The sequence below is a fragment of the Misgurnus anguillicaudatus genome, chromosome 14 (assembly GCF_027580225.2).
Source record: "Misgurnus anguillicaudatus chromosome 14, ASM2758022v2, whole genome shotgun sequence".
Taxonomy (NCBI): domain Eukaryota; kingdom Metazoa; phylum Chordata; class Actinopteri; order Cypriniformes; family Cobitidae; genus Misgurnus; species Misgurnus anguillicaudatus.
The window spans coordinates 35710086-35998443 of NC_073350.2; the positions used below are offsets into that span (position 1 = coordinate 35710086).

The window sequence follows — 288358 nt, forward strand, 5'->3', positions numbered from 1 at the left end:
AGCATTCGTTCATGGTTTCATTCATGTAAAGCTACGCTGCAGTTTACGTGACTCGTGAGTTCATCTTTATTTCTTAGGCGAGTCAGGCATTTATAACACATTTCATCTGTGCATTAATGTCTGTTATGTTAAATTAGTTGATTAATGAAAGTAAGCATACTCAAATTCCTTTTAATGAAGTCGCGTCACACTGCCGTTATATTTGCTGTGCACGCTGCTGCTGCTGTTGTTGTTAGGTCATCTCCTCAGATGCGTCCAGCACACAAAAACTGTGTTTATCTGTCACTCCGATATTACAAAATCAATTTCCGATAATGGGAAAAAGCTTAAATATCGTGGGAAATATCGGGAAACCGATAAATCCGTCAATCTCTTATCATTATGCACCAGCGTTAATCTGCATTAAAAAACGTGCTTATTCTGTCTTGTTTTTTACTAGAGAAACAGACACAAAATGAGCATTGAACTACGAAAAGAAAACACATTTCTGTTTGTTACAGATATATTAAATGGCCCTGAAGACTTCTGTCCTATAGAAATTACAGTCAATGAGAAAGCAGATTTGGGTCAGAGAGGGCTGCAAGTGACACAGATACATTAAAGCAGGATCTTATAGTGAGAGCTCGCTTTCACACATGCAGTTTATCCGTCCGCTCCTGTAACTTAAGAGCTTATGGAGTCATTGCACTCAGTAAATTGGCTGTGGTAGCCTTGGGTCTCATTATCAAAGTTTCGCCAGAACTTGTCAATATTTCATGCGTAGCGCTCCTCCTATATATCAATATGTGTGAATGCCATTACAACTCCAGTTAATATTTTAATTGCTTCCCAGGAACAGAGGGCAAGCCAAATTGCTTTGATGTCCCCGAGGCTTCAGCCGTAATGAGATCCGCGCCCCTTCCCCATGTTCGGAAGGTCCTGACCTGACATTCATCTTTGGGCTGTTATTGAGGGATGAGCTGATGGATGATGCGTGCTGTCCAACACTTAAAAGCCTGCTTTGTCTTATTCTCTCTGAACTCATACTTGTAATATTAAACATTTAGAAATGTATTACTCGGTCACAACCCACATTCACTTCCTCTACCATCTGCATTCCTGTGCATACTGAGGTGATCAAAGTTGTTTGTCCGGTACAAAGGTGGTCTTCTGATTGGTCAGTTTGATTGTATTAAGTTGGTTTTGGTCACATGGTCAAGGAAGGGATATGAAGGTTATGTTGGATATGTTCTTGGACTTCTTCAGCTCTGCTCTTCTTCTTCTTTACCTGAGCTCTGGGGTTCAAGCTTCCAGTTCTCAGTACTGTTATTAATCCGTTTTATTTATAAATCTTCTGTTTGTTTTTGATTTAATTGATTTAATGAATAGCGCTGCCTGTTTCAATCCAGTAATTCTTATATTCTAGCAATGCTCTCCCACATGTTTTGCTACCACAACTGTGCTTTTTTCCGTCATTGGTATAAGTGGCAGAAGGGTGGTAATTGGCAAGAAATGCACAGTTTTACACCATCTCGTTGTTAACATTTTTTGTTCATTTCGGCATTACTACATCCTGAAACCACTGCAGTGAATCCATCCTTACACACTGATGACCTCAGGAAACTGACCTGCATGATTTTCAACATTTCCAGGACAACAGACTGAAGTTTTGATCTCAGAAGCTCGGTGTGGACCTTTTTGTATTTTTTTCTATTCCAGAGTCGATTACGTTAGTAACTAACTGACCAAATGCATAGCGTGATTTCAAACAATATCCAGAATAAAATACACTTCATGAAACAGCAGGACCTCTGCACCATGTATGACTGCACAGCATCACAGCAGCCGCATCTTTTTGTTGCTTAGCAACAGTCTGTTCTGATACAGAGACTATCAACTGTTAGCAAGAAACCCTTAAGTTAAGAAAACACTTAACTAGAATGATAAGAGCGTTGTCACTAAGGGTTTTTTTTAATTTATGGAGTTTTTTGGAGTCGACAATGAGAAACACACTGATGTGTTTTAACTTCAGATTCAAGATTTTTTTATTGTCACTTTACAAAGTACAGTGAAATTAGACCAGTCCTATCAGTTTAACATATTACACTCTATACATCCAAGTAAATAAAGATACAGTCTAGAACAGAATCATGTTAGAAAGGAACAATACAAACAAATATACTATAAAAAAAGTCAAAGTGATTGACAAGTATGGTAGGCCATAATATTCGAAATGTGACCTCATCTTTTACCCCTTAAATATGCAGCATACACACACACACACGCACGCACAGACACACACAGAGCTATAACTGCAGCAGACGTGGAGCAAATAATCTATAGCAGAAGATAAGTTTGGTCCCCTAGCCATTTGTTTCTGTTGTTTTTGCTGAAACGGTCTGTAGTAAAAAAGCCACAGCAGTATATCTTAATGAGACATGCGATTAAAACTTTTGGTGCTGTCCTATAACCGTGTGTTTCACTGAGAGATTCATTCATTATGACTGCAGGTCAATTTAAACACAGGTGAATGTCATACACAGTGATCATATCACATCTCTTTACATAGAATTGAACAGGTGGCAGATCTAAAGTTCTTTATATGACTTCGTATTATACCACGGGTCTGTTGAATGCTTATTTTTCTGTAAACCGCACACCTGACCTGTCAAATGTCATAAAATAACCACCAGTGGCCAGTTGCATAAACATAGCTGTGACGTTAAGACTGCGTCTTAAGAATGATTCTGACTAACTAGCAATCAGTTAGGGCCAATCAGTCTTATTATTTGGATTTAAATTAGACCAATGTACCTTTCTATGTAACATACTTAAAACAGTTATGATCAGTCTTGAAGAAAAAAATTCATGACTAACTTTTAAGACTAGTCTTAAAGTTTTATGCAACCGGCCACTGGACAATGTTTGTGGTAACTGTGGTATAAGAGGAATAATTGACTTTTTTGAAAAAAATGGAAAATAATGCATTCCCGCGGTGTAAGTCCACTTCACGTCGCACCGCATTACCACCTTGGGTGTGCATTATATTAAATAAGTCAAAGGACCGAAGTCAATTATTCCTTACATATACAGCAAAGGGTCACATGATGCCACAAGCTGTTTCTCCAGGTATCAAGACACAAATCTTTCAATGAATTTGGAATTAATTAAAAAGTCAATTAATATAATAATTAATTCACTTTAATTACACAGTTCTGGAATAGATTGAGAACTCATTATTATTCAATAATTAACGTAATGTGATTAAATTTAATCTTTCAGCATTAAACACTTTTGCATCATTTAAAATAGTAATTATGAGTAAGAATTACTCATTCAGATTATGACATGCATGTGCCATTTATATCCATCATCTTTATATCAATAACACCAGTATCCATCTATATCTTAACTTGTATCTTTTGCTGTGTCAATATTTAAGTACACTTAGTAAATGTACTGTTTTCATAAGATAATGTTGTGCATAATGTACACAAAAGTTAGTATTTAGTACTGTACTTTTTAAAATAAACTTAAGAACAGTGCTCAACTATGCTATTTTGAGACGCCGTTCTTTTTCTATATCATTTATTTTTTACTTGGGCTTATCTGTTGGATTCAGATTGTTTTTTGTTAAACACAGTATTCACACAGTACTGTGTGTCAGTATGTGTTGTGTGTTTGTGTATCTGCGTGTGTTTGGGTGCAGCGTCTCTGTACCTTTATGAGTTACTATCAGACTACACTCCATTGCAAACATTGCACTTGCAAAATTCTGGTCTTTCAATAATCCCTAGAATATCAAAATCATCTAAAGGTGGTAGATTACCTTCCCAGCAATGTTCAGGATTTAAACACAATCGATCAGTTTAAGTCTAAACTAAAGACTCATCTCTTTAACTAAGCATTTACCTAATTCAGCTCTTAAACATGTACTAGTTAGCTTGACCGGAACCACAGTGAGCGGCCTCTACGCCTTTTGTCTGAGACAGACAGGTTTAATTTCAGTTCGGTGTGATGCCCACCCCACCACTGATCCGCATGATGCCCATCTTCATGCTGCTGAATTCATGACTGGTCAGCGACAACTGACCGCTTTCTTGCAGTTGCAGCGCAAGTTAAATGCTATAATATAGTATTCATTATATTCTATATAGCATATGTTTAGTATAGTATATAATATATTACTGTAACAGCAGTGTGTTGTAGCTGCACTTCATAACTGTGCAGCTGTAACGTGTCAGATGAGAAGCGGCCCTCTCAGTTTTCTCACAGGGGTTTTATTCTGTGTACCCAAAGGAGTGTTTATCCCTTGCCTGCTGGGCTAGTGTATTTGCTTACTAGGGGACTTTGTTAATACTGCTTTTCATTATTTTGGTCCAATTCCAAACTTGCAGTATTTGCTATTTTACTTATTATTATTATTATTATATTATTATTACCCAATACATCCTTTTATTAGGAAATGAAGAGTTTGGTTCCAAAACGCGATAAACGCCATTTTTGAAAAAAATTAGTTACTGCCAAAATCAGCATTATATCAGGTCAGTAGTTAAAAGTAAATTCTTAATTTTACGCAAAATCCAATATCCGCCGTGTTATTCTGTCATCTTTTCTCCCTTTTTTCCCAAAATGCGATAAACGCCACTCCCCCTTTTTTATAGAACGCAATAAATCCCACAGCGCATGTAAACAAACATGGCGGCGCGCTGAGTACATGGAGTCCTAGTTTTCCTCATCTACTTTGTACTTTGTGATCAACAAACAAAACAAAATAATACTTTAATTGCATCGCTAAACCTGTGATGGTTTTCTGTGATGGGAAAGAAACGTAAGCCATCAACATCTAATAATTTCCCTGAGAGGCACTCGGGAGACGGGTGCTTTTTCTGCCGACAGCATCAAGCTTCTCATGCTAACACATTGACCCCAGAGGATCTTATGAAAAACTTTCCATAATTTTACTCAAAGTCAACGAAAATCGAGCAGGACCAAAAACATTTTATAGCTGATCGCTGTGAAAGACGTTAAGCGAAGAGGTCAAGTATAACCGCAATGACAGTGATCTTAATATGACAAAGTAAGTGTTTTGATTAATAACATTAATGTTTATATTTTTAATTAGTGTGTACAACTAGTCAACTAAATGAATATAACATGGCAAAGATGAATGCACATTTATATAGGCTATTGATTCAATAGATTTATAGCATTTTGAATAAAAACTTGTCATGGATTTATTGCATTTTGTGGAAAAAATGATCCGTTTTTATAATAAATCTTTGAAAATCAACTTATGGATTTGAATTTTTTATGTTTTTATAACCTAAAGATGCTATGTGAACGTTTGTAACAGAAAATAGTTGTTTTCATCTTGTCACTTTCTTGGTATAGAAAACACGTTTTTACCAAAATTTGTCAAAATGGATTTATTGCGTTTTGGAACCAAACTCTTCAAATAATTTTGAATACCTCCATGTACTTCTGTACAAGATTCAAAGATATAGTTTGAAATGGAGTACCAATTATAACATTTGAATTCTATGTAACTCCTTAACTATATTTACAAACTGCCATTCTTTTGTTGTTTTTTGCTTTTCTATGTTTTCTTTGTTTCTATTTCATGTGAAGCGGCTTTGAAACGATGAAGAATTGTGATGAATATAAATAAAATTGAATTGAAATTGATTTTGAATCTTTGAAATCCAGCCTCTGTTTCCAGAATCACATAGTTGGTCTCTTGAATTATAACAGCTGTTATATCAGATGTACTTGACAAGGTCACTGGCTGCTCATCTTCTTCAACCGTAATTACTTTGAAAGTTTTCTGGAGATTTTGAAGATCTTTTTGAACACTTTAGTCTAATATCTTTGTCCACTGTGTCTCTTAAAATGCGATTAAGACTGTGTACATGTATTTAAACCAGACCTACTCCTTCCCAGAGATATCTGCTTTAATTCAGCACTGTGGTAAATTTATGTCGTGCAGTAAAAAATACTGAATGAATTGATGAAATTTTCCCAACATCAAGAACCAGCTGCTGATAAAATATATTGTATAACATGTAAGGAGGCTGCAGCTGACTGTGGCTGGGCAGACTCCGGATGAGACTGCGTTGGCAGACGCTGCTGCGTATCAGAGGCCGGGGAGGCTGCACCTGGCTGAAGAGCCGAGGACCCCTTCTTCCTCTTCTTCTTCTTAGGGCGAGGCACAGTGCTCATGGCAGGAGGCAGAGGAATCGTGGTGGTCATAGCAGGTGAGGAGGACGCATCTGAGGCGGACTCCCACGAGAGCCTTCTCCCACGCTTCCCTCGGAGGTTGGTCGGCAGAGCAGACCTCTCGGGGATCGAGGTGGTGAGAGCTGCATCGTCCTGTGTGATGACTGCCACGACACGACCTTCTGGGATGGGAGAAAGCTGGGTGGCTCGTTCAGCTGCGGTTAAACCCCTGGACTCGCGGTTCATCAGATACTCCACCATGTTTGGGAAGCCCAGGGGTCTCAGCCTCTTCTGTTCGACAGGCTGGAGGGGCTCGTCGAGGCAGCTGTTGAAAATGAGTTTCAGCTCTGCCTCGTTGAACCCAGAGCCTGACGCCGACCTAAGAAACTCCATAGCGAAGCCTTTGACATCGGCCTTGTTTTGCCGGAGTCCGAAAAGCACGTGGGCCTGTCGGGCTCGGAGCGGGGTAAAAGTGACAAGACACGGAAAAAACGTGGTCTAATACAATAACACTAAGACCACGCTTTCACATAAAACATTGTACTGTCAGAACCCTGCCATACTGGACTAAGTATTAAAACAAGACAAGGTTCCAGCAGGATCCTGACAGTTTTAAAGCATTAACAATGAGCTTCGTACAGTGGCAAAGTTTTAGAGAATGTTAGGGTTATAGTAAGGCCAGTAATGTTATTGCTCGTTTGATGGAATAGCCAGACAAATACTATGTGAATGCTTAACAGATTCACTGAGCTCTGCTTGAAAGTATGTTGTGTATTTTTAAACAATGAGGCTGTTTACACTTGGCATTAACATGCGTTTTCATAGATCAAATCACAAGTGGACGACATTAATGCCAGGTGTAAACGCTGTTCAAAACGTTTTGAGCTTGTCCACTGTCGTCCACTTTCAACCACATTCAGAGGTATTCGAAACCCCTTTCGATCGGATTGCTTTTGCTTGTGTAAACGCACATGCGGTTGAATGTTTTCGAACAACCACACGCGACTGCCTTCTCTCCGCCCATTTATCTAATCTGAGGTACTGAACACAAGCTTTACGTCTTTTCTGACTTTTGGCTTGAAGATACGATGAACAGCGCTATTTTTAGCCTTTCATTCATTTTTAGCCAAAATTCAGAGAAAGCTTTAACATATACACTAACAAAACACTGTACAGCATGTTTACTTGCTAAACAAGCAGCGGCCTCCGACATAATATTAGTTTCGCCTCCATATGAACTCATAATTACTCCCGCTCGCGTTTGAATGACAGCAGAGAGACTCGCCCACCGTCTCACAGACCACCCCCTCAAAGTATTCAGGACAGAAGCGGTCAAGAGACGGATTTAAATACCAGGTGTAAACGTAATGTGTCTCTCTTGTCCACTTGTGATCCGATCGTTGAAAACACATCTTAATACCAAGTGTAAACAGCCCCAATGTGTCTGCACATGCGCAGTTGTGCAGCTCTACCTGCAGGTAGATTTGATTTAAATACTGAGTATTTATTTGAATACTGAGAGTTTGCTGAGGTGAGTCAGTGCTTGTTTATAATATTTTAATTGTTTTTTGCTTAATTGCTTTAATTTTTGTTGTTTAGCCATATAACAATCTTATTAACTCTTATTAACAGCAGTTTTTTTTAAGTTGCCAGCCCGCATCAGCATTTTTTTTTCAAAAAAGTTTAATGTCTTCCAGAATTTTCTTTTTTAAATGTATAAACATACAGTATATCAAATAAAAGAGCAGACCATCTCCTTTCAAACAAACAAAATCCTTCATCCTTTCTTCATTTGTGCTCTTTTTATTGCCTCTCAAATATGGGTAGGTTTCTTCAATAACACCACATTTTGAGAAAAAGCTGAGATAATCGCATTTTTGCAATTTGGTTAGGACTTTTGTTAGAGATCAGATTCAGAACAATGATCAAAACATACACAGAGAGGCTGTTTAAACTTGGCATTAACATGTGTTTTCGTCGATCGGATCACAAGTGGTCGACGTTAATGCCAGGTGTAAATGGTGTTCAAAACGTTTTGAGCTCGTCCACTTTCGACCACTTTCAACCACATCCAGAGGTGGTCGAAACCACTTTCGATCGGATCGCTTTGGAGTTGCGGAACGCACATGTGGTTGAATGCGCTCGAACAGCCACACGCGACCGCCTTCTCTCCGCCCATTTATCTAATCTGAGGTATTAAACACAAGTTTTACGTCTTTTTTGACTTCTGGCGTGAACATTCGGTGAACAGCGCTATTTTTAGCCTTTCATTGATAAAACTAAGCGGCTGATCTCCGTAGTTTCGTTTTGAAAGCGTGTGAAAGTTGCGCAATCCTATTTCATCAATTGCGCTAAAAATTCAAAGAAAGCTCTTACATACTCATGTACAAAACACTGTGCAGCATGTTTACTTGCTAAACAAGCAGTGCATTCCGACATAATATTAGTTTGCGTCCATATAAACTCATAATTACTCCCGCTCGGGTTTGAATGACAGCAGAGAGACTCGCCCACCGTCTCACAGACCACCCCCTCATAGTATTCAGCACAGAAGCGGTCGAAAGTGGACAAAAGAGACGGATTTAAATACCAGGTGTAAACGTAATGTGTCTCTCTCGTCCACTTGTGATCCGATCGATGAAAACACATCTTAATACCAAGTGTAAACAGCCCCAGAGTTTGAACTGTTTTTGGCTTCAGCGTTTTATAAGTTGGGTAAAGGCGCCTCCTAGTGGATAATCGCGGAACTGCGGATTGCCTTAAAAACATCTCGATTACGGATGTTACCTTCGTTCCCTGAAAATAGGGAACAGAGACTTTGCGTCAATAACTGACGAATAGGGAACTTGCTAGAGAGACCAATCTGCTTCGAGTGTAACTAGAAAGAGCCAATGAACATTGGCATGCAGTATTTGCATATGCCAGGCATGCCCCACCGGGAGAGTATGAATACAGCCAGCAGCTGAGCTGCATTTCAGTTTTTTCGCTGATGAGCCGAGCATAAGATACCCGGCTGCCTCAGCAATGGTACAGCAATGGCGTGGGGACGTTACATGCATAACCAAGACATTCCCTTTCATTCGATCACTTTGATGTCACGTTAAAGACTGACGAATTGGAAATCCCTTGCAGGATCACTGCTGTTCCTGCCTAACCCAACCAGTGACACTTAGATAACATTGGAAGCGTACCCATTCCAGCGGTAAGAGGTACATCGCGAAAGCCACGCCCTCCTAGGAGTTACTTCAGTGGAATGAACAATATGGAATAACCACGTAAGGTTTTACTGCATATTAAAGTCTCTGGGGTGGCTTCACAGAGACTACACCACACAGAGATGGCAGAGGGCTTTCCTTGGGAAAACGCGGGCTCAAGGCTATGCTGCAGAAAATACACGGGAGATACATGGGATCCTGAGGGTCGCTACATTTGGAGGCCAGGCCTAGCACAGGCTTTCAAGAATTTAACAAAGAAAGGCCAGCGCCAGACGATCTGCCACGTCTTGCTGCAAAGGCACTGGAGGAAGTGGTAGAGTTTGACAATGGAACTTCTGGCTCTAGTCTAGCGCCATAATGGCACTGCAAGCCCACACTCAAGCAGGTTGACGCCATGCTTCTACCCACTTTGTTGAGAACACAGGAGGATACCGACTCAAGACGGAGGCTATAGAACCTAGCGAATGTGTTAGGTGTTGCCCAGCCCGCAGATCTACTAATGTCCATTAGCAAGGTGCCGCACGCTAGTGCGCAGGAGGAGGCAACAGTCCTTGTCGAGTGCACTCACAACCTGACCGGCACAATGTGCCCTGAGCTTGGTAAGCCAGGGCAATAGCGTCCACTATCCAGTAAGACCCTTCCCTTTTGTTGTCATAATAGACAAAAGAGCTGTTCTAAGGGTCCTAAAGCAAAACCAGGGCTGGATCTGCCTCCTCTAGGGCAGCGCTTGCAGGTTTACAACCTGATCCTTAAAAGGCGTGGTAGGAACCTTTGGCATGTAGCCGGGCCAGGGTCTCAGAATCACATAAGAGTCAGCAAGTATATCCCCTACCCTCTATATTGAAGCCAATGCAGCAAGGAGCAAAGTTTTCATTGACAGAGACTTGAGCTGTATTGACTGCAACGACTCGAAAGGGGCATCCTGGAGTGCTTACAGCACCAGGGACAGGTCCCAAGAGGGTATAGAGGCAGGACCAAGTGGATTTACAGTTTTTTGATTGCTAAACGACAGTGGGCACAACTGGAGCTGCATGTGCAAAACTCTAACTACAGTCTGCACTACCAACAGTCACCTGAGATAAACAGTTCACATCACCTGCAAAACTCACTCCAAGCAACACAGCCAAACACTAAACACAACCCTCACTGAGATAACACACACTGTCACTCACAACACACTGAGAGGGAACACTAACATCAAACACCAATACAGAAAATACAAAAGGTTCATCCTTACAGTTTGAACAATTTCAGTGACTTCATACAAAATGATATTTTCTTCAAATAAAAGAGTGACATTCTTTCACATAATTTATTTAAATTTTTAGAACATAACAATTATTTAAGGTAAATGAAAATTAGCAGTTTGCTTCAATAGTCTGGAGTAATTTACGGAATTACAGTAATGAGAAAAAAGTTTGGTTGCAATCTAAAAAAAGCAAACTAAATTTCAATCAGCAGTGTTTGAAACACACAAGGCTGAAATCTTTTCTGTTTTGAATGTGTGGTTCAAAGTTTGACAGCAGGGTGTTAGCATTTGAACAAAATGCTGTAAATCCACAGTGTTGTGTTTAAAGTCATGGGATAAGTGTGTAGAGTTTTGAAAACTGTGTTCAAGCAATGAAAAACCAACTAGAGTTTGGTCCACATGAACTGCTGCTGTGCAAACTGTAGTTAGAGTTTTAAACATGCGACTCCAGTTGTGCCCACTGTCGTTTAGCAATCGAAAAAACTGTAATCTCCTCGCCCCCAAGGAACCTGATGACCAGGTCGTGCATACGTACCAGCTTACCTGCAATGGAATCATGGTTGGCGGAGATTGCACCAACGTACACTTTAAGGGCGGAGGGAGACAGCCGTCCCTCCAGCCCATGCTGTAAAACGAGGCACTACACTGACCAAGCATTTTCGGTGGTCTTCTCTACGAGGAGAACAAGAATCGACAAACAGTTTCCACTTCAAAACGTTTAAGTTTGCTGCTCCTTCAACATGGAACAAGTGGCAAAAATATATGAAACTTACTAAGCTGGTTTCACTGGCCGTTTTTAAAAGGATGTTGTTTGATTTAGAGGCAGCCACATGTGGCTGTGGATGTTTTATTCGATGTGTTAGGATTCTGGTTGACTCTGAGGGATTTGTTGTTTCAGTTGTCTTATATTTTTTTATGTTTTTGTGTATCTTGTATTTGCATGTACTGTATGTGTGGTTGTACTGCTGCCTCCCTTGGCCAGGAGACTATTGAAAAAGAGATTTTTAATCTCAATGGGTCTTTTCCTGGTTAAAGAAAGGTAAATAAAAAAATAAAATAAAAATTATGTCTTGTAGAATGCGCTCGCACTGAAGTGATGGTGTGCACTACCTGCTAGGGTAAGCCCCTTACCTCAGCATCCCATCCAGGGACCATACACGGAGTTTCCAGGGGTCAGCACGTGGGTGCCATATGATGCCCCATCTCTGAGAGAGGAGGTCCCTCCTCTGGGAATGCACATTGGAGGGGCTGTCGTGAGAAGTACTAGTTCCGGGAACTAGGTTCGTTTGGGCCAGTAGGTAGCTTCCAGCAAAACCTGCTCCTTGTCCTCCATGACTTTGCACAATGTCTGTGCAAGAAGGCTCACTGAGGGAAACGCATACTTGTGCATGTCCTGTGGCCACCTGTGTGCCAGTGCGTCGAGTGTTCCCTCGGTCAGGGAGTAAAACAGCTGGCAGTGAGTGGTCTCCGAAGACGCAAACAGGTCTACCCGCCCGGCTTCAAACCGACTCCAAATCAGCTGGAGTTCCTGAGGGTGGAGTCGCCACTCGCCTGGCAGTGGTGCTCACGAGAACTCGTCAGCCTCGGATGTGAATGGCTCGAAGCAAAACACCTAACCCCAAAACAAAGCTCTTTGAGCAAGACACCTAACCCCAGCTGCTCCAGACGAGCTGGATGGCGCCTTGCGTGGCTGACACAGCCATTGTGTATGAATGAGTGAGTGAATAGGTGAATGTGAGGCAACTTGTAAAGCGCTTTGGATGGCCATAGATCTGTTAAAAGCACTATATAAATGCAGTCCATTTACCATAATTACACAGCGTTTTCTTTCATGATATATGGACCCGCTAAAGTAGCCTTGGCCACCGCATTACTGATGTAGTATTTCAGCACATTAAGTTTATAATTTGTGTGTGCATATTATAAATACCTTTAATAAACAAAGTTTTCATAGCCTTTAGTTAATTCACTTAAAGGTGCCATTTGTAAAATATTTGCAGTAAAATATCCAAAAACCACTAGGCCAGTGTTATATATTTTGTCCAACTGATTACTATCAATATCTAATGTTTTCAACTACATGTAAACTGTGAGAAAATTGCCATTCTAAACAGTGACACGGGGCAGTGCAGTCTCCTTTCAATGACGTTAATATTCAAAGGACCCTTTGTTACCGCCTTTACTGACGTAAAAAGCACATGACAGTGTCGTGTACAAATGCAGAAGTATGCGTTAGCGCCTGTCGGGCTGCATGCTTGTTAATGGACTAAGATTACTCTTTACCGTCTGCTACTGGTTGTGTCAGCAAAGACAGCTCCCGTAAGCGTATGGGCCAACCAAACGACCCAAGAAGAGTTTGGAACAAGACGAGAGAAAGAATGAGGATCAATATCGATGTTGCATTATTTGGATGGAGTTTCGCGACAACATTTAACTAGACATAGATGCTGATCTTGCTTGTGTTTTACGCTACGGGTGAGTTGTTTTTTTAATACTAATACTGTAACATCTATGGCTAAGAATATAAACATTAAATATAACCTTACATCATGAAATAAAACGATGTCATCAAATGCAACATTTATAAGACTTGATTACAGAGCATCATTAATCTACGTCATTTGTTGTTATTGCCGTATTGGCGCCATCTAGTGGCGAATTCTACGTATTCCACCTTTAAAATGATCCTATATTCAGTTAGCATATGTTTACTATGTTTACCAGTATTCCCAGGATGGTAAAATAATTATTACAATGTATTCCTAATGACCAACACAAGTCTTCTGCATACTGACATGGTTTAAAATCTAAAGTTATTTGATTATTTGGTTTTCTGATGTATTAAAATTCATATATGTAGAGCAGAGAAATAAGACATGTTTTCCTGGGGTTCATGCCCTAGAAAAATACATATATGGACCTCGGTATTTATAAAATCCTGCGTACGGCCCTGTTACTGCATAAAGTTAATAAAATACACTTAAAGTATACTTGTTTAGGGTTAGGTTAGGGTTTTTAAGGGCACAAACAGACACAGCCAGAATATTAGACATTCATTGTCTATGAGGATTTTTGAGAGTTTTCTTGGATTTATTTAGCAATTTTAATGTTTTAAGATCATGTTGTATTGATCGTTCAGATTAATTTTAAATGTGCATAGTTGATCATCAAGACCTTTATTTGAATCTACTAGTATACATTAAATATTAGCTTTTAATAGCGACTAAATATCATGGGAGAGTACATCACTTGAAGCGGTAAAGTGCAATCTCTAGATGTTTAATAAATTAGTTTGGAGTAGTTTGGACTGATGTTGTTTTGTCAGGTCTTTGGTGCGAATCAGACATCCTGAAGGGTTCGTGTTTGCTCCTACTAAAGTGACATTTTGCCTCAGGACAAAAACACGCTGTCGACTACGACAATCTGTTGCCTTTGAAATGCATGAAGTTTCAAACACTAATGAAACTGTTGAGGTGTGGCGGCTCAGGGCTGTGTCTGTCCTTTAGTCTTTGCCCGATATTTGTTTTAATTCGCCACCATATGAGCAGTGGTTACGCCTCACAGGTCTCAAATATGTTTGCATGTGACTCTGGAGTCTCTGGGGTTCTCATCTGCTTCATCTCCATCGTCATCTGCATCTTCACAGGTTTTGTTTCTTCATCTCAGTTTACAAGTGCTTGATGTTTGTAAAACTCTTCTGTAAAAAGCTGTTGGGGAAAAGTGGCTGGCGAAATCATTCATCAAATGATGGAGAAGATCATTACAACTGTGTCTACATTATGTCGAGACTTGAGGGTTGGCAAGTTGTATTTGTGGAATTGGACTTCTTTTAAATAGTTTTTCCCCCACAGGTTGAAGGTGGAGCATTAGCTCTCCATCTAAAAGCTTTATATATGAAAACAAAATATATCTGTGGATATATGAGTGTTGTTGATACAGTTCAGTCTATTGTTGATATATTTAGGGGAGACCGGGGTTGGTTGTCACAATTTTTACTCATGCATGAATTGCTCATCTTCAAAAAATCTTTCAGCAGTAATTCCTACATGAAATGAAACTTTGGAGTCTTGGCTATAAATGTGTATACTTTTTACTTTTAGAATGTATTCTAACAGGAAGTAATTAACCATCAAAGACACTCTGACACAATGTGACATCACGGGGTATGGGGTTGGTTGTCCCTATAGTGATTCAACAGGATTTCAGTGATAAATTGGGATCTGAAAAGATAATGTGTAACTTTTTAGTTTTTTAAGCTAGAAACTGCAAATAAGTTTTAATATGAATCCACCCCTATGATAGTTGTTATTAATGCCCCTTATATTTAAACAATGGGATTAAAGTGGGTGATCAGTTAGGCTTTATGCCAATCTGCACTATGAACTTCAGACAGCTCCTTGTTTCCTGTCTGTCATTATTGGACAAACTGATTAATCCAGGTGTGTCTGATTATTGTTGTTGTGACTACTGAGGTCAGGCACACCTGGATTAATCAGTTTGTCCAATAATGGCAGACAGGAAACAAGGAGCTGGCTGAAGTTCATAGTGCAGCTGGGCATAAAGCCTATTGTCTAATGTGTTAAGAAATAAAATGAAATCATTTTTTTAAAACCTCTTTATTTAATGCTTTATTTTATTTTAACAGCAAACAAAAACAAACAAACAAACAGACAAACAGTCTTAAGAGGTCTACATGTCAAATATTCTTATGTGACAACCAACCCCACAAGCTATGTGACAACCATCCCCAACTGACTTCTTGACAAACATGATAAGCTAGCTGCCACACGGCTTTAACTTGATCGCTAAAAGATGACTCAAAATAAAGCTACTACTTTTAGCTTTTTAATGAATGTTTTGTTTTTGAATGACTAATATCCTACAAGATCTCAACACAAAAACAACACCAACATGAAAATTTACTCTGACCCATAAAAATAAAAAATTGTCTCCTAACCTCAATGTTTTGTGTCTGCTCAGCAACATTTCAAGTGCGTGCAAACGAGTAAGCTATTAAAGGCTAACAAATTGATATCAAAATTGTACCACAGCACCATGTAGTATGTCTGAAATAAGCAGTGTGACAACCAACCCGTGAGACAACCAGCCCCGGTCTCCCCTAGTCCCTGTGTGTCGGGTTTCCAGCGTTCAGGGGCCTCATTTATAAAAGTGGGACGTAGGAACTATTCTAAATTTCATCTAAGACCATTTATGAAATTATCGTACGTGTGATTCAGAGAAAAGGAGTGTACGCACAAAAAAACGTGCGTACGCCTCTTTTCCAGATGTGCAGTTTATAAATCACAAATGATCTTAAAATTGTGCGCAGCCGTATGCTCTTAGAACTCCGCCTTCTAAACGCCCCTAATTTAATTCATTAGCATATAAATATTAAATTATCAAAGGCCAAATTCTCTGACTACAATGGCAGTGGTGAAAAAACATATTTGTTGTTGATTGCTTAAGTTTTTTATATTTCTAAATTCTAACATGAAAACTTCATTGACATCACTCGAGTTAAGGCGATTATTAGTGGACCTTTCAATTCACGTGTTTTATTTGACTTTACAATAAGGTTTATTAGTTAACATTAATGTATTAACTAACATGAACAACCATTAGCAATACATTTGTTACAGCATTTATTCATCTTTGTTAATGTAAGTTAATAGAAATAAAGGTTTTGTCCATGTTAAAACGATTGAATTCACATTCACAGTGCATTGACTAACGTTAACAAGATTTTAATAAAATATTAGTAATTGTTGAAATTAACATTAACAATGATTAATAAATGCTGTATAAGTGCAGTTCATTATTAGTTAATGTTAACTAATGTAGTTAACTAATGAACCTTATTGTAAAGTGATACCCATTTAAATATTTTTTACACGTAAACATAATATTTGTGTCTTAAACGTTTTGTTTCAGTTTGCCATGCCTCCTGCAAGGCGGTGTAAAAAAGAGATTTTTCGACTTTAAAATTCAAAGATCGTATCACTGTCTGAATATATTCGGATTAATTTGGATTCGATGTTTAACATTAAAATCGATGCATGGGAATAATTTACAAGAATTTTTTAAATACCCATCACTCTTAAATGTCCCTTGTTGTAGGCTACATCGAGGGTTCAAAATGTAGTTCCTTTCACCTCCTTTTAATCATTGAATTCTTTTTTTACTTTCATTTAATAAGCACGTTTTGTAACATTTACATATGCGAAACAATTTTGCTATATTTGTTTTATATTTTTTGAACAGATGACGAACTAGAAAATCGTGTCCTGAACCTATGGACACATCTTTGCATCGGAATTGCCATACATTTTAAAATATTAAAATAGGCCAACATATTTTGTTTAAAATATATTCTAAAACCTAGTTAAATTATTTTGGAGTAGTATGTCTTTCCCTCTTGTTCATTTTCTGTGTGCATCATTGTTGCATGCTTTTTTATTATGTTTCTATTCTGAATAAACCAACAGCGCAGTTTACATGCTTCGTCCTTGTTGAATTAGTTCATTAAGATAATTCTGAACAGATTTCTGTAGTTCAAACAACTCTGAATTGTAGCTGAGAACGTCATGGCGCACTATTAAAACATTGTCGGGTTTAAATTGCTATCGGGCTTATAATTACAGTTAAATTGTCGGTCGGGTCAGATTCGGACACAATGTGTAGGGGCTTCGGTTATGTTTTTTTGGGCCCAATTAGCTCTAATACGGATGATGCTGACGCTGTAAAAGTTTCGAATATGCTTACCTGCAATACTGCAATATTGCCACAAGGAAACGTGCGTACGTCATGTCGGAACCTGACGTAGAGGTAAGTACTTTTCCACGTCAAAGACGAGTTTTATACATCTGAGCGTACGCACGGTCTAAGATCAAATCTGTGCGTAAAAACGCTTTATAAATGAGGCCCCTGGTCTCTGCAGATGATCACAATTCCCTGAGCCTGGAAATGGCTAATCTCTTTCTCCGATGTGATGAACATGTCCTCGCTGTATTATGGAGACTTTTGGTGGCATGTATCATGATGGTGTATGTATTAAATGTGACATTACATTAACAAGAGAATCAAAATGGCATGTCTAATGAAACCGCTTTGGTTTATGTTCACCACTGCCAATACACATTTATGTCCATTGTCCAGACACCTTGAAAAAGTGCATTTAGCATAATATGTGCCCTTTAAGCATTGGATATTCCCCTCTGATATTAAAAACACAACATCACAATAGCAACAAACGACTAAATGGTAAAATTATGTACTCGGTTAAAACAAACAATGCAACATATAAATGTGGGGGCACAAGAACCGACAAAATGCTGGTCAAAATGCCACAAGAGAGATTTGAGAGTCCACTGCTCTGTATGCTTTCTAATTTCTCTCATGATGTTTTGATGTCATCAGTATGTCAGTCTGCATGGTGCCGTATTTAGTCGAAACACCCGTCGCCATGACTTATCGCGAGAGAGCACAATGACGTTTTAGTTGCATGACATCAGTTAATAGAAATGCCATCATGTTTTTTTAAAGACAATTTGAAAATCACACTAAAGTTTTGTAGGGTAGACCGGGGCTGGTTGTCTCACGGGTTGGTTGTCACACTGCTTATTCCAGACATACTACATGTCGCTGTGGTACAATTTTGATATCAATTTGTTAGCCTTTAATAGCTTACTCATTTGCACTTGTAATTTTGCTGAGCAGACACAAAACATTGAGGTTAGGAGACAATTTTTTTTCATGGGTCAGAGTAAATTTTCATGTTGGTGTTGTTTTTGTGTTGAGATCTTGTAGGATGTTAGTCATTCAAAAACAAAACACTCATTAAAAAGCTAAAAGTAGTAGCAAGTCAGTTGGGGATGGTTGTCTCATAACTTGTGGGGTTGGTTGTCACATGTGAGTATTGGACATGTCGACCTTTTAAGACTGTTTGTTTGTTTTTGTTTGCCGTTAAAATAAAATAAATAAAGCATTAAATAAAGAGGTTTTAGCTCTAAAAATTATTTCATTTTATTTCTCAACAAAGTAGACAATTCAAGTAACTGATCATCACCCACTTCAACCCTATTGTTTAAACATAATGGGCATTGATGACAACTATCATAGGGGTGGATTCATATTAAAACTTATTTTCAGTTTCTAGCTTAAAAAACTAAAAAGTTACACATTATCGTTTCAGATCCCAATTTATCACTGAAATCCTGTTGAATCACTATAGGGACAACCATCCCCATACCCCGTGATGTCACATTGTGTCAGAGTGTCTTTGATGGTTAATTACTTCCTGTTACAATACATTCTAAAAATAAAAAGTATACACATTTAAAGCCAAGACTCCAAGTTTTCATTTCATGTAGGAATTACTGCTGAAAGATTTTTTGAAGATGAGCAATTCATGCATGAGTAAAAATTGTGACAACCAATCCCGGTCTCCCCTTCAAATGTTTAATGGAAACCAGGCTATTGTCACAATCCATTATTGACCTTTAAACTTGCTCAAACTTTCTTTCATTGATGTGTAACAGCATTTTGTGCCAAGTAGATTGTTTGAGGAACGACATTAGCATTCCTCGTCCTCTCTCTCTCTCTCTTGTTTGTGTGTTAATTCTTTTCAGTGCTCTGAGTAATGCAGTTTAGAGCACAGCTGCAGCGCAGCAACAGATGGCCTTTGTCACCTGCTTCCGGTCTGTGTCTCACCTGTCCTTGTAACAGCAAATAAGATCAGGTCAGATGGTCTTTGTGGACGATTTTTGTGATGTTGCCAAAAAGTTTCTATGTCTAATTTGAGTTTCAGTAAATGTGACCCTACATGTGAAAACCCAGCTAAAGTCAACTTGTGATTTACTGTTTCCTAAATCATCCAACATTAACTAAGAACATTCTGTGAAAATATAACTGTAATGAAAAACATGCAGGCAGAGATGCAGATCCAGATGCAGTCTAAGGTTTATTGTAATAATTCACAAAATATCTACAGTAAACTGATAAACAAAGATACATTGAACAAGAAGAAATGTGATAAACCAGTGCATGGAAGAAGGAACAGATCAAGAAAAAAGATAGCTCACATATTTCCATGTAGTCAGATGGTGCAAACAACCCTAATGAGATAACACGAGGGTGTGATCAGTGACTTACTATGTAAAAAACAAGGGGACAAAACACAGCAACATACAATATGCCGAAATAAGAATGAGTTAATGACAAGTGACAGGGTTGACGGACGGCATCCTAAGGAGCGGCTTCCAGATGCTCCTCAAAAGATATAGGGGAGACCGGGGTTGGTTGTCACAATTTTTACTCATGCATGAATTGCTCATCTTCAAAAAATCTTTCAGCAGTAATTCCTACATGAAATGAAACTTTGGAGTCTTGGCTTTAAATGTGTAAACTTTTTACTTTAAGAATGTATTGTAACAAGAAGTAACCATCAAAGACACTCTGACACAATGTGACATCACGGGGTATGGGGTTGGTTGTCCCTATAGTGATTTAATAGGATTTCAGTGATAAATTGGGATCTGAAAAAATAATGTGTAACTTTTTAGTTTTTTAAGCTAGAAACTCCAAATAAGTTTTAATATGAATACACCCCATATGATAGTTATTATTAATGCCCCTTATGTTTAAACAATAGGATTAAAGTGGGTGATCAGTTACTTGAATAGGCTTTATGCCCAGCTGCACTATGGACTTCAGCCAGCTCCTTGTTTCCTGTCTGCCATTATTGGACAAACTGATTAATCCAGGTGTGTCTGATTATTGTTGTTGTGACTACTGAGGTCAGACACACCTGAATTAATCAGTTTGTCCAATTATGGCAGACAGTTAAAACCTCTTTATTTAATGCTTTATTTATTTTATTTTAACAGCAAACAAAAACAAACAAACAGACAAACAGTCTTAAAAGGTCTACATGTCCAATACTCACATGTGACAACCAACCCCGCAAGCTTTGTGACAACCATCCCCAACCGACTTCTTGACAAACATGATAAGCTAGCTGCCACACGGCTTTAACTTGATCGCTAAAAGATGACTCAAAATAAAGCTACTACTTTTAGCTTTTTAATGAGGTCTTTGTTTTTGAATGACTAATATCCTACAAGATCTCAACACAAAAACAACACCAACATGAAAATTTACTCTGACCCATAAAAATAAAAAAATGTCTCCTAACCTCAATGTTTTGTGTCTGCTCAGCAAAATTTCAAGTGCAAATGAGTAAGCTATTAAAGGCTAACAAATTGATATCAAAATTGTACCACAGCGCCATGTAGTGTGTCTGTAATAAGCAGTGTGACAACCAACCCGTGAGACAACCAGCCCCGGTCTCCCCTACATGTCCAGGTGAGAGATTGAGAGGAAAGAGAGAGAGACAGGGGCTAGGTCTGTGGAGAGTCAGGAGACGGGTGGAGCAAGGGACCACCATGACGGCTGGAGGCTATGGCTAGGAAGATGTTGCCAAGAACTGAACTAGCGAAACTCAAGCTAGGACATGCTGGAAACCAAGGCAGGTGCTTGGCGCTATTGCCCCTTCGATTACAATCATGGATGAGTTTGTTTTTGTAGTAATCATACAATCAGGGTCCATAACAAAAGAAACTGATTAGAGCATAATCTGGCTGGTCAGTGAAATTTGCAATGTCCAAGTGATCCTGAATGCTGTCCTCAAGGAAGCGAGATTATTTCCCTGCTGAAGACGGATGCGGTTACTTCTGGATCCTCGTTTGGTCAGTCGTTCTGTAACGTATGGGGCAGACAAGCAGGCAAGATAGGTGGATCCAAAAGCAGTCTTTATTTTTAAAAGTAATCCACATGGGCAGAGATGAACAGAACCACGACAGAATTGGATAATCTAACATGGGAACAAATAGGAACATAACTACACTAATTCACAATGACTGATAAACCAACTAAGAACTTGCAAGGCTATACATTGTGAAAACCAATTAATTCATGAATTACTGTAGCAACAGATAGGGAGATAAGTGTGGTCTTAATGTACAAGGCAACAAACAAGGGGGGAAAAACAGCAACATAAGACACAGAACTAGACTTTCAAAATAAGAGTACAAGACAAGACAAATTTTAATATCGAATTAGTGAGATCATGTCAAAGATTGAGATCAATGAGTGATATCAAAAACCAAATTTCATCATTAGATTATGAGAATTTAGATTGGATTTCACCAACAGGGTCACAAATGTTTGTTTCAAATTAAAGTTTGAAGATGATCTGTTGCTCCATATTTCCTGAGAACAGCAGATTCGTTTTTTTAAAATACATTTTGGTCTGTTTGTCACATAAAGCTTTTTCTTGGAAACGGGAAGCTTGGAATTTCGTTATGGGATGTTTTTAGAATATTTTTACTTTAACTGTTCCTCTAATGATTTAAGACACTGTTAATGATGACAACTGATGTCTATTAACCCATCAGTGCTCTGATATCTAAAGTATTATTGTTTTGTATTGTTGCATTAACAAGGGGCAGATGTCTTTTTGAGTTTGTTGGCATTAATTTTGGGCTGCAGATGGCCCATGTGACCCATGAAAGTTTACTGTAAGCCCCTCCGGCAGGTGCGGGTCTCTGCCAAAGCCCCCTGGTCTCCCCAGGACGAGGGTTTACTGAGGGTTAGAGGAGAGCAGCTGTCAGTGATTTGGCAGGATGCAAAAGAAAGTTCACAGGACAATCTAATAAACACATCATTTGCTGATTGAGGGAATGTTTTCTCTCTCAGATTTCCCTGATTTCTCTCATTGTTATTGGCCACATACAGTACAAACATAAGATGAAATAATATATTGATGACTATATATGCTGAATTTCCATTTATTACATTTGGTGTCAGATTTACCCTCAAGCATAGGGCTTGTGTTTTTGACACACACACACACACACACACACACACACACACACACACACACACACACACACACACACACACACACACACACACACACACACACACACACACACACACACAGACACACACACACACACACACACACACACACACACACACACAAAAACACACACACACACACACACAAACACACACAGGACTACAATTCACTACATTGTCTCTTTTCACATCAAATGAAATTCATGGAAACCTAAATGATAAATGGACTGCATTTATATAGCACTTTCAACAGACCCATGGCCATCCAAAGCACTTTACAAGTTGCCTCACATTCACCCATTCACTCACTCAACGGCGGTGTCAGCCATGCAAGGCCAGCATCATTTTGTAAATCAGGCAGTTTCTCGGACAGCCCTTAAAAAACCCACATAAATTTCACATGTTTTTCACATCAACATCAATTACACAGAAATTTGTGTTTTTGGAACTTTTTGTGAGAATCCCATGTGAATTGGCCTCCTTTTAACATCCAATCGTGGTAAAATCGTGAATCTTATATTACCAGACCTTAATGCAGCATTTGACACAATAGATCACACAATCTTACTCAGTAGGCTAGAAAACTATGTTGGCAACAGTGGTCAGGCGTTAGCATGGTTTGTATTTAACCAATTGCTATCACTTTGTTAATGTAAGTTCTTGTTACTCTCTGGTTATATACGGCATACTGCATGGAGCAGTTCTAGGCCCTATCCTGTTCTTGTTATATATGTTACCTCTAGGAGACATCATCAGGAAACATAACATAAGTTTTCACTGCTATGCAGATGATACCCAGCTTTACATCTCCTCTCATTCTAGCGAAACCCACACGTTTTCTAAGCTAACAGACTGTATTAGTGATATTAGTGCCTGGATGGTAAATAACTTCCTTATGCTAAACTCCAATAAAACAGAGATACGTATTATTGAACCGAATTGCTCTAAACATATTATGTCAGATTACAAGTTACCCATAGACGGCTGCACCTTTGTGCCATCTTCCACAGTCAAGAAAATAGATGTGATGTTCAACAGCAATCTATCTTTTGATAGTCATATCTTCAACTTCTGCTGCACAGCATTCTTCCATCTTAGAAATATCGAAAAAACATGGCATATGTTGTCTGCTTTAGATGCAGAGAAGCTTATCCACACTTTATGACCTCAAGAATAGACTATTGTACCTCGTTACTCGGGGGGTGTCAGGCAAATCAGGTAAACAAGTTACGAGAGTGCTTACTAGATCTAAGAAGTATGATCACATAAGCCCAATATTGCCATCTTTACAATCGTACCAGTAAAATATCACATTCATTTTAAAATATTGCTAATCACCTATAAAGCCTTAATTGGCCTAACACCTTCATATATTCCAGAACAACTATCAAAATACAATCCATCTTGTACACCGTGGTCGCAAAACTCTGGTCACTTAATTATTCCTAGAATATCAAAAGTGTCTAAATGTGGTCGATCCTTTTCCTACTTGGCCCCTAAGCTCTGGAATTTTTTTTCTCCAAAAAAATCAGACACAGTCGATCAATTTAAATCTAAACTAAAGACATTTCTCTTTAACAAAGCATTCACACAATTTGTCTAGTAAATGTACTTATCCCGCAATAGTTAACTTGTCCGGAACCGAGCAGATACCACTATACCGTATGACACTTGCATTCCATTTCTCTTTCCCTGTCTTGTTCTCAAACTCGAGGACACTGAGACTAACAGACCCAGTTCCTGCTGCCGTGAAGCTCATCACACCACTGATCTACTGGCCTTCCTTCACTGTAATGCCCAGTCAATGTCTGACCAACGACCACCCACCTCTTCCCGTTTAATCTACTGAAAATATATATACAAGTTACATAACTTATATTATTTCTACTCTCGCTAGTGTGTCACTTTTAGGGCGGAAGTAAAAAGTGAGAGGAAAAGTTCCGCCTGGACCGAATTGGACAAACACCCGTTTCTCATCCTGGTTCCCCATGGCAACTAAAACAAACCAAGTTCGTCGCAGGTGTGTATAATGATGTGGCAATTGCTGACTGGGTGGTTTGTATGCTGAAGGAGGATAAAAGAAGGAGTGAAGATGCAGGAAGGCGGTCGATTTCGGGCGAGTTCACTTCCGCCTTGGGCAAAGAAACAACACCAGCCTCTGAAGAGTCCGCAGGCCCCGTTGATCCGGTGACCGCTAGGAAGCGGGCTGAAAGAGTGTGGGGCTGGTCCGGATGAAAGGACGGAGTGGTTGTTGTTTGCAGGAAGTAGTTGTTGTTTGGGCCAGCGAACGTGCACGCGGAATGAAATACTGGAACACTGCAGCAGGGGTACACAGGCAGCAATATGGAGCGTTTTCGCTATGCGAATGGGACGATAGAGACGAGTCTTGGAACAGGTTTGCAACAAATTAATGAAATTAATGTGAACTATACTTACCGGTGGTGTGTGTTTACACTGAAGGCTGTGGTGAAGTATTGATGTTGAGACGGAGTGAAGCGTCTCTCTTGGACACTCGGAGGAGGGCTGGAACGAAGAAGGAGGAGGATTAAGGACGTTGAATAGTGAGTAAAGTGGAGTACACGACTTATCACGTACCTGTGTAAATGAACGTAACACGTTGTCTTGGAGTGTGTGTTTGCACTGAAGGTTGCTGTGAAGTATCGAGGTCGAGACAGAGTGAAAGCATCTCTCTGGGCCACTTGGAGGAAAGCTGAAACGAAGAAGGAAGAGGATTAAGAACGCCTGAATAGTGAGTAAAGTGGAGTGCATGTCTTGTCACTTACCTGTGCAAACAAACGGATAACGTTGTTTAGGAGTGTGTATAGCTGTCTAGCGGCCCCATTGTGGAGAAACGGGTGGGCGAGCCGAAGTAAAGTAAGCAGCTGGGCGTTGTGGGCGGTCACCCGTCACCAGTAGGTCATCATCTGTGCAAGCAACCAAATTCCCCTCCGGGGCCGACCGCTGTACGGGTGTGTAGTGCGGACCCTATTAAAGTCACCGAAGTGTGTAGTGCAGTGGGGTGAGTTTACCTTTGACGTGTGTATACCTAAAGCTTTGCAGTGCTGTGCCGTGTCCCTTGTTGTCTGTACTCGCCCCTTCAGGCTGAGAGGAGCCCGGTAGGAGAAGACGTACACTACCGCAGGCGACGACCACCTAATACAAATCTGCCCGTCCGCAACGCTGACCCCCGGCCGTTAACCTGACGAAAACTTACCTGAGAGGTCTAGGTGAACACTACTTACTTTGTGTATTCCCTGTGTGTACAGCCACCAGTGTCAGTTGCCGACGGGTTACTGGCCTGCTGTGTAGGACTGCCTGGCCCTGAGTAGGACGGGAGGACTCATTAAAGTGCTGCTTACCTTAGTCATTTGCCTGTGTCCTCCAGAACGTCCCGCAAACAAGGACGAAAGATCCTCCAGCGGCAAGTAGTCAAATTCTACCTCTTTAAATACTCACTGTGTGTTTCACTCTACCTTCAGGAGAAGGGCGCCACGGGGAACAAAACTAAAGTAGAGTCATCGACAAGTGGGTGAAACAAAGGGACGAAGGAGCTCCGTCCCGCCCCTCGCCTCCTGTGGGTACTTACCCTTGACATCTTGTTCTCTCGAGCCCAGGCCTCCTCCTGTGGACGAAAGAAGATTATTTTAGCTTCCCTTTCCCCAAATTCCTTTTAAATATTTAATAAAGTTTGTTTTAAGTTTACTCATCCTTCTCGTGTGTCTGGTCATTGGGGTGCTCTTGGGACCTCCTCGAGGTGAAAGTTAGGAAGGGGCGTGACTCACATAGTCTGTGGTCCGCTCCGACCGGTGACAAGTGCGCTTAAATCTTAGCCGCTGTACTCTGCTTCTTCTGTTGTCCTGTGTTTTCTTCTGCTTTTATCAATGTAAAGCTGCTTTGAAACAATTAAACAATTGTAAAAAGCGCTATATAAATAAAATTGAATTGAATTCCCATTTTAAACCCATGTGATCTCACATGCATAATGTGGTGACAATTTTTTACATGTGATCTCATGTAAAATGAACACTTATTAACGCTGATAAATGCTTGATATGTCAGTATACAGAAAGGTGTCACGTCAGGTCTGTACGGTGGCCGATTGTATATCTATCAGGAGATATTTATACTAAAGATTTGAAGACTCACAAGTACAGCGAGCGCGACATTATGCCATTAAATTAGAATCAGTTTGATGCCTCTGACCTGTTTGTGCCCTTGAAACTGTGGTGGAAACAAATTCACGTGCTTCAGTTTGTCTTCCTGTTTAATGTGAATCACAAACACTGTGTACTAATACAGCGAATAATGTGACACTGAATCTGCATATTTGTCCAGCTGAACAGATGATTTTATATGCGTTTGTCACACTGCCATCTGTGTGAGGTCAAATGATTCTTACAGCACTCACAGAGCCAGAGAGCGAGAGCGAGAGAGAAATAAAGAAAGAAAGAAAGAAAGAAAGAAAGAAAGAAAGAAAGAAAGAAAGAAAGAAAGAAAGAAAGAAATGGTGTATTTGTGTGGATTGTTGTGCAGAAGTATTATATATATATATATATATATATATATATATATATATATATATATATATATATATATATATATATATATATATATATATATATATATATATATATATATATATATATATATATATCTCGCTCTATATATATATATATATTATAATATATAATATCTAATTCAAATGAACTTTTACAATCTAAATTCTTCGTACATTTTTTTCTATTTTCTGTAGTCACTTTTCTTGAAATCGACAAGCTTGTGTCTACTGTATTATAAACTTTGCTGTTTTGAATCTTTTGAACATGTGAATCTTTTAATTCTTAAAGTCTTAAGCATCGTGGACGGTTAAAATACACTTGCCGAATAAAGCAATGAAAACAATCTTTTTCTCTTTATCTGGAGTGATCAGTTTACACGTCTCTACTCCCATTAAAAGGACACAAAAAAGCTGTTGGGAACTGCAGGTAAGAAAACTGTCTCACTATACATTGGGACACTTGATCACTATTAAAACACGTTGTGAAATATCATCACTGACATTTATAAGCAGCACACAGGAACATCTCTCTGACTTGGTTACAAAAAAAACTGGTTACAATATTAAACACTTAATTATCATGGTTTATGTACTACTGACAAGAACAAAGTCCAGTTATAAAGTGAGTGCTCGTGATAAGATTAAAGGCAAAATCAATAGTATATAATATAGTTTTATATTAACTTTTACCTCTGCGGGGTGAGCGAACACTGACGCCCCATGGCCGTGTCTGGATCTCATATCCGAATCTTTCTAACCTGGTTAAAGTGTCACGATTGATGATCTGATTCTTTAACTGCACCTGAATCCTGCTGCTCTTCTTTTCTCTTTGTTTTAGGAAGCGTTGATGAAAGCTGTAAATTCTCCATCATAAATGTACTATCTGTTTGTGCAAATCAACTCTACATTTATTATAATATATAATACATGTTTCTTTAAAATCAAACTTTATTCTTTTATCTTTATTCATTCATTCTTTAGAAAGGATTTAAATAAAATAGAATCCCGTTTTTATTTAAATGTATTTTCTACACATTAGTGAGGTGTCCGGATTTGTGTATAAATGCAAGACGTCCTTACATTATACTGTTCAGTTTGTTTAGTTTTGTGGGGAAATGATATGGAAATGTGCAGATGTGAACGTGCTGTTTGTATGGTTTAACTTACACTAGGTTTTGTCATCGCTTGCACAAGAGTGCATATGGCAAAAATACTCAGACAGTGTGTGAAATGACCATTAATAGTGTTCAAATAGACAATACTGTGACACTTACTTCAGGTTGGATCTTGAATTCCTGTACGTTGAGATGTCAGCTCGTTTAGTGAACAAAGCATGCATCACATTATGAAACTATTCTTTTTGACCTCTTGGAGTGAAAACATAGACCGAACTTGAAGCCACGCATGATCTGCCTTCGATATCACGCGCCCTCATCAGCTAAAGGGTAACGCAGCCTGTCTCACGAAACTTTCGAACACGCCCTATAAACTTTTTAAAAACATATATTCATTAATTATTACCATTTAACAGTAGCGCCGTAACGCCACCAAATGTAGTGAAGTAAAAGTACAGTTTTTTCACTAGAAATGTACTTGAGTAAGAGTAAAAAGTACCCATCCTTAAATTTACTATAAAAGTACTAGTTACCCCAAAAATGTACTCAAGTAAATGTAACGAAGTAAATGTAATTCGTTACTACCCACCTCTGATCAGATGAAGTGGAGTTACTTCACCATCATACATTTATTCTTTTGTAATCTAAGCTAAATCTTGCTCAAGTCAGAGTCTCGATCGCTGTTTCTCCGGTTCTTTATCCCGTGTTTATTAAAGAGGACTGCAGTGAAATTTCAGAAATGATCAGTTTAAGTGCTGAACGCTTCTGCACATTACATAAATATTTGTCCAGTATTATTACTCTGCTCCATCATTGAACTGTTATTTAATCAGTCCTTACTGAAGAATTTTAAAGATTATTTGAGGCCGTTCTGTAGCTCTGACATCGCTGAATAAGATTGTTTTCTATAATAAGCACTGAAAGAGACGATCGTGACACTGATGCTGTTTCTGCTCATTTATTTCTTGGTTAAACTCACAGATGGATTTGCTTTGAATAACTGACCAGTTAGTACAACTTTGTTCAATTTATGTAAACTTTGGTTATGAAATATACATATTCCAGACATATAGAATGGACAAAATTCGATATGTCTCTTTAATATCAATTGAATAACAAAGGAATGTTTGTTTAATCAGATATTCTGATATAATTAACTATATTTCTGATACTTTAAGTGCTGTCGTTCTCATATGTATATACATCTCTTTTATGAAGTTGTTTTGTGCAGGAAAAAAGACCAAGAAATGATTTGATTGTATCTTTAGGCATAAACCAAAAATAAAATGGTTTTAAAGGGCCATTTTTTTAGAGCATCTGAAATGTTTCAGTGTCACATAAAAACTCTACGGCTTTGATCATTATAGAAATCAAAGTGCATAATGAAACTTGAAAGAAAATCATTATTCCACAATGAATCGTTGGGGCGGCACTTCAATTATTATTGCAATTTAAATGAGATTTCCTCTATTTATTAACCTACGTCTGTTCATCGAATGGAATTCCATTTGTGCGCCGAATTAATCCAATTTTCAAAGTGCGATAAAAAAAAACTGGGGCCGTATATATAAAGTCGCTCTTAAGTTTGTAAGAATTATGTCATTTAAATGTGATTTATAAAGCCTCCTAAGTGTTAAGACTAGGTCTAAATTATTTAAGAGTGCTGGAGAGGTCTCCTAACCTAGTTAAGAGTAACAAGACGGCTGCATACAGCTGGGTTGTATTGATTTTGCTGACGTGCTGCTCTTGCTTTCAGGTGTTGCTGTGTGCATTAGGAAAGTAAATGTGCCATACGTCATCACGTCACTATGTCATTGATATCGTGAAATGACTTTATTACTATGTAAAAAATATAGCCTACTGGTGTTATCATGGAAGGTATTATGCAAATTATATGGGCTAGAGGATAAAATGATATTTACATCTTTTTGTAGCAAATTCTCAACTCCACAAGATCCAAAACTTTTTTCTGAACAAATATTTAGTATGTGTTTTTTGGCCTTATTTCAGCAAATTTAAAGGGACACATTTTTACCGTTTTGGAATTCATTCAGCTGATCTCTACCACTTTTAGCAGGGTAGCACAATCCACTGAATCTGACTAGACCACTAGCATCACGCAAAAAAAATAACCAAAGAGTTTCAATATTTTTCCTATACTGAATAATGAAATGATTTGTTATGTTATGAAGATCCGGTGTAAAGCCTCACCTCCAAAGCTTGATCTGCTGTCCTGACAGTTTTATATCTATGTTCTCCATCTGTTCCAGTCATTAGAATCACTTCAGACCATCACACAGTCGTGTTCACACAAAGACCTCCAGGTGTCAAGGTTCCTTTTATTCACCCTCATAATATCACAGATCCTCCTTTAACTCTAAGAAAATGATTCTGAACATCAAGCCCTGGTAATGCAACAATTCCATTTTACATATTGATTTGTACATTGACAGGACAAAACCCATAGAAATGCTTCATTAGCTAAGACCCTAATCTTTACAGTTACTGCTATAAGTACAATGAAGGCATTTAAATGAGAAATATAGAAAGATAAATGTTTATTGGACGTGCTCCTGTATGGCTCAGTGGTAGAGCATCTCTGAGTTTAGTTTTTTGTCTGTCCAAGTCAAAAACAGGTTGAGAGTCTAGTAGTCTCTCAGAGAACAGAATGCGGTAACTAACCAGAACATGCTGACCTAAATTCACACGTAACTCTCTCTCTCTTTCTGTTCATGGATGCCCCTTAGATCTGTCTGTCTTTCTGTCTGTCTGTCTTTATGCCTGATGGGATATGAGGTCTGCCATTAGGAAAGACCTGCAGCAAAACAAAGCCCACTGACAGTATAGACAGAACTTGGCACATTGTATGCGTGTATGGGAGTAAAACAAGTAGGAGAATGGTTTGGGGTAGAAAAAGCCTTCGCTTTGCCAAACAGTCTAGGGACAAACTGACACAGTTTATAGAGCAACGCACAGTGGAAATGAACTGACAGAGATCCTGGTGAAAGTCTGGAGATGATTTTAAATCCAGTCCTCTGTCAATCAAGCATCTATTAATGAACTTCCTCACTCAAAGACTTTGGGCCCTATTTTAACGATCTAAGCGCATTGTCTAAAGCCCACAGCGCACGGTCTAAACGCGTGTGTCTGATTCCACCTTTGCTAAATTAACGACGGGAAAAATGGTTTGTGCGTCAAGCACATGATCTAATAGGGTTGTTCATATTCTCCTAATGAGTAATGGGTGTGTTTTGGGCGTAACGTGCAATAAACCAGTGAGAGTCTCAGCTCTCATCCCCTTTAAAAGCCAGTTGCGCTGGCGCCATGCTGATGCCCTATTTAGATGGTGGAATTTGTAAACTGAAAAACTAAGCGGAGGACAGATGTTAAAAGAATTGTGTTGTTTTCATTTGTATTGAAATTGTTCTTTTTTTTGGTATTAAAAGTTGTTTTCTTTCAGTCATGTGTCATGATCCTGCCAGTCTGTCATAAGGTGTGTTCGAGATCATCTGGCGCTGCGCAGACCGATCGGCGAGGTTTGCCGCTTGCAGTCGAGGGAGGAACTGAAGACGGAGCCGTCAAGCCGGACACCTGCTGCTTGCCGTAGTGACGTGTGCGCCGTGTTTCCTTGTTTTTAATCGCAAATGAAGTGAATTAGATGCTGAATTTGATAAAAACAAACCTTTTAATAAAAAGTTGCAACCAGAAACATTTTACATCGAATATTTTAATTGCTGCTTATACTGTATACCCGAAAATAACGGGAAACAAGTCTATATTATTAAAATACCAATAGAGTTTGGAATTTTCCTTTTTATTTTATTACACGACACAATATAACATATTTAAGCATATTAAAGTGTTTTTTCCTGTTTTAAAACATGAATTTATAATGTTTATTAGTGGAACTAAAGGTTGGATTAAACTTGAAACGCACGTGATCGTTGTCATCAGTGAGGCAGCCAATCACGTAAAGCTGTTACGTCATCACAACTCCGTGCAGCCGCTCTGGAGAAGCTGCACCGGCTGAGCTAGCTGGCTACTCTCGAAACGCTCTCGCGGTACTTAAAAACCATATGACACAGTCACGTGCCTGCAGCGCCAGCCGAAGTCGGACAAACTTACTAACCAAAATGCACTGCTTCAAGTCAGCCGCCGATCGGTCTGCGCAGCGCCGCATGAAGTCGAACACACCTACTGTTATTCATATGGTCATGTGGCAGGATCGTGGTGGTACCCATGTTTTGTGTGGCAGCACATGGCCTTTTGTTTGAGTAGTGTGCTGATGTGTCTTGTCTCTGCCCCGCCCCATTGTTTCCTTGTTAATTATTCATTATTGGTTAACTCCCCTCACCTGACCTTCCCTCGTTATCTTGTTTAGCTTCTCCTATTTAAGGCCCCAGTGTGTTCTGTCCTGTGCTGGATCGTTTTGGTTTGTCTGTAGCGTCTCAGTGTATTTTGAGAGTGTTCAAAGACTAGCCTAGCCTAGTCAATTCAAGTCAAGTCTTGTAGGTTTAGTCTAGTGTATTGTCTTGTTAACCATCTGTTCCTTGTTATCTGTTTATGTCATGTCTTTTGCCCCCCTCATGGGCGGTTCTGTTTGTAATAAACCCTGTTTTGAGTTCACCGTACCTTGCACTTGGGTCCCTTTCTCTGTGAATAATCGGTCCTCATTTATGTCCAAAAGACTCAATAATAATCTTTTACATCTGAATCCTTTAATTATTCATACTTAAAAACATTTGTGTGCTGCTGGGCGTCCATGTGTGTGATAAGCAAACGTGCGTTGTCGTCCCATTTGTAGGCGCATATTGCACTAATTAATAACAAAAACAATATTGCGCAATTACCTTTAGACTTTAGAGCAGGTTTAAGTTGGTCAATGGCGTAGTCTGTTTTGGTTGCCTCAAAATAGCAATGTGCCAATAATGCGCTTGAACACACCTAGTTTTCAGACCAGAACGCCCATGGTTGCAACAATGGGTGCAAATGCATTTGCTATTTAAACAATGTGGTGCTAAACTTAAAAATTATAATTGCGCGTGGTTCAAACTAGCAAAAGACACTTGCGTCACGCATTGCGCCATGTGTATGATAGAGCCCATCATCTCTGAATCACCTGTGCTGTCTACACAGTGTGTGTGTGTGTGTGTGTGTGTGTGTGTGTGTGAGAGAGAGAGAGAGAGAGAGAGAGAGAGAGAGAGAGAGAGAGATTATAAATTTAGTATCACAGCTGCTACTGTTGCAATTAAATACCAACAAGGTCATCACAACCTTCCAGAGTTTTGTTGTTTTATGAATGCAATCAAAATTCTTATAGGATTCAATCAGAGCTTGATTAAAACTTAATGAAAGTGAAAGAATAAGTAGAAAACATGTTCACATTTATGTAAATCAGCTTCTCCTCACTGTTAGCATAATGGAGAAACATCTGTAGTGTTCTACTGCTATCTACCAGATGAAAACTGTGCTGTTCTTTAAAAAACATTTATACCACCAATCAGGGCCGGAGTGGGACTCATTTTCAGCCCTGGAGTTTCATGCCTTAGACCGGCCCACTTTAGTTCACGACTGACTATTAAAATAATATATTTAAACCCTCAGTAGTATAAGTCTGCAGTAGTGCACTGTTCTCTGCAGCCTTGCAATTCACTGTATTTTTCAAATATATAATTTCATATTCCGTGCAAATGCAGTAAACAATTATAATTTTTGCCATAATCATGCAGCCCTACCATAAGACCATAATATTACTAAAGTAAACTTATTCAAAAACTAAAGGAAACAAATGTGTTTGTGTTTTCCTCTATATTTCTATTTCTAAAAAATGGTGAGTCTTGAGATTAACTGTTGGGTTGATAACGTTTGGAAACCCCTGATATACACAAGCAAGATTTATCAAGTATGCATTGGAAACAAATGGAAAAAATCTGTATTTTTTTTTAGAACTTAGATCATGTCTATTGCTAAATAACGTAGGCCTATATTGTGTTAAAAAAAAAGAAAACATCATGGATGTACTTTTGAAACTACTTTTTTTAAATAAACTAATGAGTTTTGCATCAAATAGATTTTTGTTCCTCTTGCAATAAACGATGAATAATGACTATTCATAGAGAATTCATCTATGACTTGGATAAAAAATAAGTTTTGTAAATAGACGCGCGGCCGGCAAGCGCACTCAAAAGACACGCTCAAGTTTATTTAAAATATAATAGACGCGCGGCCGGCAAGCGCACTCAAAAGACGCGCTCAAGTTTATTTTAAATATAGACGCGCGGCCGGCAAGCGCACTCAAAAGACGCGCTCAAGTTTATTTTAAATATAGACGCGCAAACGGCAAGCGCACTCAATATAGACGCGTCTGAAACAAAACTCGTGTTCAAGTAAGCGCTTTGAAAACCAGAAGACAGCGGCACGTCCTGCGTTTCCCATGCGTTTTAGATGTCAATGAACCCTAATGCAAGAATTCTTCCAATAAGTGGTCGGGACTCGGGACACAATCAACTTGTGCATAAAGCGGCGAGGACATCTCTCACCCGCAAATACGCGTCATCCCGGTGGCATGACAACAGCGGCCCTCGTGGCCAAAAAAACAGACCGGCCCACCGGGAATCCTCCCGGTTCTCCCTATGGCCAATCCGGGCCTGCCACCAATGCCTTGTACAGTGTAGATTTTAGGACATCCTCAGACCTCAGTACACAGGCATCAGATAAAACGCATAGTGCCTCAGACGAAGCGGCATCAGGTCTCACACAACAAGGCATCGGACAAAACGGCCTCAGACAGAAAAGCATCCGATGATTTTACACGTGGCCCCGCCCCTACGCATGATGTCACTATCGCAGACTAACGGGAGATCAATAAAGACTTATGATGGCACTTTTGTTTCTTAAAGGAATAGTCTACTCATTTTCAATACTAAAACATGTTATTACCTTAACTAAGAAGGTTATTACCTTAACAAAATAAAACGTAGCGCTTTTCTAAGCGGATTTAAAAGAGGAACTATATTTTATGGCGTAATAGCACTTTTGGGAGTACTTCGACTCGCCTGAAAAGTCCACTCCCCTTCTCACTCTCATAATGGGAGAGGGAGGGTGTTACTGCGCCGAGTCGAAGTACTCCCAAAAGTGCTATTACACTATAAAATATAGTTCCTCTTTTAAATCCGCTTAGAAAAGCACTACGTTTTATTTTGTACCACCAAACTTGCTCGTATAACTACTCGTCTTAAATAGGAAAAACGTTGATGTGTTTGGTCACTTCTAACTTTATCTCTAAATGGTACCATTGAATGAATGGGGCTAAGCTAAATGCTATCGTAGCGTCGCAGCGCGCTCCAGCGCTTACGTGCACACACACAGATGACAGAGGGATGATTCAACAGTTCTTAGTTAAGGTAATAACATATTTTAATATTGAAAATGAGTAGACTATTCCTTTAATTCAAATCATTGAATTGAATTGAATTGAATTGAATTGAATTGAATTAATTATTAGCATGTTTAATTGTTGAATTATTTTATTTGCACAACCATAGGCAAAAAGCATTTTATAATTTCATCTACATCAGTGGCGGCCCCAGGGAGGAGCTAGGTGGTGCTGTAGCTCCGGCTATAATATCCATAGCACCCGCCCAGCACCCCCAAGAAATGTCTGTAATTTTTTATATTTATATTTTAATGTCATGTTTGAATAGTGTTTTCATGTTGTTAAAAAAGGGAGTTAAATAATAATTAAAAAATATATATTTAGCTAAAATATCATGACGCCCAAACATGTGATCTTCTTTGGTCAATGGGTGCAGCGCCCGGTGAACTTTTGACCTTAACGCACGGCAGTTTGTTTTTGAAAGCGAGTTTGGAAATGCAGCCAAAATGGATATACCAAAAACTACCCGAGGAACAGCAGTGGACACACTACAGCAGTGGACACACTGTCCCTATCTGTCGTTTTTCTGTGCTTTTACTGCTTCTATTAATGTAAAGCTGCTTTGAAACAATTAACTAATGTGAAAAGCGCTATATAAATAAAATTGAATTGAATTGAATAGAACCAGTAATCTGGCACTTTTGGCTATAAATACGGAGAGAACGAGGACCCTTGACTGCGTCAACATCATTGATGATGCTGTTTTGTTGTGAAGACGTCTATGATAAGTGCTTGATTTTCCCATCTGTTGGCTATTACAAATTAAATGAATTTGGTGGTTAAAGCACAAATCTCTTGGCTCTGCATTGTTACATCTATAGGGTGCCCATACGTGTCATTCTTCCCGGACGCGTCCTGTCCAGGATTTCGGTCTTCCGGAAGTCGTATTTGTTGACCGCATACGCCATTTAGTTAAAAACATAAGATATACAATTGTAGTTTCATTCTTACCTTTAAATGTAACGGTTGCTTTTCTGTAATAATAATAATAATCATCTATGACGTATGTGGCAGACAAATACAACTTCCAGAAGATGCACCCAAAATCCTGGACAGGACGCGTCCGGGTCCGGTAAGAATGGCATGTATGGTCACCCTATGATGCCCCAACAATAGAAACAATGCTGATTCATCACTAGTGTTGGTAACTGGCTGTGTGATTTCGTGATCTGAGCATTTTAAGCCGAAGCGTGCACGTTTGCTGCTCCGTTGTATTCAGGGCTGGACTGTGACAGAACTGTGAAATATTATTTTCAGAGGTTTACATTGGCAGGCTTATGTATGTTGTATCCATAACCCTTGTGTTGAATACTCTTACATAGTCGTGGAACGAGTATAGGCTAGTTAATTCGGCCGTGTACGCGTGTATAAAGGGTGGTCTGATGCAACCTCCTTAATGAAACGCCCCAAAATTTAAAGCACCTTCTCTTAAGTGTTGAGCATCCCCATAGCACCTGCATCAGAAAATGTCTGGAGCCGCCACTGATCTACATTCATCTAAGCTACATCCTAACAGAAAACCATAGGATCTGTATACTGTAGTATATACAGTAGTATAATGTTCTATCCAGCTTAAAACTTACATTTTGAGAGAGAGAGAGAGAGAGAGAGAGAGAGAGAGAGAGAGAGAGAGAGCCATCATTAACACAGCCATCATTTATGCTAACAGAATTTAATTCAGCGTTATAAATAAATCATCATGCGACACATTATACAGTTAAGAAACTGTAGGGGTTAGCAAAGACAGTAAAAAATTATATAAAGACTTTTTGGTGCCCAAAACTTCACGCAAATGCGCGTGATCATGTGTAAAATCGTCTGAGGCCGTTTTGTCCGATGCCTTGTTGTGTCAGACCTGATGTCTTTTAGTCCAAGGCCGTTTTACCCGCCGTCTGATCTGTAAGACTTGACGGGGCAAGTTTATAGCACGTTTCATACACAGAGGTCATTCAAAGTGCTTTACATAGAAATGAGAAAAAAAGTAAAAAATATAAGAAATAAAATCACAATAAAAACAAAGATACATATTCCCATATCATGTAATCACTAAACACTTAAACACCCCATATTTGGAAAGTTATGATTTTGGTTGATTTCTTCATAAATTCATCTATTTCATCCCCATGCATTCTTCTCATAGCATACACCATGTCAGATGTCTCATCTATCTTACCCCACGCTGCTCACTACGCTTTTTCACAGACTCTTTTGCAATTACTGCCATGTGGCCCGTCACACTAAACATTTTTGCAATGTAATTCTCGTACTGCCCTGCACCAGACTGTCCTCGCAATTACTGCCGTGTTAAAGGGAAACTTCACCCATTTGCATTAAGCTTTGTACCGTTAGAACCCCAGTCATGTTTTGAATGGTCGTGCACCATTCCCTCAGTTTCCCCTGAGAGGGGAGAAATACTGATTTCAGTGAGGCACTTCCTTCTTTCAATGATGTAAAAATCGTCATTTTGCGTCATTGAAAGAAGGAAATCCTGTATCTCTATTGAGTGTGAAAGACTACAGACACTCATTCCTAATTTTTCCAAGGTGGGGGCTATGGGTGGGACCCAGTCACGCTTCAGACCAATTACAGATAAGTGGGTGGGACTTACGAAAATATACGAACACAGACCGAAAAAAAAAACGACCAGCCGCCATCTTTATGCTAAGCTAAGCTAAACAGAAGTTGTGGATCGAGCCAGAATTCATGTTACAATAACAGTGGAAGTTAATCAATATTACATGGAAGAGGGTGATTTTACAAGCGTGATGCTCTAATCCGCTGTGCATTGCACCTTTATGAGCCACAATACTGCAAAGAGCTGAGGCAGATGTAGGAACAGAAGCCCGAGGAGAAGCCGGAGCCTGGGCGTCGGCTGGGTAGAGGAGCCCGGTGAAGACGCAGCAACCATCGGCCTCTGCTGCGTAGAGAAGCTTGGACAGACTACTGCCTGTATTCTCGCTGTGTGCTTGCTTTATTACATTTCTGCATCAGATAAGGATATGGACGTTTGTTTGGTGAAGGTTTCTACGCAAGAGAGGAACTTTGCAACCGTTTGGAGCGTTATTTCACGGACATGTTTCGGTTTACGAGCAGACGTGCTGCGGAGTAGGCTATATAAGCTTGGACGGACTTGCGCCGTTTGCTTTGGTTTAACATTTCTGGATCAGATAAGGATATGAACGTTTGTTTTGTTAATGTTTCTGGTCGCGTGCTTATTTCAAAGACGTGTTTTGGTTTACGAGCACAAGCTCCAAGAGCTGAGGCAGCTTGTCTGTGGAGATATTATGCAGGGGACGCGTTTGTGTGGAGGATGCAGGGATAAACGAACGTCTAACGTAAGTGTTTATATTTTTATATATGATATACTAACGTGGCATTTATGTACACAATAGCATATCTGAGCGGTGTTTTATATGTCTGTATTGTGAGAGCAGTGAGGCCAATAATAACACAAATGTAATTACAGTAAACAAGAGACAAAAAGAAAATTGGTAAAACTAAATAAACATTTAAAATGAATACCCTTTTTTTAAGTACTTGGAAAGACATTTGTACTGCGGATCTGAAACCGCACGTTACTGTTTGAATAAGACTTTGCTACACACCAGGCCAGGGTGTTATTGTGTGTACCACAATGTAACATCACATTTAAAAGTAAATCATGATTGGTGTCTGTCAGACACAGTGGTGATGGCTATTTTCTTTGTTTTACTAACGTGGCATTTATGTACATAATAGCATGTCTGAGCCGTGTTCCGATTAATGGGAGTGGCTTGCAGAGCTGTCCATTGTGGTTGTAGTTTTTCATACAAATGTGCTCTAAAGTCACATTTTGTCTTTTCTCTGTCAAATAGGCACAAAATTCTACATTTATGTTACATTTTGACTACAAATATGACTCACTTTCCATAAAGATTAATGTTCCTATCGGTGAAATGGCCCTTTAATTTAAACACCCTGGACATGAATTACTACTCACTGTCCTCTGGACGGAATTGTGGACTTTCCCCCTTTCTCTTTCGTTGATCGTGGCAGCTGGAGATTCTGGTCCCTATTCATGTTTCCTTCAGTAATCCCTCAGCTTTATGATCCCATCCTCATCGCCAAACTGTGGTGGAAATTTTGCAATAACCTGATAGACTAAAGCCCGGGATACACTGCACGATTATTGGCTGTCCCAGACGAAAGATTGCCATCATGAAACTATCGTTGCGATTTCTGTAATCGTGGCTCTCCATCGGTGGTCCTATGTCGTACAGTGAGAGAGGTTCAAAGACGGCCATTTTTCCGGTCTTGTGTCCAAAGATAGCCTACGATAGTTTTCTGGCAGTGTCAGAAATTCGGCACGATCACCGCACAGTGTGTTTGCTGCTACGACCTGCGCGCCGGTATTTGTTTACCACGAGCGCATGCTGATGACGTTGCGCCACGTGTGATGCTGCCGCCAAAGCTTCTGTGTCATCATCGTACAGTCTACATGCCTCTCGTACCCGAGTTTAACCCTCTGGGGTCCGACAATTTTGGGACACTCTCAGAGGTTCTGACATGCTCTTACATTTGGTCTTTTTTCAGTTGCTTTAAAACATAATAATGGGAAGTGTCTCATACCACTGCGTTCAGCACAAACTGGGCTAAAATATTATATGAGCTACATGTATGTACATGTTTGTATTTTTGAGAGAAAAATGTTTATGCGTGGTTTTTAAAAAAGCAAAATTTTTAAGTCACTGATATAAGTCCACAAAGCCCATACTAAACATGTTTTAACAAGACTTTCCTAAACATAATCTAGTAGTCTAGAGTTTTTTCTTTAAAATGATGTGACAATCACCATGCCTACTTATTCAAATAAAACAATGTATTGATTTAGAAATTGTAAGACACTTTTTGTTTAGACGGGCCGTATGCGAGAAGGATTGATTGACAGCAAGCAAACAAAGGCTCGCATAATGAGCTGCATAATGAGGCAGGAATGTGAGAATGAACTACAGTGAAGAATGTAAGGACAAATGTATACATGTTTGTTTGAGGTTTATTAAGTTAACAATATAATCAAAATAGAAATGATGGTTAGTAGGACATTTTAAGTTTATTTGGAAAGAAACCCTATTCAAAAACTTTGTATAAACTAAGAAACTGATACACAACAGAGCTGTAAACTTCATGTGGCTCATGTTACCATATAACTTTATGTCCAAAAAGTGTTTTTCCACTTCATAGTTTTGTACTGATGAGAGAGATGCAGACCTCTAAGAGAGTTATAAACAGCTGTTAGCATAAATTGTCCACAGAAATACCCTTACTTATATAACTGATGGGTAAATGTCACTGATACTAAGTTACATTCATATACTATCTTGTACATAAAAATAATCTCAGATAAACATCTGAAGCAATTAATATAAAAAGATGTTTTCAGATGACTGTTTTCAGATGCCCATCCCCTTATCGTCTAGCTTCTGTTTTAAACGTGTTTCTGTAAGCGCGTATGAACTTTAAAAACACATCGCATGTGCGCGAGCTCGCGTCTCCGTGTAACGCAGCGCTCATAAAAACGGTGTCGCGTGTAAAGCGCAATGTATGGAATGCATGTAAACAATATGGAATTATTTTACAGCAAATCCCGCAGTGCAGCATTTACTCAAAGTTACCATGACAGATACGAAAGTGAATAACTGTGTCTTAACACTGTACAACATGTAACAGATATCCGCCATTATGGGAGGTCACGCGTACTCGTTTGTAAATAAGCATGTATGTAAACATGGAATCATATTACAGCACACACTTAAAAGATACAGCAGTTCAGGCTTACTGAAAGTTTCCATGAAGGATATAAGTGAATAACTGTTTAACACTGTTACAGCATGCAACAGTGAAATCCGCCATTACGTGAGATCGCGTCCGTTTGTAAACAATGCGAAAGTTTTTCAATCCGAAGCGTGTAGTCTGCTAAGGTTGCTTAACGTTACTGTATGTAGGCTGAACTGCACAAGCCATGAGCATATTAAGTTACATGATAGCAAATATAAATGGTATAAATTAACTGTTAACGTTACTTACTTCTAATCCAGCTCCAGTGCGTTCTCCATTGTTCTTCTTAGGTAACGTTAAAGATAAATGCTTCTCTTCCTCAATGTCCAGACATAAAGGAAGATATTCCTCACGTGTGTGAATAAAGTTTATAATCCAAACATGCGGTAAAAAGTCTTTAAATCTGATCAAACTTTACGCTTTGCTTGTTATGGTTGAACAGCTCGTGTCTTCATTACCATGTCAACAGCTGTGGGCATGACCAAATTAAAGATAATGAAGTCAGCCAGGAAAAACGGTACTCTCTTTACTTCAATGCAGATTACATAAACAGGCAATATTTGTTTTCGATTATATTTAGCTTGTTTAAAAGTAGACATTTCAGGCTTTCTTTGGATGTGTGTATCATGCTTGTGTGACGAGTATTCGCGGAGTTTCAATTGATTTTTGTAACGTGTTTTGAGAGACAGCCTGTTTATTTTCTTTATTTGACAAAAACACAAAGATCTGTTGTTATTGTGAATGAACACATATTAAAGAAGACCCTTTACCGTTTCAAATGATGTCAAACACGTAAGTGTATGATTATTAATGATGGAGTATTTTAAGTTGATTCTGCCATGATAAGGAAAAAACATGTCAAAACGCAGCCCCGCGTTTTTGGACCCCAGGGGGTTAAACGATACATGTCGCACAGTGTGATAAGGTAATGATCTCATAAGAGGACAAAAATCGTGCAGTGTATTCCGGGCTGTAGACAAGACAAAATGAATGCCTGAAGAAGAAGAGTTTCATGTTTTACTTGAGAATTATAAATGTGATTTTAATAAAAACTGTTTTTAAATATGTAAAAAGAATAAAACTGGAGTAAAAGGGATTTGAATTTAAAAGTGCACACGATAAAATCACAATAAAAACAAAGATGCTTGAGAATTTAAAATAACAATTAAAGAAAATAAATGTGATTTTAGTTTAAAATATGAATAAAAGAGTAAACAAAAGAGTAAAAGTGACTTGAGTTAAAAGTGCAGTCAGTGCGAAGCAGCACAGTGCTCATTTAAAATCTGTTTTAAACTGTCTTTAAAATCCCTAAATTTCTGCACAATCTGGCACCTCAGTACTTGACTGATCTATAAATGCCTTACACACCATGTTGCAATCTGCGTTCCTTTCAGAGTGGTCTCTTGGTTGTTCCTAAACACGGCTCCATACTAGGGGTGATTGAACATTTTCTGTCTATGCTCATAAGCTCTGGAATTCTCTCCCGGCCGACAGCAGAGAAGCAAATACATTATTGACTTTTAGATCTCTTCTCAAAACATTATATTTTAGGATTGGTTTTACTTCATTAAATTTTTTTGTGTTTTTTTATTTTATTGTGTTGTTTCACTGTTGTTATGCTTGTCTGTATAGCGCTTTGAGAAAGCTACTTTTAAAGGCGCTATACAAAATAAATGTATTATTATTATTATTATTCAGTAAATGCAGAGTTAAACAGATGTGTTTTTAATCTAGATTTAACAGTGTTTACTGTTGAAGCACATGTGGGGGCTGTTTACACTTGGTATTAAGATGTGTTTTCATCGATCAGATCACAAGTGGACGAGCAAGACACATCACGTTTACACCTGGTATTTAAATTCGTCTCTATTGTTCACTTTCAACCGCTTCTGTCCTGAATACTTTGAGTGGTGGTCTGTGAGACTGTGGGCGAGTCTCTCTGCTGTCATTCAAACGCGAGCGGGAGTTTATATGAATGCAAACTAATATTATGTCGGAGTCCGCTGCTTATTTAGCAAGTAAACATGCTGCACAGGGTTTTGTACATGTATATGTAAGAGCTTTCTCTGAATTTTCAGCGCAATTGATGAAATAGGATCGCGCAACTTTCACATGCTTTCAAAACGAAACTACAGAGATCAGCCGTTTTAGTTTTATGAATGAAAGGCTACAAATAGCGCTGTTCACCGTCTGTTCACGCTAGAAGTCAGAAAAGACGTAAAACATTGTGTTCAGTACCTCAGATTAGATAAATGGGCGGAGAGACTCATGGTCTCAACCACATGTGCGTTTACACTAGAAAAGCAATCCGATCGAAAGGGTTTTCGACTACCTCTGCATGTGGTTGAAAGTGGACGAGCTCAAAACGTTTTGAACACCGTTTACACCTGGCATTAACATCGTCCACTTGTGATCCGATCGATGAAATCGCATGTTAATGCCAAGTGTAAAAACAGCCTCCTGATCTCTTCTGGAAGCTGATTCCAGCTACAGGTGACATCATAACTAAATGCTGAAGCACCTTGTTTTGAGTGAACCCTTGGTATTTCTAACTGACCTGATCCTAATGATCTGAGTAATCTGTTTATCGGTTTATATTCAATTAGCATATCTGTCATGTATTTGGGTCCTAAGATATGAAGTGTATTATAAACGAGTAACAATACTTTAAAATCTATTCTGTATGTATCAGGAAGCCAGTGTAAGGACCTGAGGACTGGAGAACTGAGATTTTTCTGAGAACTGATGCTTTTCAGTCTGAGGTGCGATGGCGTTTTATCTGATGCCTGTGACGCTGAGGTCTGAGGATGTCCTAAAATGTACACTGTTGCCTTGTTATTTATGGTAAGATGCACTGTATGTGGGCTGTTCACAATTTAAAAATAATGAAAACATCATTAACTAAAATGATAACTATATTAGCGTCCACACCACCGGAAGATACTGATAATGTTATATGAATTATCTTGCGTGCCGCAGTGTATTCGTGCAAATCAATTACTGAACCTTTAATGGAATTAATTAATATTGTAGATTTCCTTTAATAAAAACTTTTGCAATTGTTTACATACAGTATCATTAAACATGTAAATATGCTGTTCATATTGCAATCACAGCAGCTGGAATCAGATTTCCTCAGCATGTTTCTTGTATCTCTAATAGTGAATCTAGTTTATGTAATCCTTCATCTTATCTAGTCGGCGTTGTAGAATAAAAACATTGCTTGATTAAGTAAATTTTACTGCCACAGCACTGGATGCCTGAGGTAAATGTATGTTACAGTTTTAGCAGCCTGATACTGATATAGTTTTTAATGATCTTGTTTCAGGTTAATACTCACCATTCATTCCGAGTATAGACTAGTTGTTTTCCAGATCTCTGAAAAAGGCTTTGTTTTATCATACAGTGCAGTCAAACAGTATCATACAGTTGAAATACATGAGATTGATTGTTTGTCAGTGGTTTATCACAATATCTCCACCTCTGATGTTAGAGAGAACCATGAATAGTTTGGTTCCAAAACGCAATAAATCCATTTTGACTAAATGTTTTGTGTACCAAGAAAGTGATAAGATGAAAACCACTATTTTCTGTTACAAACTTTAACATAGCATCCTTAGGTTATAATAACACGAAAAGCTCCATTTTCATTGGCTTCTAATAAAATAATGGAAAGTTTTTTATAAGATCCCCTGAGGTCAATGTGTTAGCACGAGAGAAGCTTGATGCTGTTGTGTGAGAACAAGCAACAGCCGGCAGTTTTCCTTTACCCAAGAAGAGTTCTCAACGGGTTTGGTTGGCCCGACAAACCCGATGGGACCCGCGGATTTGGGCCGGGTTCAGGTCAAAAATATAAGCAAATGAGTCGGGTCGGACCTCTGGCTTAATCTTTTCCTCTCAGTGAAAAAAATTATTAATCATCACTGCTGTTCATTGTAAAGAAAGTTTGGCTGCTGGGTGCAACGTGCATCACGGAGAAGGGTTGGGGCAGACGCCGCTGCGTGGACGCCTGTTGCCTGGAGAAGAAAATGGAGTTGGAGAAAAGTAAACTTGCCGCAGGTGAATTCCCCATCGCTATTATAAGAGGGGTAGCTGCTGGCTGAGTACATGTTTGAGTTATTTTTATTTATTATTGTCTGATTTTTATTTAAGGCATATTTATATAGCCTATTTATATATTTAAAGTTTAATGTTTCAGTTATTTGTATTCTTAAAAGGCGTGAACATTAAAGGTTGATTTGAATTCCAGTATGCTGGTCAAGATAATACGTGTATGAGAAGAAAAAAAAGGGGGAGGGGGTCGGCAGCGTCAGGCCGCTTGTCGGGTTCGGACAGATAATTCATGTTGATGTGTTGGGTTACATCGGGTCTGGGCTTTAAAAGCCACGGGCTGGGTCGGATTGTAAATTTTAGGTCCGTTGAGAACTCTACACCGAAGTGCCTCTCATGTAAATCGTTAGATTTTGATGGCTTAAGTTTCTTCCTCGCCACTGAAAACCACCACAGGTTTATCAATGCCATCAAAATAATATTTTGTTTTTGTTTGTTTGTTGATCACAAAGTACAAAGTAGATGAGGAAAACTAGGATTCTGCGTGTATTCAACGTGCCTCCATTGTTGTTTACGATGTGTGGAATGATGCGCTGTGAATTGTTGAGCGGATTTATTGCATTCTGGAGTGTTTATTGCAGTTTGGAAAAAAGGGACAAAAGATGACAGAATAACATGGCAGATATCGATTTTGCGTAAAATGAAGAATTGACTTTTTAATACTGACCTGATACAATACTGATTTTGGTGGAAACTCATTTTTTTAAATGGTGTTTATTGTGTTTTGGAACTAAACTCTTTATATTTTTGGAAGTGTGAGGAAAACATGTACCACTGACTCAGCATTATACTTGCAGTAGCTTCAGCTCAAGGCTTCTCATACTGTAGCCAGAGTTTAAATATTAATTTAGTGTAAATAAGGAGTCAGACTAAAAAGTAAATCTAGGTGTTTGTTGTGTGAAAACTCATAATCTCGCAATCTAAATAATGAAGACCTCTTATGAAAGTACTTCTGTTCACTTGAGTCTCTAGGCCTGCACTGAAAATCGAGTAAATGTCCTGAGCTGAGTGATTTAACATTTACATGTTTGTTCTTGCTGCAGGACTGTAGCGTACCTGGAATGCAGAAACATTTACACATGGAAAAATCTGCCACGACTCCCCCAAGTATAGCACTATAATTCACTTTGAATTTGCATATATTTTGTTGTGCCCCACCACCGGATTATGCCTCACCCTAAAACAACCTACTGCTAGTGTTCTCATTTTATTTTATGTTGATATAGTGTTATTTCATGTCTGTATGATTGCAAGAGTTCAGCGTTTCATGGAAAGAAAGGCTAAGTAAGGATTCATTGAAGATTCACCTCAGAGAGATTTTCAGCAAGGTAAAAATGTGCACACCATCAAGACTGTTCTGTTGAGCTGAGATTCAGCTTCCAAGAAAAAAACATGCTTTATTCTTGAAAGTCAAGCTGTGAAATAATGTTAATGATGTTCTGCTCGTACATGGGGTGTCACAAGAAGTCCACTTCACCTTTACCGTTGGCATATTCCGCTTTTGAGCTGTCTGCTTAGAGCTAACTCAGAAACTTCATAACCGATTCAGCTAATCAAGCCTTCAGGAAGGAAACTGCAAGAAAAGCCTTCATCTCGAGCCGGTGGGTCTCACCCGTCTCTTCACGTTGGGACAGCAGCTCTATACTGACATCCGCAGTTCTGGAGTATTTTTTCAAATCAAGCTCATCCCTGTCTGGCGGGGAAGAAAGTAAATATGCACAGTGCAGCAACAAATGAGAGATCAACACTTAACACACAAAAGCAGCAGACACAGGCAAATAACACACACATTTCCAAGAGACTGAAGAGAGAGGCTCGTGTGATCTAGACTGCTGGTGACTGTGTGATGTAGTAATACACTTAAACAGATACTGCGGTGTCAGTACAGACGGGTTTCGCTCCTCTGCAAAGTACAAAATAGTTATTTAAGGAAGACATTATTGTGTAGGAGAAGAAAAAATATGTGATGTATATGTATATGATGGAACCCTCTGCTCAAACCTGGAGAGCTTGCATATGTGACCCTGAGTTAAAACAAAGGCATCTGACATCATTTTATTACGTGCTAGTGTGTCCCAATATAGGCGTATCGACTGAATTCTTGCTTTTGTACTCACTTGTGCGCTGCATGATATATGGGTGACTTTTTTATCTTGCCAAGTCTTGTCAGTTTAACTGTTGATGTGTGAATGAAAAGCACAAATGTTGTATTTCCCTTAAATTGTGATGAAATAGAGACATCTGTTGACAGCCGATCAGGTCTAAGTAAATTTATTTGAAATCAAAGGCACATTTGTCTCCTTTTTTCATTTCTTACAGGTCTCGTTTGTGCCTTGGCTTTGACACAGGAGACACAGAGAGTCTCTGAGGGTCTTTTCTTTAGTGCTGAAACCCTTCATCGAAATTCCCCTCACAGAGTGGTCCGCAGGGGCCAATGTTGTCCTGAAGAAATCAAACAAGAGCTCTCACATTCCACACACACTGAGGACGTCCCACCGCACAGAATGACCATTCACAAGTCATCAACAGCAAAGTTAAAGATTTTTGCCCAAAATGTAAATTGTATTATAGCGAGTAGTTTCACATGCCAGTGTTTATATATGAAGAGTTTCGTTGCAAAACGAGATAAATCCATTTTTAACATTTTTTGTCAAAACATGTTTATTATTATGTTATCATGTTATTATTTTCTTTTATGGTGCTACTTAGCTGTATTTTTTAAGTTATGAAGGTTTAAATCAAAACAAACCAACTGCAGTTGCATTGAAATTAATTGGAATGCACAACCAAAAAACGAGATTTCTGAACAATAAAAAAACGGTGGTTATCTCGTTTTGCAACGAAACTCTTCATATATATATATATATATATATATATATATATATATATATATATATATATATATATATATATATATATATACATATATATATATATATATATATATATATATATATATATATATATATATATATATATAAAATGCATTTCAATATGCTACAGTTATAATTTCTACTATTAATGTAAAACGAAATGAGCACAGCAAACACAGAATAGAGACATTATAGTGTTTATGTGTTTGAGTTTCTCACCTGCAATATGGCTGCTGCTGGAATCAAAAGATCTTCTCCATGAGGTGGCAGTGCGTCTCTCTCTCTCTCTCTCTCTCTGTCTCTCTCTCTCTTTCTCTCTCTCTCTCTCTCTCTCATTGTGCTGTAGGGATAGATATTCGCAGCATTCAGACATTCAGTGGTGTGTCTGCTCTGAATCTCAGTGGATGTCAGGCGCACTGCGGGCTGGAGGATGATGCTCAATAATCCACCGGTGTTTCTCAGCATCAGCATCACTGTGATGATGATGACGACCCATCCATGTGCGCTGAAGATGAGCAGAAAACACACAACTCATAACTGATGCATCATCTTCAACATTATTTCTCCACAGTTTCAGTCCATATTTGAATGCTATCGACATGAAGAGGATTTATTAGATCTCATGAGATTTAAAGCTGGATTTGTTAATTTTTCATTGGTTTGGGAGAGAAGCAGATCAGTTTCCTCGAGATCTGATGACCAGGATCCTCACTTTGGGTAGGATTTATTTCATGAGTCACTTTTTTGACAGAATTGTGCCCACTTATTTTTACTATGACTTTAAAAACGAAAGTGAAATGATATGCAGAAGTAGTAGATCAAATAAATTTTGTTTGTTGTGTATAAAGAGAGACAGAAAGAGAAATATTGCTGCAGATCGATTATAGCTATTAGTGACTCTGCTGATCTTTTAAATCATTCCAGTTATTTATTTATTTATTGAAATCGTTTTGTGTGCTGTGAGTAATATGGCGTATTTCTGTCGCTTTACACCGCAGTGACTTCAGTCAAATGCGCCCTTCATCTTGATCTTGATTCAAATACGAACCAGATGTCGCACTGGTAAATCATTTTACTGCTTTATTTCGTGTCTCTGGACTGGGTCTCAAAAATGATTTATTTTCATTCTGACAAACGCGTTTGCAGAAACGACCCGCGCGATGAGAGAGAGAGAGAGAGAGAGAGAGAGAGAGAGAGAGAGAGAGAGAGAGAGAGAGAGAGAGAGAGAGAGAGAGAGAGAGAGAGATTATACTGTACAGAACAGATGCTAGGTTCACAGAAAACAGTGGCAATAATAAAAGTCTGCCGCAAAACACGTCACATGAAATCAACTTGTTGTTTACTTTACCGTGTTTTTTGCGTTGTATTTTGTTTAGTTGTCATTTAGTCTTTTAGTTTACTAATAAAAATATTTATTTTACTCTCCACTTGGCCATTTATCTACAGTGATGAATACATAAAGTGATAAGTAATAAAGAAATTAATAAATGAAGTAATAAATCCTCTACATAAAGTTGCTACTTACAGATTATTATACTTTATATTATACGAATATATTATACGTTTCTGAGGCTTTTGAAAATGAATACATTCAAGCACCATAATATTTTCTTGCTGTGAAGTAATCTGGGAACTCAATTAGATGCCAATGAAATGGTTTTCCAGAGGTCAGGAGATTCGTAAGTCCCTCAGGCATGAATCTTCACATTTTTATGCAATTCACTAATCTCTTATTGATATCAAGATACTAATGCTGGGCAAGTGGGCATTGTAATGCATTGTCCATTGAATTGTGAATTATTTCTCTTTCTAACGGTTTTAAATGATTTAATTAAAGAAAGCACTTTTTTACTCTGCTGATGAGAGAATTTTTAGTCGTTATATTCACAGTGTAAATTTTTCTTGCACAGTCCAGCTCCATTCGGAACGATTGCTATCAGCTGAAGGTCGTAGCATGTCATCACTCACTGCATCTTACATTTACATTTAGGCGTTTAACAGACACTTGTGTCTAGGTTGTAAGGTTGTGTAAGGTTCTGTCCTGTAGCTGTAAACAGAGGTGTGATGATCCTCAGGGACGACCACTGACTTACATGAACAATGTTGAGCAGAAAAGTTTTTTCTTCTTCTCCTGCATGTGCTTTTAATGAATCGGCTAGCCAGTTCTACCAGTCATCAGTCAGAAAGACCATAGAGAAATATGCTGTATGTAGTGACATTTTAAGTTTCCTTCCTATTTTATAGAAGGTTCTTTAAGTTCTTGGCTGTAAATTTGTGGCCCTTTGGAAAACTCATTCTTTTGATGAATTACATACTGTAGACTATTCTTATATAACTGGAGGATTCACAATTGTTTACCAACCACACTTTTACTCACATGAATGTGTGCCTGAGTCAGTGGCGGATGCAGAACGTGACATATGGGTGGGCATGGATTAAGTCCGGGTGGGCCTGAATCTATGGGTGTCACTTTTGAATAAGAAACTATAACAAGTCTATAAAATTCGTCAAAACTTCAGAACACTAATTTAAACAGCATACACACACACCCGAACTGCATGTCACATTTTTGACATTATTGATACTTTAAATTGTAATGGAACGTGACATTTATTAAGCCTTTTTGGTAAAAAAAATATTGGGCTCTCATAGCCTACAAAAAAGAACCTGCACACAGTGACAGGAAATATAAATGAACCCAAAAAAACCTTATACTTTTTTAAATAACCTATTAAAGTGTTTAAATAAATACGGCTACTAAATGCTTAAAATGAAGCTTCTAACATCATATTCTCTTCATGCAAATCACTAAAAATATATTTTCGTTCTCACATATTTAAGTTAACTTACTAAATAAAGAAAGAAAAAGGGAGTTGCTAGAATAATGTTAGACTCTGGGGTTAAACGAAATGACAAATAAATAAACATTTAATATACTTTTTGATGAGCACAAAAGCAAGCCTACTCGTGAAGAGCGGAGCCGAGGAGCGCGCATATCAGACGTGAACGAAAGGAATAATGGATTTAATGCTTTCACTTCATTTCCTGACAGTTTCACTTGTTAGTGAGGATAGTAATGGCTAACAAGATGACGCCGAATTACATACAACATAATTACCTAACTAAATCTGAGAGAATGCAAACACATTACAATATTTTTTCCTCCGCCCGACGGCCAAGGCGCATCATTTTTTTTTTTTAGCCCGACAGGAATTCGCCATAGCCCGTAATGTACGTCGGGCAAGCGATTTTGCGAGGTTTGTTTTTTAGAAAGACTTTCTTTAAAGTGAATTTCGTTTTGTATAAATTGTATCTTAATATTAATCAATGTTTGATCAAAAAATTGCCTCGATTTAATAAATAAGAAGCAAACCAAGAACGTCTGTGGTGTGGATTGAAGTGAACCCACTATATTTCCGCAGCCTACGTCTTTCTGCTTTAATGCATTTCTTAAATTAATGTCTCAATTACACAGTAGGCTTATAGGTTGTTATGATAGGCTATTTGTTGCTTAAAAGCAATAGGCTATATTGTATAAAGTGTAGCAATAAACGTGGCGTGACTTATAGTGCTGCTATATCGCTATATCAAACAACATCACTATGATCAGATGTTTTCTTTCTATTTTTTACCCCGCTGTCATATTTGTTGTGTGTTTATGTTATTGAGAGGAAAGCGCGCAGCACATATTTATAACGTGTTGTTATTCAAAATACGTTTTCTACTTGCTTGCAAAAAAAGTTCTCAAAGTGATCATGGCTGAAAGCTGCTCGGAAATATTTCATTATAACGCAACATTCAACTGCTTTAATAGTTTTTAAATAGTTATCAGGCTTACTTATAATTTTACTGTTTTTAACATAACATGCAATAGATAAATTACACCACATAAAGTAGTATACATGTCTAACTATACAGAGTAGTATTTTTTACATTTCTGACTGGGCGGGCCAGCTGTCAATCTGGGCGGGCCCAGGCCCGCCCATAGCTCCGCGCCTGGCCTGAGTAGCTGCAGCAGGGCCTGATTTCTCTGAGCAGAAGGTTGCATTTTGATATTTTTTGCAGATGTAGAGTTCGCTCAGAGGTGATTCATCCTTCTCACTTTCAATAATCAGATATATAATTGTTTTAATAGAGGAGAAAATAAATAAGCACAACAAATGTTAATTCTACAAAGAGCAATTTTAAAACAAAATCCTAGAGTTTAGCCTATCTACCGATACCTATCAGTTGAAGAATCCTGTGCTGTAGTTTCTACCTGAAAGGTTCTCATTGTGAGCTTAAAGGAAAACACCACAATTTTTCAACATTTTACCATGTTCTTCCCTCAACTAGGATGAATTAATACATACCTCTCTTTTCTCAATGCATACACTTAATCGTTGTACATCGCATCCATTTATAGCCTAGCTCCATTCATTCCTTAGGATCCAAACTGGGATGAATTTAGAAGCCACCAAACACTTCCATGTTTTCCCTATTTAAAGACTTTTACATGAGTAGTTTCACGAGTAAGTATGGGGGCACAAAATAAAACGTGGCGATTTTTTAAGCGAATATAAAATGAGAACTATATTGTATGACGGAAAAGCACTTTGACCTCGGGCGCAGTAACATCATCACTCCTGACTTTGAAAGTTTGAGTGAGAGGGGGAATTTTCAGGAGTGATGATGTTACTGTGCCCAAGATCAAAGTGCTGTACAATGATTAGGTGCACGCATTGAGAAAAGAGAGCTATGTATTAATTCATCAAATATAAAAAAAATGTTTGTGTTTTCCTTTAAAGGGGACATTCCAGAAGACGTTTTTAAGATATTAAATAAATCTTTGATGTCCTCAGAGTACATATGTGAAGTTTTAGCTCAAAATACCATATAGGTAATTTATTGTGGCATGTTAAAATAGGCACTTTATGGGTCTGAGCAAAAATCCACCGTTTTTGTGTGTATCCCTTTAAATCCAAATGAGCTGCTCAGGTGGGCGGAGTCTCAAGCGCTGGCGCTGTAGACAGAGCATCGAGGGAGATTCTCTCACGAAAGAAGTTAGTGAGCGATGTTCAGCATTATATATTTGAACAATTTGAAAAAGTCAATTATCTGTTTTATGCATACTAAATACATGTTTATGAGCAGATGGGGAACATTGTGGAATAAAAATAAAGACTTTTAGCTCTCATGCTGCTTTTAAACAGGCACAATGATTTTCAGCATGTTACAATAAAATACACGTCCACAAACACTCAGAAGTTTACTTTTTGACCAAACCACACGAGCACATTTAAATGATCTGTAATAAAACAACACGTTTAATGCTTAAACTTTAGAGAAACAGATCAAATGACATGTTTAAGTTTATTGTGTACACATATTGAACACATTCGCGTTTTTGTCAGTCTCTCATCTATCTTGTAACTCCTCGTATTCATTTGAAACTTCAGAGAAACATTAAACAACATATTTACTTATTGTGTATGATAGTGAAAACGCGTGGTTCTCTCACTCTGTCTCGTGCAGTGCATTAATCCTCGTGTTCATTCATATAAACTTCAGAGAAACATATTAAACAACATACTTGAAAGCGAATCGTTCGCTCACTCGCTCTCACTCACTCACTCGCTCTCTCTCTTGCACTAAGGTAACGTTCTTAAACCTTTAGAAAGATTATTAAAACTACAAGTTATAAGATTGTAGGCTCCTGTTTGTGTTTGAGGGAATACAAACGCGTCGTGCTGTCAGTCATTCTTACTCTCTGACTCTCGCACTCGAGGCTGAGTCATGGTTGGATAGCGCAGTTGAAGGGGCGGTATCATTATAATTAGATCCCTTACCTACGTCATGGGGGGAGCGAAATCCGCAGGACCTATATATTCACATGCTTGCAGAGAGAGCCTTACCAAAACAAAGTTACAGTGTTGCTATTTTTCATGTTTTCTGGGTTGATAGAAGCACTGGGGACCCGATTATAGCACTTAAACATGGAAAAAGTCTGATTTTCATGGAATGTCCCCTTTAAACAAGACGTTTCATTGAACTCTTAAAGAGAAAATAAAGAAATGTTTGCAGAAATATTTTTGTGGAATGACTACAGAAAACAGAGGCATTTTCATCGTTGCAGATAATGAATAAAAGCGAAGGAAGACGCAGATGTCTTGAAGATTTGTGCTGAACACCGAACGTAACCGTACGATTACCGAATGATTCAGGTGCTGAATTTCAGTAGTGCCATATACTTGGAAAGATTTAAATTGATTTTCTTTTATTAAACACATGCCAGGCGTCATGACGAAGAACTTGTGTCTTGGTCTGGACAGTCGCATTCGGCTCGTGCGTGTTTGGAGAAATCGATGAGAAATAATCTTCATTATGTACATTCATTTCACACTCTAGTTATTGAACACATGTGATTTGTACAGACACAACATAATTACTCTACTATTTAAAACGTGCACCACTGTTTTGTGGCACTGTATTTACATTTGTATACTTGCAATTAATGTGCTTCCTTTTACTCTTACTTTTAACGGTATTGGTGTGGAAAGCAAATGAAGAATTTCATTGTACAGGGAATTGCGCATGTGACTAAAGGCTTTGAATCTTGAAAGAATCCTGAATATTAAAGTTGGGGATGGTATCTACTGTTCCTATCGTGCGTCTACATAAGATTGTGCGGCATCCGTGTGTTTTTGGTTTAAATGTGTGAAACACAGGCCAGTATCACGTGTTTCTGATGGAGCATTGTGCTCGCAACCCTAAGGTCTCAAGTTTGATTCTCTGTGAATGGTCAGCATAAATGTACACCAAGATGCTTTGAATGAGACCAAATGCCAAATAATGTACAGGTAATGAGGAGGAAATTGATGTATTATTTTAGATGAGGTTAAAAATGCTTTCGTAAATGAAAAAAAAAAACATTTCATATAGTGAATGATCAGTCCAGTTGTGTTGTAAATGCGTTGTATTTGATAGAATAACTGTTTAAGAGAGTTTGTATCCTCTGTATTTCCACTGAGACTTTCTTTTGCGCCATCTTTTATCATTTATTTGTGGGGCCGGAGACCCTGTCTAAACGGGCAGTTAAAGAGGTCGGGTGAGGGGAGACTGCAGGTCATTTATCAGAATGAAGTACAGCACATGGGGCAGGCGAGCGCTGGTCACTCTGAGACCACCAGTCATTAGTGCTGACCACTGTAAGACAGTCAACAAGAGTCAAGTCGCATGCATCGCTCAACCTCAATAAAACCTGTTTTCCTCAAAACTCACAACCATGGACACACGCACGCACGCACACACACACACACACACACACACACACACACACACACACACACACACACACACACACACACACACACACACACACACACACACACACACACCCACACACACACACACACAGAGAGAGAGAGAGAGAGAGAGAGAGAGGGAGAGCTTTGCTTTTAAATCAAAATGTTTGTCTGATTTCCAGCACTAACGGTTTTGTGACATCAGCTTCAGTCACTATAAACTAATAGTCCAGTTGAGTTTCTCAACGTCTGCGAGCTGGTGAAAGAAACTCTCTGAGTCAGTCACAGTCAGTGATTTATTTCAGAGTTTTTTAAGTGAAATGTTCTTTCTCCAGAATGTTAAGCTTTGTGTTTCATGAGGGCTTGTGTTTTTTGTTTCTTACTGGCACAACACAACAAACAATTTCATGAAATAATTTGGAAGAAATTCATGGACTTTATAAGCGATCAAGCAATATGTTTTTTTAATTGCCGAAGCCGATATTAAAAAAGCAATATGGCTGATTGGCTGATAGGATTCCAATACATCACAAATGTATTTACAGAACAATGTAATTACAATTATTTCATGAAACTAATTGAAGATGTCTTGTGCATAATAATTAAAAATATATCCTCTTAAAGCGTCATGAAACCCTGCGGTTTCAGCTCCAGTCTATCTCACTATCATTTTGAAAAATGCTACTTAAAGACACACTATGCAGTTATTTTACCTTTATATAACAGCTTCAAAGTTATTTTGGTGGTAAACAAAGTCATAGTAAGGCGAATCATCCTCCTGAGGACGCCACTTGAAAAACCAGCAATGCAAGCTTGAGAGAACCGCCCCTGACAAATCTCACGAGAATCACGACTTGCTTTACGGCAACGACGTCACACGTTAGGCTTGTTCAACTTTGTGTGACGCCACTAGAACTGACAGACAGATGATGTCAAAGTGCCGTCTTGGATCATTCTCACAGCACTTTGACGTCATCCGGCTGTTGGTTCTTGCAGCACCGCATGAAGTCGAACAAGCCTATAAACAACAACTGTATGCGCAAATTTGAGACGTGATCCTCAACGATGGAAAAGTTAAGAAAGCGCGTTCGGAAGAGAGTAGGAAAAGGAAAAGAGAATCTGATTGCGTTATGAACCGGACAAAAGTCCCACTCCGTCAGGTTTTTACTCGTTGGCGTGAGCTTAAAGACAGCACTGGATGGGATGCTGATCTGGCGATCTTGTTGATGGACTAGTAAGTAAATCTCTTATTTGTTAACTTGTTTGCAGTCTATGTTGTATGTTGTTGCGCTTGCTTTGTAGTATGTCATCCGATTATCATGACAACAGTTGTCAATATCTCACATAATTATCAGGACATAAATAAGCTTAGAGGTTGTAAATAGTGTAAACATGCACAATTTAATAATAATAATTGATTAAATAATTGAATTTGAATTTGCAAACTATTATGATAAATAGCAATAATCATGTATAGTGACATTATAACTGCCAATGTTATGAAATAATGCATTACACGTACACAATTAACTTTTGTCATGGCATTTTGTAATGTTTACAAGAACACAAATGAAATGATACAGTAGACATAGCCTATAGACTGTTTACTTGTGATTTAGCTGCAATCATGTAAAAACGTTATAAGCCAGCAATGTCATGGTCCTGTCAGACATCCGTGCTAGATGTAGGTCTGAGTGCATCTGACAGGACCGTGGCAGTATCATGTTCTGTGTGGGGACTTGTGGGATCACATTCTGTGTGTGGCTGCCACATGTCCCCGGTGTCTTGTTGCTGTCGTGATCTTGCCAGACCTTAGTGTAGATCAGGTCTATGTTCTGTGGGCAAGGTCAGGGCAGCAGTGTGTGTACGTGGGAACACGTGTGTTCACATCATATCTGTGTGACACGTGTTCCCAGTGTTTTGTGGCTGTCATGGTCTTGCCTGACCTTGGTTATTATCCAGAGGGCAGGACCAGGGCAGCATTGTTTTATGTGGGAATACGTGTGTATTCACATCATATCTGTGTAACACGTATTCCCAGTGTCTTGTCACTTTTACCCTACTCCCTTATGTAATCATGTCTTAAGTGATTAATTATGTTCACCTGTTCCCCATTGATGTGGTGTCTTTATTATGCCCTTGTGTTCTCTGTGTGGTGTGCGTGCGTTGTTTGATGTCTGTTGATACAGTGTTCTTGTCTCCAGTGTTCATCCGAGTATTTCTCGTATTCTGTTTATTTTGTGTCCCTACACAGTGTTTATGTTTACCTCTGTTTTTACCCCCTCGTGGGTGTTTTCAGTTTCAGTTTAATAAATAGTTTATTTTTGTATATCTTGCGTTTGGGTTCGTCTTCTGTTATTTTTCACAATCCGGTTTACACGTACCGTGACTTAACGCACGCACCCAACAGAACCCAGCGAGATGTTTGCTGGCAGCCGCCTGGCGATACGGGGAAGGAGATCCCGCCCCGCATACGAGTCGGGGTACGAGTGTTATGACCCACTCGTATGCGGGCCCGAAGGTAATGCCAGGCGGCGAACGACCGGATCGGTTGGATCCCGCCAGACTCAGTCCAACGAGAGGATCATAATGACCGGGTCCATCAGGATGGGGATGTCGAATCCCGTCCTCCCGGTGCTAGAGACTACTCCCGGGGCCAGTCTTGGACCTGCTCTCCCTGCGTCGAGGGGGAGGAGGAGAAGGACGAAGAGGGCCTCGGAACCGGCGCAGCCGGAGACCCGTCATCCGCCGGTGCAGCCGGAGACCCGTCATCCGCCGGTGCAGCCGGAGACCCGTCATCCGCCGGTGCAGCCGGAGACCCGTCATCCGCCGGTGCAGCCGGAGACCCGTCATCCGCCGGTGCAGCCGGAGACACGTCATCCGCCGGTGCAGCCGGAGACACGTCATCCGCCGGTGCAGCCGGAGACACGTCACGCGCCGGCGCAGCCGGAGACTCGTCACCCGCCGGCGCAGCCGGGGACACGTCACCCGCAGCCGGAGACACGTCACTCGCCGGCGCAGTCGGAGACACGTCACCCGCCGGCGCAGCCGGGGACACGTCACCAGGCGGCTTTTCAGCCGCAGGACGTTAAGTTTCATAACTTTGGACATTTTGTTTCCCCTGTTTTTGCCCCACCACCCCTTCATCATATTTTGTTTTTGTTAAATCACCCCAATCCTTTTGTCACCTATGTTTGTTTACCTCTGTTGTTCGTTGTAATGTTGTCGTGGTTGTCTTCTGTTGTGCAGTCTTTCGTTCCTCGTGTTTAATGTTTTTGTTTGTTTTTGTTTGTGACGTCTTGTATCCGTCTTTTAAGTGGGGGGTACTGTCATGGTCCTGTCAGACATCCGTGCTAGATGTAGGTCTGAGTGCATCTGACAGGACCGTGGCAGTATCATGTTCTGTGTGGGGACTTGTGGGATCACATTCTGTGTGTGGCTGCCACATGTCCCCGGTGTCTTGTTGCTGTCGTGATCTTGCCAGACCTTAGTGTAGATCAGGTCTATGTTCTGTGGGCAAGGTCAGGGCAGCAGTGTGTGTACGTGGGAACACGTGTGTTCACATCATATCTGTGTGACACGTGTTCCCAGTGTTTTGTGGCTGTCATGGTCTTGCCTGACCTTGGTTATTATCCAGAGGGCAGGACCAGGGCAGCATTGTTTTATGTGGGAATACGTGTGTATTCACATCATATCTGTGTAACACGTATTCCCAGTGTCTTGTCACTTTTACCCTACTCCCTTATGTAATCATGTCTTAAGTGATTAATTATGTTCACCTGTTCCCCATTGATGTGGTGTCTTTATTATGCCCTTGTGTTCTCTGTGTGGTGTGCGTGCGTTGTTTGATGTCTGTTGATACAGTGTTCTTGTCTCCAGTGTTCATCCGAGTATTTCTCGTATTCTGTTTATTTTGTGTCCCTACACAGTGTTTATGTTTACCTCTGTTTTTACCCCCTCGTGGGTGTTTTCAGTTTCAGTTTAATAAATAGTTTATTTTTGTATATCTTGCGTTTGGGTTCGTCTTCTGTTATTTTTCACAATCCGGTTTACACGTACCGTGACAAGCAAACGTAGTAGGTTACTTTATTATTATAGGCCTAGTCTACGCTTGGAATAAACTTTTTATTATCCTATTACCATCATCTGTAGTGTAGTAGACTATGCAGTAGCCTAATATTTGTATGAAATTGTGAAACATTTCCTGGTCATTATTTTTGGAGGTGTACAGAGTGGGGGTGGGAAATTACGACAGTTGCAAGTATTCCCCGGTGACTCTAGGGATCGCTGTTTGACAAAAACGGAAAATGCATAGAGCGCCTTTAAATGGGCATGGACGCTGTGAGAAGAACAGCGTTGAGTGGTTGGGGCAACTTATATAAGCTAAGACTTACTAAGATTAGCAGTTTTACAGAAATAATTAAACTGAATATAATATTTTACACATTTTCTTCAGAACCGTATCCATGTGCGATTATCCTGAGCCCCAGACACCTCTCCCCCAGCTGACCTGGCCGCACGGAGCACATGCAAACGCGCACACACACACAAGCGAAACGTCTCCGCATTGGATAGGAACACACTATCTAATAAGTAATAATGAGACATTTACGGTTATGCTTTACTACAGTAATTTGCCACGTCACAGCCCGTGACGTTTACACGATATGGAGATTAATCCGGAAGACAAAAATATCACAAAAAGCTAAAAATTAACTCATGTTCTCATAATGTTAAAATTAACAGATACTAACATTGTCCCTCATTTATCAAAAGTGCGTACACCAAATTTCCAGCGTACACCCAAAACAACTGTGATTTTGAGATTTATCAATATGAACGTTGGCGTACGGCACGCTCAAATCCTATGCCAGCTCAGGAGGTCGTGTACGCACGTTTTGAGTTATTGCGGAAATGCGAAGAAAACACACTGACAAACTAAAATATATGATATATTATGACCCACTGTAAAAAAACAACAACATAGAAATTATAAACTTCAGTGTTCGTTTTTGTGCAACATGAACTTCAATGTTTAATTTATGTGACTTAAAGGAATAGTCTACTCATTTTCAATATTAAAATATGTTATTACCTTAACTAAGAACTGTTGATGCATCCCTCTGTCGTCTGTGTGCGTGCACGTAGGCGCTGGAGCGCGCTGCGACGCTTCGATAGCATTTAGCTTGGCCCCATTCATTCAGTGGTATCATTTAGAGATAAAGTTAGAAGTGACCAGACGCATCAACGTTTTTCCTATTTGAGACGAGTAGTTATACGAGCAAGTTTGGTGGTACAAAATAAAACGTAGCGCTTTTCTAAGCGGATTTAAAAGAGGAACTATATTTTATGGCGTAATAGCACTTTTGGGAGTACTTCGACTCGGCGCAGTAACACCCTGCCTCTCCCATTATGAGAGTGAGAAGGGGAGCGGACTTTTCAGGCCAGTCGAAGTACTCCCAAAAGAAACATTTGATGAAACTGAAATTTAAAATGAAAATGTAATTAATATTTAACTATTACATAGTTAAATATTAACAAGGTCATAGTAATTTATATGTACTAACACAAAACTCTTGTTCTGTTGTGTTACTTTTGACCGACCTGCGTGTTACTTTCATCCCTGCTGAAAGGGTCAAGACAGAGTAACAATTCGCTACTTATGTTCAAAATGAAATTACACAAAAGTTGGTTTACATCTTTTTCAAAATTCCACCTGGTATTGGTAGACCACACTTTTGAGTTACTGACCACAGCAAAAAAATATATCTCTGTCTAAAACATTATGTATAAAAATTAAGTTTTTCTGAACAATTTTACTTTAACCCCTGCTTTTCCCTAACTGAAAAATATTTTTTAAATATTTGAACAAATAAAACAAAAAATTAATATTTTTTTGTGCATTACTGTATAGAAATTTAAACTACAGTCACATGATGTGTTTGTAAGGTAAGGTAAAATGATTTAGTTGTGTTTATATCACATCTGCGTACTCAGCAGAAGTGTACAGGTAAAAGACAAAAGACCCTCAAGTTTCTCTCCCTCTCACCACTACAGAATGGCTGAGATGCACTAGTATATAATGTGAAACAGAATAATTCAGGCTGCAGTAAGTTTTGCGTGGGTGGGCAGATCCTAGAGATGGAGGTGTTCGCTACAGTTTCTCTCAAATAGAAATGTTAATGACTGGCAAGGTCAGCTGGCACATCGATTTCTGAGAGAGAGAGAGAGAGAGAGAGAGAGAGAGAGAGCAGTGGTAGATCATAGTATATTTTTTATTTGTTTTATGTTAAGGTTATGATTTCTCTCTAACTCGTCGATCGTTTTGTGTTTCACAGATCGAAGATATTTTTGTTGGCATAATTTCTTGTACATGCAGTACTGCTAAGAGGTTAATACATATGTACACACACGGAAGGAAAAAGTGTTGACAAATGAAACAATAGAATAATAAAATTATAAAATTCAGGGTTGTGTCATTTGGTTTTTCGTTGCTAGATACTGACAGAAAGCTAGGCAAGCGCTTTTGCTTTAATTCCTCCTCACTGACTCTTTTTCCCCACTAACAATGTTTTGTAGTTTAACATTCTGACATTTTTAGAAACTCATGTTTGGCTGGAATGAAACCATCTCTTCGGCGTGTGTTATTGGTTAAAAATCTGCCTCCTGAAGCACATGAAGACTTTGTGCAGGAGAGATGGCTGCGTGCTAACATGCCAATTGCAGCCCCGATGCAACAATTACAAGTGAGAGCGGTTTCCTTGGAAACAACAGAATGAAGTTGTGCATTTTCAAAGGCTGCGTGTGTTCAAGATGAAAATGTCATATTGTTGAATTGTACATTCTGTTAAATCTCTAAGCCTGTAATCCATGTTAATGTGCTCCACGGCTCTGATGCATTAGATTAGATTATCATCTCTAGCGACAGTATATGACTGATGACTGCAGACTGTGCAGCCGCATAGAGTTTTTTTTACAAATGTTACGTTTGGTAGGTGAACTAAACACATTTTACTTTGCATATGAACATTCTGCTCAAAAAAGCAGGTGGAATCAACAATGCACATTTCACCATTGTACAACAAAAAGTCAAACACAAATTACCTGGTTTCCATGTTTTGTGGGGACATTCCATAGACGTAATGCATTTTATACTGTACAAACTGTATATTTTATTCCCCTTACCTACCCCATTCCCTAACCCCAACCATCACAGAAACCCTTCTGCTATTTCACATTTTCAAGAAACATCATTCTGTTTGATTTATAAGCTTGTTTCCTCATGGGGACATCAAAATGTCCCCACAAGGTCACAAAAAGACTGGTATTCCTATCTTTGTGGGGACAATTGGTCCCCACAACGTGATAATTACCAGGTACACACACACACAGACACACACACACACAGACACACACACACACACACACACACACACACACACACACACACACACACACACACACACACACACACACATATATAACTATATAGACTTTTTAATTCCTTTTCTCCTTGTTCACCCAGTCTTTTATGCTCTTCCGAATAAAGCATCATTATGGTTAACCTCTTTCAGGTTCTTCATGATGCTGTTGCTTTTTGTTTTCGTTTCAGAAACTGAAAATGAAACCTCAGGCTCCTCTGCAGATTCTGCTGTACGCCACAGTCATCAGAAGTCTAAAAGCGGTTTCAAAACGCAACTCCGGTAAGATAACATTGTGCTTATATCACATTTACACATTCGACTGTCTGAATCAGATGCTGTGTTGTTTTCATGAGCTGAGTGATTCAAATTCAAAATGTTTTTTATTATTTAAATGAGTAATCAGGTAATAATTCTTGTACTTTTAGTTTTGCTCCAGCATGGGATTTTTGGGAATGATCTGTGTTTGAATGATCAAGTGTTGTGCTCTTGTCTTTTTGCGATTTTCTTATTGGCTGGCTGTAAATGAGGGGGAATTAATTTCCTGTGTATTTGCTTAAAAGTGTGTGCGCGTGTGTTCGTTTGCATGCACGTGTGTGCGACGGGCCATAAAGAGGTGTGTCGCCGCATGCTGGGGTCCAGATGGCCGATTTGGTGTTGCTTGGTGGGACGCGACTCCTCTCCCATTATCTGGACTAATCGGAAGCAGCGGGGTGTGACGGCGGTCCGTATTGGAGTCGTCTCACGGGAATGTATTGAAGGTGGCACCTGGCGAAGGGGGCGGGTGTGACTAACACGATGAATAAGATCCCTGAGGAATTTTTTGCACAGAGACCCATAGGAATATGAAGCATGTAGCACTTCTTACATATCCAAATATACTGTTGAAAAGCCACATAATTATTCAACCAAAACAATCCACAGTTGTATCCATTGTAGGTCAACACGTTATAACAACAATATGAAAAATGATACATATCTGTCTTCTTCCCTCGTGGTCAATTTACAGTCAAAAAGCAGGGAAACAGCTACAAGACTACGAGAGCGATATTGTGTTTATATAACAGTTCGACAGCATACAGTAAGTGTATCGATAAATTAAGTGTCTATTTAGTGTGAAACTACAGTGTACTGTTGAAAGGTTCTCCTAGAGGACCAGCGGTGTGTTTGTGTGCTCGAACAGATTTTTCACATTGTTATATGCTGCTTTTGATTTCTTTTAGCAGAACTGTTGCTTACATGAATGTTTTCCTGCAGTGTTGGTCTTCTCATATCTATAATAGATGCGCTTTGAATGTTCTTTCCGCAGCTCAGCATGTAAGAGAAATGTTCAGGTTTCTCTCGTTTAAAACACTGATGGTAATGAAACACTTGAGCGAGTAACACAAATGAAGTTGATGATTGTTTAAATTGTGGTATTTAGCAGACACTTTTATCAAAAGCGACTTTTAAAAAAAATAGTAAAAAGTCTAAAAACTGAGACTTCTTATTTCGAGGGCGCACAATGCGAAGTTCGTCACAACATGTATGTAGCCCGTCATATGTGTGGTTTGTAATTTCATAACATGTGTTTGGTGTGTCGAGTAAACCTATGTGCATCAAGTGTATTGCCAAAATAAGTGCCTGCTGCAGACGCGTCTAAGGGGTTTATCATAAAAGAGACGCTTGCGTTTGCCAGATTTCATGTATTTTGTGAAGGTGAGCTGCCAGCTTACACGGTTTACAGTGGCAGCTTCCAAGTCTGCAGGTTTTCAGGTCACGCTTGCAGACGTCTTTGTACCGGAGCACTGGTCTGCCTCTTGGTCTAGTGCCAGAGGCGAGCTCACCATATATGATATCCTTAGGAATCCTGCATTCGGCAGACATGGCCGAGCCAGCGTAGGCGTCTTTGTGAGAGGAGTGCGTGCATGCTGAATGTTTTGCCTGAGCCAGCACTTCAGTGTTTGGGACACGGTCCTGCCAGGTGATGCCCAGGATCCTCCTCAGGTAGGGATGGAAAGAGTTGAGCCTACGTTCTTGCCATGTATTCATAGTCCACGTCTCACTGCTGTAAAGAAGAGAGCTGAGGACGATCGCCTGGTACACTTTTATCTTAGTGTTGATGGTGAGCATACTGTTGTTCCACACTCTCTTGGTTGGGCGGGCCATCCCTATTTGTATTGTAAAAGGTTCAAAAGATGAGCCATCGTACTGGACGATACCTTTCATTTCATCATGGAAGGACGTGACAATCTTCAGAAGCTTGGGGGAACATCCGATCCTGTGCAGTAGAGTGAAGAGGCCTTTCCTACTTTCCAGGTCGATGAAGGTGATGTAGAGTTGCTGTCTCTGCTCCAGGCACTTCTCCTGTAGCTGTCTCAGTGAAAAGATCATGTCAATCATTGATCTCTTTGTTCTGGAGCTGCACTGCGCCTCTGGATAGACATGTTCAGCCAACACTTGTAGTCTGTTCAGCACCACACAAGCGAAGACCTTCCCCACACTGCTCAGCAAGGAGATGCCATGATAGTTGCTACAGTCACTGCGGTCTCCTTTGTTTTTATAAAGCGTAATGACACTGTTCCCTCCTCCCAACACTGGAGTAAGAGTTTATGGAGGTGGTCGAGGAGAACGCTCTTCTTGCCAACCTTGATTACCTCTGGGGGAATGCCATCACTGCCTGGAGCTTTGCCACATGCTAAAATGTCAATAGCCTGAGCTCGTCCACAGTGGGCAAAGCATCAAGTTCTTCAATCTCAGACAAGAAGGTGTTGTTCTCCAATACAGTGTCAGTGACAACGTTCTCCCTCGAGTATAGCTGCTGTTAGTGCTCACCCATCTTTCCATCTGTTTAACATGGTCCGTGATGATGTCACTTCGGGGAGCAGTCTTGATGGTACTTGGGCCAAATGTTTTCTTAATGCCCTCATACATGAAGCATTTCTGGCATTCCGGACTGTTAGCTAATGCTATCGTAAGGCTAACGCTTGAAATCTAGCAGAGCTGTATGTTTAGCTGTGATGGCAGGTTCAAGTTTGGTTATTCCTGCTTCAAACCAATCAGAGTTTTTCTTCTCCAGCTTGCCGAAGGTTACCAGGGCAGAGTTATAGATGGTGTCATGGATGTGGCTCCATATCTCTTCAGCACCGCAGTCCTTAAGGGCCACTTCAATGGCACTAGTTAAACGTGTACAAACTTCTGGGACTGATGTCAGGGCTGTGTTGATACTTGGCCGTCCTTTCAGCTTGGAATTGTGGATCCGCTTGGGGTAAAGCCGTACCTTGCTCCCAACCAGTGAGTGGTCAGTGTCACAATCATCACTATAGTAGCTGTGGGTTGTGAGAATGCAGTTCAACAGAGATCTTCTGGTAATGACAAGATCCGTCTTGTGCCAGTGACGGGATCTGGGGTGGCGCCAGGACTCTCTGTGGTAGAGAAAAACGTATTTGAAATGCACAGGTCATGAACAAACAAAGTTCCAACAGTCTGCCCATTTTCGTTAATCTTGACAATGCCAAAGTGGCCAATGCAAAAGGGCCAGGAAATATGGTCAGCTCCGGGCGTTGATGTCACCAAGTAGGAACAGGTGTTTTGAGGTAGGGATCTCTTTGATGGTGATCTCAAGCTCTTTATAAAATGTGTTTCAGCTGTGCAGCAGAGTGTAGGAGCATAGATGCACAGGATATTAACTTGGCCTGAAGAGGTAACGAGGCAGAGAGAGAGGATTCTGGGCATACCTCCAGAAGGCAGCTCAATTGAGGACAGCATTGAGTTCCTCACTGCAAATCCAACACTGTGAATTCGAGGCTCCTCAGGCTCCTTTCCCTGCCAAAAGAACATATAGTCCTGTTCCCTGAGGCTGCCGTTGAAGGAGAGTCTAGTCTCCGGTAGGGCAGCAATGTTGATGTCCAGTTGTTTCAGCTCATGGTTGATAATGGCTGTCTTCCTGGCATCATCAATTTGCTGTAATTCGTGTGGCCAGGACACATGGTTCTGACGTTCCAGCTTGCCAGCACTGTAATGCAAAGCTTTTAAACTTCTTTTGTTTATAACTGTTTCATCATCATTGGTCTAAAATCTAAAATATGTTTCCACAATTCTCTATTCTTGGCGATGCTGATGATTACTTTTGTGGCAAAAGAGATTTGAGATTTCAGTTTAATCCTAAATGTGCCAACATTAAAGAGAAGCTCATTCCAGCACAAGAGCCTTCAATTTATGAATATTCACCATAGTGGAATAAACAACAAAATTGACTGAAAAAGATGGGCGCAGCCATTGCCTTTCGAGGCAGAAGGGGTCTACTACTAATAAAGTTAAACAAAAAAGGATTGATAATTAATAAGCATACCTCTCACACCGTGTTTTGATTGGAACACACTGAAATACATCACTTTTGGTCAGCGTGTCGCATACGGTGAGAGAGAGAGAGAGAGAGAGAGAGAGAGAGAGAGAGTTTTTTCAACTAAATGTACCGTTTTCTAGTGAATCCGTATACTTATGTCTGTGAGGCGTGGAAGCTGCGTGCATATGGTGAAACATTTGGAACAAATATAATTTGTGTGCACAGGCTTATAAGAATCTATTTCACAAATCAATTTATAATTCAATTTTCCCCTGCGTCAATTCACTAGCAGTTACTTTATTGATTTCTGTTCAGAACACAGATTTCTCATCTACTCTATCAATATTTTCTGCTTTATAAAATGTGTGATCTCTGCTTTTATATGTATATATTTTTTGTGTCTTTGTCACCTTTTTCACCCCTGATAAGTTTGCACCCCTGTAAATGTCAGTTTTACAAAGGGTTGTATGACAGCAGTGATACGTGTGAAAGACGGAGAGAAAGAGATCCGGCTGACAGTCTCTGAACTGCTCTCAGAATCATTTCATGCTGAGAGAAACAGTAAACATCTATAATGCATCAATTCGGTGTGAATCCAGCCCTAATGTCTGAGAATAGATGGCCAATTTTCTGGTTTATTTTGCGGATGTCAGGAAAGCTGCGCACACAAAGAAAACTGCTGAAGACCTGAAGTTTCTTCAAGCAGTTGCATAGATAAATTGCTTTCTTCTTTCTCTGGACTTTGACAGGAAATCGCAGCTTGCAATGCATAGCCAGATGATTTGACAATTTGGTAAGAAGGGTGGCAGGCGGCTGAGATTTTGGATTTTGAGGTTGGAAAGCACGTCTGATAATCCATACAGAAGTGAGTTATCAGCAACTCAGTGAAAGAGTGACGTCTGTGGATGTGAATCTTCTCTCATCTGTCAGATCATGAGATGAGGAACTTCATCTTACCAACAGGTTTATGTCTTTAGCACTTCTTACAATTTTGAGTCGTTGCAGAGCAACTTTACAGTAAAATACACTACAGTAAATATAGATAGTGTCTGTCTGTCTGTCTTTTTGTCGGTCTGCCATTAGTCAATGACTGTATGTTTGTAGATCTGTCTGTCAGTGTCTATCTGTCTGTGTTTTATTGGTGATGTACTGTGACTGTAAGTCTGGGACACTTTGTCTTCTGTCATCTGTGCTTTGTAATTGTCTTCTTGATCTGACAACCACTTTAGCTGATAACAGCCTGTGTGTGTGCGCACGTGCACTCTTATCTTAAAAGCTAGCACATAACATTAAATCTCTCTCTCTCTTTCTATGACTATGTGTGTTTGTACGTGTTTGTTCTTTTATCTGAATCTGGTGGATTTTTTTAGGTAATCTCCTACATGTTTTACAGATTTGCTCATTGAGACGTTTACTGCAGTCTTTGGTTTAAGCTTCAGTAAAAACAGACGTCTGATATGTTTGTACTTGAAAACAACAGGGATTACCGCTGTGATGTTGTTAATTATGTTTGTCCATTGTGGGCTAATAGGCTCTTGAATAATTGTATTTGTTGATGTAGAATGTAATTGACCGTTTCTCATACAGTGTGTAGATGAGACATATGGGCAGATTATTTCAGCTACACGCACTGATCTGTACTCACTGTGTGTGTTTCATATTCGTACAATAATAAAAGGATCCGTGTGTACCTGCTACAGAAAGACTAAAGTACTATTCTAAAAAGTACTCAAAAAAATTGAGATACCAATAAATAAAACGACAAAAAAAGATGCACCGTTTAAGTGAATGGGAAGGACTGGCGTATCATATGCAAAGTGGAATTTGGCGTATGTATTGCACGAGTTTTACACTTCATGCTATTTATACGCATCTTAATGACTGACAAGATGACGGCGAATTACATACAATATTATTACCTAACTAAATCTGAGAGAATGCAAACACACTACAATATTTTTTCCTCCGCCCGACGGGCAGGGCGCAGATACATTTTTGTAGCCCGACAGGAATTCGCCATAGCCCTGGGACGTCGGGCTAGCAATTTTGCGAGCCCTGCATAGGTTTGTTTTTTAGAAAGACTTTCTTTAAAGTGAATTTCGTTTTGTATAAATTGTATCTTAATATTAATCAATGTTTAATCAAACAATTGCCTCGATTTAATAAATAAGAAGCAAACCAAGAACGTCGGGTGTGGTGTGGATTAAAGTGAACCCACCATTTCCGCAGCCTACGTCTTTCTGCTTTTAATGTATTTCTTAAATTAATGTCTCAATTACACAGTAGGCTTATAGAAAGTTATGATAGGCTATTTATTGCATAAATGCAGTAGGCTATATTGTATAAGGTGTATCAGTAAATGTGGCGTGAACAACATCACTGTGATTAGATGCTTTCTTTCTATTTTTTACCCCGCTGTCATATTTGTTGTGTGTTTATGTTATTGAGAGGAAAGTGCGCAGCACATATTTATAACGTGTTGTTATTCAAAATACGTTTTCCACTTGCTTGCAAGAAAAGTTCTCAAAGTGATCATGGCTGAAAGCTGCTTGGGAATATTTTTAACTACTTTATAATAGTTTTTAAATAGTTATCAGGCTTACTTATAATTGTACTGTTTTTAACATAACATGCTATAGATAAAATACACCACATAAAGTAGTATCCATGTCTAACTATACAGAGTAGTTTTTTTTTTCTGATTGGGTGGGCCAGCTGTAGCTCCACGCCTGCCATGCGGATGAACATTTTACTTTAGTTTTTAAGTTGGGATCACACGTCAATTAACAGTGGTAAAATATTCTCACAGTAACATACAGTATATTTTATATAGATCTTTTTTTTTTACTAAATAGTACTATTACTGTCTTTTTTATACTTATAAATAATTCATAAATTGAACAAAAATAATAATGAGTTCTGATATTGTAGTCTATACTTTAATAAAGAAATATATGGTGTATAAATACATTTTTAGAATATATTAGGCTTTATATAAGGTCTGTACTCTAAAAATACTTTATTTGTTACAAACAAGAGATAAAGAATTTACAAACGTTCTCATATCACCATATCCACAGGTACAAAGTCATTATATACAATAAATTCGTGGGGTAGCATTTAAAAAACATTTAAAAATAGATGCATTTGTTTAAAGCAAAACATTTATTTACTTAGCTACAGATGAAGCAGCTCTTTACGCCTTCTAATCGGTCATCATTTATGTCCAGTGACTCAATAATAATCTTTTACATTTGAATCCTTTAATTTTTCATATTAAAAGGCGTTTTTGTGCTGCTGCGCGTCAATGTATGTGATAATAAGCAAACCCAGGTTGTCATCCCGTTAATACTGTATGCGCATTTTATCAACGCGCTCTTTACTCTAGCAAAAGACACTTGCGTCGCGCATATTGCGCCGGTTGTATAACAGAGTCCAAAGTCTCTCGTGAGCTAGGGGACGAATGCCCAGGGAGTTCAGAATTTATGTGTGGGAATGCATCAGCGAAAGGTGTGTGAGTCTTTTCTGGGTCATTGTGCTGCCTACCCATGTCTTCAAAAGACGCAAGGCGGAGAAAGTGCGCTCAGATGAGGCCACGGAGATGGGTAGGCACAGACAGTAATGAAATTAAAATCCAAAATACACGTAATAACCTACGTGTGTAAATAATTTCCTAAAATATTCATAAGTAATATATAAATGAAAGGGGCTACTTTTTACTTGTACTTTGAGTGTAAATTAACTCTACTCATATTAAATTTTTTTTGGTAAGTAATGGTACGTTTACTTGAGTATGATTTTTCAGTACTCTTGCAAGTCTCCCTCTCTCTCTCTGTGCTCGTGCAGCAGCCGGCCGGTCTCTCGAGTGCAGAGGTCTCTAGGCACACGCAAGGAGCTGCGGCGCCTAATAAAAGGTTCTTCTCAAACATAATGCTAATAGTTGTAATGTTTTAACTTTAAGCAAGCTAAGACAAAACTCGCGTTTATATCAGTGACACGTGCGCTGCTGGAGCGATGTAGTTTGACGCGCCATTTGCTTAAACAAACATATTTGATCGGAAAGACGAGAAAGAGATGCAAATGTTAAGGTCTAATAGTAAGTAAAGGGCGTCAAGACCTTAAAACAGACTTCATGATCATCACATCATAGCACCTGTCATATTTATAATATCTAAAGCTTCGTCTCTCATATAAGCTAGGTATTCATCCTGTCTGTAGGTTTTTGCATATATTTATACCTGTTCATTTTACATATTGCCTATTATTAATGTAATGTATGCATCTGCTAAAGTTTTTGATTACAATTTACTTAATTATGTTAGGACTATGTGCAGTGACTATAAAACAGTTAAATAATACAAGAAAATATCTAATAAGACTTACTATTCCCACACAGTTCATTTTTTTATATGAATTAATTGTGTATTTATCATCATTTTACTTAGGAAAATCTAGTTCTCAATAAATGTTAATATTATTATGTAGAAATTATGAGAGTTAATCTAATAAATATTACTACACTAAAAATTTTGTTTTTTCAGTGTAAAGGCTGCTGGAGGACCTTGTACAAACCCCCTATTGAGAAAAGGTCTGGAGATCTTCAATGGAGGATAGTGCATGGTATAATAGCTACAAACAGACACAGAGCACACCTGGATCCACTAGTAGGGGAAGAGTGTTCTTTTTGTGGGCTACAAGAAACAATTTTTCATTTGTTTCTTAATTGTTTGAGACTCCAGCCACTGTTTTATTTATTAGAAGAGTATTGTCAGTCTCTGGGGGAGGTTTTTACTCCTACATGTTTTATCTATTGTCCCAAGTACAAAAGAAGCAGCATGCCAGTTCACGTTTTAATCAACTTTGTGTTTGGTCAGGCAAAAATGGCAATTTGGGTGTCTCGGAAAAGAAAACTCCTTGGCGTAGGATCAACTGATGTTATTCAGATCTTTAGGGGATTTTTGAAATCTCGTATCAATATAGAGTATGCCTATTATAGACTTGTTGATGACTTGGAAACCTTCAATCTGAAGTGGTGTATAAATCAATGTGTTTGTGAAATTGACCCTGATGGCTGCTTACATATTAATGTTTAAAGTGATGCATGTTTTTTCTTAAGAGGAGTGCTTATTTATTTATTTATTTTTTCTCTCTTTGTTTTTCTTTTTCTTTTTTTTCCTTTCCCTATTTTTCCTCCTTTTTAAATGCTGTTTTCTGATTAGATGTTGATGTTTTTTTTTTTTAATACTGTTTATAAATAAAGAGATTATAAAGTCAAGTCTCTCTCTCTCTCTCTCTCTCTCTCTCTCTCTGTCTCTCTCTCATGTCAAATGATCTTGCGTGAGAGCGCGTTCTTGAAGTTCTGAGTTTTTTGCATGAAGACGTGTTTAAAGGGAAAACCATGTGTTTTCTTGGCAATTGCACCGCCCAATTCGCGTCATTAATATCGCCCTGTGCGAGGACGCGTTAAGCGAGGATGTAATCTGCTCGCGCAAATCGTTGAACTTGCGTTGGTGAGTATGCCCCATAATGAATGGAAACCCACTATTCCCTTCGCGTCAGTGCACACGCACCAGTGCAGCAGGTACACTGGCAAGAGCAGAGCGAGACCTTTTGGGCACACCAAAAAAGTTTAATAGGCTTTATGCCCAGCTGCACTAGTTCAAGAACATCAGCCAGCTCCTTGTTTCCTGTCTGCCATTATTGGACAAACTGATTAATCCAGGTGTGCCTGACCTCAGTAGTCACAACAACAATAATCAGGCACACCTGGATTAATCAGTTTGTCCAATAATGGCAGACAGGAAACAAGGAGCTGGCTGAAGGAAGCAGGAAGTAGTGCAGCTGGGCATAAAGCCTATTACAGGATCAGACCATATTTATTGGTATGTGACTGTTGATATGCAGTTGATTCACAGTTATTTAATAAGTTTAAGTTAATGTATAGTTTTCTAGGAAGTGTTCAACATGCAGTAGTTAATATTATTTATTAAATAAGTAATATTAAGTAATAATATTGGGGCGGCAGTGGCTCAATGGTTCATGTAGGTTGTCTGCAAACCAGAAGGTTGGTGGGTCAATCCCCGGCTCCACCTGACCAAGTGTTGAGGTGTCCTTGAGCAACATCTAACCCCAGCTGCTCCCAACGAGCTGGCTGGTGTCTTGCATGGCTGACACCGCCGTCCGTGTATGAATGAGTGAGTGAATGGGTGAATGTGATGCAACATGTAAAGCGCTTTGGATGTCCATGGGTCTGTTAAAAGCGCTATATAAATGCAGTCCATTTACCATTAGTAACTAGTTGTTACTTAACCCAAACATTATGCTATTACCTACTGATTAGTTAACTGCTCTTCTTTATTAGTTATCAGTAGTGATTTCAGTGTCAATGTCCATTTGTTCTGCATTAGTTACTATGTAACTACCTATTAAGTATAGACCATTATTTTAGCAAAAATTGATGATACAATTTTGACCTGAAGCTATATCTTGGAAATTGAAACCAGTTAACACTCAGGACTTCATTTTCCTTCATTACTGACCCAAATCTGATCAAATTGAGCTACTTTCTCTTCTAAGGGTTTCTCCTCGTAGGAAGTGTTAAACCCTTGGTTTAGACCATATGATGAATTGAGACACAGCCTTAGACAGTAAATGTGACCTGTGCTGTCTAAATGAGTCAGAAGTTTTCATAAAAATAAGAACATTAAGCCTTCTTCTAGCAAACCCAATGCTTTAAAGTCATTAAACATCTAAAATAATCTTTAGTTGTATGTTTTCTGAGAGGTGTACCGTCCTAAATGCTTAATCTGATACAAAGATGCGTGCATCCACATGCGCGTCTGACATTTTGATTTAGATTTTACAACATGCAGGAATTAGAAATAAAATGCAGGACTTGCTTGATGTTGAAAGAGTTATTGAGAGAGATAAAGTTTGCAAACTGATTAATGTTAAAAGAGTCATTAAGAGAGATAAGACTCAAAAGCAATCTTCCTCTTGCTGACATCTAATGCGTTTGCACATAAATGCGTGAGCGTGCGACCTCGATATATAGGCAAGGCAAGGCAAGGCAAGTTTATTTGTATAGCACATTTCATGCACAAAGGTCATTCAAAGTGCTTTACATAGAAATGAGAAAACAAAAATCAAAGAAACATGCATTTAAAATATCAATTAAAAGAAAATAAATGTGATTTTAATAAAAACTGTTTAAATGTGTGAAAAAGAATAAAACAGGAATAAAAGTATAAAACAGTTAAAAATAAGAATAAAATCAAGAGAAATAGAAAATAATTAAAATAGTGCATATAAAATATAGTGCAATCAGTTCGGACGCGGCATAGTGCTCATTCAGTAAATGCATAGCTAAACAGATGTGTTTTGAGTCTGGATTTGAATGTGGCTACTGTTGGAGCACATCTGATCTCTTCTGGAAGCTGGTTCCAGCTGCGACTGGCATAATAGCTAAAAGCTGACTCTCCTTGCTTTGAGTGAACCCTTGGTATTTCTAGCTGATGTGATCCTAATGATCTGAGTGATCTGATGGGTTTATATTCAATGAGCATATCAGCAATGTATTGAGGTCCTAGTCCACTGAGTGATTTATATACCATTAATAATACTTTAAAATCAATCCTAAATGTAACTGGTAGCCAGTGTAGAGACCTGAGGACCGCTGTGATATGTTCATATTTTCTGGTTCTGCTCAGAATCCTGGCAGCAGCATTCTGAATGAGCTGGAGCTGTCTAATAGTCTTTTTGGGAAGGCCAGTGAGGAGGCCATTACAATAATCCACCCTACTGGTGATGAAAGCATGCACAAGTTTCTCTAAGTCTTGTCTGGAAACAAAGCATCTAATTCTTGCAATTTTTTTGAGATGATAGTATGCTGATTTAGTTATTGCTTTGACATGACTACTGAAACTAAGGTCAGACTCCAGAATCACACCAAGATTCCTGACTTGATTTTTAGTTGTTTGACCCCTAGTGTCAAGGTATGCATTCACCTTGAGAACTTCATCTTTGTTTCCAAACGCAATGACTTCAGTTTTCTCTTTGTTTAACTGAAGAAAGTTTTGGCACATCCAACTGTTAACTTCATCAATGCATTTGCACAGGGAGTCAGTGGGGCTGTAGTCATTAGGGGATAGAGCTAAGTAGATCTGAGTGTCGTCTGCATAACTGTGATAGGCAATATTGTTCTCTCTCATTATTTGGCTTAGTGGGAGCATATACAGGTTGAACAGGAGTGGCGCAAGAATTGAGCCTTGCGGGACTCCGCATGTCATGGATGTCCACTCAGATTTATGGCCACCTATACTTACATAATAACCTCTCCCTTCTAAGTATGACTTGAACCATTTCAGGACCACCCCAGAAAGCCCGACCCAGTTTTCCAACCTGTCAAGAAGTATGTTGTGATCGACAGTGTCAAAAGCAGCACTGAGGTCAAGTAACACCAGCACTGATAGTTTGCCTGTGTCTGTATTGAGGCGAATATCATTTATTATCTTTATGAGCGCGGTCTCTGTACTGTGGTGTGGTCTGAAACCAGATTGAAAAATGTCAAAGTAACCATTAGAAATTAGGAATTTGTTCAGCTGATTGAAAACAACTTTTTCAATGATCTTGCCTATGAAAGGAAGATTTGAGATTGGTCTGTAGTTGCTCAATACAGTGTTATCTAGGTTGCTCTTTTTCAGGAGGGGCTTAACAACTGCAGTTTTAAGGGACTTTGGAAAAGTCCCAGAGTGAAGTGATGAATTTACCACTTCTAGGAGATCTGCTTCTAAACAGTTAAAGACACTTTTGAAAAAAGATGTGGGGAGTGTGTCAAGGGCACAGGTTGATGTTTTAAGATGCTGTACTGTTTCTTCCAAAGTTTTACCATCAACTGCTTCGAAATCAGACATCATAACTACTTTCTGATGTTGTGGTCTGATTTGTCTGACCCCGGCGCAGCTCAAGGATGCGCTGATCACCTTTCTGATATTATTGATTTTCTCAGAGAAGAAGTTAGCAAACTCACTACATTTGCTGTCCGAGAGCATTTCACTTGGAATGCGACTTGGGGGGGTTGTTAGTCTCTCTATAGTAGCAAAAAGTGTGCGTGTGTTATTTATGTTTTTGTTTATAATATTTGAAAAGAAGGTCTGTCTAGCTTTGCCTAGTTCCAGACTGAAAGCACGAAGGCTGTCTTTATAGATATTATAATGGACTACAAGTTTTGTCTTCCGCCACATGCGCTCAGCTTTTCTGCATTGTCTCTTCATATTCTGCACCTCTGTTGAGTTTCTCCGAGGTGATTTTTGCCTGCCATTCTTCTTCCGAACTTTTACAGGAGCAATATCATCGATTGCACTCTTAACTTTAGAATTAAAGGAATCAAGGAGAAAATCAACAGAGTCTGCAGATATGCTTGGTGTTAAAGATATAGCCTTCATAAATAGCACACTGGTGTTCTCATTTAAGGATCTCTTTTTGACAGACACAGATTTAGTTTCAATAGTAGGAGAGATGAATATATAAAAGAAAATACAGAAATGATCAGACAGTGCTACATCCTTAATAACAATTGATGAAATGTTTACACCCTTACTGATAATTAAATCTAGAGTGTGTCCACGATTGTGTGTGGGTCCGTGTACATGTTGAGTCAGATCAAAAGTATTTAAAACAGCTGTGACATCTTTTGTCATAATGCTTTCTGGCTTATCTATGTGAATGTTAAAATCTCCAGCAATAGCAAAACAGTCAAACTCTGAGGAAATCGTTGATAACAGTTCTGTAAAGTCCTCGACAAATGCTGGAGAGTATTTTGGGGGCCTGTAAATAATGATCAGTAGAATGCGTGGGGTACCTTTCAACACAATACCTAGATGTTCAAAAGACGGGTAATTCCCAAATGACACTTGCTTACATTGATAGACATCTTTAAAAAGAGCAGCTAGACCGCCACCCCTCCTAGCCGTTCTGCAGAAACTCATATAAGTAAAGTTAGGAGGGGCTGTTTCATTAAGGACTGTTGCACTGTAGCTTTCTTCTAGCCATGTTTCATTTAGAAACATAAAATCCAGGTTGTTTGTGGCTATTAAGTCGCTGACTAGAAGTGATTTGTTTTTAAGTGAACAGATATTTAAAAGTGCTAACTTAACAGTACAATTTTTTTCCCTAACAGAGATCTTAGTTTGACAAGTCACAGGCAGCAGATTAGATTGATTTACCACACGATTTGATCTAGCCTTACGCTTTCTATCAAGTACTAAAACAGAAATAGAGAAAGATATAGGCACACTGAGTTCCTGCTTTTGTAAACATTTGATAAAAGTATTAGTATTTTGATAGCAGGAACCCGACACACATCACTGAGAGCCGTTATCAGTTGTTTTTGGTTCACCTACAGTAGATGGAGGAGGGTGTGTGCCTTGGCGTTGTGTCAGAGACCAAAGAGCTCTCACAGTGCGAGGAGGGGGAGTTGGGCCCACTGGCTTTGGTGGTTGTGGGGCTTGCCGTTTTCTGGTTGAAATCTGGGGGCTTGCAGCAATAGAGTGGGATAGTTTAGTTCCAGCATAAACCAGTTCCTCCATTTTTTCAGAGAAGGTCAAAAGCGGGGATGCTGGATAGAGGAATGACATATCTAGTGAGGAGTCCTGTTGTTCTGATGTGACCGGAGGCTGTGATATGTTGTCCTGGTTTCCCTGGCTGTTTTCCAGAAAGTCGTCCTTGGGTGCTGAATCTTGGAGCCGTTCTAATCTGACACAGTCTGACTGTGGTGAGCTCTGTGGGCAGGACTCAGCTGAGATTGTGTCCATGAGCAGTGGTTGTTGTGGCTGCGTGGTGTTATCTCTGTCCTTGTGGGATATGTCAACGTCATGTCCATTCAGGTGCTGGAGAGAAGTCCTGTGGTCATTCATACTCTGTCCAGGTGTGTGTGTGCCATTCAGGTTAAGTGGATTGGCACACACTGCTGAAGGATGATGAAGGGAGAAATAGATATTGTCCTTTAGCACTCTTGCACCCAGTCTGTTTGGGTGGATGCCATCCTGTTTAAATAGTTGTCGCTGACTCCAGAAGAGATTGAAGTTGTTGATAAAGTTCAGTCCTTTTATGTTGCAGGTTTTTTGCAGCCATGTATTAAGTCCAAGCAAACGTGAAAACCTATTTGTTCCTCTTGCTGGAAGTGGTCCACTGATGAACGGCTGAACTTTCACTGTTCTGAGTGTTTCAAAAAGTTTGTTGAAATCCCTCTTAAGGAGTTCAGATTGCTCTTTGTGAATATCATTCTTCCCCACATGAATGACAACTCGATTTACAGTCTTATGTTTCATCAGAATGTTCTTAAGTTCCCTGTTTACATCAGAAACGGTTGCTTGTGGAAGGCAGCACGTAGTTGAGTCTCTGTTGCTATAGTTTGTGATTATTGAGTCACCCAATATCAGAGTTCTGGGCTCGGATGCGCTCTGCGCTGAGTGCCCCTGTCTGCTCGATCTTGAGCGGCAGTTAGCATCAGTGTTAGCTGCTGGCTGATTTGATCGGTGTTCAGTCACATTTATCCCATTTGGGGATTTCTCACTCATATTCATTAATACTTCAAATCTGTTCTCAAGATGTATAGGTGGTGGTAGAAAGTCCTAGTGTTTGCAATCCTTGTCCTAGCTGTATCTGGGGTAGAGGAAGCTATTGCGGCAAAATGTGATGCTCGTGACAGTCTGATTTCTCGAGTGATTTTGGGTCTTGCTCCCTGTTTGTACCATTGATTTGTGTGTTGATCATTAGATTCATGGGACTCACCGGCTGAATGCTGAGAGCGTCCATGATGATGAAGCTCTGTTGTGTGTTCCGTCTGGTTTGGTAGTCCTGTAAGTAACTTTGTTTCAAGAACAGCAATCCTTTGTAAAAGTCTGTGGCAGTTTGTGCAGCAAGTAGATTGTTGATGAGGCATTTCTTTTTCTTATCCTTTTGAATGCAGGCAGCTGTGTTTTTCCTTTTGGAATGTAAGCTGATGGCGGTGGGAGGCTAGACGGATTAAAAATTCCACTTTTTTGTAATCCTCCAGTCCCGAAAGTTTGTAAATTAACGTTGATGCCAAGCTTTGTTGTTTGAGCACTATGCTGATTTGCTGAAGTTAAAATTATAAGATAAAATATAAAAAGCGATAGAGCAAAGCGCAGAGCAGTAAGCAAAAGCGTCCGAACAGTAGCAGAGCAGGAAGAATGGTGTAAACAGGCTGTTGTAAACATACATTTGCATAAAGCATCTATATTTGTCCATATTCATGTTGATTAGGGTATTAAAAAACTTGAAAAGTGTTAAATTAAGGTAAATCTAAAACAGATAAAAATGTGTGATTAGTTTGCGATTATTCGCGAGTTAACTCATGACCATCATGCGATTTAATCTAGATGAGATATTTTAATCTATTGGCAGCCCTAATTTATACTGACACATTCAGTGGGTCATCCTAACTAGTGTTACTTAACTACAGTAACATTAGCCTATAGCAGGGCTAGTCAACTGGCGTCCCATGGGCCAAATGCCGCACTCCAATCATCTTTATCCGACCCGCCAGTCATCTTTGTCTGATTTAAAATCAGCGTGGCTACTTTAAAGCCGCTTTTCCTCTGTACATGACAAACGACCGCCAGTAAACCAGGTGGAGAATCAAAAAGTGGCTGCATGGGATGCCAACCATATGCAGGTGCGTAATTATCAGATCCAATTTGAGCTTTGAATGCATACAAAAAACATGTGCAACTGCACCGCATGCAGCACGCTTACCGGAAGTGATGTATTTCAGTGTTTCCAATCAAAACACTGTGCTAAGGTGAAAATTATCAATCCTTTTTTGTTTAACTTTATCAGTAACACTTCATTCATCATTGATTACTGATGTTGTAATGACATAACATGTGATTAGCGCCACTGGTTTCTCCCTTACGAAAATGTTTTTTTTTTGTTTTGTTAAAAGTGTAGTAACCATGTTTTTTGGTGTATCAAAGGCGGGGTGCGTGATTTTTGAAAAACACTTTGGAAATGAGAGTCGGGCCGAGTACCAAAACACATTTGTAGCCAGTGTTGGGTAAGTTACTTAAAAAAAGTAATTAATAACTAGTTACTAATTACATCTTCAATCATGTAATTAGATTACTTTACAACTTACTCTCTCCAAAAAGTATTTAATTACTTATTACTAATTACTTTCTAAATCCTATTTAGTACATGATACAAAGATAGGTTTGAAATGGCTCGAAGAAATAATATAAAAAAGTACATAGATTTTTCTGGTCCCACTTTAGGGTCCAATTCTCTCTATTAATTAACTATGAACTACTTTTGTCTCAATATACTCCAACTACTGCTTATTAATACTAAAGTAGTTGTTAATTTTAAGTATTGGTAGAAATGAGGAGGGTTAAGGACGTAGAATAAGGTTTTGCAGAGTCAGGCATTAATATGTGTTATTAAGTATTAATAAACAGCCAGCATCTCATTAATATTAATGCTAATAGTAATCAACCAGTTAATAGTGAGATTTGTAAATTTAAACCATGTTAAATCCACTATTGTATTATAGTTTATGTCACAGGTCGAGAAGCGGACCGCCCCTGTCGCGGGTCACGCTCCTCCTATTTCTACCCCGAGGAGGTCCCAAAAGAAATAAAAATTAACAAGTTTTTATTAAATATTAAAAAGCATGTAGGGGGAATTAAATACTTTAAAAAAAGGTCTCAGTCCTTGGATTTTCATAGCAGGGGGGAGGAGGTTTTAGGTGCTCTGGGCTCTTGGCTCCGGGTGTGCGGTGGGCATACAGCAGGGCACCAGGTCTTTTCTCTGGGCATACGGCGAGTATACAGAGGGGCACACTGGATCTCTTCTTTGGACATACGGTGAGTATACAGCGGGGCACACTGGACTTTTACTGTGGGCATATGGTGAGTATACAAAGGGGCAACTGGGCCTTTTCTTTGGGCCCACTGGTGAGTTCCTTAATTGCTATCGTCCGCTTGCCACCACTCGGTGGAACAGGGGTCCAGGGCCGCTAGCGGGCAGCTATATGAAAAACGGTCGTCTCACAGTACCAGTACACGTTCTTCTCCCACAGGGTTCCTCTCCCAGCCTAGGGGGTGATCACCAACAACACGACACAGCACAACACTGCCGACTCCAAGTGTACACAAAGCAAAGGAAAAGGACTCACCCACTGCACTCCACACACTCACAGTGAATTTAGGGTCAGTATCACGTGGGGCCGGGGATTAGTTCCTGGACACTGGGGGCACTGATGCCGCGGACAGCCAGATGAAACGTCACGGCCACAGCAAGGGCTACGGACTCCTTCCTCAGCTGTTTCCAGCTCACCCACAAATCTCCTTGCGGTGGGGTTTCCTGCACACTGGTCACGACTCACAAGAGGTAGATGAATATTCTACACTTTCAAAGTCAACGGTTAGCACAATGAAATTTCGGTGTACTCACACTCTGGTTAACACTGCATCTTTCCACCTCTCTTCCAGATATCCGATAACAGATATGGCTGACAGCACAGTCTCTTCGCTGCAATCCTAGCAGATCTTCAATATATGTCAGTTTCCCACAACACAATGCACCAATAAAGTTATCAGTATACTCAGCCCGTGTGTGTGTCTCTTTTTGCCCAAACTCCACAGTTCACCATCCACTTGTCTCTTGCGACCGTCTCTTCCGCTCCGTTGCACCCACAGTAACTGCTAGAATAACAACCGCCTTCTTTTCATCTCCTCCAGCCCCGTACTCTTTCTGCTCGCTTCCTGTGCGATCGCCGGATCAACGGGGCCTTCCAACTCTTCAGAAGGGCTGCATTCTGTCGGCCTTTGGCGAAAATAGTTCACCCCCGAAATCAACCGCCTCTTCCGGTCTGTCACTGCACTATTTATGTGCCTCCTCTTCATAAAATTGCCCAATCGTGGATCGCCACCCTCGTTTCCACACCTGTTCGCAATAAAACCCCGACTTGGGTTGCCATGGAAATCCAGGAAGTGAGTGGTGTTCGAGAATCACAGTCCGGGTGGAACCTCTCTCTACCATTTTCGGTTCCGCCCTCAAAGTCACTCCGTGACATATACATAATTGTTTTAGAGTCCATACACAGTATTTAGTTACATAAGAAGTAACTGTAATTAGATAACAAGAAAAATAATAAAGTAATCCCTTACTTTACTTTTTCAAGGGAAAAGTAATTTAATTACAGTAACTAATTACTTATGTACTATTAACTAATATACTATTACTAATAACTTATAATTAGTTACACCCAACACTGTTTGTAGCCAATCAGCAGTAAGGGGCATGTCTACTAACCGACATCATTGCCTGGATTGCGTATGTGTGGGGCGGGTCTATCAAAAGAAGCTCCATATTCTGTTGGGTTAGGGGCGTGTTTGTTTAGGTGATTTCAAATGTCAACATTGGCTTTCAGAGATCATGCACCCTGCCTTTAATTTACTAATGTGACCATGTTTTTTGTTTTAACTGTAGTAAAACCATGGTTCGTTTTTTGTGAGGGCTGATTTAGTGAACGGGAGAAACTGTGATCAGATTTTACTTCTGATAAAATTCTGGCAATAGTGTCAATAGTTTTGAGATGCAGTCCTGAAGTGTGACTATGAGGCAAAACTCCAGACGACTCTTCCTGGGCGAGTCCGGTTTATTCCATTATAAGTCTTTATTGTTGTAGTGTGACAGCTGAGATCAAATAGTATGACATGGCTTTAGGCCATTTTTAGGGAGACTTTAGCCAAAATTCTTCTCAGCCCCCCTAAACATTTTGCTACGTTAGCTCCATGAACTGTGCACGGATTTGTGATCGCTTCAGTCCCCTTTAATTTTCATATAACATGGCAGCAGGGCAGACATTCACCAATGTTAACACAGCAGTCATAGTACATTCCGAGAGCATTCGTTACAATCCGTATCTCACATATATACAGTTAGTCTGACATTAGGAAACATACCAGATCTAATAGATAGCGTCTTCAATTCGGACATGACAAACCCGAAAACTCTGGAGTCCTTTGGGATTACAGAGGCCTCTGGTACCACTGCTTCTCTAATGAGATCTACTTATAATGTATGAATAAAAGGCATTGACTTGATTAACAGCAGGCTGGAGTTTAATGAAAGAAAACAAAAGTACATTTGGCCTGCAAATCTTTTATGGCACTTTATTAGAATAGAATTGTCCTGAAGTTGCTCAGATACGCTGGCAACCACAAACTTAAGAGCGTCCGTTGCTCACATTTCCTACTTTACATGTCAGAAATTATAAATGACTCTGCCACACAAGATTAATGTGACCCCCTGCTGGAGAGAATAAATGAAAGACGATAGCCCCACAGTAAAGGAAATGCCACCCCTCACCTTTTTCTGTTTATTGCCGCATCATAAAAGGAAACGTCTATCTTTAAATCAGTGGTCCCAAACTCCCGGCCCGCGGGCCATTTGCGGCTTGTCCTCCCCCTCTCTGCGGCTCGTGGCACCTTTCAACAATATAACATAATCTGGGCCGCAGAAAGATTTGTATTCACTTTGTTTCATATTCGTTTGATTTTTAATTTAAATGTTAAGGGTTCGTTCACATGTCGCGTCTAACAACGCGTGTTAAAAAGAATCAAGGCGTTTCTTACTTTTCTAAAGTGCTCGGGAGTGGAAGTTGCACTCCGTGGCGTGGCGTCCGTTGTTACGCAGCCATGAGCGCGCGCTCCGTGATTGCGAGGATAACGGAATGCGTGATCGGATTTTAACTCCTCATCTGAACCTCGCGTCAATCAAATCATTGTAACCATGCGGTCAGTTAATCTGGTCGTGACTTTGTGGTGTTTGTCCAGAGAAGATTTTGTTACTTGCGGGTGGATATCAGCTGTTACTCAGAGAAGAGCTGCGGTGGGGTTCAAAAAACAAGTCACAGCATCTAATGGAGACACCGCAGAGGGAGGCAAAGCCGTAGATGTAATGCAACACATTTTAAACTACAGATAAGAAAAAGATCCATCAAAGTGCCCAGGTTAAGAAATGATGAAAGATGAGGAGAAACGTACAGAGCCCTGCTGAAAAAAACAGCATCAAACCAGCATGGACCAGCATGGAAATTATGCTGGTCTATGCTGGTTTAGCTGGTGGTCACCAGCATACCAGCACGAAAACACAACATATGCTGATATGACCAGCATGGTATGCTGGTGCTAATGCTGGTTTAGCTGGTGCTAATGCTGGTTTGGTGCTGGTTTAGTTGGTGCTAATGCTGGTGCTGATGCTGGTTTGATGCTGGTTTAGCTGGTGTTCACTAGCAAACCAGCATTCTCACATGTAATGTTAAAGGCATGCAGTATAATGGATGGATATGTGTGTTTTGTTTTATTCCGCTCCAGCTAAATATTACGGCATAAGTATGTTTAAGAGCAGGCGAATGTTTGGTTAAAGAGATTAGTCTTTAGTTTAGACCTAAACTGATCGAGTGTGTCTAAATCTTGAATATTGCCGGGAAGGTCATTGCACATCTTAGCGGCTAGATAGGAAAAGCATCTACCACCTTTAGAAAATTTGGATTTTAGAGATTATTAAGATACCAGACTTTTGTACTCTGATAGTAACTCACAGAGAGAGAGACAGAGAGAGAGAGAGAGAGAGAGAGAGAGAGAGAGAGAGAGAGAGAGAGAGAGAGAGAGAGAGAGAGAGAGAGAGAGAGAGAGAGGGAGAGAGAGAGAGAGAGAGAGAGAGAGAGAGAGAGAGAGAGGGAGAGAGGGAGAGGGAGAGATGCACAGGTGCTTGTGATGTAATAAAGATGTATTTTGGTTTGTGTGCTGGAGGAAGACATTCTGCAAGGCATTCTGGGATTACATTCTCATCTAGAGTTCTCCACCTACTGATAATTACAGCTGGGCCAAAACCCTCTTGCACCGACTTTTAATGACGTCCTGTTTTAAATTACATCCACATTGCAGTAGGTTTACATTGTGGGATTATACTGTGGCCAAAAAGGATCCTGTAATCTCCTGCGGCATCATGCAACAATATAAGTGACGCTTTGGTGCAGGAAAGACATAACCAGTAGAACACAGTCGTGTTTCATTCTTTGTCCTGTCTCATACTCAAGCCAACAGACGTCTTCAACTTTAATTTGGTACTGCACATGACATCAAGTCAAAGTAGAGCAAGACCATTAAAATACATTGCCAAAAAGTCTATGCGTTTTAACTCTTTACCCACCATTGGCGAGTTGAAGAAAATATTTTCCTGCTAATGACCAGAGGGGGAAAGAGCACTAAAATATTGTACTCAAGTAAAAGTAAAGTTACTTTAATAATATTTTATTTAAGTAAAAGTAAAGTTACTTGTCTAAAAATCTACTCAAGTAAAAGTAAAAAGTATATCATTTTAACTTTACTCAGAGTAAAAGTTACTTTTTTACAGCGGGGAGAGGTGGAGGATTGTAGTATAGTTTAAAAACGACAAGGGAATATAAATCTCAAACTAGTTGTTTTTAATTGTAGGAACATCTTTACAATTAAAGTGCAATAACAAAAAGTTAATAAAATAAAAAGCCTTTTTTAAACTAAGAAACATTTATGGAATTATTTAATGATTTTTACATGTGAGTTATGCACTTTTGAAGGTGGTCAGCAGCTAGTAAATACAATCACTATAGTAAGGTTGTAATTGATGTATTGCTGGTAACATACATTATTTTATTAAACTACATATCTAGTTAAAATGAGCATATAATGAGATGAGTGCCATGGCTATATACTTTTGACACGTTTATTGTCTTCTAGCTTCCCTGACCTGGGTACCTGATGTCAGACCTTTATTCTTCTCTCTCTCTCTCTCTCTCTCTCTCTCTCTCTCTCTCTCTCTCTCTCTCTCTCAATTTCAATTTTTCAATTTAAAGAACTTTATTGGCATGATTGTGTCACTTACAATATTGTCAAAGCATTATACACAAAACAAGAAACAAACAATAACACAATAGTAGCAAATATTAAGGTGCAATTAAGCTAAGGTGCTGGGTGATGAAGTACTACTGCAAATAAAATAAAATAGAATCAGAGGATATTTACAGTACAGTCGTTGAAATATAAATATTTGAAGTATACAAATGTAAATTTACGGAGGCACATGAGAGGTAAAATAAAAGTACTGTACAAGATCAGGGCTGTAGATGATTTTTGATGGTGTGTAACTGATAAAAGCAGCAGCTGATTTGTGTCTGTCTTCCCCCAGTAACATCTTCATTTGATCTGAATCTGAAGAGCTATGAAACTCTGGTATGAGCTTTGAGATTTTGTCAAAGTGTTTTTCTCTAAGCTCTTTATATTTACCACAGTAAAGGAGAAATTGTGTCTCTGTCTCGATCTCATCACTGTCACAATGGACACAGATTCGCTCTTCTTTAGGAGTCATGTTTGTCTATGTCAGTCTTTCTCTATTGCCAGACTGTGATCACTGAGTCTGTATTTAGTGAGGATTCGTCTCTGCTTTACATCTCTAACTGTGGAGAGATATTCTGACAGACTGTATTTTCTGTTTAGTGCCCGATAACATTCTAGTTTACTTTGGTTTTTACTTTCATTATCCCAATGATCCAAATATAAAGTTTGACTTTCTTTATTGATTTGGTTTATTGTGGTTTGTTTGCGTTCATTAGTGCTGGTCTGGAGTCTTAGAGCCAGTTGACAGATGGGACTGGTTTTAGGTCTCTTCTCTTGGGTTTTAAGGGTTTCATACTGAAGTGTGTTTGGGGGACTTGAGTTTAAGTGTGACCAGAATTTAAGGGAGCGTTTTTGGATGTGTATTATTAGGGGATATCTGCCTAGTTCAGCCCTGCATGCATTAGTAGGTGTTTTTCTCTGAACTCTTAAAATATTTCTACAGAATTCAGAATTCAGCATGCAAGGATTCCATTGGATGTTTGTCCCATTTGGAGTAATCTCTTTCGTACTCGAGAGCATGAATCCTACCTTTCATAGGAATGAAACACTCGCTTCGCGTCAGTGGAAAGTGGTCGCTTAAATATGACCAGGGGTTTCTTTCATAAGATTTGAACTGAGGCGGGTCTGCATTAGCGCACGCCTGTCTCGTCCGTCTACATGGTTCTTTTTGCGCGTTCCCCCGCCCATCAATCATCTGGTGCGCGTCTTTATCAGTAATGGATATGATTTAAAATGTAGCGAAGTACAATACTTTAAACTTAACATACTTAAGTAAAAGTAAAAGTACAGATTTTAAAAACTACTCAAAAAAGTAAAAGTACACAAAAGAAAACTACTCAATTACAGTAACGTGAGTAAATGTAATTCGTTACTTTCCACCTCTGCTAATGACACTTTCCTGACAAGTTTTTATGGTAATCTGCAATTCTATTACTATCCACTAGATGGCGCTCTCACCCAATTTATAAAAAACTGAAGCAAACATTTTTAATCTGATCTCTAACAATATTCCTTTACAAAACTTTTTGTATTCTTCTTAAATTTTTTCCTCAAATTTTTGCACAAGAAACCTTCCCATATTTAACAGGTTATAAAAAGAGAACAAATTAAGATAGGATGAAACTTTTTTTTTCATTTTGTTTGTTTGAAAGCAGAGGGTCTGTTCTTTCATTTGATATATTAGTGTTTATTTATTTATAGAAGAACATTTTTTCCTGGAAGGCATTTTGTGAAAATCACAAAAAATGCTGGTGGCCAACTTTTTGTAAAAAAGGCTGGCGGAGAACATAGACTGTAAAAAAAGATGGACGACGCCTGTTCTCTCTCTTTCATTGGTGAAAAGTGAAGCTGCCAGTGTCCCGATATGGCGCTGACATCTTGGGTCTTGAGTCTGCGCAGTAGCGATTTCGGGACCAGTCATGCGCAGTAGTGAGCAGGAAGTGAAGCCGCGAAATCAAAACCCCGCCCTCGCTCTCGTAGAATGCGCATATCACACGATATCACATCTGTCAATCATGACGTGACACCACTGTTTTTATATCATTAAATAACGAACTAAACACAAACCTATTTTAAAAACAAATATTTGAATTTACATCAGCGTGATAAAAACTACAGCAAATGACAGAAACCAGCTTCGGAAAAAAGATAATTGAAGTGTAATTAATTTTTTTTTGTTGGTCTCATGTCCCATTGAATAATATGGGGAGGCGGGGTTTATGACCTATACTTGGACCAGTCACTGGGGGGCGATCGAGACGTTTTGGCTTCACTTTTCGGTGCTTGTGCGGCACGCTTGGAGGAGAATGCATTAATTAAAAGCTTGTATAAATTTACAAATTAGTTGCCACTTGCCAGGATGACCGCGGGAACTAGGGGTGCTGAGGGTGCTGCTGCACCCCCTGCTGACAGCAAAAGAATTTAAAATTATATGACTTCACTTGAAATAATGTTTGTTTTCCAACGAGTTTTTAATTTTCCACCTTCATAAAATTTTTCATAAAATATAATTTAATATAACTATATGACAAAATCAGTAGTCTATCAATAAAATACAATATAATCTTTTATTCAACTGATTCATTCAAAATCACAATTCACAACTAAACAAGCGAGTCGCGACTGTACGGTATGAATGGGTAGAGTAACTAAATAGTAACTAAATCTGATTTGTTCGAATACGCTGTCTGGTTGCTTGGAGATGCATTTTGCTGTTCTATATTTTTGATGGAGCAAAAACAGAATGCTGTGTGAATATGATAGTCTATGATAGTTAGTGATTTGTTAATTAATGAACTGCCAACTCTTTCCACACCAATGAAGCAGATGCGATTCAACGCAGGTGTACTTCTATTTGAAATAATAATAAATATCAGTTCACGTCGTTTGGTTATGGGCCTCGAAGCTCACAGTCGGAGCCCTGGCTAGCCGGTTTACAACCCTCACTCGCACTGGCTCAGTCCGCTCAGCATCATCGGCCCAGTCAGACCAATAATATGTCCATGATTATAAAGTAAGACTCTGGTTTTTGTGCTGTCGCTGTGCAGCAATTAAATATTTTAGATGTTTTAACCTTTTACGTGCATGACAGTCTGTAAGTGAGTGACTGTTTACTATTAGAATGTTGTCAAAAATCCACATTTATATTTTTCTAAAAACAGATTGACAACTAATGTACTGTAGGGGTATACTTTTTTCCCGCGTCCGGCTTGGGCGCACACAGGTCAGCACTGCTTTCAAAGTATACTCATTGTGGCTACGCGCGGATGGCCGTATTTGACATATACGCAAACAATACAAATGATTTCTTATTCAAATTATTACTCTACCAGGCTGTCTGGGCAACACTGATTTGGCAAAATTTATAGTAACTTACATTAAAACATTTAGGATAGGTGAAGAAAAGTTGCCGATCCACCATTGCAAACCCAGAAAATAAAGAACAGGAATCAAACATTATGGTGACGAAAATGCTCCACAGCTTTCTGTTCTTGGAAGAAGTAAAACTTAAAGAAGAAAAAAATGATAGTGTGTGTGTGTGTGTGTGTGTAAATGCTGTCTATTTCCTTTGTATACTTGTTTGTAGTGGAGTGTCCTAATTAGACTATATGCACGGTCACAAATTTTGGGCCGCGCACGGACGACCGCCGACCCGGCTGTCCCTAGTATACCTTCGGCTTTAAGCCTAGCACCCCTCTGATTAGTTCCTGCGGATATGGTTAGTTTCCGCGGCTATGGTTGCCAGTGTATTCTGTGTCTACGCTGGCAACTACGTCAGCAGGTCATGGCGCATGCAACATTTACAACATTTTGTAATGAGCACAACAATGAGTAAAAGTTTAAATGAATATGAATTTTAAAGATGAGAGTTCTCATCCTATGGTTGTGTACTGAAGCACTTGTAACCAAAACTTGGAGCGAGACATAACAAAAGGCCAGAATGTGCACAAATCCAGCAATAAATGATACCGTTTTCGATTTGGAATTTTAACATGGTTTGTCTTCTGTTTTTGGTAGATAAGATTGTTTGTTTGTGCGGCAGCAGATGAATCCACCAGCAGGGCTCTGTCTGATGTCTCATGGGAGCAACAAACAGCCTGTCGAGTTAAACACATCAAGGAACCTTATAATGAGTCAAATCTTCCCCCTGACAATCTGTGATCATTAGGCTGAGATTGACTCTCAGAACACAGCTGACACTCGACATGAAAGCAAAATGCACTCCATTTACATTCCAGCACTTACTCTGAACCCTTCATCTGGTCCAAAGAAAAAAATCTGACCCCACCTAAATGTAATAACTTTCTCTGCCTCTAAAATAAGGTTATCATTTGCTCTTATTATTTTTACTCAACTGTCAGAAATGAAACACTTTTCACCATTTGAGTTAAATCAAGTCCCACCCTTCAGTATCTCATTACTGAATGTCCTCTTATAGTCTGTAATGTACTCTGATTGTCTGTAATGTGGCGTCAGCACAGTCTAGCAGAACAAGAGTATATCCGTATATCCGACTCGCTATCTGTTTGTCAAGTGCTGAAATGTCACGAATAGAAGGACTCGAATTTTTAGCAGAAGCTTGTTTAGGCTAATTATTTTCAGCCGATGTGCACTAAGATTTTTTATATTATTATTCATAATTGTTCAAACACTTTTTAAATGTTTTAATAATTTGTGCATAATGAAATATTATTTTCCGTATTTAGTTAGGAGTCGTCCCACTGCGAAATGCCCTCTGCATTTAATATTTTAGTTTAGATTATTATTATTATTTGTTTTTATTATCTATGTTTATTTATTATTGTGGATTATTGCATTGTACTAGGGCTGGGCGATTTGACCTAAAATCAAAACCTCGGTTAATCTAACATTTGACATCGGTTACGATTAATAAACGATAATTTTTTTGCCTCATAGTTCACTGACAAGGTTGGAAAGTTTAGGGCACACCTTAAATCAGCCTGCAATGCAATTATTCACATTTTTCCCAAAATAACTGCATTACTGAAAAATATTAAATAGACTTAACTCTATGCAGATGTTGCATGTCATTATGTACAATTGATGAAACTTTCAGAATGGGAAGTTATGAACCAAAGAATCATACAACCCCCATGACTAATTATAGACATAAGATACATACATAATAAGTTGTATCCAGATAGCATATTGTAATGAGATGAGTAGGGCAAAATACATACTTGGACTGTATCCTTTACACGTTTCTTGTATTCAATCCATTTTTTCTTAACTGGGCACTGATGTCTAAGCCATTTATTCTCATCTGTAATGCTTTTGGTGTTAATGTAGACTAGAAGTTCTCCCGTTCTCTCTCTCCGTCATCTCTGAAGTGTCTAATTAAACTCACGCGGGCGCGTCTTTTCGCGGTTTTGAGTTAGTGAGATGTGCTGACATTACCCGGGCTGCTTAGAGACCCATCGGTAGATTAAACTGAGCACGTGTGCGGTAAAAACCCGATCGCGCATTCCGTATTTTTGTCACAGGTGCCTGCACATTCGCGAGTACTTCTTAAAAAAAGTACTGTGCTTCTTTTGGGCACTAGATGATCCTGCTGCTCAGTTAAACAGTGTTTGAGTTCTCCTCCATGTTTCGCTGTGCCACTGACAGGACGGGGCGGAGTTATGCAACATCACACGCAGCAGTTTGTTTTTAAAGGGAAAGTATTAACAGGATTAAAAACCGAAATAACCAACATGATAAAATAATGTCGGTTAGAGGTTCTGAATTTCGGTTTCGGATATTTTTCGATTAATCGCCCAGCCCTACATTGTACCCTAAATATTTATTTGGTTTCTTTAATTAGATGCCATTTCCCTTCAAATTTTTTTTAGATGCATCAATCGGTAGGAACCATTTATCAATTTGCTAGTAAAATAAAAAAAAATTTTTACCAACTTGTACCAAATACGTTTTCCTTCTTTATTATTTTATGTTTAGTCATTTAAATTTCATTTCTCATTTGAATGTTAAATATATTATATTATATATTTAATATAAAATAAACAAAGAAGAACCCAATAAATAAATATACATTTAAAACATTAAATTATCAGCATTGCAGGAGTGCAATTTGCTGGTTGTCCTGCAGGTGACCTTGTAACACTGTTGTCTTATGATGCACTTATGAATTAACGATTACTCCAGACCACTCGTAGATCTACGATGATTTTCAAGTGCTACTTAAGTTACGAAGCTTTTGGGAAACGGCCCGTAATTCTTAGATGATTCGAACGAACGTTTTTACGATCTACTTAGCCTTACGATGCTTTTGGGAAACCCGGCCCAGGAGTGATTTTGAAAATGAATACATTCAGGCTGCGTTTGGCATGTTAGTAATGTTGCTTCATCTGGAGGGGCATCCCAATGGATAGAATATAACAATGACAATATTATTAAATGTGCACATCATATAAAGTGCAGTTAAAATATAAACGACTACTGAAACATTACATATATTCTGCATTGTGCTGTGCTAGCAGAAAATTGAGTTTCTCAAGGTTTTTTTTGGACCGTGTGCCATTTGGATAAAATTGGTGCAGATAAGACATGTCGTCTTGCTATTGGATTTAAGTTTCCAAAAGAAGAAATGACATATGAATGTACACAGCACATCTGTGATTGGGCATCTATGGTTTTATGTTTATGAGCCTCATGAACAGATTTGCTGTCATTTCTGTTCAGGGTTAAATGAAACAGACATTGCAAATGTCTGTCATTTTATCAGCCATATATATGTTTGATTCAGTTAAGTTAAGCGTTATGTATTTAAGCAATAAGGCAGAAGAGGCTGTGCTGGATTGTGAATACATTTACAAATTATGGCATGGCCTCCACTAATAATTAAAAAAATAATTATTTTATATCAAAATATATTTTAATAAACATAATCAACTCTGATTAACAAACTAGTAAGCAATAACACACAGATGAACGTGGTAGTTCACTATTAACTAATCAATAACTACTATTTTTTATACTTCCCAGAGAACTACTGAGAAGTTTCATATTTCATGCAAAACTAAACAATAACTAATATAGGATTAATGACTAGGATTATATTAGCACATTTACTAACGTAAACAAATACACAAGACTGTTTACATTATCAAAAGGCAGAGGTGGGAGTAAGTCATACATGTGCAAGTCACAAGTAAGTTCCAAGTCATTTTTTGTGAGAGTCAAGTCAAGTCAAGTCACTGCTTTATGTCAAGCAATTCAAGTCAAGTCGTAGCTTGAGTCAAGCAAGTCACTGACAAGTCATACAATAGTTATGGACTATGAGAGTTTTATTTTCAACAAAAAAAATTTAAAAGGTGCGCGCCTGCAACGACTGTATAATGGCTGAATATTCTAAAATAAGCAAAAAAAACCTTTATTAAATAAGAGTGTGTATTTATCAGAAAACATTGTTTTTCTTGTCACAGTTTTAGTATTATAAGTTATGTTTTATGTTAATATTATTCTGTTAATGCTGCGTATATTTCTAAGGTTGATTCATTTGATATACTGTTAAATAGTTTAATCTACATCAACGTGTCATATTTAAAAAAAAATAAATTGATATTTTTCTGATTCCATATTTATTTTAATAAGTTCAAGTTCAAGTTCATTTTAATAAGTCAGAAACGTCTCCGCTGTGTCCTGCTGACAGGCATGGTGGGCGCGTGCAGCAGGTGGCGGCAATTATGGGTCCTCCGAAGGTTAGACCGTCTCATTTCAGTTCTCTTCCTTGAATTGGGACACAGCTACTGTTATACATGCCTTTTCTCTTTTAGCGGTTTACTTTCTCCTAAGACCTAAATGGCCATAATTATGACGATACTTGCAAAGGCGGGAATTTTGATGCATATGTGTATATAGGGCCAATAAGCGGCAAAAAATACTCACGAGCTTAATGAGCAGCGGATGCGCGACTTGCATGCTCCTCTCACACAGAAACAGCGTGCGCATTATTTAGCACTGTTGTTTGTGTTTGTTCGTCACGGCCTGAGGCTGCGGTGCTTAAATATGTGAACAAATGTTACGTTTTCGTGACATGCATGCGCACAGCAGGTGACGTGGGCGCTTAACACTCTGGGGTCGACGGTGGCGCGGGCGCCGCAAACTCTTTATTTTTCAATCACTCCGCAAAGAGAGTTAGATAACTCTGCTGATTTTGGTCATACAGATATGATTTATACATCATTTAAAACGTTAAAGTGTCTAGTTTTTTTTTCTGTCCACTCCCAATAAAAACAGAATGTTGTGCTTTTCGCAAAATTAAGAAAATAAACATGATGCGTGTTTTGTTCTCTCTCCCTCAGTGAAGTCCTTTCAGAAACACGTCAGAAAAATTAACTGTAACTTAAGGAATACTTCTCATATAAACAAAAGATACATATCGACATAATGCTTGGAATGTCTGCTTTTGGAAGATGTAAGTGAAATCGAAATCAAATATTGTAATTCGTTGTTAACTGTGTTAGAAGAGGGAGATGTACCGTCTTTCTCGTGTTCCTGCATTATCTATAATGAGCCACGCCCCGCTCCATTGAAGAGAAGAGCAGAGATCATCCATATTCATTAGTCAACCCCAGTCAATGGAGGCTCCTCTGCAGCCATTCAGTGCTGTGTTGAGTTTTAATCCAAGTGTTGGTGACATGACATCTACTTGTTTACTCAGACTGTAACTTAAGTTATCTCCAGACGCGAGTGTGTGTGCTTCATCAAACTGACGCGATCGACGTCCAAACGCACACACAAATACCTCATATTTGACGCGCTTTGTGGTAAAATTATAATATATGCGATTGCAAACATCACATCTACTTGTTTACTCGCGCATAAAGTTATCTCCAAAAAGAGGCGTGTGCTTCGTCAGTGTGACGGGATCGAGGTCCAAACGCACACAAAAACACAAGATGCCTCATATTTGACGCGCTTTGTGGTAAAATTATAAAGTATGCTCTCTCGCCTGTAAATCTCCAGGCGCTTATGTTTTCTTTGTGCTTCCGTCAGACGCGGTTGACGGCCAAACGCACACACAAACACACAATGCCTCATATTTGACGCACTTTTGTATTAAGACGGATCTAAACACATCTAAAACCCTGTTTGTTCGCGTATATCTCTGCACGGTAAGTTTATTTAACGCAGGATCACGCATGGGAAGGCATTTCTTTTGTGTTGCTTTCACAAACAAACACGTAACAAGGCGTCGTCTCATTAGCCTATGCAGCTCATTATGCAAGTGTTTTGTTCTTCAGCTGTCAATCACAGATTATTCAAGAGCTTCCAGCCTCCTTGCATATTGCCTTCCTAACCAAAAAGTGACTTTGAAATTGTAAATCAATATTATTGTCTTATGTAAATGAGTAAGCCGAATGATTTTCACATCATTTTAAAGAAAAAACTCTAGACTACTAGATCCTGTTTTGAAAAGTCTTGGGAAAACATGTTTAGTATGAGTTTTTTTGACTTATATCAGTCACTTAAAAATTTAGCTTTTTCAAAAACCACGCATAAACATTTTTCTCTCAAAAATACAAACATGTACATACATGTTGATCATATAATATAGTAGCCCAGTTTGTGCTGAACACAGTGTTATAAGACTTTTGCCATTATTATGTTTTTAAGCAACTGAAAAAAGCACAAATGTCAGTGCATGTCAAAACTTCTCCAGGGCCCTAAAAACCCCTTAGACCCCAGAGGGTTAATCTCGATAGAGACTATAGTCCAAAATCTCTGCTGGTTGACACATTTCTACCGGTTTATCATACCTACCGGTAGAATACCTATCATACATTTTTTTCCATTTAACATTTGAGTGCCTTGGATTATTGGATTTTTTTTCAACTTCTAACATGGCTAAGACGTTAGCTGAAAACAATGGAACAGACTTTGTTACTTAGTGTTTTGTGGGATTTGTAGTGTCGAATGAAATTCGACGTGGTGCTGGTTGTATCGGATATATTGCGCGCTCTCCCTCTGCTTGCCTGCTGCATCACGTGGTTAGATTACGCTCTTGCGTGCATTCAAAAACAGATTTTTTTTGTAAAAAACCAAGTTATTTCGAGTCATTTAACTCAAGTCAGAGTCAAGTCTCGAGTCATGAATGTCAAGTCAAAGTCAAGTCGAGTCTTTTTTAAATATTTGTCAAGCAAGTCTCAAGTCTCAAATTTGCGACTTAAGTCTGACTCGAGTCAAGTCATATGACTCGAGTCCCCCATCTCTGTCAAAAGGTAATAGCAGACTTGTTCTCACTGAATCACTAGAGAGCCATTGACAGACTACTGGAACATATACTGTAGATTCATCAACCATCCAAATGTCATACATACAGTGTGTCACGGCGTGCGACACACGGGCAAGAGACGACAAGGCAGGTGGATCCAATATGCAGTGATTTTAATGAAACAGCAAGTTGAGACAAAAATAAACAAATACGAAACTACTTGAACACACCGTAACATGTACATAACATACGCAACAAGACAGGGAAACAGGAAGTGAATATAAACATAATAATGACCAATAGGAAAACTGGAACAATGAATCACTATGACAACAAGTAACAAGGGAGAGCGTGAGAGCAATGAGTAGTTATGTCCTCTGCGTGGTTTTTGAATAAGCTAAATTAATTTTTATATATTCCACAAAATTCATTTTAAACTTGTTTTCCCAAGACTTTTCAAAACAGGATCTGGTACTCTAGCAACACATCCTCACCCCATGTCGCCAATATTTGACGACACTTGACCATTCGTCAATATGTGACGGGGAGGGTATACCTTTCGTGTCATTTTTTGACGAACTGGGGACTTCAATACTATTACGTCCGTTGCATTCTCTTTTCTAATTTCTTACCATTTTCGCGTCGGTTTAGGGTTAGATTACGCAAAATTAAACAGTGTACGCGAAATTAAACAGTTGTCACCTGGCGTTGGGGTTAGAGTTAGGTACGACAGTTGTCACCTGGCGTTGGGGTTAGAGTTAGGTTTGGGTAGGGATGTCATTATGTAAATCTTGTAATTTCTTACCATTTTCGCGTCGGTTTAGGGTTAGATTACGCAAAATTAAACAGTGTACGCGAAATTAAACAGTTGTCACCTGGCGTTGGGGTTAGAGTTAGGTACGACAGTTGTCACCTGGCATTGGGGTTAGAGTTAGGTTTGGGTAGGGATGTCATTATGTAAATCTAACCCTAAACCGACGCGAAAATGGTAAGAAAATAGGAAAGAGAATGCAACGGACGTAATAGTATTGAAGTCCCCAGTTCGTCAAAAAATGACACGAAAGGTATACCCTCCCCGTCACATATTGACGAATGGTCAAGTGTCGTCAAATATTGACGAGATGGGGTGAGGATGGGCTGACTCTAGAGTTTTATCTTCACAATGATGTGAAAATCATTCTGCCTACTCATTAACATAAAACAATATATTGATTTACAATTTCTTAAACAGGTGCTGAGAGTAGCCTAGCGTTTGTTTGAGAGTTTACTGGCTGAATCTCCACACGTTAAGATTTGATGATAAAAGGCATATTAATTAAAGTATTGTTTATTACACTGTGTTCTGCCTATCTAACGGTAGGGTATTTGATGCTATGTTGTATTCGATGCAATCAGGCCATCTTCTCCTCAGGTGCTCCTGTAGTGGACAATGTGACGGTGAGACAGTGCTGATTAAATATTAAAACTTATTTTTGATTTAAGATTTTAAAAGATGTAGGCCTTTATGAAACAATTATCACTCAGTACACGCACAAACAACACTGCTGGATTTAATCTTCAGAACATGGATCACATTCTCCCGTCAAGTTTGTTTTTTATACATCACAACCTTTGCGTGGCAACTGGCGTATGCACATAAATGAGGCCCCTGGTTGATTTTTATTATTATAAATCCATTGATCTTGTTACTTTTGAATGGTTGTGGTTTAGCATTGAAGCTCTGTGCTCTGTTTTTGAGTGTAAATTGATTTTTTTCTCTATTTTTGTGAAATTTAATGTAAGGCTGTATTGTAAGTAAGTTTCTATATCTTTGTAATAAAAGTCTTGTTCAAATTCTCTTCTCTCTCTCTCTCTCTCTCTCTCTCTCTCTCTATCTCTCTCTCTCTCTTTGTGTCTCTATGTGTGTAATAAGGGCATGTAACATATGAATTTTATATAACATTATATAATACTGCGCCACCTCTGGGGATCTGTGTCCTCTTTTCTGAGTGTTTGCCTTCAAAACACGAGAGAAAGGAGGAGAATATAGATGAAAGCTCTGACAGTTCTGCTGATTGGGAAAATTGCTTTCTGTTTTGATTTTAAGATTGAGTTTAAGATTTATTAGACTGAACCTTAAATCAGCAGAGATCAACACGTGAATGAAAGGTCTCAGCTGTAATTTCTGGTAATGAAGCAACAGCTTGTTTGTTTTTTTACAAACAAGTATAAGCAAAGCCTGTGATTTCACTTAAATTTACTGACTTATCTCCCAGATATAATGTTGAGGCTTTGCATAACACTAACACGCAACACCGCGACACGCTGTAAGAGGTACCTTTACCAAATCGTTTCGTTAAATCATTAAATGTGTGTGAAAAAAAGTGAAACTGAGATGACTAAGTTAGCATCCTCTGCCTCTAGATGCAGTTTTAAAGATTAAAATTACTTTAATCTATCTGATCAACACAAATACAAGGTGCCAAAATATAACTTATTGCGCATTAAAACTGCTTTTAATAAAAACAAGTTTTTTTCTTTGTGTATCAAGAACGTCCACTCCGTGGACGAGGTAAGTGCAGCATGTAACTCCGATGGCTTTATTATTAACTGACTGAACACTTGACTCTCGCCTGGGCATTTAGATATGCAAGTTTTTCATCAACAATATCTGCATGAAACATAAACATGATGATCATCTACCGACTCGACTGTTTCAGCACGTCCTCTACGGAGAGTCTGCCTATTAACGGCTTTCCGTTCGCTCCGCGTGAGCTAAATGTTTTTGTTCTGTACTTTTTTACTCGCATATATTTCTACATATTTTCTTTATGGATAGCAGTTGATTGGTTAAGCTTAAAAGCCAAATGACTAAAAATGATCTCTCCAACTTAATTTCATAGATACAAATTAAAAATGTCCTATATTTATATGTATTGTCTTCTGTATTGCATTCGTTCTGTGCACGTGCACAAATACTGCATAATTTTAATTTCTTTAAGACACTGCTGTGTTCTGTATTGACAGACGCTTTGTAAATTTGCACTTACCAAGCCTAAACAACCTCAGTGCATCTCGTTGTTCTGGATTTAAATAATAATTTTATTTTAATAAACAAAGGGTTAGGTATACCACGCTAGTGAGCCATGCAAAATCACCGCAAATTAAATTTCTTTACCACAACAGCCCCACCTAAACTTAGAGATCGCAAATATTAACAGTTCTGTATATTTTTTATATTAATCATAAAGATGGACGAAAGAGACTGATTAGAAGTTTAAAATGCGAGAGGCGCAGAAACGGAGAAAAAAATAAGGCGCACAGGTAACAAATGCTGGCCAAATTACAGAGATGCCAATTGGTACGGGACTAATATTATCAGAGGACCTCAGTGCTCGGCAAAATATGGTAGGTAATTTGCGGAGGAATTTTTACTTTACCAATTACAGACATGGCCGATTCGCACGGGATTAAGATCACAGACAACCTCCGTAATTATTACAAATCACTAGAGGTCACCAGGTAATACTAATCCCGTGCAAATAGGGCTTTTGAGTAATACAAATTTCGAATAAGCTCTTTCAAGACATTTTGAAATGTGCAACATATGCTGCTTTTCCAGAACAAATTTTCCCTTAGAAACCCAAAATGATGACAAGACTTCATTAGTTCAACCAGTAAAGGTGAAACCATTAAAGGTGTTTGGAGCCAAAATAGAGGTCCAAGTTCTAAAAGAGAGAAAGAGATTAAAACTTGTCTTCTTTAAAATATATCTGTAGAAGTGACAGGGAGATAAAGCATTGCTGACAGCACTCCTGATATTGAGTCCTGGACAGAGATCATTCATCTAGTGAGAAATACCATTGACTGTTATTTATTGCTGTACGTTGCACTAGAACCTGGTTGATCGTTAATCTCACTATGGCAGTATTTTATGTGGATTTACTGTTTCTGTTTCTTTGAAATGGAAGTTCAACACTCCTGTATATTCTGAAAAAAAAAACTATGAGAAAGACTATGAGAAATTAGTTAGACATTACATTATTATTTTTAATGGATAATGTAAAATAAGTATGTGTTTTTGGGGCCGTGCACATGCCCTGAACCTTTAGTCACCTTTTGTTGGTTGTTGTGATATTTTTCCCGCCCCTCCTCCACTCTGATTGGATGGCCGTGTGAGAGCTGACATTGACAAGCTGTGCTTTTCACCCAAAGTTGAATATTTTTTAACTCTTGGCGCTCAGCTCTGAGTGCAGAAAAACCGCAGAGTGACGGCTTTTTTGAAAAACGCTACACTTCCATTGGAAACAATTGAAAACATATGCGGTCTGCCGGCATAAAAGCTTTAGTGTGCACGGCCCCTTACAGTGTAGAGTGTGTGTTTATTATAGAGTATCTGTTTTTTAAAGTGTGTGCTTTACAATGTGGAGTGTGTTTTTTATAGAGTGTGTGTTTATTATAGTGGTTTATTTACAGTGTGGAGTGTGTGTTTATTATAGGGATGTCAATTTATGAAATTTTCCATATTCAATGATCGTTTAAATTATCAATCAATCAATCAATCAATCAATCAATCAATCAATCAATCAATCAATCAATCAATTCAATTCAATTAAATTAAATTCAATTCAATTCAATTCAATTAATATATCGCTTATAACAATAATAAATTGATTCAAAGCATCTTTACATTAATAGAAGCAGTAAAAGCACAGAAAAACGACAGATAGCACAACATAATACACAATAGCATAAGCAGTCAAATTTGCTGCGGCTATGACTCGACATTATGAGCAAGCATATTCAGGGTCCGAAATTAACACCCGCCAAGCGCCAAATGCGGGTAGATTTTCCGTTTGGCGACTAAATTTAAAAGGCTACCCGCCACACTGGCGGGTGATTTTCATACCGAAATATTAATGCAATATAATGTGTTTGCCAGTAACTAATCTGGGAACGAGGTGAGCTAGCCACAGAACGTCTCTACGCTCCAAGTCTCGCACTAGAGACGGTCTGTTTAGTACTGCAGGTAACTTGCGGCCTGCAGCTATCTGCTGCATATTAGCTATCAAAATGCATCCCCGCCCTGCCCGTTGGGCTATCTTGACTTATAGGGAGGAAAACATATATTTAAATGCTTATGCATTCTTTCACAAATTTGGATGGGTAATAATGGTGTATGAAATTCAGGCATTTGGGTATTTAAATTACGTTTGAGCACACGCTCGAGTTTTACTTTCACTTTCGCGATCGCGCGAAAAGACGCAGTACAGGAAGCAATCCGTAATGATTTGTCATGGATTTGTTGGGCAAATCCTCCAACTTCGTCCTGTCAGTCATTACTATCCTCACGTAAGAAAATTAAATCTATCGCAGCAAGCTTTAAAGTGATGTAGATTGTACGGGCAGTGAAGAGAGTGACTCTGTGCACAATCGCTCTTAAAGCGACAGTAACCCCTGTTTTTCTGATCGAAAAAAGATCCAATCTCTAACTGGATGATCCAAACTGTGAGTTTTGTGACCCACTAACCCACTTTTAAATGGTGAGTATATCTGTTGTGGGGATGAGCAGGAAAAGTTGGTTTACATGGAAACAACAGCATCAAAACAACAAGAATAGCAGATTAAACATTGTGATTAGAGGCCCTATTGGCTTTGTATTGGCAAAATTTGGCCTGTGGTAAAACTAATTGAATAAGCCTGTGCTATGCCCACAAAGTCAAGTGGTATTTTCTTATCTGTGACTTCAGTTAATATTTCAGATTCAGGATCTGATAAATAGATATTTCACTTCGGTTAGAAGAAAAATTTGTACTGATGATTGATATGTACTGAAAATTGATATGTGTTATTTGTGTTTTGATAGATGTTTTGTCTTAATATTCTACATTAAAAGTAATGTATTTTTTATTCGGGCTACCAAAAACTGAAGAGTGCCTGCCCGAAGAGCTACCAGGGATTTTGAAATTTTGCGAGCCCTGCCATGAATACAGCAAATGAAATTAATGTACTTGTGACAAAAAAAGCCTGTTTATTATTCTGGCCGGTAAAAAATATGCTTGGCTGGTGGATTTTTTCATCTACCAGTCCCCGTGGCAGGTGAGCCAAAAAGTTAATTTCGGACCCTGAGCGTATTACTAATGTAACGTCTAGGAGAAGAAGCTAAGTTAAGCCCAAGCAGGCTACCTCCCCGGGGTAAAAACCCCCCTAGGAGAAAAAAAAACAAAAACCCCGGGTTGTTTAGCCGAGGAAATAAAAAATAAAAAGTCCTAGGAGGAAAAAACCCTTGGGAGATATACATGTATATACACACATATAAACGGATAAGGAGATTAAGCGGAGATTAAGCGGAGATTAAGCGGATATTAAGCGGGTCCTGCCGGTGGTCGTTGGTCAGGCATCAGCTGGGCATCACATTGAAGGACGACCAGTAGATCAGAGGTGTGCCGACTTTTACATATACCGGAACTGGGTCTGTTTGTCCCATTGTCCTCAGGGCTAAGTAGGAAAATGACCTTCCACTTTTAGACACTTTTGATAGTCTAGGGATAATCAAGAGACCAGAATTTTGCGACCGTAGTGTGCGTGATGGATTGTATTCTGATAGTAATTCTCTAAGATGCTAAGGGTGCTAGGCCATTTAAAGCTTTGTAGGTGATTAGTGATATTTTAAATTGTATGCGATATTTAACTGGTAGCCAGTGTAAAGATGCCAGAATTGGGCTTATGTGGTCATACTTTTTAGATCGAGTAAGTACCCTTGCGGAAGCGTTTTGAACTAGCTGAAGCTTGTTTACTTGATTTGCATGGCATCCCCCGAGTAGCGAGTTACAATAGTCTATTCTAGAGGTCATAAAAGCGTGGATAAGCTTCTCTGCATCAGATGTAGACAGTATATGGCATATTTTCGAGATATTTCTAAGATGGAAGAATGCTGTGCGGCAGACGTTGGCGATATGACTATCGAAGGATAAGTTGCTGTCGAACATCACACCTAAGTTCCTAACCGTGGAAGATGGCACCACAGTGCAGCCATCTATGTGCAACTTGTAATCTGACATATTATGTTTGTAGCGATTCGGTTCAATAATAAGTATCTCTGTCTTATTGGAGTTCAGCTTAAGAAAGTTATGTGCCATCCAGTCACTAACATCGCTAAGGCAGTCTGTTAGCTTAGAAAATGTGTGTGTTTCGCTGGGATGTGAGGAGATGTAAAGCTGGGTATCATCCGCATAGCAGTGAAAACTTATGTTATGTTTCCTGATAATGTCTCCTAGAGGTAACATGTATAACGAGAACAGGATATGACCTAAAACCGATCCCTGCGGTACACCGTATTTAACCAGGGAGTGATATGACTCTTCCCCGTTTACATAAACAAAGTGATAGCGATTGGTTAGATAACCTAAACCAGCATAGCGCCTGACCACTGATACCAACATAGTTTTCTAGTCTATTGAGTAAGATTGTATGATCTATTGTGTCAAAGGCTGCACTAAGGTCTAATAATATAAGAATTGAGATTTCACCACGATCAGATGTTAATAGGAGGTCATTTGTAACTCTAAGCAACGCTGTCTCTGTGCTATGGTGGGGCCTGAATCCTGATTGGAACTTTTCATATGTACTATTATTTGTCAAGAATGTGCGTAACTGGCTTGCCACTACCTTTTCTAATATTTTCAAAAGAAAAGGGAGATTTGAGATTGGTCTAAAGTTATTAAGCTCTCCCTGATCAAGCTGTGGTTTTTTAATCAGTGGTTTAATAACTGCTAGTTTGAAAGCTGTTGGAACGTATCCTATTTCTAGCGATGAGTTAACACTCTGGGGTCGACGGTGGCGCGGGCGCCGCAAACTCTTTATTTTTCAATCACTCCGCAAAGAGAGTTAGATAACTCTGCTGATTTTGGTCATACAGATATGATTTATACATCATTTAAAACGTTAAAGTGTCTAGTTTTTTTCTGTCCACTCCCAATAAAAGCAGAATGTTGTGCTTTTCGCAAAATTAAGAAAATAAACATGATGCGTGTTTTGTTCTCTCTCCCTCAGTGAAGTCCTTTCAGAAACACGTCAGAAAAATAACTGTAACTTAAGGAATACTTCTCATATAAACAAAAGATACATATCTACATAAAGCTTGGAATGTCTGCTTTTGGAAGATGTAAGTGAAATCGAAATCAAATATTGTAATTCGTTGTTAACTGTGTTAGAAGAGGGAGATGTACCGTCTTTCTCGTGTTCCTGCATTATCTATAATGAGCCACGCCCCGCTCCATTGAAGAGAAGAGCAGAGATCATCCATATTCATTAGTCAACCCCAGTCAATGGAGACTGTCTCTGTAGCCATTCAATGCTGTGTTGAGTTTTAATCCAAGTGTTGGTGACATGACATCTACTTGTTTACTCAGACTGTAACTTAAGTTATCTCCAGACGCGAGTGTGTGTGCTTCATCAAACAGACGCGATCGACGTCCAAACGCACACACAAATACCTCATATTTGACGCGCTTTGTGGTATCATTATAAGATATGCGATTGTAAACATCACATCTACTTGTTTACTCGCGCCTAAAGTTATCTCCAAACAGACGCGAGTGCGTGTGCTTCGTCAGTGACGCGATGTCCAAACGCACACACAAACACGATGCCTCATATTTGACGCGCTTTGTGGTATTCTTATAAAAGGTGCCATTGCAAACATCACATCTACTTGTTTACTCGCACATAAAGTTATCTCCAAAAAGACGCGAGTGTGTGCTTCGTCAGTGTGACGGGATCGAGGTCCAAACGCACATAATAACACAAGATGCCTCATATTTGACGCGCTTTGTGGTAAAATTATAAAGTATGCTCTCTCGCCTGTAAATACAAGTCATCTCCAGGCGCTTATGTTTTCTTTGTGCTTCCGTCAGACGCGGTTGACGGCCAAACGCACACACAAACACACAATGCCTCATATTTGACGCACTTTTGTATTAAGACGGATCAAAACACATCTAAAACCCTGTTTGTTCGCGTATATCTCTGCACGGTAAGTTTATTTAACGCAGGATCACGCATGGGAAGGCATTTCTTTTGTGTTGCTTTCACAAACAAACACGTAACAAGGCGTCGTCTTACTGCCTAAAGGCTCATTAGCCTATGCAGCTCATTATGCAAGTGTTTTGTTCTTCAGCTGTCAATCACAGACTATTCAAGAGCTTCCAGCCTCCTTGCATATTGCCTTCCTAACCAAAAAGTGACTTTGAAATTGTAAATCAATATTATTGTCTTATGTAAATGAGTAAGCAGAATGATTTTCACATCATTTTAAAGACAAAAATCTAGACTACTGGATCCTGTTTTGAAAAGTCTTGGGAAAACATGTTTAGTATGAGTTTTTTTTACTTATATCAGTCACTTAAAAATTTAGCTTTTTCAAAAACCACGCATAAACATTTTTCTCTCAAAAATACAAACATGTACATACATGTTGATCATATAATATAGTAGCCCAGTTTGTGCTGAACACAGTGTTATAAAACTTTTGCCATTATTATGTTTTTAAGCAACTGAAAAAAGCACAAATGTCAGTGCATGTCAAAACTTCTCCAGGGCCCTAAAAACCCCTTAGACCCCAGAGGGTTAAAGATATTTAGAACCGGGGTTGACACTACAGGGAATACCTCTTTAAGTAGTTTTGTGGGAACGGGGTCTAATATACAGGATGATGATTTGGATGATGTAACTAGTCTAGAGAGCTCATCTATTGTAGTAGGTTTAAATGAATCAAGATGTTCGTATGGTAGTCTAGTGTTAAGTGAACTAACGGGTAGAGTGGTGGCTGCCTGGGTAGCTATGATGTTTTCCCTTATAGCCGTAATTTTGTTAGAAAATAAGTTGATGAAGTCGTTACTATTGTGTTGAAGTTTACAATTGTTATCTGTTTGTTCTTTGTTTCTAGTCAGTTTTGCAACGGTGCTAAAGAGGAAACGAGGGATATTATGATTCTCATTTATAAGCTTGCTAAGATAGGTAGATCTGGCGGTTTTAATAGCCTGTCTGTAGTGTTTAACACTATCTTTCCATGCTGTACGCCATACCTCTAACTTTGTGCTTCTATAATTTCTTTCCATTTTCCTAGTTGCCTTTTTGAGTGCTGTGGTGTGATGATCATACCATGGAGCTGGCGGTTTTTCTTTGATTTTCTTTTTTCGAATGGGAGCAACGGCATCCAATGTGTTAGAACAGACATTGTTTAGGTTTTCTATTACAATATCTAGATCGTCACAGTTATCTGCTACATGTTTAATTTGGGACAGGTCTGGAAGAGTCCTAATAAAGCTATCTTTAGTGGTGGAAATTATTGTTCTGGCTAATCTGTAGCATGTTGTGGATTGAGTGATCCTATCTAGAGGTACAGTGTATGACACAAGGTTATGGTCAGAAACTGCATCACTCTGAGGTGATATTTTGATGTCATTAATATTGAGCCCGAGTGACAGAATTAAGTCTAATGTGTGCTTACGAGTATGCGTTGGCCCTGTCACGTTTTGTCTAATATTGAGAGAATTAAGAACATCCATAAACGCACATCCTAGTGCATCTTTTGGGTTATCCACATGAATATTAAAATCACCAACAATAAGAGCTTTATCTACAGTGACTACAAGCTCAGACAGGAAATCTGCTATTTCTTTAAGGAAATCTGCATGGTGGCCCGGAGGTCTATAGTTGTATCTAAGGCAAAAGAGAGCTGTTTGTGGTTACGATCAGTTATTTCCATATTTAACAACATTAGTTCAAATGATTTAAATTTTAGTTCAGATTATTGGTTTACTTTAAAAATTTTGTTGTATATTGTAGCTACACCACCCCCTCTCCCCTTTAACCGAGGTTTGTGTTTATAATAATAGTCTTGTGGGGTGGATTTGTTTAAACTAATGTAGTCGTCTGCTTTAAGCCAGGTTTCTGTTAAACAGAGTGCATCTAAGTTTTGGTCTGTAACTAATTCATTGACAATAGGTTCTTTATTGGTAAGCGATCTAATGTTAAGAAGGCCGAATTTTAACATTCGAGGTTCATCTGTTAATGTATTGTTTTCTAATTTTATATTAATCAGATTTGTACCAGATGTGGCAAGCAGTGCTCTGTATTTATTTGTTCGGGGAACAGATACAGTTGAAATGTGTTGATATTCTGGTAAGATTGACTCGAAATGCTGGGATATAAGTGATCTTGACATATCACGGCAGCTAACAGACGGACGTTTAAGCCGATCCGTCTGTTTCCTGACCTGTACCCTGGATAGTCAGACTGTATTAGAAGTAAGACTATTGATCAGATTTATAGAGAGAATCGCCCTTCCTTCCTGAGACAGATTGAGGCCATCTCTCTTTAGCAGGTCAGGTCTCCCCCGGAAATGCTTCCAATTGTATATAAACCCTACGTTATGCTGAGTGCACCATTTGGACATCCAGTCGTGAAGAGACAATAATCTACTGTAAGTTTCATCCCCCCGGTAGGCGGGGAGGGGACCAGAGCATATTACATTGTCTGACATTGTTTTAGCAATTTCACATATCTCTTTAATATTATCTTTGGTGATCTCCGACTGGTGGAGTCTGGAGTCGTGCCGGCGTTAATAACAATTTTAGAAAACTTACGCTTAGCATTAGCCAGCACTTTAAGTTTTGATCTAATGTCTGAAGACCTGGCTCCCGGTATACAATCGACTATGGTGGCTGGTGCCTCAATGTTCGGGTTCCTAAGTATCGAATCTCCAATAACCAAGGCACTATTAACAGACGTCTCAGTCGGTGTATTGCTTAGAATATCGAACCTGTTTGAAATTACCAGGGGGGTCTTGGGTGGGCACCGGAAACGACTGTGCCGCCTGACAGTCACCCAGTTAGTCGGCCGCCTTGACTCTGATGACGGAACCGAGCTATGTGTATTATGTTTAACACTAGGCGCACCCGAAACAGTGTTTGTAGCATTAGCGGTATTAGCGTTTGTAGCATTAGCGGTATTAGCGTTTGTAGCATTAGCGGTATTGCTGTCATCAACTAGCGTTTGGATGCGCCCTTCTAGTTCTGCAATCTTCTCCGTCAGCCTTACTACTTCAATACACTTAGCACAAGTAAACCCCTCTGTGCTGATGGAAGAAGCTAAACTGTACATGTGGCAAGTAATGCAGGTTACAATAACAAGCGGAGTCTTACCGCTTTTGTTGGGTGATGGCGTCTTCGGTCACCTGGACGCGGTCCGTGAAGCTACATCGCGAGGGAAGCTCACTCGCAGCACGCCCCGATCGCCTGCGGACGTCTGTAGCCAGTGTGATGTGAGGCACGCTGAATCTGCGACGGCCGGGCAGCGGCTCCTCCACGGCTTCCCGATCGCTTTCATTCTGGGCGATGGCGTCTCCGTTCCCTCGAGCGCGGTCCGTGAAGCTGCACCGCGTAGGGTGTTTGCTTTTTGCACTTCTCGGTCGCTTGTGGATGTCTGGAGCCTGGATGAACTGGGCGCTGTACGTCGCGTAGGATCTGCGATAACCGGGTATCAACTGCTCCACAGCTTCCCGCTCAGGTGAGGACAGGTCTGAATAGCATACAGTGGATGAGTACGCCATTAGATCGGCAAAATGGTAACTAAAACCGGCACCTGTTTGTTGATGCTAGCGGGCTATATGCTAACACTGGGTGTTTAGCAGTGATAAATCGTTTCACGTGGTAGTACTGCTCAATAGTCGTCACGGTAAAGTATTCTTGAGATAAACGAATATGTTATATTATATAAATAGGAACAAGGTAGTCAGAAAATAGGATTTGGATGATAAACTTGACGGAGCTCTGATGCACGATGCTCAAGGTGTGTGTGTTACACAATCAATCAATCAATCAAATAATCGTTACCTGTAATAGTGCAATAAGCCTTTACTGCAGCAATATATAGCCAATGTCATAAAAGTGTGCATAAAAACGCCAGCTTCCTCACGCATATTAAATATATTTTTTGGTCTAAATAACATGTTAGTGGAATTGTAAAATGAGTCAATGTAGTTGGTGTTTTGATAAAATCATGAATTTAAACTTATCTCGTTTGGAAATATAATGATTAATTAACACAGTGTACAACTCCGCCTCACATGGGCACTTTGGTAACAGTCGAAAGTAATTTCCTGACAGGATAATGGTTTCATTATCATCAAGTGTTATTTTTCTAGTTGTTCACCTTAGTTTCCGAATCATCCTGGAGACAGGCACAGGCGGAGTCCAACTGACTAGACCACCGGCAGCCCCCTGCAACTCCCTGCCAAACGAAGGTCGTCATGGGGTCCCTCATGCCACTGGAGGTCTATCTGGCAGGAGTGAAGATGGTGGGAGTGAGGTCTGCGCACCCTCACCTATGCGCATACTTCTAGCTCCCCCCATAAAAGTCCTGTGACGATGTGGAATGGTGGTGGGCACAGGCCATGGATGTGGCTGGGAGTGTCTAGCCAAACCATGCATACTGGTGGCGATGGACTGATGGTCGCTAGGACTGCGGGATGGAGCAGTGCATCTTATTGGCAGCTTCCACTGCAACTGAGCAGCACTGTGATGGGGAAGGACCTGGAAAAGGTGAGAAACTAAGCATAACTTTGTGGAACGTTCGTACACTGTGTGACCTGGCCAAAACTCCTGACAGGCCCCACCGCAGGACAGCACTGGTGGCCCTGGAGCTCGCAAGATATGATATTGACATTGCAACTCTCATTGAGACCAGATTACATTGGAGGGACTCCTTGACAGAGGTTGGTGCTGGGTACACCTTTTTCTTGAAAGAGGTCCCCGAAGGCATTCGTCATAATCATGGAGTTGGCTTTGCTGTGAAGTCTAAACTGCTGCAGTGCATCCCGGAACCCCCTATCGGCATCAATAAAAGATTGATGACATGGTGCATACCCCTGGCAAAGGAACATTTCGCCACTATTATCAGTGCATATGCTCCAACTCTTGATACAGAGTACAACATCAAAGAGGATATCTAAGAGTTATTGATGCCTTCCTACAAAAAACCCTGGCTACAGACAGACTGATACTCAGGGGTGATTTTAATGCTAGTAAAAGTGGGTACAGAGCATCTGGTATGGAGTAAAGTTATCGGCCAGCATGGTGTGGGGAAAATAAACTGCAAAAGACTCCTCTCTCTCTCTGCAGAGCACCAGCTGGTCATTACTAACACCATCTTCCAGATGAAGAACAGGGTTAAGACCACTTGCTAGCACCCCCGCTCAAAACATTGCCATCTCCTTGACTATGTGATTGTCCATCAAAAGGGCAGAGGAGATGTCCTTACCACATGTGTCATGCATGTGGCTGAGTGCTGTATTGACCACCTCATGGTCAGATCCAAACTACTCAGAGTATTCAACCTTGTGGCCAGAAAAAAAACCAAACTAGGAACTAAACTGCAAAGCACTGAACAACCTTACCACCAAAGACAACCTCCAACGGCTCCTTGCTAAAAAGCTCAACATGATCCCGGAGGAATCAGCAGACTGCCCAGCTCTGTGCCAGGTTATTCATAATGCCCTGTTGACCTACATATCCTGGATAATCTGCCAGACCTGCCACCAATCATGCACTTGGACACTCTACCACTTTACTCAGAACTCTGGCAAGCTATTTCAGGGCTGAAGAACAACAAAAGTGCTGGACTCAATGGAATCCCTGCAGAGATTTTCAAACATGGAGGATACATCCTCACGCGTCATCTGAACCTCCTATTTCAAAACATCTGGGAACATGGGACCCTCCCACAGGACCGGAAGAATGCTAACATTGTTGTCAAATACAAGCAGAAAGGAGACAGAGCAGTCTCCAGCAACAGTCGTGGTATATCTCTCCTCTCCATCGCAGGGAAAGCACTGGCCAAGATTATGCTAAGCAGACTGGTTGAGCACATCTCGGAAGCTATGCTTCCAGAAACGCAGTTCTGGAAGACCAGATCCACGATAGACATGGTTTTTGTTTTGAGGCAGCTGCTGGAGAATCTTTTGGCCTACTGGTTAACACTCAAAAAACGGAGGTCATGTTCTATCTCACCACCCCTGTCCCCACACACCCCAGTTTTCAGATAAATGGTGTTTCACTTGAATCAGTGAACCACTTCACCTGCCTTGTCTCCACTCTGTCCTCATATAGCTCCCCTGATACAGAAATACACACTCAGTTAAATAAATCCTTATCCTCTGTTGGACGCCTACGCAGCGGGTTTTTTGAAATCCGTAACCTGAAGGTCAGTACCAAGGTTACTGTTTACAATGAGTCATGGATCCCATACCGCTAGCACATCATTAACCTAGAGACCTTTCATATTCGCTGCCTACAGAAGATCCTCAGCTTGTCCTGAAAGATTGAAACCCTTCATACAGTCATACTCAGCAATCCTGACTCAATCGGTATGGAAGCAGCTGTGGCTAAAAACATCTGCATTGGATAGGGCACACCCTACGCATGTCTGAACACCGCCTGCCCCGCCAAGTCCTCTACAGTCAACTAATGGGTGCTACACGTTCCGCTGGAGGGCAAAAGCGGCATTTTTAGGACTATACTAGGGATCCCCTAAAGCGAGCAAGCATACCCCTTGTGCATCTCAAATCTTTGGCACTCGATGGAACAGCCTGGCAGGTCACATGTGTCACTGCGGTTTATTGAATCCATCAAACCAACCATGACCAACGATCCAAGAGGCGAATCAAGAGACACCAACGGGCGGCTGGTACCCCATGGTATTTGGTTTCCCCTGTTATATTTGCAGTCGAGTGTGTGGCTCAAGGATCGGACTCTACACCCACGAGAAGTGGCACTAGTGGCATGGTTGCTGAACCTCCAGTGTGTGTTTATTATAGAGTGTGTTTGACACTGTGTATTTATCACAGAGTGTGTGTTTGACAGTGTGTGTTTATAACAGCGTGTGTGTTTGACAGTGTGTGTTTATTATAGAGTGTGTGTTTGACACTGTGTTTATTATAAAGTGTGTTTTTGACACTGTGGAGTGTGTTTATTATACAGTGTTTGTTTTACAGTGTGTGTTTATTATACAGTGTTTGTTTTACAGTGTGGAGTGTGTTTTTTATAGAGTGTGTCATGAAGAAACATCAATATGTTAGGCACTCATTTCCTAAAAATAACAATGTGTAATAATACTATTCTCATCTGCACTGCAGCCGGATATTGAATTGTTTGTTTGTTCTGATCAGTGTTTCTTATTTAATTTACTTTTGCAATAATGAAAACTTCTGATTCTCATCTGCACTTATTCACTCTTCTTTAACCCTCTGGGGTCCGACCATTTTGGGACACTGTCAGAGGTTGTGACATGCTCTTACATTTGATCTTTTTTCAGTTGCTTTAAAACATAATAATGGCAAGTGTCTCATAACACTGCGTTCAGCACAAACAACGCTACCATATTTTATGAGCTACATGTATGTACATGTTTGTATTTTTGAGAGAATAATGTTTATGCGTGGTTTTTAAAAAAAAACATTTTTAAGTCACTGATATAAGTCCACAAAACCCATACTAAACATGTTTTAACAAGACTTTTCTAAACAGAATCTTGTAGTCTAGAGTTTTTTCTTTAAAATGATGTGAAAATCATTCTGCTTACTCATTCACATAAAACAATATATTGATTTAGAAATTGTAAGACAGTTTTTGTTTAGGGGGGCCGTATGCGAGAAGGATTGATTGACAGCTGAGCAACAAAAGACTTGCATAATGAGCTGCATAATGAGCCTTTGCTTGTTATGGTTTGAACAGCTCGTGTCTTCATTACCATGTCAACAGCGGTACCGCCTGTGGGCGTGACCGCATTAAAGATAATGAAGTCAGCCAGGAAAAACAGTACTCTCTTTACTTCAATGCAGTAAAGAGAGTACTGCATTGAAGTAAAGAGAGTATAGAGAGTAAAGATAGTATAAACAGGCAATATTTGTTTTCGATTATAATAAGCTTGTTTAAAAGTAGACATTTCAAGCTTTCTTTGGATATGTGTATCATGTTTATGTGACGAGTATTCGCGGAGTTTCAACTGATTTTTGTAACACGTTTTAAGAGGCAGCTGGCGGAGACAGAAATGTCAGAATGCACATCCTGTTTATTTTCTTTATTTAACAAAAACATCTCTTGTTATTGTGAATATTCACACACAAATTAAAGAGGACCCTTCACAGTTTCAAATGATGTCAAACACGTAAGTGTATGATTATTAATGATGGAGTATTTTGAGTTGATTCTGCTATGATAAGGTGAAAACACGTCAAAACGCAATTTGTGTTAAAGGTTTAATTTACTGACAGAGAGGTGTGTGTGCACGGGCATGTGTGTGTGTGTGTCACATGTGTTTCCATTGTGTACGTTGAGTGTATGTGTGTGTGTTTTCCCTAAGAGTTAGGTTTGGGGAAGAAAATTATCATTAGCCCAGTATATGAACAAATGAAGGCATTACAAATTCCTCAATCAAAGAACTGTGTGTGTGTGTTGTGGTTAGTGTTGTCAAAAGTATTGGGCCTTTGGTGCCAAGTCTGACAAATAGTAACCAGTGTTGCAAGAGGGTTATCAGGAATTATTTTAATAACGGCTCTAAAGTGATTTATTTTAAAAGAGACCACAATTGTCTCTGTAGCTCAGAAGATTTAGGAGCAGCATGTCAGAGAGATACATGGAGGCCTGCTGTCTGGACTAATGTTTGTCCAGAAAGGCAGAACCCAGAAGCTGAGGAACATTTAGGAAAAGCAGCCAAATAATGTATTGTAATAATCTGTTAAATTGGCTGATATCTACATGGGTTTGTGGCTTTATTAAGTGTAAAAATAATCCAGAAACATTTTACATGTCCATTTACAACCCTAGTATTTGCCATTAGAATGAAATGGTCTATTTTATTTGCATTTTTTGAAAGGGCCATGAATAATAATGATGAGCTCTGCTCTGATTGCTCTGCGGCTTATGAGGTTCATGCCAGTAATTCACATTAGTGAACAGACCTTATTTGTTTGAGCCTGTATCAGTTTAAATACAAATTTCAAGGAACAACTAGTTGTTTAGAAATTGTTAATGGATGCTTCTGAGTGGTAAGTTTGTGTTTCTTTTTAGTACAGACTTGCAAAACGTAACTGTAATATCAATAGTAGAACTTCAGCTTAAATGCCAGCATATAGCATTAACTAGCATATAGCATTAACTAGCATACAGCGCTAACTCAGCAGTCACAACTTTGATTTTAGCATTGTAACAGCATTGTACTTAATATAACGTGTAATTTAATGTTGAGGTGTACATCTTGACTTCAGCGTCACAGTTGGTGTTATGTTGATATTGGTCTGTTTTCCAGCAGTCTTTTACATGCACAAGGTTTATATAAGAAGGAGGAAATAATCATGTTTGAAGCTCATGATATGTCACTACCATGTACAGAACTCTTATTATTCATCTATGCCTAGATAAACACAGTTTTACATTCTATGACACCTTTAATATAAGATAACTCTTGTAGATCTGAGGAGGTTGTTACTAAGGGTGTTCTTAATGTAAAAGGGTTTCTTTTAAAACACCCAGAGAGCCCCAAAAAAGTGGAGAAATTGAAACAAAACATTAATAATAATTATGTGTGCAGCTGTGACTGAGAGATTTACACTGACCTATCAAAATTAACCCCCAATGTACACACTCTAAAAAATGGTGCTAAATAGTAGCCTACTAGCTTGTAATCATAGGGGAACCATTTTAGTGCAACTGTATATAGCCCCTCTGTAGAACCATGTGGTGCTAAAGCATGACTATACCACTGTAATGATTGTATGAGATAAGAAGACGAAGACAAGTAATATTAAAAAATATATAAACTTTCAGACCCCGAAGACTGAAACAAGCACAACTTAAATAGTGCTCTAAACAAGATAATTATTAATAAATGGGATGATGATTAAACAGATGAACAGAGAATGATGACTAACTAACAGAGTACTTGACTAGTCTAGGAAGGTGAAACTTAAAACATGAAATGGAAAACAGACATGAACGTGACAAGCACCACTTATGGTTTAACATAGCACAATATGGTTGTACACAGATTCCACAGAGGCTGTTTACACTTAGCATTAACATGCGTTTTCCTCAATCAGATCACAAGTGGACGATGTTAATGCCAGGTGTAAATGGTGTTCAAAATGTTTGAAGCTTGTCCACTTTCGACCACTTCCTACATATTCAGAGGTATTCGAAAACCCTTTTAATTGGATTGCTTTTGTAGTGTAAACGCACATGTGGTTGAATGTGTTCGACCAGCCACAGGAGACCACCTTCTCTCCGCCCATTTATCTAATCTGAGGTACTGAGCACAATGTTTTACGTCTTTTCTGACTTCTGGCGCGAAAACACTGTGAACAGCGCTATTTTTAGCATTTCATTGATACAACTAAAGCGTCTGATCTCCTAGTTTCATTTTGCAAGCGTGTGAAAGTTGCCCAATCCTATTTCATCAATTGCACTGAAATATCAGAGAAAGCTCTTACATATACATGTAGGCTACACAGGGGCGTCATGCACCAATTTTTTTAAGGGGACACAGTGTCAACAGCTCACAGAAATTTGTGCATACACAGACATCAAACGAAATATTATAGAGCTTTCAGTCTTTTTCATGGCACTAACATTTCTAACAATCTGAAAACCCCTGCTTTCATGCAAAAACCTCCAAAATAAAAGTGATGACTAACTTTAATATCAAATACTATTCAATCGGAATAATGACACATTTGCATCATATTTACATCTGAAACGGCATGTTTTATTTATTTAAGTCTTAATGGCTTGTTTAATTGTGTCATTAATGCATTTTGCACAACAACTGCATTATCATATAAAATTTATGTAATTTTAAATCCATAAAGTATATTAACAACGAAAATGACATAAGCTATAGACACGTGATTGATTTTAATGTTCAATAATGATTTAAAAAAATATGTTTAGATAAAATTATTAGAGGAACGGATTTTTGCATTAAATTTTACCTCATATGTGAGCATGTGAGATTCCGCACCCGCGTGAACTCAGGCGAACTTTGGCGTTGTGCCAAGAAGATGAATCTCTACTAATATAACGTTGAGACGGTCACATTTAAAACCATACATTTTCTACACAGAGGACGTTAACTGCACATTACCGTACTGGGGTTTGGAAATGTTGTGAGCGTTTCTAACACGTTTTAATTCCGCAGATAGCCAAATGCAGCAGCAAGCCAGCAACAGGAGAGAGCTCGTGAGCGCGCCCAGACGCTGATGACGTCTGCGACTGTGCTGAGTGTAGCACCAGCTGCCGCCAGAATAAAAGTAATGTAACATGATCAAAACACTATCAAAACGGCGAAAATCTCCGAAAAGTGACAAGGATGCAGCACAGAATGTATAATAGTGTGCATATTAAATAGATTAAAAGTCAAATAACAGATTAATGGACGCTTATTTGATTTTGAGGTTGGATGCAAAATCCATTGGCTCAAAAAAACCAAGGGGGCACGTGCCCCCTTAGTTTGAATGGGCATGACGCCTCTGCATGTACAAAACCCTGTGCAGCATGTTTACTTACAACACAAGCAGCAGTACACCATATAAACTCATCATTATTCTTGCTTGTGTTTAAATTCAATTCAATTCAATTCAATTTTATTTATATAGCGCTTTTCACAAGTGTTAATTATTGCAAAGCAGCTTTACATGAGAAGATGTAGAGGAGAACACAGAAAATCAATAGGTAATATAAGAAGTAGATATATTGGCTAAGGTTAAACCGTACAAGCGAGCATATAACGTATACAGTAAAGTGCTATGTTAAGCCAAATTTGGCTGACTCTCCCTGGGACGAAAAAAAACCCTAGGAAAAAACCCAATGGGAAAAACTCCTAGAAGGACAAAAACCCTTGGGAGAAATTAATATATATTTATATATAGATACGGTAGGGATAGAAGGCGGGTAAGCGGATTAAACTGGTTTTGCCGGTGGTCGTTGGTCAGGCATCGGCTGGTCATTACGTTAAAGGACAGCCAGTAGATCAGTGGTGCGATGACCTTCACAGCAACAGGAACTGGGTCTGTTTGTCTCATTGTCCTCGGGGTCAAGGACGAGACAGGGAGACAAAAACAGAGTTCTATTAGCGTAGGGGCCGTTCACATGTAATGCAAGTGTCATACATCATAGTGGTTTAAGTCAGCTCGGTTCCAGACAGGCTAACTATTGCGGCAATAGCATATTACCCATATGAGGTATGTGAGTGCTGTGCTCTAGACAAAATAACTACTGCGGGAAAAGTACATTTACTGGACATTTTATGTGAATGCTTTGTTAAAGAAAAATGTCTTAAGTTTCGATTTAAAATGACAGCAGAGAGACTCGCCCACAGTCTCCACATACCACCCCCTCAAATATTAAGAAATCAAAAGTGGACAAAAGAAATGGATTTAAATACGAGGTGTAAACGTTATGTGTCTCTCACGTCCACTTGTGATCCGATCAAGGAAAACCTTTTTAATACCAAGTGTAAACAGCCCTCTGATGTTTAGCACTAAAAATGGTTCCCCTATGAGCCAGTGAACCACTTTTAGCACTATTTAGCACCATTTTTTTGAGTGAAGTGAGTTGAAAGCTGGCAAAAGCTCAACTTATAAAATTTTCATTGTATAAAACTCATTAAAAAGGCTCTGATCTCTTATAGCACCTGTGGTTCTTTCTGACAGACAATTGGGTGTTGGTTTACAGAAATACAGAACTTTATGTCACTAAGTGATTCTGCAGATATTTGACTTGACTTTCTGTAAATGAAGTTTTATTTCAGAGATTTTGCACTTTGATGGAAAGAATGTGATGGATAAATAATGTGACATGTAATTTCAGTGTTAATTAGCTACTGCACTGTTTCTTTACTTAATAACCCATTGACAATTAGCCAAGCATGTCAGGCTCTCAGCATCTGTTTGTAGCAGCTGTTTGAAAGAGACAGAATGCAAGATAATAAAAGACAAGGAGCACAGAGGTGTCAGACTGTAGGATGGAGGCCGCTGGGAACTTCCTAAATATTTGCCCCAAATTACATAAAAGAAATACAGGGGAACTGCAGTCAGCTAATTGATCATGTGGGCCCTTAGAGTATTTTCATGCAGGGGGCTCTGTAATACTATCTGTAAATCCTATTTTGGGGTTTATATTTGGTCATGGGATCTGATAACATTAATATGGCTACTGTGAGTCACAGTCATACAGTATTTACACACTTAAATGCAGGTGACCACCATGCATTGTTTTCTGGGTGCAATTATATTTACTTTTAATGCATTTTGCCCACTGTGCACAGCTTTTTTAAAACCATTGGTGTGGAAGAGGTACCAGTTCTTGAGCCTGTCATCACTGCTTGCAGCCATATTTTAAAATGTAAAATGCTCCATAGAAGTTCAGACACACCAGGTCAGTAAGAGATTCTGTTAGTAATGTATGACACATTCAATTCCGGTGGCTTTACAAAACAGTGTACGTGTGTGTGTGTATTTCTGGTACTGTGAGCCCTATAATGTCACTAAAACAGAAAGAATTTCACATATACTCTGTAACGTTGCTGGTCAACATGTCATCTCATTCTCCAGATATATTTGTTCATATATGAAGTCTTTATTTAATGCTGTACCAGTTCTGTAGTATGCCATTGTGCCAGATTGTTACTGTGATTCATCAATTCGTGTTCTCTCTCTCTCTCTCTCTCTCTCTGCAGTGGACGGATGTACTGACTGGTCTGTGGACTACCTGAAATATAAAGTTCTGTTTGGGGAGCCCGTGAGGATTAAATGTGCTTTATTTTATGGATACATCCGTGCAAACTACACACATGCACAGAGCACAGGACTCAGTCTGATGTGGTACAAGAGCGCAGGCCACGGAGACTTTGAAGAGCCCATTTCATTCGACGGTAGCCGTATGAGTAAGGAGGAGGACTCTATCTGGTTCAGGCCGGCTGAGTTACAAGACGTGGGACATTATTCATGCGTGTTGAGGTACAAGCTGCTTCTTCCTGAATGTGTGTGTGTGTGTGTTTGTGTGTGTGTGCGCGCACGCGCGTGATCACATGTTAATGTTTAGCTGAAGTTGATCTCACCCACACAAACACACAATCAGGGACATGACATCACACAGTAAATGTGTGTGTGTGTTTGAAACAGATGAATCTACACTGCAGCTCTGATGTAAATAAAAAGTGCAAGTATTTGTAATGCCAAAACAAACATCAAAACTGGAGCTGAGAGAGGGACAACATAAAAAAGGTTCAGATGGTTTGGATAGTTTTTATCTAGGCTTGAGATGTTCTGATGGTTTCTATCGAGGCTTTGGATGCTTTGATTGTTTGTTTCTATCAAGATTTTAGATGTTCCAGTGGTTTCTATTGAGGTTTTTGATGTTCTGATGGTTTTGGATATACTGTAAGTCTACATCATTACACTGATAAACAGCAGCATGCCATAACATACAGTACTATGCAAAAGTCTTAGGCCACAATCACCAGTTTTAATTTCCATCCATATTTATTTTTGTATCTATTTTATTAAGATACAAACAGAAAATACAGGAAATATGTACAAAAGATAAAACATGACTAAATGTCTTCTTTAGGCATCGTCTGTGTTTAGTGTGATCTCTCTTGGCATTAAACATCTTGAGCGTTTTTGAGCAGAATGAAGTAAAAAGACTAATTTCTTTAAAATTAGAAATTAGGATTTAATTGTATTTAGGTTTAAGGAAAATTTAACTGAAAACAAATACTGGTTTAGAAAATATTAAGCACGATTTCCAAAATCTTGTGTAATGCCACATGCTCTACTATAGATGGTATTACATTTTTGTACTTTGCATTAATTAGACAACACAGCTCTTTTCCAGAATAGTTCATTTTAAATAAATTGTCATAATTTACTCATCCTAAAGTTATTTTAAACCTGTATGAGTTTTTCTTTGCTGAACACAAAATAAAATATTTTGAAGAACCTTAGTAGCCAGAAAGTTGATGAACCCCATTGACTTCCATGTTATTTTGTTCCTACTATGGAACGGTGGGGTCCATCAACTGACTTTGGTTACTGACATTCTTAACTCTTTTCTTTTTTTGTGTTCAGCAGAAGAAAGAAACTCATACAGGTTTGAAACTAGTTTAGGATGAGTAAATGACCATTTAAATTAAGTGAAAAATTCCTTTAGGTAGGCTATCTAAATTACACAGAGTTGCATGTAGCTGGTATTAGTTAACGTTCTCACATATCAGGACCGTTTGGGAAAATATTGCTTAAAAATCTGTTTTTCTACTCTGTCTGATCTGACTTTCGTTGTTTGTTATATTGTATTTTAACACAACTGAATACTATTTTTACATATTATCTGTTCTGTTTTCAGAAATAAAGAAAGAGTTTAAAATAGTGACTAAACACGACCCAATAACACCTCGTGTTTAATCCAACCAGCTGTTACTTTAAATACTGCTGAAATCCTGATTTATAAATGCGACATCATCTGACAAAATCCCCATACATTTACATTGAAGAGCTGATACTAGGTAATTTCGGATTACCTGTGTGTCTCATGCAGTGCAGAGCCTGTTGCAAATTAAAAAATATCAGAGAATACTGTTACACGTGCGCGTGCATATCGCACCATAGGGAGGGAGAGAGCTCGCGCACAGAGAACCAGTGTGTGTGTGTGTGTGTGGGGGGGAACACTACTAACCTTTCGTTAAGTCATGATAAACTCGATCAGCCGTCTGTCAGTAACATCTGTTGACTGTTGATGTTTACGTGAAAAGACAAGTACATGGAGGAACCCACGTGGAAAACACTGCCAACTTTGAATTCCTTTATTCAGTGTCATGTGAGAGAGGCACGGTCAAGAGAGAGAAAGCGCGCAAGCGCGAGAGAGAGAGGCACCGCTCAGCGCTTGCAACAGCGAATGAAGCCGTTTTAAATAAAAATGTAAATGTTAATCATGAAAAGCTGTTTGTGGCGGCCAGTGTTGATTCTGTGGCCGCACGCCCGCTTCTTTTTCGTGTTCGCACGAGTCTCAAATCAAACAGTGATTGACAACTGGTCCAATGGTGCCGTGGGTGTCGTGGTGTCTCTTTCCTCCTGTTTTAAAAATGTGCAACTACTGCGCTCGCTTCTTTTTCGCGTTGCGCGAGTCTCAAATCAAGCAGTGATTGACAGCGCTCTGGTCCAATGGTGGCCATTTTCAGGTTATCAGTAAATCTGGCTAGCCCAGTGAGATTGGCAGAGGGCACCGGGGGGGCCAATCATATTTCGGGGGTGGTGCCACCCTCAGACATGCCCCTGGTTCTTTGTCTTTCATTCTTCTCAAAAAAAAAAAAAAAAAAAAATATATATATATATATATATATATATATATATATACTGTATATATAAATGATAGTGAATAGTGAACTTGTGCATGTGTTTTGCAGGAATTCTACGTACTGTATGAAAGTATCGATGGTGCTCGCAGTGGCCAAGAACGACACTGGTCTCTGTTACAACTCCAAAATGAGATATTTTGAGAAGGCTGAGCTGAGTAAAGGTAAAGACATCATCTGTCCCAACATTGATGACTACATGCAGCCTGGAAAACAGATGGAGATAACCTGGTACAAGGTAAAGTAACTCGCGCTCTGTGTTCTGTGTGTAAAACACCTGGGCTGCGTTTCCTGATAACGTTGTCTCTTAGCACGCTATCAAGACTCTTAAGTTAAACCTTAACTACAGGTATACCTTTTCTAGGCGTGTTTCCAAAACTGTACCTTAGCGAGTTCCTTAAGGTATACTTTCTTAAGTATGACGTTACCAGATGCTGTCCATTTTGCTGAATAGGTTAGAATTGCTTGGCTGTGCATTACACTTAAAATATATCAAAACAAAATTTTCTCCATTAGTTCAAGCGTCTATTGTGCTTGGACCCTGGATGCGCAAACAGCGCACTTACACGGCATATACAGCGTATACTGTTTAATGGCCGCATTTCTAGAGTCGCACCTGTCTGTCTACAGTTATGAATGTTTTTTTAGATTTCAGCTTTGATTAGTGTTAATCTGGAAAATATGTAGACCTTTGGAGACTAATCAGTTATCAAGTGGAGCAGTTTATTTTGTATGTTTATGAAGATTATGGCATGCACTTGCCTCAGTCAAAGTTATAAAACATTTAAAAACTTTGATGTAAAATTAATTAATTAACATTAATATTCGTAATGAGGGAAATCAACAGTTATGATTTTGCAATAATCGGGTATCCATATTATAACATGTGTTGGATTTTAACTATATTCATGACAAGAAAAAAATATAAAAAGAAATGAATGTTTTCTTTATATTCCCATTTAAAAAACTTAGGTGGTATAGATGCTTTCAGCAGTAACAACATAAACAAGCGGCTTTCATGGAAAACACTTAACTTCCGGTAAACTCCTAAGAATAAATAACAACAAGTCATTTTAAAGTAGTTTATTTATATAACAAGCAAAATGTCTATCGATTATTCTGCCCTACAAAGGCTAAGTGCAGTAACCAAACACTGAAATCGAGAAAAATGCCCTTTAAAGTTTTTTTACACCAGCCAGTCAAACATGTTACTGCAATTTTGGCACACAAAATTGGGACAAAACTGAACCAGGAGACTTTGTCACAAGACACAACCGATCTCACAAAGCCCATTTCAACCCCTAACTCAATTTTGACCAAATGCGTAGTTACTGCGCAATTGGCTTTGTAGGGCAGTATAGACTACCTGTCTAGGTGGGTCCCAAATTGAAAAAGTTTAAGCACCCCTTATTATAATATATTTGCCATAATGGGCCCTATTTTAACGATCTAAGCGCATTGTCTATTGTGCATGGTGCACAGTCTAAACCGGCATGTCCGATTCCACTTTTGCTAATTTAACGATGGGAAAAATGGTTTGTCCGGCAAGCGCACAGCCTAAAACATCTCGGTTACGTATGTAACCCTTGTTGCCTGAAGGAGGGAACGGAGACATCACGTCGTGACCGACGAATTGGGAACTCGCTCAGAGAGACCAATCTGCTTCGAGTACTACTAAAACGCCAATGAACTTGGCATTGAGATATTTGCATAATGCTGGCGCCGCCCCGCCAGGTGCGTATATAAGCAGCAGGTGCAAATATGGTAATTAGCCTCTTTTCGCTGAGAAAGCCAGGAGAATGTGACCGGCCGACAGCAGGGAGCAGCACCTGTGGCGACGGGACGTTACATACGTAACCGAGACGTTCCCTTTCAGTCACGTTGTGACCGACAATTTGGGAATCCCTACCAAAACGCCACTAGGGGCTGACCTCTTCTAGTGTCTGCAAAAAGCCCTCCGATTCCACTTAAGGATATGGGGGCGGTTTCACGGACAGGGATTAGACTAGTCCTATACTAAAGTAAATGTAAGAGCTGTCCAAACTGAAAACAACTTGCACTGACATATCTTAAAATACAACAGTGCCCTTTGTTTTGCCTCAAAATGCACACAAGTAAAGTTTTCAGTAAGACATGTTTGTTTAAACGTGTTATATTTCCTAATTAAACTAAGGACTAGGCCTGGTTTAAGCTAATCCCTGTCCGGGAAACCACCCCATGGAGAAATAGGATTAAGGCAGAAGGCCGGGCACTATAAAATAGGCCACAGTGGGTATCTTCCGGCGACGCAAACAGATCTATCTGCGCACGACCGAACTTCTTCCAAATTAGCTGAACCGTCTGGGGGTGGAGTCGCCATTATCCGGGGCGTGCAGCTCGGGAAAGCGTGTCTGCCGCTGTATTGCGCGTACCCGGGATGTAAATGGCACGAAGGGACCTCAGATGCTTCTGACTCCAAAGGAGGAGATGACGAGCGAGATGCGACAGGTGACGAGAGCGCAAACCGCCTTGACGGTTGATATACGCAATGGTCGCAGTGTTGTCGGAGCGTACTAATTCAATTCAATTCAATTTTATTTATATACCGCTTTTCACAAGTGTTAATTGTTGCAAAGCAGCTTTACATGAGAAGATGTAGAGGAGAACACAGAAAATCAATAGATAATATAAGAAGTAGAGAAAGCGGTTAAACCTTACAAGCGAGCATATTAATAATGTAACGTATACAGTAAATTGCTGAGTTAAGCCAAAGTTGGCTGACTCTCCCTGGGACTAAAAACCCTCTAGGAAAAAAAACCCAATGGGAAAAAGTCCTAGAAGGACAAAAACCCTTGGGAGGAATTAATATATATTTATATATATATATATATATATATAGAAACGGTTGGGATAATTGCCGCGAGTTGTGGGCTCTAGTACATCCTTCCCTCGCAGCTCCGTAGCGAAGCGTACAAGTCCCAGATATACAGCCCACAACTCGCGGCAATTGATATGCCAATGCAACTGGGGTTCTGTCCACACCCCCGAAGCTGTAAGCTCGTCGTGCGTGGCTCCCCAGCCCGTGTCAGACGCATCTGTGTGAACAACAGCATGCCGGGAGACCTGTCTCATGGACACACCGGACCTGGGAAACGCGGGGTCTGACCATGGGGGGAATATTAGGCGACACGCAGGTGTAATGGTTACACGATGGATGCCGGCGCACCACGCTCTCCTCGGGACTCGATCGTGAAGCCATAGCTGAAGCGGTCTCAAATGGAGCAGACCGAGCGGTGTCACAGCCACGGCTGCTGCCATATGCCCCAGGAGCTTTTGAAATTGTTTTAGCGGGAACGCATTCTTCCCTCGAAATGAACCGAGGCAAGTCAGAATTGACTGGACGCGCTCTTCTGTTAAACGAGCGCGTCCAGTCATCGGACGCTTTCACCGTGGTGAAACGAATGCCCGAGAATTTGGGTGTGTGCCGGTTGAATTGTATTTCGTATCGTGCGGATCGTGCGTAAAACCCAACGAGACGGGCTGGGAAGCTGAAGCCAAGCCCCCAAGGACCGCACGAGGGGAATTAACGGCACTACCAGTGTACCCGCGGTGGGGCAGCGAAGCGAGACAGGTGGGACTGCCGGTGCATTTGCTGTGACAGCATAAACATCTACAGTATGTGTGTGTGTGACACTGACCTGAGCCCGCTGAGGGTGACAGTCGTCTAGTCTCCTCTGTGGAGACCGCAGACTCCGATGAGGGTGCTGGTGGTCCGGTCTCCTCAGCGGAGAGCTCGGACTCCTCAGGACACCAGCTGGTGATAGAGGAGAGGGAGGATGAGCATGTGAATGCCCGCTCACTAGAGATGCGCGGTTGGCGGTTACAGCCGCGGACTCCGCGGATAAACCGCGGATCGGGCGGATGACGTGACGAAAAATAATATTTTAATTAAATTCGGGCGGGTGGCGGATCGACTGCTTGTAATTAGCTGTGTCCTTCTAAGCATGCGACTTTAAAAGGTGAGCACTCTGTCTTTCGAGGTGGCAGCCTCAGAAGTTCGCGAAGAGAACAGAAATGAGACAGTCTAGCCTTCTGAGCACCCATAATTTGCCTCACCTACTGCACACGCCCCCAGTAGCGCCCACCGCGCCTGTCAGCAGAAAACAGCGGAGACATTTCTGACTTATTAAAATAAATATATAATCAGAAAAATATTAATTTATTTTAGAAAATATGACACATTGATGTAGATTAAACTATTCAACAGTATATCAAATAATCAACCTTAGAAATATACGCAACATAAATAGGCTAATATTAACACAAAACATAACTTATAATACTAAAACAGTGACAAAAAAAGGTTTCTAATAAATACACACTTTTATTTAATAAAGGTTTTAATTGTTTGGGATAGCCTCGGCTGTTATCCATTTGTTCTATCATTAACAGTGCGGAGAAATGAAGACGCATTTTGACGTAGCTCTTATCAACGCCGGCGAAGGAGGTACGTGTCAAACTCAAAAAATGAGAATTAAAAACAAAGGAAATAGAAGGTCAGAAAAGGGTTGCCTGGAATAAGTTTTACAAAGTGGTAAATCAGGATGACACCAGTGCAGGCTATGTAATTTGTGCGTTTAATTTAGGCTATTTATTTATTTATTTTGTCTCTGTTCGCCGATCGGAGTTCACTGCTGATATTCTAGAGCTTTCTAGTCTCGCGGCTGCAACGCCTTGCATCGCCCAGTCAGCGGATGGCGGGCAGGTGCGGTTTTGAAAACCGGTCAGAAACGTTGGTGCGGATGGATGGCGGACGGATGATGAGTTTTGTGATGCGGTTGCGGAAGAAATAATAGCCCATCCACGCATCTCTACCGCTCACATCTCTCTCGATCCTCTGGAGACCTGGAGAAGGAATAGGAATGCACTCTTTTTGTGGTTTTGTGGGTGCCGGCTGAGAAGGCATGATCTGAGTGATCGCCTCCGTCTGCTTCTGGGCGGCGGAGAACTGCTGGGCGAAAGACTCCACCGACTCACCCAAGAGGCCAGTCTGGGACACTGGAGTGTCCAAGAACTTGTTCTTCTCCGCATCCGACATATCTGCAAGACATAGCCATAAGTGGCGTTCCTGGACCACCAGCGTGGACATGGCACGACCAATCGCCTGCGCTGTCACCTTTGTAGCATGGAGAGCCAAGTCAGTGGCAGCCCGGAGCTCCGAGAGGACAGGCGAGTCGTGTCCTCCCTCATGCAGATCCCTCAAGGCCTTCGCTTGGTGAACCTGCAGCAACGCCATTGCGTGCAGGGCTGAAGCCGCCTCTCCGCATGCCTTGTGGGCAGCGCCCGTTAAACCGGATGACTGTCTGCAAGCACGGGAGGGGAGGGTTGGGCGGTCCTTCCAGGAGGGAGCGGTGGCGGAACACAGCTGCATCGTGACCCCCCGCTCCACGGGAGGGATCCCCGTATAACCCTTAGCGGCTCCGCTGGTGAGGGAGGTGAGGGGGGAGGGCTGAAATGGCCGTAATCTGGTTGAAAACGGCGACTTCCAAGTTCTAGTCAGCTTCTCGTGCACCTAGGGGAAGAATGGCACTGGAGGAGAGAGCTGTGAAGCCCGGGCAGCTCCGAAGAACCAATCATCTGAACCAGGCGGGACGGTTCGGGCTGAGGGGGGTTAACCCACTCTAACCCTACGGTCTCCGCTGCTCGAGCGAGCACGGCCACCATCTCTGGATCAAACTCCGGCGTCGCAACCCGACCAGAGAGAGGAAGGGCGTCGGGATCCACGTCAGAGGGAGGGGGGATGTTGCAGTAGCTGTGGACCCGGAGAGAGGCACAACAGATTCTACAGACATCATAGAACACGACGCTGCAGTCTCCATTGGAACCTCTACCGGCTGTGGACGAGGAGGCTGAGGACCAGAGGATGAATCCCCCGACCGGTTCAGCAAAGTGATGCGGAGGTCGTCCTTTGAGAGCCTCACAGCCGCACCATGGCGACGCTCAGCACTCGCAGGACGCGGGTTGCGTTTTTCCCGAAGGAAAGACAACCATCTCTGCAAAACCACAGGGGACATATTCTCGCAGTGTGAAAACCCACCCTCAGCAAACGCAGCCTCCGCGTGCTCGATGCCCAAGCACGAAAGACAATGCTCGTGACCGTCCTTCGGACCCATGTTCTTTCCGCACCCAAGATCGCATGGACAAAAAGCCATCCTTAAAAGGATGCTGATCTCCAGATATACGAGAGAGTGGCTACCTTTAACAAAGCACAAAGCTCTCTGTATCACTCTTTTAGGGAAATTCACTCAGATGCTCAGTTGATGATGCGCACAGGGAAAGGCAACGCACACACTAAACTCAAAACAAAAAAGATGCAGAGCCGTGGAATACTATCAAGCGTCCGCTGTGGTACTGCTAGTCCAACCAACTTCAGCAATCGATCCCAACAGAGTAGAGTAGCTTCTCAGTAGCAGATACTGCCGGCTTTCGAAACGAAAAAGCTAATTTCCATATTTGCACCTGCTGCTTATATACGCACCTGGCGGGGCGGCGCCAGCATTATGCAAATATCTCAATGCCAAGTTCATTGGCGTTTTAGTAGTACTCGAAGCAGATTGGTCTCTCTAAGGGAGTTCCCAATTCGTCAGTCACGACGTGACGTCGTAGTGACCGACTGAAAGGAAAGGGTTGTTCTTATTATCATGCCGATTCCCTATTTAGATTCCCTATTAACAACTTAAGAACAACAAAGAGCTAAGAACGTTTCGGGAAACGGGGCCCTGGCCTTACATTAGATTTTGCCTTTATTTAAAGTATGTCATGTTGTAAATCAGCTCTTAGGTTGAGCATCAAAGCACAAGCACATCAAGCACAACTTCTCCTGAAGTTTATGTTCAGAGGTGAAGTGTAGTGACACAATAGCATTTACTCTGCTCATGTGACAGGTGTGACACATTTTGTGTGCTAAATATTTGACTGACAAGCAGTTTCTGCAAGACTTGCCATGGCACAATTCATAGATAAAATTACATTCGTTGTCTCAACACTGTCAAGTGTGACATTTGAATTCAGCAGTCTTCTTAACAGCAAAATTAAGCATCAGCTCTTTTTTATATGCGTAGGAATGCCGACCAAAACACTGGAGGCAAACTGTCACCAAGAAGGCGGACGTTCTGTCCATTAAAAATGTGCGAGAGGATGACATTGGAAATTACACTTGTGAATTGCAGTTTGGAAGTTTTGTCGTGAGAAGGACCACTGAACTTTCCGTCACCGGTAAGATGAGCTCTTTGAGCAAACTTTCCTTCATTATTTTCCTGAATTTTAATGATGAATTTTGGAATTGTGTCTCTGATTTGTGGATTTAGATTAGATTTATATTAACATTTCAAGTATGAGTTTGGCTTGTTTTCAAACATCATGATGATCATGATTATGATGACACGTGCTGTAGAAATGCATTCAGTGACATGTCATCAAGGCTTCATGCTGCTGGCGCATCAGAGATTTTGTGGGAGCAGCTTTATCCTCCGCTGATTGACAAGAGCTAAAGCTCGGTGGTGTATCTATTGGCGCTTTTCCATTGCATAGTACCCCACGGTTTGGGTCGGGTCAGCTTACTTTTGGGAGCTGTTCCATTGGGTGCAGTACGTAATACCCGATACTTTCTTTAGTACCACCTCGGTTGGGGTTCCAAGCGATCCGAGCTGATACCAAACGTGACAAGAAAACACCGTAGATCACTGATTGATCTGAGAGAATCGTCACTACCAGCATCATCGCTGTAATGTAAAGATTGGTTTGTGTTTGTACAGACAGTTTGCACAGAAACTGTCATGTGATACAGAGGTAGTGATAAACACGATGTGCAAACATCATCGTGCTGGTCAATTTTGATTTTGTGGCGGACTGAGAAATAAATGAATGTATGAGGATGTTTAGCATTCCAACGATGCTCTCACTTGTATGATACAGCAGTAGGCAGCGCAAATATAACGCCTATAATCCCTCACACTGAGAAGTGTTACTTAACTCGAGGGAAAAGCTAACCAAGCCAAAGTGAGGTGAGCTGACCCAAACCGTGGGGTACAATGAAATGAAAAAGCGCCATATTGTTCCTGCTACAGTTTAATTCATAGTTACATCCAGTAAGAGTCAGAGGGTAGAGACCCTTCAATCTTAAAACGGATGTGTTAAAAACATAGATAACAAAGAGATGGGTGAATTCTGTGACAACGCATTTAATGTGTTGTCCCAGAAATCACCCATCTCTGTGTTATTTGAAACAGCACATTTGTGTTACTTTTAACAAACCTTGTGTTTTATTTTCACACAAACGCAACAAAAAATGACACATCACATAATATGTTAAAATTACACATAATGTGTTAAAAGCTTAACACAAAATGATTTGTAAAAAATGAACCCATCCTTTCTAAAAGTGTTAAAAGTCTACATTGTGGGTGGGGGGTCAGCGTAGTTGCACAAAAGAGCACAGCCACCTTCAGCACCACGGAGAGCGCCATCTGAGGAGGCTACAAGATCAGGACCACAACATATAGAAATCAGTATGTGTTTCTGTAGCTTAATTCAATTCAATTCAATTCAATTTTATTTATATAGCGCTTTTCAAAATTTGGTAATTGTATTAAAGCAGTTTTACATTAATAGAAGCAGTTGAAAGCACAGAAAATCGACAGATAGCACAACATAATACACAATAGCACAAGCAGCTAAATTTGCTGTGGCTATAAATCAACATTAAGGTGAATGTATTACTAATGTAACGTATAGAAGTTAAGCCCAAGAAGGCTGCCTCCCCGGGTTGAAAAACCCCCTAGGAGAAACCCCCCTTGGATTTTTTAGCCGGGGAAGTAAAAAAAGTCCTAGGAGGGAAAAACCCTAGGGAGATAATAAAAGCGTGGATAAGCTTCTCTGCATCTGATGCAGACAACATATGGCGTATTTTTGAGATATTTCTAAGATGGAAGAATGCTGTGCGGCAGACATTGGAGATATGACTATCGAAGGATAAATTGCTGTCGAACATCACACCTAAATTCTTAACCGTGGAGATTGGCACCACAGTGCAGCCATCTATGGGCAACTTGTAATCTGTCATATTATGTTTGTGGCGATTCGGTTCGATAACAAGTATCTCTGTCTTATTGGAGTTTAGCATAAGAAATTTATGTGCCATCCAGTCACTAATATCGCTGATGCAGTCTGTTAGCGTAGAAAACTGGTGTGTTTCGCTGGGATGTGAGGAGATGTACAGCTGGGTATCATCTGCATAGCAGTGAAACCGTATGTTATGTTTCCTGATAATATCTCCTAGAGGTAACATATATAATGAGAACAGGATAGGACCTAAAACTGATCCCTGAGGTATGCCGTATTTAACCAGGGAGTGATATGACTCCTCCTCATTTACATAAACAAAGTGATAGCGATTGGTTAGATAAGATCTGAACCAGGCTAGCGCCTGAGCACTGATGCCAACATAGTTTTCTAGCCTATTGAGTAAGATTGTGTGATCTATTGTGTCAAAGGCTGCACTAAGGTCTAATAATATAAGGAGTGAAATTTCGCCACAATCAGATGTTAGGAGAAGGTCATTTGTAACTTTAAGCAGCGCTGTCTCTGTGCTATGGTGGGGCCTGAATCCTGATTGGAACTTTTCATACGTACTATTATTTGCTAAGAATGTGCGTAGCTGGCTTGCCACTACTTTTTCTAATATTTTAGAAAGAAAAGGGAGATTTGAGATTGGTCTAAAGTTATTAAGATCTCCCTAGTCAAGGTGTGTTTTTTTTAATGAGCGGTCTAATAACTGCTAGTTTGAAAGCTGTTGGAACGTAGCCTAATTCTAGTGATGAGTTAAAGATATTTAGTACTGGGTGTGACACTACAGGGAATACCTCTTTGAGTAATTTTGTGGGAAGGGGGTCTAATATACATGACGATGATTTGGATGATGTTACTAATTTAGATAGCTCTTCTATTGTTGTAGGTTTAAATGACTCAAGATGTTCGTATAGTAAGCTAGCGTTAAATGTATTATTGGGTAGAGTGGTGGCTGCTTGCGTACCTACAATGTTTTCCCTAATAATCGTAATTTTCTTAGTAAAGTAGTTCATGAAGTCGATACTTTTGTGTGGGAGTTTATTAGTGGGTTCTGTTTGTTCTTTATTTCTAGTCAGTTTCGCAACTGTGCTAAAGAGGAAACGAGGGTTATTATGATTTTCTTTAATAAGATTGCTGGCGCGCCATACCTCTAGTTTTGGGCTTTTCTAAGTTCTTTCCATTTTTCTAGCTACTTTTTTAAGGGCTGCAGTATGATGGTCATACCATGGAGCTGGCGTTTTTTCTTTGATTCTCTTTTTTCGAATGGGAGCAACGGCATCCAATGTGTTAGAACAAATACTGTTCAGGTTTTCTATTACAATATCTAGATCTTCACGGTTATCTGCTACATGTTTCATTTGGGACAGGTCTGGAAGAGTGCTAATAAAGTTATCTTTAGTGGTGGAAATTAGTGTTCTGGCTAGTCGGTAGCATGTTGTGGATCGAGTGATCCTATCTAGAAGTAGCGTGTATGAGACAAGGCAATGGTCTGAAACTGCATCGCTCTGAGGTGATATTTCGATGTCATTAATATTGAGGCCGAGTGACAGAATTAAGTCTAATGTGTGTCTACGGGTATGCGTGGGCCCTGTCACGTTTTGTCTAATATCGAGAGAATTTTGCTAGAGCTTTGCAACAGCAGCACAAAGATTATGGCTTCTAAATCTTGGGAGACAAAAAGTAAACCTTGAACGCACAGTAAGAGCCAGATATATTAAACAGGTTATATAGAGAGAGCGCAATTTCAAAAGAGCGCCAATGGGAGTGGTAATATCTGCGGGTTATTTACTAAAAAGGCACAAATTAAATATCACAGGCGCAAAAGCTGATTTCTATAATGGCCGCACAAATTAGTTCAGGGTCGCAAATAAGCAGAGCTGATGCTCCTTCATGTGCGGGTGATCTACTAGCGCCTGATGCACTTGAGTTCAGCACCACGGACATCTCAGCTGAAAATTCTAGGTGTGAAATCCCAGCTAACAAAGCCATAGTTTACTGAAAAGAACTAGAGGAGGGGTTAAAAGTAAAAAAACTGGTATTGTGTGACTTCTCCTAGTGACTATTTGTTTATTTCCTCCACCAAATAAAAAATAACATGGTTTGGCAAACAATATTTTTAAATAATATGTTCATCTTGCATTACAAATAAACTGTTACGTGTTAAACTACAGATGACTACCGATGAAATTGAACTTGTAGCTAATTCTGGTATGGCTGAGTGCCATGCATTGTCCCTGTCAAATAAACAAATAAATAAAAAATCCTCTGTCTTGCACCACGCCCTCTGTGATGGATCTCCTATCAGCAACAGTTGCAGCCATTTCAGGCGCAAAATGATTTAATACCAGTACGCAATACCAGTATGCAATACCAGTTCTGATGCAAGCTGTTAGTAAATCTGGCCCTTAGCATGTTAATACATAGGCCTTGTGAATCTGACCAGTTCTCCAGCAGATCGTGTGTAGTGCTTTAAGCTTGTGACTGCATTCAAGTCCACATGGCCAGAATCAGCTCATGAATGTGCATCACTTATAGAAATGGTTTATCTGCCTCCTTAAGGATACGACTTTTGTTCTGCCGTGGCTGCCCTGCTAATGAAAACAAAAGATTAGATTATTTTAATTTGTTTCATGGATTTGGCTTTTTGCGGTTCTCAGAACATTTAAAGCATGTTTTAGAACAGGGGAGTAATTTGAAGTTGAATTGATATATTTTCTTTCTTCTAATGAGATGTAAGTTTCTTGATAAAGTCATTCTGGAACTTCAGAAGATTCTCAGTTTGATCAGTTACAGATTCAATGAGGTTTATGTAAAATGACGTTGTTTTATACTATTTTACTTGGTCAGTTCTAACATCAAAGGAAGGAAATTGAATCATTTTAACTGTTTTATCAGTTTGCATCCTATAGTCTATTCATATTCTTAATTCCAGTTCTTTAAAGTCTTGTATTCTCGAATATTCAGCATTTTTCAGCTACATTTGTATGCAATGCCAGTTCAACAAAATTTTATCTGTATGGTTAGAGTTGGATCGAAGGGTTAGATGGGTAGGCGAAGCGCAGGATTTTGTAGTAATGCTGTCAGGGCTGCCCGTCATCCTGCTTCATGTCAGGGCTTCGTGATGTGATGAGGAGGCACTTTTACTCTCGGCTCAGAGAAGGTTTTCTTAAATAAATGAGCAGAGAGGAGCGTCGAAATGAATGTCTAATGTAGCCTGTGAGGGAATGTAGTTATATTTAGAAGTCATTAGCAAGGCATGGCCAAATGAATGGCTGTTTGAAAGTCTTCTTTATTAATTACACACACATCTTGATGGAGGAAAAGAGATGAGATTCTATGGAAAATCCATATTCAGGTCAGACTCGTTGAGAAATTCACATGATAGACTTGACATATAACAAAGATAACATTTTTGGACTCACGATAATTGTTCACATGATAAAGGAGGTCTTGAATGTCCCAAAATATAAATAAGTTATTATCGACCAAAAATTAAGTTACTGCCTTTCGCCTTGGCAGGGCAAACATCAACTAATGCACATTAGTTTTCAGTTATATGTTAAGTAATAAGTAGACTGTAAATTAGTTAATTTGCAGACTGTTAGGGGAAGGAGTTAAGGCAGGGGGGTCAAACTCAAGGCCCATGAGCTTTTAAATTATTTTATTGTAATACATTTTTTTTGGAGGGTAGCCTTTGGATTGAGAAACACAAGTATCTGTTCTCTCTCTCTCTCTCTCTCTCCCTCGCGTCCTTGTGCGTTTTATTTTAAACAGATACAGAATGATAAAAGTCAGAAGGCCAAATCCAATCCAGTGAGGAAATGTTTTTCGTCTTTAAACAAATGTTTCACGATGCCCAGCTGGGATTAGCACACAGAGTGCATCTATTTCCGCTAATGTCTGATTCATGAAAGAATGACTCATTTGAAGCAATTTATTTTAATGAACGATTGAAACTGAGCTGTGCAACACTGAACTCATGAGACGTCTGTCAATCAGTCATTAATATAGGCTCATTATAGTTGTACGTAGGTCCTACGTTGTAGCCGCGGTTTTCAAATATACTTCTGCATCGTTGTCCGCGTTGACGTGCAAACACACATGCAGACCACTGGTAGGCAGTCAGGCCAGCTGACAGTGTTGCCTGGGCACTGGACAAGATAATCTTAGAGGCCCCCCCTGTCCCCCCATCCCCCCTACTTTTTACTGGTAACAAGACATTGGCATTATCAGATTAATTTATATAGTAGTTAAATGTAGTTTATCCGTCAAAACTTCTTTATGTGCATGTTTTTAGCAGCAGGCTATTCCCTTATATGATGACACTGACCCAACCTCTCGTTCGTGTGTCAAATCTGGACTGTCTCTGCACGAGGGCACCCTCAGGCATCACGTATGCCTATAAATGAACAAACTATTGGAAATATCAGTAAAACTACTTCAGCTAATATCGCCGTGTTTGGACTAAAAATTGAATAAATATTACTACTCTCTTTAGAAATTTGAAGTAAACATATAAATTCAATCAATATTTCTCCAAACATGCACGCCTTTGAACCAAAAGCCCCGAGGGATATTGTTTTGTGAAGAGCTTTCATGGTGAGCAGGCATTAGATTTCTCTCAATGAATGCGACTGAGGGTTATATTTAATTTTACAGGTATGAACTACGATTTTCCTTTTCATAACTCGTGAAACAAATCAAAGCATTACTGTAACTATAAGATTTTCTAAATAAAATAATGGTCAAATACAAAGGCTAGAGCCTTAAACCTTTCTAATGATATATTGTTTGTTGTATTAAGTAAAATCTTTTACATTAAATTAGGGGTGTCCTTAACTAAGGATTTACATATTCAAATCAGAATTGTCGAATCTTTCTATGGTCGACCGATAGTCAAATCATCTATGTGTGTGTGCATGGGTGGGAGGGGCACCAGGTAGTCAACAAATGGTTAACTTTTATTTTCGTTCACAAGCCGCACACAGAAATAAATGTCTGATAAAGTGACCAAAACTGTCTTTAAAGTGTTGAACGAAGATAAAACTGACGATGCATTTGTATCCTTTTTAAGTTAAAATTAAAAAGGCAATATAGACATTCATTAAATGATTCCTCATTAGATTTTAAAGCCACGATCTATAGAACATAAAACAAAGATATAACATATCTTTTTGTTATATCAAACATTTTGATAACTAAACTTAACTAAAAATGGGATCCTCTGGGAAGCCCCAGCTACAGTCATGACAAAAAAACAACAACAAATGACATATAATTTGTGATTGTTACCGTAAACGATAAAAGCTAAACTTTATATACAATTCCTTAAATGTTAATTAATAACAAGATAAACTTACTGAAATTAATGATTTTATAGACAAATACGCTTTATTATACCCGCTTGCTTACTTTGATAATCTCTGTATTCATTTAACACCTGATGATTCTTATATTATTTATTTCATGCAAAATATTTTCTGTGTCATCAACGAAATTTACAAAAATTTACCTGTTTTGAAATGTAACTTTTGACAAGATAACCACCCGGTTTTAAACACATTCTAAAACTTATAACTGTCGAAAAAATAATGTTTTATGTTTGGTTTGATAAACTCATAAATATGAGACAGAGAGCACCTAGCACATTCGGCTAAATTGCATGCACCAGCACCATGGCCAGCGCAACATTAATACAACAAAAAGCAATCCGAAATGTATGTTTATAATAAATAAAAAATAATAATAAAATAAGGTCAGAAGTAACAAGGTGCAGAACAAATATGTGTAAAATGGCCGAAGTGCACAGAAACAAAACACAAGCCAAATAGTTAAATCAGATAACCCAGAGTGATTTATAAATACAATAAATCAAAGATATTGTTAAAATAACAAAAGTATAGCCAGAATTGCCAGCTTTGTCTTTTTTACTGCAGAAACAAAAAGGCCACTGCTTTGCAATGAATGGAAACCTCTTACCATATGGACGTGTAGCTCTGTCATGGGGGTTGTTGGATTTATTAACGCATTTTAAAAATATTAAATAAAGCAGCTACTTCACATTTTATTTGCATAGCATTATCATAATAGGCTGTATTCTAATACATTGGGAAAAACTGTTATATGTGAAATCAGATAATGTGCACACATTGGTCAACATTTAATGATCCTCATTTCATAACACATCTGCGACAATTCGACTATGAGATTGGTAGTTGAATCACGCTTCTCATATCGATGCACCGAATCTTCAACTATTCGGGGTCACCCCTACATTAAACGAGTAAACAATAACGATCAGCTACATTCGCTGGAAATGGGATACTGACATTAAGACAAATATCTTTGTATTACAGTTTAAAATAAAGACTAAATGTGTACTTTTGACTTTTTTCACCACAAGTCTGAAATAAGACATTTTTATTGAAGACAAATAGCCCCGATTCTCAACATTGACCAGTGAAAAAAACAACAATGTTTTTGCCTGCCGTGTCTCGCCATAATAATAATCAATCACCAATGCAAACAGCGACGCATTTCAGCTGGAATCGGCCCAACTGTGCTTGCTATCTGTCCTGGGTTACCAGCATAAAATCGGCATATGTAATGTCAGACTGATGTCAGTCAATCGGTGCATCTCTATTTTATACAACCTAATGTACGTTAACATTAGAGCTGGCCTGTTTCAAGGCTCGTAAGTTAAACGTTGGCTGCGCTGTTTCTTACCTTGCTCTATGTTGACTTTAGTTCCAGCATGTCCATGATCGCCACATTTTTTTAAATATTTTTTTATAACATTTCTAAAGCCTCTATTTTCTTCTTCTTTTCTTTTCTTTTCTTTTCTTTTCCACAAATATGCCTATTTTCTGAATTTTTTAACAATTATTCCATAGGTTCCAGTTGTGCCCACCCACCCTGTGCCCAGGACTACAGACCCGTTTGTCCCCCCCGTCGGCAGGCGTGTAGGCAGTATACACACGTGTAACCACAGTAGCAGCGTGACCATCAATGAAGAAGCGGCTGGGCCAGTTTAACTCACAAACAAAGAAGCAACAACAACTTGTGACACCGTTTTTTTTACCTGACGGGAGGTGTTGTGGTGGACTAATCACAGCGCTTGCGGTCCTCGTAGAACGGTCACAATGTAAAAAATTTGGTGGGGTGCACGTCAGGCTACGCAGAACTACACTCAGGCTACGGATAACCTACTTTGTAGCTATGATGTAGACCTTACGCACGACCATAACATGAGCTTTAAGGTCTCTCTTTCTTCCATGTCCTCCATCCCTCCTTCCAGACCCGTCGCCAGACCTCAGTCTTAAGGGGGGCATATGAAATGCATGGGAGGGCACACTTATTATTAGCCTACAGTACGTATACTTATAATAATATATACTCTATTCGCGCAGCACGTAATCACCACGTTAAACAACCATCAGCAATATGACCAGATAGCCTATAGCCTACACACCACATTACATTTAGAAACAATTTTATGAATATCCATAAATCTATACAACATATTACATGTAACACCAGAGACATCTCTCAAACATTGCATTTTAAAGCAGTCAACAGAGGGATATGCATTGCCATGAGACACGTGCACACACACACACACATTCACACACACGCACGCAGACTTTGAACCTACGGTACTGTGGAGGCAGCGCTGTCGTCTCTCCCTTACCTCCTGTCAGTACAGCGGCAGGCGGCGTTTCTCCGAGCAGAAGCTCCTCGTTAATAAAGTGTCCACTCGGAATTAAACTTGTGAGTGAGGTCCTTTTCAGAAGCAAGCTGAATCACCGCAGTGAACAAGTCCATATCTTCTGAATGTAGTAGTCTGTTAGGCCCGGGGTCGGGCTCCACGGTAGAGGTCTTCACGGGTCCACTTAGATCCGAAAACCCTAGGTCAGACCCGAGACCCGATCGGGTTCGGGTCTAAAAGTTTCACATGTGCCTCGGACACGGGTCGGGTACAACAATAGCGGCATCGGGTCTCGGGTAATTTAAAAATGAATGTGTTTTTTCTGAACGGACCCGAGAAGACCCGAACTCTCTCGCCTGTGTGCGTCAATATCCTTTTCAAACCTCTCATCTGTTTGCCAAGAGCGCCTGCGACATTGTGTGGTTGTCGGAAGGTTCATTTTCGTTGAGACAAACATGTCAGTCAATTATAAATTTACATTTTAGCGGTTACGTTGGTGTCGTCGTCAGATAACAAAGTAAAACCAATGGAGCAGCTCGCCAAATTGGTTGCAAGGCCACCGGAGTTTCTTTCTGTCTGACTGCTGCGCGTCTTTTGGAGACTGTTGTTGGGCTTTTAACCATTTGCGGATAATATCCATCTTAAAGCAGTATAGCTAAGCGAAAACTCATCCTAAGAATGCGAGCCGCCAATAAGCTTAAAGAGGCCCTTCCACATAAAACCGTTTTTACTTGTATTTTTTGATATGTGTTAGGTCCATATGTGTTTGTGTTGTGTCGTGAATGTGAAAATTAACTTCCACCTCCTCTGTCAGCTCTAGCCACTGAAAAGAAATAAGCGGAGAAATCAGGTCCGTTTGAAACTCTTATCAGTGTGACGTGGAACTGATCGAGGTCATTAATATTCATGAGCTCTTCAACTTGAGCCCGCGCCCACATATTACGTAGTTTTCATAACAAGTTACAGCAAGGATGGCTAAACGTCAACCGTACCGTAATTGGGCCATTGTTTTTCGTCGAGAGACATCATTCCTATTAAACGAGGGAATCATAACAGTTGCTACATATTTGGATGTTCAGAAGAACGCTGGATTTGAAGAGAGACTGCGATTAAAAAGCGGATTCGGACAGAATAGCGCAGCTTATGTGAGTAAAGCACTTTAGTACTATGTGTCACTGTAGTGGCCGGTGTTTTCTCTTCCGAGGGACGCGAATTCATGCTGCACACACTTTGAAAGGGTTTATGATAAAAGACACGCATGCGTGTGTGCGAGTAAAACACTTTAGTACTTTGTGTCACTATAAAGTTCTCTTTAGAGGGACGCGATTCACGCGAATTCATGATGCACACGCATCGAATGTGATAAAAGACGTGTGTGTTTGTGCATTCGTCACACGTGTGTCGAAAGGGTTTGTGTAAAAGACGTGTGTGTGTGCGCGCGTGTTTTTGTGCGTGGGTTTACGATAAAAGACATGCATGTGTGTGTCAAAAGGGTTTATGATAAAATATGCGTGTGTAAGAAAGACACTGTGTCTTAAGACACTCACTTAACATTAAACTTATTACACATGAGATTAAATTGAAAGTTAGTTTGAACGAAAAACGGTTATCCAATAATAGCAGTGGGTGTTTACTTCCAAGTCGTCAATGCAGCCCGCCCATTAAAACGGATCACTTCTCTAACCAGCCTCAAGACCAGGGTACAAAATAGCCTATTACTTATTGCTTTTGATGTTTTTGGATGTAAAAATCATGCAAACATCATGAGTAGACCTCAGACAACAGTCTAAAACAATAAAAACGCCAGAGGAAGGGCACCTTTAAAGAAGAAGAAGAAGAAGAAAACTCATCCAGTTTAAAAAAAAGTGCGGTAACTGTTGAGCGGCTACACTGACGTAGGCTACGTCACGTACGTGTCGTACGTAGCCTCGTGATAGGCTGTTGCAGTGTAGCTAAATTCCCATCAATCAAACAAAATCACACCATTGTTTTTTATATTTTTAATGTTTGAATTATAAAGAATACAACATTAATGCAACACAAAATTAGCAACAGGGGGGGCACAAGTGTCCTTGAGGGGGGCCCGGCCCCCTAAGGCCCGCCCATAGCGACGGGTGTGCCTCCTTCTATCCCTCACCTAACCTCTCCCCCTGTCTCTTTTTCTCTCTCTCACACACACACACACACACACACACACACACACACACACACACACACACACACACACACACACTTACGTGTGAACTGGTTGTCTCATGAATTTTCACCTTGAGTGCCTTTGCTGTTGATCACACATTATCAAGTAATGCCTCTCTTTGCCAAATTACCACTCACTTAGTGTGTATGCATTTAGAGTGTTAAACTGTGTTAATGAGTTTACAAAAACTGTTTTATCATCTCTTGGGAACCACGTGAGATTTCATGATTCCTTCTAATTTTTAATTGTATGGTAGTTTAAACATTCAAAATCACATAATTTCTGTGTTTACTGACACACTTAAGGCATTGTGGAAATCAGGTGCAATTGTGTAAAGTAAATATTTGTTTGTGTGTGTTCCCAGTGTGGAACCGCTTTGTAGAGGCTACTTTGAGAACTGCAGCATCCGGTCTATAGTGCAGAATAGATGCATATAGATTTGACGAGATGAATCTGAGAGGATTAGTAGAGAAACAGCTATTTTTTTCCCATGTTTCGCATCTGTCAATAAATGAGGGCAAATAACATTTCCCAAAACCTGTCACTGACTGTTTAAACATAACAACATGACCCTAACCCTAATCCTGACCAGACAAAATCAATTGGTCCCAGAAAACATGACAGGCTATGATGAATCACTGATTTTCTTTTTTAGCCAAACAATTACACCCAATCATCCACCAATCGATGGTAAACCTCTCACAAATATTTACATTAACCCCGGCACAACACAAACTCCTAGATAGAGGCCTATCATTCATTCCATCCTATTTAATAAAACCACACAATCGGAAAGGCTTGTTGGCAGATCTCATCCAATTCCACAAATTAATACAAAGGGTGGATTTATTTTGAAAAACAAGCCAAATATCTTTCAAGGGAACACACCCCAAGAGCCAGAATATTTTTTCTTCTACCAAAAATCCACAAACCAAAAGAGAAGTGGCCCACCCCAATAATGCCCCCAGACCGACAAATTGTTTCAGATTCCGGAAGCGAGATATACAGAATAACAGAAATAATTGACTTCTACCTAAACCACCTATCTACTAAACATCCCATATTAAAGAGCACAAATGGTCCAATTCACGATTTTACATTTCCTTTGGTGTGTAAGTGTGTATTACTTCATGTTAACAAAATGCAAAAGGTACAAGTAAACGATGATGCGAGTTATGATTTTGAATTGGGGGGAAACCATTTCTTTTAGATCAAGGAAACAGCCATGGACAGTTCCCCAGCATATGCTAACATATACATGGCACAATAGGAAAAGGCAGTATTCTCCAAATGCAAAATTACTCCCTAATGCTACGTACGAGATGATATAAAAGGCATCTGGCAACATAACATGCAGGAATTTGAGAAATTCAGATTTGAACCACTCACCATAAATCTATCAAGATTAAATCAGTAACCAACCACCAATCAATAGACTTTCTGGACACCACAGTATACAAAGGCCAAGATTTGCAAGTCACTAATAAGCTATATCTCAAAGTCTTAAAAAAAATAGACACACATGCCCTTCTGCATCATAACAGTCACCACCCTCCCCACACATACAGGGGTATAATACGTGCTCAGTTACTTTGTTGTTTTTTTCTTTTTTGTGTTTTCTTTGTTTCTATATGAAGTATTTCATGTGAAGTCGCTTTGAAAAAAAAAACTGAATTAAGGAAATGCTTTCCATGTAAGCCTTGTCTTTGATAGCATTAAAATATACTCCAGTAACCTTAACTAATTATTTTTCTTAACACATTTGGAAATATTTTTTCTTGTTTAAAGCAAAACTCAACGTAATATTTCGGGTAATTTTGCTTGTCAGGTAAACGTGTTTTGTTAAAAACATTATTATATTTGTACTCAAAAACTGAACAAAAATACAAAGAAAAAGTCATGTTTTTCACACTTTGCTGAAATCTTTTCATTTTGTTAATTTTTATACAGTTTATAAATCTTACATTATTATTTAAGTAGGTGCAGCATGTTGTCGTTTATGGCTAAACACTGTCCTCTTTTTTTTGGCCATTTTGGTGTTTAAGGTGATATTTAGGCATTTCTAACATCAATCACTTTTTTGTTTGTTTTCAGCCTGTTTATCGGTGTTTTTCAGACACAAAACCCCACATTTAAACCTATTCCATCTCCTAACGTTTTAATATCTGCTGCAGCAGGCTGTGAGATTGGCGTGACTCTGACACAGTATCACCCTAATTACTGTAAAAACAATGTGTAATTAAAGTAATCAGAATTGATGATCGTTCCCTGCACATCTGCTTAATTATAAGTTTGTAAAATCCCTCCACATCTGAATCCAGTCTGATTTTTTGTTCTGGTGTCTTCGTTGTCCGTGCATTGGTTTGCAGCTGTCCACATAATTTGAAGATTTTTTTGAGATTCTGGAACTTGGGGTTTGTTTTGTAACCATAGCATTTGGGTATTTGAAAGTGCATCAAATCAAAGTTTAAAACAAACAGGGAAAACGAAAAAGATTCATCACATCTTCTTGCTTCCAGGACTTTTTCTTGACATGGCTCTCACAGAACCAGAAGCAGACCCTCTCCCAGTTAACTGGAATAAAGAAAGCATCCGGCCATACACCTGTGCTTAATGCCTAAATAAGGGTTGGGGGTTCGGGAAGCCTGTGGAGTTTGGCAATCACACTGAGAGCATTTCCCTTCACACAAGTGTAATATTCTAAACTATCTAGAAATAAAGTGACAAGCATGCAACACATACTCAAAATGTGACCTCTGCATTTAACCATCCTTAGTGAGTTGTGAACACACGCATTGCAAGTCGTGAACCCATTCACACCCGGACCAGTGGGCAGCTATCCCAGCACCCCCGGGGAGCAATTAGGGTCAGGTGCCTTGCTCAAGGGCACCACAGTTATAGCCTCAATCTGGCAACTCTCGTGTTATAATTCCGACGCTCTAACCACTAGTCTACAACTGCCCCTCTACTTTTTACCACATCTACTTTTCTGAAACTTAACACAACAAGCACATGCATATTTTATTAAACTGACTCCATTTTAACCACTGTTGGAGCACACAGCTGCCATGTCCTCAATGAACAGAGTGTTCAGAAAGAAACAGATTGAGAGAACCTGTTTGAAAACAGCTGAGTAGATGCAAAGAGACAGCGGACACTAGCACTATACCGTATATATACAGTATGTCACCTGAGTTTCTTCTGCTACATGCAGGTAGTGGTGACAAACTTTGATCCATGTGCTTAAGGATGCTGTTACACATCCATGCATTTGCTGTTGAACAAACCCTCGTGTTTACAAGCTTTGCATGTTTTCATAAATCATAAATTATTTCATAGTGAAAAACTCATTACAGTAATGACACTCTCTCGGTTGAGAAGTTGCATGTCAAACAGAGAAAAGCAACTGACTCTGTGTGTACATGTGCAGATGGTTCACATCTAATCGGATTAGAGTACAGAGGACATATCATACTCTTGCATTTGTCATTATTAAGGTCGCATGATGGAGGGTGATTTCACAAACACACATTAAATGGTGCTGGAGAAACATCTTTTAATCAGCACGAACTAGTACACCCTTACAAAAAATAAACCAAAAAATAAAAACATGTCTACTATAGTTAAACCCGGGCTTCTGTCTGTTGGCCACCAGAGGTTTCGCTCCCCACAGATTCAGAACTCCATTTCCCATAAACCCTTGCACAGGACTACTGTAAATTCTGCTGCACCTGTTGCTTGTTACTTTACCTATTTAAACCCTACTCATTATCACACTCATGGCAAATTATTGTTTGTCACAGCTTCGTTATAGAATTGTCCATTGTATTGTTTTATGATTGCCTGTGTATCGACTTCTTCTGAAAGTTATTCTGTGATTGGATCAAACATTGCCTAACTCACCATTACAGAACCACAAATGAGCCATGTTTTTGCTATTGTAGATAAGTTTATTCATTTGTTTTGTAGTAAAACCACAATCTACACATGGCCCTAGTTACCACACTCATCGTTATTTATTTCAGTGTTGAGGTAGCTTAGTGCTTCTCAAACTTTTCCACCCGCTAGCACCGTCCAGTTTGAGAACAACAGCTGTAGTTTAACAAGTAGAGTACTGCATTAACAATGCATAAGGTTGTAGGTTCTTTTTCCAGGAATCACACATACCAATTAAATCTATAGGCTGAATGCTCTGTAAGTCATTTTGGATGAAAGCATTTACCAAATGCATGTGTATAAATTTACTCTTCACACTAGTCCCTTTGTCAAACTTGTAGAAAATGTGATTACTATTTCAATACGTTTGGCTGTCACAATTCAAGCAAAAAATAAGCGTTTTCAGTTTATTTTTATGGAAGCAAGGTTGATTATGGGATTGGTGAGTGGCATTTTTTCTACTGCTGCAGTTTGTGTTTAATTTTTAAGTCAAGACTGCATGTGTAAAAGGAACTATGGTTGTTAGAGCAGAATTGTGAGATACATATTATGCTATTCTCTCTCTCTCTCTCTCTGTGTGCGCATGTGCGAACGTTTTGTGGAGCGTCTGAGTAGAGCGTGTGGTGAGTTTGAATGCGATCTTTTTCTAACTTTTCTATAGTTGTTTGTGTGTTTTGTTTATATGTATTGTGGGTAATCGTTGTGAAAGAATAGTTGTTTTCTTGGAGAAAAGTTGCGGGGTTCTGCCCCCGACGTCGCGTTTTCTTTTTTGCCGGGTAGCATGGCTACCCCAGGTGTTACGAGCAGCGATGATCTAACACGGCGTCATGGGATTAAAATTTTGTCCAAAGTTAGTGTAGAGGAATGTGCTTTAGCGGTTGGCAATGTGGTGGGTTGCAACTCTATCGTTTCTGCGTCTAAGATGAACAACGCGGTTGTTTTGTTTTTAAACTCAATCGAAAAAGCTAATGAAGTTGTTCAAACAGGAGTTGTTATTAATGATATGCTAACACCTGTACTCCCTCTTAGTAGTCCTTCCAGAAAGGTTATCTTGTCAAATGTCCCCCCTTTTGTTGCCGATGCAAATATTGCTAAAGAATTGTCTTTTTTTGGTAAAATAGTCTCTCCTATTAGGAAAATTGCTCTTGGCTGTAAATCTCCGCTGCTGAAACATGTTGTGTCTTTTCGGAGGCAAGTCTACATGATTTTGAAGAATAATACCGATGAGCTTAACCTGTCTTTTAATGTTAAAGTTGAGAATTTTAACTATACAGTCTATGCATCATCTGAAAGCATAATGAAGTGTTTTGGTTGTGGAGAAGTAGGTCATTTGATACGTGCTTGTCCTGAAAAGATGGAAGAAAATGCTACTGTACAGACAACCTCTGAGAATAATCAAGCTAGAGCTGTGTCTGTTACAGAGGATGTTGGGGCTCCTGTTGTTGTTCCATCAGTTTCTGGTGGGTTAGTTGTGAATAAACCAAATAAACCCACTATGGCTGAGATTACTGCAGGTTCTCTTTCTGGACCTGACCTTATGTTTTTTGATACTACTGATAAAAACAGTCACATTATTGTAGGTACAGAAAACATGACAACTAATGATGTGCAGGTCAGTGAGGGTGTTGTTGAACTGGGGATGGAAACAGAGTCTATATTCAAAGTCCCCACAAAAAGGAAAAAAAATTGTCAGAGTAAGGCAATTAAACAAGTAAAAAAAGACAAAAATGAAAATGAAAGTTTAATCTCAGATAATGATGCTGATTCTACAGACTCAAATACCTCTGACTGTTCTTATCTTTCATCGCAAAATGAAAATGAAAATAATACAACATTATATAAAGTTGATGACATTTGCAAATTTTTGAAAGAAACCAAAGGATTACCTGGAGTTCAGGTTGAAGATTACTTTCCTGATCGATTAACTTTTATTAATGATGCTAAGATTTTAATGAAAGAAGGTGCTTTTGTTGATAAAGAAGTGTATCGTCTCAGGAAGTTTGTGAGCAAACTCAAAAAGAAAATCCTTAAAGATGAACAACAAGAGATGGTGTAATTTCTTTTTTTTGGTAAACGTTTTTGCTTTACTGGCTGTTTCTTTTATTTTTTGTTTCTTTAAAAAATCATTTATTATGAGAGATTTTAAAATTGGAACTCTCAATTTAAATGGTGCTAGAGACAGTCAGAAGAGAATGGTTTTGTTTGAATTTATAAAACAAAAGCACTTTGATGTCATTTTTGTTCAGGAATCACATACTGATTTAAATAATGAGATAAATTGGAAAAAAGAATGGGATGGTCAAATTTATATGAGTCATCTGGCTTCTAATAGTGGAGGTGTAGCTATTTTGTTTTCAAGGCAATTTTTACCAAGTTCTTGTGAAATAGAGGAAATAGTTAAAGGGCGTTTTTTAAAAATTAAAGCTAAGGTTGAAAATGTTGTAATTAATTTTTTAAATATTTATGCTCCCACAAGGGGAGCTGAAAGAATAGTCTTTTTTGAAAAAATTAATGAAGTTATGAAAGATCTAAATTCAGAAGAAATGTTGTTCCTAGGTGGAGATTTTAATTGTACAATAAATGATAAATTAGATAGAAATCACCTTGAGCCACATATTGCATCACAAAAAGCCCTTACTCAAATAATAAAAACATTTGATTTATGTGATATTTGGAGGAAAGTACATGATAAAAACAGACAATATACTTGGGCACATAGTAGAGAGAATCTTATTTCTATGGCAAGACTGGATAGGCTTTATGTGTTTAACTTTCAAGCAAATCTTGTTAGAGATTGTAAAATAATTCCAGTTAGTTTTTCTGATCACTGTTCAGTTATTGGGAATTTTTTTATTAATTCTGTGATTTTAAAGAGTGCTTATTGGCATTTAAACACATCACTTTTGATAGATAAGAATTTTATAGAGATTTTTAAAGTATTTTGGGAAAATTTTAAAGAACAAAAACTTTTTTATACTTCTTTACAACAATGGTGGGATTGTGGCAAAGTCCACATTAAGCAGTTATGTCAGGAATATACGTTCAATGTTACAAAAGAAATGGCCCAATCAATGAAAAAGTTAGAAAATCAAATAGTAGAACTTTTGTGTACAACAGCTTCTACAGGCGATGGTAATTGCTTTGAAAGTAGTAAGTCTAAAAAAGAAATGCTTGCAGACTTATTAGGTGTGAAAGCACAAGGTGCATTAATTCGCTCGCGATTTCAAAGTATTACACAAATGGATGCACCATCTAAGTTTTTCTTTAACTTAGAAAGAAAAAATGGTCAAAGCCGTATTATTCATTCTTTGCGTTCTAACCAAGGAAAAGAACTTACTGAACATAGTGAAATACGTAAACATGCTGTTAATTTTTACTCGGATTTATATACATGTGAGTTGTCTCAAAGAGAAAATGAAAGTTTTGTTTTTTTGAATGACCTTCCAAAAATTGGAGAAGAAGCCAACAATATGCTTGAACAATCCCTGTCAAAAGACGAATTATACATGGCTATGATGAGCATGGAAAATGGAAAGACTCCTGGTATTGATGGGATTCCCGTTGATTTTTATAAAATTTTATGGCCAGTGATTAGTGAAGATTTTTATTTGGTTCTTAATGATAGTTTAAACAAAGGATTGTTACCGTTAAGTTGTAGAAGAGCTGTTATCACTTTGTTGCCTAAGAAAGGGGATCTTCAGAATATAAGCAATTGGAGGCCAACATCGCTTTTATGTGCCGATTACAAAATATTATCAAAGGCTTTAGCCACTAGGCTAAGTAAAGTGTTGAGTCAGGTAATACACCCTGATCAAAACTATTGTATACCCAATAGATCAATCCTTGACAATATATCGTTAGTCCGAGATGTCATTGAGGTTGCAAAGTTATTTAATGTAAATTGTGGTCTGATTTCGCTTGACCAAGAAAAAGCTTTTGACCGTGTTGAACACGCATATTTGAGAGATGTTTTAGAGGCTTTTGGTTTTAGTCAGGTTTTTATAAATATGATTGAAGCCATGTATAATAACATTGAAAGTATACTTAAAGTCAATGGTGGTTTGAGTGCTCCTTTTGAAGTGCAGAGGGGAGTTAGACAGGGATGTGCTATGTCAGGAATGCTATACTCACTGGCCATTGAACCCCTACTTCATAAATTAAGAACAAAGTTGAATGGTTTTTATATACCACACTGTAATGCTTCTGTGCATCTATCTGCTTATGCTGATGATATAATTGTTTTTATTTCTGATGCTGATGATGTTACAAAAATGGAGACAATTGTTAATGATTTTAATAAAATTTCTTCTGCTAAAGTCAATTGGTTAAAGAGTGAAGCCCTTTTAATGGGTGATTGGAATGAAGGACCTCCTACTTTACCTGGAAGTTTAACTTGGAAGAAATGTGGTTTAAAATACCTTGGAGTTTTTCTGGGTAATGAAGACTTTGTTCAAAAGAACTGGGATTGCATGCTAGAAAAAATAAGAGGACGTCTCCAGAAATGGAAATGGTTACTTCCACAACTGTCGTACAGGGGTCGGATACTTATAATTAATAACTTAGTGGGGTCCTCTCTATGGCATAAACTTGCATGCGTAGATCCACCTGTGGGACTTTTACCAAAACTTCAAGGAGAAATGGTTAATTTTTTCTGGGACAATCTACACTGGACTCCTCAAAGTGTTCTTTTTCTGCAAAGAGAGGAAGGAGGTCAAGGTTTGGTAAATCTTGTTAGTAGAGGAGCGACCTATCGGTTACAATTTATTCAACGATTACTCATGGGACCTCAAAATGTTGTGTGGAAGCCATTGGCACAAAGCATTTTGCGTAGAGTGAATGGAATGGGACTTCATGCTGCGCTTTTCTTGATGGATTTTATTTACCTAGATTTAACTGGACTACCTTCCTTTTATAAAAGTCTCTTTAAAGTGTGGAGACTTTTTAAACATCAATGGACTGAGTCAGCTACTTCTCTTTTTTGGTTGCTTGAGGAACCTGTGATCTTTGGAAGTCGCTTTGATGTGTCAGGAAATGACATTCCAGGACTTAAAGATTTACTTGTGTCAAAAAATATGTTTCAATTGAAAGATATTGTTGACAAAGCAGGACCTGGACTAAAAAACGTTGAAAATCTTGCTTTACATCTGGGTATAAGATCAGTGAGATTTGCTAAAAAGTTTTTAGACAAACTGAGTTGTGTTTTAAATTTTGAAGAAAAAAACATACTTGAAGAATATAGCATGGGTCTTATTTACACTGATGCTGATGATTTTTTTCCAGACATCAATTTGATACCTGATCTTGAAGAATTCAGTTTTAATAGTCCTTTGTTGTGCTTGAAAGAAAATGAAATTGTAGATTTTTGCACAGCTAAAGGAAAGGTGCTTTACAGATATATTGTGAAGCTTACTAATAAAAACATGTTAAAAGATAGAACTGATACAGTTTGGAGAAACAATTTAGGATTGACAGAGGAAATTAAACCACAGTGGAGAGTACTGTACAAACCACCATTGACTAAAAGAGCAGGAGATCTCCAGTGGAGAATTTTGCACGGTGCCATAGCTGTAAATTCTTTTGTGACAAAAATGAATCCCAATACAAATGAGAATTGTCCGTTTTGTTTACAGAGAGAAACAATTTTTCATTGTTTTATGAATTGTGAAAGACTTTCTCCACTTTTTGAACTTTTAGATTTTTTATTTTCATTATTAAGTGTTTCTTTTACAAAGCAAGGTTTTATATTGGGTTTTAAATACAGTAAACTACAGAAATACAGGTGTCAGTTAATGAATTTCATTGTTGGTCAAGCTAAGCAGGCTATTTATATTTCTAGGAAAAATGAAATTGAACAGAAAAATGCACAAGACTTAGTTACAATTTTTAAGAATATGTTCAAATCAAGAATCTTTGTTGATTTCAACTATTACAAATTGATGAATGCAATCAGTGTCTTTAAGATTGAATGGTGCAGTGATGTTGGTATGTTTTCTGTTCCAAATGATGAGTTGTATTTCATAGCTGAATTAATGTAATTTGTTTTGTTTTTTTCTGATGGTTTTTTCTTGAAATAACTGTTTTTTATAATAAAGTGGTTGTTAAAATTCAAAATTCTCTCTCTCTCTCTCTCTCTCTCTCTCTCTCTCTCTCTCTCTTATACTATATCTGCAGTGGTTAAGTGATGTAACCATTTTTTACTGATTTTGTAGACAGATGGACTCACAAATAGTTACTTGTTTCTTGATTTTGTTGTTGTTTTTCCATCCAGCACCATTGACTGACAGACCACCCAAAATCTTGTACCCTACTGAAAATCAAATGAACATTGTGGAGATGCAGTTAGGTAAGAATGCTGGGCTTTTCTTTACAATAAGGGCTGGATTCACTACAATGGTTCATTTTGTAGAAATTTCATAATGACTAAAAAATTAATAACAGCAAAATGGTGTGAATCTGTGTATTTTTTGTATTTCTTCTGTGTTTTCCAAGTTGTGTATATGATGTATGTGTATGATGTGTCGATGTAAGGTGTGTGTATGTTCTGGATCTGACATTGAATACCTGTTTAAGGTTTTAGAAAGACAGTTAAGCTTTAACAGTACTGTATGTGCTGCAGTTCAAGGACTGTGACAATGACGCTAACTGAACTAAACATTTAAGGATAAGCAATGGCTTAAGATTGCACACTTTGAGAAAGTGTCCCACTTTGAAAAGCTTTTATTGATTAAGATTTTATTGGTCCTTGTCCTATGATTCAGTATATACTTATATCATATTCCAGTTGTAATAATGGAAAGTGAACTAAGACTCTTTGGGCCCTATTTTAACGATCTAAGCGCATTGTCTAAAGCGCACAGTGCAACGTCTAAATGGGCATGTCCGGATCCACTTTTGCTAATTTAACGACGGGAAAAATGGTTTGTGCACCGAGCGCATGGTCGAAAAGGGTTGGTCCCATTTTTTTAATGATTAATGGGAGTATTTTGGGCGTAACATGCAATAAACCAATGAGAGTCTCAGCCCTCATCCCCTTTAAAAGCCAGTTGCGCTGGCGCTATGTCTAATTCCTATTTAGATGAGGGACTTTGTAAACTGAAAAACTAAGCGGAGGAAGAAGATCACCAGTTTAAGATTAAAAATAATTGTGTTGTTTTTCACTTGTATTGAAATTGTTATTTTTTTCATTAAAACCTTTAAAACCCGTATTCTTTTATGGAAGTAAAAAAGCAGGCTTTTAATTGCTTTAAATGTATGGCTATCCAATATCATCAAAAAAATATAGCTGCAAGCAGCAATACCGGGGCCAAGCACCTTCAGCACAATGAGCACCCAAAGCACAGCAAACACCAAGCGATGCAGCAAATGCACAAAGCGCAGAAAGTGCACAATACAGAGCCCGAACCCGAAGCAAAGCAAATGCAGAGCAGAACCACTGCAGTGCGGAGTGACAACAGCAAAGATGGCAAAAATATAACACGTGTGGAAAACCAGACAGGTCGAGAAGAACGTGTTAAAGTGAACACAAAAGAAAATCTCAATAAGTGATAGTAAGAGTTGGGATTCAAACTGATGATCTCAAGTTTCCAAAGCATGGAACTTACTGCGTGCACCACTGAGTAAACAATTAAATCATTGAGTTGGTGTGTCCAAGCAGAGGTGGAAAAAGTAATAAAATATTGTACTCAAGTAAAAGTAAAGTTACTTTTATAATATTTTACTTAAGTAAAAGTAAAGTTACTTGTCTAAAAATCTACTCAAGTAAAAGTAAAAAGTAAGTCCTTTTAACTTTACTCAGAGTAAAAGTTACTTTTTTACAGCGGGAAGAGGTGGAGGATTATAGTATAGTTAAAAAACTACAAGGGAATATAAATATCATAATATTTATTTTTTATTGTAGTAACATCTTTACAATTAAAGTGCAATAACAAAAAGTTAATAAAATATAAACCTTTTTTAAAGTAAGAAACATTTATGGAATTGTTTAATGATTTTTACATGTGAGTTATGCACTTTTAAAGGTGGTCAGCTCAGCAGCTTGTAAATACAATCACTATAGTAAGGTTTTAATTGATCTATTGCTGGTATATTGCTATATATAGTTTACAAGAGCATATCATGAGATGAGTGCCATGTCTATATATATTTGACACGTTTATTATCTTCTTACTTCCCTGACCTGGGTACCTGATGTCAGACCTTTATTCTCTCTCTCTCTCTCTCTGCAATGTCTAATGACCTGTGCATTCTCGAGGACGTTTTGAAGTTGTGTTTGACTTGACGCGAAGCTGCTAGACCTCGGAAGATAATGCGCATGGTATTAAAAACGCGTCGTGCAATTTCGTACTTAAGAGCATGAATCCTACCTTTCATAGAAATGAAACACTCACTTTGCGTCAGTCGCTTAAATATGACCAGCGGTTTCTTTCATAAGATTTGAACTGAGGCGGGTCTGCATTAGCTCGCGCCTGTCTCGTCCGTCTCTATGGTTCTTTTTGCGCGTTCCCCCGGGCCACGCCCATTTACATCCGTTGCGCGTCTTTATCACCTTGCTTTTTAAAATATTTTTTTACTCAGTAACGAATATGATTTAAAATGTAGCGAAGTACAATACTTTAAATAAAACATACTTAAGTAAAAGTAAAAGTACAGATTTTAAAAACTACTCAAAAAAGTAAAAATTTACAAAAAAACTACTCAATTACAGTAACGTGAGTAAATGTAATTTGTTACTTTCCACCTCTGTGTCCAAGCTATAGAAAACAGCTTTCAGAGCTATAAGCATTGTCATCCAGCAATTACTAAAAGTGCAGAAATGACAACGCAGAGCACAAATAACCAAAATACAATGTATAGTATGAGAATCACAAAACTTAAGTTTACCATGGCACATAGGTTTCGAACCCATGACCTCAGGTTCCCAAAGCATGGCACTTACCGCATGTGCCACTGAATAAACCTGGTGTGACTAGGCTGTGGAAAAAAGGTTTCAGAGCTGCAAGCTTTGACATATGCCAAATCACTGAAATTACACAACAATGCAAAAATAAACGGAAATACAAAGTATAGGGCAATCAGATTTTGTACAATAATGAACAACATGGGCAAATTTTGTCAGATTCGTTTTAATATGACAAAGGGACAGCGTCACAGGCATGGTCTGCTTTACAGAGGTATTTCTCAAAAATTTGAAAGGCAGCAGAAACATCTGTTCAGTCACGTCTGTGCGGATTGCTCCAAACATTATACGAGCAGAAACTGGCATAAAATAAACAAAATTTGTAAAAGGAGTAGCGAAAAAATCATTTACAATAACACATAAACAGAATGATGGAGAATGAAAAATGAGGTATCGTTGCAATTGGCATAAACCAGTAAATCTAGTTTCACACACACAAAAAAATTATATTAGACAAAGTATTTAGAAGTTATAAGCGGTTCTATAAGAACTGTTATAGTTCATAACCCCTAGGTGGCTCTGTACTCTGATTTCCCAGGTACCTTCAGGACATCATGCCGAAGCTTCCTATCGATTTTTGCGCGGATACGTCCAATAGTTCAAAAGATATAACAATTTATGACAAATTCAAAATGACGGACAGGCGGTTCGGTAAAACCCGACATAATACATATTGACAGATTCGGCATGAGCCAAGAAATCTGTAGACACAAAGATCATAATTTTCTGACAAACAGTTCGGTAGTTATTGGCAAAAATAGCTATTTTCCTATTTCATGACCCATAGGTGGCGCTGTCACCGAATTTGGCATGGACCCCCAATTCATGGTCAACATGACGTGTACCAAATTTAATTTCAATTGATCAAAGAATAACCGAGAAACAGCCTCAGAACTATTTTTGTGTCAACCTCGTTAAGTTTGCACATTTATTACCTTTGAACAAAGACAAAAATCTAAATTCTGTTCAGTAATTTCTGTGCGTTCATAACAATTGAACCAAATTTGAAGGAGGAGTAGCGAAAAAATGAAATACTGTACATTTCAAAATGGCCGCTACTGTAATGGTTAGAGTCTTACTGTAAGGTGTTAAAAACAATAAGCGTGACGAGAGCAATTATGTGTACTAAGTAGAATTTTCATAGATCAAGCGGATCAGCAGTTATAACCATTTGAACATTGAATATTTGCACTGCTGGTGGCGCTATAGAGTTTTTGCTAGAGACTCAATTTTTGGTCACATGACTTTTTAGGACCACTACTTCAACTGTGCCAAATTTCATCATTTTCCTACTTACGGTTCATAGGGCTGCCCTAGACTCCCATTGGAGAAGAAGAGGAAGAATAATAATACTGACAATTCCAATAGGTGCCTCAGCACCTTCGGTGCTTGGCACCTAATAATTTACAAGTATTTAAGAAAAGGTTTGTACTGTAAAAATATTTTATTTGTAACAAACAGGAGATAAAGAATTTACAATCGGCTCTCCGCAAGGTTCAGGTAGCATTAAAAAAAAACATTTAAAAACAGATGCATTTGTTTAAAGCAACGCATTTATTTGCTTACCAGGCTGCAGGTGAAGCAGCTCTTTGTGCCTTCTAACGTCTCATAATTAGTCCTCATTTATGTCCAAGAGACTCAATAATTATCTTTTACATTCAATCCTTTAATCTTTCATATTTAAAAGCGTTTTATTTGAATTCATATGATTTTCCCAGCATTTTAACTACAGTATCTTGCATAAAATTCACTTGAGACTTTTTGATTGGATTAGTTTGTTTACATTGGAATTTGACTAAAGAAGTGCAAAATATTAATTGTGTTTTTCTTCACAAACATATAATTTAGCTTCAGATGACATTTATTAACCTGCTGGAGTCATTTTAATTACTTTAATGATGGATGAATACTCCTTTGGACTGAAGCTTCAACATGTTTGCTCCAATAAGACGATAACATGACAGCACTTTAATATAATAATATTATTATTAGTGGTGCTTGCATTTATGCAAGGCATCACTATTACTATTGTGCATACTTATTATATCTTTATTCTTATGTCGCAAAAAAGTTTGGCGCGTAACTCGTCCCGCACGCTTTGTCGCAGTCCCATGAAAGAGGGCTCAAATCGACCGGATTATTAAGGAGAGGTGTGCTATGACTTTTATAAGCGATCGGGTGCAGGGTTTTCGAAAGGGGGGCGAAAAACCACCCAAAAAATCCCATTGACTTAACATTGGGCCGAACTTTGACGGGTCATACCTCTGCTCAAGGATTTTGTAGAAACATGTGGGTTACATTATTTGAAGAGGGTGGTAGACTCTGTAAGAACATACATCACAATGGGGTATAAGTTGTACCCCTGGGGTGTAAGAGGCACCCGAATTTTCCCATTGACTTATAATGGGGCAGGAAACAAGCCCATATAAGGAAATAAATAATTTCCAGATGGGATATCTTCGCTGTACAATGTCGTAGAGATAAGTGGGTGGGCTCATTTTACTCGGGCATCCAATCAGTCTCTCAGGATCATCCCAGAGCTATTAGGCCACGCCCCTAGCAACAATTTTGGGCACCCTAGCAACATCTCCCATAGACTGCCATTATAAAATTGCCAGATGGATATCTTTGCACCACAGTGTCATAGAGACATGGGGGTGGGCTCATTTTACTCAGGCATCCAATCAGTCTCTCAGGATCCTTACATAGGTATTAAGCCACGCCCCTAGCAACCACTTTTGAGCACCCTAGCAACATAAAATTCAAACAGTTATATCTCGGCATCAGAACATCGTAGAGACACAAGGGTTGGACCGTTTTACTTGTGACTAGGGGTGTAACAATTGGGCACATCATTGGCCACTCCCAATCCACGCCCCTAGCAACCAAATTTGAGCACCCTAGCAACCGAATAAACAAAGCTTTATATCTCCGCATCAGAACATCGTAGAGACACGGGGGTTGGACCGTTTTACTTGTGTCTCGGAGTGTAATCAGTGGCCACATCATTGTTCACTTCCAAGCCACGCCCCTAGCAACCAAAATGAGCACCCTAGCAACATAATAAACAAAGCCTTATATCTCCACATCAGAACATCGTAGAGACACGGGGGTTGGTCCGTTTTACTTGTGACTCGGAGTGTAATCAGTGGCCACATCATTGGTCACTCCCAAGCCACGCCCCTAGCAACCAAATATGAGCACCCTAGCAACATAAAATTCAAACAGTTATATCTCGGCATCAGAACAACGTAGAGACACGGGGGTTGGACCGTTAGACTCGTGACTCGGAGTGTAATCACTAGTGGATGCCAATTTTTTCCCTAGCAACCAAATACAGTGCCCTAGCAACCGATTAAACAAAGCCTTATATCTCCGCATCAGAATATCGTAGAGACACGGGGGTTGGACCGTTTGACTCATGACTCTGAGTGTAATCACTAGTGGATGCCAATTTTTTCCCTAGCAACCAACTACAGTACCCTAGCAACAGAGTAAACAAAGCCTTATATCTCCGCATCAGAACATCGTAGAGACATGGGAGTTGGACCATTTGACTTGTGACTTGGCGTGTAATCACCAGTGGATGCCATTTTTTACCCTAGCAACCGAATACAGTACCCTAGAAACAGAGTAAACAAAGGCTTATATCTACGCATCAGAACATCATAGAAACACGGGGGTTGGACTGTTTGACTCGTGACTCAGAGTGTAATCACTATGGGATGCCAATTTTTTCCCTAGCAACCAAATATAGTACCCTAGCAACAGAGTAAACAAAGCCTTATATCTCCGCATCAGAACATCGTAGAGACAGGGGGGTTGGACCTTTTGACTCGTGACTCAGAGTGTAATCATTATGGGATGCCCTTTTTTCCCCTAGCAACCAAATACAGTACCCTAGCAACAGAGTAAACAAAGCCTTATATCTCCGCATCAGAACATCGTAGAGACACGGGGGTTGGACCGCTTGACTCGTGACTCGGCGTGTAATCACTATGGGATGCCATTTTTTCCCTAGCAACCAAATACAGTACCCTAGCAACAGAGTAAACAAAGCCTTATATCTCCGCATCAGAACATCGTAAAGACAGGGTGGTTGGACCGTTTGACTCGTGACTCAGAGTGTAATCATTATGGGATGCCCTTTTTTCCCCTAGCAACCAAATACAGTACCCTAGCAACAGAGTAAACAAAGCCTTATATCTCCGCATCAGAACATCGTAGAGACACGGGGGTTGGACCGTTTGACTCGTGACTCGGAGTGTAATCACTATGGGATGCCATTTTTTTCCCTAGCAACCAAATACTGTACCCTAGCAACAGAGTAAACAAAGCCTTATATCTCAGCATCAGAACATCGTAGAGACACGGGGGTTGGACCGTTTGAGTCGTGACTCAGAGTATAATCACTATGGTTTGCCAATTTTTTCCCTAGCAACCAAATACAGTACCCTAGCAACAGAGTAAACAAAGCCTTATATCTCAGCATCAGAACATCATAGAGACACAGGGGTTGGACCATTTGACTCGTGACTCGGCGTGTAATCACTATGGGATGCCAATTTTTCCCTAGCAACCAAATACAGTACCCTAGCAACAGAGTAAACAAAGCCTTATATTTCAGCATCAGAACATCGTAGAGACACAGGGGTTGGACCGTTTTACTTGTGAGTCGGCATGTAATCACTAGTGGATGCCAATTTTTTCCCTAGCAACCAAATACAGTACACCCTAGCAACCGAATAAACAAAGCCTTATATCTCCGCATTAAAACATTGTAGAGACACAGGGTTTGGATTGTTTTACTCGTGACTGGGTGTATAATCATTGTTAGAAGATTTTGTCCCCAGAAATTTGCCACGGCAAGCACCACTTCACATTTTCTTTAGGAAATGTACCTATCTAGTTTATAATTATTCTTCTTTTTCTGGACACTTTTTCGGCGCGTAACTCGTCCCGCACGGTTTAACGTAGTCCCACGAAAGAGGGCTAAAATCGACCGGATTATTGAGGAGAGGTGTGCTATGACTTTTATAAGGGATCGGGTGCAGGATTTCTGAAAGGGGGGCGAAAAACCACCCGAAAAATCCCATTGACTTAACATTGCGCCAAACTTTGACGAGTCATAGCTCCGCTCGAGGATTTTGCAGAAACATGTGGGTTACAACATTTGAAGAGGGTGGTAGGTTCTGTAAGAACATGGATCACAATGGGGTGTAAGTTGTACCCCTGGGGTGTAAGAGGTGCCCAAAAATGCCCAATGAAAAGTCAATGGGGCAAAATCCCATAGACTTACCATTGCAAAAATTTTGACGGGTCATAGGTACGAGTGAGGATTTTGTAGAAACATGTGGGTTACTAAATTTGAAGAGGGTGGTAAGCTATTTAAGAACATACATGACATTGGGGTGTAAGTTGTACCCCTGGGGTGTAAGAGGCACCCGAAAATTCCCATTGACTTATAATGGGGCAGGAAACATGCCCATATAAGGGAATAAAACAGTTCCAGATGGGATATCTTTGCTTTACAGTGTCGTAGAGATAAGTGGGTGGGCTCATTTCACTCGGGCATCCAATCAGTCCCTCAGGATCATCCCAGAGCTATTAAGCCACGCCCCTAGCAACAATTTTGGGCACCCTAGCAACATCTCCCATAGACTGCCATTATAAAATGCCCAGATGGGTATCTTTGCACCACAGTGTCATAGAGACATGGGGGTGGGCTCATTTTACTCAGGCATCCAATCAGTCTCTCATGGTCCTTACATAGGTATTAAGACACGCCCCTAGCAACCATTTTTGAGCACCCTAGCAACATAAAATTCAAACAGTTATATCTCCGCATCAGAACATCGTAGAGACACGGGGGTTAGACCGTTTGACTCGTGACTCGGAGTGTAATCATTATGGGATGCCAATTTTTTCCCTAGCAACCAAATACAGTACCCTAGCAACAGAGTAAACAAAGGCTTATATCTCCGGACCAGAACATCGTAGAGACACGGGGGTTGGACCGTTTGACTCGTGACTCAGAGTGTAATCATTATGGGATGGCAATTTTTTCCCTAGCAACCAAATACAGTACCCTAGCAACAGAGTAAACAAAGCCTTATATCTCCGCATCAGAACATCGTAGAGACACGGGGGTTGGACCGTTTGACTCGTGACTCAGAGTGTAATCATTATGGGATGCCAATTTTTTCCCTAGCAACCAAATACAGTACCCTAGCAACAGAGTAAACAAAGCCTTATATCTCCGCTTCAGAACGTCGTAGAGACACAGGGGTTGGGCCGTATGACTAATGACTCGGAGTGTAATCATTATGGGATGCCAATTTTTTCCCTAGCAACCAAATACAGTACCCTAGCAACAGAGTAAACAAAGCCTTATATCTCCGCATCAGAACGTCGTAGAGACACGGGGGTTGGACCGTATGACTAATGACTCGGAGTGTAATCATTATGGGATGCCAATTTTTTCCCTAGCAACCAAATACAGTACCCTAGCAACAGAGTAAACAAAGCCTTATATCTCCGCATCAGAACGTCGTAGAGACACGGGGGTTGGACCGTATGAATAATGACTCGGCGTGTAATCATTATGGGATGCCAATTTTTTCCCTAGCAACCAAATACAGTACCCTAGCAACAGAGTAAACAAAGCCTTATATCTCGGCATCAGAACATTGTAGAGACACAGGGGTTGGACCGTTTGACTCGTGACTCGGTGTGTAATCATTATGGGATGCCAATTTTTTCCCTAGCAACCAAATACAGTACCCTAGCAACAGAGTAAACAAAGCCTTATATCTCCGCATCAGAACATCGTAGAGACACGGGGGTTGGACCATTTGACTCGTGACTCGGAGTGTAATCATTATGAGAGGCCAATTTTTTCCCTAGCAACCAAATACAGTACCCTAGCAACATAGTAAACAAAGCCTTATATCTCCGCATCAGAACATCGTAGAGACACGGGGGTTGGACCGTTTGACTCGTGACTCAGAGTGTGATCATTATGGGATGCCAATTTTTTCCCTAGCAACCAAATACTGTACCCTAGCAACAGAGTAAACAAAGCCTTATATCTCCGCATCAGAACATCGTAGAGACATGGGGGTTGGATCGTTTTACTCGTAACTGGAAGTATAATCATATACTGTCCCCAGAAATTTGCCACGGCAAGCACCACTTCACATTTTCTTCAGGAAATGTACCTATCTAGTTATTATTCTTCTTATATCTGGACACTTTTTCGGCACCTAACTCGTCCCGCACGGTTTGCCGTAGTCCCATGAAAGAGGGCTCAAATTGACCGGTTTATTGAGGAGAGGTGTGCTATGACTTTTATAAGGGATCGGGTGCAAGATTTTCGAAAGGGGGACGAAAAACCACCCGAAAAATCCCATTGACTTAACATTGCGCCCAACTTTGACGGGTCATAGCTCCGTTCGAGGATTTTGTAAAAACATGTGGGTTACAACATTTGAAGAGGGTGGTAGATTCTGTAAGAACATACATCACATTGGGGTGTAAGTTGTACCCCTGGGGTGTAAGAGGCACCCGAAATTCCCCATTGACTTATAATGGGGCAGGAAACATGCCCATATAAGGGAATAAAACAGTTCCAGATGGGATATCTTTGCTTTACAGTGTCATAGAGATAAGTGGGTGGGCTCATTTCACTCGGGCATCCAATCAGTCCCTCAGGATCATCCCAGAGCTATTAAGCCACGCCCCTAGCAACAATTTTGGGCACCCTAGCAACATCTCCCATAGACTGCCATTATAAAATGCCCAGATGGATATCTTTGCACCACAGTGTCATAGAGACATGGGGATGGGCTCAGTTTACTCAGGCATCCAATCAGTCTCTCAGGATCCTTACATTGGTATTAAGCCACGCCCCTAGCAACCATTTTTGAGCACCCTAGCAACATAAAATTCAAACAGTTATATCTCCGCATCAGAACATCGTAGACACACGGGGGTTGGACCGTTTGACTCGTGACTCAGAGTGTAATCATTATGGGATGCCAATTTTTCCCTAGCAACCAAATACAGTACCCTAGCAACAGAGTAAACAAAGCCTTATATCTCCGCATCAGAACATCGTAGAGACACGGGGGTTGGACCGTTTGACTCGTGACTCGGAGTGTAATCATTATGGGATGCCAATTTTTTCCCTAGCAACCAAATACAGTACCCTAGCAACAGAGTAAACAAAGGCTTATATCTCCGCACCAGAACATCGTAGAGACACGGGGGTTGGACCGTTTGACTCGTGACTCAGAGTGTAATCATTATGGGATGCCAATTTTTTCCCTAGCAACCAAATACAGTACCCTAGCAACAGAGTAAACAAAGCCTTATATCTCCGCATCAGAACATCGTAGAGACACGGGGCTTGGACCGTTTGACTCGTGACTCGGAGTGTAATCATTATGGGATGCCAATTTTTTCCCTCGCAACCAAATACAGTACCCTAGCAACAGAGTAAACAAAGCCTTATATCTCCGCACCAGAACATCGTAGAGACACGGGGGTTGGACCGTTTGACTCGTGACTCAGAGTGTAATCATTATGGGATGCCAATTTTTTCCCTAGCAACCAAATACAGTACCCTAGCAACAGAGTAAACAAAGCCTTATATCTCCGCATCAGAACATCGTAGAGACACGGGGGTTGGACCGTTTGACTCGTGACTCGGAGTGTAATCATTATGGGATGACAATTTTTTCCCTAGCAACCAAATACAGTACCCTAGCAACAGAGTAAACAAAGCCTTATATCTCCGCATCAGAACATCGTAGAGACACGGGGGTTGGACCGTTTGACTCGTGACTCGGGGTGTAATCATTATGGGATGCCAATTTTTCCCCTAGCAACCAAATACAGTACCCTAGCAACAGAGTAAACAAAGCATTATATCTCCGCATCAGAACATCGTAGAGACACGGGGGTTGGACCGTTTGACTCGTGACTCGGAGTGTAATCATTATGGGATGCCAATTTTTTCCCTAGCAACCAAATACAGTACCCTAGCAACAGAGTAAACAAAGCCTTATATCTCCGCATCAGAACATCGTAGAGACACGGGGGTTGGACCGTTTGACTCGTGACTCGGAGTGTAATCATTATGGGATGCCATTTTTTTCCCTAGCAACCAAATACAGTACCCTAGCAACAGAGTAAACAAAGCCTTATATCTCCGCATCAGAACATCGTAGAGACACGGGGGTTGGACAATTTGACTCGTGACTCGGCGTGTAATCATTATGGGATGCCAATTTTTTCCCCTAGCAACCAAATACAGTACCCTAGCAACAGAGTAAACAAAGCCTTATATCTCCGCATCAGAACATCGTAGAGACACGGGGGTTGGACCGTTTTACTTTTGGCTTGGAGTATAATCATATATGATCCCTAGAATTTTGCCACGGCAAGCACCACTCACATTTTCTTCAGGAAATGTACCTATCTAGTTATTATTATTATTTTTAAATCTCACTGGATGATTTACTTTTTAGTTGGGGCAAAAAGTTTGAACACAGTGCAAAGACTGTAGCCAGTGGCTAAAGTGCTTATGCTTTCTGTTCCTTTGTGAAAGAAATAACAGTCACACACCAGCAGGTGGCAGCAGTCTGTATTCATCATTCAAACCAGAGGAATTATGGTAATACTATGGATATACAAACCATAAACAAATCTGTTCTTGCCATTTTTCGCTTACTATTCTCTCCTAAGAATTATATAACTTTATATTAGATTATATTAGATATAATAAAGTTAATAATAAAAAAGACATATGAAGAGAAGAAATGCGTTTGTTGGATTTTGTTGGGTCAGTCTGAAACCTCTTTGGGAGTTGTTGGATGAAAATAATTGAGACTTTAAAATGTTGGGGTTTGTTGGAGTTGTTTTTGTTGTTGTTGTTAAATCAGTGTGAAAAGGCCTTTACGAGTACAATTTTGTCTGTTTTTTGTCAATTTTATGCTTATTGTCCCCCCCACTGTTAGATGAAATTTACATACTAGCCTATTTTTATTGCCTGTGAATGACGATAGCAGGCCTTTTAAAAAGGAATCAGATGCTTATTTGTACTTTTCATTTTTCAGAAAACCTACTGTATAACATAATGGTTGGTGTAGAAATCAGAATCAAATCAGATTCCTTAAGAGCATCACCAGTCTGCGAGTGTCAATTCCAATTCAGTTATTGCCGGCTGAATTAAATCCTCTTTGTTGTTTTTTTATCAAAAATTAAGTTTTAATTGTTCAGATTTATTATAGCCTAAGGATAAAAAAGTGTGTGGTTGTTTTGGTGCCCTTTGCTCCATAGCGCCAGCCAGAGGGCAATAAAACAAAGAAAGAGTGGTCAGGGTGTGTGGGGTCCAAAGTGATTTTTAATCCCCTTTTTCTCACTCTAACGGCTGGTGCAAGACGAGAAGTTGTGGTTTAAAAGTACATATACATATACTGTAGGGGTGGTTTCCCGGACAAGGATTAGACTAGTCCTAGACTAAAACAAATGTAAGAGCTGTCCAAACTCAAAACAACTTGCACTGACATATCTTAAAATACATAAGTGCCCTTTGTTTTGCCTCAAAATGCACATAAGCAATGTTTTTAGTAAGACATGTTTGTTAAAACTAGTTATATTTCCCAATTAAACTCCGGTCTAGTCCGGGCTTAAGATAATCCCTGTCCGGGAAACCGCCCCATAGAGTCCTGCACTGAAACTCTAAATTGTTGGGGTCCAATAAAGTCTATTAAAATGAGAAAAATCTTGGAATGTTTTCTAAAAAAAGTCTTCTTGACTGAACAAAGAAATGTATCAACATTATGGACGACATGGGGTGAGTAAATTATCATGATTTCTTTTTTATGAACGTGGAGTAATCCTTTAAAGGAACATTTCACACGTAGAAACATTAATCTTTATTGAAAGTGTGTCATATTTGTAGTCGAAATGTAACATACATTTCGAATTTGGTGCCTATTTGACAGAGAAAAGGAGTGTTTGTAGTCTCACCCCCTCAACAAAGAAATTGGACTTCCTGCTTTCAATGATGCAAAATGATGATTTTTACATCATTGAAAGACTAAAATCTTTATTTCTCCTGTCTCAGAAATGGTGCACGACCATTCAAAAACATGACTGGGGTTCTAACTATACAAAGCTTAATGCGAATGGGTGAAGTGTCCCTTTTAGGAATAAAACAAAAACTTTAGAAGTTGTCTTTAGAAGCTTATTTAGAAAGTGAAAATCCTTGTAGATCCTCAGGCAGTTTTGATCTGCACTGACATTTGTGCTTTTTTCAGTTGCTTAAAAACATAATAATGCTAAAAGTCTCATAACACTTTGGTCAACACAAACTGGGAATATTGTAGCCCAGTTTGTGTTGACCAAAGTGTTATGAGACTTTTACCATTATTATTTTTTATGTGTGTATGGTATTATGTGAGCAACATGTACAGTATGTATGTACACTCTAAAAAATATTGGGTGTTTTTTAACCCGGGGCTGGGTAACTATAGGACAGAACACATTTCTGGGTTAAAATGACCCAAATAATGGGTTGTTTTAACCCAACTGCTGGGTTGTTTCAACATGGTTGATTAACAATAACCCAGCAGTTGGGTTAAAACTCCCATTATTTGCAGGGGTGCACATAACTTTTTGTCCTGGTTCTCAAAGGAGCAACTGGAGATGCTGTCTGGTGCTCACACTATAGTGCCGACATCCTACATGCTGTCAACATCATTAATCTCCTGACTACTCTCTTTGCCATATCACTTTGGTTTAAACATGACGATGATGTATATAAAATAAAATATGCCTGGTTATTGTTTTAACACATGTTACCTTTATAAATGTCTGCTCATATACATTTTTAAATATTGTTAAAGACAAGTAAATGGTCAGAAATAAAAAAATCAGAGTACAGAAACTAAATAAAGTAATCAGATAATACTGCATAGTGTACTGTCACTTTAAATGCATGGATCCAATACATTGTTACACACGCATTTTTTCCCCAACTGCTTGTATTCATTTAATGTGTAAAAGACTTTTACTACTATAATCATGGCATTTTGAGATGATTTAGTTTTAAAATGTCCGCTCAAGTGCAAGAAAACAAACTCAGTTGGCATTTGCGCGCTGCCTGTCAGTTAACAAGCTGTCTGAAACCTTGAGATGTGGATCCTGCTCGCGCTTGAGGTGCGCGCAAACAACACGTGAGTAAAGAGAGATCTGTTTCACGTCTTGTTGTGCTTAAATATTTAAATTGCCAAAACGGGCCAGTGACTGTTGCACCTCTGTAACACACATTAATGTTAACACGTTTGTAATAATTATCTTACCAATGATGCATGGGGCAATCCTTAAAATTCCAGCAGTACACAAAAGTGCCTTTTAGAGCAGTGTCTGGTGAGCATTTTTTTATTTTAATCGTGCACCTGCGCACCAGTTATGTGCACCCCTGATTATTTGGGTCATTTTAACCCAGAAATGTGTTCTGTCCCAGCCCTGGGTTAAATATTTTTAGAGTGAAAATGTTTGTATTTTTAAGAGAAAAATGTAAGTCCACAAAACCCATACTAAACATCTTTTACAAGAATTTATAAAACTGGATCTAGTGGTCTAGAGTTTTTTTTCTTCAAAATAATGTGAAAATCATTCTGCCTACTCATTCATTAAATTGATTTAGAATTTCTAAGACACTTTTTGCTTGAAAAGGCCATATGCGAGGAGGCGTGAAAGCTCCTGAATAATCTGTGATTAACACCTGAGGAAACAAAGACTTGCATAATGAGCCGCATAATGAGCCGCATAATGGACCTTTCAGGCAGGAAGGTCAGAGGAAACTCAAAAAAAGAAATGTACTTATTTTTCTTGTGGTTAATTTAAATAATAGCTAGGGTGAAGACACATTTTGAGGGTCATATTTGTATACTTATGTAAACCACCTATATAATTATAGACACACACTCATATATATTAGGGATGTCAAAATTAACGCATTAATAACACGTTAAAGGGATAGTTTACTTTCAAATTAAAATTATGTCATCATTTACTCATCCTCATGTTGTTCTAAACCTGTATTCATTTCTTTTTTCTGATGAACACAAAAGAAGATATTTTGAGAAATGATGATTAACACACAGCAGTAAGTGACCATTGACTTTCATAGTAGGAAAAATATTTTGGAAATATTGTGATAAATGACTAAGAAAATGTTTTGATAAATGATGGTAAGCACACAGCTGACGGTACCCATTAAATTCCATCAATTTTTTTATTCCTACTATGGAAGTCTATGGTCACTTACTGCTGTGTTTTACCATCATTTCTCAAAATATCTTCTTTTGTGTTCATGAGAAAAAATAGATTCATACAGGTTTAGATCAACATGAGGATGAGTAAATGATGACAGAATTTTCATTTGAAAGTGAACTATCCCTTTAACGTAAATTCATTTTAACGGACAATATCTGACCCTAGACCTAGCATGTTGTTGGATAAATTGAGACACAGCCTTAGAAAGTTAATTAAAGTCATCTAAGTAAAGTAAATTAAAGTCAAGAACTCAAAGTCATCAAACGTCTAAAATTTATTTGTACATTTTCTGAGAGGTGTACTGTCCTAAATGATTAACTTAATAAACTATTTTAACTGATAAAGTTGGGACCTGATTAATGTTTAAAGAGTTATTAAGACAGTTAAGACATGAAAAAAAAAAACATCTTCCTCGAGCTGACTGACAGATCTGAAGCTTTTACATGGATGCGTGAGCGTGCAACCCTGATATATACACACATACACAAAGTTATGGTTTTAAAAATATCTGTTTGACAAGAATTCAGGCAGATATAATCTGTCATGTCTTAAGTAAATGTTTGAAAAACTGTTGGGAAAAATATCTGTGTAACATTATATTAGATCCTTGGATTACAGTAGATATTAAAGCAATGTCAATCAAACAATAAAAAAGAGAAAAAGGTTTGAACATATATTGATATTGTTTTTTACTTTGTGTGTGCTAAATTAGTTCATTTTACCAGTGATTTTAAGGTATGGATGCAGTGATTTTGTTTTTAAACCTTAAAACTCTTTCCTCGCCATTCGTCAATTAAGAAACAACGCTTTCCTGCCAAAGACGAGCATTTCCGTCTTTCCGCAATACCGCTATTATCCACTGCTATTATCTTCCACAACTTATAAAACGCGGAAGTATTGCCCTAGGGCAAACAGCTGTATGTCCGTCTAAGTTTTGAGGATCACTCTGCCTCTGATCTCTGTCAAAAGTCCTTGGAATTATCTCAGCTTTTTGCTCAAAATTTGGTGTTTTTAAAGAAACCTACCCATATTTCAGAGGCAATAAAAAGAGAACTAAAGAAAGCAGAGGATCTGTTCGTTCATTTGATATATTGTATGTTTATATATTTTAAGAAGAACACTTTCTGGAAGGCATTAAACTTTGTGTGTTTATTTTAGAGAAACATGTAATCAGACCATCTTGCAGATCATTTGTAGCATATGTAATTTGTAAATCTACCTTATAAAGCTGCCAGCAGAGAATTACATTCGATGGACCGATGAGGCTTTATTACAAAACCGAAGTGTGCAAGGTCTTATTTAATGATGCTTTGTAAGATCAAGGGTTTTCTTGATGTACCTGTGTAAACCATCAGTTACTTTGACACACCATGGCCATCCCTCTAATAAGACCAAACATAACCTTATGCGATGCCGAATGAAGTGAAACACTGAAACACTGTGCAGTTCTTTGTCCTTGGTTCCTGTTGTGCTGTCTGTCTGCACTGTAAAAAGGATTTTAGGTGTTCTGTAAAGTGACTTTGGCCATAATCATGTATAAATTCAATGTTTTATCCAAAGTGTCTTACAGCATGTGCAAGGTTTTAAGTCGGTTGCTGATCTCGTTTGAATGTGAATTAACTGGTCAGTGTGCGTGTAAGAAAGCATTGAGATATCTCTAGCAGGAGACTGTGATATGAAGTATTTTTTCTATGTACCCATGGATCTTTCTTCACGCTATAGCCGAGCTCTAGAGAATGGCACTTAATTTTAATGGGGCAGATTTTGGATTGTCTAGAGAAAGTAGATTTAAATATGCTTAAAATGACATCTCTCTCCTTTTCTCTCTCTCTCTCTCTCTCTCTCTCTCTCTCTCTCTCTCTCTCTCTCTCTCTCTCTCTCTCTCTCTCTCTCTCTCACGCTCTCTCTCTCTCACTCCCTTTGCTTTTTCTGCTGGGCTTGCAAATTGACATTTCTTCACACATGAAACTTGTTTCCTGCACAGTTTCAAGATTTCAGTTGTGCTGACTCAAGCACCTCAGTTGAAGGCTCTGGGTGTTGAGATGTCATTGGAGGGAAAGAAATTCCATGTCAACCACCAATTACTTGCTTGTAGGAAAAGCTTTGTGGGAAACCAAATTGGGATTTAAACCTGTTTAGCCATTTGACTCAGTAGAACATTGTTTAATGTTTGCTCCGAAAACCTTTTAGTGCACATAATGCTAGTTCAATATTTAACTTTTGCAGATCATCAGGGCAACTGCAGCTACATAGACCAACACAGATATGAAAACAGCTGGTTCAGAAAATTGATCTTTACCCCAGAGCAAAGCAGGCCTAATCTAGCAGCTCTCTCTCTCTCTCTCCCTCTCAAAACTGTATGTTTACATTGCTGTTCTAGTGTGTACAAATTGGGCAGATAAAAAGAAAAAGGGGTAAAGTGAATGTTATAGAAGTTATTTTTGGTCTTTTTAAAATGAATCAATTAAATGATAAAATAAAAAATTAATTAGCAAAATATGTCCCAAATTTGAAAATTAAATGCTAAAATAAAAATTAAAACATCAAATTACATTTTTTCATTTTAGTTTTCAACGTGATGAAGCATCATTCTGGCCAAATTGAAAAATAAAATTAAATTGATGATTTTACATTTTCCATATTATCTTGAGGCAAGACAGCCAATATTACAATAAAAAGGCAAACTTGAAAAGGAATCTGTAAATACATTTTTAAAAGGCTTCTTATTCATGCCCAAGCAATAACAGGGACAAAATTAAAAAGAAAAGGTTAGTTTTAATTTTATGTTCTCTTTATTTTATTGGTTTTCATTTTCTTTTTCAGTTTTGTTTTCGTTTTATATTTTCATTTTCAACTTGTATACAAAATCAATGTTAATCAGTGGGTGGGGTTTACTTGCTCAAAAAAGGGGATTGACTAAAGCAATGTTGCCAACTCAGTGCATGGAGCTGGGCCGTGAGCAATATTTAGACTGTACAAGCTGACGCGTGGATGAGATTCGCATATTGTTTACATTGCAAAGAAATAACAAACACTAAAAAGTTGCTGGTCCGTTGTTATGTATGTGCATATTTTCACACATCTGATCCGTTGAGGCTGCAGACATCCACAAACAGTCACTTACTTTTAAATTAACATTATCTGTGCTGTCTGAACCACCCCACAAATATCATCCCTCTGTGAAATGCGAGTCTTTCGGGGTCTACTCTGTACACTGCACTGGACACAACATAGGCTACAGTTCTGACCATAGCTGAAGCGTGGAAGACGAGCTACGCACAGAAGGGCGGTGCGGTGATGTCACGGCCGCAACCTTCTTAAACATGAAGCGTGTCATGCCCAAGTGCTCTGATTTCTTGAACGGTACCAACACACTCCCTGGTTTTAAACCCCTGCGTGAATAATAACATCTCTGCAAGGAAAGAAGCAGGCACTGTGCGTTGGTGATGATAATAATAGCCAGCACTTACTGGCTCGTTATTTGGTTGAATTTGTTTATATCTGGAGCTGCTGTAAGCAAATTTCTCCAGGTCGGGATAAAAACAGTCTTATTATCTTCTTGACTATATAAATGGACAGCAGAAATTGAAAGCATTGATGAGAGTATCCATAAGTTTTGCGCAGTTATTTACGGAATGATGCAATAGGCTATTTCGTTTTGTATCCGCTATGAAAAATCTCATTAAACATACTAACAAAAAGAATATTTATTTTCAAAATCTTTTAAGTTTAATATGAATTATGCAACAGTTTTTGTCATCATTTGTAACTCATTATAATTTTTTTTGGATAATAAATTATTTAAAGTTTCAACAAGTTGCGTTTGGAGGAGTGTGTTTTTATCCACGGACAGTTAACCGAAAAACAGTGTCTACAGAAATAGGAATCAAGGTTTTGCACAACTCACCATGGAAACAATGTTAAACTCTGCATATTGATTCTACAGCTTTTCAGGTTGTTTATTCTATGAAATGTATTAAATGGGTTATAAACGATGACATAAAAGTTCTATAATTCATAGTATATTCCAAAGATATAAAAACAAAAGTAAGCTTATAGAAATAAGTATTATTTCATGTTGTTATTGCTAATATAATTTGTTGTTTTAATAATATACAGTGGGGCAAAAAAGTATTTAGTCAGCTACCAATTGTTCAAGTTCTCACACTTAAAAAGATGAGAGAGGCCTGTAATTTTTGTCAAAGGTACACGTCAACTATGAGAGACAAAATGAGAAAAAAAAATCCAGAAAATCACATTGTCTGATTTTTTTAAGAATTTATTTGTAAATTATGGTGAAAAATAAGTATTTGGTCAATAACAAAAGTTTATGTCAATACTTTGTTATATACCCTTTGTTGGCAATGACAGAGATCAAACGTTTTCTGTAAGTCTCCACAAGGTTTTTACATATTGTTGCTGGTAGTTTGGCCCATTCCTCCATGCAGATCTCCTCTAGAGCAGTGATGTTTTAGGGCTGTCGCTGGGCAACTCAGATTTTCATCTCCCTTCTATGGGGTTGAGATCTGGAGACTGGCTAGGCCACTCCAGGACCTTGAAATTATTCTTACGAAACCACTCCTTCTTTGCCCGAGCGGTATGTTTGGGATCACTGCCATACTGAAAGATCCAGCCACGTTTCATCTTCAATGCCCTATCTGACGAAAGGAGGTTTTGAGTCAAAATCTCACGATACATGGCCCCATTCATTCCTTCCTTAACTCGGATCAGTCGTCCTGGTCCCTTTGCAGAAAAACAGCCCCAAAGCATGAGGTTTCCACCCCCATGCTTCACAGTAGGTATGGTGTTCTTTGAATGCAACTCAGCATCTTTCTCCTCCAAACACAAGAAGTTGAGTTTCTACCTAAAAGTTATGTTTTGGTTTCATCTGACCATATGACATTCTCCCACTCTTCTTCTGGATCATCCAAATGCTCTCTAGCAAACTTCAGACGGGTCCGAACATGTACTGGCTTAAGCAGGTGGACACATCTGGCACTGCAGGAATTGAGTCCCTGGCTGCATAGTGTGTTACTGATGGTAGCCTTTGTTACTTTGGTCCCAGCTCTCTGCAGGTCATTCACTAGGTCCCCCCATGTGGTTCTGGGATTTTTGCTCACCATTCTGGTGATAATTTTTACCCTACGGGATGAGATCTTGCGTGGAGCCCCAGATCGAGGGAGATTATCAGTGTTCTTGTATGTCTTACATTTTCTAATAATTGCTCTCACAATTGATTTCTTCACACCAAGCTGCTTACCTATTGCAGATTCAGTCTTCCCAGACTGGTGCAGGTCTACAATTTTGTTTCTGGTGTCCTTTGACAGCTCTTTGGTCTTGGCCATAGTTGAGTTTGCATTCTGACTGTTTTAGGTTGTGGACAGGTGTCTTTTATACTGCTAAAAAGTTCATACAGGTGCCATTAATACAGGTAACAAGTGGAGGACAGAGGATCCTCTTAAAGAAGAAGTTACAGGTCTGTGAGAGAAAGAAATCTTGCTTTTTTGTTATTGACCAAATACTTATCTTCCACCATAAATCGCAAACAAACTCCCAAAAAACCAGACAATGTGATTTTCTGGATTTTTTTCCTCATTTTGTCTCTCATAGTTGAAGTGTACCTATGATGAAAATTACAGGCCTCTCTCATCTTTTTAAGTGGGAGAACTTGCACAATTGGTGGTTGACTAAATACTTTTTTGCCCCACTGTATAAGATTACTGCTTTCCTGGGGTGGGTTATTGTGCTGTTAACTGCATAATCGTGTGATTTTGTTGTTTCTTCACCGCGGTACAGCAAAATCACGTACGGTCACAGCCCTTGCACAAATCAGCATTACAAATGAGGACCACTTACAAATATGCAAGGTTTAAATTGGGCCGTGGCTAAGCCCCGTCACAAAGGCTGAAGGTCTGCTCCGTACCAGTGTGCCCGCTGCAAAAGTAAGTGACTGGTCGCTGTGTATATCCATTCCTCTTGAAATGCATACAAATAACACACAGTGTGATTATCGTGCGATATACGCCAAATTTCAATTTTGCGAGCATATGATACCCCAGTCCTTCCCGGAATTTGGCATATGTATTGCACGATAATCACACTGTGTGTTACTGTATGTACGCCCCACCGGATCAGGGGCCTCATGTATAAAACTGTGAGTAGGATTCTTACTAAAAGTCTACATATGCACAAAAGCCAAAAATGGCTTACACCAAAAATTATGAAGACTTCTAAAACAAAGCAATGTTCCCTTTATAAATCACAGATCACCTGCAAGTGTGTGTACATGAATCATCCTAATATCCCACCCTGTAAACCCATTCTCCCATCAAGTTTTTTTTTAAATCACAACCTTTGCGTGGGAACTGGCGTACGCACGCATGCTTTAAATACATGAGGCTCCAGATGTGTGAAAATGTGAAAATACGCACATACATAACAGCGGACCAGCCACTTTTTAGTGTTTGTTCCTACTTTGAAATGTAAACAATGTATGCGAATCTCATCCACGCGTCAGCTCGTACAGTCTAAATGTTGCTCACCGCCCAGCTCCATGCACAGAGACGCCATACGCACATTACACCGTGACAGCAAGACCCTGTACTCGTGGGCCAGTACAAGCAACACAGTAGCCCAGGGGTCTTCAACGTTTTTTGGGTCGGGGACCCCTTAGATGAGAGAGGCATGGAGCAGGGACCCCCTGATACTAAATGTGTAAAACTGATATATTTAAGTAATCAGTGAGGTAGGAGAGGCTGCCTTTACAACGCAAAGTGGAGTAAAGTACAACTATTGACCAATCAGAATCAAGGACTGGAACTGTTTTATAAATAGAAACAAACCATATTGTCACACAGCCATACTATATTAAGACAGTATATTGGCACTATTATGCTCTTGTTGTACATGCTTAATTTTTTTGTTAATGTAGATTTAGTTTTTATATGAATATAATAATAATAATAATATGAATATGAATATAATAAAAAATAATATAATATTATTTTAAGGTATTTGCAGTGTAATAGATTTTTATTTTACTGTGAATTTATCTGAACCTGGGCTTTCAGTTTAAAGATGACTGATCATGGTGAATGGCACAAGTACTCTTTATTCTGGTAGGGATAGAGGTTGTGCTACTTTATAATTAAGAGGTTTGTTGCCTTTCTCGTGTATCGTCATTGTCACGAGTTTGAGTAATGCAGGTTTATTTTCTGCATAGCTTCATATCAGACTCAGGAGAAATCATGCATTGAGTCCGCGCGCATCTCTTTGGGGCAACTTTTTGAGAGGCGGATTTTAACCTGACTATGAATCTTGCACAAAGCACCATCACTGTGCGCGTTTCATAAATGTTTAAATGCGAGCGATAGTTTTGTCAAAGTTTATAATGCAGACGTGGTCTGGCGTCATTTGCCTGTTGAGTTAGTTAGCGCTTTAAATCTGAACCGCGTGAAAACAGCTGTCCAAGTTCAGAAATATAACTTAGATGAGACAATGTCACACACTGATCCTAAAATAACTTTCTGAAAGAAAGACACACATGCCTATAAGATTTACCTGTTTTATGATGCGTTTTCTGTCGCTACTGCTGCTTCCTGAGTGTACATTAATCTTCAGATATTTTATTTTGGTCCGCTTGTTAAACTGAACGCGCGCCTTCGCGGCCACGCACGTGCACAACTTAAAGGGGACATGCAACGTTTTTTTGTACATATATTTTACGTTTTTAGCAAAAAATAGCTTGCGGTTAAACATCATTTGGCGGACCCCCTGCAGTTCCGTCAGGGGGTCCGCGGACCCCCGGTTGAAGACCCATGTAGTAGCCTATTTGTACAGACGTGAAGCTAAGATTCATCCAAACAGTTGCTAGGTTTGTCTAAATGGGTCTAAAAGTAGCTAGATGTAGCAGTAAAGTAGCTAAGTTGGCAACACAGTCGCTGAGTTGGCAACATTGCTTCAGCCAATCCCCTTTATTGAGTAAACCCCACCCACTGATTAACACTGAATGCATACAAAACGAAAAAGAAAATGAAAACCAATAAATTAAAGAGAACATAAATTTAAAACTAAACTTTACATTTGAATTTTGTCCCTATTATTGCTTGGGCATGAATAAAAAGCCTTTTAAAAATGTATTTACAGATTCCTTTTTAAGTTTGCCTATTTATTTTAATATTGGCTGTCTTGCCTCAAGATTATATGGAAAATGAAATGTAAAATCATTAATTTTATTTTATTTTTCAATTTAGCCGGAATGATGCTTCCTTACGTTGAAAATGAAATAATTTAATTGAATGTTTTAATTTTTATTTTAGCATTTAATTTTCAAATTTGGGACATATTTTGCGATTTATTTTTTATTTAATTATTTAATTAATTAATTAATTGAAAAAAAGACCAAAAATACCTTCCATAGAATGTAGGGCAAATATAAAAGTGAAATAGTAAGATAAAAAAAACTATAAAAATAAAAGTACAGTAAAGAAGGATATGCAAGTTTTAAGAACAGCAAAAAGTATTAAAGATCCCATTCTTTATGTTTTTTAAGCTTTGATTGTGTTTACAGTGCGCAATATAACATGTGTTATATACGTGGTATTTTTCACACAATTGACTTATCTGTATAGCGCTGTTTTCATTGTCTTTAAAACGAGCTGATGTCTTCCTTGTTGTATGAAGTCCCTCCTTCAGAAATACGTAACGAGTTCTGATTGTTTAGCTTGTTTAGTGTGTTGTAATTCGATAGCAGCTTAGCTTGCCATTAGCTTAGCTGGCGACTGACGTATTCCTGTAAGCGAAGTTTAGTCTAATGACGTCATTAAAACAGTTTTTTAAGCAGGAAGTAGAGGGCTGTAGTCCAAACCGCCTGTTCACTGTAGGCTTTGAAAGGCAAATTCTGTTAAAGAAAATATATTGCCTGCAGTGAACTTGGAGCTTTATTCTTTTACAGTTATTATTCATGCTATTAAGGCAACACTACACACTAACTAGAGTTTAAAAATGGGATCAGAAAGAACGTGACCTTTAATATACATACAAGTGTTTACATATAATGGAGACATTAAGTTAGGCCAAATTAATTTTCTCAGGCAGACATATGTTGTGCTGCTGGCGCACACAAAACAGTCTCTGTGTTAGCTTACTTACAGATCAGTTTCTCATTATTTGATAGTGCAGGGGTCTTCAACGTTTTTTGGGTCGGGGACCCCTTAGATGAGAGAGGCATGGAGCAGGGACCCCCTGATACTAAATGTGTAAAACTTATATATTTAAGTAATCAGTAAGGTACGAGAGGCTGCCTTTTCGTATTAGGCACAACGCAAAGTGGAGTAAAGTAAAACTATTGACCAATCAGAATCAAGGCGGAACTGTTTTATAAATAGAAACAAACCATATTGTCACACAGCCATACTATATTAAGACAGTACATTGGCACTATTATGCTGTTGTTGTACATGCATAATTTTTTTGTTAAAGTAGATTTAGTTTTTATATGAATATAATAATAATAATAATATGAATATGAATATAATAAAAATAATATAATATTATTTTAAGGTATTTGCAGTGTAATAGATTTTCATTTTACTGTGAAAATTTACCTGAACCTGGGCTTTCAGTTTATAAAGATGACTGATCATGGTGAATGGCACAAAGAGACTCTCTATTCTGGTGGGGATAGAGGTTGTGCTACTTTATAATTCAGAGGTTTGTTGCCTTTCTCGTGTATCGTCATTGTCACGAGTTTGACTAACGCAGCTTCATATCAGACTCAGGAGAAAACATGCATCGAGTCCGCGCGCATCTCTTTGGGGCAACTTTTTGAGAGGCGGATTTCAACCTGACTATGAATCTTGCACAAAGCACCATCACTGTTCACGTTTCATACATTTTTAAATGCGAGCGATAGTTTTGTCAAAGTTTATAATGCAGACGCGGTCTGGCGTCATTTGCCTTTTGAGTTAGCGCTTTAAATCTGAACCGCGTGAAACAGCTGTCCAAGTTCAGAAACTTAGATGAGACAATGTCGCACTCGCACTGATCCTAAAATAACTTTCTGAAAGAAAGACACACATGCCTATAAGATTTACCTGTTTTATGATGCCTTTTCTGTCGCTACTGCTGCTTCCTGAGTGTACATTTATAGTCTTCAGATATTTTATTTTGGTCCGCTTGTTAAACTGAACGCGCGCCTTCGCGGCCACGCACGTGCACAACTTAAAGGGGACATGTAACTTTTTTTTGTACATATATTTACGTTTTTTAGCAAATATAGCTTGTGGTCAAACATCATTTGGCGGACCCCCTGCAGTTCCGTCGCGGACCCCCTGGGGGCCGCGGACCCCCGGTTGAAGACCCATGTGATAGTGTGTCAAACATCTCATGTATGCACTTTATTTTTTGATAGAAGATTTTCTGTATATCTGTGTACTTTTATCTGTGAACTGTGGTCGCCAACCCGTTGATCACAATCTACAGATCGATCTTTGAGACTGTCCCTGTCAATTCCGAAAATAATATTAAAACAGATACACATACATTATGCTTAATTAATGATTTGTTTTATGCCTCCCTCTGCTTTTCATGGTTGTGTTTACAATGTCCTGCGTGAGTTGCAATATATCATATATTTTAGTTTCTATGTTGACGCATCAAACTACGTGAGGGTCTGCGTAGAGTACGTGTGATGCAATTTTCCTCATCAGAAGAGTGTGCTGTCGAATTTTTAGATCCTGTGTACATTGTACGCGTAGGTTGCACATGCGCCTACAGGAGAATGTAATATGTAGCCCAGGAGATGCTTTGCATTTTGTTGCAATGCACATGCGTCAAATGTCTGTCTACTTGTACGAGTCAAATAAACTATACTTTGCAAGGCCGTGTGTGTATGTTTAGGTACACGTATAAAACAGACTATACTCTGGCCTTTACAGGAAAGACAAAGTGTAAGACAACGGAACAAACCCAAACAAGCATGTAAGGACCACACTAAATGTGTTTGCCATTAATGACGACAAATACATTTGTGATTGCTTCTATTGTGGTACTCGGGGCTCACATGCGATCTTTCGCAGGATGCATTTGTAGGCTGCATACATCCAAAAGACCGTCTTATTTTAGAATATTAACCCTCAGGGGTCTAAGGGGCTTTTAGGGCCCTGGGGAAGTTTTGACATGCACTGACATTTGTGCTTTTTTCAGTTGCGTAAAAACATATTAATGGCAAAAGTCTCATAACACTGTGTTCATCACAAACTGGGCTACAATATCATGTAATCAACATGTATGTACATGGTTTTTGAAAAAGCAAAAAATTTAAGTCACTGATATAAGTCCACAAAACTAATTCTAAACCTGTTTTGCCAAGACTTTTCAAAACAGGATCTAGTAGTGTAGAGTTTTTTCTTCAAAATGATGTGAAAATCATTCGGCCTACTCGTTCATATAAAGCAAGATATTGATTTACAATTTCTAAGACACTTTTGCTTGGGAAAGGCTGTATGCGTGGAGGTGGGAAAGCTCATGAATAATCAGTGATTGACAGCTGAGAGACAAAAGGGTTGCATAATGAGCCACATAATGAGCCTTGTGGGGATGTTCAACAGGAATGTAACTTTCTCTGTAGTAAAACCAAGATATGGTTTACTTTTCAATATAATGTAAATACACACATATTATTTTATTAGTTTATGATATATATATTTCTATTGATATTATATTAATTTCAAAAGTATAAGTTACCTTTTAAAAACCATATAGCCTAATCATGATAAAGTGAACACAGGGGTTTATGTTTGGTTGGCCAGCAAGAGGTTTACTTTTGTGCAGTAAAAAGCTCAAAAGAACAACTGCCTATCGTTGTTTGGACTCTTAATTGTGTTTTTGTAATCAATATAGTAGAAACACAACAAGGGACAAGCGTGATAAACGTATCAATGTTTGTTTACAGCCGCCGCCATTACCTCACGTGTTGATCATGAAACAGTAAGCTTGTTCGACTTCATGGGCGCCGCAAGAACCGATCGCCGGATGACGTCAAAGTACCGCGAGAGTGAGACGAAATTAGACTTCGTATGATTTCCATAATTGTTCTCGCGGTACTTTGACGTCATCCGGCTGTCGGTTCTTGTGGCGCCACATGAAGTCGAACAACCCTAACAACTTATGTGTGCACATGCGAGTGTTCCTGTGTTTAATAAACTTGCTGTGCGGAGATATGCGCTTAGACGCAACTAAATAAGGATTGTACTGTTTGTAGTCGCGTATTTTATAAGAATACCATAAACCGCGTCGATTTCCTGACTCGTGTGTTTGTGTATTGCGTTTCCCATCGCGTGAACTGTTTGACGGAAGACAAAGAAAACACTAGCGTCTGGAGATAGTGACACACATACGCAAGTAAATAAGGATTGTACTGTTTGCAGTCGCGTATTTTATAAGAATACCTGACTCATGTGTTTGTGTAACTTATGTGCGTTTTCCCCTCGCGTGAAATGTTTGACGGAAGAACAAAGAAACACTCGCGTCTTGAGATAGTGACACGCATACGCAAGTAAATAAGGATTTAGATGTCATGTTTTGGGGCAATCGGATGAAACAACAAGGAATGGAGAGACTGGGTTGTGGATTGCGTATCCATTGACTGCAGGAGGCAGAAGTTATGCATATGGATGTCTCTGCTCACTCACTTCAATGGCGCGGGGGTGTGGCGATCTCTCATTATAGATAATCAGGTAACATTAGAGAGACGGTCTGTCTCTTAATTCTCATACAGTTTACACCGAATGACAATATATGTTTATGATATCACTTACATCATTTAAAAGCTGACATTCCAAGCATTATGTAGACATTTATCTTTTGTTTCTGTGACATGTATTCGTGAAGTTACAGTTAATTTTCTGACGCGTTTCTGAAATGACTTCACTGAGGGAGAGAGAACAAAACGCACATCATGTTTATTTTCTTAATTTTGTGAAAAGCACAACATTCTGTTTTTATTGGGAGTGGACAGAAAAAAACTAGACACTTTAACGTTTTAAATGATGTATAAATCATATCTGTATGTCCAAAATCAGCAGAGTTATCTAAATCTCTTTGCGGAGTGATTGAAAAATTAAGAGTTTGCGGCGCCCGCGCCACAGCCGACCCCAGAGTGTTAACAATCATAAATTTTACTGTTATACTTACAGTAGTTAATTGTAAATTGTTGTAATATGCTTATGACTTGCGATTGTAATGCTCAGTTAACTGAAATGAACCAGGCTTGATGACGTATGCAGCCTGCAAATGTGACCTCCGGAGGATGCAGCTTTCCGTTTGAGAAACAGCCAGAGGGCAGTAGTGTTAACGAACAGTGTGTGGGGTTATTGGTAATCGTGAGTCGCTGGCCATCAAACTGGCATTGGAAGAATGGCGACATTGCTAACCACTCTTTTGAGGTAATTACAGATCATCATAACCTGGAATATCTTAGGGACGCTAGGAGGTTGAATCCATGCCAAGCTCGGTGGTCATTGTTTTTACCCATTTCAACTTTAAGGCAACCTACAGACCAGGAAGTAAAAACCTGAAGACAGACATCCTCTCTCGACACCATGGTTCCTCTACTGAGGATCTCCCTTCCGAGCCCATACTTCCTCCAGCCGTGTTTGTCAGTGCCATTGTCTGGAACATTGATGAACTCATAATCAAGGAGAATTTCACCAATCCCACTCCGCTGGAAACGCCCGCAGTTGCGTGATTTTTTTAAGCAGGTTATGGGGATTGAGTAATGTAACCTTTGTTTGTCTGATTTAAATAAATGGCCACTTAGATCCAGCTGTTCATGGGATGTGTAAGTCATTATACAATTTAGGCAATACTCTCAACCATGGTACATGTCTGTGTCCGGGATTCTGGGGAATGGACATCCAGGAATTGAAAGATGTGTCAGGGTTTTCTGTCAGGGATTTATGTAGAAGGGCTGAGACTGTTCCTACAGCACAAGGTCATAATTTAACTTCTTTGTTTACCTTCTTTGCTTGTAATTTATAGTATTGTTTTAATTAAATTAATTGAGCTGAGCCTGAGTGCACATGATTTTCAGCTGGAGGTGATGTTTTTTATCCAAGCCAAGATGTCTTCTAAGCAGGCTGTAATATGTGCCGCTATGGTGGGATCATCAGGGTGAACTGAGAAGAAGATCTGGGTGTCACCAGGATAGCAGTGGTAGAAGTCACCTGACTGTACGATAGTTCCTAAGGATGTTGTGTAGATGGAGAAAAGCAGTGGACCAAGCACTAATCCCTTAGGGTACGATGCTGTGGACTGCACACCCTACCACGACACCCTAAAGGATCCTTCTGAGAGATAAAATTTGCTTTTTAAGCAGTGGCGTGACCAGGGCCTGCTTGAAAGTGGAGGAAAATGTGCCAGTGAGCAGGGAGGTGTTGACGATATGTAGGGCTGCACGATAACATCTCAGCAGTAAAGCCAGTTCCTTGATTAGTAATAAATCGCCATCAGCTGCTTTCAGATGGAGCAGCATTTACTATACAGAGCCATAGTTCACTGACAAGAGGGGAAATATCGCATTTATAATTACGGATGAATGGCCTGCGATTATGAATGTGATATTTCCCCTCTTGTCAGTGAACTACAGTACGGCTCTGTGTTGTAAATGCCGCTCCATCTAAAAGCAGCTGATGGCGATTTATTACTAATCAAGGAACCGGCTTTACTGAAGAGATGCATGTGACAATCGTATGCGATTAATCGTGCAGCCCTAATGATATGTGTGAGTGCTGGTCTGAGTGTATCTGAAATGGCCTGTAATAAATGAGAGGGGATTGGGTCAAGGGGGCATGTTGTGGGGTGGGTGGAGACAAGTTTAATTACTGGGGAGAGAATTGGTTGCTGATGGATGAAGTTTTGTTGGTGAAAAGTTTGCAAAGTAATCAGCAGACAAAGCAGAGGTGAGTGGAGGGGCACGTTATAGCATGTTAACATTGCCACTTTGGGAGCGTGAGAAAAAAAATGCAGTTTTTGGGTGTGTCCTTTTAAATACAAATGAACTGATCTCTGTAGTAAATCGCAGTGCTGTGGTTGGATAGTGCAGATTAGGGATCAGCAAAAAGGGGGTGTGAGGAACTGGAACGGAGGACAGGAGAACCCAAGTGCATACGATATCAAGGAGTGAACAAAGAACATTTATTATATAAAACATGAAAACAAAAAGCCCACCAGGGGGCAACACAACATCAAACATGAATTTACAACTCTGACTTAACAAGAAACACTCTAATGAAAACTATAACTGAATGAACACGATAGACTACAAAACATGACATGTTTCAACACAATGATCCAGCACAAGACAAGAGGAGATTAAAATAGGTCAACTAAACGAGGGCAACACAGGTGCGAGGGATAACTGATAATGAATAATTAACAGGGAGAACAAGGGGGGCGGGGACTAGAGACGAGACACCAGAGGCACATGCCACAATAAACAAGGCATGAGCCTCCACAGGAAACAAGAGACTGTCAGAACCCTGCCATCACTATAAAACATAAATATAAAACAGACTCTCGTGGCAGAGTCCTGACAGGGGGTGGGGAAAATCTAATAACAAATAAAGAAATTGCAAACATTTATAAAAAAGAACAAAGTTGCACATTAATAAGGGCTAACATTAGCATTAGGTACAGAAATCGAATTAAATGAGTCATAACATAATCTTTATTGTATAAATACAAATATATTATTATTTTTAGAGCCACAGAAGTGATTTTTTTCTTTGGCTTGGTTGTTGATTAAAATTAATGATACAGACGTAAGTAGTCAATTGAGGTTACTGTCTCTTTAAATAAGCAGAGACTGGTTTCTGACTGTAATCTATACATACACTTAAGACATAAACTATGTATTTATTAGAAAAATAATACTGTGGAGATCATTTTGTTTATATGTGCCCTGTCAATAACAGAAAGATTTTACGTTTGCTTGTTTGAGTCTCACTCGTGTGTGCACTATTGAGGCCACTTAAACGCGCGCACACAGAGACCAAGGGCGAATCCCAAACAGCGCAGCATACAAACGTTACGTTGTTTTTCATTGCTTTAATCGGCACATGTATGTTAATGGACTATACAGTATGAGACACATTTGCGTGACTCTCTCTAAAGTTTACACATCAAGACTTCTGATCTTTGAAGGGCGTACTCACTGTGATGATCACGTCTGGACCGGACACATTCATTCAACCGCATGTGCCTCTGTGCATACAGACAGCTGCTCACTTTAGTGCCGTTTTGTGGTTAAATACATCCACATCGCATACATGTTGCTTCAGACAAGCACATGCAGGTTGCGGTATCTGTTTGCGTCATCACAACATTTCGGCCGTATTGTTTCGGCGATAAAAGTCTTTCGTCCGAAAATTGAAAATGCTCTTTTGGGCCATTTTGGCCGAAAATTTTCGGTGGCCAAATATTCGGTGCATCCCTAGTGCAGATTAAAGCAACACTATGTAGTTTCCATGTAAAAATGACTTACAGCTTCCCCATGTGGTTGAAAAGCGCAACAGTGCCTGGTATCAGACACTCTTCTGCAGGCAGGGGGAGGGGCGGGGCTGTGTGCTCTACCCTTCACCGCCACTTTCAGAGTGTGCTTGTAGCTGCTAGGAGGCTGCTCAGGTTGCAGTGGCAGTAGAATTTGTCCAGTTAAAAGTTGTTCTATCACTGAAATAATTTTAGAGACATTATTTAAATGTAAAAAAACTACATAGTGTTGCTTTAAGGGGCGGTATTATCCCCTTTTGACATCACAACTTTTTTAGGGAATCATAATGGCATATGCTTGTATTTATTTGGATTGCAGAGGCATCCTTAATGTAAAATAACTGAATAAACACAAGATTATATTCTTTCCATTGTGAATATCGACTTTTATATTGTTAACCACAACTTTTTAGTTTTCCTGTGTTTTCAGCTAAATCAGAAAATCCAAATCAAAGAGTAACAATCTTGCTAGCTAGCATATATAAAATAATGATTAACAACATAAGGATTATTTGAAGATTTATATGAGAAAAAAACATCTCTTCTTTCAGAAACCTCCCAATGCTTCCTCATATGTTTCTCTTTAGGAAATATTGAGATCAGGCACGCTCAACTCCCAAATTGTTTATGGGTGCGAGTAATAAAACTCACATCAAAGTAAACAATGAAAAAACGCTCTCTCAAGATATAATTTCTTGGATTTATTTATACCATGTCAACACAGATGCATTTCGGCCTAAGTCATCATCAGTGTATACTGTGAAGCACTCTCTTTAGGAATCCTTCAATACGTCATTATGCTAGCTAACCAGAAAACTACATTAAGATGGACAATTTATTATAGACCTAATACATGTTACAACTTGTATATATAAAATGTAAACATTGTGATTTTTCATTAGGTATCAACATTCATGGATAAATAGTGATATCTCTAGTTATTAATGGTTTTCCTCCAGTTGCCAACTATCTATCAAAATAATGTTAATGATGATTTAACATAACCAGAAACTTTGTGAATTACTTGTAAAAGGTTATTCCCCAAGATTGTTTTGAAGTGTGTGACAGTTTGTACACCCCTAAACTGCACACGATGGAGGCATTTTTACCTCCAGAGTACTGGAAAAGTTACCACCACTAACATGGGGGCGTTGTTGATGTATGTTTCGAAGTCATCCTCTGATTGATTGAATTATGCAGGATTTGTGGGACGTGTGGGTCACAATCTATAATGGTCCACCCAAAAACAACACAAGGCTGTCTGATTGAAGAAGAAAGCTTTCATGTTTACATCTGTGACAATATGCTTCATCAAGATTGAATAAATGTTGCATGTTTAAAATTATGGAATGAATTTTAACGTGTTTGCTATTGTTGTTATAAACTTTAGAGACGTTTGTGAATGATGGTTGCACACTGGTTATTATTATTAACTGTTACTGGTTAACTGTTATTGTGGTGACATCTCCAAGCCCCTAAACATGACGCAGCACAAACCAAAGTGCAGTTTATTGCTTTACATGTCACTCTTGGGCGGTCCTTGGCCATTCAAAGCTGCCATGTTTCCCAGAAATTCAGTAAGGTCTGGCTTTGCAAGACTAAACAACAGCAGATGCTATGGAAGGGCCCAAGCCCTTTGAAAGACGAATGAAAGTGGTGTGGTCTCGTTTTCAGCTTGGTTTTACCCCTCGTTCAGACTGCCAACAACTTTCTTGTGATGTCTGCTGGACTACGTAAACTCCTCACACATCATTGGCATAAAGTTGTACACTTAAAAATCTTGAATTATGTGTGATGGGAAATTTTTTTATGAAGGTCATGGCTAGATACTAGATATCCTGAATCCTATGATAGTCACAATTCAGAAAAATAACATTTTGGCATTCCATATACTGTTTGTTTTTTGATCAAAGACAAAAAGCATTTGAGCCTAGAACATTCAGTATACTCCCAACAGTGTTAATGAGCAGAGCCACAGTGAGGCCTGTGCATTATTCTCTCTGCTAAAAAATGAAGAAGCCATAATACAGTGAACAAACACAAACCTAGACTAACTCACACATACTTTCTTTATAAATGGTCTCGCTGAGTCTCCCCCCCTCTCAATAAAAAATATTCAATTTTACAATAACAACAAACAATCTCTTTGGTGTCATTTTTATCATGTTATGTTATTATGTTATTTCTGATCTGATGTGAACTATGTGAACATGTCGGTGATGATGGCATTGTTGTGACCTCCAGTGGCCGGGAGTTGAAATGATAGTATTCTTTCATGTCACTGAAATATTAGTCTGATTTGTTTCTAAGGAATGAGATATGGATCTGTCTTTAAATAATCTCTCTAATTTAGCTTATAGGAACTTCAAGGATAATGTGATATAGCATGAAGTCCCAGGTCAGGTGTGTGTGTGTTGACAACTTGCTCACTCTAAAATTTGGGTCAAAAGATGTCCTGCCGAAGCAGTGCTAACATGGTTTTGTTTACACAGTGTATTTAAGCCATTCGTCAAAATGATAGCTATCTCCTAATGAATTATTAATGTATAACTCTTATGCCTTGGCAACAGGTTTATTAATAGTTTGTTAATTTACACCAGGTACTTTTAACAAAATTTTTAATTGAACCATTACCTTTTATATCTGTCTAAAACAAAACAGTAGTGATTCATACACCAAGGGTAAAAATGTTATCCTCTTTATGTTAATCTTACGTGTGACAAACTAAAACTAACACAGATTCTGTGAGGTGTAGTTTTTTAGTCAACATTTAATACTTTCATTAAAACATATTTACAGTCTGTAAATCAAAAGCGCAAGAATTTCCTAGTAAGGTTGGAAATGCTTTGGGGCTTTTTAGATTGAGGCATTTTAGCCAGGTCTGGATTGGTGATCTCTTCAGAATTGAGAACGAACTTTGTAACTATGCAGATCTTATACATGCACAAACAGCTAAATAATATAAAAAGAAATCATATTATTTGACCCTCTTAAATGTTTACTGGTTGTGCATGAGGGGGTCTGTGATTGAATGAAATGTGTCAGTGATCATTCTCAAGTGTCATGATCAGCAGTTCATGACTAAATGTAAAATAGGTGGTGACATCGCTGCCTGTAAGAAGCCTGACAAATCTCCAAATCTTGTGTAAAAGCAATTTTTTTGCATAGTCGGTTTATTGATTTGCATGTAATGCATAAAACATGTATATATATGTATATATATATATATATATATATATATATATATATATATATATATATATATATATATATATATATATATATATATATATATATTCTATAAACTATTTTTTATAGTTATTTTGTGTGTTATTTTATGGTATTCATTTTTAGATGAATATTTTAAACATTAGTGTTCTGTAATGTGTGTTTTTACAGGCAGTCCTTTGAACTTGACCTGCAGAGCTTTCTTTGGTTACAGCAGGGATGCGAGTCCTCTCATTTACTGGATGAAGGGAGAGAAGTTTATCGAGGACCTGGATGAAAACAGGATCAGAGAAAGTGAAATTAAGTAAGTCATTTAATCTAATGAATCAGTTTTTAATCTGGAAATCCCCATTTTTAACAGCAAAAATGAGAGACCACAGCATTTCTCTTTTTCTCTTTATCTATTAAATAGACTTGTAGGGACATTATTCAGCCTGGTCTCACAAACAAAACGTACATATTTACACGTAAATTAAAACAGTCCAATACGTATGTGCTTTTACGTATTTATAGTGCCTTTACGTATTATCTGGACGTAATTGCAGGATCGATACGTATCTAACCGTGTGTCTCAATCAGCTCCCTTGTTCAGTAGTCAGGGCACTGATCAGGGAGTCGGCCATTTTAAGGGCTGTCTCAATCGCAAAATCCGTTCAGTGCACTGGAACGTTCGTTCCCTAAAAATTCCCACAATGCAACGCAAAAACCAGTGAGCATCGATGATCCCTATGTTCCCTAACCGGAAATCACGTGACCTTTTCTGAAGCTCGCCAACCGAACATCACGTGATCCAACTCAATAAACTTTATGAAATGTTACAGAACTTTTATAAAGACAAACGTTTGTTTTAGTTGTAAATATAAACACACATTGCTACACAGTAAGGGACCACAATCTACTCAATATTTAAAAGAATAATATTTATTTAAAATTGTAAATATATTTATTACATTTAAAATGTAATTATATGCCTCCAATTTTATGCACAGATATGTAAGAGAATAATGGCAGCATTTTTCACAATGTACTGTTTTTAAAATTAAGTCAGAAAGATGTTGGTTTTGCCGGTTGTTGATGAGTAGCAGCTGTGAGTGATTACAACGCGCTTAAGCAGCCGTGACAGAAAAATAAGTGAACATCGTCCCAATGTGAAGTGAGCTAGGGTCCTTACCAGTGCCCGAACCTGTGTACACGATATACTGATTCACGACCTCGGGAGCTAGGGAACGAATTGAGACACACGGTAAATGTACGTAAAATGTCCTAAAATATGTACAGATTAAACGTGTTCTGACCAGTAGTTATCCAGTAACATTTGCTTATGAAGCCGCTTTTTTATGAAGCGCTTTTAATGCGCATTAGATTTAAAGGGGCCGTGAATTGGTCGATTTTATTGCTTTATGACGTTGATTGATGTCTACTTATGCATTTCGCGTTGTTTTTACATTCAAAAACATCAAAAGCAATAAGTAATACGCTATTTTGTAACATGGATTAGTGGCTGTCTTGAGAAATGGTTCGTTTGAAGGGGCGGGCCGCATTGAAGACCTGAACGTAAACACCCACTGCTATGATTGGACAGCTTCATTCCCCGTCATTACATGTAGGGAAATGTTTTAAAAACATTAATGTGATAAAAATAGCAGCCGAACACAAATATGTTTGAGACACAAAAGATTCTGGGTGCTAAACATGATACACATAAATGACAATACGTATATTAAAGTAGAAACAAAACTCGACGTGACTAAATTTCCGTATACAACACAGTAAGCGTGCATCAGAATCTAAACTGCGGCTAATAAATCCTTATCAATAACTTTGTATATTTCTATTGTGCTTGTGAGGTTGCTTTTACATTCACGTAATGTTAAATACCACGGTTATATGATAAAAAATAAGCTTTGTTGAGTGTTTGACCTTTCAAACGCAACTTGCCTAAATTACCGTATACAACACAGTAAACGGGCATCAGAATCTAAACTGCGGTTGATAAATCCTTCCTTATAACTAACTTTGTATATTTCTACCTTTAAACTACAGTCGTATTGTTAAGTGTTGTACCTTTATTAATCGTTTAATGTTTTTAGTAAATTAAAACAGTCAACAAACGTATTTAGACACGGATGTTACAACAGGACACATCAAGCAATCTCTTTTAACAAAGCAATAGTGAAACGCAGTAACTTAAATAAAGTAAAATGTCTTACTGTGAATTATACTGCTGTGTCATTGTTGTCAGATCCAATATAAGTGGTGCTTCTGACTGAATCTCTCTGCAAATCCAGCATCGACTTCTTTACAAATGAATCCATGTCCACAACGTTAACAAACGCTCCCCACACGAGCTGGAACTTCTTCACAAGCAAACTTTATCCACGCATATTGCTAATGTTAAGTTCCAAGCCTCCGAATTGAAGTATTTAGCTTCTGTGTTGTTCCCACGCGGTTCTTCCACAACCGAAAATGCGTTTCCATGGTATCATAACAGATCACCGCGTCAAAATAAAAGTCTCTCAGAAAAAAATGTATTTAAAAAGTCATTTTGGTTAAATTTGTCAATCTTTAAAGACATGTTTACTTACTGAGACACACGTGTCACGCGAAGCTGTGGGCGGGGCTACAAAAGTAGACTTGTCCTTTTGGTTATGGGGAGGTGTTTCAATTCTACTTTGACGTCATAGATTTCCGAATTTTAGACTGGAGTGTTTAGCTGGCTTGGTGCCAAAGACGGTTATATTTCAGTAGCACGGACGTTTTCAGTTCTGAAACTTGCAGGATGTTCATTTAAGTATGATGACCTCTTATATAACAAATTATCAAGTTAAAATTGAGTTTTTGATTCACCGCTCCTTTAATACTCTGTTTAAAACACTTTGGCACTTTAATACTTACTTGCTACAGAGCATTATACACTTTACGATGTAATTCCTTTTTATTTAAAATAATGATCGAACAAAACCAGAACAGATCGCGTTCCCGACCGGACTCATTTCAGCGTTACAACAGATTTACAATTTCAGCGACGGTGTTGACATCTCTTCTCCAGGTGAGGAAATTTATTTACATTTTTAATTAATATGTCTGCTCTATTTTATTAAATATATTCTTAGTCAGTTGTTGGTTTTTGTTAGATAATAACTTGAGTGGTAAGTTAATCGAAAAAGTGCATCGACTGAATTGATACTAGGTTTTAACAGATGATAGTCATTAAATGATTAGTGTTTAATATGATCAATCTAATATAAATTCATAATTATTTGACTTATTTGTTTTGTCTCTGTATTCTCAGATCAAACTAACATAATATGCTGCATACCGATTCATATTATTCATCTGAACCGTTCTCTAACTGAATCCATAGAGCTGTTTGGACGGCCAGACCAACATCCAAAGGTCAGTATTTTTCTTGAACATCCAAACTTTTAAGCAGTTACGGTATTATTTTACTGAAACATTTAAGAAAAATATGTGAGATTGGTGGAACAAATATAATTTATTTATACATTTTCTATTTTATTATTTTTAAGATTACGACAGTTCTAATGATATTAATTCTGATGTGCAAAACAAAGTGTCACGTTTTTGCAACAGAATGTTGAGTTTTAATGATACAAGCATATAGACAGTTTCACCAGCAACAATTTGAACAAATGGCTTTTTGGACTGAACGGTAAACTCCCACATAGAAGCAATAACAAAAGTCCATGGTTTTATTGTGGTAAAAGTGTAGTAACCATGTTTTTTTGGTGTATTGATTACTATCAGCAAAACCATGGTTTTACTACACTAACCATGGTTTAACTATGGTTTTTGAAAACCATGGTTGTCATAACCATGGTTATTTTGTGGTTACCATGGTTTTACTACAGTAACCATGGTTTTTGGTTTTAACTGTAGTAAAACCATGGTTAATTTTCATAAGGGATTGTTACTGTGTAAAATTAATGTATACAATGTTAGCTACAGGTCCTTGAATTCTTGCCTGGCTGCCAAACCTCTTGGCACACCTGCGATCCATGCTCACCAATTAATTGTTTTACTTTTTTAAGCTTCTCCACGTGTACAACGGTAGCCATTTTGTCTATTTGTGTTGTCCAACATTTTATTTCTTTCACAAGCACATTTTTGAGGCTATAGTATCTATAATATCGGCACTTGTATTGTTTAGAATATCTTTGTCTATAGAAGGCAAAACAGGATATGTTGTTGGCAAAATGAGAGTATGTGCTTTACATATGTCTTTATGTATTTATGTATTTAAATGTGTCTGTAAACTCTCTGGTTTAAATTCTGTGTAAAGTTCCAATGCTGCAAGCTGCATATAAAAAACTAACCCCTGCCTGTTTAACCTTGCTCATTGTGATTACTCTGGACAAGTTATAATAATATGACACAAACACATCTGCATTCTGCACAGGACAGTTGAAGGTTTGACTGTTGTGTAGTTAATGTCCTCCTTTTAAAAGTGTGTGTACATTTTGGGAAATTATTTGTAGTCTGTCATTATACATTGGTATTGCATTTCATTTACTAACAATTATTTTGTAGGTCGCTACGAACTACCATTGCCCCATCTTCACTCTGAGCAATGTAGAGAAACATGGATACCAGGTGTGCTAGAAATGCAGAAGAGTGGCTCCTGGCCTGCAACTGTAAACTTCTGTACCATTTATGATGAGGAAGTCTTTGTGTCCTTCGAAGACTTGAAAATGGCTGCTCCAGGATTGTCCCGTTTTGCATTCATAAGAATGCTTGACATGAAGACAGTGCACTATGGCAGAGTGAGTACTTTTCTCTCATACAGGTCAGCCATATAAAAGAACCTGCCTATTATTTTGTATCTCTAGCTCACACTAATGTTTTTTTTTTTTTTTGTCGTTGGGTATGTTTGTAAAAAGTCTAAATCTCCCAATATAACTTAAGGCCTAGTTGTGTCTTCATCTCTAAACCCTGTCTGGGAAACTGCCCCTACATCAATGAGTACGTTTACATGCACAAAATAAACGGATAACTATCAAAAATCTGCTTATTATAAAAAACTTTTTTATGCGTTTACATGTAAATCAATAAACCGGCTATGCAGACAACTGTGTTTACATGGGACTTGGAGATTTGTCAGGTTTCTCGCAGGTATTGACATCATCGCCTATAGCGCATAATATTAGATCAAAAAGTTGACGGCATATCTGTCTTAAGCTATATTGTTTTATCTCTTTTCGTGTCTCTAGAACCTGTAAATATAACATCAGTTTTTATTTTTGCAGATTCTCTGCTACTGCTTTACTAGAGCAGAGACATTTATGTCTTCTTTCGCGTCTGATGTTTATCTTTCACACGCGGAGACATGCGCACATGCACACAAAACCGTGAGAAAGCCTGTTAGGTGTTTTCATGCTACGCAAAATTGGGTTAATGAGCAAAAAAGACTCAAAATATGTTCCAAACTATTTGCACACGATACCAAAAGGCAATCCTTATTTAGATTAATCTTTATTATTTTTGTTAAATGTTAAAGCATCAGGCTTTTGAAAGTGTTTGAATTACTAAAGTGTTTTAATTAGTTTATTTTCAGGCATTTTTTACAAAATGTCATCTCTTCACCTTTGTCTCTCTATCTCTTTATCTCTCTCTCTCTTACAAACTCGCTCGCTCGCACAAACTCACTCGCACAAGCTCGCTCGCTCGCTCCCACAAACTCGCTCGCTCGCACAAACTCGCTCGCTCGCACAAACTCACTCGCTCACACATACTTTTGCCATTGTAACTAACCATATCACTGGTTTATTGGTTTGTATGTTTTAGACTCAGCTGAATCTAAAGAAAGACACCGAAAGCCTACAAGAACCTACAATGAAAATTAACTGGTTGTAGATGATGGTCACAGATGTTCAGGAGTGGGCACACACTAGTATGTAAAAGCTATAACATGTCTTTTCATATACATTTGCAAAAACAAGTGTGCTACAACTTGAAAATGCAATTTTTTAATGATTGCAATTTTTGACACTTTTTACAGCAACTGTAGGAGACAGTGATGTTGCAATTCAGACAACAAGGAACACAATAGAAGAATTATCTTTGTGCATTAAACAACGGCAGCATCGTCTTTATAGACACACTGGTATGTTAAATATCTAGTAAAGAACTACTTGTTTGTTGTCTTCTGCATTATTACTCCTGCTGCTGTTACTGCAAAAAAATCCCAATTTTAATTCATTATGTTTCAGCCACAATCAAAGGACGGAATAAAATAAGAAGAAAAATCAATGAGGAGAAAAAGAAGCTTGCTTTTGCCATTGAACACCACAATGCCCTTGTTGACCCCACCCAGAAAAAGTATGTGTGAACCCTTTGGGCTTACTTGGATTTCCTCATAAATTGGTCATAAAATGTGTTCTGATCTTCATCTAAGTCACAACAATAGAGAAACACAGTCTGCTTAAACTAATACCGCACAAGCATTATACGTTTTCATGTTTTTATTGAACACAAAATGTAAACATTCATAGTGCAGGGTGGAAAAAGTATGTGAACCTTTGGGTTTAATAACTGGTTGACCCTCCTTTGGCAGCAATAACCTCAACCAAACATTCCCTATAGTTGCAGATCAGACCTGCACAACGGTCAGGAGAAGTTTTGGACCATTCCTCTTTACAAAAGTGTTTCAGTTCAGCAATATTCTTGGGATGTCTGGTGTGAATCACTCTCTTGAGGTCACGCCACAGCATCTCAATCGGGTTGAGGTCAGGACTCTGACTGGGCCACTCCAGAAGGCGTGTTTTCTTCTGTTGAAGCCATTCTGTTGTTGATTTACTTCTATGCTTTGGGTCGTTGTCCTGTTGCATCGTCCATCCTCTGTTAAGCTTCAGTTGGCGGACAGATGGTCTTAAGTTTTCCTGCAAAATGTCTGATAAACTTTGAAATTCATTTTTCCATCAATGACAGTACACCGTCCAGGGCCTGAGGCAGCAAAGCAGCACCAAACCATGATGGCCCCTCCACCATATTTCACAGTTGGGATGAGGTTGTGATGTTGGTGTGCTGTGCCTTTTGTTCTCCACACACAGCGTTGTGTGTTCTATTCAAACAACTCAATTTTGGTTTCATCTGTCCACAGAATGTTTTGCCAGTAGTGCTGTGGGACATGCAGATGCTCTTTTGCAAACTTCAAACGTGCTGCAATGTTTTTTTTTTTTTTTTGGACAGCAGTGGCTTCCTCCATGGTGTCCTCCCATGATGTCCATTCTTGTTTAATGTTTTCCTTATTGTAGATTGGTCAACACAAATGTTAGCATGTGCCAGAGATTTCTTTAGCTGACATTCTAGGATTCTTCTTTTCCTCATTGAGCATTCTGCGCTGTGCTCTTGCAGTCACCTTTACAGGACGACCACGCCTATGGAGTGTAGCAACAGTGCTGAACTTTCCTCATTTGTAGACAATCTGTCTTACCGTGGACACATAGACATCAAGGCTTTTAGATATACTTTTGTAGCCCTTTCCAGCTTTATTTAAGTCAACAATTCTTGATCGTAGGTCTTCTGAGAGCTCTCTTGTGCGAGGCATGGTTAACATCAGACAATGCTTCTTCAGAAAAGCCAACTCAAAACTGGTTTGTGTTTTTTATTGGACAGGGCAGCTTTAATCAACACATCGAATTTCATTACATTGATTGGACCCCAGGTTGGCTGACTCCTGGCTCCAATTAGCTCTTGGAGAAGGCATTAGCCTAGGGTTTCACATACTTTTTCCACCCTGCACTATGAATGTTTACATGTTGTGTTCAATAAAAACATGAAAACGTATAATATTTGTGTGGTATTAGTTTAAGCGGACTGTGTTTCTCTATTGTTGTGACTTGGATGGGGATCAGAACACATTTTGTGACCAATTTGTGAGGAGGTCCGGGTGGGACCAGGGGGTTCACATACTTTTTCTTTCAACTGTATATGTAACCATGTATTCATATTCGCCAGATGCCACATGAAATTAACCCTTATTTTCATTTGTGTTTGTTTTACAGTTAACCCCTGGAATCTTCCAGATGATGGGATTCAAGGACTTCAATGTGTGTTGAAGAGAAAATTACATCAGTTAAGAGCTCACCAGGGCACTGTAAAAACAAGTTATCAGACAATAGACATCATAAACGAACAAATTACTGTTGAAGAATGTAAATATCCCAGCTGGCCATAAGACTCAGAAGCCCTTTATTCAAGCAGTGCTGATCTGAGCTCTGATGAAGATGATACATGTCTGCTGTAGTTATTTACTAAATACGTTGCAGTTTTTTTTCTTTCACTTTATCTATTACTCTTCTTTCTCAATCAGTCTTCTCTTTTTTTTTTTGTTTTTCGCTCTGATTGCATGTGTGCCTGCCTTATACCATGGGAGATGAAATATTAACTTTTTAATAAAGTATGGATTAAAATGTTAATTTGGGTTTTTCTGATGGGATTTACAGACATATATCCTGTGCATTTTTACAGACATGTCCTACAGTGGATTGCTGGGATTGGGGGCTGTAAGAGTATTTTGAGAAATGTTTCTATTTTGTGTGCAACAGAAGATTATTTCCAAATCTAAACAATGATAAATAAAAAGTAATTATATTTACTCGTCGTTACTTGCTGTATTCTTTAAGAAAATTGCTTTAAATTGTAAATTCATATAAATAATGTACATGCATGCGTGTACACTATTACTAAAGTGTAAATTGGGAGACAAACATTACAATGTTCAATTCTTTGTGACATTAATAAATTACAAACAAGGATTTAATTTTTGATGGGCAAATACTTGAATAGGTCACCATTACAGTGCTTATAGTTTTAATAACAAAGTTTGGGATAAACACGTTTAAATACCCTTACGAAAATTAACCATGGTTTTACTACAGTTAAAACCAAAAAACCATGGTTACTGTAGTAAAACCATGGTAACCACAAACTAAGCATGGTTTTGACAACCATGGTTTTCTAAAACCATAGTTAAACCATGGTTAGTGTAGTAAAACAAAAAAACTCAATACACCAAAAAACCATGGTTACTACACTTTTACTACAATAAAGCCATGGTTAATTTTCGTAAAGGTAAATCTAAATCATCGTGTATTGCGTGTTTCCAGTGACCAGCATGGATACGAAGCCTCCGGAGTTCGCATATGCAGGCTGCATACGTCATCAAGCCTTGTTTAAGTTTACTATTACATTCGCAATGTATTTATTTTTTTTTAAGAAATACGATGAGACATTTCATGTAGGCTACCGTTTTGATTTTTGCCTACTTGTTTTGTTTTTTTTTCCCTTCTTTTTTCTCTTCTCTTCCATCTGTTCAGATGACTAGATGTAACGTTATTGTTAATACACGTTGTGTTACTTGTATTTCATGACATTTCTGAGTAAAAGCATATTACAACATTTTACGACGTAAATGCCTGCAAATGCGACCTCCGGAGGGTTCAGCCTTCGGAGTAGGAAACGGCCGCCGTCGACCCTACGTGCCTTGATAGTTTTCAGCATCCCTCCACAACTGTTACACTCGTCACTTGCCTAACCAGAATATGAGGGGAGTGCTTTGGGTTCGGACCAAATACCGAGCTCGGAGCCCTTTCCTTGGGGCGTGTGTGCTCCGGGTTCGGGTCAAATATCAAGCATGGGAATTATGCTGGTCTATGCTGGTTTAGCTGGTGGTCACCAGCATACCAGCACCAAAACACAACATATGCTGGTATGACCAGCATGGGATGCTGGGGCTAATGCTGGTTTGATGCTGGTTTAGCTGGTGCTGATGCTGGTTTAGCTGGTGCTAATGCTGGTGGTGATGCTGGTTTAGCTGGTGTTCACTAGCAAACCAGCACCAAAACACAATGCTGGTCTTGCTGGTATGCTGGTTTTTTCAGCAGGGACATGAAATAATACAGCTGATTTCTGACCCGGCCACTGTCTTTGTAAAGCATCTCCATTAGACATCACAGTGCTCACCTCTTGCAATGTCTAAAATCTTTGTCAAAAATTGACATGAAGGTGACATGTTAAGGACAAGTATGGTAATACTTGTATCATCTGTGTACAGCAACTGGATGGATTAAATGCAAAGTAGTTAACCTCTGAAAAAAAAGGTTACCAGCACCAAAACACAACATATGCTGGCCTTGCTGGTATGCTGGTGACCACCAGCTAAACCAGCATAGACCAGCATAATTCCCATGCTGGTTTGTTGCTGTTTTTTCAGCAGGGAACACACACACGCGCACATTTTGGTTTCCATGTTTTGTGGGGAAATTCCATAGACGTAGCCTAATAGTTTTTATACTGTACAAACTGTATATTCTACTCCCAAACAATAACCCCAACCATCACAGAAAACTTTCTGCTACCTTAGATTTTCAAGAAACATGACTCTTTTTGATTGATATGTTTGTTTCCTCATGGGGACCTCAAATGTCTCCACAAGGTCAAAAAAATACTGGCATTCCTATCTTTGTACGGACAATTGGTCCCCACAACGTGATAAATACCAGGTACACACACACACACACACACACTTCAAGCCACCCCTGGAGCTGTGGTCAGCCATAAAGGTTATATGTTTCTCCATAGAAGTGCATGTATGGACCCAGAGACTGTAAGTAGCACTGACTTTATAAAAAAGTAGTTTACCACATCTTTGTGCACTGTACAGGCTTTTTAAAAGACATTTGGAGACGTGTGTGTAATTGATACGTGTGTACGTGCAGTCATAGCATAGTGATTAGAGAGTTGGGCTTGTAACCCCCATGAGAGTTGCTGGTTTGATTCTCAGGTCTGGCAGGTTGCGACTGTGGTGCCCTTGAGCAAGACACCTGTGCTTGCTCCTGGTGTGCCCACTGCTTTGGGTGTGTGTGTTCAGTACTTGCAGTGCATCTGTTCACTACTCACTGTGATGGGTTAACCCTTGTGTGGTGTTCGGGTCTGTGGGACCCGTTTTTAATGTTTACTGAAAGAAAAATTATGCAATTCATTGTTGTTTCAACCTCAGATTCACTGGCCTTGGCTCATTTTCTATGAAGAACATAAAAATAAACAACTTTATAATTACTGTACACTGTACACCCCCCTACACATTTATATTACATATGTGGTGTTCGGGTCCATTGGACCCGGGGGCAATAAAAGAGTGTAAAAATTGAATGTGCTATCTAACTTCACTTTGTTTTTCTCTTAACTGGGACTCCTGTGAGTGCATGAGTGTGTTTGTATATATGTCTGTACATATGTGATGAATACTTGTCAGAGTTTTGTCCTTTTGCTCTTGCTGTAATGCCGCAAGGATACAAGATGTTATATATCATGCATGAACATTTGTCTGTACCTACTGTCCCAAACACTTTAACTTCTGTCTAACAGGAACCATTCTACATTTTACCATTATCTCCCTTACAAAAAAAATCCATAGTTTTATTGTAGTAAAATCATGGTTATATGTTATATTGATTACGATTTGTAAAACCATGGGTTTACCACAAAACCTATGGTGTGTGTACCTGCTATTTATCATGTTGTGGGGACCAAATGTCCCACAAAGAAGTGTGTGTGAGAGAGTGAATAATAGAGAAAGTAAAATATTATCCATGTATTTTCATCATTCTAAGTTGTGGCCAATATAGCAACACATTTTACTGCAATGTGTGTGAACATAAGAGGGACACAATATATGTGTAAAAAATGCAAGAAATGCATACACAACACAACTACACAGTAAAAATGTGCTTCTTATGTGTTGTGTTGGCTGGCATAAACAGGTCATGTGTTCAGTGTGGATAATATCTTATGATACGGCATCTGTTCAGTTGGGGCCTGTGCTGTGTAGACTGACACAAATGTGTACAATTTCAAAAAGTTCAAAGAATTAAACATCAACAGTGATGAAAAACTTTGTTTCATTTAAACTTATTTAAGATAAACATGTTTTGCCCCCCAATATTTGGATCAGAATAGAATTTTATTCTTTCATTTCATATTACCACAAAAACAAATGGCACTTTAGTTTATAAATAGTCCTCTACCAGTGTTAAATTACCAATATTAACCATAAATTTGTCTATATTACTTGCAATAAGGCTAAAGTAAACATCTGTAAACAATATTACATAAATTTGTATGAATGCATTGGTTTAAGATACTAATAATGCTCTGGGTCCACCAGACCCACAAACATCGTCTAAGTAACAAAAATTCGAACACCACACAAGGGTTAAATGCAGGGGTCACATTTCAGGTTTGTGTTGCATACTTGACAAGCATGTCACACATTCCTTCACTTTATGTAGGTATCAATGTTTATCCAGATTTAAGGACCAAATTTACTGTTGGAACAGTGTTACTTTCTGTTTCTGTAAGAACAGAGATGTTTCTTGACATAAATACTTGGACTAAGGATTAGGAATAGTTACAGACTTTTACAGGTAAACCATTGCATGCTGTTACTTGTACAAACTCTTAAAGAGTTTTTGACATTTATTTGAGTGAAATGTACCATCTTGAATGCCCTTATGGTCTATATGATACACATCCTCTGTTGTGGACCTTCCAGTGGTAAAATTGTGCATATACTAAAATGCTCACGTAAGAACTGACATTAAATTACAATTAAATTCAATTTCATTATGATTTGAATTCTGACGATGACACAGAAATACAGAAGGTAAATGTTATAGAATGTCTGCAAAAGACAGTTTTTGTCTAATTACCACAAAAAAAAAAATTCTTAACTATGTACAAAAGTTACTGATAGTAGCACTACAAAATGGTCATGCTGTTTATGTTATTCACAATTTATGAGATACCTTTATAAAAACAATAGTAAAGTAGTATATTTAATAATAACTATTGAATGCAATATTGTAAATATAAAAATATTATGTAAAAGGAAACAAATAGTAATAAATTTTATATCAATTTTTCTATAGTTATAATCACAATATACAATATGTTCTATATACCCCGTCTGTGTATAACATAAATAAACTGCTATACTTATTTTTACTAGCACAGTTCTTTGATAAATATGCATTAGAGTTGGGTACATATGAGGCAAGGACTCATGCAGTGTGCAGTATCATGTTTATTGAACAACAAAAGATCATAAAAACTCTCCACAATGTCAATTTCTTCGTCAGTGTTTGAGAGGACTCAGGCAATACAGGGCTGGCAAAACGTCAAGGGTCAGGATTCCTGCAGGGAACCACAGAGGAGGAAAACAGACAGAGGACAAAACATAGGAAAACAAAAGGGTAACAGAGAACAGAGCGGGGGGACAAATGAACAAATACTATAAGAGGGAGCAGTCAAGATAAAAATAACTGTACATGGCCAATAGATACACAGATCAATCAACATAGTTAAATGTTTTCAAATGTCTGTATAGAAAAACATAAAACAATATAAAATATTAATGGTTAACATACATTTAAGGGTTTAGTGCAGTAAGCTTTTGAAAAAAAAAAACCATTACTTTATTCATCCGAATGAAGCTCCCATGTGTCCTTCCACTTTACTCCACTGAAAAACAATATAAGTTTAAAATATAAATATAAAAAAGTACATTGTTTTTTTCACCCTAACTGACATTTATTAAAAAAAAATGCAAGTAACACTGTAGAATTTAAGTAGCAAAATATTAGAAGACAGAGAGAATAAAAATTAAACAAACTTATGTAAAACTGTGACAATGTATATGTTTATTATTTATATTATATTTATAATAATATTTTATATTTACAAACTAATATAAAAAATACATACCAGCCAGAGCAAGGCTGCCAGCAAAACCTTTGTTTGTTTATTCCCTTGAAAATAAGCAAATAATACGTTTTATTTTCGATATTTTAACCATTTCTTTTAACAAAGAAATTTATCACAAAGCTCTCTGATCCTTAAATTCAAGCCAAATAAAAACTCAATGTTACTTACATTTTTTGCTTTTCTCGTTCCCATGGTTTTTACAAATGGAAAGTGTTCTTTGAGTAAATGCACAGGACAGTCTAATAGGAAGAGAGCATAAACAATCATATTACTATTTGAGAAGGACTGAGGCTTTAAACAACACAATGCCGGATGTAGGATAGAAAATAAAAGGCATATACAGTGTGGATGCAGAAAGATGACAATGGATCTCTTTTCCTACTAAAAAAATCTAACACTCCTGTTCAGCAGCATAAGGCCTGATGTGCATGTTGGTACTAACATAGGATGATAGTTACTAAAACTAGTATGTGTTAGCTTTTGAATGCTGTAATAATGCCAGCATGTCCAAAATAAAATTCACATGTCACATCTCTTATTTTTTTTAAATAGTTGAAAAGACCAAAACAATCTTATAACAGTTCAGTGTACATATGGCCAAACTACTTTAATTGGTTACCACTAAATGTTTTTCATTTTGCAAACCACATTCTTTTTGCCCGATGTGTTCATAGATTTTTTGATGTGTCTATAGATTCAGTAAACATGAATGTGTTAAATATTGTAATAAGCAAGCAAAAATTCATTCAGGGAATTACCTTTAATCTTGTACCGAAATTTTTTTGTTTGTGAGACAGACAGATGAGGGTCATTTTCTGCTGCAGAAGAGGTTGTACAGCAGCACTGGAGTCTTTTGGACCTAAAGAAAGTGTAAAGTGATTAGATAGACAGAATATGCTGACTGAATGATGAATGGACAGACAGATGGACAGGTCTAGGTAGGACGTATGGATGGATGGTAGGGAGGATGTATGGATGAAAGAATGGACAGATAGAGAGTTGGTAGTATAAGTGTTACCTTTAAGTGATTGTGAGACAGACAGATGAGGGACATTGGCTGCTGCAGAAGAGGTTGTACAGCAGCACTGGAGTCTTTTGGACCTAAAGAAAGTGTAAAATGACAGATTAGAAAGACAGAAACTTGCAGACTGGATGATGAATGGACAGACAGACAGACAGACAGATTAGATAGACAGGTCTAGGGAGGATGTATGGAAGAATGGGGGGAGAATATATGGATGAGAGGATGTATGAATTTATGGATGGACAGATAGAGAGTTGGTAGTATAAGTGTTACCTTTAAGTGATTGTGAGACAGACAGATGAGGGTCATTGGCTGCTGCAGAAGAGGTTGTACAGCAGCACTGGAGTCTTTTGGACCTAAAGAAAGTGTAAAATGACAAATTAGAAAGACAGAAACTTGCAGACTGGATGATGAATGGACAGACAGACAGACAGACAGACAGACAGACAGACAGATTAGATAGACAGGTCTAGGGAGGATGTATGGAAGAATGGGAGGGAGAATGTATCGATGAGAGGATGTATGAATTTATGGATGGACAGATAGAGAGTTGGTAGTATAAGTGTTACCTTTAAGTGATTGTGAGACAGGCAGATGAGGGTCATTGGCTGCTGCAGCAGAGGTTTGTACAGCAGCACTGGAGTCTTTTGGACCTAAAGAAAGTGTAAAATGACAAATTAGAAAGACAGAAACTTGCAGACTGGATGATGAATGGACAGACAGACAGACAGACAGACAGACAGACAGACAGACAGACTAGATAGACAGGTCTAGGGAGGATGTATGGAAGAATGGGGGGAGAATATATGGATGAGAGGATATATGAATTTATGGATGGACAGATAGAGAGTTGGTAGTATAAGTGTTACCTTTAAGTGATTGTGAGACAGACAGATGAGGGTCATTGGCTGCTGCAGAAGAGGTTTGTACAGCAGCACTGGAGTCTTTTGGACCTAAAGAAAGTGTAAAATGACAGATTAGATAGACAGAAACTTGCAGACTGGATGATGAATGGACAGACAGACAGACAGACTAGATAGACAGGTCTAAGGAGGATGTATGGAAGAATGGGTGGGAGAATATATGGATGAGAGGATATATGAATTTATGGATGGACAGATAGAGAGTTGGTAGTATAAGTGTTACCTTTAAGTGATTGTGAGACAGACAGATGAGGGTCATTGGCTGCTGCAGAAGAGGTTTGTACAGCAGCACTGGAGTCTTTTGGACCTAAAGAAAGTGTAAAATGACAGATTAGATAGACAGAAACTTGCAGACTGGATGATGAATGGACAGACAGACAGACAGACAGACAGACTAGATAGACAGGTCTAGGGAGGATGTATGGAAGAATGGGAGGGAGAATGTATCGATGAGAGGATGTATGAATTTATGGATGGACAGATAGAGAGTTGGTAGTATAAGTGTTACCTTTAAGTGATTGTGAGACAGACAGATGAGGGTCATTGGCTGCTGCAGAAGAGGTTTGTACAGCAGCACTGGAGGCCTTTGGACCTAAAGAAAGTGTAAAATGACAGATTAGATAGACAGAAACTTGCAGACTGGATGATGAATGGACAGACAGACAGACAGACTAGATAGACAGGTCTAGGGAGGATGTATGGAAGAATGGGAGGGAGAATATATGGATGAGAGGATATATGAATTTATGGATGGACAGATAGAGAGTTGGTAGTATAAGTGTTACCTTTAAGTGATTGTGAGACAGACAGATGAGGGTCATTGGCTGCTGCAGAAGAGGTTTGTACAGCAGCACTGGAGTCTTTTGGACCTAAAGAAAGTGTAAAATGAAAGATTAGATAGACAGAAACTTGCAGACTGGATGATGAATGGACAGACAGACAGACAGACAGACTAGATAGACAGGTCTAGGGAGGATGTATGGAAGAATGGGAGGGAGAATATATGGATGAGAGGATATATGAATTTATGGATGGACAGATAGAGAGTTGGTAGTATAAGTGTTACCTTTAAGTGATTGTGAGACAGACAGATGAGGGTCATTGGCTGCTGCAGAAGAGGTTTGTACAGCAGCACTGGAGGCCTTTGGACCTAAAGAAAGTGTAAAATGACAGATTAGATAGACAGAAACTTGCAGACTGGATGATGAATGGACAGACAGACAGACAGACAGACTAGATAGACAGGTCTAGGGAGGATGTATGGAAGAATGGGAGGGAGAATATATGGATGAGAGGATATATGAATTTATGGATGGACAGATAGAGAGTTGGTAGTATAAGTGTTACCTTTAAGTGATTGTGAGACAGATAGATGAGGGTCATTGGCTGCAGCAGAAGAGGTTTGTACAGCAGCACTGGAGTCTTTTGGACCTAAAGAAAGTGTAAAATGACAGATTAGATAGACAGAAACTTGCAGACTGGATGATGAATGGACAGACAGACAGACAGACTAGATAGACAGGTCTAGGGAGGATGTATGGAAGAATGGGAGGGAGAATATATGGATGAGAGGATATATGAATTTATGGATGGACAGATAGAGAGTTGGTAGTATAAGTGTTACCTTTAAGTGATTGTGAGACAGACAGATGAGGGTCATTGGCTGCTGCAGAAGAGGTTTGTACAGCAGCACTGGAGTCTTTTGGACCTAAAGAAAGTGTAAAATGACAGATTAGATAGACAGAAACTTGCAGACTGGATGATGAATGGACAGACAGACAGACAGACAGACTAGATAGACAGGTCTAGGGAGGATGTATGGAAGAATGGGAGGGAGAATATATGGATGAGAGGATATATGAATTTATGGATGGACAGATAGAGAGTTGGTAGTATAAGTGTTACCTTTAAGTGATTGTGAGACAGACAGATGAGGGTCATTGGCTGCTGCAGAAGAGGTTTGTACAGCAGCACTGGAGTCTTTTGGACCTAAAGAAAGTGTAAAATGACAGATTAGATAGACAGAAACTTGCAGACTGAATGATGAATGGACAGACAGACAGACAGACAGACTAGATAGACAGGTCTAGGGAGGATGTATGGAAGAATGGGAGGGAGAATATATGGATGAGAGGATATATGAATTTATGGATGGACAGATAGAGAGTTGGTAGTATAAGTGTTACCTTTAAGTGATTGTGAGACAGACAGATGAGGGTCATTGGCTGCTGCAGAAGAGGTTTGTACAGCAGCACTGGAGTCTTTTGGACCTAAAGAAAGTGTAAAATGACAGATTAGATAGACAGAAACTTGCAGACTGGATGATGAATGGACAGACAGACAGACAGACAGACTAGATAGACAGGTCTAGGGAGGATGTATGGAAGAATGGGAGGGAGAATATATGGATGAGAGGATATATGAATTTATGGATGGACAGATAGAGAGTTGGTAGTATAAGTGTTACCTTTAAGTGATTGTGAGACAGACAGATGAGGGTCATTGGCTGCTGCAGAAGAGGTTTGTACAGCAGCACTGGAGTCTTTTGGACCTAAAGAAAGTGTAAAATGACAGATTAGATAGACAGAAACTTGCAGACTGGATGATGAATGGACAGACAGACAGACAGACAGACAGACTAGATAGACAGGTCTAGGGAGGATGTATGGAAGAATGGGAGGGAGAATATATGGATGAGAGGATATATGAATTTATGGATGGACAGATAGAGAGTTGGTAGTATAAGTGTTACCTTTAAGTGATTGTGAGACAGACAGATGAGGGTCATTGGCTGCTGCAGAAGAGGTTGTACAGCAGCACTGGAGTCTTTTGGACCTAAAGAAAGTGTAAAATGACAAATTAGAAAGACAGAAACTTGCAGACTGGATGATGAATGGACAGACAGACAGACAGACAGACAGACAGACAGACAGACAGACAGACAGACAGACAGATTAGATAGACAGGTCTAGGGAGGATGTATGGAAGAATGGGAGGGAGAATATATGGATGAGAGGATGTATGAATTTATGGATGGACAGATAGAGAGTTGGTAGTATAAGTGTTACCTTTAAGTGATTGTGAGACAGGCAGATGAGGGTCATTGGCTGCTGCAGCAGAGGTTTGTACAGCAGCACTGGAGTCTTTTGGACCTAAAGAAAGTGTAAAATGACAAATTAGAAAGACAGAAACTTGCAGACTGGATGATGAATGGACAGACAGACAGACAGACAGACAGACAGACAGACAGACAGACTAGATAGACAGGTCTAGGGAGGATGTATGGAAGAATGGGGGGAGAATATATGGATGAGAGGATATATGAATTTATGGATGGACAGATAGAGAGTTGGTAGTATAAGTGTTACCTTTAAGTGATTGTGAGACAGACAGATGAGGGTCATTGGCTGCTGCAGAAGAGGTTTGTACAGCAGCACTGGAGTCTTTTGGACCTAAAGAAAGTGTAAAATGACAGATTAGATAGACAGAAACTTGCAGACTGGATGATGAATGGACAGACAGACAGACAGACTAGATAGACAGGTCTAAGGAGGATGTATGGAAGAATGGGTGGGAGAATATATGGATGAGAGGATATATGAATTTATGGATGGACAGATAGAGAGTTGGTAGTATAAGTGTTACCTTTAAGTGATTGTGAGACAGACAGATGAGGGTCATTGGCTGCTGCAGAAGAGGTTTGTACAGCAGCACTGGAGTCTTTTGGACCTAAAGAAAGTGTAAAATGACAGATTAGATAGACAGAAACTTGCAGACTGGATGATGAATGGACAGACAGACAGACAGACAGACAGACTAGATAGACAGGTCTAGGGAGGATGTATGGAAGAATGGGAGGGAGAATGTATCGATGAGAGGATGTATGAATTTATGGATGGACAGATAGAGAGTTGGTAGTATAAGTGTTACCTTTAAGTGATTGTGAGACAGACAGATGAGGGTCATTGGCTGCTGCAGAAGAGGTTTGTACAGCAGCACTGGAGGCCTTTGGACCTAAAGAAAGTGTAAAATGACAGATTAGATAGACAGAAACTTGCAGACTGGATGATGAATGGACAGACAGACAGACAGACTAGATAGACAGGTCTAGGGAGGATGTATGGAAGAATGGGAGGGAGAATATATGGATGAGAGGATATATGAATTTATGGATGGACAGATAGAGAGTTGGTAGTATAAGTGTTACCTTTAAGTGATTGTGAGACAGACAGATGAGGGTCATTGGCTGCTGCAGAAGAGGTTTGTACAGCAGCACTGGAGTCTTTTGGACCTAAAGAAAGTGTAAAATGAAAGATTAGATAGACAGAAACTTGCAGACTGGATGATGAATGGACAGACAGACAGACAGACAGACTAGATAGACAGGTCTAGGGAGGATGTATGGAAGAATGGGAGGGAGAATATATGGATGAGAGGATATATGAATTTATGGATGGACAGATAGAGAGTTGGTAGTATAAGTGTTACCTTTAAGTGATTGTGAGACAGACAGATGAGGGTCATTGGCTGCTGCAGAAGAGGTTTGTACAGCAGCACTGGAGGCCTTTGGACCTAAAGAAAGTGTAAAATGACAGATTAGATAGACAGAAACTTGCAGACTGGATGATGAATGGACAGACAGACAGACAGACAGACTAGATAGACAGGTCTAGGGAGGATGTATGGAAGAATGGGAGGGAGAATATATGGATGAGAGGATATATGAATTTATGGATGGACAGATAGAGAGTTGGTAGTATAAGTGTTACCTTTAAGTGATTCTGAGACAGACAGATGAGGGTCATTGGCTGCTGCAGAAGAGGTTTGTACAGCAGCACTGGAGTCTTTTGGACCTAAAGAAAGTGTAAAATGACAGATTAGATAGACAGAAACTTGCAGACTGGATGATGAATGGACAGACAGACAGACAGACTAGATAGACAGGTCTAGGGAGGATGTATGGAAGAATGGGAGGGAGAATATATGGATGAGAGGATATATGAATTTATGGATGGACAGATAGAGAGTTGGTAGTATAAGTGTTACCTTTAAGTGATTGTGAGACAGACAGATGAGGGTCATTGGCTGCTGCAGAAGAGGTTTGTACAGCAGCACTGGAGTCTTTTGGACCTAAAGAAAGTGTAAAATGACAGATTAGATAGACAGAAACTTGCAGACTGGATGATGAATGGACAGACAGACAGACAGACAGACTAGATAGACAGGTCTAGGGAGGATGTATGGAAGAATGGGAGGGAGAATATATGGATGAGAGGATATATGAATTTATGGATGGACAGATAGAGAGTTGGTAGTATAAGTGTTACCTTTAAGTGATTGTGAGACAGATAGATGAGGGTCATTGGCTGCAGCAGAAGAGGTTTGTACAGCAGCACTGGAGTCTTTTGGACCTAAAGAAAGTGTAAAATGACAGATTAGATAGACAGAAACTTGCAGACTGAATGATGAATGGACAGACAGACAGACAGACAGACTAGATAGACAGGTCTAGGGAGGATGTATGGAAGAATGGGAGGGAGAATATATGGATGAGAGGATATATGAATTTATGGATGGACAGATAGAGAGTTGGTAGTATAAGTGTTACCTTTAAGTGATTGTGAGACAGACAGATGAGGGTCATTGGCTGCTGCAGAAGAGGTTTGTACAGCAGCACTGGAGTCTTTTGGACCTAAAGAAAGTGTAAAATGACAGATTAGATAGACAGAAACTTGCAGACTGGATGATGAATGGACAGACAGACAGACAGACAGACTAGATAGACAGGTCTAGGGAGGATGTATGGAAGAATGGGAGGGAGAATATATGGATGAGAGGATATATGAATTTATGGATGGACAGATAGAGAGTTGGTAGTATAAGTGTTACCTTTAAGTGATTGTGAGACAGACAGATGAGGGTCATTGGCTGCTGCAGAAGAGGTTTGTACAGCAGCACTGGAGTCTTTTGGACCTAAAGAAAGTGTAAAATGACAGATTAGATAGACAGAAACTTGCAGACTGGATGATGAATGGACAGACAGACAGACAGACAGACAGACTAGATAGACAGGTCTAGGGAGGATGTATGGAAGAATGGGAGGGAGAATATATGGATGAGAGGATATATGAATTTATGGATGGACAGATAGAAAGTTGGTAGTATAAGTGTTACCTTTAAGTGATTGTGAGACAGACAGATGAGGGTCATTGGCTGCTGCAGAAGAGGTTTGTACAGCAGCACTGGAGTCTTTTGGACCTAAAGAAAGTGTAAAATGACAGATTAGATAGACAGAAACTTGCAGACTGGATGATGAATGGACAGACAGACAGACAGACAGACTAGATAGACAGGTCTAGGGAGGATGTATGGAAGAATGGGAGGGAGAATGTATCGATGAGAGGATGTATGAATTTATGGATGGACAGATAGAGAGTTGGTAGTATAAGTGTTACCTTTAAGTGATTGTGAGACAGACAGATGAGGGTCATTGGCTGCTGCAGAAGAGGTTTGTACAGCAGCACTGGAGTCTTTTGGACCTAAAGAAAGTGTAAAATGACAGATTAGATAGACAGAAACTTGCAGACTGGATGATGAATGGACAGACAGACAGACAGACAGACTAGATAGACAGACAGACAGACAGACAGACTAGATAGACAGGTCTAGGGAGGATGTATGGAAGAATGGGAGGGAGAATATATGGATGAGAGGATATATGAATTTATGGATGGACAGATAGAGAGTTGGTAGTATAAGTGTTACCTTTAAGTGATTGTGAGACAGACAGATGAGGGTCATTGGCTGCTGCAGAAGAGGTTTGTACAGCAGCACTGGAGGCCTTTGGACCTAAAGAAAGTGTAAAATGACAGATTAGATAGACAGAAACATGCTGACTGAATGATGAATGGACAGACAGATGGACAGGTAGGTAGGACGTATGGATGGATGGTAGGGAGGATGTATGGATGGGAGGATGGACAGATAGAGAGTTAGTAGTATAACGCTGGTTTCACACCGCAAGCGTGAGCAGCGCATGCTCGCGTGGCAGGACCGTCGCTGAAGCAGCAGTGCTGCGATCATTTCAGCATCGGCTCTATTTTTGCTGTGCTGCTCACGCTCAATTAAAGTGACAGTGCATTGTTTATGTTTTAAATGGTCATGGATCGACGTAAAAAAGTGTAATTTTACTATAAAATCATAAATGTGATGCCAAGTGTGTTTCAAACAGTCATGACTTTGAGCAACTTAAAAGAAAGCAATGAAATATTTAAAGAGGCCCTTCCACATAAAACCGTTTTTTACTTGTATTTTTTGATATGTGTTAGGTCCATGTGTGTTTGTGTTGTGTCGTGAATGTGAAAATTAACTTCCACCTCCTCTGTCAGCTCTAGCCACTGAAAAGAAATAAGTGGAGAAATCAGGTCAGTTTGAAAAGCTTATCAGTGTGACGTGGAACTGATCGAGGTCATTAATATTCATGAGCTCTTCAACTTGAGACCGTGCCCACATATTACGTGTAGTTGAGTTTGTTTTCATAACAAGTTACAGCAAGCAAGGATGGCTAAACGTCAACCGTACCGTATTCGGGCCATTGTTTTTCGTCGAGAGACATCATTCCTATTAAACGAGGGAATCATAACAGTTGCTACATGTTTGGATGTTCAGAAGAACGCAGGATGTGAAGAGAGACTGCGATTAAAAAGCAATGCTCCTCCATCAATATTGGATCCGGACAGAATGGCGCAGCTTATGTGAGTAAAACACTTTAGTACTATGTGTCACTATCAGTTGCGGCCAGGATTTCTCTTCAGAGGGACGCGATTCACGCGAATTCATGATGCACACGCATTGAATGTGATAAAAAACACATGTGTGTGTTTGTGCATTCGTTACACGCGTGTCGAAGGGTTTATGTAAAAGACGTGTGTGTGTGTGTGTGTGTGGGGGGGCGCTGCTACACGCGCATCGAAAGGGTTTACGATAAAAGACACATGTGTTTTTTTGTGCGTGGGTTTACGATAAAAGACACGCGTGTGTGTGTCAAAAGGGTTTATGATAAAATATGCGTGTGTAAGAAAGACACTGTGTCTTAAGACACTCACTTAACATTAAACTGATTACACATGAGATTAAATTGAAAGTTAGTTTGAACGATAAACTGTTATCCAATAATAGCAGTGGGCGTTTACATCCAAGTCGTCAAAGCAGCCCGCCCATTAAAACGGATCACTTCTCTAACCAGCCTCAAAATCAGGGTACAAAATGGCCTATTACTTATTGCTTTGATGTTTTTGGATGTAAAAACCATGCAAACGCCATGAGTAGACCTCAGACAACAGTCTAAAACAATAAAAACGCCAGAGGAAGGGCACCTTTAAAAACACCAGAAGATCGCTGTCATTCACTGTCTGCCCAGCACTAAATGAGTCCTCATCTATAATCTTCAGAGAAATAGATACATCTATAAATCTATGCTTAAACTGTTGAAGGGAAACACGATCGACTACTTCATGCTGTCAATCACTGAGTGATTTTTTTATTTTATCGTAAAACTTCAGAGATACAGATTTAATAATGTGCCATGGGCTTTTTATGTTTATAATTGTGTATCTATATCTGTCATTACACGGACCAGAACAGCACGAAAACAATGTGGGTTAAACAAATCACAGTTACATAAATTACACTGACCATCAAAAAGCATCTTGAAGAGGTTTTGCTGATTAATGCATGTAAAATAAAGTAATGAGAAGTTGAGATTTTTATACTGTTATTAAACTGCACAGTATGTGCTGCAAACGCAGCCGTTGTGATAGCACAATGGACACGCGCAGCAAACGCTCTCCTCACGAACTGCTCACGCTACGGATACGCGCTGCTCATGCTTGCGGTGTGAAACCGGCGTAAGTGTTACCTTTAAGTGATTGTGAGACAGACAGATGAGGGACATTGGCTGCAGCAGAGGTTTGTACAGCAGCACTGGAGTCTTTTGGACCTAAAGAAAGTGTAAAGTGATTAGATAGACAGAAACTTGCAGACTGAATAATGAATGGACAGGTCTAGGTAGGACGTATGGATGGATGGTAGGGAGGATGTACGGATGAAAGAATGGACAGATAGAGAGTTAGTAGTATAAGTGTTACCTTTAAGTGATTGTGAGACAGGCAGATGAGGGACATTGTCTGCTGCAAAAGAGGTTTGTACAGCAGCACTGCAGTCCTCTGCTGTGAAATAGGTAATGTATGTGACAAGAAAGATTTCTGGAATAATTTAAAAAACAAACAGTGGTTACAAACACACATGCTAACGTATAGAGACACATATAAACATTCAGACACAATAAAGGGCAACTTCAACATTGGAATGTATTAGGCAAGGCAAGGCATTTGGATGTATTAAATAATGACCTACCAGAACATGTACACCCAGAATTTACAAGTTTACAGAAATTATTTGCAACTTTCCATTGCTCATTTATTTTTTGTTTGGCAACTTGCATTGCTTTTTTCGTTTCTTCCTTTTGTCTGCAGTGTTTGCAGGTTTTGCAAGCCACAGAAATTTGGACATTGTATGATTTACATTTTTTGAAAGTTGATCCAGGCATCCGCATGAGAACACCTGTAAAAATCATTCAATGCAATGTTATATTGTTATGCTTCTACAAAATAGCATAGATCAATACAATTTTCATGCTGATTAACGTTGCTGGTGTGGTGCTGTTTTAAGGTTACTTCAATAACTCAAATTAAACATGTCAAAGCTGGTCCAAGCCGTTTCAAGATGGTAAGGAACTATACGAGTTAAGTGAGCTTTTTCAAGTGTATTATGAACTGGTGGATTAAATATCTTACATTAACACAGTACAGTACTTAGTGTAAGGAATAACATTAGCACATGCTGCAGACACTTTAATACATTATAAAATTTGAAAGATTTTCGCGTTAAACGGGAAACTACATGTGACCATGCAACTATACACATACTAAAATTATTATAGTTTACTTTGTATGCAATATCACCTAACAAACTGTTGGATGGATGGATGAATTGATTACCGCTATATTTCTTTGCACAGCACACAGTGCGCAGGAGATGCAAAAGGAGAAATACCGTGACCGGAAGTTGTCCAAGCAAAGCGAAGGGGAAAAATGCGTACCTGATAACATAAGTTAAATATTATACAACCCCCAAACATACATGCAGATTTCTCTACTAAAGTTCCATAACGAACCTTAACTAACCATTTTTATATATGTTATTCCTTATTGCATATGACAATATTGTATGTCTAACTTACTAATGTTCTGTAAGAAACATGATTTTACTACAAGTGATTATTAAAAATTATGCTACAACGCGAGAGTGTGAAACTAACGTCATGCATATTGCATGAAAGAATCTACTTAGTTTATTGTTTGCTTAAAGCGTTAAAATCGTGATAAGGAGAATTATATCAACACATCTCAAATAAAAACGCGAAATGTCCGAGTATCCCAGTAACGTTGGAGGCGGTAACTTACGTCAAGTCTGTTATCCATTGGGCTGCCAACTCGCGTACGTGTCGCTATATAGTCTTTCATTTTTTCAAAAACTGTTGTTTTGCGATAACAGCTTTTCCCAGTAGATAACACTTTCTATTTAATTCAGTGTACATAAAGATTTCAACGTTCAGACAAAAAATTGAACAGGGGGGCATAAAAACCAGTAACTCCAGCAGAGAACTATCCTTCCGGCGCAGCCTGACGTCATCTCACATTCTCTGTACGTAAGCATTTATACGTAATTATTGTGAAAAAACGTAGGAGTTTTACGTTTTTGAAGCCGTAATACGTGTATATTGTACGTATAGGCATCTATTTAAACGTTTCATGCATACGTTTGCAATAGACACAGTTTACGTACAAATAGATACGTATTTTCATGAGATCACGTTGCATTATTAGAAGTGTAACAGTGAACCAATAAAATGAAAAAGTCTCGGGTTACATATGTAATCCTTGTTCCCTGAGAAGTGAACAAGACACTGCCTCAGAGAGCTGACGCTATGGGAAAAGCCTACAGTGTGATGGCGTTTGAGTATGTATATCAAGTTCGACTACTGGTTGCGTGTGACACACACACACACACACACACACACATTCTGGTTTCCATGTTTTGTGGGGACATTCCATAGACGTAATGCATTTTATACTCTACAAACTGTATATTCTATTTCCCTTACCTACCCCATTCCCTAACCCCAACCATCACAGAAAACTTTCTTGTACCTTAGAATTTCAATAAACATCATTTTGTTTGATTTACAAGCTTGTTTCCTCATGGGGACACCAAAACGTCCCCACAAGGCCACAAAAACACTGGTATTCCTATCTTTGTGGGGACAATTGGTCCCCACAACGTGATAATTACCAGACACACACACACACACACACACACACACACACACACACACACACACACACACACACAGGTGTGGGGAAGATTCTTGCTAAAGAATGCTTCCCCGAATATTTTGCCAGGCCACCTTTTATACACGGCTTTACACATAGTAAATCAAAGTCCCACATCAGGATTTGGTTGGTCAGGATCTTGTGCACCAAACTGGCATTGATAGCCATATCTTTTTAGGGATACAGGAGTGCAGATTATGCTCAAAGTTCTTAACTTTAGTACACTTTATCTTAGAATAATAGAAATTAGACATTATTATGTATAGCACCATGACTTTTAAAATAATACCACACATGAATATAAAATTGTCATCTTAGACCCACATATTAAATATATAAGGATATATACTTTCAACAGTTGCTGATGTGAGTCAGCCCTTTTAGATGATGAGATTAAGTAATCAAACATCTGAGATGATGAGATCAAGTTACTCAAACCTTAACATTAGAAAGCTTATTTTGGGTTCAAACCTCTGAGATGAAGATATCATGAGACCAAAAGGTTCAAACAGCACCACCTGATGTTAATTGTTTTACAGTGTCTCTTTGCTTAATAAACGCAAAGTTGTTTATATAAAATCTGGTATTACAAGTTCATTGGCAGCAGATAGGTCAACACCAAACAATGATTGAAATCTCCCCAGGCCAATTAGTAGTCATAAGAGGATCTTAGAGAGCGAGAGATAAGAGCGAGAGAGAGAGCAATAGAACACACAGGCACTCCCACAAAACATTTTTAGCGACGTAACAGGATACATTTGGGCTAGTTTTGAATGTCCATTGGGATGGTTTTGATATGCGAAGCTGGTGTGGCATGATGAGGGGGTGAAAATTTAGCTTCATGACGAAAGCAAAGATTTTACATAAAATTCCGACTACGCCACCCCGGGACTTACAACCAGGGAAATATTCCTTACACCCAAAAGGGTGGAAAGGCACACAAGTTCGTTCCTCTTTAAATAGAGTGAGCAAGAGACATGGGTATAGTACAAAAATAAATTTTATTTAAACAGAATCCTTTAAAATGCGCACTCCCAACATACATCAGTCACTCCACTTCAAAATGCATCACAATCACACACTCAAAATTAAGGTTAAATGGAAACAAAACAAACATATAATAACCAGCAGGGCTGAGGTTCCCAACAGGAAGAATCACTTAATCACGACTTGTGTTTACAAAAAAAAGGCACACACACACACACACACCACTGTGCACTCAGATTACACGACCGCACACTTCAAGTGTAACACAGCACACACTGAGGAGGAAGTACCACCACCGGACAGATCCATCCACCCGTGGGACCCCAGCTCCTGCAACAAATCAAAACAATATGAATAATTGGGTCACACAACAAAATGGTGGCGACCAGCCTTATTTCACAAAGCCGATGACCACCACACACACACACACACACACACACACACAACAAAAGAAAATAAATTTATAACAATTAATAAAAGTAATTATACTAGTCCAAACCACAGGGAAATAGTAAGGCAGTACAGAAGATGTATACAATTAACAATGTTTTGGATCACAATTACGGACAAGCAAGTTTCTCGGAAACCAGCTATAATGAGCAGTCCAGAATGTCAACAACATTTCTCAGAACCCACAAACAGGTTTACAAACACAAATGATAATCCCCAAAAATAGGGAAAAACAAACAAAAAAAACATAATTGATGCATTAAAAGCAGAGCCAATGGAACGCGACTCGTTTCTCTCACACCGAGAGCGAACCACGGCTCGGAGATAGTAAAGTCTCAAGTGAAGCGTAAACGCTAGGCTCACAACAGAACCAGACAGTACACAGTCCAGTGTGTAAGGGCACAGATAATGACGTCGGTAACAGCGGTGCAACACTGCAGCGTGAGAATCAAAATACAGCGCAACGGGAGACGCAGCATAGAACGAAAGGGAGAAACCTAGAACAAACAAATATAATATTAAAACTAATCGCTACATCATACACACACATTGACTTTGTGCTAGACACTTACCGAACAGTGGTATCACCCCAGACAATTTACTGTTTTATGGCACAGGTTAACCAACAGCAGGAAAACCATAAGCCAACTGAGGGTACACCATCACGTACACCACGGACAGCACAAGGGCACCAGCACGACAGACAACACACTAAAACCAACACAACATTACTTTTAAATGACAAACGGATTAAAACTGCTAACCATAGCATGTTAGCAAGAACTCACCTGCCGCTAACGTTGCAAACTCCCAGGGGGGAAGTCGGACATGACGCATTCAGAGCAGCAGCCAATCACCGCTTAAAAGGGGACTGCCACTCTCTGATAGGCGATACCAGCTGTCAGTAACAGCTCACCTTATCCTGCTACACTGGCACTCCTGGCTGTACACTTGCACCCTAATATATATATATATATTAGGGTGTTTTAACCCCTAGGGAGTCTGACATTGGCTTAACTTAGAACTCTCTTACATTATTACTACTTTCGCTAGTATGGTTTAATCTTAGCCACTGTACACTGCTTCTTATGTTATCCACTGATTTTTCTGTTTTCCTCTGCTTCTATTAATATAAAGCTGCTTTGAAACAATTAAACAGTTGTGAAAAGCGCTATATAAATACAAATTGATTTGAATTAATCATATAATGAGGTAAAACCGTACAAATTACGAGAGTTTCCCGGGAGAAATAACAAAACAGGAGGGGGGCGGGACATAGGTGTGAAAAACTGGAGACTCCTGGAAACTGGGGTGTGTTGAATAGTAGGTATGATAGTAGTTACCGTCATACAAAAGTGTAGGAGAAGGGACTTTGTTTTCAAGTAATTTAATAATCAAAGATAAGTTTTTTCAATTCTTATAGGCCACTGTTCCTACTGATTTTATTCTGTTTGCTGCTGTCCACTGTTTTGCAGTTGTTAAATTGCTATGTGGTATAGGGCCTAGGTTCAAGACTCATGATGGTTTGCTACTGAGAAATAGTGAGAGAAATAACAACACAATTGAAATGCATCATCAATGTCTAACTGCAGTAAAAAGAAAAACCTAATGAGGGAAAGGCCAGTTTGACATGATCTCTTTACAGATAGTAAGTTAATGTCTGTCCTGACAGCATAGTAGTGTTGTGAAATATCCACAAACATGAAGCAGGAAAAACTTTAGCTTTATCTTTTTGCACAAGAGTGTAGTTTCAATGGAATTGAATGATCATTATTCTTGTCTTTGTGCAGACACAAAGAAGAAAAGACACATTTACTCTTCCATAACTTTTCTAATTGTCTAAGCTTTGTAGTCCTTTGTTTATATTGTACAGAGGTCTGCACAAACGATCTACTTTCTTTCACCCATGGTTGCAATAACTAACTGAATAATCAATAATAATTGATCATTAAAAATGTGTGTTAAAAACAGCTGTTCAGTGGTTAAACCTGATAATTTACCTGTGAGTTAAGAAAGAATTTGATTCAAATTCTTTGACTGAATTAATTTTTTTCCAGGACTGTTCGGGAGCATTTGGGTGAGCAGGAGGTGTCTATCTCACTGACAATAGATGCTGTAGAAGACAGTGACCTGGGGAATTATTCCTGTTTCGTGGAAAACAGCCACGGCAGACGCCAGGCCAACATCCAGCTCAGTAAAAGGGGTAAAACTTACCTAACACTTACTCTATTTAAGACTACAATATCACTCTAAAGCACAGGTAAGACACATTTTTAGATGTTTATGTTTATGTTTATTTATTTATATAGCACTGTTAATACAACTCACGTTGCCCAAAGTGCTTTACAAATTACCACTAAAACACAAAACATTTAGAACAGGAAATACAAGACAAGTTTAGACATATCCTACTCACATACACAAAACATTTAAAATAAACCCATTTAAAAATGCTCTCCATTTGAATTTAAAAGATGTTGTTTTAACGCAGCCTTAAAAGAGTACAAAGATTTGGCTGATCTAATAGCATAGGGAAGGTCATTCCATAATTTAGGGCCTGCTCGCGAAAAAGCTCTATCACCTCGATGTTTATATTTTGTCCTGGTAGTACACAGTAGATATTGATTTTCAGATCTAAGAGATCTAGAAGGGACGTAAAATTTCACCAAGCTGGACAGATACACAGGGGCTAGATTGTGCAAGGCCTTAAAAACAAGTACCAGGATTTTATAATCAATGCGAAGTCGTACTGGCAGCCACTTTAAAGAAATTAGTAAGGGAGATAGCACATGCATTGCAGATTTAAAAGATAATTAATATATCATTTGCTATTACTTAATTTTATTATTTTGGGACTACAGTTTGTTTTAAACATACATCAAGATTTTATTGTATATTTTAATCAGAATGTTTTATCAAAATAACATTAACCTAAACGCCACGAAAACTTGCACTCCTCAATGAACTGCAGATCTATGCAATAAAGGGGTGGTAAAAAAACTCAAAAGACCACCCCTCTTTAACCAGCAGCCACATCACATTGTAGCCTAAGACAACTTGCCCACTAAAGCTAAGCAGAGCTGAGCCTGGTCAGTACTTGAATGGGAGACCTTCTGGTAAACCAGGTTTCTGCTGGTAGAGATGTTAGTGAGACCAGCAGGGAGTGCTCACCCTGTGGTCTTTGTGGGTCCTAACACCCCAGTATAGTGACGGGGACACTATAACCTAACTGTCAAAAAGCACCGTCCTTCAAATGAGACATTAAACCGAGGTCCTGACTCTCTGTGGTCATTAAAAATCCCAAGATGTCTTTCGAAAAAGAGTGGGGGTGTGCCTTGGCATCCTGGCCAAACTTGCCAGTGGCCTACTAGTCATCCCCTCATATACTTTTATATATGCTAGACCAGGGGTTTTCAAACTTTTTGTGTGTGTGGACCACTCTTTGTAATCAAGAATTTTTGCGGACCACCTCATAATACTCATCATAAAATATGTCTACACAAAGCACATCTAAATAGTCTTACTAGCACTAAAACTACAACTGGTCATCACATCAGTACAACAGGTTTCTTAAAAGAAAGTTTATTGCACAAAACAGCTGCCACTATTCATACACCAATCCATTTTGTACGGCACTGAACTTGAATGTCACGGCCGAGTGCCACTGGCCTATTTTAGTAATCACACAATAACTTGACAATTTAATTTAAAATTTATATCAATATTCTTATATCAATATTATTTATATACATATTCTCAGTGTTGGGAAAGTTCACTTCCTACATTCATACTAGTTCAGTTCACAGTTCACACATTTTAAAATGAACTAGTTCAGTTCATAGTTCATATTTCAAAATTTTGAACTAGTTCACAGTTCCAAAAATGAACTAATTTATAGTTCTTTTTCCCATATTATAAAAAAAATGACTGCCATTATAGCCCATATAGAACCAGACAGCAATTATTTCATCAGTTTTAACACTGAAGCTAAATGCGTCAGATTTCATCTTCATATGCAACTTTAAATCCTTATCCAACCAGGGTTTACATTAGCATTGACTGTCTTTTAATTTTTGTATTTGCTTGCACATACCTTGAAAGGCTAGCCGGGTGATTCAAGGGGTTTTCCGGGCGAGAAGCGCTGCGAGGCATTGCGTGTATGACAACTCGCAGGTATTGCTCACTTGCAGCGTGAGCTAGTCAGAGTCTATTTCAAGATCCAGAATATACGTTAGCAGCCTGTGTTAATCGTTAACGATTTAAGACAAATATGATGTTATTTAATGTTAAACTATTTGAGTGGCGCGGCAGAAATTTCAGCAGCGTCTGTGATGTTTTGATGATGCATGCAGCGTGACTGGTGAACAATGACTGGTGGCGGTGTTGCCAGATTGGGTGTTTTTTCCGCTACACATTAAAGCCTGTTTACAGTGTGTTTTAGTCGGGTTTTCGCCTGGAAGAATATAGAAATCTGGCACACTATTGAACGACGTTAAACTGAAACAGCATGCCGTTCACAGGCACCAGAATAAACGAGTTCACAGTAACGTTCATCAGGAATACAGTACGTTCAGTTCACGTTCAACTTTTGTTCAATGAACTCGTTCAAGCACAACACAGCATATTCTCAAAATATACAGATTCTTATTTTGCCTTTACACGGACCACCTGCAGTACCCAGGCGGACCACAGTTTGGGAATGGCCGTGCTAGACCCTTATGCTTCAGTTGGGATTGTTTAGAGCCCATGACATTCTTATTATACAGTTAAACAAATTAATGACTTTCTTGATAACAACTTTCATCAATAAAAAATCCAATATTTGAAAAGTTTTTTCCAGATTTACATCTTTTCACTGATTCATGTTTATTTGCTATAAAAAAGCAAAAATAGAGGAGCTTGATCATCCTAAACGTTACAGGCCCTAGAAACTCATTCGAACATACAGAATCAGGCATAGTGGATTAGTTATTAGAAAGGAGAATGTTTTAATGAGCCACAGTACTAATATTTTTGTTGTTGCTATACTTCTTTCTTCATGTGTCTGTGATCAACCAATTTTGTTTAAGTTAATACCTGGTCGACTTTCTGGGGTAGATATAACATTTATCATAATAGATTTTCCCATTTTAATGTATATGCTACAAATTTTTTTAGTTGTGTTTAGTTGCCTAATCACAGTGGTCACAGGATAATATAGTTGTAGAAGGGCGAGAGAGTTTTGCCAGGGTTAAACAGCATATTTGGTTAAATAATAATTCAAGTTCTTTGTCTGAAGCAAGACTATAATTTTTTTGTTGCTAAAAGTAATAGATGTAGAGTTAAATAGGTTAAATAGTACTGTCTTTTTTGTCTGATCATCACAATCTATGTAACTGTTTCTGTTATAAGTTATATCACATAAATCACACTGACACTTCAATAATAGATTATTACAGAATCAATCTTTTATTCAGATTTTCTTCATTTATACAAAGCTTGTCAATCGGAAAACCGCAGAATGTTCTGATTGGCCAGCTATCCTGTGCATTGTGATTGGCCGAATGCCTCAAGTGTCTAAAGAAAATGTTATGCCCTCACTAATGCAGTTGAATGTAGCGTTGTCATACTTGGTACCAGTGTTGGTGTAACGCGTTACAAAGTACAGTACGTTCAGTACAAAGTAACGCGTTACTGTAATAATATTACTTTTTTCAGTAACTAGTAGTGTAAGGCATTACCCGTCTGAAAATGGTAATATTTTTAGTTTTCCCAAGCTAGTTACTTGCGTTACATTCGCCAGTAGCACCTTTATCACAAAAGGCACACAACACAGAGAACAAAAGGGAAGGGGATGAGGGCGTGAATGGAACAGTGATTGGTCTAAGTTTGGCACGAGGTATCATTTCCATCACCGATTGGTCGACACCCGGCAGCCAGCAGCACAGAGCGGCACACTCAAAGACAGATCGGGAAAATGGAAGCGTCAACAACGGCAAGCTCTTTTTCAGAGGAAGGTTCCCAGCAACAGAAAGCTAGTTTTGACAGGTGGAGATTCAGTGATTTTTTATTATGTTCAACAGAAGGAAAATAACTTGACGGTGACGTGCACACTCTTTAATGTTTCTCCGAACGCTGTGTCCCGCGTCCGGTAGCGGGTAAGGAAGCCAGCAGTAATTTTTATGTTGTATTAAAAGGTGGTGTATTTACGGTGGGTTTTCTTGCCGTGGAGACCTTGATAAATGTAAGGTTATGCCACGGTCTTCCAGTGCTCATTTCATTGTTTGTTTGTATGCAAACAGGGGTTGCGTGCAGGTTGTTAATCCCATCAATTTTGTATATCAATTTTACTGTAATTGACGAAGGTTGTGTCTTTAGCGTGAGTGATATTAATGATATTTATTGAATTGATTGTGTATTTATTACTTTGCGGTGTTAAAGTGATATATTTATATGTTTGGGTGTTGGATGAATTTGCTGTGCATTGCTGTGTATAGTGGGTGGGTAAATAATGTGCACTAACATCATGGTACCCCCTGCTAAGAATACAGAACTCTTGGAAGCCTTTATCAGGAAATAATTTATTGTGAACCGTCATTCTTTCATCAGCTGTCCATTTAAAGGTGTCCATCTAAAATGCATTGCAACCTGTTGTCATCCCTGTATTTTGAATGAGTAAATTGTTGTCAAATTTAATCTAATAAAATTGTAACTTTTTTTGATTTGGGAGTTTTGTGTTTGGATATCTTCTTGGCTGTAGCTTGCCCAAATAAACATTCTTGTAACTAGTAATATAACTAGTTACTTTCTCCAGGGAGTAATAAAGTAAAGTAAGGCATTACTATTTTTGAGAGTAATATGTAATACGTAATATATTACTTTTTTGAGTAACTAGCCCCAACACTGCTTGGTACAGGATCTTTACATGTAACCATATTCTTGCCAGTGTAATGATATAATCCACATTTGACCAAAATTGAGTTTAAATTGACATACGTGCATATTTTACAGTAACGGTGGTCGATACGCGTTCTTCCGATCATTAATTAGAATGGCCAAGTCGCATTTCATATTGACAGATGAATACGCTCAGTTTATTAAATAGCCTACGTCTTAGTTTATTAAATACGCTTGGTTTATTTAATATTCATTGTAAATGTATTAAATGTCTCTTGCAAACTATGAAGGGACAATGAATCAATACACTGACATGGTAATGTTAGACAGATACTTTGTTTGCACAGTCCTACCGTAATTTTGTCACTCATAGACTTACGTCTGGCGTCAGGGTGAAACCTTTACCTCGATGAAGGAAAGTCATTGTCTCACCAGGCTATGTTTATGTGGCTATCCAGTGCCTGAGCTTCGATGAAACTTCACGAGACCGGCGAGATGCTTCCACAGGGCGGGAGATACGCGGTGTGATTAACAGCTTTGACACCAAATGGATATACGTGAAAATCAGATGACATGATTTCACAACTTTTCATTGGCCATTTAGATATGTGAAGCATACTGTATACGTAAATGAAACTGGACATTCAATCCGTCGAAAAATCTCAAAATCGGCAAAATGGACATACGTGGTTTTCATCTGAGAGCGGCGATATATAGTAGGGCATGTTTGAATGTGAGGCGTTTTGGCAAGGTGTGGATGTGCCTTCACTTTCACAAAGTATATATCTTTGATTTTGAAACTTTAATCTTTGTGACTTTACGGATCTTCTACAGCATGAACAGCTTTTAACACTCTAATGTGAGGAAAACATTAAAACTTGCATCATATAGGGTGTTTAATGTTTTCTGTTATTTCTGTTGTTTACTATCATATGTTTTTAATAAAAGAGTTTTTAAAAGTTAAGTCTCAATTTCTCTCTCTTTGTGTCTCTCTCTCCCTCTTTCTCTCTCTCAGCAGAGCTCATGTATACAGTGGAGTTGGCAGGGGGTTTGGGAGCCATTCTGCTGATGTTGATATTTCTGTTGTCCATATATAAGTGCTACAGAATCGAACTGATGCTGTTCTACAGACATCACTTCGGAAGTGAGGATATAGATGGGGGTATGCAATATTTTTATGCAATATAACATGTAATACAGATGTAATATTTGATACCGCTTAACATCATACTAATTAACACTTAAAGGAGTTCTGAAAACTTAGCGTTATGGTTTGTTCACTAAAACTCTCAAAGACAGCATTGTTTCTGTCTTTCTCATATTTCTTTAACCACCTGACGTCTGAGGGTTTTGGGACACAAAGGATATGTGGAAAAGTTTTGATCATGTGCATAATGAGAATAAAAAGCCAGTGGGCTATGTAAAATGTAAGAAAAGTGACATATAATTAAAGTACGACAGCAAAACGACAGGAACTCATCACTGATAAGACATGTTGGTCAAAGCTGTTCAACACCTGCCAGTGCCCAGGATCAACCTACAATCAAATTGTTTGTTACAGCATCAAAACCCATCCATGCAAAGGTAAAACAAATGATGACAGAGAAGTGTGTTAGCTTTTTCTGTAAAGACATTAGGCCTTTTAATATCATAAATCCCGAGGGTTTTAAAGAGCTGGCACAAGAACTAATTAATGTCGGGCTTTGTATGGGAGAGTTCCCGTAAACTCTGTTATTCCCTGCCATGTGACATTTGCGAACAGGTGCACTGACATGGCAGAAGAAAAAGGGAAGCTTTAGTACAGAAACTAAAAACTTTGTTGAAGGATGGCACAGTTGCAATGACCACAGACATGTGGGCCGAGGATTATCTAATATAATTAGTTATTTGACAATCACATGCCATTTCATAAGTGATGATATGGAACTGGTGAATAAAACCCTGACAACTACAATGTTTCCTTTGGAAGAGGCAAAGATGGGAGAAAGTATCAGAAGGGAGCTATTGAAACTACTTTTGACAAAATTTGGCCTTGATGCTTCATCTTTCAGCAAAATTGTATGGGTGATTGATGAGGGGGCAAACATTAAATTAGCTCTGCGACCATACCAGAGTTTGGACTGCATTGACCATGTCATTAATACGGTACTGCACCATGGACTTGACACTGGCGAGTTATCCAAAGCCGACGGTGCTATGGACATAGGAGATACCATTTCTGCTGCTAAATCATTAGTCAGGAACGTTAAACAGTCGGGGTTGGCTGCGTTGTTAGGGTTAACCCTAACCCTAAGCCTAACAACATTGCTGCAAATGGAAGACACTCGGTTCAGTACGGTGCACACCTCACAATGATCTCTATACACACTATTTATCATGAGCTCCATTAAGAGTGGAGAAACAAGGGGGGGGGGGGGGGTGCGTAAAATAAAAAGCACCGGACACACTGAACTTTTTGATAGACTTTCTGAAGCTGTTCTATGAAGCAAAGAGGTAACTTGAAGGAGACAAGTATCCAACACTTAATCTTTTGTGTTTCTGGTGTGAAAAACTGAAACGCCACTGTCAGCCCAACGCCCTGGACTCCCAGCAAGCTGTCATGCGTAAACAGCATGAAGACTGGCTCGTGCGTAGAGTAATAATACAGGACCTCCACAAGATTGCAACATTCCTCTCGCCAAAATTTAATCAGCTGAGAATGTTGTCACAATCAGCCGGGGATGCTGTACATGCACATGCCCGCACTCTTCTCCAAGCCATGACTGCTGGTGCACTTGATGTGCTGACTGTGAAGATGACGAGGTCACATGCTACATTAATACGGCTGCTGTCATGGAAAATGAAATGGATGTCCTTGGCTGGTAGAAGATCAACAACCCATCCTACCCAAAACTTGTAAAATTAGCCAGATCAGTACTATGCATCCCGGAAAGTAGCAGCAGCAGTGAAAAGGTGTTCAGTGCTGCTGGACGCATCATCAGTAAGCGCAGAACCGTGCTGAAGCCTTCTTAAGTTTATTCAATAATTTTTCTCCACAAAAACATGTAATCTTGGAGAGTAAAGGTTTTACAAATTATAACTTAATATTAATAAACAGAGTTTAAAGGCTAATGTTGGCATTATTCTTTTATTAAATTTCAGCTGCTATTCACTGTCACATTGAGGCTGTATTGTGGAGAGAAGTGGAATCCTGTGGAATCTTTATCTTAACTTTGTTAACGTTAAATACCCATCTAAATTTAGAATTTATCTTAATTTAATTTGTTAAGAAATTATTATTATTGGCATGTTTGCCTATTTATATTAAGTGTATTGCCTAGGTATATTTAGAGTGCTAAGATTTTACCATGTTACAGGAGGATTTGTTTTATTTTGTTCCAACTTCCAAGTGGCCTGTAGCCTAATAAATAATGTTAAAACCCGTCTAAATTACTCATTCTTGACTAAAGCTGGTGCTTGCGCACATTTTAATAATTTCGGGCTGTAAACAGTTCGGGCTTTTAAAAAGCTGTCAATCAAAATGTACTTTCAGGTTCGGGCTGAATTCTATCGGGCTCGGGCCCTTTCGGGCCAAACTCTTAAAGGCCCGATTACAACTCTAATCTCTGTGAAAGGCCATTCACAAAAAAACGAGTTATCTCAGCTTTTTGGTTATTTTTTTATTTTTGAAGAATCCTACCTATATTTGAGAGGTGATAAAAAGAGACAAATAAAGGTAGGATGAAGTGTTTTTTTTTTGTTTGAAAGCAGAGGGTCTGTTGTTTCATTTGATAAATTGTGTGTTTATATATTTAAAAAAGAATATTTTCTGAAAGGCATAAAACTTTTGTGAAAATCATACAAAATGCTGGTGCTGGCTGGCAACTTCATTTTTAAAAACGCTGGTGGGGAAAGAGTTACAGTTTTTTTCAATTGTTTACACACAATTTTGAAAACCGGGTTATTTTTTTCCAAATATAATCACAGTTATCCAAACACCACACTCAATTTGCATAATTCCTAGATTCTTTGCAAAAGGACACGTTTAAGTCAAAACATACACACTTCAGTCAAAACATATACACATATTTGTGAAAATGCTATTAGTTTTCATTTAACCAACACAGTCCTCAATGATCAGACACTATTGCAGCCAGTTTCACACTGCCGTGATAAATAAAAAACACATTTGTAAAAAAAATAATTTCACGAAATAGCATGTGCTAGATTTTTGTCCAGACATTGTTATGTAAGGGATAATTTAGATAAAAAAAATTGTGACAAACCCACAACAATCTTCATGATTAGTTTGAGATAAGGGGAGAATGTACACAAATAGGCCTACTATAAACTTAACAAGCACTGCACAACACTGATGCAGTATTTATTTCAATTCTTACAGTATTTCTTACCATAATCAGTTACAGTAATCAACCAACAATGAAATCATTGAAACAAATAACATCTGTAGGGAAATAAAAAATAATGCATGAAGTACATACACTTTGACTCTGAAGAACAACTTCTGTAAAAGAAACAAGTATACTGTAACTATTCATCATCTCTCCGTCTGGCTGCATCAGGCCATAAGATTTTATCCACATCACAGGCTATGTCTTCATTGGCAAGGCACCGTTGGAGGAATCGCCTCATGTGACGAATCCACCCCTGCACAGAAGCTGCTTCGATATGATCACAGGCCTCCTCCATGGCCTGAATGAGGGGCACACAGTCATAGGGCCACATGTCATATACCTTCCACCACCATGCTCTTTTATTGGATTCAGGAAGGGGGAGTATGGGGGGTATAAGACTTCAAATTCAGGGTGCTGCATGGAACCAATTGTGGACCAGAGCAGCCCGATGGAATAAGACATTGTCCCAAATGACAATGTACCGCATCTGGTCCACTTGGTTTAATGCTGTGACAATCTTGTGCAATCTGTCAAGAAATGCAAGTATTAGATTGCATTATAGGATCCCATATTTGCATGGTGGTGGAGGACCCCATTTTGTGTAATAGCAGCGCAAAGGGTGATGTTACCCCTCGCTGCCCTGGCATATTGCTGATTGCCCTGTGTACAATTACATTTCTTTCTCTTCTTCTTTTTCTTCTTCTTGTAGTCTTTCCATTTTTATTAAAGTTGCCTTTATTGCACACATGAGTGCTGCGTTTTCAAATTAGCACATGTGTGCTTCCACACTTGGTGGATGTAACTATTCAATTCATTCATTAGTGTGGTAATTGGCAATTCAGGGCTTTGTAATGACAAGGAAGTAACCTCACAATCGTTATCTGCGTATAAGGTGTGAAAATGTGTGTAAAGTTTTACAAATCACTGTGTGTAATGTTTTGCAAAAATGGTGAAGCAAACATTGTGTGTTATGTTGTGCAAATCTGTGGAGGTGTTTTGCTCATTGGAGTAGAATTTTGCAAATTGTGTGGAAATTTATATTTTAGTGTGTAAACAATTGTAAAAAACTGTAAGATGTAAATACAGAAAGTTTAAGGTGGTTGTAAACTTCTTTTCACCTTATTGTCTATATTTTGCGTTATATTTGACCATAACATAATGTACATTTTTATCTTGATCATAAACACTGCTTTAGTGGGAATTCTGAATGTTTTTTAAATCTGAGATTGTGTTTAGGCTGAAATATTAATGTGTTGCTTTGATCCTTTCATGCAAACTTTAATACAAGTATTGTGTGTGTGTGTGTGTGTGTGTGTGTGTGTGTGTGTGTGTGTGTGTGTGTGTGTTTGTCTGTGTTTAGAAAATAAAGACTATGATGCATATGTTTCCTACACTAAAGTGGATCCAGACCAGTGGTGTCAGGAAACCAGAGAGGAGGAACGTTTTGCTTTTGAAATTTTGCCAGATGTTTTGGAAAAGCATTATGGATACAAACTCTTCATTCCTGACAGGGACTTGATACCAACTGGAAGTAAGTTGCATTAGTTGTAGTGTGTGAGTGATTGTGTGTGAATGTGACCTGTTTGTCTTGTTTGAAATGCTTTTGTTTTAGCAATGCTGTATGTCACCATCTGTCATCCAGTCCATTTTTGTTTTTCAGTCTTGCATTGTTACTCACCATTTCAAACAAAAAGTGATGTTTGTAAAACTATAATGAACATTTTTTTGTCCCATATTAAGATTGATATATTGTAACTGAAAATCTAAAGACAAATAGTAATAGTTATACCGGTTTCTCTTGTGGTATTCCTTGCTCATGTTCTCTGATTGAGTTTCTGCTGTATTTTCTTAACAGAGTTTCAATATTGAAATATTTATGTTTAGGTTACAGCAATGCTCATTTCCAGGATGACACAGGACTTCTTAGAGGTACTTTGCACTGCACAGATTTGATGTACACCCTTTAACAGACATCATCTAATAGACTTTAGCTTATAGACTCAGTGGGACATCAAAACTAAAGAAGAGGTAGATGAATGGTTGGATATGTTTAATATCTCATGTAAAGCTGCTTTGCAACAATTAACACTTGTGAAAAGCGCTATATAAATAAAATTGAATTGAATTAAAATTGAATTAATATTTCTTCACTGTGTGTAACTGGAGTGGTAGAAAAGCAGACACACACATGCACTCATACATACAATATACCTATACATATTAATACTTTATTGGTGCTGGAATAGTGTCAGGTGAATTAACAAAACGACAGCAGTTAAGAATGCTGTTTGTCCATTTTTGGCCAGAATATGCTGTTTAATTTTTATTTTTTATTTAACCTTTATTTAACCAGGAGAATCCCATTGAGATTAAGAACCTCTTTCTAAAGTGTGATCTCTTTATAAAGTTGTTTTGAGATTACTTCTTCATACAATGCTGTACTTTAACTCTGTCCCTGCCATTTACGAGTTATCTGGTCAATTAAGAGAAAATGTCTTCCTGCCAATGGCGAGTATTTCCGACTTTCCACTAGACCGCTATTATCCACCTGGTGGCACTCTTTTCCAACTTAAAGAAACCCGGAAGTATCTCCCTAGGGCAAACAGCTGTATGTCTGTGTAAGTTTTGAGAATCGCTCTAAATCTGATCTCTATCAAAAGTCCTTCACAAAAATAGAATTATTTCAGCTTTTTGCTTAAAATTTGGTGTTTTAGAAGAATCCTACACTCTTAGAACGAATGTGTTAAAAACAACACATTAGTGTTGATTGTGGGACGACACACTACATGCGTTGTCCCAGAATTCACCCATCACTGTGTTATTATTGAAACAACACATTATGTGTTACTTTTAACACAACTTGCGTTATATTTTAACACAAAATCAACACAAAATGACACATTATGTGTTAAAATTACACATAATGTGTTAAAAGCTTAACGCACAAAGATGTGTAAAAATTAACACATCCTTTCTAAGAGTGTACCCATATTTTAGAGGTGAGTAAAAGATAACCAATAAAGGTAGAAGGAAACCTTTTTTGTTTGAAAGCAGAGGGTTTGTTCTTTTATTTGAGATAGTGTATTTTTATATATTTTAAGAAGAACATTTTCTGAAAGACATTGAATTTTTGTGAAAATCATGAAAAATGCTGGTGCTGGCTGGCAACTTTAAAAAAACGCTGGCGGGAAAAGAGTTAACTACAGTAATTAGTAAGCACTATATTGTTTTATTTAGTAAGCACTATATTTTTTCTTCTTTCTGTTGTATTTGTATGTTATCTTTAAAATGCTAATTGGTTAAAATGAAACAGAAACCATTGTAGATATTACAATACAGACTTGAATATTTTTTCTTTTTCTGCCTCTTCTCGTCCATCTCTCTCTTTCTCTCTTTCTTTGTCAGCCTACATTGAAGATGTGGCTCGCTGTGTAGACCAAAGCAAACGCCTCATTATAGTCATGACGGCAAACTATGTGATGAGGCGAGGCTGGAGCATCTTTGAGCTGGAGACGCGACTACGCAACATGTTGGTTAGTGGAGAGATCAAAGTCATCCTCATCGAATGTGCTGAGTTGCGAGGAATCGTGAATTACCAGGAAGTAGAAGCTCTCAAACATACCATCAAACTTCTGACGGTCATCAAGTGGCCAGGACCTAAGGGCAGTAAACTTAACTCCAGGTTCTGGAAGCAGCTTCAGTATGAAATGCCCTTTAAGCGCCCCGAACCCAGGCTGTCAAACGAGCAGGTGCTGGATGTGAGCGAGCAGGGACCTTTTGGTGAGCTGCAGACCATCTCTGCCATTTCCATGGCTGCAGCGACATCCACAGCCATGGCAACCGCACACCCGGAGCTGCGTTCTACTTTTAGCAGCACGTATCACACGCAGCTGCGGCAGAAGCATTACTTCAGGAGTTACGAATATGACGTTCCTTCTACTGGTACCCTTTTACCCCTTTCATCACTGGGCAACCGGCACACCTACTGCAACATCCCCATGACACTACTCAACGGCCAGCGGCCGCAGGGAAAATTGCACCACGAGCAGCAGCAGCAGGGGATAGAGGAGCAGCATATTAACAATGCCATGTTAGCATTGTTGCCACGGGAAACCAGCATTTCCAGTGTCATTTGGTAACTTCAGATTGCTAATGGCACTTATTCCAAACCACATATGATCCACAATACCTACTTGTGTTGATTTCAAACAAGAAGACATAATCTTGAAACGAATAGGAAAACTCAGAGAGGCCATTCTGTTTTGTTTCCATAATGCACTTATTTACTTCAGGAATACAGGGTCTTGTACATATATGTAAAATTCCTTTGTAGCATTGCACTTTGTTCCATTACTGTTATACTTTTTTTTTTACAATTTCAAATTTTTATATCAAATTTATTTTTCCCTTATAAACTGACTGAGAGTCATTTAAACAAAGGTTCATTAATGATTGACCTGTTGTGCTTTGTCCTTGACTTGATTCTTGAGACTTGTTTCCTAAACCAGTAGATAATTTGTGATGGTTTTCTTAAAAACAGCAACATTTTGTTTAACAAATTATTTTTTGCTGTCAATTTATGAGATTTATCCACTACAAAGAAAACATGTCATTATGCAAATGCTACCGAGGCCTAAAGTTCAAATTCTTCCTGATTGAAGGAGTAAGCAGATGTTTATCTCTCTTATGTTTTTTTTTAGATGTTCTAGATAAACAGCTTTGCTGTTAGTAATATAGATAAAGAAAAAATGCTGTATCATATTTTAAAAGAAAAATATATTTTTGTTACAAAGGAATTTGCTTGGCAAGACATGCATCAGTCACATGTCATTTATGCTACTTATTAAAAGACTGAAGGGACATTTTGAGCTCCTTAATTAATGTCCTTAAAAATAAAAATAAAGTGAAAGTATTTTTAATGTTTTTTTCATATCAGGTGTGCTTTTATCTTCCCCATGACAATAAGAAATATATTTAAGAAGTATATCTATAGCACCTAGATAGGTGTTTAATTTATAATATAAATACACTTACAGAGGCATTTCACAACTAAGAAAGTGCTTATGATTCAAGTCTGTGTCTTTAAATAATGATATCTTTTTGGTTTTACTGCACATTAAAACCTGTAAACCTCTACTTTAGTGCCTCTTGCTACTCCAAAGCAAGACACCACCTACAGATTTAGAGTGGTGCTGCATTAGAATTACATTCCGTGTGTCTCAATTCGTTCCCTAGCTCCCGAGGTCGTGAATCAGTCCAGTACATCGTGTACACAGGTTCGGGCACTGTTAAGGACCCTAGCTCACTTCACATTGGGACAATGTTCACTTATTTTTCTGTCACGTGACTATAAGCGCGTTGTAATAACTCACAGCTGTTACTCATCAACAACCGGCAAACCCAATATCTCTCTGACTTAATTTTAAAAACAGTACATTGTGAAAAACGCTGTCATTATTCTCTTTCATATCTGTGCATAAAATTGGAGGCATATAATTACATTTTAAATGTAATAAATATATTTACAATTTTAAATAAATATTATTATTTTAAATATTGAGTAGATTGTGGTTCCTTACTGTGTAGCAATGTGTGTTTATATTTACAACTAAAACAAATGTTTGTCTTTATAAAAGTTCTGTAACATTTCATACAGTTTATTGAGTTGGATCACGTGATGTTCGGTTGGTGAGCTTCAGAAAAGGTCACGTGATTTCCAGTTAGGGAACATAGGGAACATTGATGCTCACTGGTTTTTGCGGTGCATTGTGGGAATTTTTAGGGAACGAACGTTCCAGTGCACTGAACGGATTTTGCGATTGAGACATCCCTTAAAATGGCTGACTCCCTGATCAGTGCCCTGACTACTGAACAAGGGAGCTGATTGAGACACACGGATTATCTTAATTTAGTTGTGTTTGACGTCATGCAGTTCTGCGCAGTCCGACAGACATGACATCAAAGTGCCATGTGAGAGATTCAAGAGTAGACTGCTCCGTATGCTTTTGAATTGCTCTCTCTGCACTTTGATGTCATACCCTGTCGATCTATGCAGCATTTCATGCATTCAAACACATCTTTTATTTTTGTAAGGCACTGTTATGACATCCCTTCCACTAATATTGGCTGTGCCCGAAACCCCATACTCTCTGAGTAGGCAGTTAATTAAAAAGAATTAGGAGTTCAGTGTTTGCAATTGTTGAAATGTAAGGACAAAGGAGTGTTGATTTTATACTAAAAAAAATTAAGCTATCTCTAATATATCATACCCAAGAATTACATTGCTAACCCAACAGTTATTTATGATAAAAAATGACAACTGCTGACCAATACTTCATTATATTACACATTTCTTAATAGAAAAAAAGAAGTAAAACAAGCCAACTGTAATTTAATATACTGTCAGAAGACAGCTGTGCTTAAATACAAACTAGACAAATGCAGGTGATTTGAATACATTAATTCTCAGTTAAGCAACGATTAATGTATGAGTTAATGCAAGTTGCTTTAATTTACTGAAAACAACAGGAAGTGTGAATAAAAATAAATGAATGAATGCATTAATAAAACCATCACAATAAATGAAAACGTAAGAAGTCCAGATTAAATTAAACAACTTTATTCAAATGTATTTCTCTAACAAACTGTCACATATTTATTGCCATCTCAACACAGCTGAGGCAATTCTGCAGCTTTATTTTTATGAATCAGATGAGCAATTTGTGGGATATTCTGCGTCTGTGCATGATTCCAGGCTGCTGAGGAACAGCCCTGTGTATGCTGGCAGCCACCTGCAGGCAAGTCCTTCCTCGGGGATGGTGGCTATCCTTGTCTAAGTGCCTCATACACTTATCATCACCCCAATTTTGCTCTTTTTAATAGGGACATGGTTGATCCAGAGGATAGGGAAGACCATGATCAAGCAACTGCACAGAAATCAAGAATCAGAACTACAACTTAAAGCCCCACTGTGTAGGATCTACTCCCATCTAGCGGTAAAATTCTATATGACAACCAACTGAATATTGCTTTCTAGCCCCCCCCCCCATTCGGAACGCGTTTTAACTAGTACGTTGGCCCTGTCATGCCAAGGTTAACATGGCATCCAGTAGCTAAAGCAAAAGCAATGAAAAAAATGAACAATTTGCAATGTCCTTTGCCTGTGATCCATCAAAGCACACAGATGTATGTTAAACATGTAAAAAGTCTGATTGTCATGATATGTCCGCTTAAAATCACATACAAAAAACAACCATAAACTTAGATTAGACACTCCTTTTTCATCGACGCGAGGAAAAATATCACAGGGGCTGTTACACTTGGTATTTAGATGTGTTTTCGTTGATCAGATCACAAGTGGACGAGAGAGAGAGACATTACGTTTACACTTGGTGTTTAAATACGTCTCTTTTTGTCCATTTTCGACCGCTTCTTTCCAGATAACTGAGGAGATGGTCTGTGGACGAGTCCCTCTCCTGCCATTTAATCATGAGCAGGAGTAATGACAGGATTTAATGGACGCAAAACTAATATTATGTCAGAGTCCAATGCTTATGTTTTAAGTAAACGTTACATGTCCGTGTATATGTAAGAGCTTTCTCTGATATTGGTGAAATAAGATCGCACAACTTTCACACGCTTGTAAAATGAAACGAAAGGCGCACAGATTAGACGCTTTTATCAATGAAAGGCTAAAAATAGGGCTGTCACCGTGTGTTTGTGCTAGTGGTCAGAAAAGATGAAAAACATTGATCTCAGTACCTCAGATTACATAAATGGGCGGAGAGACGGCGTGTGGCTGTTCGAACACATTAAACACATGCGTGTTTACACTAACTGCATAACCATGCTATCGTTAGCCAAGGAACTATAAAACTTCAAGTTTACAACATAGACTGTATAGATGTAAACAAATATGCTGAATTACCTGTGGTGAAGATAGAAAGTAGCAACTTCAGTGTCCATTGAGCCCCATCTTGGAAAACTAACTCCAATATTAACTTTGGTCTTGATGTTTTTCCTGTCGCGTTGTCGTTTAAAATCCCCGTTTCGCTTCCTTGGCGACTTGTTTTAATGTCCTCGAGAATAGTTCTTCAACACGCTTTCAAATCAAAGCATTAGATCGCAGGTTTATCAGGGCGTGCGGGTGTTGTAAAATCCGAAGGATTCAGTCTATGCAGGTCGCATATCCGGGCTGCATACGTCATCAAGCCTGGTTTATTTAAATTAACTGAGCATTACATTCGCAAGTCATAAGCATATTACATCAATTTACAATTAACTAAGAATAATTGTCAGCTTTATAATTGTTAATATTCTGAAATAAGACTGTCTTGATGACGTATACCGCCTACACTTGCAACATGAGGTTGCTTCAGGTAGAGGCCATCGTTAGTCTAGTCTGAAAGCGAGAAAGTCGGAGCTTGAATTTCAGGAATGTCCCTCGTGGGCGAATATTTTTCAAATATGTTGGAACAACATGGATTCAGGCAGAGAGCGATCCGACGGTATGTATTTTAAATAGCAGATTCTACACTTACGAGAATACTTTGATTAGTGGGGTGGAAGTAATTAGACATGAATGAGCACATACTTTTGAAAGAATATGTCTGTGTATATTTACATGCTGCAGGGCCGGCCCTGGCCAATTTGCTGCCCTAGGCAAGATTTCACCTGGTGCCCCTGGAATTAGACAATTGGGTTCCGATCCTTTTGTTTATAAACTTACACAGAAACAAACTGCACAGCTTTGTCCTGTTTTCTTTATTTTGAAAATATTAAAAAAAAACACACACAAACTATATATAAAAAACTATATTACAGAGACCTTGCCTTCCTTGCCTTTCTTACAGCATATGTAACATTCCAAAAATTATAAATAAGAACATTGCACAAAAATAAATAACTATACACAAACTTGAATGCACTATATGCAAAAGCTATAGCAAATGTTCTACAGCCTTACTCGCCTTGCCTTTCTAGCAGCAAAGTCATCTATGATATCATCATAAGACAGCTTTTGTGAGACCACGTGATTTATGCTAATGACTGAAAGTCCACTGAGACGTTCTTGAGCCATTGTAGATCTCAAGTAGTTTTTAATCAGTTTGAGCTTAGAGAAGCTCCTTTCAGCAGCAGCGACTGTCACAGGTAGAGTGGCAGAGATTCTCAGAGCGACCCACATATTGGGGAAAATTTCCATCAGCTTCTTCTCGTGCAGGAAAGTCAGGAGCTCAATGTTTGTCATATTTTTTGATGGCAGATGTGGAAAGTTTTGCATTTCTAATACAAGTTCTCTGCAATCAATATCTGGCTGTCCATCATGGCTTAAAGCTGTGCTCAGGGTTTGACAGTGCTCTAACAACTCTTCTTTGGACATGTTGGGAAAGTTAAGCAGAACTCCAAATTTGTCATTCACCTCCCCCAGGGTCTTTGATCTTGTATCTAGTGAAGAGAGAGCTGTATCCACGACTACATTAAAAAAATTTGTTTCCAATTTTTTAAGTGCATCACCAATAGACTCATCTGGAGCCTCGTATGTCATGGTCGGTATAAACCGGATGGTGGAAAATAATAGAAGAACCCAAATGCAAAAGATGTATGAAAATATAACTATGATTTCTTACAAACAGAAACACCCACGAGGGGGTCAAACAGAAAGGAACAAAAACACTGTGCTGGAACACAAATAAAACAGAACACGAGAATAACTCGGATGAAAAACTGGGAAACATCAACACGGTAACTACAATACAACGCACGCACACCACACAGAGAACACAAGGGCATTATATAGACAGCACATCAATGGGGAACAGGTGAACATAATTAATCACTTAAGACATGATTACATAAGGGAGTAGGGTAAAAGTGACAAGACACTGGGAATACGTGTTACACATACATGATGTGAAAACACACGTATTCCCACATAAAACAATGCTGCCCTGGTCCTGCCCTCTGGATAATAACCAAGGTCAGGCAAGACCATGACAGCCACAAAACACTGGGAACACGTGTCACACAGATATGATGTGAAACTCACGTGTTCCCACGTACACACAATGCTGCCCTGACCTTGCCCACAGAACATAGACCTGAACCTATACTAAGGTCTGGCAAGATCACGACAGCAACAAGACACCGGGAACATGTGGCAGCCACACACAGAATGTGATCCCACATGTCCCCACACAGAACATGATACTGCCACGGTCCTGTCAGATGCACTCAGACCTACATCTAGCACGGATGTCTGACAGGACCGTGACATCGTAACCAAAGTGCCTTTTTGTGGTTCTCAACCGCTTTTGTTTGATTACAGCTTCCACGTTCATCTCCTCACATATTTCCTTTGCTGTTGCCTGTGCACCAGAAAATCCAGTATTTCTATAGCCGTCAAGAGAATCTCTGGTTTTTTTCAGCATGTCAACTGCCACATCTAGCTGCATGGATGGTGATTGCATCTGTTTACTCACATGCTGGATCTTGTTGAGAATATCATACCAAATGACTGTGCAAATAGAGAAGCGGTAGGATCCAATCTCCTCAGCCAAAGACTGGGCTTCAACCTTCACAACAGGGTCTTGAGTAGTTTCCCTTACCTCTAGAAGAGCCTCTCTGACTTGCCCAGCCTGGTACCTTGCTGCCTGGATGCTGTCTATCCTGCTTTCCCACCTGGTCTCTGACCATGATTTCAGAGTGGTTTTGACGTGTTTCAGGAGGATATACCATCTATGGGTGGAGGCTGAGAAGAGTTTGAACAATTTGGCTACATATCCAAAGTAGCTAATGGCATCTGGTGAGCTCTTAGCAGCATCAGCTACCACCAAATTTAAGGAGTGGGCACCACATGGGACAAAAAAGGCCCTTGAGTTCAGTTGAAGCAGCCTAGCCTGAACACCTTTATTCTTTCCCTTCATGTTGGCACCATTATCGTAGGATTGTCCTCTGCAGTCCTCAAAGGGGATGTTCAGCTCCTGTAGTCTTTTGAGGATGAGAGCAGACAAACTTTCCCCAGTTGACTCCTCTGCCACAAGAAAGCCCATGAAATGTTCTTTAATTTGTGGCAATTCTTCTTCCAGTGAAACAATCCTGACAACCACAGAGAGCTGTTCTTTATGACTCAGATCAGGGGTGCAATCTAAAATGATGGAGAAATACTTTGAGGTCTTGATCTCTTCCAATATTTTTTCCAGAATTTTTGTGCTTATTGAGTCTATGAGTTCATTTTGGATTCTTTTGCCCAGGTAATGTGTGTGACTTCCAGTTCCACTTTCCACCCTACCAACATGCTGCTTCATTATTGGGTCAAATTTGGCCATAAGCTCCACCTCTTTAAGAAAATTGCCATTGTCTGGTTTGTTTAATGTGTCTGTGGATCCCCTTAAAGCAATGTTTCTTTCAGCTAAGGACTGAATTATTGCCACCAGTCTGGTAAGCACCTCTCGCCACCTATTTCTCTCTGCCTCAGCGAGTGTCATCTCTAGCTTATCTATGGTCAACCCTTTTGCAAGACGAACCTCTAATTCCTTCCATGTTGCCATGTTTGTATTGTGCTCATGGCTATCCTCATGGACCTTGAGCAAGTGGCTTGCATTTTTCCAGTCCTTTAGTCCTTCTTTAATCAATTTGAAATCTTTCTGAGAAAAGATTTTGCAGCAAAAGCACATTAGCCAGCTTCTTTTGATTTTTTCTCCATTGACTAAGACTCTATAAAAATAGTCATGCTGACATCTTCTCCCATCTTTTTGTTTCGGAAATGTGAAATTGTTTTTTATTTTATACGGTCCTCTGAGAACAAACTCTGTTCTTACCTTCTCATTTAAAATAGATGGCCAGTAAGCAGGGTCTAATGGTGCAGCCTTTTCGTAAACTGATGCTAAATCGCTAGGCAGTGCTGAAGTGGAGGGAAGAGATGTGCTTGCTGCTGAATCGCTGGGTGGTGCTGAAGTGGAGGGAAGAGATGTGCTTGCTGCTGAAACGCTGGGTGGTGCTGAAGTGGAGGGAAGAGATGTACTTGCTGCTGAATCGCTGGGTGGTGCTGAAGTGGAGGGAAGAGATGTGCTTGCTGCTGAATCGCTGGGTGGTGCTGAAGTGGAGGGAAGAGATGTGCTTGCTGCTGAATCGCTGGGCGGTGCTGAGATGGAGATGTCTGCAACAGGTGGCCCAGGAATTGCAGGGACAGGGTTCAGATATTTCAAAAGTGCATCTAAAGAGAGAAGAGGATTGTATGTGACCATTGGGTGTTACATTTTATTTTTAAAAAGCTGGCGATACTGAAACTATAAAAATATGGCAGCACCTAACCACATTATAGCTTAAACACACAAACTGCAAGAATAATAACATCTGGTATTCATGATCTTTTCATTGAGCACTTCTCTAGCATACAGTAGTTACATTTTCAAAATTAAATTTTTTTTCTCAATGGCATGGCAGCAATTTCCTACTAACTACACTTTATGACATGTTATAACCATGCAACAGAGGAGAAACGTAAAACCTTTATTTAAATAGAATTTTTATGTTGCTATATCTAATATATATATATATATATATAAAGATTTACGTTTATATAGCAACATTTTATGTAGAACTTATTTTAAATAAAGATTTATGTTTATATAGCAACATTTTATGTACAGTAGAACTTATTTTTAATAAAGATTAATGTTTATATAGCAAGATTTTATGTAGAACTCATTTAAAATAAAGATTTACGTTTATATAGCAACATTTTATGTAGAACTATATATATATAACATTACTAATTTAGTCAATTCAAATAAAAATGCCATTAACTACAAGTTGAACTAATCATGTCATAAGCTAATTTAAATTAGCTACGTTACTAGCATCGTCGAACTAACTTAATGCAACATAGATAAACTGATCATACATCATGATGTCATGACCTACCTCTGTTTTTTTCGCGTTTTTCATCCTCTTCTTTTCTTTTTTTTCTTCCCTGGGCACCAGATGGCTTCGGTCTTTTTGACATAATTATAACTTAGTTATCAGTGAATTCGGCCATCCATCACTCACTCACATTCAAACACAGGTAACTGATGTCTTTTTTCAGCAGGGCGGGGGAGATTGATGCGTCACTCACTCAGTCAGACCGGGTTGGATGGGATTCGGGAAGCAATGTTGTTGTAGTTTTGTCTTTGTGGGACTGGGGCGATCGCTTTTTTAATCCATAATATTTAAGTTGTATTGGTAATAAAATATATATACATATATATTAATAAAAAATATATATATATTAATAAAAATAATAATTTGGGCGCGCCGGCGCCCCTAGCGGTGGGCGGCGCCCTTAGCATTTGCCTATTCTGCCTATGCGCAGGGCCGGCCCTGACATGCTGTATAAGCTTGTGTTTTCGCCTCCGCCCCCAAAGGGAACAGCGTGACTACTAAATAAGGATAGTTCGCCCAAAAATGAAAATAATGTAATTAATGACTTACCCTTATGTCGTTCTAAACTCGGAAGACCTCCATTCATCTTCGAAACACAGTTTAAGATGTTTTATCGTTAGATTTGGTCCGAGAGCTTTCTATCTCCTTCATTGAAAATCCATGTCCAGAAAGGCAATAAAAACATCATCAAAGTAGTTCATGTGACATCAGTGGGTCAGGAAGATTGTGTTGAAGCATCGGAAATACAGTTTGGTCCAAAAATAGCAGAATTACGACTTTATTCAGCATTGTCTTCTCTTCCGGCTCGAGCGTGAAGTCACGTGACTGTAGTGACGCGGCTGCCATGTTCCTCAGACATGTTTGCTAAGTTTTTTTTTAACTTATAGCGTGCATCTCCCCAGACTGTAAAGCTCGGGGGCACAAAACAAAAGAAAAATAAAAGAAGCTGGGGTGGAACAAATAACAGTCAGCCGCATCGTACGTCACTTTATGCGGCGCCGCAGTCGGATGACGTCAAAGTACCGCAAGAGCTCTTCAAGAAATCTCGAAGTTTAATTTCGACTCGCTCTCGCGGTACTTTGACGTCATCTCTATGTCAGTTCTTGCAGCGCAGCATGAGTCCAAACACACAGAAGTTACACAGAGATCGTTGTATTCTTTATATAATTGGCTACATGCTTTGTCTATCAAATATTTTCCATGAAGTTATTGGCTGATGGAGGAACGAGCGAGTGATTGGTAACATCTCTAAAGGACGTCACGTTTTCGACGGCGCTGTTTGGATGATCTATGATACTACTTCCCTATTTTAAATACAAACTTTGAAGGCGGGTTCATGTGTTTAACGGAGTGTAATCTCATATACCCTTACATGTTACGTTGTTGTAAATAGTCTTCAGATTGTATATTATATTGTATTACCAGACATTCATGCGAAATCTGATGTAAACAATCTATATTTCACGGATTATACGCATTTGTGGACAAAAATGGTCATTGGATAATCTGAAACAGACTGGATTCGACTTGTGATCCCCACAAAGGTAAAAAGAGTCATGTTTATTTTTGCATGTTGTTATTTGATTATAAAATACTACATATCATGCTAGAACCTCTGTATATCAAAACGGCTTTCCAGGGGGTATGGCTTAGCTAAATGAGATGTAAATGAGCCCTATTGTCTCCCCCAGTTGGAAAGGAGAGTCCCTTTCGTCTCGATTTTCTCGGTTTGAGTATTTCTGAGTTCCTATATTCAAATGGCCACAACTTCGCCAAATCTTATCAGATTTCCATGTGTTACACATCGTTGGAAAGCTTAGAAACTGCACTTTCAGAATCTGTGAATAACTCAAAATGCCCCAGATCCGACTTGTGTCCCTACTTTCCGTGACTGGTCACAAATGTACTATAGTATATTGTCTTTACACCTTCAATGGGATAGCTGGGGTAGATGAGTATCCATTGACCAGTGTTTCATAATCTCAGCGGATGCAGTAGGGCATCCAGGGATTTCTTGCCTACTCTTTTTATGAATACTGAGGATTTGTACACAACTGAAGTATACGTACTAGGGATGTGCCCGAAGCCGAATACGTTATTCGGAAGGGCACGGATAATGGCTTCAAAACGAATAACGAATTCATCCGAATAACAGAGAAAATATTCTGCCAGACATAATCACGTGTTTACTTGAACAGCGCTAAATTATAAACCCCTTAAAGCACATGTGTGTGAAGTGAATGAGTGCAATCTTTAAGATGACATGAATGACATTTTCTGCGCGTCCCTTATTTAGGAACACGAGCTGTTTGGAATTAGTTTAAAATTTTAAAAACGCTGCTAATATCAAACTTCTTTTAACCGAACTGTAAAAAATGACCCTTTTAGTTTTTTATTTATTTTATTTAATTACACAAGACCAGAGAACGTCTCGGTTACATATGTAACCCTCGTTCCCTGAAGGAAGGGAACGGAGACGTCACGTCGTGACCGACGAATTGGGAACCGCTTCGCGGGTGACCTATCTGCTTCGAGAAACCTTTAAAACGCCAATGAACTTGGCATGCAGATAATTGCATCTGCCGGCGCCGCCCCGCCGCACAGCTATTTAATAAGCGGCAGGTGCAGCCATCAATCCAGCCATTTTTTGCTGAGAAAGCTGGACAGAAAGAAAAGTGTCCGGCCGATATCAGCAGTGAAACAGCAAATTGTGGCGACGGGACGTGACGTCTCCGTTCCCTTCCTTCAGGGAACGAGGGTTACATATGTAACCGAGACGTTCCCTTTCAGTCGGTCACTACGACGTCACGTATTGGGAATTGGGAATCCCTACCAAAGCGCCACTGAAGCTGACCCTTCCAGTGCCTGCATAAACCCTCCGACTCTCCTCTTTAAGGGAACGGAAATGGGGTTGAAGCAGAGGCCGGTCACTACTTGTTCCTTAACCCACGATAGTGACTAGGCGAACTGGGAAGCGAACTCGTCAGGCGGGACTAAGATCGCTGCGGAAGAAAAACCCTCTAGGGGTCTACCACTAAGGTGATGGATAAAAAGACACGAAGTCTATAAAAATACACTCTCTTAGCAACACTAGAGAGGCGCGGAACGAACTCCGCTAAGGGAAACGTGGTAAATCATAAACTTTCCACGGAAATACTCACAAAGAAACCACTAGGGGGCGCAATGTGGGCGCTAGCCTCACCCAGATAGTCAAGAATACATCTAGTGAGAGGCTGGCAGCCGATGCTCCGCAACATCGGTCACCAAGCGGTGGAAAAGACAAAAAACATTTTTGTAACGTTTTTGCCTTAATGGCCTTCCATAATGGTGCGGTTTCTGCGCAGCCAAAAAGAAAGGCTCCAAGCCGACACAGGAGCCGTTCCTCGATGTTCTCACTGATCTGACGAGAGAACTCGAGAGGATACCGGCTCAACACAAACACTGTAGAATCTAGTGAACGTATTAGGTGTCACCCAGCCAGCAGCTCTACAAATATCTGAAAGCGAGGAACCACGAGCCAAAGCCCAAGATGAAGCCACGCTTCTGGTTGAATGGGCTCTCAAACAAAAAGGGCAAGGAATGCCCTGTTTCTCATATTTCAGGGCGATTGTGTCTACAATCCAATGAGACATCCTCTGTTTAGTGACAGCTTTCCCTTTCTACTGACCACCGTATCAGACAAAGAGCTGTTCTGAGGTCCGAAAGCTTTGAGTGCGATCCACATACACACGTAGTGCACGTACAGAACATAACAAAGCCATAGCTGGGTCTGCCTCCGAAGGCAGCGCTTGAAAAGTCCACCACCCAATCTCTAAAGGGAGTGGTGGGAACTTTAGGCACGTAGCCCGGCCGGGGTCTCAGTTTAACGCTGGATTCAGCCGGCCCGAACTGAAGGCACGAATCGTTGACCGAAAATGCATGAAAATCCCCTATCCTTTTAATAGAAGCCAATGCGAGGAGCGTCAAAGTTTTCATAGTGAGAAACTTGACGCTCACCGTCAGCAGAGGCTCGAAAGGGCAGTGCTGAACTTTCAGCACCATGGACAAGTCCCAAGGAGGAATAGAGGGAGGCGCGAAGGATTCAGCCTCCGTGCCCCTGTTAAAAACCTAATGACCAGATCGTGCTGACCCACAGATCTACCGTCTATAGGTGCGTGATGCGCGGATATTGCCGCGATATCTACTTTAGTAGTAGATGGTGACAGCCTCTTCTCCAAGCGGTGCTGGAGATATGAAAGCACAATACTGATCGAGCATTCTCAGGGGTCCTCTCGCTGAGAGGTACACCAAACAACAAACAGGTTCCATTTCAGCGTATACGCCTGTCTCATAGACGGTGCTCGCGCTGCAGCGATGGTGTTAGATACCGCCTGGGGTAAACCACCTAAAACCTCCGCGCCCCGTCCAAAGACCACACATGGGGGTTCCACAGATCGGGGCGAGGGTGCCATAATGTGCCAAGGAGTCAGCCAGGGAGGGACTGTCGCGAGGAGAGTGAACTCTGTAAAACCAATTCCTAGTTGTCCGGTACGGCGCAACTAATAGAATGCGCTCCTCGTCCTCCCTGACTTTGCACAGTGTCTGCGCAATAAAGCTTACTGGGGAAAACCCCGCGGCCAGCTGTGTGCCAGTGCATCCACGCCGAGTGTTCCTTCGGATAATGAATAAAACAGGCGACAATGGGTTGTTTCTGAAGAAGCAAACAGATCTAACTGCGCTCTGCCGAAACATTTCCAAATCAGCTGAACCGACCGGGGGTGGAGTCGCCACTCGCCGGAGCGCGCTGCTCGTGAGAGCGCGACTGCCGCTGTGTTCAGCGACCCCGACATGTGAATGGCACGAAGAGACCTCAGATACTTCTGACTCCAGAGGAGGAGAGACGGGCGAGATGCGACAGGTGACGAGAGCGCAGACCGCCTTGGCGATAGATATACGCTACAGCCGCAGTGTTGTCGGTGCGCACTACATCTTAAGCATCAAATCACGTTGACGAAACGGACGAGCGCAAGATATACAGTGCACAGCTCGAGGCAATTTATGCTAATGTCGCTGGAATGTCGAACAGACCCCCGAAGCGACGAGCCCGCCGTACGTGGCTGCCCACCCCGTGGTAGAGGCATCTTTGCCAACAATAGCATGCCTGGAGACCTCTCAGTGGCACCCGCACCCTGAGAAACGCTGGGTCTGACCACGGGGTGAAAGTGTGACGGCATCTCGATGTAATTATAATACTGTGAAAGCCGGTGAGCCACGCTCTCCTCGGTACTCGGTCATAAAGCCAACACTGAAGCGGTCTCATATGGAGCAGCCCGAGCGGTGTCACGGCCGCGGCTGCTGTCATATGCCCCAGAAGTTTCTAAAATTATTTCAGTGGAACCGCAACCCTGCCTTTAAATGTTGAGGCAAGCCAGAATTGACTGAACACGCGCTTCTATGAGACGTGTTGTTAAATCGACCAAATCCCGTTACTTTCCGAGAAAAGAGATCCTCTGCACGGGGCAAAGTTTACTCTTTCCCCAGTTGACCTGAAGACCGAGACGAGCGAGGTGTTTAAATACACGATCTATGTGTGTGCACAGCATCTGACGAAACTGAGCTATTATGAGCCAATACGCCAAAACGCAAACACCGCTCTCTCTCTCAGGGGCTGCAGTGCGCCATCCGCAACTTTCATGAAGACACAGGGAGAGAGAGAGAGAGAGAAAGCCCGAACGGTGAGACTTTGTACTGATATGCCCTCCCCTCGAACACAAAGCGGAGAAACGGCCTGTGTCGGGGGAGTATGGAGACATGAAAGTACGCGTCCTTCAGGTTAAAAGCTGCGAACCAATCCTATGGGCGGATGCATTAAAATATGCTCCTCTGCGTAAACATTTTGAACAGCATGCTGTGAATGTGAATTCTGTGAATTCTCGATTCAGTACGCGCAGATCTAGGATCGGACGCAACCTGCCACTCTTCTTGGGTACAATGAAGGGCTGTAAAGCCCCGAATTTATCTCGGCTGGAGGGACCGGCTTGATCGCGTCCTTGCCAATAGGACAGCAATCTCCGCACGCAATACGTGCGCATCGACAGCCTTCACCGTGGTGAAGCGAATGCATGAATATTTGTAAGGTAGCCGGGCAAATTGAATGCGTAACCGAGACGGATCGTGCGTAAAAGCCAACGCGACGGGCTGGGAAGCTCAGGCCCCCAGATACCGAGCGAGAGGAAATTAACGGCACGATGTGTGTACCCGTGGCGAGCGGAGACGGGGAACTCAACGACGCGTGCTCTTTGGCCGCATTGTGAGATGTTGTGTGTAATGAAACACTCACCCGAAACCGCTGATGGATGCTGAGCAAAGGCTCCGTTGTAGATGTCCCGCTCGATACATCCGCTGGCGAAAGAGGAAGAGGAGAACTTAGGGTTTTGAGCCCGTCCGAAACTCCTATATGCCTCCGGTGATCTGGAGAAAGAAGAGGAATTCGCTCTTTGAGGTTAGTGGGTGCCGATTGAAGTCGGCGGAACACAAAACGAAACCAAGGATTCCCCACCCGGCCCTCCTCCGGGGTGGGGGGGAGAATGATGCTTTCACCATCTCCTGAAGAGCGATCCTCTCCATCTTCAGATCGCCCGACTCAGAGCCGCTAAGTTTCATTTTCCACCTCTGTAGCGGGCTGAGTGGGCGGGTGTACTGCTTACGACAGGTTCCTCACAGCTGCCGGGATGAAGGAACAAAAAAAGCCGCAGCAGGACGCCCTCGGCGAAAAGCAGACCAATATACTGACGTAACGGAGGGGGCAGCTAGGCTCCGACGTGGCATGATGCCTCAGTCTGCTCTAAAGCGGCCGATCATTGTTGGACACTCTCAGCCGCGTCGCCGAAATGGCTGGTCTAAAATGGAACATTAGGACGATTATTAACGACCTACTTAATGCCCGCAAGACACAACCAGAGACGGCGTTCCTGGACCACCGGGGGTGGGCACAGCACGTCCGGCGGCCTGTGGGGTGAACCCAGTCGCTCGTAGCGCCAGGTCAGAGCCACACAGGATTCTTTAGTTGCCGGACCGTGACCTCACCTGTGCAGATCCTTCAGTGCCTTAGCCTGGCGGACCTGCATCAAGGCCGCCTCTCACAAGCCCGTGGGTCTGTGAGGGGAGGGAGGCTGGTCGCTTGGAGCAGCATAACCCTTAGCGGCCCCGCCGTCAGGAGAGGTGAGAGGTGATGGCTGAACGATCGGTTCCGGGAGGAAAACGAGTTTTCCACGACCGTGTCAACCAACATGCACCCCGGGAAGAAAGGCACAGAAGGTTGGGGCTGTTCTTGCAGTCCTGAAGTGCCAATCATCTAGGCGGGACGGTGCGGTGGGGGAGGAGCTCTCCGCTCCACACAGACCGTCTCCGCGCTCCCGAGCGTACATGGCCGCCACTCGGGGTCGAGCACGGGAGCCCCTACCCAACCCGAAGGCGGGAGTGGGTCCGAGTCGGCGACCGAATAGACGACCCCCTCTCCGATGCTGTGACAGACATAGAATCCTCGTGAGGACTGAAAGAGGACGAGAGCGCGTAGAACACGCGCCACCCGTCTCTTACGGCACCTCTGGCTGTGGATGGGGGTGCTGAGAGTCACTGGACGAACCAGCTAACCGATTCAGCACCGTTTATACGGAGATAAGATTTCCGGAGTTTTGCCACCGCACCTTTAACGGGGCTCCGCAACGGAAAAACGGGGGTGACGTTCCCGGAGGTACGAAACCCGTCTCCGCCATCCAAGAGGTTCATGCTCTCTTAGGAGTATGAACCCTCCACGATCGCAGCCTCAGCATGCACTCTTGCGCACGATAGAAAACGATCGTGGCCACCCGGGGACCCATACATTTGCCGCATCCAGAAACACGGACGGAAAGACATCTTTAAAAAGACGCTCCCGTCTCAGTGCAAGTGAAATGCTGTCTTTAAAAAGACGCAGAACACCGCAATACTCTTTTAGAGGAAATACTCTTTTAATGTGCTGATGTTGATGAAGCACACAGGGGAACGGCTACGCACACACTCAACTAAGAGTGAGAAAAAAGTCAAAAAATTTAAAAGAGAGGTGGAACACCCGCGAGCCTCCGCTGAAATGCCTTTGCCCAACCAAATCGAACACGCAGAGTTCTCCAAAGAGCAGAGAGTAGCTTCTCGTGAGCAGTCAGTCTGCCAGCTTTCGAAGCTGAGGGGCTGGTTTGATAACTGCACCTGCCGCTTGTTGAGTGGCTGTGCGGCGGGGCGGCGCCGGCGGATGCGGTTGTCTGCATGCCAAGTTCGTTGGCGTTTTGGAGGTTTCTCGAAGCAGATAGGTCACCCGCGAAGCGGTTCCCAATTCGTCGGTCACGACGTGACGTCGTAGTGACCGACTGAAAGGGAACCTTGATAAAATGCTGCACTATAATAAAATAATTGTTAATAACCCCTAGTCTCCGTGTGACTTCGGTCACAGATGATCTTTTTTAATTATTTCAAGTTAAAGCAAGCTTCATTGTCAATCTAGGTGAATATAAAATAAATAAGTTGATAGATAAAAAATATGAAAATGTAACATTTTAAAAGCAAAATTTAAACTGAAGATTACTATGACGTGAATTGCAATTAACATAAAAAATAAAGTAAGTAAATAACAACTGAAACATTAGAATTAAATCTTTCTAATTTCCTTATTGTTTATCATGTTGCTTGTTTTGAACTAAGTCAAAACTGATTCTTAAATAATAAAGCAAACTGTAATTCGACATTTTAAACGAATATCTGATTATTTATTAATTTAGATGAAGATTAATGAGAAAGTTTTATTTTTAAACAATTAGTTCTGTTCGCACAAACGCTGTATGGACATAGATAATAATAAGCTGAGCAAGTTTGTTCTAATGCTTATTATGCTTTCATAAATTCTTGTCAAAACCGTTGTTTCTCAGTGCACGTAATTGCACGTCTGTGCGTTGCGTTTCGGATCTGTCAGTCAGCGCGAGTCTTGTCGATCTTAATAACTTTTTTACATAAATCAGTCCCAAAAGTATCTCTTTTAATAACTGTTTAAACTTCAAGCCAGTCCTGCATTTTATTCTCAAATTTCTGTTTTTAAACCGAAACCAAGATGTGACATGACACGTATCTTAGTATATTAGGTTAATCATTTCACTCTCAGAAAACGTATTAGATGTTTAAATTCATGCACCGAACCGTGACCCCCGTACCGATTCGGTTCGAAACGAATACATGTATTGTTCCACCCCTAATATATATATATATATATATATATATATATATATATATGTATGTTTGTGTATATGTACATGTGTATACATATGAATGGCCCCTACGCTAATTGGGTTTTGTTTCTCTTTCTTTATGTCTCGTCCTTGTATCCAAGGACAATGAGACAAACAGACCCAGTTCCGGTAAATGTGAAAGTCGGCACACCTCTGACCCACCGGCAGACCTTCAACGTGATGCCCAGCTGATGCATGACCAACGACCACCAGCAGAACCCGCTTAACCTCCGCCTAATCTCCTCAATCGTTTCAATGTATATATAAATATATCTCCCAAGGGTTTTTCCCTCCTAGGACTTTTTTTTACTTCCCCGGCTGAGCCTGGGTTTTTTTTTCTCGTAGGGGGTTTTTCAACCCGGGGAGGCAGCCTTCTTGGGCTTAACTTAGCACCCTCTTCTTTTTTTTTTTTTTTTGGATTTTGCATATTACAGTATACATACGAGAACATATAACAAGAAATAAATCAGTAACATAAAGTAACAAAAAAAAGAAGATAAAAGGGGAAGATGGATGGACATAAAATTACATTTCAAAGAAAAATAGTACAATCAGAGTGAGTAATAATAGATCACTGTTCTGGTTTGAGGAGATCCACAAAGGGTTGCCATACTTTTTGGAATTGCCGTTGGGATTTATGGTCCAGGGAACGTATCCTTTCCAATTGTATAACATGGAACATGTCACTCATCCAGACTTTGAAACATGGGGGATCCGGTGATTTCCAGTTTACAAGTATTGCCTTTTTTGCAAGAGTCATTCCCATCAGTATGGATTTTTGCTGCGAATTTGGAAGAGTGTTTAATGTCTCAGAAGCTCCAAGAATTGCCAGATTGTGATCTGGCTTAACCTCCTGTTGGAATACTTTTGAGAAAAGATCAAATATAGCAGTCCAGAACTGAAACAATTCAGAACAAAACCAAAACAGTGGAGAGACAGTGCCGAACATTTTATGTAATCTAGTTTTGGAGAAGTATAATCTATGGATAACCTTGAACTGAATCAGCCTGTGCCTTACATTTATTGAACAGTTTTGAATATTACTAAGACTTTCATTCCAGGTTTCCTCAGACACTTCTTCATCAAAGTCTTTAGACCAGGCTTCTTTTATGTAGTTTGTGCTCACTGGCAGCTGGAATATGTTCAGACAGTTAGAGACTAAATGTCTAGAATTTGGATTTACCAAGAGACAGTGTTCAAATGTGTCAGGTTTTGGCTTGTTTATAAATTGTGGAATGACTGTTTGGACATAGTGTCTCACTTGCAGGTACCGGAAAAAGTCAGAGGCTGGGAGATTAAATGTGGCTTGTAACTGATTGAAGGATGCAAACGTATTATCTATATAAAGATCCCCAATAGATAGCAAACCTTTACTTCTCCACTCAGTAAAACCTCGGTCCAACTGAGAGGGTTTGAAGTTGTGGTTATTTACAATGGGCGTGTGAATGGATGTGTCAGATGATTTAAAATGTTTCCTTATTTGGTTTAATATACGTATTGAATTTTTGATTATTAAATTCGTCCCAATTAGTTTGGACGAAGGAGATACTTTAGAAAAAAGTATAGCTGGGAGGCAAGATGTTTTTAGAGATAGTGTCTCCATTCTAAGCCATAAAGGGTCAGCTATGGAAAGGGTTTCACCAGAGATACCCTTCTGCCAGTAAGATAATGCCCTAACATTCGCTGCCCAATAGTAAAATTTAAACACCGGAAGCCCCAGACCTCCCATTTGGCTAGGTTTTTGTAAGTGCATTTTTGATATACGGGGAGTTTTGTATGCCCAGATAAATGGTAGGATAATTGAGTCCAAGAGCTTAAAAAAAGATGCAGGAATATATATAGGCAAATTTTGAAAGAGGTATAGGAACTGCGGCAGAGTGACCATCTTAATTGCATTAATTTTACCTATCATCGACAGCGGAAGAAGTCTCCACCGTTCTATGTTATCTTTTAATTTGTCAATCTTTGCTAAAAAATTTAGTTTAAAAATTAGTTTGGGATCTTTTGGAATTTTAATTCCAAGGTATGTGATGTAATCTTTAACAATCTTAAACGGCAGCGGACCTATCTGGTTACTGTTTGTGTGCCATGCAAGTGACATAAATTCACTTTTGGTCCAATTAATGGTATATCCAGAAATTTTCCCGAAGTCATTGATGTATTCAAGTAAGTAGGATACTGATTTGGCTGGATCAGAGAGATACAACAATAAGTCGTCAGCATATAGGCTGACCAAAGCTTCTTTATATCCAATCTTTATTCCATGTATATGCGGATGACTCCTAATCCCCATTGCAAATAGTTCTAAGGCAATATCAAAGAGAAGAGGGGAGAGAGGATCTCCTTGTCTAACTCCACGACCCAACTTAAAAGCATTCGATTTATTGGAGTTGGTCAAAATGGATGCCTGAGGGCATGAGTATAGAATTTTTATCCATTTAATAAAGTGACTGCCGAATCCAAAATATTCCAGTGTTTTTAGTATGTATGGCCACTCTATTTGATCAAACGGCTTTTGAGCGTCAAGTGAGATAATTGCTCCTGGGGGTTCTTTTTTAAGGTCCTTATAAAGAATATTAAGTAGAAGACGGACATTGCCAAACGAAAAGCGCCCTGGTATAAATCCAGTTTGATCCGGGTGTACTATTGTAGAGATATGTTTTCCAAGTTTATTTGCTAGTATCTTTGTTATCACCTTTTGGTCAAAATTGAGAAGCGAAATCGGTCTATAGTTGGCTGGGTCAGTATCATCTTTACCTCTCTTTAGCAGAACACATATATATATTCGCCTCGTATAGTGAAGTGGGGAGTTTGCCATTTTTGTATGAATCATTAACCATTCTCAGTAAGTAAGGGGCTAATTTTAAAGAGAAGGTTTTATGAAATTCACACCCAAATCCATCTGGGCCTGGTGCTTTGCCCGATGGGAAGGATTTGATGGCCTCTGAAATGTCTGCTTCTGAAAATGATCCATCTAGGTCTTCTTTTGCAATTTCGTCTAATTGGGGAAAATTAAGACCATCGAAAAAAGAATCATAGTCCTCCTGATTGGCATTGCATTTGGCAGAGTAAAGATCTGAATAAAAAAGTCTAAAAGTCTCATTGATTTCTTCTGGATTAGTTATATTGTCCCCCGTTTGGGACTTAAGTCGATGGATTGTATGTTTTGCTTGCTCACCCCTTAATTGTCTTGCTAATAATGTTTCCGGTTTATCACCCAGTTCAAAGTATTTTTGTTTCAGTTTGAGCAGGAGATTCTCAATTCTTTTCCCTAATATCGAGTTATATTCATATTTTAAATTCAGTATTTTTTATAATCCTCTTGTGATCCAGATTTTCTATATTCCTTTTCTGCTTCTGTGAGTAGGTTTTCTATGGACACGAGCCTATTACGGCTATTTTTCTTCTTAGCAGTTTCATTAGCAATAATATGACCTCTCATTACTGCCTTAAGGGCATCCCATAAAATGGAGTCAGAGACTTCTCCGTTATCATTACTTTCAAAGAAGTCGTCCAGTTTGTTATTAATGTAAATTTCAAAAGCTGGATCTTTAAGAAGATAGGGATTGAACCGCCAGCGAAAATTTTGTTGTGGCAAAATATTATTAAGTTTAAGTGAGATGGGGCTATGGTCTGATATCAACCTGTTATGGTACTGTGAATAAGTTATTCTATGAATCATTTCTGAAGTGACCAGAAAATGGTCAATTCTAGTCAGGGGCGTCATGCACCAATTTTTTTTTAAGGGGGCACAGTGTCAACAGCTCACAGAAATTTGTGCATACACAGACATCAAACGAAATATTATAGAGCTTTCAGTCTTTTCCATGGCACTTACATTTCTAACAATCTGAAAACCCCTGCTTTCATGCAAAAACCTCCAAAATAAAAGTGATGACTAACTTTAATAACAAATACTATTCAATCGGAATAATGACACATTTGCATCATATTTACATCTGAAACGGCTTGTTTTATTTATTTAAGTCTTAATGGCTTGTTTAATTGTGTCATTAATGCATTTTGCACAACAACTGCATTATCATATAAAATTTATGTAATTTTAAATCCATAAAGTATATTAACAACAAAAATGACATAAGCTATAGCAACGTGATTGATTTTAATGTTCAATAATGATTTTAAAAAATATGTTTAGATAAAATTATTAGAGGAACGTTTTTTTGCATTAAATTTGACCTCATATGTGAGTATGTGAGATTCCGCGCCCGCGTGAACTCTGGCGAACTTTGGCGTTGTGCCAAGAAGATGAATCTCTACTAATATAACGTTGAGACGGTCACATTTAAAACCATACATTTTCTACACAGAGGAGGTTAACTGCACATTACCGTACTGGGGTTTGGAAATGTTGTGAGCGTTTCTAACACGTTTTAATTCCACAGATAGCCAAATGCAGCAGCAAGCCAGCAACAGGAGAGAGCTCGTGAGCGCGCCCAGACGCTGATGACGTCTGCGACTGCGCTCTGACTGCAGCGCTAGCTGCCGCCAGAATAAAAGTAATGTAACATGATCAAAACACTATCAAAACGGCGAAAATCTCCGAAAAGGGACTAGGATGCAGCACAGAATGTATAATAGTGTGCATATTAAATAGATTAAAAGTCAAATAACAGATTAATGGACGCTTATTGATTTTGAGGTTGGATGCAAAATCCATTGGTCTTAAAAAAACCAAGGGGGCATGTGCCCCCTTAGTTTGAATGGGCATGACGCCTCTGATTCTAGTATAGGTTTTATGGACGTTTGAGTAAAATGAGTATTCTTTATCCGTTGGATGTTGCAATCTCCATATATCTATCATGTTCCTGTCTTTGATTAGTCTATTGAGGGTCTGTACTGAGGTTATAATAATGACATATGTACACCAGGATGGTATTAAATTAAAAATATTTTTGAAAAAGTTAGGGTCATCAGTATTCGGACCATATATATTAAGCATTGTAATATGTAAAGAATTAATTTGTCCTGATATCAAGATATATCTACCATGCGGATCGGGAGTCATCGAATCAGACTGAAATGGGATGCCTTTTCGAAATAAGATTGCTACTCCCCTGGCCTTACTACTGAAAGGAGCTTGATATACCTGGGATATCCAATTCGCCCTAAGTTTCCGCTCGTAACCCACAGCTATGTGTGTTTCTTGAAGAAATAAGATGTCTGCTTTCAAAGATTTAAGATAAGTGAACACTTTGCTTCTTTTAATAGGTTGGCCAAGTCCTTTGACATTCCAAGATGTCAGAGTTAAACTGGGATTTCCTCTATTAGTCTGATCATTTCCTAACATTTAACTCCTGTACATAGAAAGTAAGACCATCCATTGCCCCTTGGAAAAGAAAAAGTATATATGTATATAAGATAATAACAATAATAACAACAACTATTACAAAAAAAGAAAGAAAAAATTCTAACAATGAACTTTAACCCCTTTACCCACCCAAACGCCTCAAATGACTTCCCCAAACGAAGCATTACGGCTCCCCCTGGCGGCTGAGGCGCCAAATACCTGAAGCAATAAGCCAAGTATTGAATTGCCCTAACTCGCGTTAAACTATACACGAGTTAAATAAGATGTGTAACAACAAGACACCAAGACTCCACATCCAAGTCTAGTCCAAAAACGAAATGGAAGAAAATAAAAAATTGTGTGCACTTACAGTCTCTCTTTAATTTCCATAGTTCAACATAGCGGTTTTGTTCTTAGTCAGTCCTGATAGCTTGTCTCAGATCCTTGTCTATATACAGCTTTGCGTCCGTGGGAGATGTAAACACTTTGGCATTTCCATTATAGGTGATGCAAAGTTTGGCAGGGAAACGCAGAGCATGCTGTACCTTGAACTCTCTTAGCAGCTGTAACACTTCGCTAAAGCTCCGATGTTGTTCCATTACCTCGACCGTGTAATCTGGGAAAATCATCACCTTGCATCCCTCAAATTCGAGCTGACGTCCCTGTCGAAGGCGTAGGATGCGCTCTTTATCCTGGAAGTAGTGAACCCGGGCAATAATCGCGCGCGATCTAGCTCCTTCCGGAGGCTTTGGCTGTGAAATTCTGTGGGCACGATCGATGATTGGAGGATTAGAGAAGTCTTTGAAAAGTTGCGCGATTACTTCCGCCACGAAATCGGTTGGCCTTCCCTTTTCCATACCTTCCGGTATACCAACAATCCTGATGTTATTTCTGCGCGATCTGGCCTCAAGATCGTTAAGCTTGGACTTTAATGCCCTGTTCTCTTTACTTAAGGCACCCAGGGAAGTTTCTAAAGAGAGGATCCGTGTTTCATGGTCACCAGTCTGTCCTTCTATAGCCTCGACCCTCTCATTTAGCTCTTGTTGTGTCGTCTGTATTGCCAGAAGAGTTGTTTCTAGTTTATCAAACCTCTCGTCTAAGGCGCTGATAATCTTGTCCGAAATTTTCTCCATCATCCGCGACACATCTTTATCTTTGAGCCCTAGACACGCCGTTTGAGCGGTTGTCGCCATACTGCCAGTAGCCTCGGTCGGTGACTGAGAAGGTTTCGTGGTCTGAGGTTGTTTTTTGGACGGCATTGACGAAATTTAAAAATCGCTTGTGGTACTATGGATGTTTACCTAGGCTTGTAGCCCATTTAAAGTTAGTTTAGAGACAAATAAGTTACACTTTCATCGACTTGAATGTGGAGAGGTTAGCAAACGCGTCTACTACTTACACTGCTCCATAGCGCCCCCCAGCACCCTCTTCTTTACGTTACATTAGCAATACGCACGCTTATAATGTTGATTCATAGCCGCAGCAAATTTAGCTGCTTTTGCTATCGTGTATTATGTTGAGCTATCTGTCGTTGTTCTGTGCTTTCCACTGCTTCTATTATTGTAAAGCTGCTTTGAAACAATCACCAATTGTGAAAAGCGCTATATAAATAAAATTGAATTGAATTAAATGTAAATTATGACAGAACATGTAATTTATTAATTTAATTTAAACAAATCAAAATAAAATATACACAAATCGTACTAAAGTAACGTTAGCCTATGTGTTTTATATAACTGTCTGCTTATAATAAACACAAAGAAATGAAGAAATAATGATTAATAACATGTATTATCTTTATTAATTAACATTACCATTCCGGAGTTGAACAACTTTAAACGGAGTTTCTTATGACGTTAATGATATTACAGTGGCCAGTCTTAACAGTGTATGATATTCAGCTCGTCTTGATTTAATTATTTTATTTTGCCGAATGCGAAAAAACATTCATATCTGAATGAATGGGACTCAGGAAATTCAATATACACGCATTAGTAAGACCTTACGGCAGATCACATTGGCCAAAACACGTTTTCAAAAGATATTGCGGGGAAACACAGACATTTGCATTCGGACAGGATTAAATTTCTCAGAGAACCTCTGAGATCGGCGAAAAACAGTAGGTAAATTGCTCTGGAATTCTTACGGAGGTCGTCAGAGAAAAACACAGACATGGCCGATTCGGACGGGATTAAAAACACAGAGGACCTCTGAGAAGCACGATTTTCTCAGAGGTCCCCCTGTAAAACTAATCCCGTCCGAATAGGGCTTTAAATGACAGACAGGGTGCCTGAAGCCCCCCTAAAAAGGTTCTAGAACTGCCCATGGCTGTAGCTGTGCTGTGGTTTATATTCCAAACAATCGGGTAAAGATAACAAACTTACATGACACACTGCCAAAGCACAAAGATAATGCATCAGGAACAAAGCAGAGTGTGAACTGCTGCACTACCAAACACAATTGAAGAGTCCACTAATTGAGTTCATATAGAGCTTTTGCGTGTTTGCAAACAGAGATGACGTTTTTTGTGGGCAGAGCCCAACTGGTGGCAGAAAGTGACAGCTCTGCAATAGCGGTGTGGAGTGTTTAAGCGTTAAACTGTGATTTTTATGGATCCAGTATTCTGTAAAAGTCTGTTTCCCCTATATTTCTCTTAAGTGTAATGTTTCTTATAACGTTTTCACCAAGTTACGTTTATTTTCTAGATAAATTCAAAATTTAAATGGCTTGGCTACTGAGGTGTGCATGTATGTAATGTAAATGTATTGTTCTTTATTGGTAAATCAATTATTTTTACAGTATGAATCGCTGAAGTACTTATAAGAGCAATACTATCATGTATTCTGTATAATATAATTTATTAAATATTTTTATAATTTTCCTGTTTTCAGTTTCTTCCTTATATTTATAGCCTATGTGTTTGATCTAAAACTATTATGTTTACACACAAATTAATTTGTATATATTTATATAAACCGGAAAGCTGAGTGTTAACGCATTATATTACATTTTCGTATAGGTAAAAATCACAATATTGTATAGGCTACAAAAACTATACGCTAACAGTAGCAGTGTACAACACTTACCATTCACGACTCTTGTGTTGCATATCACATGAAGGCTCCATGTGTTTCTGATAAACTTACTACACAGACAACATTTTGGGCACTACAGAGAAACCCTGTCTATAGGGCTTAAGGACCATACCATTGTTTAAATATTCAAACCCACCTTCCCAATGATGCAGCCCACTTCTTTTGCATGCAAGAGCAGCTTTAGAGAAATGTGGACTGCTTCCATTTTGTCTACAAACACGTAAAACACACAGAACTACTGACGTTGTTTAAATATTCAAACCCACCTTCCCAATGATGCAGCCCACTTCTTTCCCATGCATCAGTAATTTAATAGAGATTGTGAGTCCTTCCATTTTCTGATGCAATATCTAACATACAAACACGTAAAACACACAGAACTACTGACATTTATTTTTGGCATTGGCATTTATTACCAAAATTACAAATCTGCTGTACCAGACACTGGTATTCAACAGCTTTGTTGTTTTACACACACACACACACACACACACACACACACACACACACACACACACACACACACACACATATACTTGTATTTCTACCATAATGGGGCCCTCCGTTTTTTGACAAATTGTGGGGTCCACCCTTTCCAGTGGTTCTATGGCCTTATAAAAAATCAAGCAAGATAATAAAAAATTCTTAAAAACAAATATAACTTCAAAGTAACAAAATTCTAACAAAATTTTCCCACATGCGTTTTTTAACATTTTGTGGGGTCCTGGTTCTAACATTTACAGCTTGTGGGGTCCGCTTACACACTTTTCTAGTTTTAAAATCTTTGCGGGGACCACATACACACACTTTTCTAGTTTTTATATCTTAGCAGGGAACAATGTTGATATCTGGAAACTATCAACTTTTTCCACTGTTTGGTTTTGATTATCACAAAAAAAATTTAAATTATAATTTAGACGGGTCTCATCAGAGCAAAAAATCATCAAGACATGAGAGTAACATGAAATTTAAAAACAATGACCGCCAACTCAACAGTTCTTAAAAGAGTCTTTTCTAAATCAATAAGCCATCAAATTTTAGTCTCATCCTGAACTACTTCAACCTACAAGGCACCAACTGAACTGATAGAATTGTATTAGTTACGGAGTGGACTCCTCTAATACTAACATTATTATCACAAACACAATATGATTTTCTAAGCTTTATACAGTTTTGTTAGAGGGGATCTGATTTCTCCTGTGGTCATTTTGCCATTTCTATTCTATTTTACTTACTATTTAGTCATCTTTGGCTTGTTTGATCGGGCCAAAGCAGGTAATTAACTTCAAAATTAAAACTTTAAATAAAAATGCATTATTCATGTTATCAACAAAGAATATAAGACCCTCTGGCATTATAGTTTTAACATTTTAATATTTTATTCATAAATCTTATTTGGGGCCATGTACAATGCAAAAACATGCATACTGTATGAAAAAAATGCCGACTTTGTGTCCACCTTTTGTGCTTTACTTTACTGCCAAAAATAATATTTTACACATACACGCATAAAGTACATTTCTTCTTTAGTGAGCATGTTTTTGGTAACCATACACACCTTATAAAAAGAGATTGGACAACATTTTAGATTTCAAATACATACTGGTAGATACAAAACTTTTACTTTTTGTAATGTAATCATGAAACGTGTTTTACATTGTGTTTTTCTTAGTATAAAACTAAGATCTAAATATATGAAATTGAAAAACATTTTCAATTGAACTTTATTTATATAGCGCTTTAACAATTGTTCATTGTACCAAAGCTGCTTCACGTGAATTAAATACAAAGAAAGCAGAGAAGGGAAAAAAACAAAGCATGGTAGTTTTTAAATATAAAGTCTAGGATGGAGTATTTGAAGCTACATAGAGTAATTTCTTATTAAGTAATGTAATAAATAGTACTACTGTAAGGCCGTATAACGAACATGGTCTAGGATGGAGTACACGGAGGTATTCATTACTATTATTAGTAGAACAGTAGTAGCATATAACAGTCCAATTCTAAACTATATACTAGCCTGTTTACAAAAGAAGTTCTTAGGTTAAGATATCACAGAAAAATGTAAGAACAACACGGGTAACAAAACCACTAGGGTTAATAATTAAACCATATTAATGAGAGCAGTTTTACTGTAATGTATAAACAAAAGTTTTAAGTTTAACTATTATCAGCAGTCTCCCAGAAAGCGAGCCTACATGCAGGCTATGGTCAAGAGGTTGAAAAACTCCTTGGTAGAAAAAAACCCTTTGCTTACCCAGGAGGGGCAGTTCTCATCTGACACGCTATATCTGCAATACGACTGCAATACGTAAAAGTGGATTGAGACACAGTGTCACTGATTGCAGCTATAACTCTTATTGCGATTACATGGCATACTATAAATAGAATACTATATAATAAAATTTTAAAAGAATCGACACATTTTAACTTTTACATTTTTATCAGAATGTAAAGATAACAATAACATTGTTTCACCCGAAAATGAACATTCTGTTCAATGAAAACAAATCAAAAGAAAGAGACTAAACTTGTTGAAACCTCTTAGAACACATGTCCCGCTGATATCAATGCTGTATGAATGCTAGAGAGAAGGCATTCACCTGTAGTTCATTGTCCTTTTCGTCTTGGCAGAAATGTGATTATTTTATGAAAAATTGACAGGCTTCCAGTTTTGACTTCCTAAAGTTTGAGCTTCTGCATCAATGCAGCGATTACAGTCTATGTTACCTTATTGGAACTTGATTCTTCACAATGAATTTACTTCTGAGTCTTTTAACTGCAGCACATTCATCTGCTGTCCAGATGTTTTTGACAGTAGCTCATTTACCTAAGTAAACATAAAAAAGAACATGTTATATAAGAAAACAGCTTTAAGCTTTTTAAATGAGTTTTAATGCTCCTCAAGGCTGGAATTTATTTAATCAAAACTACACAAAACAGTAATATGGTGAAAAACTATAAAGGTTTTCAAATTAAATAAATCGGAATTGTGACTGAAAATAACTGTGGGACCATGAAAATATATTTAGGCACACATCAGTGTGAGTGACTCGATCGCAGCTCGTAAACCATTTTAGAAACACAATTATATTTAAAAACTACAACTCCCAAATGCACTAATAGCAGCAACAGTGAAGTTTCACAGTGTGATTGTCAACTGAGTGGCACAAATAAGTTTGTGCAACAATTACTTTTTTTAATAGACGACAATAGAATGAAAATCACCAACTTTTTTGAGAAAACAACATGATTGACCACAAGGTCATATGTGCAGATCTCAGATCGCTGAGATATTGGGGACAAGACTTCCCAAACCTTTCAAGGTGTGCGTTACCTGACAGAGATACAGTACAGACATCTTACATCTCCATACAGTGTGCAAAATAGTTTGGCAGACCGGTGACTAATCTGGTCGATCAACAGAAGGTGAACTAAAACTAAACTAAACTGCTTTGGTGAGCATAAATAAGCGTAAATGTAAGTAATTAGATTTTCGTAAAATATATACTTCTGAATAAAGCATCCATCTTACAGATCAGCAGGACCATCAGTATGAATACACACGTCAATGTGAACAACAAACAAGTATAAATGAAAACTGATGCGAAGCCTATGCTGTCGAGTTCCTACACAAGAAGTATAATGGCTCCTTAATACTAGGGTCACTGACATAAGCAACACACAAGGCCAAGTAGCCTAAACATTGGCTTATCTATATAAATGACTGGATTGAGCATGACGTCACAATTGTGAAGCCACCGGGCCTCCATATTGGTACGCCCAAACATACTATTAAATGAATAGGACGTTATCAGATTCATATCTGAAGTCTCCCTGTGCATTATTACAACGCAAACGTCCTTAGCATGTACATAGTTATTTATTGAAAGTTGTACATTTTACCTTTTAAACAATGACACTATACATTAATCTTCATTACAGTATCAGATCAGCGGACAGAACACAGCATATTTATTATTAATGACAAACCTGCTCATTCTGAAATCGAAAGAAATAATGATGCTTTAAGTACCATATGTGCATGCAATAGTTTACTGGTTTTGTAATTATGTTATACAGTATTGTTTTTGATCGTACAGTAAATGCATTCACAATGTTAATATCATGTATTTTGAAACATTTGATTCAGCAATATAAAAACCCAACCAAATTTCGATGCCGCTGTGCTTATAAAAAGCCATTTTCTTTACTTTACAACTTAAACTTATTCAGAAAAATAACGCTGACCGTGAACATTGGGCATAGCATATGGGGGCTCAAACGATGGCTTCACCTCTCGCTGTTACGTTAAGCATTCTATGCGCAATCCAGTCATTTTTATACAGTTGAAAGAAAAAGTATGTGAACCCTTTGGGCTTACTTGGATTTCTTCATAAATTGGTCATAAAATGTGTTCTGATCTTCATCTAAGTCACAACAATAGAGAAACACAAGGGCTTTTCACACTGCGCTTAACCCTGGGTTATCTCGATTGTAAACCCTGCTTTTAACCCTGGGTTAAGGATCGTTTCACACTTGTAAATTAGAAGCAGGATTATCCCTGAAATTAACCCAGGGTTATGAAACCCTGCTTGGAAGCAGGTTTAGCACCGCTTTTGTGGGGTTAACCCCGCATTGTGGTGCCAAACGCATGCAGTGTGAAACGAAGCAGGGTTAGAATGTTATGACCCTAATTAAACACAGCTGAAGTAGCTAATCAAGATGTTCAGGGTTGCTTGATTATTACAGACAGGTGTGTTGGAGCTGGGTTGGAGACTCCTGACCCAGGGTTTAGGAATGCACAGTATGAAACGTCAAATTATGAATACCCAGGGTTATCTCTTAACCCCTGGTTAAGTTTGAACAGTGTGAAACATAAAAAAATAACCCAGGATTCCGTTAACCCTGGTTTTAGAATAACCCAGTCTACAGTCTGCTTAAACTAATACCACACAAGCATTATACGTTTTCATGTTTTTATTGAACACAAAATGTAAACATTCATAGTGCAGGGTGGAAAAAGTATGTGAACCTTTGGGTTTAATAACTGGTTGACCCTCCTTTGGCAGCAATAACCTCAACCAAACGTTTCCTATAGTTGCAGATCAGACCTGCTCAACGGTCAGGAGAAATTTTGGACCATTCCTCTTTACAAAAGTGTTTCAGTTCAGCAAAATTCTTGGGATGTCTGGTGTGAATCGCTCTCTTGAGGTCATGCCACAGATCTCAATCGGGTTGAGGTCAGGACTCTGACTGGGCCACTCCAGAAGGCGTATTTTCTTCTGTTGAAGCCATTCTGTTGTTGATTTACTTCTATGCTTTGGGTCGTTGTCCTGTTGCATCGTCCATCCTCTGTTAGGCTTCAGTTGGCGGACAGATGGTCTTAAGTTTTCCTGCAAAATGTCTTGATAAACTTTGGAATTCATTTTTCCATCGATGACAGTAATCCGTCCAGGGCCTGAGGCAAGCCCTAAACCATGATGGCCCCTCCACCATATTTCACAGTTGTGATGAGGTTTTGATGTTGGTGTGAGCTCTGAGAGCTCTTTTGTGCGAGGCACGGTTCACATCAGACAATGCTTCTTCAGAACAGCAAACTCAAAACTGGTGTGTGTTTTTTATTGGACAAGGCAGCTTTAATCAACACATCCAATCTCATCACATTGATTGGACCCCAGGTTGGCTTACTCCTGGCTCTAATTAGCTCTTGGAGAAGTCATTAGCCTAGGGTTTCACATACTTTTTCCACCCTGCACTATGAATGTTTACATGTTGTGTTCAATAAAAACATGAAAACGTATAATGCTTGTGCGGTGTTAGTTTAAGCAGACCTGTGTTTCTCTATTGTTGTGACTTAGATGAAGATCAGAACACATTTTATGACCAATTTATGAAGAAATCCAAGTAAGCCCAAAGGGTTCACATACTTTTTCTTTCAACTGTAGATCAGTGGTTTATGTAGCACTAATCATTAAGTGAAATCAAGCATGATAAAATGACTTACAAGATAATAACAACTTCTTTGCTTTTCTGAAGCCATTTTAGTAGAAGGCTCATCTGTGCTTTCATCATTCCACTCATGAAGAGGAAAAGAAAGATTTGGTACCCTTTTCCATCTGCAAAAGAGACAGTTATGTCATGGCATGATTGTCCAGTGTAGTTTACATTCTATTAAAATAACATACAGCAAAAATATTTTGGTAGAAATAAAATATTAAAAATACCAGTGTCAGAGGTATACCAAAATGCTTTCTGCTCTCATCTTTGGAACTTCTAATGTCTGATTGTAATCTGGAATCCTCATCTTCAATTTTCACTGTCATTGAAGTCAATCAAAAGATAAAAAAATCAGGTTCTCCATCCGTCTGTAAAAAGAGTTATTTCAATATATGGTTATACAGAGTTTTTAGGGATTCACCAAAAAGGAAAATTCTTGGCCAAAGCCAAATATAATAACATTCAGCCGAATAATGATCAACCAAACTTTTTCACCATTGCATAAGTTTTTTGCTATATTTATTTCACATTATTTAACAATGACAATTGCTGCAGACATGGGGCCTTTTTCACCTGGTCACTTCATCTTTGTCTCTGACATGTACATGTGTGTGGCTACATCTGATTTGTTAGAACTAAGTGGAAATTTTAAACTGAGTGGACCTTGGTGAAATAGTGTATACTCTCAATGCCTACTCTCAAAATACATTATTTTACAACGTAGTAGTAGTTATATAGAATTACATGGATCAAATAATTTTGTATCGGCAAATGAAAGTGGGTGGAGGAATAAAATTAAGAAATTACAAGCATATAAAAATAGAAAAGAAGAAAATTACAAATAAAGTAAGGTCTAAAAGTATTATTTAGGTACAGAAATAAAATCAAATGAAAAATAACACTGTCTTCTTTTTATAAGTTAAAGGAACAGTATGTAGGATTGTGGCCAAAACTGATATTGCAATCACAAAACTTGTGGCCAAAACTGGTACTGCAATCACACAACTGGTGGCCAATACACAAAATGACAACATAAACATCAGTTGAGGGCTGCAACTCCACTTTTTAAATGACAATATCCTGGCCAGACCACTGTTGTCAGTGATATAAGTATTTGAAATAAAAATGATTTCTTAATGTGTAGTGACATATCAGGGCCATTTTATGATTAATTGATATACATTTCTTACATACTGTTCCTTTAAATATAATTAATTGTTTAAAAGCTACAAAGGTGATTCTCCTTTTGTCTTCTGTTGTTTGATTAACACAATGACACAAACATACACAGATTTATGAGGGTACTGTCAGTTTAAGATTGGATAAGCACAGATCCATATATTGACACATTTGATTACTTTCTGAACTTACTTGCAAATTGTTTAATTATACCTGCAATAACCTTAGTTTAAATAAAGACAAGTATTGTTCCATAGATGTTAAATCTAAATGAGATACTCCATAATGCCATGTCTAGAAACTTGTGTGAGTGAGGGCCCCAAAATGATAGGTCTATAAACCAATGTGTGTTTGAGGGCCCCCTAACGCAGAGTCTAGAAACTGGTGTGTAATGGCCCCATAATGCCATGTCTAGAAATTGATGTGTGAGTTTGAGGGCCCCACATTGTCATGTTTAGATACTGATGTGTTGTAAGGGCCCCATAACGCCAAGTCTAGAAACTTGTGTGTATATGATCTTAAATGTAAATTCATTCATTTAAGGCAGAACCCCACAAAGCCAAGACTGGAAATTGGTGTGTCTAAAGGCCCCATAACGTTGAGTCTAGAAACATGTGTGTGTATGATCTTAAATGTAAATTCATTCATTTAAGGCAGAACCCCACAAAGCCAAGACTGGAAATTGGTGTGTCTAAAGGCCCCATAACGTTGAGTCTAGAAACTTGTGTGTATATGATCTTAAATGTAAATTCATTCATTTAAGGCAGAACCCCACAAAGCCAAGACTGGAAATTGGTGTGTCTAAAGGCCCCATAACGTTGAGTCTAGAAACATGTGTGTGTATGATCTTAAATGTAAATTCATTCATTTAAGGCAGAACCCCACAAAGCCAAGACTGGAAATTGGTGTGTCTAAAGACCCCATAACGTTGAGTCTAGAAACGTGTGTGTGTATGATCTTAACTGTAAATTCATTAGTTTGAGGCAGAACCCCACAAAGCCAAGACTGGAAATTGGTGTGTCTAAAGACCCCATAACGTTTAGTCTAGAAACGTGTGTGTGAATGATCTTAAATGTAAATTCATTCATTTGAGGCAGAACCCCACAAAGCCAAGACTGGAAATTGGTGTGTCTAAAGACCCCATAACGTTGAGTCTAGAAACATGTGTGTGTATGATCTTAACTGTAAATTCATTCATTTAAGGCAGAACCCCACAAAGCCAAGACTGGAAATTGGTGTGTCTAAAGACCCCATAACGTTGAGTCTAGAAACGTGTGTGTGTATGATCTTAACTGTAAATTCATTAGTTTGAGGCAGAACCCCACAAAGCCAAGACTGGAAATTGGTGTGTCTAAAGACCCCATAACGTTGAGTCTAGAAACATGTGTGTGTATGATCTTAACTGTAAATTCATTCATCTAAGGCAGAACCCCACAAAGCCAAGACTGGAAATTGGTGTGTCTAAAGACCCCATAACGTTGAGTCTAGAAACGTGTGTGTGTATGATCTTAACTGTAAATTCATTCATTTGAGGCAGGACCCCACAAAGCCAAGACTAGAAACTGGTGTATCTAAAGGCCCGATAATGTTGAGTCTAGAAACATGTGTGTGTATGATCTTAACTGTAAATTCATTCATTTGAGGCAGAACCCCACAAAGCCAAGACTGGAAACTGGTGTGTCTAAAGACCCCATAACGTTGAGTCTAGAAACGTGTGTGTGTATGATCTTAACTGTAAATTCATTCATCTAAGGCAGAACCCCACAAAGCCAAGACTGGAAATTGGTGTGTCTAAAGACCCCATAACGCCAAGTCTAGAAACGTGTGTGTGTATGATCTTAACTGTAAATTCATTCATCTAAGGCAGAACCCCACAAAGCCCAGACTGGAAATTGGTGTGTCTAAAGACCCCATAACGTTGAGTCTAGAAACATGTGTGTGTATGATCTTAACTGTAAATTCATTCATTCAAGGCAGAACCCCACAAAGCCAAGACTGGAAACTGGTGTGTCTAAAGGCCCCATAACGTTGAGTCTAGAAACATGTGTGTGTATGATCTTAACTGTAAATTCATTCGTTTGAGGCAGAACCCCACAAAGCCAAGACTGGAAATTGGTGTGTCTAAAGGCCCCATAACGTTTAGTCTAGAAACGTGTGTGTGCATGATCTTAACTGTAAATTCATTCATTTGAGGCAGGACCCCACAAAGTCAAGACAAGAAACGGGTGTGTGTAAGCGCTTAACCTGAGAGATACCTTTGAAGTAATGTAGTAACCATAGTAGTGACTGCGGTAATGAAACTATATAATGAACAAGTCATTATGAATAGTTTGTGATAACAGTGCCTTTATTACTCCTTAACCTGTGTGATGGCACCATACTCACTTGTGTCATTATTGGATGAGTGATGTGTTATGGACGGGTTAGTCTCTGATGCAGAAGCCTGCTGTTTTGGCTCCTGAAAAAAATAATAAAACCTTATGAAGAACTGACAAATGTACTGTATTCAGACATTTCCAAGTGACAAAACTTAGCTTGTGAGAAGAGTCTTACATAGCATATAGTTTAAATCTAAACACATGCCAGGGCTCTAGAGTGCGACCAAAAATAACTGTTTGTGAACAAAGGAAAACATTTAGACGCATAAGTGACTGATCCGATCGCAGCTCATAACCGGCACTTTATAAACATAAATGACAACAACGTCAAAAGTGTGGAAACGATTGGTCACATTGCTGATAACACAAAAAAAATGCTTAAACCATTCAAGATGCGTGTACCTGATGGGGATACAAACATCTGACAAACATTATACAGTAAAAAAAGTTTAACCTCATTAGACCAGAGCTTTGGTTTGTCTTTTTTGGGGTTAGAAAGAATCAATAAATATAATAACCAAATATTTTTCTTTGAACATGAAGCAGTGTAATTGTCCACGTTTGTGTATAACAGGTTCCAGTTACACAGAATTAAGTGTTAATGTGCAAACAACAAAAAAATGTGATGTCTAGGTATGTGGACATTTAGGAGGTTAATTTCTAGAAGACAACAAACCAATGACGATTCTAATCTACATTCACACTGCCATCAAAATCCGATTTTCTGTTCATATGTGACACATGTGTCAGACGACTATTTTCACATTGACATGCCATAATACACTGAATAGTATAGATGAATGTCATTCTGGATTGTTGGTGAATAGCCACTATGTTCAAACAAGACTGTAACATTAGGGAGAGGTGGCAGAGTGATGATCTGGACTGGAATATTGGGAAGTAAGATGGTAGGTCCCTTTAGGGTCCCTGAGGACATCTAGAAGATATGAAGAGTTTGTTTCCAAAACGAAATAAATCCATTTTGACAAATTTAGGTAAAACCTGTTTCCTATACCAAGAAAGCGACAAGATGAAAACCACTATTTTCTGTTACAAACTTTCACATAGCACCTTTAGGTTATAAAACAATAAAAAATTCAAATCCATAACTTGATTTTCAAAGATTTATTATAAAAACGAATTATTTTTCCAGAAAATCCAATAAATCCATGACAAGTTTTTTTTTCAAAATGCTATAAATCTTTGAATCAATATATAAATGTGCATTTATCTTTGCCATTTTATATTCATTTAGTTGACTAGTTGTACACACTAATTAAAAAAAGAAACATTAATGTCATTAATCAAAACACTTACTTTGTCATATTAAGATCACTGTCATTGCTGCGGTTATACTTGACGTCGACGCTTAACATTTTTCACAGCGATCAGCTGTAAAATGTTTTGGTCCTGCTCGATTTTCGTTGACTTTGTTTAAACTAATGTAAAGTTTTTCAAAGATCCGCTGGGGTCAATGTGTTAACATGAGAAGCTTAATGCTGTCGGGAGAACAAGCAACCGTCTCTCGAGTGCCTCCCACGTAAATTATTAGATGTTGATGGCCTACATTTCTTCCCAGTCACAGAAAACCATCACAGGTTTATCAATGCCATTAAAGTTTTATTTTGTTTGTGTTTGTTTGTTGATCACGAAGTACAAAGTAGAAAAACTAGGATTCCGTGTACTGAACGCGCTGCCATTGATTATTTACAATGCGGATATTGGATTTTGCGTAAAATTAAGAATTTACTTTCAAATACTGACCTGATGACCTGATTTTGGCAGTAACTCATTTTTTTTTCAAAAATGGCGTTTATCGCGTTTTGGTACCAAACTCTTCATGTGTTCCTAAAAGAGGTTTTTTACTATGGGATATAAAAGGAATCATGCCTTCTGAAGTAAATGTACTTTCATTGAGGATAAAACACCTTTCCATGCTGCAAAAAGCACCACTGACTATTTTAATTCATATGGGCATAAAATAAGAAAGAAATCAAGGTGGGACCACCATTATCCTCTGATCTTAGTCCTATTTAAGAGCCTGTGCAGCATCATTATATGAAAGATATGTGAGGTGGACAGCACTATAATTCAAAACATAAATTAAGGGATGCAATACTAGCGTCTTTAAAGGGACATTAGACTATTTTTAAAAATATTTTTATTTTCTAGCTCCCCTAGAGTTCAACATTTGATTTTTACCGTTTTGGAATCTATTTACCTGATCTCCGGGTCTGGCGCTACCACTTTTAGCATAGCTTAGCCAATCTATTGAATCTAATTAACCATTAGCATCGCGCTAAAAAAATAACCAAAAAGTATCAATATTTTTCCTATTTAACTTGACTCTTCTGTAGTTACATTGTGTATTAAGACCGACAGAAAATTAAAAGTTGTTATTTTCTAGGCAGATTTGGCTGAGACTATACTCTCATTCCGCCGTAATAATCAAGGACTTCCCTGCTGTAACATGGCTGCAGGAGGCATAGTGATATTACGTACTGGCCAAAATTAGTCCCCTGGCATTGAAAGTTACTAAGGGGACTATTTTCGGCTGCTGCCTAATATCATTGCGCCTCCAGCAGCCATGTTACAGCAGCAAAGTCCTTGATTATTACACCAGAATGAAAGTATAGTCCTAGGATTAAAGTATTAAAATATCTTTTGACATTTTTATTTCATTTAAATAGAATAGCATCCACACTGTAATATAACTGTTGAGGGTAAAATAAAATGTGTAATCTTACTGACTGTATTGGAAAAATAAACAAACATGGCACGTGCATAATAATTTGGAACGCAGTGTTGGCTGTATGGCATACATCAGGTGCAGGATTATCAAACAATAAACTTGTAATGCGCACGGCTCTGAACTTTTCTTGCACTAAAGAGGATGTTATGCGGGCACGGGTTTAAAACAGCAAGAAAGTTGTTCCCGTTTTCTGCCATGCAAGTAAATTACAGTGCACCCAAGCATCACTGATGCGCTTGAAGTACTTACATTTTTAAGAACTATATAATAAACAGGTCAGGATGAATAGTTAGGGATGTGCGAGACTAGTCGACTAAACGGTACAGATGTTACTAGTCAACATGGAAAATAGTAGTTATAAATATATAAATAAACAAGTTATATAAAATGTATAAATTAAATTATTTAATCACTTAATCATCCATTATAGGCATCTATGCCTAGCAGCAGGCGATTTAAGCAGAGTGGGTGAATTTAAAGGGCATGCAACAGACCATGATAGACAATATTGCAGCGCTGTAACACCGCCTTCCGTCAAATTACAATGCACACAGCGGTACAGTTAATGAAGAAAACGGCAACGGCCCTCTAAAACAAAAAATGGACCTAAGCTCCTTCTTTGGGGAGCACTACGGAGAGTCTGCGCATGAAGATGAGCTGGAGCTCTACTGAAAGGAGCCGTCTATCCCACTAAGCAAAGACCCACTTCGGTGGTGGAACTGGATGGCCTGGATTTCCCAAGCTCTATCAACTTGCTATGCATTACCTCTGCGTACCTCCAGCTTCACTTCCCACCAAGCTGTTTTTTCAAGTGCAGGACTTATTGTTAATCGCCTTGAGTCCCACATCAACATGTTAATTTCGCTTAACAAAAATGCATGGTCTAAGTGAGTAAAATGTGGAAATTGTTTCACTCTTATGGGAATGAATATTATTTCCAAATGGTTTTACAGGTAGTTGTTAGGGGGGGAGCAACGGTATTTCATGCATTCTGTCTTAGTAACACATTTTAAGGGGTGGTTTTACGGACAAGGATTACCTAAAGACAGGACTAGACCTTAGTTTAATTAGGAAATATAACTAGTTTGAACAAACATGTGCTAGAAGTCAAAGGCATCACTTTTATGCTTTATATCAAGTCTCAACAATGGCACGAAAGAAAAAGTGTTTTTGGATGTAAGGAGAATTAAGCATTATGGAAACAATAGCTTGTTTATCCGGGGTAGCAGTGGAGTTTTGCATGTGTGTTTGTTTAACGCTGGATTTCGTTGAAAAGTCCCAACCGAGTCATGATTTGCATGCGGTAAGTAATAGTGTTGGGCGATTTTTCCAATTTTGAGATCGTCCTATCGTTGCCGATGCACGATAGTATCAGGGGGCGAGCCAGTAATTTACTCCTTTATTTATTTGTTTGTTTTTTACTCATTTATGACAAAGCATTTAATTGGTGGAGAAAAAGAAGAAAAGGCAACACCGTCATGACAGCACCTTTTTCTTAAGACTGATGCCAATAATCCGAACGGGTCATTAAAGTACAGGTGCTCTGAAATTTCCTGTGCCAGGGAGCGGGGACAACACACTCGCTGGTTTTAAATGCCTGGATGCCAACCTCTCCATTGCAAAGAAATGTCAGAGCCGCACGTATTGCAAACTCATGTGAGTTTGAATCATGCGCATTACAAGTTCAGGTGCTAGAAGAAGTTGTTCATGCCGCGTGAATTAAGGTCAGAGCAAATGTTAGGTTTGTTTATACTTGCGCTTTGGTTAGCAATGCAAGCCTCCACTGATTACGCATCTCAACAGACGTCTTAAGCTATGTATACTTGCGCTTTGGTCCACAAAGCAAGCTTCCGCTGATCGCGCGCACATCTCAACAAACGGATTAGACGTTTATAGTTGACGCGCTCGCTGTTGCACTATTCTTTGAAACAACAGGGGAGACATGAGCAATTGAGTCAAAATCCAGAATCGCCTTGAGTTTGGTCATTTTCGGATGCGGAGCTGCGGGTGCAGTTACAAAAATTGCCGTGCACATCTCCATGCGAAATGGGGTTCCACACGACTGCCCACTCCGCGTTGACGTCATTTTTGCAGCGCGCACCAAGGCGCGCATGCGGATGCGTAGAGTATAAACAAAGCTTTAAGCTCACAAACCCTCTCAAGTGAGGAAAAGCATGCATTGCGCATGTTAATGTGAAACTATGATAATAATAACCATCGCCAACTATCATCATGAAAGCCTGCTATTGCCGGTATGTCTGACGATCGTCGATACACAATACTTTCATCTATCAGCACAACCCTAGTAAGTAAGACTTCTGTGTTATGTTGGCAATTGCCGCGTATGTACACATAATGTAAATGGCACAAACATGTAGTGAATCATATTTTAAACAGTGTTGTATACAGTGTTGCTTGGCTCGTGACTCACTTCTCCCGCAGCTCGCAACTAGTCTTTCTAAATGTTTCCGTGTGTTTTAGAAATGAAACGCTTGAGCTAATCTGTCTTTTATAAATATTATAAAACTGAAGACTCTTTGGAGATATGAAGGATGTAATATTACTCTATAGGTACTAGGGGTGTAATGGTTCTCGGTAAAGAATCGAATCGTCCCCTTATCCTCCCACGGTTCGGGATGCACGTGCACCGTGTTTGATACGACCACGCATTTCTAATATAGTTTGCTAAAATAACAACGCATAAAACCGCTAATGTATGGTTCTAAATAAGCTCTGCATGTGATTACGGGAGTGTACCTGTCCAATCAACTTATAGTATGCAAATCTGTTGCCCTCCTCAGGTGTTTGTGTGTGTGGCGCTGATCGTTTAGCGCAGAGAGTGAAGGAGAAAAGACGCTAATAGCTCAAGAAAATGTGGACAAAACTGTAAAATTCGCCAGTGCCGTATGCTCAAGGCAATACATCTAATATGATGAGTCGCTTATTGCGCCGTCATCACCAGCGTGTTATTGATAGCATGCAATCGCAGGTGAAACAGAAACAGCACACATTGCCTTCTGTGTTTAAATGTTAACAAACTGATATTCTTGCGGAAAAAACTTGAAGATAGTGGCATAGAATATAAAAAGTAACCCAGTGTTCTAAGCTTTTTTTATGTGCATTTTGAAGTGCACAGTAAAGTTGGTACATGTAGTATAATAATTCAAGTGCTCTAATGTGAAAATGTTGACTTTTGCAGAGATTTTTTTTGTAAAGAAACATATTGTGACCAAAGTGTACCGAAACGCACTGAAACCGCGGCCCTAAATCCTTGACAGGCACCGAACCGTGAGTAATTTGAACCATTACACCCCTAATAAGTACTCAAGATTAACATCAGATATGCATAAACAGCATGTGTTATGGGAGCTTTAACACAGTTTTAAAGGAGTCTTAATAAATGGACTATACAATTGTATAATTTACAATTTGTATTGTGGTTGGAATATTTGGGTAAGATAGTATGTGTAAAGTTTTTTAAAAGCAGATTTTGTTATTTATTGGTTGTTAATTTTGTTAACAAAATACCGCTCACCTGTTAATTCTTTTTGACATTGGTAGCTCACATAATAGTTGTTGGCTAACAATTTATGAATAATACATATTGGTCTTGCATTGGCCCAGTTGATTTTAAGAAATATTTAATAGCAAAATAGAAGTTGTGTATCCATGTTTTTTTTTTACGTCAGTCTGAATGTTAAATGATCATAGCGCACTGCATAACTATGACCTATTTTTAACAGTATTGATTATGAGATTTGATGGTTTAATTCACAGATTAAGTTATTCAAATTGATCAAGTATATAATAGTTTATGATAACAGTGTCTACTCTGTTACCTTTGTGATGGCGGTTACAAAAACCCAGCGTTGCTTCTACAGCGGACCCTCGTGCTGTATGCGTACCCTAAGGTACACAAAAACAAACTATACTTCAGGCTTTAATCCTTTATATACAAAATGACCCATAGATTGTCATAGAAACTAAAGTTTCTTTTATTTTACTTTGTTTATAATTAAGATGAGCTGGAGCTAAGGATTTAGGGTAATAACAAAATGTGGCCATTTTCACAAACCTTGCAATATGCACATGTAATATACTGTCCCATACCCTTTGTCATCAATGAAACGTTCCACAGATCCCGGCTTGCCACTTGAGTAGAGTATACATGATTTTGCTTCATCAATAGGTCTTATCACCTTACTCCTTCTGAACATTATGGCACTGTAAAAATTATTTCAAACACACTCAAAAATGCTTCAAGAAATCAAACAATTTCCAGTCATTTAATATTTAAGGGTTTAAGATTTAAGTGGAACTGTTACCAGAACTCTCCCTTACGAAAATTAACCATGGTTTTACTACAGTTAAGACCAAAAAAACATGGTTACTGTAGTAAAACCATGGTTACAACAAAATAACCATGGTTTTCAAAAACATAGTTAAACCATGGTTAGTGTAGTAAAACCATGGTTTTGCTCATAGAAATCAATTTAACAAAAAAACATGGTTACTACACTTTTACCACAATAAAGCCATGGTTAATTTTCGTAAGGGCTGTCTGTGTATGATATATATTTGCAAGGCCAAAACACGGACAAAAAAGTAATTAATTCTATAGCCATCCTGTAAATAGTGTAAGTTACATAAAAAATAGTCATGGTTTTAGTACAGTTAAATGTGGTAAAACATGGTAAGCACAAAATAACCATGGTTGTGGTAAAAAAAACAGGGTAAAGCAATGCTACTGTATAATACCATGGGTTTGCTATACTTGTAAAACAATAGTTACTTCATGTAACTTACATGTTTAATTTATGTCATTATTAGTGCATTTCAAAGTATCGTGTATTGCAATAGTTTCAGCTAACGATCTAAAACATCATAATAAACTAACGTTGTAAAACTGTTGTGCTACGAAAGTGAGTAAAACTATCAAGAAAACGTAGTAACATTACCATGCTTGCAATTAAATGTTTATTTTGTAAGCCATCAATACTATTATCACTTGGCAATTCGCCTAAAAGCTAACGTTAGCCGTCTGCTAGCGATCTAAAACATCATAATAAACGAACATTGTATAACTGTTATACTACAAAATTGACTTTAAGTGAAAGTATATCATGTACAACGTTTTAAAAAATAACTAAATAATGTACAAAATCAACGGAGAAAACCTACCTGTTTACATGTGCTCCTCCCATTCAATCTCATGATCCACGCTAAACTTCCGGTTTAAAATGCGCCATAATGTATAGTCCATAATGAAAACAAATGCCCCAAGGGTTCCATGTGCTTTAACAATGCACATTACGGAATAAAAAAACTGTAACACCATCATGATTGGTCATGTGACTGCCATAAGCCGATACCCCACTTCCTGGTGTGTGTGACTCCTGCAACACCACATTTTCACCTAGGGGCGCTAGAGAGCACACACACTTACACATACATAACCAACATTTGTCACCTTGTGGGGAAAGTTAAAAAAAAGCCTGAGACATGTCAGTAGAGGATTCTGAGGCAGTTAACATTAAAATCTGTGTGGGGCCCACATTTTTGGGCCCCACTAGGTAATCGGACCCCATACCGTTGGTGTGCTCCCGGTCACTGGGCCCAACAAAGTAAGAAAAACAAGTACACACACACACACACACACACACATATACACACACACACACACACACACACACCTCATCTAATTTTTAAATAGTGAAATATGTTATTGACCATTCAAATAATCTCATGTCACAATCATTGTACAGTTCAAATAAATTAACAAATTTAACACTGTAAAGTCTCATCGTGCAACACAAGGGTTTAAACAAGCTGGTTACCCATAGAAGTCAGTGGGTCATTGAAAGAAATATTCAGATAATTCAGCAGTCATACATATGCATATGAAATTAATCCATGTCAATCATTTAAATATTGTTTTAAATCCACAGCTGAGGCTTATATAAATATGCATCTTCATAAACAAGTTAATGCTGCGTTAGCGTAATACACCGATAATAGCAACAGCAGACCCCACTTTAAACTAATGGATGTTTGGTTCTTTAGCGAATCCTTCTTTTGACCGGTTCTCAGGACGTAATCATTCGAGTCTCGAACTGAATCGAACTTTAGTTCCGGACTGATGATGCAGAATGCATATTGAGAAACAGCCTAAGTCTCTTTTCAAAGCTTATGAGAGTATGTCAAAATCTTTGAATTCTTTGAATAGGCTCTAAAAACATTTAATGTTCTTAAATCTATGTATGGCGTATTTGATTGAATTGTAAAAGACTTATTCATTCTGTATAGTTCTATGTAGAACACATCCACCATTGTGCATCAGTGTCTGTAATGTGTGCTGTAGATGCCAAACGTTTAGAAATCTTAATCAAGTTGTAGAGTAATGTGTGCTGTAGATGCCAAACGTTTAGAAATCTTAATCAAGTTGTAGATTAGTCAAACTGCCTTTTGTAGGCATGTGACAATCTCTGCTGTCGCGGCTGTCAGTTTGGTTCCCCTCGACGCAACTTTGGAATTCCTCAGACGATGTGCAGAGTAAAAACATTCTTGAAATTGTAATATACATTTAGTTTAATTGCTACAAGTAAACGAAATTTCGATACATTTGAACGACGTGCACAGGAGTTTTACCAGCCGCAATATGGAAAACAATGGGACAAAATAAAGTGATGACTTTCGAGTTTCAAATGGCTCTTCAAATGAATACTCTCCTTTAGAGATGGGCAATTTTCAGCAATAGCACATTTTATTCAATATTTTTGAGCTCATAAAAAATATTTTTCGCTTATTTAAATGACTTTTTTATGTTTTTATGCACGGTTAGTTTTGGTGCAATTTCACCAAAAGCTTATAATTAGGAAATTCACACAACACGCTTAACTTATATTTTCTATATGTTAAAAATATTGTAAAAAATACATATTCTTATACAATAAGAATAACAATATGATACATTTATATTGCACTCAAAATGATTTAGATATGGAGAAAGGAATTCTTCACAACTACCACCAATAAAGTTTTAACATTTTTCTTTAGAAAAACGCTGTTTAAACCGATGTGGACCGAACAAGAAAACATACCTATGCTTACAGTCCGTGTATGATATCTTCTTTATTTACTTTTACATATTTTTATTCAGGCTAGATGCATTTAATAATAGGCTACCGTAAGATCATAATGTACACACTGTAAAAAATGATTTAGTGGCTTTGTAAATATATCTAAAATAAATGATTAAAGTAACTTAATAAAATCTCTTCATGTCAGTTGTGTGATTGTTTCTGTTAGTTGGACAAACCAAAATAAATTACTAAAAATAGAACAGATATTTTGTGTAAAATGTACATATTTTATTTGATGTATATGCCCTAATAATACAAGTATTAAATTTACAGATTATTTTAATCAATATAGACCGTTTCAGCAGTAACAACATAAACAAGCGGCTGTCGCGGTCCGCACGTAACTTCCGGTAAACTCTGCTAAGAATAAATAACAAAAAAGTTCTTTAAACGTAGTTTATTTATATAACAAGCAAAAAAACAACAACACATAGATTACTTAGGAAACCAAATCATTAGTTATTTTCAACGAGGGATTTGTTCAAGAGATCAGTTTAGCAACTAGTCCGACCATTAAAAAAACGAAACCGGAAGTAAGGTTCAGATCCAGACGTGTATCACGTGCGTCCGCTGAAACCGTCTATATTTAAAAGGTCAGAGTTACATATTTAAGTTTTCAAAACTTAAAATAATTGCATATTTCAAATAAATATTATTTCTATTTAACATCAACTCAAAAAATGTTTAGTTTTACAGCTAACTTGAAGTATGATCTACTTATATTTTTACATTGATATTATTTGAGTAAATGTAGACAAAACATAAATTAAAAATAGGTAGAACAAATGTTAATTTTAAAACATATCATAGCCAACTGTTTTTAATCGGCAACAAAGAAACTGGGGCGTTTGCTGATGACAAACACCTCAGAAACTCCTTGAATTTATGAATATTTACACTCACAATATAATTTTTTTCCTTACTACAAAAGTATAACATATTATACAGATTGTCAGTAAAATTTATTTAACACCATGGCATACTTTTTATCGTGTTTCATAACGTGTAAAGGGAAATATGATAATATAAAAAGTAACCTACTCTACAGTAATGCAGAAAAGCGCATCACAATGATGTTAAAGCTATTAAAATGTTCAGATGCAAAAATTAACTAAATGTAAAATTAGATAAACTAGTTGATATTGCGTAAATGCTCTTGGTCTCTTCAAGGGTCTTCGCGAATTATTTTGTTATAAGACTCTCTTCTACTGTACACTGAAAAAAATAAGACAAATGATGCGCGTTTGAGTCGGATTTTTATGAAGAATATGTGACTGTTTATGTAACTGGCAAAAGAAAACTTTGCCAACGAAAGTTTGCCAAAAAGCGTGCATTTGTATGACACTTATCTCTTTCCCTACCATTGACGAGATATCTCGTCAATCAAGAGAGAACGCTTTCCCGCCAATGACGAGTATTTCCGTCTTTCCGCAATACCACTATTATCCACTACCTTCCGCAACTTTTTAAACCCGGAAGTATTGCCCTATGGCAAGCTGCTGCATGTCCGTGTCTGTTTTAAAGATCGCTTTGAATGGGATCTCTATGAAAAGTCCGTCACAAAAATGGAATTATCTCTGCTTTTTGCTCAAAAATTTGTGTTTTTGCAGAAACATACCCATATTCAAAAGCTGATTACAAAAGAAATACTCAAGGTAGGATGAAACGTTTTTTTTTGTTTGAAAGCAGAGGGTCTGTTCTTTCATTTGGTATATTGTATGTTTATATATTTAAAGAAGAACATTTTCTGGAAGGCATTAAACTTTGTTGAAAATCATGAAAAACGCTGGTGCTGGCTGGCAACTTTTTTTAAAAATGCTGGCGGTGAAAGAGTTAATATTGAGTCCGAGTGACAGAATTAAGTCTAATGTGTGCTTACGAGTATGCATTGGCCCTGTCACGTTTTGTATAATATTGAGAGAATTTAGAACATCCATAAACGCACGTCCTAATGCATCTTTTTGGTTATCCACATGCAGAGCCGGCGCCAGACCATAACTAACCGGGGGGCACTTGGCTTCCAACGGAGGGGCACGCAATAGCAACAATAACTTGCAAAAACAAGACATTAAAAACACAGCAAGCACACATTCATACAACTGGTACAGACTGTCAGCTCTTTTCCCGTATAAAGTGCAAAAGACCACAAACTATGCGCAAAACTATTGAACTTCGACCGCGGCGTGAGCGCAAGCTGAGCTCCGCTGCGCTTTGCTCGACGCAACAACAAACCGCCCTCACGCGGCGCAAGCCATTGAAATGAATGGGTTTCATAGCGCAGCGCACACCGCGTCCTAGCTTTAAAAAAGCCGCTTTACCATAATCACGTCGTTATGCTGTTAATGGTCTACAGCCACACTTCACGTTTAAGCTTACGTAATTTAAAACAACGCTAACTTACCTTTAAAATAGCTGAAGACGGCGTGTACGAACATTAAACTTCCTTAAAACTGTGTCCTGTAGATTTGTAAATTCCACCTCGACCTCTATCTCTGAGTTTGAGCCAGTCTGTGTTTGCATGAAGATGAAGCAGGCGGTGCTGGTTCGTTCTAAATGTTCTAATATCCATATTTTACACGATCCATAAAATGCCGCGAAAAAACACGTTGCTAGTATCAAGTCACAAATATGCTAAAGACGTAACACGGGTGAGATGCGGCAATACACCCAATCAGAGAAACTGGTCTGTTTTAATTAAAGAAAACGTATATCAACTATATTTTCCTCATTTGATTACATTACAAGTCATGAAACATTCAAAGTTTAATTTATTTTAATTATTCTTGATATATATTAAATTAATCAAAAACTTTGTAGGGGGGGCACAACAACCTGTTCAGGGGGGCACTGCCCGCGAATGCCCCCCCATGACGCCGGCCCTGTCCACATGGATATTAAAATCACCAACGATAAGAGCTTTATCTACAGTGACTACAAGCTCAGACAGGAAATGTGACCATGGTTTACTCAAATGTGGCCTTAATTGTGACCATGATTTTTCCCACACAAATGTGACCATGATTCTTTTAGTGTAATCCTGTTTATTGATTTTATAGATGTTTTGTGCATTTTGTAGTACCTTTTGGTTATTTGCCTGTCATTTTTCCTATGACTCCCTTTAGGAGGGAGAAAAGAAAGAAAGGGCAAGAGAGAATGCATGCTCCTACGGCCTGATTGCTCACACCACCTGCAGCTAATTACAACACTACAAGCTGCCTTTAAAAGACTGTGCTTGCGACCAGAGGCGAGTTTGAGTTTGTTGGAGAGAGACCTGTGTTGCTACTAGTTGTTATACACTGTTAATTTTTAATATACTTGTTGATGAGTTTTACGCAACTAACATTGTTTCGAGTTGCTGAGAGTCTAGTTGAAGCTTACTGAAACTTTATTTTCGGTGCCCGCTTTTTACTTTTTCTATTATATTTTCTCCTGTTTTTCTATAGGGAGGCAGTGTATTTTGTTTCATTTTTCTTTTTTTCCTTTATTTGAAAAGGACAATGCACATCAATCAAATTTTTTTTGTTTACACTCAATGTAAATGTGGCAGAGTTAGCTAAAGAGCTATTTTTTATCTGAAGTCCCTTGGCAGGTCAACACTGTATCATAGTACAAAATAAAATGCATGGAAAAACACACAACAATTTTTGAAAAACTAGATTGATGATGACGATGATTATAAGAATAATAATAATAAGTACAATACAAAGATGGGCAGTGCCTAAGATAGATTAACTATAGATTATTGCAGTTTTGGGTGTTTTTAATCCATTTCTTAAGTTTAAATTTAAATAATGAATAGCTGGTACTCTAATGGCGCTTTTCCATTGCATAGTACCACACGGTTTGGTTTGGTTTGGTTTAGTTTGGGTCGGGTCAGCTTACTTTTGGGAGCTTTTCCATTGGGATCACTTCGTAGTACCCGATACTTTTTTCGTACCATCTCGGTTGGGGTTCCAAGCAACCCGAGCTGATACCAAACGTGACGCGTAAACACTGTAGATCACTGATTGGTCTGAGAGAATCGTCATCAGCGTCACCCTATTATGTAAAATATTTAGCTTTAGCTTACTGTTAGCTTGCGCTATCTCGAGCAAACATGTTGTCATCTGTGCTCTGCTATAAGTTTCCAAAGACCCTTTTAGCGATGAAAAAGGTTGTGAATCAGGAACACATAAAAGTTTATTCCAGACTTGCAGTTTGTGGCGGCACATTTGCGACGTGCACGTCAGTATTATTTATGCTTTAATGCAACTTCATTGAGGCTCAGCGGAGCCACGGGTGTTTGAACAGAAACTGTCATGTGAGACTGAGGTATAAACGCGGTGTACAAACATCTAATTGTGGTGGTCAATTTTAATTTTTTGGCGGATTGAGAAATAAATAAATGTATGGGAATGTACAAGGACGCTCTCACTTGTATGATGTCACAGCAGGCAGCGCAAATATAACAACACGCCTATAATCCCTCCCACTGCGAAGTGATACTAAACTCTATGGAAAAGCTAACCACGCCAAAGTGAGGTGAGCTGACCCGACCCAAACTAAACTAAACCGTGGGGTACTATGCAATGGAAAAGCGCCATATGTTCAGTAGGGAGACAATTCCAATAATTTGAGGCCCGCACTGAGAAGACTGTTTGGCCAAACTTACTTCGCCTGTCCTGTATAAGACAGTCTCCCCTGGTTGCTGCCCTATTTGCCCTACCATTGTTGTTCTTTCGGTTTTATAAATTCACCAAGTGGTGGGGGTGCAAGTCCATGTAAAATTTTAAAAATGGGGCAGGCATCTAGATGATATAAGAAAAATTGAATGAGTTATATTTAGTAATAATTACTGTGATGATGGCTGATAGGTTTTTGATCTAATATTTTTAAGTTTGCTTATGAAGGGTTTCTAATGGTTTGAGTTGTCATATTTGCTTGGGACCAGCTTGTGAAAACGGTATGATATGAGAAAAAATCAAGGCATGCATAAAGATTTTGGCTGCCTTTGTTGTTAAATATTAGCCTGGCTCCGCCCTCCTATGTGCTTCCGCTTAATTTTCATTTCACTTCAGTACTACGTCTGGGACTGCTGTGTAGAGTTTCGTTTTCTCCTGCAAAATTCTGCAGGTCCAATCAGCGAACAGAGAGGGGTGGCTAAGAACGATGACGTTGAGGTCGTGTGTCAGTTTGAGTTGTAGTTCAGTAATGGCAGCGGAGAAAGACACGAGAAAAGCTATTCGGTCCGTTGTTGCAAAACTGACGAATATACAGAAGTTAAAGCTGGAGCAAGAACAAAGTTTTGTTGGTCTGATCATTCAGACTTGTTGTTTCCGGACGGTTTCGGCTCATGATATACGTCACAACCACACGTTTGTCCGCACACAAATTTTATTCATATTTTTCTCTCAATTGTGACCATGATTTTTCCGCACACAAATGTGACACTGATTTTTCTGCACATGAATGTGACCACGGATTTCCGCACATAAATGTGACCATTTTGCACTCAATTTTGACCATGATTTTCTGCACACATTTTCTGCTTTTTACCTGCACAGCCAGAGCCGGCCCAAGGCATAAGCGAACTAGCAATTGCTTATGGCCCCCAAGCCACCAGGGTGCCCCCGACAGCACACAAAATGACAGTTTAATATTTTATTATTAGTTTTTATATGTATTATGTCAGCTGTGAACAAATATGGTAATTATCCAAAAACAATATTAAACACAAAAAACACAAATTATGTTAACTGGCTGGCTATAGGATGCTGGATGCAGGTGGGCAGGAATTCGAGTAAAGTGGTTTGGCAGAAAAAATAGCGCTGCTTAGTTGAGATGCACCCAGTCCCAGAACTGTAATTTACAACATTTAGCCTAATAAATGTCACAAAAAAAGATATATTCCTTCGGTGCAGAAAAAAGAAATCTAAACCAGGGGTTTTCAAACTTTTTGTGTGTGAGGACCACTATTTGTTATCAAAAATTACCGCGGACCACCTCATAATACTTATTATAAAATATGTCTACACAAAGTCCTGAATTAATCTGCACATCTTAATAGTCTTACTAGCACAAAACTATAACTGGTCATCACATCAGTACAACAGGTTTCTTAAAACAAAGTTTACTGCACAAAACGGCTGCCACATATTCATACACCAATCCATTTTGTACGACACTCAACTTGAATGTCACGGCCGAGCGCCACTGGCCTATTTCAGTAATTACACAATAACTTGACACTTTAATTTCAAATTTATATCAATATTCTTACATCAATATTATTTATCCTCTTACACTCTGAGGCTATTTTGGGGATTTTCGCCTGGATTTGGCCTACCCAATTTCAAAAGCTTCTCAAGCAGAGGTGCACATACAAAAGTTTGGTATCATTTTACAGGAAACCCTTTGAAATTACATAAAACACTGTTAAAAGTGCTCAACATGGTTGTATGTGTTGTCAGTCCTCTAATAAACCCAAAAATAAATAGGCGCTTTTTGGTGTTTTTTTTTTAAAGTCTGTATTTAAAAGTGTATAACTCTGGCCCTGAGTGGGAACGAAACCTGCAGACACTTTTGTTTGATTCCAGAAATTGCCAGCTTACAGAGGAAAAATGCAATCTTCTATCATTATAAATGCAAAAGTTATTTTACTCCAACTGATGGGAGGAATAATACGTTTTTTGTATACTTTGTATATATATTTCTGCCTAAAAACATTTGAAGTGCTCCCATAACCACATACAGTGGAATAAATTCAATTGCTTTATATCATTTTAAAGAAAACCCTTTGAAGTTACATAAAAAGCTGCTGTTTGTGACAAATTTTGTTATTTATGTGGTTTTGCATATGATAAAACACCACATTTTATTTTTTATGTCATAAATACTGTCTTTGATAGTGTATAACTCTGGTTCTGGGTGCTCTAGCAGACTGCAGACAGTTCTGGTTGTTACCAGCAGCAAACAGTAAACACCCAAAAAAAGAATGAACTCTTTAGCATGTCGCATTCAAAAGTTATTCTCCTTTTACTGAAGTGTGCGAAAATACATTTTTCATATAAATATTAATTTTTTGTTTTGCACATATAATAAATAGCAAGGGATTAATTATGCACACAACCAAAGAAAATGCTGTGAATGGACTCATTTTTTAGAGTAGGACCTAAGAGAAAAGATGATGTATCATTTGTAGCTATATGTGCTATCTGAGGCAGTCCACACCCAAGTTTCCCATATGTTTACAAAAGACGATTTTTTACATCATTATTCATTCGACGATTGTGGGATATGTGATAATAATAGGACAAAAATAACGCTGCAGTTTTATTCCTGAGAATGAGAGCTTTCATTTGATATAAGACTTGTCCATGTTTGTCATACTTGAAAAATATGAAATATGTGAATATTAAATGATATTCAAAAATATGGGGGGGGTGATAGTGTAAATTAAGTGTAACTAACTTTCTTACAGTAAAACATATCTCAAAGTGATGCATATCTGCAGAAAGTAGAGAGTCTAAGCTTTCAAACAGTATCTCATATGTGGTACTGGGTCCATGACAGACCATTAAAAATGAAAGGAATATTTTATATTAAGTCAAAATAATATAATTCTGGACCCGGTACAGGGTCCACAGAGTCAAACAAGATTTATATACATATTCTCAGTGTTGGGAAAGTTCACTTTCTACATGAACTAGTAGTTCACAAATCACAAATTTTAAAATAAACTAGTTCAGTTCATAGTTCATATTTCAAAATTTTGAACTAGTTCACAGTTCCAAAAATGAACTAATTTATAGTTCTTTTTCCCATATTATTTTTTTTAATGATTGCCATTATAGCCCATATAGAACCACAGACTGCTTTAACACTGAAGCTAAATGCGTCAGATTTCATCTTCATATCCAACTTTAAATCCTTGTCCAACCAGGGTTTACATAAGCATTGACTGTCTTTTAATTTTTGTATTTGCTTGCACATACCTTGAAAGGCTAGCCAGGTGGGGGTCGCACATCGGGCGAGAAGCATTTCGTGTATGACAACTCGCAGGTATTGCACACCACACGTGCACGTTAAATAGCGTGAGCTTAGAGTCTATTTCAAGATCCAGAATATGTGTTAGCAGCCTATGTTAATCGTTAACGATTTAAGACAAATATGATGTTATTTAATGTTAAACTATTTGAGTGGCGCGGCAGGAATTTCTGTGTTGTTATGTGTCTCTGTTGTTTTGATCACACATGCAGTGTGCCTGTTGAACACTGACTGGTGGCAGTGTTGCCAGATTGGGTGTTTTTTCCACTACACATTAAGGCCTGTTTACAGTGTGTTTTAGTCGGGTTTTGGCCTGGAAGAATATAGAAATCTGGCACCCTATTGAACGACATTAAACTGAGAGAGCGTGCCGTTCACAGGCACCAGAATGAATGAGTTCACAGTGACGTTCATCAGGCAGTAATGCAGTACATTCAGTTCACGTTTGCCAAAAATATTAACGAGTTCATGAACTTTCGTTCAATGAACTCGTTCAGGCACAACACTGCATATTCTTAAAATATACATTCTTATTCTGCCATTACACGGACCACCTGCAGTACTCTCACGGACCACAGTTTGGGAATGGCTGATCTAAACAATAGAGAAAGCGGCAAGATAAAGGTATGTTAAAATATGTAAAAAATCTAAATGTTTACTCTTAACTTAAGCTAAACTAGGCTGTGTTAACCCCCAGGGGTCCAAAAACGCAGCGTCGCGTTTTGACGTGTTTCTCCTTATAGCAGAATCAACTTAAAATACTCCAATAATCATACACTTACGAGTCTGACATCATTTGAAACTGTAAAGGGTGCATTTCATGCATTCATCAAAATGTCACATTTTTTGTTGTTTTCTGTGGACTGCATAGCTGCTGAAAAGATAAACCTTTAATGTTGAAAATTGGTGTGGGTGTGTGTGTGTAAAAAAAATGTGTCTGAGTGGTAAGGGGCTGGGGGGGTTGTCGGGGTGGAGTCGGTGTTGAGTGGGGCAGGGGGGCATATTCAGCATATCCAAATTCTTCTCTCTTTGAAGGGCACATTCTGCGTTATAAACTAATTCAGTAATAAAAACGATGAGATGCCAGAACCGAAACAAAATCATTGTTCATTTTGTTTCTCGCTCATGTTGTTTATGCAAGTACACTGCTATAAGTATGAACAGTATAGCAGAATTAGTGAAAATGGCAAGGCATTACAGCACACATAAGGCTCCTGAAATAATCATGCACTTCAAGAGCGAGGATGGCTCCTCATCTTCCTCCCGAGGATTCTGAGGTCGACACGGAGGCCTCAGGGGTAGAAGTAGACCAGCTGGAGTCTAATTCATTAGAAGGATCTTCAGAAGACTTGTCAGAAGGTGAGAGCGGAGAGGAGATTATTGAAGTTTGTCTCCCACAAACATGGAGCTACGCTACTTCCCAGCAGCCAGAGATTTGATCCCAGGGCTCACACACTATGCCACTGCCTGAATCAGTGCCCTGACTTCAAGCTTTTCATTGATGCTGATGCATGAAATCCTGCAGCATATTGGGGCCATGACAAACCTACATGGGAGACAGTCACAGACTGGAGAGATCTTGAGACAGAGAAACTGCAGGCTTATGTGGGGCTGCTCAATCTGACCGGTGTTTACAGATAAAAAATGAATCAGCCCTCAGTCTCTGGAGTGAAAAATCAGGACAGGTCACTATTTTGGCTACGATGTCCCACAAAAGGTTTCACGACATCAGCCGAACACTGTGGTTCTATTAATGTTAACACATTGGCATTTAAAGGGTTAATATTTCCACAAATTTAATTAAAATTTGACATGTATGTTTCAGGAAGAAGTAGTGTTAAAAGATTTAATAGTTTAAAGTGGAAAAAATTATTGATGCATAATATTTTTAGAGCAGTTTTTGGGAAGGTGTAATTTTGGCCTTAGGATCACAAGTGTGAGTTTTGTATAAAATCTGACCCTGTTCAAAAAATAACAATGCATCAAAATCAATGTTGCTACCAATCTTTGACCCATCCCAGGGTCTAATAATAATTATAATCAAATGGTAGTTCAAATGTTTTTTGGGGGGAAAATATTTAGTTTTTTGTTTTTTTCTGTTAAAAAGCAAGGGCTAATGTAAACAAACAGGCATATAAAGGGTTAAAATTTCCACAAATTTAATTAATATTTGATATGCATGTTTCAGACAGAAGTAGTTCTAAAAGACTGCAACGTTCAAAATGAAAAAAATATTGACGTATGATATTTTTAGAGCAGTTTTTGGGAAGGTGTCATTTTGTGGCCTTAGGAACACTTAAGGAAGTTTTTTAAAGGAACTCTTGAGGGTTAAAGAGGTCATAGTCATGTATAGTTAATAAAAGCAAGTGTAACACGAAATTCTACATTCTTTTGTTGTGTTAAAATTCGCCACTTATGTTCAAAGTGAAATTATACTAATCATTTTACATTTGTTGTTACATTTGTTCGTAAGTTAACGTTACCTAAGAAGAACAATTGAGGACGCACTGGAGGAGGATATACTTGAAAGGTGACATAGAATTATTGAACGGGGTATTTATCCTTGTTCTGTGATGTGACATGTAGACAAAAAAATTTGTTTGGGTCTGTAATGCCTTAGAAGCTTCCTAAAAACCTCTCTCAGATAGCTCTGATGGGTGGGGGATTTTAAACAAGTGGTTTTGCACCTATTTGGCGGCTCCTACTGGCTTAACTTGCAATCTCATTACTGATTGGCTGACTTTGCTGCCACTCAAAAAATTTAGCCAATTATTTCAAAGTGGAGGGGCAGGGAGATGCCTTTGATGTCATAAGCATCAGTTTTTCAGATTGGGATGTTTTCTGGCTGACATGTCTAAAAGAGGAATTTCTATGAGACTGAGATGTTTAGCATGTATAGCACTTTTTGTATGTTCGTGAATGCAGGTAGACTACCATTATTCAATAAAGACAAGGTAAAAATGGTTTTTCATTCTCTGTCCCCTTTGAAGTAAGTAACAGCAAATATAAATGAGGAAAGATTAACTATCACGTAATATGCTTATGGCTTTTGCAGTTCAGCCTACATGAGCGACCTCAGCAGACTGCACGCTTCGGATTGAAAAACATTGGCATTGTTTACAAACGAGTACACGTGACCTCCCGTAATGGCGGATATCTGTTGCATGCTGTAACAGTGGTAAAAACAGT

At 39.0% G+C, this 288358-nt stretch overlaps 2 protein-coding genes and 3 long non-coding RNA genes across 11 annotated transcripts in view; 2 read left to right on the forward strand and 3 right to left on the reverse strand.

Annotated features, from left to right (window-relative positions):
* Positions 1–1053, forward strand: part of LOC129427860 (uncharacterized) — a 13969-nt gene extending 12916 nt beyond the window's left edge. For both annotated transcript variants that reach the window (XR_012373324.1, XR_012373323.1), the window contains one exon: positions 833–1053. The gene's annotated coding sequence lies outside the window, so the exon portion shown is untranslated. The remainder of the gene's footprint in view (positions 1–832) is intronic.
* Positions 1054–49064: 48011 nt separating this feature from the next.
* On the forward strand, positions 49065–231936 carry il1rapl1b (interleukin 1 receptor accessory protein-like 1b). Of its 5 annotated transcripts, none has more exons than XM_055184628.2 (12): positions 49065–49203; positions 63382–63472; positions 119484–119763; positions 122208–122394; positions 129257–129410; positions 151371–151445; positions 187356–187488; positions 217864–218009; positions 223698–223844; positions 228437–228607; positions 228961–229005; positions 230482–231936. In XM_055184628.2, exons 2-12 carry the CDS (start codon positions 63391–63393, stop codon positions 231213–231215), a joined length of 2154 nt encoding a protein of 717 aa, XP_055040603.1. In that variant the 5' UTR covers positions 49065–49203; positions 63382–63390; the 3' UTR covers positions 231216–231936. The 5 variants fall into 5 exon arrangements, with proteins under 5 accessions (XP_055040603.1, XP_055040605.1, XP_055040604.1 ...); XM_055184630.2 differs by having other exon boundaries at positions 228476–228607; XM_055184629.2 differs by having other exon boundaries at positions 223701–223844.
* On the reverse strand, positions 200085–202974 carry LOC141369530 (uncharacterized). Of its 2 annotated transcripts, XR_012373327.1 has the most exons (7): positions 202563–202974; positions 201988–202070; positions 201728–201828; positions 201138–201208; positions 200970–201013; positions 200680–200726; positions 200085–200399 (listed from the first exon to the last, which is right to left on the reverse strand). It is a non-coding gene; the product is annotated as an uncharacterized lncRNA (long non-coding RNA). The 2 variants fall into 2 exon arrangements; XR_012373326.1 differs by lacking the exon at positions 202563–202974 and having other exon boundaries at positions 201988–202329.
* LOC129446106 (uncharacterized) lies at positions 215352–217724 on the reverse strand. The gene is made up of 2 exons (XR_012373325.1): positions 216595–217724; positions 215352–216517 (listed from the first exon to the last, which is right to left on the reverse strand). It is a non-coding gene; the product is annotated as an uncharacterized lncRNA (long non-coding RNA).
* A 27463-nt stretch (positions 231937–259399) lies between the features above and the next one.
* On the reverse strand, positions 259400–275609 carry LOC141369531 (uncharacterized). Its single transcript, XR_012373328.1, has 7 exons — positions 275593–275609; positions 275184–275472; positions 273842–274226; positions 267258–267330; positions 263921–264061; positions 263701–263812; positions 259400–260523 (listed from the first exon to the last, which is right to left on the reverse strand). It is a non-coding gene; the product is annotated as an uncharacterized lncRNA (long non-coding RNA).
* Between the last annotated feature and the right edge of the window lie 12749 nt (positions 275610–288358).

Excerpts from the sequence above, each read along its gene's own strand:
- il1rapl1b (XM_055184628.2), top strand. The coding sequence starts at position 63,391 with ATGAAACCTCAGGCTCCTCTGCAGATTCTGCTGTACGCCACAGTCATC. Across the intron at positions 129,411-151,370 it reads CACTGAACTTTCCGTCACCG|CACCATTGACTGACAGACCA; the intron begins GTAAGATGAGCT and ends TTTTCCATCCAG. Across the intron at positions 187,489-217,863 it reads ATCAGAGAAAGTGAAATTAA|GACTGTTCGGGAGCATTTGG; the intron begins GTAAGTCATTTA and ends ATTTTTTTCCAG.